Consider the following 272,697-nt stretch of genomic DNA (forward strand, 5'->3'; position numbering starts at 1 on the left):
GATACATTTTATGTTATGTGTATCTTACCATAATTTTTTTAAATGACAATATGAAAAGGGTTGGTTAATGTCCTCAACTCAACCGCGAATCTGCAGGCTTCTCCACGGCCTCCCTATGCCATTGGGAGCTCCCTGAGAACAGGGAAACGTGTCTCCCCTCTCAGTCTGGGGCTCTCCCAGGACCAGAAAGGGATTTCTTCAAACGGGGAGCTAATCCTTGAGAGCTTGGACTTGTCATGTTCATCATCAGACTGAGGTGCTTCCTGATGGTGGAGTTGCCTACAACGGGTGAGGCTGTGCCTCCTCCATCAGACCGGGAGTTATCCCAGTGAGTGTGTACGGGGTGGGGAAAAGGGGGCTTCGTGTTTGAAGTTGTTGTCTCTCCGGCCCAGCCCCTGGGCTCAGGAGCCCCGCAAGCGCCCAACGGCTTTCTGCTCTCAAGCTCACCTCCCGCCTCTCCCCTCCAAGTTCCGCGGGCTCAGAACGCCGGCGGGTTCTCCGGCTGGGCGGGCAGAGGCCGCTTCCGCCCTCTTCCAAGATGGCCGCCTCGTCTGCGCCAGGCACGGTCACGTGAGCACCCTCGCCTATGAGGTCGCCGGGGCTGGGTCGGCGATTGTCCCTTCCCGGGCCCCGTCCCGAGTCGGCGACTGCCCTTGTCAACCGGAGCCTGAGAGATCATGGCAACGGGCTCGGGCGGGGAGCGCGTGGCAGCTGCGGCAGCGGCGGCAGTTTGGTCGGGGGCCGGGGGGGCGGAGCGGCGGCGGCGGCGGCGGCGGCAGCACTGGCGCTGACACCGGCCCTGAGCACCATGCTGCGGGGCAGACCCGAGAGGGAGCTGGCGGCCTGGTGGGAGGCGGAGGCCGTGGGCGCGGCCAAAGCGCATGCGGCGAAGGAGCAGGTCCGCGTGGACCCGGGCGCTGCCGGGGAGCCGGAGCGCAAGGCGCGGGAGGAGCAGCCCAAGGACCCGGCCCCGGCGCAGCCCCGCGCGGCCGAGGAGGGCGACGTCCGCGTCCCACCGCGGCCGCCGCCCACGCCGCCCATGTACCAGGCGAAGCCGGCGTCGGCGCAGGGCCTCTACCCGCACGGGAAGTCCAGGAGCAAGAGCCGTAGCTGCAAGCGGAGCTCGGACCGGTCCGAGGAGTACTGCTCTCCGCGGCCTGTCACCGTGGACAGCTCCAAGGCCAGGACCTCCCTGGACGCCCTGAAGATCAGCATTCGCCAGCTCAAGTGGAAGGAGGTGAGGCCCGGCCCGGCCGCGTGGGCACAGGGGGGTGGACTGGACGACCTCAGAGGAGACGGACGGCCCAGGCCAGGTCTGAGGGCCGAGCTCCTGCTGTGCGCCACGCTTGTCAGCCGCAGACTGCTCATCCTTCAAAGCCTAGCCCCCAAGTCACTTCCTCAAGACGGCTCTAGACCCCTCCAGGTCAAGTTAGCCACTCCCTCCTCTGGCTCCCCTGCAGCTCCCCTCCAGCTCCATGGTCTCCAGCCATCAGCGCTGGCCTCCCCACATGGTAGATATTTGTTTATATGTCTGCCTCCTCCACCAGCTTGTGAGTCCCCGGAGGCCTGGATCCTCTCTCTCTCTTTCACTTCTTCCTTAAGTTATATTTGTTTAGCATTTACTGGGTGACCCTTGGGGCGGTTGAACCGTTTGTACTTTGGAGGCAGGCAGACCAGGGTCTCAGCACCCTGCCACTTAGCTCTGTGACCTTGAGCAAGTTGCTTCACCTCTTCAGCCTATTTCCTTCTCTGTAAAGTGAGGCTAATAAAACCTATCTCATAGTTTTCTTAGTATTAGAAGACTCACCGCTTATTGTAGTATAGCCCAAGTGTGCAATAAATGGTAACTAATCTTACCACCTACTCCTCTCTCTCTTCCACCATCACTATCACCATCACATCACCATTAGCATCATTGTCATCAGTGTAGGCACTGTGTTTTATGTTTCAGGGCTTGGCTTATAGCAGGTGTCAGGAAGTGGTGGGTGAAAGGGTGAATAAAGGAATGGGTTATTTGTCCCTGAACTCATTTTAGACCTGGTGGGGGCTGGGATAAAGCACCATTGACATCCAGAGATATCTGTTGCAGTTGGCGGAGTGGATAAAGCCATTTGACTTTATTTGTAGCACCTAAAGTTATTTAATGTGCTTTTGGGAGTGTCAGGATTGTGGTTTGGGGTAGTCGAATCTGGAGGCTTGGACCCAGATGGTCTGCTGATGGAACAGGATCTGTAGCAGGCAACACGAGGACGCAGGTCCTTAGCCCTGGGTCTTAGCTATGGTAGAAGTTCAGGAATGGTTTAATGAAGTTGAAACATGCAGAGAGATGGCCACAGAAAGGATTGATGAGGTCAGAGGGTTGATATCCCAGCAGAAGGGGTCGTGTGGTTTGGAGGGCAGTCAAGAATCAGGCAGGGCAGACTTCCAAGTAGGGAGGTGTTAGCCATTGGGAAGTCTGATTCCAGGGGTCAGGGCCCCCCAGCCTTGGGGCTTGGGGTTCAGGGGAGGATTTTGATGCCTATGAAACCTGGAGAAAGTGAGGGAGGCTCCCAGTACTAGGTGTCTGGGTTTCGGGACAGGGTCCCAGGTCTAGACCAGAGATATGAAGACCAGAACAAGATAAACCTGGAGAACCTGTCAGTATTATAGTCCTAATGAAGGGAGGATCCAGGAACTGAGACCAGGCCACAGAATTAAGGAAGACTGATTGGCCCAAGCCTGTGCTTAGCTTAGCCCTGGAGAGAGGAGAGAGACGCAAAACTGGCCAGATCTCAAGTGATGGAGCCACACGGACTCAGAAATCAGCAATCACACATGCTGGGCCAACTTCATTCACTCATTCCGTAAGTGTCCATAGTGTCCACTATGGATGCTGGGCCCTGCGAATCAAAGATGCTTAAGATGTAACCCTTGCCTTCAAGGACCTCCAAGTTCAGTAGGAGGTAAGACACAAGTAAAGAAATCATTGCAGTAGTTACAGAGCCTTTGCTTCTGCTTCCTGAAATGCTCTTTTCCCAGCTATTGGCATGGCTTACTCTGTTACTTCAGATCTCTGATCAAATGCCACCTCCTTGGAGAGGCCTTCCCCCAAGATCCCGCCACTCTTTTTTATTTATTTTTTCATAGTACTGAACTCTAGTGACATTATATTTTGTATTGTTTATTGTCTTTTTCCCTCAGTAGAATGTAAGCTCCATGAGGGCAGGGGCTTTTGTTTTATTTACTGCTGTATCCTCAGGTGCTTGGCACATAGAGGTGCTCAATAAATATTTGTTGACTGGATGAACACCTTATATGATGAGCGTTTCTCTCTCTGTGTAAAGGCGTACGTGCTATAGGAGATAGAGGGGGGCCATGTCAGGGCCATGTACTGGAGGAGAGAGCCCTGAGCTGAGTTCTGAGTGCTGAGAATGAGTTGGCATTATTTAGGGGTCGTCGGCTTTGGATCCCTGGCCGAGGGAGTGGGATGGACCAAGCAAAGGTGCATTTAGGGCTTCGCAGGTAGTTCAGTAGGGCTGAGTCATAGAGTGGGGGGCAGAATGGTGAGAGAGGGGGCAGGAGGGGTGAGCAGGGGTCAGATCATGTGCTACACTGTGGAATGTGGATTCTTTTGGAAGCCTACATGAGCCACTACAGAATCTTAAGCGTCTTCTGTTTATCTGCTGTGCTACTTTGGCAAGTGAGTTAAATTCTTTAGGCCTCAGTTTGCCTGTCTGTCAAATGGGGTTGGGTCGGTGGTTCCCAGTCTCCTTACTGCTGTAGCCACATAATGGTAATGTGAGTCTATGTGTGGCCCTTGCACAGGTGAACCCGGTGGGGTGAGCAGTTTACAGGGCGTTACCTCCAGCCCCAATCCTGCCTGTTCTGCTCAGAAAGCATGTTGGCATGTAAGTGGAGATGCTCATTCTAGTATATTTTAAAACATAATTCACTCACAACAAGACTTTACTATTAGACATGTGATTATTTACATAGTCACGCTTCCCTATTCGTCTGTGAGGTCCCGAGGACAGGAGTGGTGTCTGACTTGTGTCCCTGATGCCCAACAGGTGGCGGGTGATCCATAAATGAATGAATGAATGATTTGCAACAAAGCTCACATCTCATCTTGACACCATAGAATGTGGAGTTTGAAAAGTGCCAGACTGGGTAAACTTTGAAGTTCCTTCCAGCTTGAAACAATGGTCATGGTATTCTTAGTACCTACCACAAAATTGGCTGCATGACAAGTAACATATATATAAACTGGGTACTAACAAAATGTAAACACAGCCTCCCCAGGCCTCAGTTTCCCCATCTGTTACAGGGGTGCTGTTGGAAAAGGTCACCTCTAATGCTCAGCACTGATATTCTAGGAGCAGGAAGTCTGCTGGGGGCTGGGTTGCAAGGAACTGAGCTGCAGTGTCCCTTGTATGTCATGCTGTGCTGTCACTGCAGGATTTGGGAGTCCCTAGCTGGCTGGCTTTGGCAGGGGTTGGGCAGCAGCCCAGGCAAGAAATAAGGTTATGAGCACCAACCAGTGTGAAAGCTCTGTGTCTCCTTTTGCGAGTGAGTGGTGAGGGGCTCCACCATCGGGCTATTCAGCAGGGCAGCGCTGAGCCAGCATGGGAGTTCAGACGTTTGCTCAGCTACAGGGCACAATCTCCCTTCTTTCTCCACTTTTCTCTTTTCTGCACACACTTAACGACAATAACGATAACAGTGATAATGAACAGCAGCTATGATGAAGCCTTCCACAGCTCTTCCCCCATGCCAGGCACTCTTCTAAGTGCTTTACATATAGCCAAGGAGTTGATTCTCCCAACAACCAATAAAGTAAATGCCCTTTTGTCTCCATTTTACACAGGAGGAAATCGAAGTACACAGAAGTTAACGTATCCAAGGTCCGACAGCTGGTAAGGGGCAGAGCTAGCATTTGAAACAGGTTTCCACTTGAAACCAGCCTCCCATTCTGTGCCCTTTCCACTGCTCCCTGCTGGCTGATACTGGCGGACCCTGGGTCGGGTGGCATAGACATGAAAGGGAGTCCCTCCTTGCCCTCCAGAGATAGACGTTCATATAGACAATTGCAGTCCAGCCTGGGAGTTGAGTGGGTAAATGGCATTCCATACAGAATAGGAGCAAAGGCAGGGAGATCCGGGTTTATATGCAGGATGGGGTGATGGTGGCTTAGAGAGCGTGTGGAGAGCAGAGAGAGATGAAGAAGGAGCCAGGTTGGAGGACGTCGAAGGCCATGCTGAGAGGCTTGCACTTCTGGCTGAATATAACCTCAGATTCTTGCCACATATAGACCGAGCTTCCCTTGCCCACTCTGTCAGTCTCAAGGGCCCCACGCCAACTCTCTGAAATGATTCAGTTGTCAGTTGTAACTCCAGTCAGGTCTAATGCAATGGTGCCCACCATGCTAAATTTGTTTCTCAAAGGACAATTCACAAATGTTAGCTCTGTAAACTTGTAGGTAAGACGAAAATTTATTCTAGAAGAGCAAAATCATGTTTATAGAGTCACCGTGAAGTTGCAACGTGAGAGGGATGGTTCCTGGCTCATAGTAGATGTTCAATAAATATTTACGGAATTGTATGGTCCTCTTCCAATCGTGTGAGCCTCTCTCCCCGTCTCCTGTATAGTCTTTTTGCAGTTCTGACACCCTCATTAGAGAAAACCTTAGGGAAAAGACACCATGGAGGATAGATGCCACTATTGTTGTGAGCTGCCCTCCTTGGAGATGTCGGTTGTGTATATGTGCGCAGTGGTGCCATGGACACCAGCTAACGTGAACGAGGGCACTGAGAGATTTGATAGAGGGACCTTTGTTGATAATAGTTGGCATAAGCCCCATCCCAAGATCTATTACAGTGTGAACTCTTTGTTTGAGCGTGTCCAAATCAAGTGCTGTTTTCTGAAATGTATCCAGCCTTTCTTCAGAACATATATATATATACTTATGCTATCATCCGATTTATAACTTGTACTATGTTAGTTACTGTTTATGAAATATCATATTATGTGCTAGGCATCGTTCTAAGTGCTTTATACTCATTAAAACTTGTGTAAAATGTTTATTATGGATTATTTTATTTAATCCTCACAGCAGCCCTCTGAAGTGGATCCCCTTATCATTTCCAATTTACAGATGGGGAAACTGAGGTTGAGAGGAGGTTAGTTCAGGGTTGAGCCCAAGTTCACACAGGTGACAAGTGGCCGAGCCGTCCAGGGCCTGTGCTTGTAGCCAGTATGCAATCCTATACTGTCTTCTTTGCTAATCCTTTGCTAAAATCCACCCTGCAAGGAGTTACTCTATTTTCATTATTCCCAGATAACAATTGAAGAAACTGAATTGGGCACAGCAAGTAAGTGGGAGGGTCAGGGTTCAAACAGTCTGTCTTGTTCCCAAGCCCACTTTTCAGTATGTGTTATCATCCTCCGCTTCTTAGCCCTCCCATTCCTCATCTGACTCATAACTCTGCAATGGCAGTGGTGTCACTTAGAACCAGGAGGGTGATATTGCAAACAGGACTTAAAGTAAAGCACATTGAAATATATCCTGCCTGGCAGAGGGAGCATTTGCTGTCTGCACCTTGCAAATCCTACCTCATTGCTGCCCACGAGGGAGAAGAGGCTCTGGTGCATTTGACTTGCCGAGTGGCCTAGCTCCTCTGCAGGATGTGAGCCTGCTGCGTGAGCGGCCGTGCCTCAGACTCTTTGTGGAAGAAGGCAGATTAGAAAATGAAGACTTGGGTAGTTTAACATTCCTCCCTTTCTCATTTTAACGATAGTCATCGCGATTTACTTTCCACTTTTTGGAAACAGCATTACGTTTAGGGACGGTTTATAGCCTACTCCATCGAATGTTCGCCTTCAGTAGACACGTTATTTTAACGCCTAGTCTACTAGAATTTTTCCTTCGCAAGTTAAGCTTGTCACACCGTAAAAATCACAATTCACTGCCACTCTTATATAATATATGTATAATAGCTTCATGAATCCACACTAATGCCTTACAGAGTCCTTTAAAAGACAGTAAATTCCAGGAGCTCATATTCAAGTTCTATAACGACTACAAATAAAAATTTTGGTTTTTAAGCAGGTGTTAAAATTGTTAGAGCAGTTTTCTGTGTTATATAAACATGCCCTCTGCTGTAAATAGCCTCGATTTTCTTAGCATTCTGGATTCTGGTTTTGTATCAGCAGAAGTTGAGTGCAAAAGTTCAATCATACATTTTCTTTTTCTTTTAAATCTGTTCCTTGAAAAGAACATATTGTAAAAGTAGTCGGCCACTCTTTTAAGTGGCTTCTCTAGAGGGAAAGTATTGTGTTCTGGAGCTAGTGTGGACTTTGAATTCAGACAGATGAGTTAAAAATCCTTGCCACTAATTACTTGTGTGACCAAGCCAGTTGGGTACTGCATACAGAACCACTCTGAGTGTCGATTCTTCAACTGTATCAGTGGGCTGGTGATGCCTCTCTTGCAGAATTCTTGTGAGATTAAATGAGGGGATGTATGTAAATTGCCTTAACCCAATGCTTGGCACATTGTATTCAGTTAAGGTTACTTTTCCTTCTATTGGATAACTATAGACAAGGGTTATTTGATCTATATATATTTTTAAACTAGAAAACAGCTAGTATAGAATTTCATCTGCGTATATAGGTTACTGGTTAAATAGACATGACCAGCTCATTTGAATCATTTAACAAATACTTTGAGAACTACTTTGTGCCAGGCTATATTTGGGTTCTTGGGATACAGCAGATAACAAAAGCACCCAGAGATCTCTGAAGGATAAGGGAGAGTTACATTTTTTGCATGAATGTCAATGTGATATAGTTTAGGTTTAAAATGTTTTGAATAACACTGATTTAAAGTTCTTTTCTTTTAAAATCAATTATACTTTTAAGGTTTCATGAGTTTAATTGAATTTTTTTTTAATTAATTAATTTTATTTTTTAATTTATTTTTGGCTGCATTGGGTCTTTGTTGCTGTGCGCGGGCTTTCTCTAGTTGCGGCCAGAGGGGGCTACTGTTTGTTGCGGCGCGTGGGCTTCTCATTGCGGTGGCTTCTCTTGTTGCGGAGCATTGGCTCTAGGCACGCGAGCTTCAGTAGTTGTGGCACGTGGGCTCAGTAGTTGTGGCTCTCGGGCTCTAGAGTGCAGGCTCAGTAGTTGTGGCTCATGGGCTTAGTTGCTCCGCAGCATGTGGGATCTTCCCAGACCAGGGATCGAACCTGTGTCGCCTGCATTGGCAGGCGGATGCTTAACCATCGCGCCACCAGGGAAGCCCCTTAATTGAATTTTTTAAAGCCTCTATTCTGGACCTGGTGCCTGTCTCATCATAGTCTGGTATATTAACTATATATGTCACCATGGGAAACTTATTTTAGCTCTTCAAGTGACATCAGTACTTAACTTTTGTGTTCATAAAACAAATAAGGAGGTTGTTGATGTGATTGTATCCGTTAGCTGTATAGAAGAGAAGCAAATTCCCTGGGCTGACTCCTTACTTTCATCCCTAAGCAGCCCTCCCCACTGACCCTGGAAAGTCCATACCAGGCATGGATTTGAATCTTGGCTCTGTGACCCTGGACAAGTTCCTTTACTTCTCTGAGCCAAAGGTTCTTCATCTCTAAGAATGAGCATAAAAACATAGTAGGCTTGTGAGGATTAATTCTGAAAATCTTTGAAGTGCCCGGTGCTTTAAAGTAAGAATACCTGTTGGTTTGGCTTTCCCTCCGATGAATTTCTATGACATCTTAATTCAATTTTATAATAGAAAATTGATTGATGTGAACAGGCAAATAACCTTGCTGTTGCTTTAATCAGTTTGGAACCCCTCCTTTCCATGTGGCTGCTCCTCCACAGCCCAGTCACTCCCTGAGATCCCTCCACGAAGGCTGTGCTTTTGTCAGAGTGAACGATGATCTTGCTTCTCTATTCCAGATGGACTAACATCTCTCCTTCCGCATCACCTCAAATCGGGCCCTGCCTTAACAGCTGCCTCGGCCGCCATTTGTGTACCTGTTTGTTTCTCTGGGTGTTTTGGAACCGTTATCTAGTAATTTTTATAAATGCTCCCTAAGTCCTGGCAGGCATTGCTGACAGCTCCTTCTCTTCCCCCATATGCTTCTGTGTCATCTGAGTAAAACCTTCGCATCCTTATTGGAGCTGGAAGAATAGGGCGGTTTGTCTCGCGTGCTGTCATCCCTAAGTATAGTGTTACTTTTCAAAGAAGCCCTTCAGTCCCTCTGCCTAGAACTCTTCCAAAGGCCAGTTTTCATATTTTGTTCGTTACGGTCACAGGGGGATTTTATTTCTCTTTGTGTCAGAACTGTGGTTATTGGAATTTTAAAAAGCAACAGTGTAAAAATTTCTGGACATCTTAGATTATTTACAAATACCTTTTGTTCAAATTCCAAAAACAATATGTGCTTATGAAAATTTATACAATTCCCAAGTGTGTAAAATGAAACCCCAAAGTCCCCCCGACCCCATTCCCTGCCCTTCCCCTCTCCCATTCTCATTCTCCTCTTAGGGTAACCCCAAGATTACAGTTCGGTATGTATCTTTCCAGATTTTTTTTTTTTCTTATTCCTATATGTATCAGGACCACTGAATTGTGCTGGAGTATCAAACAACCACAAACTATCAGTGGCTTACTACAACAAAAGTTTCTTTCTTGCTCCCGCCTAGGGGGTTGATGAGATTTGGTGTGCGGGTGGGGCGAGAAGGGGCTCCCGCCATCTTGGTTATTCAGAGACCCAGGCTTCCAGCTCAGCACCTGCTTCAGTGAGTCACTGAGAGGAAGGGAACATGAGAAATTCTGCACTGGCTTTTAAGCCTTCTACCCCGAGGTGATTCTGCTCACATTTCATTTGTCAAAGCAAGATACATAGCACAGTGAACTTCAGAGGGGCTGGGGCATGCAGTCCTACCGTGAGAGTGCAAAGAGGAGAATCAGAACGTCCTGCTGATGACCACCAACTACACATCATATGTAGAGATACAAGAGGTACATATATAGTATAGAAATAGAAATAGAAACAATTTTCATTTTATTTTAAATGCTGACATTATACAATATTTATGGTATTTGACAAGTTTTTCTTTAGCAATACCTCATGGACATCTTTCTCTGTTAGTACATACGGATTCATTTCATTTTAATAACAACCAAAGAGTCCATTCGATGGATGTACCACCATAAAATGTATTGATGGATGTGTTTCCATATTTTTTGTTTGCTGTTACAAAGAATGGTGCAGTAAACATCACTGTGTACAAATGCTTCTGTAGGATAAATTCCTAGGAATTGTTGGGTCAGAGGATACGTGTACTTTGTATTTTGATAGTTACTGTCAAGTTGCCGCCAGCAGTGTTTGAAAGTGCTCGTCCATGCATATCCTTTCCAATGCTGTGTACTATTAATCTTCTAAATCTTTGCCAAACTGATAGGTAAAAATATGTGCTTTTAATTTACAGTTTTGTAATTGTCATCAGGGTTTGGCTTTTTGTATACGTTTTTTAGTCATTTGTACTGCTTCATCTGTGAAATGCCTAAATGTCTTTTTGTTCATTTATCTTTTGGGTTGTTTATGTTTACATTTTGTTTGTTTATGTTTTTCTTATTGGTTTGTAAATATTATGGGTAGTTACTTTTTGTCTCATTTGTGTTGTAAATCTTTTCCCCCTGTTGATATTTAAACATCTAATAATCATTTGCCTTGCATGATCTACATTATTATAATTTAAAACATTTTTTTTCTTGCTACTTACTAAAAACAGTCTTTATTTATTATTGACTTAGCTTAAGAGGGCAGAAGAAACATGCAATTCTGTCTTCAGGTACTATTAAACTCCTAGAGAATTAAGAGGCAGTGTGCAGGGCCTTAGAGTCTTACATTTCCAGGAACTAGATATTTTATGTGGAACTGTCACATATATTTATCTAAGTTGACTTTTACGTTGTGCAGTAAGCATGGTAGACCTTATTATTTCTGTTTTACAGATGTCAGTGTGGTGTGGAGTTAGATTTGGGTATGAATCCCCACCACTATTTGTTCTGTCACACGGGGCATCGTGATACTTGTTTTGTAGGGTTGGTGTCCCATTTTAATAACATATGTAACCTGTATTCCAAAGTCAGAATGCACTAAGTATGTGGTCTGTTTCAACTTTCCCACCATTCAAAGGTGTTAAGTGACACACAGCTCAGAACTCGAGGGTGGTGTCCTGGCTCTCAGGCCAGGTCTTCTTACAGTGGATCATACTGTTTCTCTAAGTAGAGTATGAATTCCTGGCCCTTAGAAATAAGACCACTGGAAATTAGTGTTTACTAAAGGCATTCAGTGCAGGACTATGCTTTGAGCCTGGCCGTTAGTTTTATTTAAAACCACATTTATCACTTATGTAAATAATCCTTGGGGACTTCCCTGGTGGCGCAGTGGTTAAGAATCCGCCTGCCAATGCAGGGGACACAGGTTCGATCCCTGGTCCGGGAAGATCCCACATGCCACGGAGCAACTAAGCCCATGCGCCACAACTACTGAGCCTGCGCTCTAGAGCCCGTGAGCCACAACTACTGAGACTGCGTGCCACAACTACTGAGCCCGCGTGCCACAACTACTGAGCCCGTTTGCCACAACTACTGAGCCCATGCACCTAGAGCCCATGCTCCACAACAAGAGAAGCCACCGCAATGAGAAGCCGGCGCACTGCATAGAAGAGTAGCCCCTGTTCACCGCAACCAGAGAAACCCCGCATGCAGCAACAAAGACCCAACGCAGCCATAAATAAATAAATAAATAATAAATAAATAAACACACCTATTTAAAAAAATAATAATCCTTGTACATTGTTTAAAATATTAAAATTTTGCAAAAAATATAAAAACCCATTTGTAATCCCACCACTGAGATGCAATGACTGTTTTTTTAAAGGTTTTAATATTTAATTAAAAACCCAATTAAACAATGAAACATTTTTATTAATAACTAAAAACAATTCAAACCCCTAAATATTTATAGTGCTTGTTTTGCAGTGGTGGGATTCTCTTTTTTTTTTTTTTTTTTTTAATCAGAGTATTTTATTTTATTTTTAAGTTGAAGTATAGTTGATTTACAATATTAATTTCAGGTGTACATCGTAGTGATTCAGTATTGCAATGATTTTTTTTATTTTGAAGGATTTCATTTCAGTATTTCTTCTAGGCATAAATTTTTATATTTTACAAAGCTGATATAATTTGTTATGTTAACATTAATGCCCACATTATAATTTAAGCATTTCTCACACTATACAAATTTTTCATAAATGTCATTTTAATTGCTGCAGAATATCTCAGTGAAATATTTTTCATTATTTATTTTCATATTATTAAATGTTGAGGTTGATTCATCTATGAAAAAAATTTGTGGTTTACTTTTTTCCCTATATTTCACATTGATTTAAGACAACTTTCCAGAAATGAAATAATTAGGTTAGAGGACATATACATTTTAGGGCTTTGGAATGTATTGCCAAATTGCGTTCCAAAAACGTTGTAGCAGTTAATATGCAACAGTGTATGAGAGTTCCTGTAAGTGCTTGCTTTTGAAGAATATAATGACAAATATTGGGGAAGAGAGTGAAATAAATGAATCGTCTCTCTGTCTTTACCAAATCTAATTCTAATAATCAGTGCCTAGCTCAGAGCAGGGCATTTTGACATGGCTATTTTGGTGTAGTCATTACATCTAAATTGAAATAGCCATATCAAAATGTAAGCCACTTTTGAATTTTCAAATAATGTATTCAGTGGACATGTTTGAGTTTCTCCCCATCATCGACCCTCTCCCTGCATCTGATTCCTTACCCCATCCCTGTTCTTCTATAGATGAGGTAAGACTTAAGCATTTTACGTACAGTTGAGCAAAGAAACTGCCGGAAGTCTCAATAGGTTATTTCTTAGGTTTTGTCAAAAATATCTCGTATGAAAAAAGGATACATTAAGAGCTGTGTTCAAATGTCATATGCCATCGTTAGCCATTAGGGCAGTGAATATCAAAACCACACTGAAATACCACTTTGTACCCACTAGGATGTCTGTAGTAAAAAAGACAGATAATAAGTGTTGGTGAGAATGTGGAGAAATTGGAACCTTCATACTGGTGGGAAAGTAAAATGGTGCAGCCATTTGAAAAACAGTTTGGCAGTTCCTCAAAATGCTAAACACAGAATTACCCCATGCCAGCAATTCACTCCTAGGTATACACCCAAGAGAACTGAAAACATAGGTCTACACAAAAACTTGTACGCTAATGTTTATAGCATCATCATTCACAATAGACAAAAAGTGGGAACAACCAAAGGTCTATCAGCTGAAGGATAAATAAAATGTGGAATATCCATACAGTGGAATAGTATTTGGCCATAAAAAGGAATGAAATACTGGTACATGCTACAACATGGATGAGCCTTATAAGTGTGTTATGTGAAAGAAGCCAGGCACAAAAGACCATATATTAATGTGATTCCATTTATATGAACTGTTGAGAATAGGAAAATCTATAAAGACACAAAGTAGATTAGTGGCTGCCTAGAGCTGGGGGTGAGGGAGGCTTTTGATGGGAGAAGTGGGGAGTGACTGTTAGTGACTGTTAGTTAGGATTTCTTTTTGGGGTGATGAAAATGTCCTTAAATCAATTGTGGTGATGGTTGCACAACTCTGTGACTATACTAAAGAATGTTGAATTGTACAATTTAAATGGGTGAATTGTATGGTCTGTGAATTATACTTTAATAAAGCTGTTGAAAAAATGCCATATGCTTATCCAGTTCTCATCATTGAACAGTACTTATCTCCTGGGTAGTAACTGGAAATATGTTTCAGGAACTTAAATCAATCAAGTGCCCCTGTTAATTCTGCATGTTAATTCTGTGTTGCCAGATTGCCTGTCAGTGGTACATGGGCTCCTTGGACACCTGTATCTAACAGAATATTGCCCTGTTGGCATAAAGTAGTGGCAGCTGTAACAGCACTCCAAACTTTCATCATAAGAGGGACGTTTTTTTTGGGGGGGGGGTGGAAATTTGAACATTTGCCTGAAGAATAAAGTTAGGGCTCATTATGGAGGCTCCATATGAAGACTTCCAGTGATGCAATGTAGCATGGCAGTTGAAAGTATGGGCTTTGGAGCCACACAGATATGGTTTTGAAACAACACACTGTATAACACTGGGAAAATTTTACTCTGAGCCTCAGTTTCTTTATCTATAGAATTGGCATAATACAGTCACACCTCATGGAGTTGTTTGTTGCCAGAATAAAAAGATACAATCATGTAAAGTACTTAGCCTATAAATACCTGGTACGGTTGAATACTTTTAAATTAACATTTGGCCCTAAGCTTCTCTAGGCTCACTTCACATATTCCATGCCTTGAACTTTGTCTACTGCCAACACCACGCTGCATGTGGTTATCTTGAACCTTCGTGCTGTGCCATTCCTCTTTACCTTTGTTCATATTTTTCCTTCTCCTTACTTAGAATGTCCCCTTCCTTTCTTTGGCTAACTCTTACACATTCTTCAGGGATCTCAATTTGATTAGTTTTTCCAAAGAAGCAACTTTGAACTTATTGATCCATCTCCATTGTATCTTTGTTTTCTCTTTCATGGCTTTCTGCTCTTTATTTCTTTTCTTCAACTTTTTGAGGTTTATTCTGTTCTTTTTCTGACATTAGGTTGGATGCTTAGCCTATCATCTTTTCTAATAAAAGCATTCAAGACTACAAACTTGTCTCTAAATACTGCTTTAGCTGCACCCACAAGTTTTACTATGTAGCATTAAAAAAGTCACCTTTTAGTTCTACGTATTTTAAATTTTCATGAAAATTTTTTCTTTGACCCATGGGTTATTTGAACTGTGGCTTTTTAGAGTTTCTAAACATATGAGGTTATTTCTACTTATTTTATTATTAATTTCTAACTTAACTGCAGTGTAGTTAAAGGATGTTCTTCCTTTTTTAATTCTTTCCTCCCTTCCTCATGCCCTCCATCTTCATTTTGTTTTCCTTTTTTTTTTTTTGCCTTATAGCCTAATACATGGTCATGTTCTATGTGTGCTTGCAAAAAGTGTGTATTCTCTAGTTACTGAATGCAATATTTTACATATGTACATTAGATTAACTTGTGGATTGCACTCTACAAATTTTGTAGTCCTAATATTTTTGTCTGATCTATTCATTACTTGAAGAGGTATATTTACATTTCCCTGTATGATTATGGATTTCATATAATTTTACATTGAGTTTTTTCTTTTTCCATTTCACCCTGTACTAGTCTGGAAGTTATACATTCTGTTTTTATTCTTCTACTGATTATCTTAGAAAATTTAATATGTATATAATTTTGCAAAGTCTAAAGTTAGTATCTTCACTCTCCTCTTAACAAGACAAGGATCTTAGGATGCTTTCATTTTGGTTGCATCCCTCCTGACTTATGTGCTTTTGTTGTCCAATATTTTACTTCTATCTTACTTTATCCTTTTTTTTTAACTTCACAAATTAGACCTTATTTTTATTTTACATAGTCTCGGTGTATTTTAGGTTTACCCACATGTTTACCATTTTCTTTGTTCATTATTCTATTTTATGACTCAGACCTTCCTTCTGAGATCATTTTCTTTCTCCTGGAGTAATCTTTTAGAAGTTCCTTTAGTAAGGGACTATTTGTAATAGGCTATCAGTTTTTATTTGTCCAAAATTACCTTCATTTTGCCCTCACTCTTGAGAGATAGTGTTGCTGCACATACATTGCTAACTTGATAGTTTTATGATCTCAGCCCTTTGAAGATATGCCACTGTTGGCTCACTTCCATTTTTGCTGTTGAGAAGTCAGCTCTCAGTCTGCTTTTTTCTTTTGCTCGTAAAGTGTCTTCTTCTTTCTGGCTGCCTCTAAAATCCTTTCTTTGTCTTAGATGTCTTCAGTGTCATTATGACTCCCTAGGTGAGGATTTCTTTTTATTTATTCTACTTGGGATTTGTTGAGATTCTTGTCTCTGAGGTTTGTTATCTTTTATTAATTCTGGAAAATTCTCATCTGTTTTCTCTTTCAGTATTATCTCTCACCCAATCTTTCTCTTCTCTCTTCCTGGGGTAATGAGTTAGGTGTGTGTTGGACCTTTTTTTGATAGTGAGCTCATGTTCCCTGCAACTTTAATCTCTAATAATTCTTTGAGGTTTGGGCTTAAAGTGAGGATTTTCATCTTTTGCAGATGCTTCAGAGGGCTCTACTAACCCAGAACACTTAAGACTAAAGTTTAGGTCTTAGGCTTTTTAGGTTATTGGCGTAGCTGAATTCTGACTCCAGGCTTGCGTCAGGAAGGTGTTATGACTGTGCTCTGAGAGAGGAGACTCCTTTCCTTCTTTTTCCCCTTCCTGAGCCACGGCCAAGACAAGGCAGGTTTTCTTCTAGTTCACCCTCTGAGGATATGGCTTTGCAGATGGTCTGGCTGGATGTGGGAGTTTCCAATGTGATGCTTGCCTTGCCGGCAGACGTTCAGGGGCCAGACCACATGCAGAGGTTAGACCGTTGCCTATGTACAGGGAAAAAGATAATTACACTTATCTTTTAAAAAGTTCACCCCAGCTGCCCTACAGAGAATAGATTAGAGTTCCAGAGGGCAGGCAGAGGCAAGTTTGGATGCTATTGTAGACCCCAGGGAAGAGACGGGGCTGCCTGGGACAGCATGGTGCTGGGTGGGGAAGGTTATTGATTGAGATGGTCTGTCTCTTCCCCTAAACTGTAAGGTATTCAGAGTGGCAGGGAGCTTGTGTTATTCATCTTTGAGTCCTTCATGCCTGGCACAGAGAAGGCATTCAGCAAATGTTAATTGAATTGAACTGTGTAATCAGTAATGGTTCTAGCGCTGTTTTTTTGTGACTGTTTTCTTTAAACGGAAATGACATAAAGGCATTCCAGGCAGTGAACTCATCCTGTCTCTGGCATTGTGAAGCTCAAGCCAGAAATAGAGAGCCAGCTGTTTGTCAGCCCCTGCAAGCCTTAGGTTTTGGCCAGGTTTACTTTCCATGATAGCATAGCTTTCTTTAGCCTCTGCACTTGTTCCTTTCTTACGGAATCTCAGACTCTATTTGAAACTACCTACATAAAGCCTTACCATCTTACTGGGCTTTTTCTCTAGGCGGGTTGCAAAGATGTCCCTCTAATGGTATAACTGTGAAACCTTCTGACTCCTAAGACATTCTTTTTGGGAAAAAGTGTTCTGTGTCTAAGAAACAAATGGCGAGGCAAATGGTCCCTGCTGGGTGACAGTTTAATGAGCTTCAGCTGGCCGCTTAGGACTGTTCTAAGAGTGTATGCATTACTGTTCCATTAGAATGTGTAGAAGTATTTCTAGAAAGTACAGTGAAATAAAGCATACATATATGATTTTAAATTCTGAGGCCTTGAAGATCTTCATTTAAATAAATATATGTTGAATGTCTCCTGAGCCCCAAGCCCCGTGCAAGGCACTGGCAATAAAGACACAATCAGACACTGTCCCTGTGCTTGAACCAGGATCACTCCTGGCCCATACTGTCCTTTTGTGTGAATTAGAAAAAGGTGCCCCCTCTTCAAGGAAGAGAATATTAGTCAATATAGTATTTCCATTTCAACAACAAATTTGTTACAGCAAATGGATTATTAAGGACAAATGAATATTAGTTATTAAATAATATTTACATGGTATCATAATGAAGTACTTACTGAATTAAACTTAGAATTCAGAAGTATTCTGGCACAGTAGACAAACATCAGATGATTGAACTACAATATGAAACTTCAGATTTAACTAGTGCACTAATACCAATGAAGGATTTTTTTAAAAGTTGAAAGTAGGCAATTCCCTGGTGGTCCAGTGATTAGGACTCCACGCTTCCACTGCAGGAGGCCTGGGTTCCATCCCTGGTCGGGGAACTAAGATCCTGCATGTGGTGCGGTGTGGCCAAAAAAAAAAATTAAACGGTTGAAAGTAGTCACCAATTATACTTCAGATGTAAAAGTAGATCTTCTTTAGAAATACAGTCTATTTTAGATTTTATTAGATCAGCAAAGTCTTTTGTTAATCTGGTTTGTCAAAGGGGAACAATATATATTGTCCTGTTAAAATGAGACACTTGACTACCACCTGCCAGAAAATTCTCATCATAAATATAAAATGGCCCAAACAAAATCATCTGATGATGTTTATTTACCAAACCAGGATATTTCTGAATTCCTGGTTTAAATCAACAAGTACTTTCATTACAATAATATGTAAATATTATAACTAATATTTGTTATCATGAATAATACATTTGTTGTAGAGCAAAATATATAAATATAAAATATGAAAAGTATTCCAGATATTAAAGATGCCTGCATGTGCACGGCATCACTGCATCCTTGTGCATGACTTAAAAGCCACACATGGTGGCCTTGGGAGGCCCAGTCTTGGGGGTGCAGAGATGGCTGATGATTCCAACGCGCAATGCTAAGAGTTCTATTAGAAGTGTGCACGAAGTGTGCTGGGGGCCAGAGGGAAGCAGGCCAACGGGGAGGTATGGCAAATGCTGGCGTGTGTGAGAGGCACTCAGGTGAGTAAGGTGCATGGTCTTTTAGACATATTTCGGCTGTTGGAAGCCTGGAAGCCTTCTTTCTGGGTTCCCGCTGCATCCTGGAGAAGTGAGATAGCTGAGTTCCAGATTGGTGGGGTGTTTCTATTTTTAGATGGACTGTGTAGATCTCTCCTCCGGCCGACGTCTTCCGTCTTCCGGTCTCTGCTCTCACAGCATGAATCAGCTTTATTTTATGGCTTGTTAACTTTTCTTTCTTTCCCACCAGATTTCAAATTCAGCTAGCTCAAGGGCCATATCCGTCTTGTTTGTTATTGGCTCCTCACACTTCAGTGCACAATGCCTGGAATACTATATAATAAGCTTCTGACAGATCTTGGCTGAGATGATTTTTTCATTCATTCCTCGAACATTTCCTGAACGCTTATTTTGTGCGATGGACTCCGCTGAGCCCTGGGCGAGCGAAGAAATGCCACCCCGTGGGTCTCTCCCGTCTGGGAGCTCACTCTGGCTACTATGGCCCAGTGGAGGCAGGGCAGTGTTAAAGGGGGCGTGGGTGCAGCCGGCTCCGATTCAGAGCCGGTGGGGGCCTCTGAGCCGAGTGTGGAAGGCAGAGGGGGTTGAGCAAGGTTTCGGGGTGTGGCGTCAGGACAAGTATTCAGACAGGGCCAGCAGGCACGGCAACATGGTGGTAAGCTACAACGCTGAGGGCTGCAAACATTCCCTCCGGCTGGAATACAGGATTTGAGGAGAGGAGAGCGAGGGATGCTGTGACCTGAGAGCCGAGTCGTAGAGGTCGTAAAGGTCCTAACTGCACACTGAGAGCTGGGGAGCCACGGGAGGGATTTAAACAGATGTGTGTGTGTGTGTGTGTGTGTGTGTGTGTGTGTGCGCGCGCGCTTCTTCCAAGGCAGAGAGACGGAGGCCCAGGGGGAAGCCAAAGGCTGTCTTCACCAAAGCAGTGGGGAGAGATCTGTGGGCTATTCACATCTTCAGAGCCTGGGTACCACGCTGCTATTTAATAAAGGCCTCATTGCTTGATGGGCCATTAAGTAACCAAAGATATATTTCAACCTCATTGAGGAGGAAGATGCAGAGTAAAATCAAATTCAGACCACGTTGAGATAAAAGAATAAAGAGGCAATTCACATGCACGGCTCTCCTCCTAAGGACAAAGGGAAGGGGACGAACATCATCCAGGGTCCGCCTGGGGCCAGGCACCGGTTAGAAGCTTCCGCATTGGTTTTCTTGCTTAGTGCCTGTAGCAGCCCCACGTAGAGACGGTGCTGTGCCTTTTGTAGGTGAGGACCTGGAGTGCCGGGGACGTCGGCCACTTGTAGGTGGCACTGGAATCTCAGCCCTGGTCTGACCTCACCATGCCCGCTCCTCCCATTGCACCTGCCTCCCCGGGCAGGCTTCTCTCTACCAGACAAGCCATGATTCACTTTTGTGCAAAGGACGCATGGTGTGGAGGTCAGCAGCCTAGGCCCGTGTAGACCTGCACTGCCCGAAGGCGGGAGCTCGTCTGTTTGCCCCCGGCCCTGGCAGATGCGGCTGGGGGAGGCTGGCGGGTTCTTGCTGCCCCGAGCAGGGTGTCGCTGGCCTTTGCACCACCCTCCCACTGCTCTCCCTTTTGTCCGTCCTTCCCTCTCCTCTGCTTGTCTGGCCCTCCTGGAAGATAGATTTGAATCCATCCTGAGACCTTTGCTGATTAGTAATGAGCAAGTTGACGGAAACTTCCTTGTGATCCCTCCTCAGGGTGTCACATTTAAATGGATGATGGCATCCTGTGCAAGAGACGAAGGGCTGAGGTGCCTCTGGAGGGATGATGGGCCGCGGGGTCGATGTTCTCACATCCATAATCCCCACTCACATCCCGGCAGAGCATTTAAGGCCCTTGTTCTCTCCCTCTGCTACCCGGTGACCTCACCCTGGCCAGGCCTTCTCCCCGCATCCACGCCCGGTGCTACTCCATCCCAACAGCCCCAGTCAGTTTGATGCCACCACCCTTTGCTCTCACTGATCTCTCGGCCTGGAATAGCTCTTGTCCCCCCCACTCCCTGCTGGCTGGACGTGGAGCCCCACTTCAATGTCCAGTCAATTCCGAGCTCCGCCGTGAGGCCTCACCCTCCCCGCAGAAGCAGCTGCTTCTTCTTCTGTGTCCTCAGAGCCCTTGGTATGTCCCTCTGTACAGATTGATTTTCATGGGGGGTAATGATTTGTTTATGGATGCTGAACCCTGAGTGGTTTGAGAACAGAGATAGTGGGGTGTGTGTGTGTGTGTGTGTGTGTGTGTTTCTCTAGAGCCCAGCCTGGAAGAGCATGAGTGTGCCAGCCTTGGCCTCAGCTGCAGAGGGGCAGAGAGACAGAGTACGTGAGGGAGTGAGTCCAGTCCTATGTCTGTCTTGTTTCTGTCCTTCTGTCTCTTGCCAGGAAAATCTGCTTTTATCTGGAGGTCATGCTGCCAGGCCTTCTCTGGGGTTGTCCTGTAGGGGGCTCTTGCCCTACAGGACAATCCTCTGCCACCCTCTACCCACCCTTCCCATCGCCAGCCTCCCCTGTCTTCTGTCCCGACACCAGTGAACACTTGTCATGTGCCCTTTGCTTTGCAGTGTCTCTGACTTTGACTCAAATACTCGGGGGGGGGGTGTCTCCCCACTGCACAGACAGGGACTGTCCTAGTCATCGCTGGATCCCCAGCCCCTAGATCAGCGCCTGACACTTGTAGCTGCTCAGTGATGGCTGTGGACACACCGTGCTCTCAAAACCCAAAGCACTTGGCTTGTTCTTGGTCTTGGTTTTCTTTATTCGCCATGTGTTTTTGTTAGACTAGGCTAAACTGTTGTAACAAGCAGACCCAAATACGTCGGGGCTCAACAGAATGGCAGCCTATTGCTCGCCCTTGTAACACCTGGGTAGTTATTCAGTTTGGTGGGGTGACATTTGGAGACTCAGGATTCTCCAGCCTGTGGCCCTGCCACCCTGTGGGGTCTCTGCATCATCAACAGCCAGGTCCCAGGAGAGGAAAGAGCGAGGGGGAGCACACATGTCACTTCTGCTCACATCCCAGTGGGTGGAACTGGGGCACGTGTCACACTTAAGTGTCATAGGAAACCAGAGCTGGACAGTCGTGGTAAAAACAGATTTTCTTGGAGAACTATTGCAATTAGGGAAAAGAGTCTTCAGTATGCAACTGGGCTCCATTCCAAGTACAGTCAGGACAAGTGGGGATTGGTAGCCAAGGAATTTGATTAGCTATTGAGGGAGATCAGATATCAGGGGTGGGGCATTCTTGCTAAACTGCCTTTAGCAGGATTCTTGCTAAAACCGCGATGCAGTGATGAACATGGAAGCCCAAAGGTGGAGGCCTAGTTGGGAAGAGGGTTCAGAGGAGCCTGATGGAAGTTCGGTCAAGGAGAGAGTCTTTGTCGCTGCCAGGGAGACTAGCATTGTGTCCAGGAAGGAGAGGAACTGGATTTTGGCGAACTTCCCGCAGTCTCTGCCACAGTGCCGTGTAGAAAAAGGATGTGGAGTTTGTCAAAACTCCTGGTTCAAATCCAGGTCTGCTCTTTGCTAGCTGTGAGGGTCTGGATGAGTTACTTAACCCGTCCAAACTTTGAGCCTCAGTCTCCTCAGCTGAATAATGGGGGAGAGTAACCCCACCTTAGAGGATGATTGAGAGAGAATGTAAGGAAAGCCCCAGTGGTACATAAAAGGTGTCCAATCCATTGTGACTATTATAACTGGTCGTTATTACCTTTCTTGTTACCATGTATCTCAATTTTATTGATTGACTAAAAATTTAATAATATGCACATGGCAAAAATCTGCATAGTATGAAAGTATAAACACAGAAAAATATGTCTTTCACTCATCCCACCTTCATTTCCCTTCCTCAGAAACAACCACCATTAGCAGTTTCTTGATATGTTTCCAGAGATTTGCAAACACAAGCATATGTGTACCAACAGCCTTTTTTATTTACCTAATGCTTGCATATGATACACTCTATTCTACACCTTTTATTTAACAAAATAACTTAGCTATTGCTTCATATCAGTATATATTGATTTACTGCATCCTTTTTTTTTTTTTTTTATGGCTGCATAACATTCTGTAGTAGGAGTGACCCATCATTCACTTAGGTTCGTGCCACACTGACACTCATTTAGCTGTTTAGGGGGCTGTTGCCAGCATATCCTTGTATATATCAATATGTCTTTGTGCCCTTGTGTGAGAACAGCTGTAGGATGAAAATCTAGGATTCGTACGTTGCATTTAATTCTCTTCAAAAATAGGATTTAAAATTTGGAAGGTTTTTCACTTGGGTAACTATTGTGGAAAGAAAGATTAGACATTAGAGACCTCGCTTGTCATGAGAAGGTGAGATAAAATACATTGTTTCTTTATTTTTAAAACCTTTGCTAATACAGACCCCTGGTCCCTCTTCCCATGGTGCCTTGGATTCCAGATTTTGCAGCAGGAATATTTGGCGGATTTATAAACCGATGCAAATCGGCTGTTAGCTTCAGAATGTATTTTCTCACAAAAACAAATTGTCAACCAGCTTTCTGAACCCCACACTTGTTCAAGAAGTTAGATTCACCACAGTAGAAACAAAGTCCACTTTGTTTTGTTTGTTTGTTTTTGTGGCTGAGAAGCAAACACTGTGGAGTGCTTTCTCTGTGTTTGATACTTTTTCATAGATGGCCTTATTTAATGCTTGCAAAGCTTTGAGGTGAAAAATATTACCTCTGTTTTCCAGACAAAGAAAGGGATAGGTTCACAGATGTTAGGTAACTCGCCCAAGGTCACGCAGAACCAAGATTTGAGCTCAAGTCTTGATGACTATACCACTCTGTGGACCTCTCCTTCTTAATTAGGGAATTCAGAACTTTCCTGAATGGCAGAGAAGTTTTACCTGTTGCATAAACATCTGCTGATTAGCAGTGCCTCTTAAAGATGCTGTGGCCTTGCTGAGCTTAGTAGAGAAAGAGGGTCTGTTATGGCCCCAAGTTCGGTATCTGACACGCTTAGAACTTACCTCATTAATCAGGCAACTCTCGGGTGATGGTCCAGTGTCCACTGTCGGCTCTGCTGGTTTCCACCTTTGAATTGTTTCTACCCTCAGTTCTAAGGCAAGATTGCTCTCTGCATGACCCTGGACTCTGGCTCTGTGATTTGTGTCCTTTCCTGGTGTCCTCCCCACACCCTTTATCCAAATTGTCTTCTTACTGTGTTTTCTGTCTCTTAGCAAAGGAAAGTTATTTAAAGCACATTCTAAACTGCATGGCATTATTATTTATTTATTTATTTTTAATTTTTATTGAAGTATAGTTGATTTACAATGTTGTGTTGCTGGTGTACCGCAAAGTGATTCAGTTGTCTATATACCTTTTCATATTCTTTTCCATTATGGTTTATTACAGAATATTGAATATATTTCCCTGTGCTATACAGTAGGACCTTGTTGTTTATCTATATTTAGTAGTTTGTACCTGCTAATCCCAAACTCCTAATTTATCCCTCCCCCACCCCCTTTCCCCTTCGGTAACCATAAGTTTGTTTTCTATGTCTGTGAGTCTGTTTCTGCTTTGTGAATAAGTTCATTTGTATCATATTTTAGATTCCACATATAAGTGACATCCTGTGATATCTGTCTTTCTCTGTCTGACTTACTTCACTTAGTATGATAATCTCTAGATCCATCCATGTTGCTGCAAATGGCATTTTCATGGCATTATTATTACTAATGACCCACAACCCCCATCGCCACCACTTTGCTCCCCTCGTTCTCCAGCCTTCGAGCTGGTGTCACCTCACCCTGAAGTCTGCTCTTGTTTTTGGAACCTTGGTTCAGTTCTCCCAGCTCCCAGGAAATCTATTGCCTATAAACAAAATTCGCACCTCAAAGCTCCCTCCCACCCCCATTTTTTAAAACATCCAGAGAACCACGTTAGAATTCAATCTACATATACTGGGACGCCCCGTTTTTCCACCATAGCTTAGAATTAGTGCCTTGTGCCTGTGAATCTCTATTTTATTAATTTAGTATATCTTTATTAACTCTTGTTTCCATATTAGTACAGTCTTCTCTTGTTGGGCTATAAATCCACCCTTGTTTTATTATTTATTAACAAACATTTAAGGGGCTGATCGAGTCAGACCACCACCTCCATTATCTCACACATTCCTCAGAATAACTCCACAGAGAGGGTGTTATTAGCCCCCTATGCAGTTGGGTAAAATGAGGCTCAGAGAGGTTCATTAACTTGTCCATGTTTCATCTAGTAAGTGGTAGGCCTGGGATTTGAACCCAAGTGTTTGGATTCTAAATCCATAACCTCTGCCAGATGAAAGCCAAGGCTTGTAGTTTCTTATTATCTTGTTGCTTCAGTTACTCTATTCAACTCCTTAATTAGTGATGACTCCAAATTAGCGGAATGTTACTGAGGCTTCTGGTGTGGGAATGGGTCTTGTTTTGACCGCAGTCACAAAATCTATACTGAGAAGACACTCCTTAAATCCAGAATGAGAGACGGTAAAAATCCACAGAAAATCCGGAAGAGAGGGGGACCATTTTTATGTGACTGGCTAACCGATTGATCTCTAGAGGGTCTTTATTTATTTTTTGTCCATTCCTTTGCTTCTTGAAAGGCTGAATTACTTCAAGGAGCTCCACCCAGTTCTTAAAAATGTCCAGGAGGGACTCCCCTGGTGGCACAGTGGTTAAGAATCCGCCTGCCAATTCAGGGGACACAGGTTTGATCCCTGGTCCGGGAAGATCCCACATGCCGCGGAGCAACTAAGCCCGTGCGCCACAACTACTGAGCCTGCGCTCTAGAGCCTGAGAGCCACAACTACTGAGCCTGCGAGCCACAACTACTGAAGCCTACGCACGCCTGGAGCCCGTGCTCCGCAACAAGAGAAGCCACCGCAATGAGAAGCCTGTGCATCGCAGCAAAGAGTAGTCCTCGCTCGCCGCAACTAGAGAAAGCCCGCGCACAGCAACGAAGACCCAACGCAGCCATAAATAAATAAATAAGAGAGAAAAAAAAATGTCCAGGAGACTGCAGTTAAGTAAACTCCCAGCGTGTAGAGTTTTAGGTTTTCCAAAGTCTGAACTCGGCATATCCCAAACTTGTCTGGTCATAAGAAGCACTGGGGCATTTGTTAAACTTTGATTTCCCGGTAGGGGTAGGACCTAGGGAATCTTTATTTTTTTTAACAAGCCCCCTTGGGCCGATTCTTCTGATCAGACTAGCTTGGGAAACACTGAGTATCAGCGCTGGGAATTAGGTCCTCCCTGTGGGCTGTCCCCTTTAGATTTGAAGCACAGCTGGTCACATTGTATTACGGTGGAAGGAACAGGAATTCTGGAGTCAGAAAGCACAGGAATCAAAACCCCAATCTGACCACTGATAAATTGTGTTATGTTGGGCACATAACTGAATGTTCCCAGCTCGAGATGTCTGCTGCCACTTCCTCTGCCTGGAAACAGGAAATTGTTTCCCTTTCTCTCACCACCTCTTCTCGACTCCTTTGTCCTCTTATTCTTTTTTTTTTTTTTGATCTACAATTTTATTTATTTATTTATTTATAATTTAATTTTTATTGGAGTATAGTTGATTTACAATGTTGTGTTAGTTTCTGCTGTACAGCAATGTGAATCAGTTATACATATATGTATATCCACCCTTTTTTAGGTTCTTTTCCCATATAGGTCATTACAGAGTATTGAGTAGGTCCTTATTAGTTATCTGTTTTATATATAGTAGTGTGTATATGTCAACCCCAATGTGCCATTTTATCCCTCCCCCCCTTTCCATAAGTTTGTTTTCTGCACCTTTGACTCTATTTCTGTTCTGTAAATAAGTTCATTTGTACCATTTTTTTAGATTCCACACATAACTGATATTATATATTTATCCTTGTCTGACTTATTTCACTCAGTATGACAATATCTAGGTCCATCTATGTCTCTGAAAATGGCATTATTTCATTCTTTTTTATGGCTGAGTAATATTCCATTGTATATGTGTACCACATCTTCTTTATCTATTCCTCTGTCGATGGACATTTAGGTTGCTTCCATGTCTTGGCTATTGTAAATGGTGCTGCTATGAACATTGGGGTGCATGTAACTTTTTGAATTATGGTTTTCTCTGGATATATGCCTAGGAGTGGGATTGCAGGATCATATGGTAGTTCTATTTTTCATTTTTTGAGGAATCTCCATACTGTTCTCCATAGTGGCTGTACCAATTTACATTCCCACCAACAGTGTAGGAGGGTTCCCTTTTCTCCACACCCTCTCCAGCATTTATTGTTTGTAGATTTTTTTGGTGATGGCCATTTGTCCTCTTATTTTTCAGCTCTCCAGCACATGCCCAGATTCCCCCCATACTGGGTCACTCATAATTATTTTTGTAATCATTTTTAGGTGTCTGGCATTCCCCACTAGACTCTAAGGTTCATGAAAGCAGGAACCATGACTCTCATGTTTATTACTTGTGAATATTATGTTTAATATTTATCATTTTATTAATATGACTCTCATGTTTATTGTTGCATACCCAACACCTAGCATAGGGTGGTATGAATGACCTCTGAGCTTTGCTTTCCTCTTCTGTAAAAATGGAAGAATATGATCTATCCATTGGGGTATTGGGAGATTAAAATGAAATAGTGAGCGTGAGAGCAACTGGCATACAGTAGGCATCTCATAAATGTTAGTTTTAGCCTTCCTTTGGAGAACCCACTTAGGATTACTATACTGAATATAATAGATTATAACCAAGGCTTTAAAGCTGTTTGCTTGACACTCTATTCTAAAAAGTTTCTAGTATTCTTATTCTTAAGGTTTTAGAATTTAGTCTTCTTTCCCCACCAAGTCCAAAGACTCTTCCATCAGACTTTTAACTTTGTTCTGGCGACCTGTTTTGAGGTCTCTAATAATTTTACTTGATTTCCTGTGGGTAGCGTATCTTTAAGCTTTCTTTATTCAGCTCAGTGCTGAGAATGAAAATATGATTGTAGATTGAATGAATATTTTAAAAAGATCATGGGTGGTAGAATGGGTTTCAAAGGTAGCTTTATGGAATCTCTTTTCCTGGAATTCTGTAGAAGAGAATAAGAACACTGACTTGTGAAGATTTCTTCTAATCCTTTGGCTGTGAAATCCAGGCTGATGTTATTAGGTGAACCACGTTCAGAATTTTATTTTTTTCCCTACCAGTTAGGAATAATTTTCAGATGTATGACTACCTTTCAGATGTAAAGTACAGGAGAAGGGCTTGCTATTAATAGGCCTTCCTCCACACATTGGCAAATGGAAGCTGCCCCAGTGCTAGGATGACCAACTGTTCCAGTTTGCCTGGGAATAAGGGGGTTCCAGGGGCGCTGGACTTTCAGTTTTAAAATCAGGACAATCCTGGAAAAGCTGGGGTGAATTGGTTGGCTATCCTACTCAGTGCAGAGGAGCTTGCTGGAGGAATTGGAGTAACAGTGAAGTAAGCATTAGCATGCTTTCCTGTTGTTTAAAAAAATACAGGAGCCACAAGAAGTTAAAACTGTCTTTTAAAAATTTTTGTGAAAGTTTTTGAAAATTAATTTAACTTTTAAAGCCACTAAACTAGATATAGGTGGTCTTAAATAATAGTAATATTATAAAGTATTAATATTAATAAGTAATATTAATAATAATTTTAAAACTCAGTGACAGTCATTTAGAAACGGGACTTCCCTGGCGGTCCAGTGGTTAAGACTCAGTGCTCCCAACGCAGGGGGCGTGGGTTCGATCCCTGGTCAGGGAACTAAGATCCCACATGCCGCGCAGCATGGCCAAAAAATTTTTAAAAATTAAAAAAAAAAAAAAAAGAAATGAATGGTGTTGTATTATAAAACCCAATCCTGTCTTTTCTGCACCTGAATGGCTATAGCTTTGAATGGCTACCATTTTCTAGTGTTAATCATTTTCACTTATTTTGTGAATAGTTTATACTTTGAAGTATTTTTTCTAGTTAAATATCAACAGTAGAACTGATATTATCATTGATGAATCTTGAAAACAGGTCAGTTTTGAAGGAAGGGCCTTAACTCACATAAATGTATTTTATCACTTAATTCTCACAAGGTAAAATTTAAAATTATTTTAATGTGTTTATGCCTATCTTATTCCCTAAAAGCATATAAGTAGCTTTCAAAAGTACTTATACATTGTTATAAATTTAAAAAAAATTTAGGTGAAGAAAATCAGGGCAAAGGAACAATAAAACAATAAAAGTGGTATAATAAGATGATATCAGGGAAAAGTTAGCATCTAGAAATGCATGATTTAAAGATCTTACAGTTTTAATGATGGGACAATATCAAAATTTTAGTTCACAGAACTTTCTGGTTACCAAGGGAAAAAATGTCCGAAATTTTAATTCATGGTGGCCGTAAGATAAAATAAAAGAGGTTGTTGAAGAGAAGTGCAGCTTTTCCTAACACTGAGGGCTGGGAGAAATTTCACCAGAGGGCTTTCATAAAGGAGCCCCCATGTGGTTGGCATCCCTCCAACAGCACCCTTTAATCAATACAGTATCAAGGTTTTTATGAGATAGCGCCCCCCAGTGCACTCTGAAGGTATAACAACCAAGTGCCAATAAGACTGGTTACTACATTTAATACAGTGGTCCTTCCCTGGGGCTGGGCTTCAGTTTCCTGGCAAGCTTTTCAGCATGCAGGTCCCAGCCCACCTCTGTTAAATCAACAACTCTTTTGAGAAGGTCCTGGATAATCCTGATAGAGAACCACTTAAGAGTTTTTTTAGAGAGAGATTCAAAGAGGAAACCCAAATGTCCAATAAATATTTGAAAAAAAATTCAATTTCACTAGTATAATCATGAAGATACAAATTAACACAATGATGAGATACCATTTCACATTGATTAGACTGGCAACAATATTTAGCAGTAGCTAGCAGAGTTGAAAATGTGTATACTCTGTGATCCAAAGAATTCCACTTCTAGAGAAATTCTTGTTCATGTGCACAAAGAGATACAATGAGGATGTTTACTGCAGTGTTCTTTGTAATAAGGAAAAATTGGAAAGCACCTATATTCCATCAATGGTGGGATGCATAAAGCAATTTATGATGTGGGTTGAACTGTGTCTCCCCACTCCCCAAAAGATATGTCCAAGTCCGAACTGGTATCTGTGAATATGACTTACTTGGAAAGAGAGTCTTTGAAAATCTAATTAAATTAAGGATCTTGAGATGAGATGATCTCAGATTAATGGGGTCTAAATTCAATGATGAGCGTCCTTATAAGAAACAGAAAAGGAAAAGACACAGAGACACACAGAATGAAGGCCACGTGAAGACAGAGGCGGCGATTGGAGTGACACATCTGCAAGCCAAGGAACACCAAGCGTTGCCTGCATCCACCAGGAGCGGGAGAGAGGCATGGGACAGCTTCTCTCTCAGAGCCCTCCGCAGGGACCAACACTACCAGTGCCTTGTTTATGGACTTCTGGCCACCAGGACTGTGAGGGTGTAAATTTCTGTTGTTTTAAGCCATGGTGGCCCTAGGGAAATAACAAAATGGAGATCTTCACCCAAACCACAGGGATACCTGGATGAGGGTATAGTTAGAGGTTCTCCCTCAACCAAGAGAACAGAATCATGGAGCTAATAATCTTCCACCGTGCAGTTGAAGCAGTTTTGTCCTGATTTGAGGCTGAAAGAGCCCTTGGAGAACAACTCCCCCCACTTTAAAGATGAGGATGCCCAGACAGAAGAAGTGACTTGCCCAAGACCCCAGAGTTCATAAGGGGCAGAACTTGGATTTGAACCCAGGTCCGTCTGACTCCAAAGCTTGTGTTCTTTCCGCTTCAGTTGTATCCAGTCCTCTCACGTGGCAGCAAGGGCTAGAGGAGTGAGCCCAGATGCTGGAATTGGAAGACTGTGCTAAGTCTTTGCTCTCCCAGGCCCTACCAGCATGGCAGGGAGAAGGTTAACTCCTCTAACCTTTGGATTCCTCTTCCCAACAGACAGCGAGACTAACCTTGCTCCCAGAGCAAGGTTACAAACTCTGGATTGTAAGGCTCAAATAGGATAATATATGTGAAAATGTCTTTAATAACTGTAAATCACTATACTATTGATACAAGTAGTAGTTAGTACTGTTATCATCTATTCTAGCCTCAGACTAGGAAAGTGAAACTCAGACAGTGTGAAAGACAGAATCCTAAAATAACCCCTAAGGACCTTCCCACGTGTATAATCCTCTGCCCTTTGAGTGTGGGTGGGACCTGTGTATATGATGAGCTATCACTCCCATGATTATGCGACATTATACTGCAAAAGGGAGATGTCCCTCAGTGGGCCTGACCCAATTAGGCGAGCTCTTTAAAGACAGTTTTCTCTGGCTGGTGGCAGAAGAGGAAGTCAGACAGATGCGATCCGGCTAGTCTGGAAGAAAGCGAACACCACATTCTGAGCTGCCTACGGGGGTCACTATGGCAAAGGACTGTGGGCAGTCTCCAGCCGCTGAGTGTGGTTCCTGGCTGACAGCTAGAAGGAAAATGAGGACCTCAGTCCTCCAGTGGCAAGGAGATGAATTCTTCCAGTCAGCGTGGAAGAAGGCCCTGAGCCGAGACAAGAACCACAACCCTGGCCACACCTTGATTTCAGCCTGTGATGACCTGAGCAGAGGACCCAGCTAAGCCACGGTGGACCTCTGACCTACAGAACTCTGAGCTGATAAATGGCTATGGTCTGAAGTCACTAGGTTTGTGTTAATTTTTTTGTACAGCAATAAAAAACTAGTAAGGGAGATGAAAAGTTTTTCCCTGTCTCATAGAGGCATTGAGTGCACATGTCTGTGTATCCCTCCAAGAAACTCTGAGCTTCTCTAAGGCTGGAACTGTATCTTGCTCGTCTCTGGAGTCGGACTGGCTGGGTTGGTCCCTGGTCCTGACACTTACGAGGTTGAAAATGGAGGCAAATTATTTTACTTCTCTGTGCCTCATTCTCCTCATCTGTAAAATGGGTGTGATAACAGTACAAAGCTCCAGGGTTGTAAGGCGTGTTAACTGACTTTGTGAACTGTAGAACCGTGCCTGGACACAGAAAATGCTCAGCACATGTGGTGGTGGCGGTTTCGTTATATCCAAGCACTTAGCCCAGTAGCTAGCATATAATAGGCACTAAATTAATGTTTGTTGAGTGGATGAATGAATGAATTAGAATTAGAATCTTGGTCTCTTGATTCTTTTTTTTTAAAAATTTATTAATTAATTTATTTATGGCTGTGTTGGGTCTTCGTTTTGGTGCGAGGGCTTTCTCTAGTTGTGGCAAGCGGGGGCCACTCTTCATCGCGGTGCGCGGGCCTCTCACTATCGTGGCCTCTCCTGTTGCGGAGCACAGGCTCCAGACGCGCAGGCTCAGTAATTGTGGCTCACGGGCCCAGTTGCTCCGCGGCATGTGGGATCTTCCCAGACCAGGGCTCGAACCTGTGTCTCCTGCATTGGCAGGCAGATTCTCAACCACTGCGCCACCAGGGAAGCCCGGTCTCTTGATTCTTAATCCTACAATATTTCTACTAATCATTATTTGCAATAGGATACAGATTTTTTCCAAAGCTAATTTTACTGGCCCAATTTCTTCAGGGTGCACTGGGAAAGCACCGGGTTTATAACACTGTGAAAATAGAGAGGTGCTTAAACTGATACCAGAGTGCTTAAAAACCTGCGCTCTGTGGAAGCTGACCGAAAGCTGTGAGTAGGCTGGCTTTGTCTTAATAAACCTTGTCGTTTGATCAGGGTGACATATACTTAATGCAGTTGCCTAATTATCTGGTCATCAGGGAAATACCAGCTGTCATTGCCAACTGAGCTGGGCCATCAATCTGTTCTGAGTTCATTAAGTAAATTAAAAGGTGTGGCTTAAATACTTAAGTAGAGGAATAAGAACTGTCATCTCAAGGAGCTAGTGAAAGCAGGACTTTCTGCCACAGCTACTGGCTGTGTTGAGCTGTGAAAAGTGAGATTTGTAACTTGACAATACAGCTCAACATCAGAGACAAAAGGAGATTCCAAAATTTGATAAAGGATCCTCATATATTCCCCCATCTCCCATCACATTTAGATTGTTATTGCTGATAATTCCTTTTAAAATTCTAAGCAGTAAGGTGGCCTCTAGCTGTGAACTAGCCCATCACTCTTGAACTGGCCCATGTTGAGGGCTTGCATGTCCTTTCCCACACCTATGGAGAGACAGACATGTTGATTATTATCAAGCCTTGGGCTGGAGAAATGAATGACCAAATTCTGCACGCACCTGCTGTATGCTGAACAGTTTCACATCAAGATTTGTTTTGAGGTTCATAGATTCTGGTTCCACTCAATTCCCCTTCTGTTGCAAGACCCCACAGTCATGCTTTATTTCTCCTCACTGAACTACATGCCATCCGTTCCTCCAGCATCTATTATGTGCCACTCCTTCCCAGGCACTGGGCTAGGCACCTGGAATTCAGAGATAATTAAGATGTTGTTCCTGCCCTGGAGAGACTTCTGAGCATGCTCCCTCATGCTCCCATGCCTTTGCACACAGGGCTCCTCCAGCCTAGACTACCTTCCTGGCTTCTGGGCTTGGCAAGTTCCAGCTCATCTTTCAAGTTTTTACCAAACCACAACTTTCTCCCCAGGAGAATAACTCACACCCTGCTTCATGCTCTCATAGCCCTTCGACCCTCATCTGCTGGAGCGTTTGCCACTTTGCATTGTGATTTATTTATAACTTCCAATCCCAAGGACAGAGGCTGTGCCTTATTCTTCTCTGAATTCCCAATGCCTGACATCGAGTTGATGCGTAAATTGCCCTGATACTTGAATGAAAGACTAAGTTAATAAAAGAGGATAACTATTCTTATGTAAGGTGTGTAGGAGGGTAGAAGTGGGGATGGAGCCATAGAATAAATGTGCTTTTCTAATATCTCTTTTGCCAGTAGGGGGAGAGATGTGCTTATAAATATCCCATCATGCAAGCCTTTAGGATCAGTGGTCTGAAAGGCCAAAGAGAGGCTCAGGGTCTTTCTGTGTGACCTCTCAAATTTATAAGGAGCCATTTTACTTCAAGTAAGAGTGGGTATGGGACTTCCGTGGTGACACAGTGGTTAAGAATCCGCCTGCCAATGCAGGGGACACGGGTTCGATCCCTGGTCCGGGAAGATCCCAAATGCCCGTGGAGCAACTAAGCCCATGCGCCACAACTTCTGAGCCTGTGCTCTAGAGCCCCCCCCCCCCCCCCCCCCCCCCCCCCCCCCCCCCCCCCCCCCCCGCCCCCCTATAACTACTGAAGCCTGCACGCTCTAGGGCCTGCATGCCACAACTACTGAAGCCCGCACGCCTAGAGCCCATGCTCTGCAACAAGAGAAGCCACCGCAATGAGAAGCCCGTGCACCTCAATGAAGAGTGGCCCCCGCTCGCCGCAACTAGAGAAAGCCCGCGCCTAGCAACGAAGACCCAACGCAGCCAAAAAAAGAAGACATAAAGAAAAGAAAAAAAAAAACAACCCTACAGTGAAACTCATTGGAACTTGTTAAAAAAAAAAGTGGGTATGACCTTGATTAACTTGAATCATGTGACCATATGGCAGGCTATTTTCTATTTTTCCCTTGACTACTTTGTCATTCCCTCTTCCTTTTTTAGGGGGTATGGGGGAGGAGTTGAGGAGTGGTGGTGATTATTTATTCACAGGTTCAAACCTACAGGCAACGCAATTCTGCCCTCTCTGAACACATTTCAGTGCAATATCGGGGTTGGAGAGTTTAGTTATTTGTTCCTGGTACCCACTGTCCAGGACTGCTAGGAAGAGTCCTCTTCCCTCTCTGCTCCTGGACCTTTGCTTTTCTTTCTCAGCAACCACTCCAAAAAAGCACTCAGTCTTTCTTCAGTTCTCTCTTTTGTGGCTCACGAATTTGCACCTCCTGCTTTAACTTCTCTCCATTCCCACTCCTGTATTTCTAATCCCTTGTAGGATAGTTCCAATTAGATGTCCCATCATCCGTTCAAGCTCACTACTTCTAAAAGTTAGCTGTTTCTCTCCCAGGTGTACTCCCACTTTCATTCACTCTATTCCATCAGTGCCCTACCGGGCACTGAAACCAGGAGGTGAGGGTTAGGACAAGCAGAGGCGCCCAGGTGGAAGGTGCTGTGAGTCAGAGTACTTTAGCAGAGACATTTCAGCACTCTGGAGAGCTCCTAGCGGGGCCAACTCCCCGACTCTGGCCCCTCCCCTGCACCTTCCCTGCACACAGCAGCCTTCATATACACCTCCTTGTCACTGGAAACTTATGCTTGTTAAAGGAACCTTATGCATTTCTTCCAGGCTTAGTTCTCTGGGAACTGAAGACTTAACGGGGCTGGATTCTGTCCTTGCTCTATCACTTACTAGATGCACTCGCAGAGACTAGTTATCACTAGCACTCCCAGAGTTATCTAATTGCTCTGAGCCTCAGTTTCCTCTTCTGTAAAATGGAATGGCAGTGTGTCTACCTATTTGAGAGTGCTGTTGTGAGGGTGAATTGAGATAGCACACATAAGGTACGCAGCACATAATATAAATTCAGTAAATAGTAGTTACAATTTTTATTATTATAGAAATTATCAGTACAATTATATTAATTCTTCTTAGTAACATGTGATGGTACGACTCAAGGCTCTCAGGGCAGTGGCATGTCTCTGGGAGTTTACAGGCTGGTTTTGTAGGTCAGGAGGAACAAATGAGTTTAGGGGGCAAGTAAGTCCTCTGGGAAACTTCTTTGTCCCTTGGGTACATTATTAAGACAGCAGTGGGTGCTTTAGGGTTAGCCCAAGTCATAGTCGGTTGTTGGAAAAGAAGAGCAGGCCCTTGTAGATTTACAGAATAGGAAATACCCTGTATGTGGCAAACAGGGAAACAGGCCCAAGAGATCCAATAATGCCCAAGGCGGCTCAGCAAGTTGGTGTCCACAGACAGGAGGACTGGATCTCCAGGCTGCTGGCTGCTCTTTGCTAGGTCTTTGCATATGCTGTTGCTTCCTCCCGTGGGAAGTCCTTTCCCTGTCTAGTCTGGCAACTTCTCTCTTTCTCACCAAGAGTCAGCTCTCTGAGCCTCAGTTGCCTCCTCTGTGAAATGGGGACACACTGCTATTCACCAGGTTGTGTGGAGATTAAAAGTGACAGTGTGAGGAAGGAGCTTAGCTCTGACACAGGCATATAGTAGATGCTGTGTAAGATGTGGCTGTAGGCATTACAATGATCTGTTCATGGGTCGGACTCAGCCGCTGCACTACGAGCTCCCTGAAGGTAAGGACTGCATCCTTTGTCTTCTTGTTTTCACTCTCCAACTTTGTCTCCTACCACTAACCCTCTGCTCCCATAATGTGGCACCTCTCAGCATTCCCTGAGTGTGTCACCCGGCTCAAAGGCATGACTTGCTTGTATGTTGAATGAATTGATGTTTCAGCTAGACATGGTGCCTTTAGACCGGCTTTCTGGTGGGCGTTGCCATTGTGGAAAGTATTGAACTGGCCTGGGTAGGTGGTCAACTGGGGATGAGCAGCCCTAAGAGCTGTCAGGAGTGACTTTGGGAAAAGTTTGATATCCTAGGCGGGAGGAAGTGCTGCTGGAATGTGCTGCTGGAATCAGCAGACCTGATTTGCTTTGTTTCCATTCCAGTTAATAAACACATTTGAAGTTTTGATGTGGAAGAGACTGGGTAGTCTGAGGCCTTGTGGTGAACTGATATCATTTACTCACAGTGAAGGAGTAGCGAGCAGGGAGATTACTATGGAGAATTTTGCAAAGCATAATGGAGTTAATTTATAATTGATATTGGAGCTCTTTTCCATAGGCTGAATTATGATGGGATGGAGGAAGAGTCATTAGTGTGGCTATTTTGTTGTTTGTGTCACCCTTATGAATTGGAAAGTGGAAAAAGAAAATCATGCTAAACTGGTATCTAATCTTTTCAGAACTATTTGCTAAATAAAGTGGAATTTTAATTAAAACTGCAAGCCAAGAAGTAAATCACTTTAGAAGTTTGTGAAGTTTTTCTTTTTCCTTTGCCTAATATAATTACCACTAAGAAAGGTTCTTTACGGGTGGGAAATCAGACACCAGAATAAATAACTGGACGAGGTTGCTTTGGGCAAGGAAATTATGAAAGGGACAAGGTTATCTTCCCCTCCTGCTAACGTGGGCCTTTTTTCTGTGGTTAAATTGTTTGGTAACCATTTCTATCTCATTAAAAGTATTATGATGAGAAGCAGAAGCAAAGGTGGACGACAGCCCTCATCACTGCAGCTCCTCCAGCTTTAATTCATGGGAGTCAATTATAATGAATGGATTTAATAAAAAATACAACATGCTTTGGTGATTAACTCAGCGAACAACACATGGCACGCTTACCGGGAGTATCATATTTGCAATAACAAAGACGTGAACAGGGAAAGAAACTTCATAGATCACAAGAATCGCTGCTTTCCAGCAGAAGGTTGTTAATTACTTATCCCCTTGCTATATTTATTGGCTCTATTAGAGGATGAGTAATTATTGTCTTCCCCGGAAACCCACTGGAGCCAGACGGCGCCTCTATTAAAGTAGAAGTCTCCACAGAGTGCGAGTTACGCCCGCGGGATCCTCTCCAGTCAGAGTCTCCAATGACCAGGAGCCGTGGAGTGGGTGAGACAGGAATGTCAGCCCGCGCGGGCACAGGAGACGGGTCTCCTTCAAAGTGCAGGGGCTGTCAGAGCAGTTCTTCCTCTTAGAAATGCTGATGCGCTCTCACTCCCCCGTGCCTTCCCCCACCCCTACTTCCAGAGCATCCTTTTTCTCTGGGCTGGGTCATCCCCCCACCCCATCCCCTTTCTCCCAGCCTTGGCTCCCTCTTGGGTCTGGCTGCTCCCAGTCTCTCTCTACCTCCCCTCCGTTCTCCATCCTAGCAGGGTCTGCACAGCCCTGCTTGAGCACTTCCTGGGCTCTCTTCCACCTGCAGAATCAAGTTCAAGCTCCTCAGCCTGCCCTGTGAGCCCCTCACGATCAGTTGGGCCGTGTGGACCTCTCCAGCTCTGTCTCTCTACTGACCCTGGGCTGCGGGCACCCCGCGCTCTCCCAGACGCCCTGCCTGGCACGCACTTCTCTTTCTCTTCATCTCTGCCTGGCAGACAACAACTTCACACCCAGCTCAAATGGTGCCTCCTCAGTTAAACTTCCTTCACCTGGTGCAGGAGAAGTTGCTCCTTCTGGGCTCTGACACAGCTTTGTCACACAGAACGTGTTTATCTGTTACCGAGCTGCCTCTACCCCCAGGCTGGCTCCCGCATTCCTGGAGCTATGTCTGATTCACTGTTGTTTTTCAAGAAGTGGATTTGTGCAGGGCCAGCCTCTGCTTTCTCTACCATCGGGGAAAACTGGGGACTCTTCCTCTCTGCCCTTCTCACCAAGGGACTTAATTAGGTGACGAACAACCTAAGCAGCCCGCTCTCAATATTCTAAATTGGACTAATTTAGCTCCTACTATGTGCCAGGCTATTCACAAACATCCTTTCGCTTACGGGGTTGTTTTTCATCTTTACCATACCTCCTGTGAGGGAGGGTTTGCTGGTCCTCTTTCTCAGATGATGAAACTAAGGCCCCTGGTAGTTACCAGGCCTGAGATTTGAATCCAGGTTCCTGAACTCGAGTCAAGGAGCTTTTGTGCATGTACAGGATTTCCCTAGAGTTAGATGCACACACAGGAAGACCCGCATGGCTCTAAATGCCCCGAGCTAACGTATGCACGTTTAACCTTGGGCTAGACCTAGAGAACACCCCTGTCCACCAGCTCCTTTGGGTAATATCTTACCAGCCAATAGGTATGGGAAAGGGTGATGGGAAAGGATGGAAGAAAAGAAGGAAACTAGCTTTTAAAAAACACTTACTGTGTGCCAGGCATTGTGTGCCAGGCACAGTGCTAAACACATTATTAATCCATCTAATAACCCAATCACATTGCCATGATTGTTCCCACTGAGGAAACAGGCTTGGAGTTGCCCTACGTGTGGGCTTTCCCCGCAGCCCCATCTGAAGATGCTGCCATCAGGAAGCTGGCAGGTCCCTCACCAGCACGGGGAGGCCTTTTCTCATCAGCCACATTTTTCCACTGGCAGGAGGGAGCCTGGAATCTCCCCGTGGCCCCTCAGTTGGGTCTCTTGTCATCTGTCTGGGAGGAGAGCGGTGCTGTTAGCTGGGATGCGAGCAGCAGAGAAGAGGAGTGAGCTGGTCTCCCTCTCGCAGGCTCAAAAGGGGCTCCCCTTCTTTTGATACGCTCATACTTGGCAAATAGAACCGTGTTCCATCTGGGCGCACCCTTCAGGATTTGGTGGGTTTCCACCAGAATTTTCACCATTGGCTTGCTTTCTCGATTGAAGAAAAGAGTGCTAAATTTTCAGTCCATCCTTGAAGGGCAATTGTTCAGTCCTTTCATTGTCTTAACTGGCCTTCTTTGGACTCTTCTGTGCTCCACTCTTCCTTGAAGTGTTAATCACAACTCATTTTTTAATAGATGTATGTGCTCAGTTGTTTTTCATAGATTAATCCGTCTATCCATCCATCCAGCATAGTGCAGTTGAAAGAGCACAATCTTTGGAAATAGACCAACATGGCTTCAAATTCTGGGTCTGCCACTTATTAGCAATGAGATTGTATTTTTTCATGTCAAAATGGAGGCATATATGTAAGATACCTGGCACATAATTAAGTGCTCAATAAATAGTAAGTATTATATTCATTGTAAGGTTATTTGAGTCTTAAATTAGTTCATTCTCCGAACGCTTCCTTTCTCTTGGACCCTGTTCTAAAACTGGAATGGTGTATTCATTATCTATTGCTGCGTAACAAAGTTCCCCCCAGTTCAGCATCTTACAACAACACACATTTATCTCACACAGTTTCTGAGGGTTAGGAATCTGAGAATGGCTTAAAGGGGTTCTGGCTCAGAGCCTCTCATGAAGCTGTAATCAAGCTGTCAGCCAGAATCATAGTCTCTGAAGACTTGACTGAGGCTGAAGGATCCAATTCCAAGCTCACTCACATGGTTGTTGGCAGGAGGCTTTTTTTTTTTGGCTGCGTTTTGGGTCTTCGTTGCTGTGCGCGGGCTTTCTCTAGCTGCGGTGAGTGGAGGCTACTCTTAGTTGTGGAGTGTGGGCTTCTCCCGGCGGTGGCCTCTCTTGTTGTGGAGCACGGGCTCCAGTAGTTGTGGCCTGTGGGCTCTAGAACGCAGGCTTAGTAGTTGTGGCTCATGGGCTTAGTTGCTCCGTGGCATGTGGCATCTTCCCGGACCAGGGCTCGAACCAGTGTCCCCTGCGCTGGCAGGCGGATTCTTAACCACTGTGCCACCAGGGAAGCCCTGGCAGGAGGCTTTGATTTCTTACCTCTCCCTGGGCTTCCTCAAAGTGAGTGATAATGAGAAAGAGAAGAATAGGAGAGAGAGACAGAGAGACAGAGATTGAGAGAGAGAGGAGGGCACAGTCTTTGTATAAAGATGCGCTTCAGAAGTGACATTCACTTACTTCTGCTGTTGCTACTGGTCACATAGATCAAGCCTGTGACAGTGTGGGAGGAGACTACACAGGGTATGAATTCTAGGAGGCAGGGATCAGTGGAGACCATCTTAGAGGCTGCTTCCCACCGATGGGTAGGTTGGGGAGAGGGGAGAAAGAAGAGTAAAATGTCTCTACCCTGAAGCATTCTGTTGGGTGGGGAGGGAGTCATGTAAACATAAACACCCTACAAGGCAGCGGCTGGACCACAGGCATCCACAAAGTGCAGAGAAATCTATTAACTCTGCTTAAGGGCATCGTGGAAGGTTTCCCAAGTACAGGTCCACCGCGGTGTTGGTGTTCTTATTCAAGAGCTGTCCTAATGATGCTTGATATTTGGTTGGCATCTTTTTTTTTTTTTAATTTTTAATTTTATTTATTTTTGGTTGCATTGGGTCTTCGTTGTCGTGCACGGACTTTCTCTAGTTGCGTCGTGTGGGGGCTACTCTTTCGTTGTGGTGTGCGGTTCTCATTGCAATGGCTTCTCTTGTTGTGGAGCATGAGCTCTAGGCATGCGGGCTTCAGTATTTGTGGCACACGGGCTCCGTAGTTGTGGCTCGCAGACTCTAGAGCACAGGCTCAGTAGTTGTGGCGCACGGGCTTAGTTGCTCCGTGGCATGTGGGATCTTCCCGGACTAGGGCTCGAACCCATGTCCCCTGCATTGGCAGGTGGATTCTTAACCACTGCGTGGTTGGCATCTTTTTTAATAGAAGTTACTCATTGAGGTGATTTCCTTGGACATTAAAAATAATAACTATCCCATATAACAGCAACTGTTTACAAAGTGCTTTCCCAGGCATTACCTCAGTCTACATAACAGCCCGGGAGGTAGACAGGTTTTATTGTGGCCATTTTCCTCCATTGTAGATAAGCTGCTGAGGCTTAGAGGGGCAAGGTCAGAGTGTCAAGGTCTCTGGGAGGGGTGTGGTGGGTCAGGGGCTTGAGCCAGGGTCTTCCTAGTCCAAGCATGTTGCTCTGGCTGCTATACCTTCCTTGTGTCCCCCTCCCCTGAGTGTTTGGGGCCCCTCATTTTAAAGCAGCAGTTTGGGTCATTTCCCCCCGAAGATGCTTTACACATATGTTTGCCCGTATCAAAGCTTATTTGCCACTTTTTTAAAAAAATTAATTAATTTATTTATTTTTGGCTGTGTTGGGTCTTCGTTTCTGTGCGAGGGCTTTCCCTAGTTGCGGCGAGCGGGGGCCACTCTTCATCACGGTGCGCGGGCCTCTCACTGTCACGGCCTCTCTTGTTGCGGAGCACAGGCTGCAGACGCGCAGGCTCAGCAGTTGTGGCTCACGGGCCTAGTTGCTCTGCGGCATGTGGGATCTTCCCAGACCAGGGCTCGAACCCGTGTCCCCTGCATTGGCAGGCAGACTCTCAACCACTGCGCCACCAGGGAAGCCCCCTATTTGCCACTTTTATGCCCAATCACTTGAAAGGTTTTCTGTTCATGAAGAAGCTTTATGAAGAAGATCGTTCCCAGAGCATAGAAATGTGAACTGTGCTTTCATCAGCATTCACTGTGAAATTGCATTTTACAAAAATCCCTCGGGAGGGTTTCAACTTGCTCTTTGAGCCGTTAGAAGAGTGACCAGCATATCAGTTCCTCAAGCACAAATATGCTCAAAGGACGTATGTCAAGTTCTCATTAGAACTTGGCTATTTTGCCAGGTTTTTTCCTCTTTTTTTAGTCCTTCTGGGCCAGAGGGAAAAGGATTTTGGGTCCACACAGCTATATGCACTGGGGGAGGAACTTCCTTTGTGGCAAAGATGGTGGCATGTGGGGTGCAGTGTAGGTTAGTTACTATAGTCCGTGAGTGACAAGTGTCCACCGTAGCGATCAGTTCAAGACCAGTTGTGTGCAGTGGTTAAGAACCTGGGCCTTGGGATCAGACAGACATGGATGTGCTCCTGACTCTGCCCCTACTAGCTCTGTGTCCTTGGGAGAGTTACTTAATCTCTCCAAACTTTGGTTTCTTCATCTGTAAGTAGGTTAATAGGAAACCCCTTCTCATGAGGTTGTTGTGAGGATTAAATGAGGTAATATATATAAAGAGTTTAACATAGACATGGAAATAAGCATCGCATAAATGCTAACTTTAATGATGATGGTGATGAAAGTGTATTTGAGTAGCTGCTATTCACAGGTCCCTTTATTCAAGCGTTCGTTCATGAAACACGCTGCAGATGTTGCTAACAATGGTGTCTGTGAACAACTAGGGGCTTCAGGGAGTCTCTGAATTCTCCTAAAATCACATGGAAAATTCTGTGCATATGTGTGTTTTCCTGGAGAGAATCTCAAAGTGATTCTTGACCTCACAAAGTTTAAAAATAAAGTCTCTGGCTTGGTGTTAGTGATACACAAGATTAGGAAGGTGTCTTCATTTTCAAAGAGTCCACAGAATGGGAAAGCAGACAGACTGACAGACGAGCTACTGCTGAATGACCTGTGAAGGGTGTAAGTGATGGAGGCCCCACAGAAGGGAGAGCTGGTGAGACAGCTTTACGGATGGTCAAGCTGAGTCAGAAGATCCCAGGTGAAAGGAATGGCATGCAGAAACCCAGGCCACAAAACAGAAAAGTGCTATACACTTAATGTCAAAAGTAGTCTGGCAGTAACAGTGCAAGTGCCCAAGGTGTCCATGGCCCAACCTCAAGCAAACGGGTTGGCAGAGGGGAGTTTGGGAAGTGTCTTTGAGACCAGGCTTGGAGCTTTGATGTGGGAAGAGTTGTAAGCGAAAGAGTAACATGGTCAGAGCTTTAAAAAAATATCCCTCTGGGTGTCGAGTAGACAGGAAGGGGAGACTTTGGGGGAGTTAACTGGTTTGTTTTTGTTGAGTTATAGTTTTTAAAATATATTCAGAATATTAATCCCTTATCAGATTTATGATTTTCAAATGTTTTCTCCCATTCCATGGGTTGGTTGCCTTTTTATTCTGTTGACAGTGTCCTTTGATGCAAAAATTCTAATTCTGATGAAGTTCAATTTATTTATTTTTTTCTTTTGTTGTCTATGCTTTTGTTGTCATATCCAAGAAATCATTGCCAAGTCCAACGTCATGAAAATTATCCCCTATATTTTCTTCTAAGAGTTTCATAGTTTTAGCTTTTATGATTAGGTCTTTGACCCACTTTGAGTTAATTTTTGTATATGGTGTAAGGTAAGGGTCCAACTTCAACTTTTTGTATGTGGATGTCCAACTTTCCCAACACCAATTGTTGAAAAGACTGTCTTTCCCCCCTTGAATAGTCTTATTATCCTTGTTGAAAATCATTTGACCATATATGTGAGAGTTTATTTCTGGGTTCTCTATCTTATTCCATTGGTCTATGTGCCTGTCTTTATGTCAGTACCATACTGTTTTTTAAAATTTATTTTTATCATTTTTGATTTAGAGATGACTTAGAGATGCTTTAAGTTCACAGTAAAATAGAGCAGAAGGGACAGAGATTTTGTCCCTTATAATCACTATCCTCACATATGAACTATCAAAAAAACGGTACACTAAAATGGTACATTTGTTAAAATCACTGAACCTACACTGCAGATTCTTATCACCCAAAGTTCATAGTTCATTAGTGTTCACTTTTGGTGGTGTACATTCTATGGGTTTAGACAAATGTATTATGACATGTATTCACCATTATGGTATCATATAGAGTAGTTTCACTGCACTAAAAATCGCCTGTGCTTTACCTATTTATTCCTCCCTCTGTCCTAACCCCTGGCAACCACTGATCCTTGTACTGTCTCTGTAGTTTTGCCTTTTCCAGAATGTCATATAATTGGAATCATACAGTATGTAGCCTTTTCAGATGGGCTTCTTTCACTTAATAATATGCATTTAAGATTTCTCCATGTCTTTTCGTGGCTTGATAGATCATTTCTTTTTAGTGCTGAATAAAATTCCATTGTCTGGCTGTTCCACGGTTTATTTATTCATTCACTTACTGAAGGACATCTTGGTTGCCTCCAAGTCTTAGCAGTTATGGATAAAGCTGCTATAAACATTTGCGTGGAGGATTTTTTGTGGACATAAGTTTTTAACTAATTTGAGTAAATACCAAGGAGCACAATTGCTGGATCACATGGTAAGAGTATGTTTAGTTTTGTAAGAAACTGCCAAACTGTCTTCCAAAGTTGTTGTACCATTTTGCATTCCCACCAGCAATGGATGAGAGTTCCTGTTGCTCCACATCCTCTTCAGCACTTGGTGTTGTTAGTGTTTTGGATTTTGGCCATTCTAAGGTGTGTAGTGGTATCTCATTGTTGTCTAATGCACTGTTTTGATTACTGTAGCTTTGTTATAAGTTTTGGCATCAGGAAGTGTGACATTTCCAAGATTGTTTTGGCTATTTGGGATCCCTTGATATTCCATATGAATTTTAGGATGGATTTTTCTATTTCTGCAAAAAAAAAAAAAAAAAGTCACTGGAATTTTGGTAGGGATTGCGTTGAATCTATATATCACTTTGAGTAGTGTTGACATCTTAATAATATGAAGTCTTCCAATCCTTGAACATGGGATATCTTTCCACTTATGTGTGTCTTTCATTTCTTTCAGCATCATTTTGTAATTTTCAGTGTACAAGTCTTTGCCTCCTTGGATAATTCCTAAGTATTTTATTCTTTTTGATGCTATTGTAAATTGAATTGTTTTCTTAATTTCCTTTTTGGACTGTTCATGGTCAATATATAGAAAAATAACTGATTTTTCTGTATTGATTTTGTATCCAGCAATTTTGCTGAATTCATTTATTATTTCTAACAGTTTTGTGTGTGTGTGTGTGTGTGTGTGTGTGTGTGTAATCTTTAGGATTTTCTACATATAAGATCATGTCATCTGCAAACATAATTTCACTTCTTCCTTTCCAATTTGGATGCTTCTTCCTTCTTTTTCTTGCCTATTGGTCTGGCTAGAACTTCCAATACTGTGTTGCACAGAAGTGGCAAAAGTGAGTATCCTTGTCTCATTCCTGATATTAGAGGAAAAGCTTTCAGTTTTTCACCATTGAGCATGATGTTAGCTGTTTAAGCAGTTTTTAAAAAGATCTTAAAAAGACGTGGGATTATGAGGTCCTGGGACCTACTTAAAATTGTGTTTCTCTGTGTTCTCGGTACCTAGCACAGTGCCTGGCACAAAGAAATTACTGAATAAATTGATTTAGAAGAAGATAGTTTCTCAAAACTGAATGAGCTAAGGGCTCTGAATGAAAGGTTGATTTAGGAATCATGAAAGTGCCAAGAATTGCAAGGCGATCATAAGGGTGATAAGGAGTCCTCGGTGACCCACTGACATGGAGCAGGTGTTGCCCCTGCAGTGTGGGCAGCAAAGCCACGTGGATCTTAGTAAACTTTGCTTGGCTGGTCTGCTTTGTAGAGGAACCTCCCAGGTTAAGTTATTTTTCCCTCCTCTATAGTAGCACTTAATAGCTGGAAGAAAACAACGTATGTTGTATCTCTTTGTATTTACGACTACTGAATTAATAACTTCAGTCCATTGGATGCAAAGAAAATGAGTGAAGTGCTATAAATTATAGATGGAAGTTGTTAATGCTAATAGAGTGTGTGCTATATGTCTCGCTTTGGCACAGTTTTGAGATAATGTGAATGATTTAAAGGCCCTGAGTCTGTTTGCCTTCATTTTAATTTGGAATCGTTGGAAAGCATTGAGTCACCACCGTTTCGCTGGTAATGCTGTGTTCTCTCACTGGAACTTAGCCCTCTCAACTTGGAGCAGATAAAAATTCTGATGAACTGTAGTCTTAGGATGGGAAAATGGGATGATTTTATTTGATGTGTTGACATTTCTCTTCATTTGGCCTTTTAACAAGCAGGTTCGAAATATGAACTAACGTGTCCTCACTCTTTTCCCTTAAGGAGGGTCATCTGAGTTACGCATTTAAAAAATACATTGTGTAAGTGCAGAATTTGTTGAGAGGCAGCAAGATGCAGTAGAAAGAGCAGGCCCTTTGGTCTCAGCGAGGGATTTTCTGGTTGCAAGTAATTGAATCCCTATAGCTTGTGCAAAGGGGATGCATTCTATGGGTATGAGGCTGCCTTACAGGATCCAAGGACAGAAGGGACAGCCGGGCTCGGAAGGGTCTGGGCCGAGGACCTAGAAGCCCTGGGAACTGAGGCCACTCAGTCTGTGTTGCCAGGGCCACATGGCCTCATCTCTGCTTTTCTCTCTGCACCTGCTCCTTTCTCCTCTCTCAGCAGACTGGCTGCCTTTGCTTCTCTGTCAGGCTGTGCACACAGCCAAGCACAGCTGCCGGGCTCTGGCTTTTGATCACTTCCAGTGCAAGGGCCGGCAGAGGCTACCAGGCATCTCTGATTTCCATATTCCTGGAAGAGAGAATCTGGTTATCTCATCGTGAGTCAGAGGACCATTCCTGGTTTGTTCATTCATTCATTCAAAAAGTCTTTGTTGAATGCCAGGAACTGTTTTAGGCACTGGGGAATATATCCTGCCCTTGTGAACTCTGTGTGTGTGTGTGTGTGTGTGTGTGTTTGTGTGTGTGTAAGAGACAGAGGAAGAGAGAGAAAGGGATAGAAAGAGATTGTGAAAGCTCGTTTTGGGGGGACTGGTTTGAATGTTGCGGTTTTCAGAGAAAGAGAAGTATGGTTTGGAATTCAGCCCTGCATTCAGATCTTGACTTTTCCCATTTCCAGCTCTGTGCAGCCTTGGGCATGTTACATTACCCCTCTCAGCCCCAATTTTCTCCTCAGTGAAATGGGCATCATGCTTTCTAGGATGGTTATGAGGATTCTAACAAAAGGGTGCCTGTAAGGTCACTAGTATAGTGCCTGCCACACAGAATCAGAACTCTGCCTCTCAGTGGCTGTGACCCTGAGACAGTTACTTAGCCCGTCTGAATCTGTTTCTTCCCCTGTAACCTGGGAAAGAAGGTCAGGAAGTTCACATGCTTATTATGAGGATTAAATCATGCGATGTGTGCCAGGCCGCTGGGAGTTTGTACAGAAGAGACCCTCGGTGCCAGAGCTGCTCTTCTTGTTCCTGTCATTAATCACATTTCCCCTCTTTCTTCTAGTTCCCATTTGGCCGGCGCTTGCCTTGTGACATCTACTGGCATGGAGTTTCATTTCACGACAGTGACATATTCTCCGGTCTAGTGAACAAGTTTCCAGGTATCCGCTGTTATTGTTGGCATTTAAAAACGTTTCCAGGGCTGAGCCTCAGGGTACGCTCTTCGACAAAAACACGACAGTGTTTTGACATCAAACTGGAGGGCTCTTAATTGGGAATGACTGCCTGCACGCTGCCTCAGTGCCGTGACCTTGGGAGGCAAGGTGATCAGGACTTGACCCACCAAGGGTTTAAAGACTGAAGGTTCCAAAACGTAAAAAGACAGGCTCTTCCGGTCTAATTCCACCGGCGGAAGAACATGACTTTCACCTTTTGGATTTCAGATATGATATGGGGGTGTCATGAGGGCACTATATTCTCAAAAGGCAAAAAAAAAAAAAAAAAAAAAATAGACCATTCTCAAAAGGCAAAAAAAAAAAAAAAAATAGACCAAAAAAAAACTATAGCACTCACCATAGTTTCTGGAACATTTCAATGACTCAGTGAATGTGCACTCTGAATACGTCTACGTGTGCGGCTTGCCCAGGTAGACCGTGAGCTCCTGGGAGGGGCCGTGCCTCCTGCACTTCTGGATGTTCCCACGGCTCCTGCAGTCCTTCCAGACACACCCGAGGCCCTCCGTAACTGCTGTCTCACCTACTGATGGCAAATCGGAGGCAGCCCTAGTTTTATGCCCATTGGAGGGAAAGGAGAAAGCAGGACCTGAAAGCAATAAAATGAACCGTTTCCCCTACAGAGTTAGTCTAACATTAATAAAAGCTGCATGTTGCAGTAAAATAATAAACAAACAAACAAATAAATAAAATAAAATAGACCATTTCAATTTCTATTTAATTTGCAGGAGACGGAAAACAGAAGTACTAACATTCTGGGACGGTATCACAGAAATGGGGTTCGCAGCTTCCATTTTCTTTAAGTATCCTATTTGCAGGTACCATTTTAAAATCGAAATACACCAGTCTCCGTACTGGGAACAGGAGCTGCGGACAGCCTCTGCCTTTAACCTGAAGGCATTGTCTAGTGAGACTATTGTCTAGTGAGACTGCAGGGGGGGCTCGGTGCCACATAGGTGTCACAGCCAACACTCTGAGACGCCCCCTCACTCTACTCCCAGCCTCCCTATCATATACCTTTCCGTTTTACTTTTAATCTCTACCACCCTCTTCTGCCATGATTACTCTTCATTATTTTTAACGGCTAAGTGAAGAGGCTGGTTAAGTTAAGTGGGCATGTGTAGGGAGAAGGGGACATTTGGTTAATCTGGGTATGATCCCAGCCAAAGGGGTCCCACTTATTTTCAGAAGTTTTAACATAACAGGCACAAACCATAGAGGATACAATAATATGTAATTTTTAAAAAGCACATCACCCTGAATCCCATCCCTCATTTAACAAAACCACAAGGTGAATATTTCTAGAATTTCTCCCAAACCTTAACCATGTTTATGTATCACGTTTACGTAGTTGCAGCCAGAGAGTAGTTGTTTTCTCTAGTTGTTTCATTTATGCTTATTTTTAAGAGGAGGATCAACTTATTCTTTTTCTTTGGCATTCCATGCCACGTCTTTAAGAAAATACCTCTCAGAAAACCCAATATCCATACGTTATACATTGGCAAGTTATGCCATGTCCGCTAGCGGGTTTTTCAACTAAGCAGACAGACCACCATGGGCCAGTTGGCTCATATTTACTTACAAGGATACAGGACAGGAAACACAGCTTGCCAGCCAGTCAGCGTCATACATTTCTTCTCAGTGGCGTCATGGCAAGGGTTCCAGAGCTAGTCTTTGGCTCCTCAAGTGAAAGCTCAGGTGCAAAGAGACAAGATCCACGTTGGTGGATGTGGGTCTACCTTGACTTAGAAACCCTGTAGGAGCCAATAGCTCACATAGCTCCTCTACAGCACAGCTTCCAGGGTCCCCACCAGGGTCATGCTAAGTTACAAGGTTCACTACACTCAGGAAAGCCCGGAGCTGTGGCTCCCTACCAGGTATTTATGCAAGATGCCAATAAGGGATCATTTAAACCATATGCTTTGTTGTCTAGTCACACAGCTAACTTTCTCCCTTTATTGGTTTCCTGGGGAACAGAGCTAGAAAATTAACCCAAGGTCAGATTGGTTCTTAGAGGAGAAAGTGTTTTGTCAGAGAACGAGGAGGACTCTTGCAGCCAGGGTTCTTGCACAGTTTAATGGGATAGCTATTATTTTCTCTGTCTTGCTGCTCATAAAAGATGATGTTTGATGCCACTAAAAGGGCTTATTGGGATATTGGGAGAACATAATTTGGAAGAGAACAACTCTTTGGATATGGACAGAGTTCCCAAGACATGAATTATCAAATGAGGCTTCACTGACATGTTCCCCATTTGCTCACTCCTCATCTGATGGCCGAGAGTAGGAAGGAAGGAGTCACTATAGCTCTACATTCGGGACGCAAATAGAAATACAGAAAAAAATACACTCAAAGGGCTAGGTTCATTAAAGGTGATATAAGAATATTCATTCTAAAGAAGCACGTTTGCCCCATCTCATATTCCATGTACCAGTGGTAGGTACGTACAATTTTCCACTTTACTAACAGCAATTAATTAGCTCCAATGACAAAGCAGGCCTCTTGGCAGAGGACCAGGGCCGCCACACCCTCTGCCCTGTGAAAGACAACAATCCTTAGCGATGGGGTGATTCCAGAATGGTCTGTCCTTTGGCTCCAGTTGGCGTCCATGCTTATCTTCCGTCTCTGATATATCCCGTTATTCTGAAGATGCATTTTGTATGCATTGTGTATTACTTAGAGCAAGTTCTAGTGGACGTGCCAGGCAAGGATAAACACTTCATATGCTGAATAAACTGAAAACTTTTGGATACGCATATGGAAGTAATTTATTTCGTTCGTGTCAGCACGTTAGATTTTAGCCACTTTTCTATGGGCAATTTCCTTCAAGATATGTTATTATATCTTAACTGATGAATTAAGACTTTCACTAAAAATAATCTGATTTAGATATGTCCTTGCCTTAAGAAAGCCTAGAACCATCAATTCTCAGCTTTGCAAGCAACAGTTTTTTTGCTGAGTTTCCGGGTCTGAGATGTATGGCAACACGTGGCGGGTGGTGCCTGAGAGCCCACCCTGAGGAGGGGACTTTGTCAGAGGAGGAGGGGGCTCCAGGGAGGGATCTCTGGGGACAGCCATCTGCCAAGCACTGGTCTGGGCTAGGAATACAAAAACAAGGAGAAAAGCACGTGAAGAGAGAAGTCAAATACAAAATAAGCGCCATGCCAGAGGAAGCTTGGGATGCTGTGAGAATTCGGATCAAGGGCACATGACCTAACCCAGATTTGCTTGGGGGGCAGGCAGGGCGAGAGATCCTGGAAAAGAGGATTGAATGTGAACTGAGCCTCCAGGGATGGATGGGCCTGTCCCCCATGCAAATCAAGGGAGCAGAGGGGGTGCAAAGACATGGAATGCTTTGCACGTTGCTCGTTCAGCAAAGGGCACGTGGCCCATGCTAGTTAGAAAGGGTCAAGTTTGATAGGGCAGTGGAGAGGTGAAAGGCAGGGCCCAAAGTTCACCGGGAGCCACTGAGAAATTTCTAAGCTAGAGAGTGACGTGGCCCAGCCTGCAGTTTGGAAAGATCTGCCAGAGAGGATGCATTGGAGGCAGGGGTGCAGGTGGGGGGTTTGGGGTGGAAAGGCTAAGAGAGGAAACAGCTAAGAGGCCACTGCAGTATCCAGGATCTGAAAGTATCAATGTTTGCTTGTTGTTTGGTGGTTTTAATGTGTTTTTTGCCAAGAATTATTGTTATAAATGAGACTTGGATTGAGTAGCACTCCCAACATAGCTCAGATTGTGTGTTTGATTTGTTTTGTTTTGTCTTAAATTGGGATAAGTAGGCCTGTGTGGGCAAGCCTGAGGATCAGACTCCTGTGTAACTCCAACGGGCTGAGACCACCCGAGGCCTTGGGACTCCAGTGAGGCAGACAGAAGAACCCAGGCCCAGAAGCAGTGGCAGGAGGCAAGCTCTTGGGTGAGAAGCTCCCGCCTGAGTTAGGGGTTTTTCCCAACCGATAGGGGAACGGCCACAATAGGGACATCTAAGAACAGACCTTCTTGAGAGGTGCAGGTAGACAGTCAGCCTCAAAAGAACCTGTTAGTATAGCAGGAGCCCAGCCACTGGGCTCAAGTCACAGGAGGACTCCAGCCCTTGCAGGGGAGGCTTAGGGGGAACAGAGGAGGAACATTGGAGACTGCAGGGCAAAGGCATCGCTGAGGCAGCCACTCAGGCACCAGGAGCCAAGGACCGGTGACCAAACTTTGCGGACAGGCAACAGAGCCTCAGAGAAGTAGTTAAAATCCTCCTTATCTAACTGGACTACAAAGAAAGGGTCCAAGCTCCCCAAAGGGGAGCTAATGGTTGGACCTAGAGCTTCTACCTCAGGTCAGAATGGGTCCCAGAGCCTGGGGCAGGGGTCACAGGGAGGGGTGACGTGCTGCAGCTGCTTGGAGAAGGTAGGCAGAGTCTGGAGCCAGCATGGCCTGACAGTGACCTCCCTCTTTACAGATTTACTCTGGAAGCATATGCTCTGGCGCAGCTACTCTTGTCCGCATCTTACTGACAGATGACAGAGCCCACATCTGTCTCTGAGCCCCTGCCAGAGGCAGGGATGCTAGCAGCTACCACATGGGGGCTCGTGAGGGCTCAGAGATGCTTTCCCCTGCAGCTTAAAGATGGCGGAGGAACAAAGGTGTCAGTAAAAGTGGATTAAGGGAGGTTGACACTGCTGCCTTCCAGAGACAGGCATTGAGGCAGGGTTCGGGGTGAGCCGTCTACAGCCTGTGGCTCAGAAGCATGTGGGAAAAGTAGCCACTGGCTTGAAGGGATGCTTCTTAAGTTGGCTGGTTTTTGTAGAGAACTATCTGGAGACAGACGCAGATGTAAACTCAGAAACAGATCTGTTAGCCGGCGCAGGGGCTGGTGACCCACATGACAAAAGGAGCCATCGCAGATTTAAAATGAATACTTACTCCATTTGCTGGACATTGGTTTTCACAAAACTTCTCTGGAGCATTCGAACCACACTCCTGTACTCACAGCACTCCTATGTGTGTTCTGGGAGTCCTTCTGACCTGCCGAGGGATTTCTGAAAGCAAACCTTCTCCTGTCACATTGCCATTAAAACTCGGACAATACCACAACACTGTTTGGCCAGGGGGCATCACGTATTTGCGGTAAGGTGCTGTGTTGCACTCAGTTAAGCAGGGTTTTAGTTTAATACTATAACTAAAATGTGAAATACAACTAAAACGTTTCCGAAGAAGTTGGAATTTCGTGTACTTCAGCTCTGGTGTTTGTAACTCAAAAATTCTAATTTCATGGGGGAATAAAAGGAAATAGCTCTAATTTTCCGGACCCATACTGATTTCTTGGGAAGTTCGGAAAAGTGTCCTCAGTGAGTGTTCTCTAATATCGGAGAAGCTGTGTTAGAGCACAGTTTATTAGTGCCTTTAAAGCTCCTTTATTTCTTATTTAATCCTTCTCTATCTCCTTCTAAACAAGAACTAAGAACCTAGGCACTGACATCTTGAAGTTGCCATCTTTTAGATTTTTATTGCTCTTTTTAATATGCTGAGGGAAGCAAGAAGTAGATTATTAAAACCTTCATTCTCAATGTTCACCCTTTGCTTCCTGAACGTAGTTTAGAGAAACCTCATGCATTCTGACTTTGCCCATTTGCAATGCAGTAATTTGGACATGCCAAGCTGACATGGAACTTTGTACTTTCTATTAAAAATGACTTTGCTAGCAAATTTCTAGTTATTGATGGAACTGTGTAGCCCCTTTCAGGGTGAAGCCCATTTATAGTCTCCATTTTTTTGAGCAGTGATATTTGCCTTAAGAAATAAGCATGCTAAAATTTTAAATAATTTTTACCTATTTGCCTAAAATTTGCTAAGATATATACTCCGTTTCTTTTCTTGTCAGCATTTCTAAAGATGTGACAAGGAAAAAAAACTACCCTTCTTTTAAAATGTTTTATAAGTGAGACATTTCCATCCCCTCTGGGCAAATTAATGAGATCTGATCAATGTCAGTTTCAGTACTCATAACTGAAGAACTCCTACAGATTCCATTTTTTCCCCTTAAACTATAAATTATGCTGTGCTAACCTCTCCGCTTCGTGGCCTTATTTCAAGGAGACAGATGTTCTGCTGAAAGGTGTGTATTTTTCTGTTTTATACCTTTAATACTCATGAAAGATTAAAACAAAGCAACTTAATTAAGCTTCTCATAATGTAACCGGAGTCCACGAGTTAATATTCTCCAGGGTATAAGATGGAAGGAATCCCAGAGGTATATGTGGTGGCCCAGAATTAGAGAGGATATTAAATTTTAAGTGCAAGATATAAATTCTTCTCTTTATTTGTTATCTAGGGGGCTGACAAAGAGTGGAATAATAAACTAGGTGGAAACTCATTCTTTTAAATTGATGCTTCATTTTTATGAGAAAAAAATATCCATCTATTCCAAGTTTTTCATTAATTTGCTAGGTCTTTCCAAACCATGAATCACTGCTGTGGGGAACCACTCAGACCTTTTTTTTAAAATCCTGTCTGAAAAAGTGAATATGTCGGGTGGGTGGTTTTAAAAGTCCCCAATAATGGCTGTTTTATAGCTAGTGGCCCACTGTTGTTAAAACCTCACAACTTCTCTTCTCCCCAGGCATGACGGAGATGGTGCGTAAAATTACTCTGAGCAGAGCAGTAAGAATCATGCAGAATCTCTTTCCTGAGGAGTACAACTTCTACCCTCGCTCATGGATTCTGCCCGACGAGTTCCAGCTCTTTGTGGCTCAGGTAGGTGGCACTCCGTCCCCATGACCCTTGAATTCTATGATGGTTGCAACTTGGTCCTGGGTCCTGTGTGCTGGGAGCTGGGGCAAGGGGTCCCCAGGAAGCTGAGACTGGTTTAGGGGTGTCTTAACAGGACACAGCAGATGTTGCCGCGATCATGGCAGCTTGCAGAGTTGAATGGGTAGGATGACAGGCAGGTAAACTGAAGAAGTGGGTCCTGACACCAGGAGACAGGCCTGAGGATGGCATCAGGAGCTAGATCATGGGGTCAGGGCGTCTTCAGAGCCAGGGAGTCAGAGCTGGAGCAGACTGTTGCGTCCACACGTGGACTGGGGCCGTTTGGGTGAATCCCAGAGGTGTGGTCTCCCTGGCACCTCGTGGCATGAAATGTGGGAGGTTGGGCTCTCATTCAAGACCAGTGAGTAGGTCTGACAAACTGAGGGGGAAACCTTTTAAGTGTCCTGCCTTAAATTTGTTCCAGAATCAATTTTCAAACGACCCATTCCATATCCAAACAGTAAACAAAAACAGCTTGAAGTGGTAATTTTGAAAAGGAAGCTCTCTATGGAATGGTGGTCACATGGGTCTGTACACATTTCTTAAAATTCTTCGAATTATCGACTTGAAATGGGTGCATTTTGTTGTATGCAAATTATGAGCACAGTTAATTAAAAAAAAAACAAACGATCGGCTGGTCCCTATACTCACCCCTCAATCTCCCACTTCTGTGGCTTTGCTCACGCCCCTGTCGCTACATGGAATAACTTTCCATCCCATTTCTACAACTCTATATTTAAGTATTCTGCAAGACTGAGTTTAAATGAGATAGATACCAACTGTGTCTTCAAAATCAGGTAAGTGAGAAGAGCATTGCTGTCATCCCCAAAAGTTCCTCTGTGCCTTTTTGCCATCATGCCTCACCACCCCCAGCCCAGGCAACTGCTGATCTGCATTCTCATTATAGATTAGTTCTGCCTGTTCAAGAAATTCACATAAATGGAATCATACAGCATGTACTCTCTTGAGTCTTTTTTTTTTTTTTGAGAATTATGTTTTTGAGCTTCATCCGTGTTTGTTGTGTCAGACGTTTGTATTTTTATTGGTGAATAGTGTTCCATTATGAATATACCCCAACTTATTTATCCATTCACCGATGGATGGGCATCTGGGTGATTTCCAGTTTGAGGATATTATAAATAAAGCTGCCATGACTATTCACATGCAGGTCATACACCCTTCATCTAGCTTCTCCTAATATTAACATCTTGTATAATTACTGAAACTGGGAAATTAACATTGATATAGTGTTACTAAATAATCTACACACCTTGTTTGCATTTTTCCTGTTGTCCTACTAATGACCTGTTTCTGGTACAGCATCCACCCCATATTCCCTCATTGCCTTTAGTTTTTATTTCTCCTTAGTCTCCTCTGAGCTGTAACAGTTCCTCAGTCTGTCTTTGTCTTTCGTGACCTTGATTCTTTTGAAGAGTACTGACCAGTTATTTCTTTAAGAGTGTCCCTCAACTTGGTTCTGTCTGATTTTTCTCATGATTAAATTCAGATTACACATTTTTGGTAGAATACCACAAAAGTGATGCTGTGACCTTCTCAGTGCAGCATATCAGGAGAGATACATGATGTCAAGATGTCTTAATTCTGGTGATGTTAATATTGATCACTTAGTTCAGGTAGTGTCTGCTAGGTTTCTCGACTATAAAGTTACTACTTTTCCCTTTGTAATCATTAAGTATCTTGTGGGGAGATATTTTGAGACTCTGCAGATAGCCTACTTGTCTCATAATTTTTTTAAAAAACAGCTTTAACTAAGGTACAGTTAAACTGCAAATATTTAAACTTTGCAGCTTGCTATGTTTTGATATATATATAAAACCCATAAAACCATCATCACAATGAAGATAATGGACATATCCATCATCCGCAATGTTTCCTCATGTCCAGTTATAATCCTTTTGTTCCTCTCCTCCCTGCCCTCTACCTTCCACTGCCAGGCAACTGTGGATGTGTTTTCAGTCAAGATTAGTTTGCACTTTCTAGAATTTTATATAAATGGAATCATACAGCAGATACTTTTCTGGGTGTGTTGGGGGTGGGAGGGGTCTGGCTTCTTTTACTCAACATGTTTTGAGATTTGGCCATATTGTTTCATAAATAATTCAGTCCTTCTTATTACTAAGGAGTGTTCCATTAAATGTATTTATCACAGTTTGCTTATACCTTCAATTGCTGCTGGACATTTGGATTGATTCCAGTTTTTAGCTGTTACAAATAAAGATAATATGAACATTCATGTATAAGTCTTTGTGTGAACATATGTTTTCATTTCTCTTGAGTAAATGCATAGGAATAGAATGTCTGGATCATATAGTAGGTGCCCATTTAATTTTAAAGAAAGTACCAATCGTTTTCCAAAGTGGGTTGTGCCATTTTGTATTCCCATCAGCAACTATGACCATTCTAGTTCTTCCACATCCTTGCCGACTCTTGGTAATAGTCAGTCTTTTTAATTTTAGCCATTCTGACAGGTGTGTAGTGGTTTCTCATTGGTTTTAATTTGTATTTTCCTAATCATTAATGATGTTGGGCTTCCCTGGTGGCGCAGTGGTTAAGAATCCGCCTGCCAGTGCAGGGGACACGGGTTCGAGCCCTGGGCCGGGAAGATCCCACATGCCGCGGAGCAACTAAGCCTGTGCACCACAACTACTGAAGCCCCTGTGCCACAGCTACTGAAGCCAGCGTGCCTAGAGCCCGTGCTCCACAACAAGAGAAGCCACCACAATGAGAAGCCCGCGCACCGCAACAAAGAGTAGCCCCTGCTTGCTGCAACTAGAGAAAGCCCACACAAAGTAACGAAGACCCAATGCAGCCAAAAATAAATAAATAAATAAATAAATTTATTTTTTAAAAATGGTGTTGAGCATCTGTTTATGTGCTTATTTGCCATCCAAATATATTCTTTGATGAAATATCTATTCACATCTTTCACCCATTTAAAAAATTGAGTTATTTTTATTGTTGAGTTTTGAGAGTTCTTTATATATTTTGAACACATGTATTCATCAGATGTACCAATTGCAAATATTTTCTCCCAGTTTGTGCCTTGTCTTTTCATCCTTTCAACAGTATCTTTTGAAGAGCAAGTTCTAAATTCTGATGGATCAGTTAACTGATTTGTTCTTATATGGATCATGCTTTTGGTGTCATATATCAGGAATCTTTACCTAACCCAAGTTCACAAAGATGTTCTCTTATGTTTTTGTAGCCGAGTTTATAGTTTTACGTCTAGGTCTATGATTTGTTTTGAGTTAGTTTTTTAATATAATGTGAGGTATGGATTCACTTTTTCTTGTTCGTTTGTTTTACATGAGATATCAAATAGCTTCAGAAATGTTTGATGAGAATACTAACCTTTCCCCCCATTGCCTTTGCACTTATGTTGAAAACAGTTGCTCAAACATGTGTTGGGTGTATTTCTGAATTCTCTACTCTATTCTATTGGTATATTTGTCAATCTTTATGCCAATACCTCACTGTCTTGGTTATTACAGCTTTATAAGGAGTCTTGAAATCATGTAGTGAAAGTCCTCCAACTTTGTTCTCCTTTTTCAAAGTTGTCTTGGCCATTATAGTCTTTTGATCTGCCTTGTGAATTTTATTTATTTATTTATTAAAAAAATTTTTTTTTGAATTTTATTTTATTTATTTTTTATACAGCAGGTTCTTATTAGTCATCAATTTTATACACATCAGTGTATACATGTCAATCCCAATCTCCCAATTCATCCCACCACCACCCCCACCCCCTGCGGCTTTTCCCCCTTGGTGTCCATACGTTTGTTCTCTGCAACTGTGTCTCAATTTCTGCCCTGCAAACCGGTTCATCTGTACCATTTTTCTAGGTTCCACATATACATGTTAATATGCGATATTTGTTTTCCTCTTTCTGACTTACTTCACTCTGTATGACAGTCTCTAGATCCATCCACGTCTCTACAAATGACCCAATTTCGTTCCCTTTTATGGCTGAGTAATATTCCGTTGTATATATGTACCACATCTTCTTTATCCATTCGTCTGTCGATGAGCATTTAGGTTGCTTCCATGACCTGGCTATTGTAAATAGTGCTGCAATGAACATTGGGGTGTATGTATCTTTTTGAATTATGGTTTTCTCTGGGTATATGCCCAGTAGTGGGATTGCTGGGTCATATGGTAATTCTATTTTTAGTTTTTTAAGGAACCTCCATACTGTTCTCCATAGTGACTGTATCAATTTACATTCCCACCAACAGTACAAGAGGGTTCCCTTTTCTCCACACCCTCTCCAGCACTTGTTGTTTGTAGATTTTCTGATGATGCCCATTCTAACTGATGTGAGGTGATACCTCATTGTAGTTTTGATTTGCATTTCTCTAATAAACAGTGATGTTGAGCAGCTTTTCATGTGCTTCTGGCCATCTGTATATCTTCTTTGGAGAAATGTCTATTTAGGTTTTCTGCCCATTTTTGGATTGGGTTGTTTTTTTTTTAATATTGAGCTGCATGAGCTGTTTATATATTTCAGAGATTAATCCTTTATCTGTTGATTCGTTTGCAAATATTTTCTCCCATTCTGAGGGTTGTCTTTTTGTTTTGTTTATGGTTTCCTTTGCTGTGCAAAAGCTTTGAAGTTTCATTAGGTCCCATTTGTTTATTTTTGTTTTTATTTACATTACTCTAAGAGGTGGATCAAAAAAGATCTTGCTGTGAGTTATGTCAAAGAGTGTTCGTCCTATGTTTTGCTCTAAGAGTTTTATAGTGTCCGGTCTTACATTTAGGTCTCTAATTCATTTTGAGTTTATTTTTGTGTATGGTGTTAGGGAGTGTTCTAATTTCATTCTTTTACAAGTAGCTGTCCAGTTTTCCCAGCACCACTTACTGAAGAGACTGTCTTTTCTCCATTGTATATCCTTGTCTCCTTTGTCATAGATTAGTTGACCATAGGTCTGTGGGTTTATCTCTGGGCTTTCTATCTTGTTCCATTGATCTATGTTTCTGTTTTTGTGCCAGTACTATATTGTCTTGATTACTGTAGCTTTGTAGTATAGTCTGAAGTCAGGGAGTCTGATTCTTCCAGGTCTGTTTTTTTCCCTCAAGACTGCTCTGGCTATTCGGGGTCTTTTGTGTCTCCGTACAAATTTTAAGATTTTTTGTTCTAGTTCCGTAAAAAATGCCATTGGTAATTTGATAGGGATTGCATTGAATCTGTAGATTGCTTTGGGTAGTATAGTCATTTTCACAATATTGATTCTTCCAATCCAAGAACATGGTATATCTCTCCATCTGTTGGTATCATCTTTAATTTCTTTCATCAGTGTCTTATAGTTTTCTGCATACAGGTCTTTGGTCTCCCTAGGTAGGTTTATTCCTGGTATTTTATTCTTTTTGTTGCAATGGTAAATGGGAGTGTTTCCTTAATTTCTCTTTCAGATTTTTCATCATTAATGTATAGGAATGCAAGAGATTTCTGTGCGTTAATTTTGTATCCTGCAACTTCACCAAATTCATTGATTAGCTCTAGTAGTTTTCTGGTGGCATCTTTAGAATTCTCTATGTATACTATCATGTCATCTGCAAACAGTGACAGTTTTACTTCTTCTTTTCCAATTTGGATTCCTTTTATTTCTTTTTCTTCTCTGATTGCCATGGCTAGGACTTCCAAAACTATGTTGAATAATAGTGGTGAGAGTGGACATCCTTGCCTTGTTCCTGATCTTAGTGGAAATGGTTTCAGTTTTTCACCATTGAGAATGATGTTTGCTGTGGGTTTGTCATATATGGCCTTTATTATGTTAGGTAGGTTCCCTCTATGCCCACTTTCTGGAGAGTTTTTATCATAAACGGGTGTTGAATTTTGTCAAAAGCTTTTTCTGCATCTATTGAGATGATCATACGGGTTTTATCCTTCAATTTGTTAATATGGTGTATCACATTGATTGATTTGCATATATTGAAGAATCCTTGCAACCCTGGGATAAATCCCACTTGATCATGGTGTATGATCCTTTTAATGTGTTGTTGGATTCTGTTTGCTAGTATTTTGTTGAGGATTTTTGCATCTATATTCATCAGTCAGATTGGTCTGTAATTTTCTTTTTTTGTAGCATCTTTGTCTGGTTTTGGTATCAGGGTGATGGTGGCCTCATAGAATGAGTTTGGGAGTGTTCCTTCCTCTGCAATTTTTTGGAAGAGTTTGAGAAGGATGGGTGTTAGCTCTTCTCTAAATGTTTGATAGAATTCACCTGTGAAGCCATCTGGTCCTGGACTTTTGTTTGTTGGAAGATTTTTAATCACAGTTTCAATTTCAGTGCTTGTGATTGGTCTGGTCATATTTTCTATTTCTTCCTGGTTCAGTCTTGGAAGGTTATACCTTTCTAAGAATTTGTCCATTTCTTCCAGGTTGTCCATTTTATTGGCATAGAGTTGCTTGTAGTAGTCTCTTAGGATGCTTTGTACTTCTGCGGTGTCTGTTGTAACTTCTCCTTTTTCATTTCTAATTTTATTGACTTGAGTGCTCTCCCTCTTTTTCTTGATGAGTCTGGCTAATGGTTTATCAATTTTGTTTATCTTCTCAAAGAACCAGCTTTTAGTTTTATTGATCTTTGGTATTGTTTTCTTTGTTTCTATTTCATTTATTTCTGCTCTGATCTTTATGATTTCTTTCCTTCTGCTAACTTTGGGTTTTGTTTGTTCTTCTTTCTCTAGTTCCTTTAGCTGTAAGGTTAGATTGTTTATTTGAGATTTTTCTTATTTCTTGAGGTAGGCTTGTATAGCTATAAACTTCCCTCTTAGAACTGCTTTTGCTGCATCCCATAGGTTTTGGATCATCGTGTTTTCATTGTATTTGTCTCTAGGTATTTTTTGATTTCCTCTTTGATTTCTTCAGTGGTCTCTTGGTTATTTAGTAACATATTGTTTAGCCTCCATGTGTTTGTGGTTTTTACTTTTTTTCCCTGTAATTCATTTCTAATCTCATAGCGTGGTGGTCAGAAAAGATGCTTCATATGATTTCAATTTTCTTAAATTTACTGAGGCTTGATTTGTGACCCAAGATGTGATCTATCCTGGAGAATGTTCCATGCCCACTTGAGAAGAAAGTGTAATCTGCTGTTTTTGGATGGAATGTCCTATAAATATCAATTAAATCTATCTGGTCTATTGTGTCATTTAAAGCTTGTATTTCCTTATTAATTTTCTGTTTGGATGATCTGTCCATTGGTGTAAGTGAGGTGTTAAAGTCCCCCACTATTATTGTGTTACTGTCAATTTCCTCTTTTATAGCTGTTAGCAGTTGCCTTATGTATTGAGGTGCTCCTAGGTTTGGTGCATATATATTTATAATTGTTATATCTTCTTCTTGGATTGATCCCTTGATCATTATGTAGTGTCCTTCCTTGTCTCTTGTAACATTCTTTATTTTAAAGTCTATTTTATCTGATATGTGTATTGCTACTCCAGCTTTCTTTTGATTTCCATTTGCATGGAATATCTTTTTCCATCCCCTCACTTCAGTCTGTATGTGTCCCTAGGTCTGAGGTGGGTCTCTTGTAGAGAGCATATATATGGGTCTTGTTTTTGTATCCATTCAGTAAGCCTGTGTCTTTTGGTTGGAGCATTTAATCCATTCATGTTTAAAGTAATTATCGATATGTATGTTCCTATGACCATTTTCTTAATTATTTTGGGTTTGTTTTTGTAGGTCCTTTTCTTCTCTTGTGTTTCCCACTTAGAGAACTTCCTTTAGCATTTGTTGTAGAGCTGCTTTTGTGGTGCTGAATTCTCTTAGCTTTTGCTGGTCTGTAAAGCTTTTGGTTTCTCCATCGAATCTGAATGAGATCCTTGCTGGGTAGAGTAATCTTGGTTGTAGGTTCTTCCCTTTCATCATTTTAAGTACATTATGCCACTCCCTTCTGGCTTGTAGAGTTTCTGCTGAGAAATCAGCTGTTAACCTTATGGGAGTTCGCTTGTATGTTATTTGTCGTTTTTCCCTTGCTGCTTTCAATAATTTTTCTTTGTCTTTAATTTTTGCCAGTTTGATTACTATGTGTCTCGGCGTGTTTCTCCTTGGGTTTATCCTGTATGGGACTCTCTGCGCTTCCTGGACTTGGGTGGCTATTTCCTTTCCCATATTATGGAAGTTTTCGACTATAATCTCTTCAAGTATTTTCTCGGGTCCTTTCTCTCTCTCTTCTCCTTCTGGGACCCCTATAATGCGAATGTTGTTGCATTTAATGTTGTCCCAGGGGTCTCTTAGGCTGTCTTCATTTCTTTTCATTCTTTTTTCTTTATTCTGTTCCACAACAGTGAATTCCACCATTCTGTCTTCCAGGTCACTTATCCGTTCTTCTGCCTTAGTTATTCTGCTATTGATTCCTTCTAGTGTATTTTTCATTTCAGTTATTGTATTGTTCATCTCTGTTTGTTCTTTAATTCTTCTAGGTCTTTGTTAAACATTTCTTGAATCTTCTCCATCTTTGCGTCCATTCTTTTTCTGAGGTCCTGGATCATCTTCACTATCATTATTCTGAATTCTTTTTGTGGAAGGTTGCCTATTTCCACTTCATTTAGTTGTTTTTCTGGGGTTTTATCTTGGTCCTTCATCTGGTACATAGCCCTCTGCCTTTTCGTCTTGTCTATCTTTCTGTCAATGTGGTTTTTGTTCCACAGGCTGCAGAATTGTAGTTCTTCTTGCTTCTGCTGTCTGCCCTCTGGTGGATGAGGCTATCTAAGAGGCTTGTGCAAGTTTCCTGATGGGAGGGACTGGTGGTGGGTAGAGCTGGCTGTTGCTCTGGTGGGCAGAGCTCAGTAAAACTTTAATCCACTTGACTGCTGATGGGTGGGGCTGGGTTCCCTCCCTGTTGGTTGTTTGGCCTGAGGGGACCCAACACTGGACCCTACCTGGGCTCTTTGGTGGGGCTAGTGGCTGACTCTGGGAGGGCTCACGCTAAGGAGTACTTTCCAGAACTTCTGCTGGCAGTGTCCTTGTCCCCACGGTATGCCGCCGCCACCCCTCACCTCTGCAGGAGACCCTCCAACACTAGCAGGTAGGTCTGGTTCAGTCTCCCCTGGGGTCACTGCTCCTTCCCCTGGGTCCCGATATGCACACTACTTTGTGTGTGCCCTCCAAGAGTGGAGTCTCTGTTTCCCCCAGTCCTGTCGAAGTCCTGCAGTCAAATCCCGCTAGCCTTCAAAGACTGATTCTCTAGGAATTCCTCCTCCCGTTGCCGGACCCCCAGGTTGGGAAGCCTGACGTGGGGCTTCACTCCAGTGGGTGGACTTCTGTGGTATAAGTGTTCTCCAGTTTGTGAGTCACCCACCCAGCAGTTATGGGATTTGATTTTATTGTGATTGCGCCCTTCCTACCGTCTCATTGTGGCTTCTCCTTTGTCTTTGGATGTGGGGTATCTTTTTTGGTGAGTCCCAGTGTCTTCCTGTCGATGATTGTTCAGCAGTTAGTTGTGATTCCGGTGTTCTCGCAAGACGGAGTGAGTGCACGTCCTTCTACTCCGCCATCTTGAACCAATCTCCTCACTCTATTGTATTTTAAAGAGATTTAAATAACAAGAAGAAAAAAATCATATATGTACTCATGTGGTTTCCATTTCCGGTGGTTTTTATTCCTTTGTGTAGATTCACATTTCTGTTTGGTGTAATTTTTCTTTAGCCTAAAGAGTTTCCTTTAGCTTGTGTTAAGGGTCTTTTGGTGATGAATTCTTTCAATGTTTGTATTTATTAAAGTTTATTTTGCCTTTGGTTTTGAAAGATATTTTCTCTAGGTATACAATTCTAGGTTGATATATTTTTTTTTCTTTCAATGCTTTTAGTATGTTACTCCTCTGTCTCCTTGCTTGTATTGTTTCTGACAGCAAATCTGTTTTAACCCTTATCTTTGATCTTCTGTATATAACATGTCCTTTCTCTCCGGCTGCTTTTAATATTTTCTCTTTATTACTGTTTTTGAATAATTTGATTGTGATAATTGAATAATTTGATGTGTTTTGACGTAATTTTGTCTATGTTTTTCATGTTTGGGGTTCAGTGAGCTTTTAGATTTGTGGGTTTATAATTTTCATAAAATTTGAAAAATATTTGTCCATTATTTCTTCAGGTATTTTTCTGTCCATCCCATCTCCTCTCATTTGGGAGACACCAATGACACATATATTAGGTCATTTGAAAGTGTCCCACAGTTCACAGTTCACTGATGCTCTGTTCGTTTTTTTTAAATTTTGTTTCATTTTAAAGTTTCTATTTTTTTTTTCTTCATGTTCACTATTTTTTTCTTCTTTAATGTCTAATCTGCTGTTAATCCCATTTGGTCTACTTTTCATCTCACACATTGTAGTTTTTATTTCTAGAAGCTAGATTTGGGTCTTTTAAAATATCTTCCATAGCTCTACTTAGCTTTTTTAACATATGAAATGCATTTTAACAACTGTTTTAATGTCATTGTCTGCTAATTCTAATTTTGTGTCCATTCTGGGTTGGTTTTGATTGATTGGTTTTTCTCTTCATTATGGCTCTTATTTCTTTGCCTCTTTTCATGCCTGGTAATTTTTAGCTGGATGCCAGACTTGGTGAATCTTACTTTATTTGGATATTGGGTATTTTTGCATTCCTATATATATTCTTGAACTTTGTTGTGGGATCCAGTTAAGTTACATGGAAATAGGTTTGGGGTCTTGTTTTCAAAGTTTGCTAGGCAGGACTGGAGTAGTGCTCCATCTAAGGCTAGTTATTCATCACTACTGAGGCAAGGATTGTATATGTACTCTTCCTAATGCTCTGTGCATAATGGTGTTTACCAGTCTGGTTGGTGAGAACAGACACTATTGCAGGTTCTGTGTGGCTTCAGGCACTGTTACCTCCAGTCCTTTTGGGTGGCTCTTTCCTTGGCGTCAGGTGGTTTCCTCACAAGCATGCACTGATCTGTACTCAGCTAAGTATGCAAGGGAGACTCTCTGTGGATCTCCAGAGTTCTCTCTTTGTGCAAAAGTCTCTCCAGGACTCTTCCCTGAGAACTCTGGCTATCTTAGTCTCCCTTGATTCATAGCTTCATTTCCTCAACTCAGATTGTCCACTGGGCTCCACCGGAGTTCTACCTCTCTGTGCTACAGCCTGGACTCTCCCACAAAACAGTAAACTGAGACAATCACAGAGCTCACATCATTTGATTCCCATCTCTCAGGAATCACTGTTCTTTGTTACTCTATGTCCAGTGCCTTGAAAACCATTGTTTAATATACAGTAAGTCCCCTACATACAAACAAATTCCATTCCAAGAGCACATTCGTAAGTCCAATTTGTTCGTTAAGTCCAACAAAGTTAGCCTAGGTACCCAACTAACACAATAGGCTATATAGTACTGTACTGTAATAGGTTTATAATACTTTTCACACAAATAATACATAAAAAACACACAAAAATCATTTTTAATCTTACAGTACAGTATCTTGAAAAGTACAGTAGTACAGTACAACAGCTGGCATACAGGGGCTGGTATTGAGTGAACAGGCAAGAAGAGTTACTGACTGGAGGAGGGAGAGGAGGTGGGATATGGTAGACCTGAAGGATCGTCAGCAATAGGAGATGGAGGGCAAGCTGCAATTTCATTCATGCCTGATGTTGATGGCACAGGTTCTGGTTCCTTGCTGGATTCAAGTCTATCTACCCTCTTGAAAAAACGATCCAGTGATGTCTGGGTAGTAGCTCTTTTTTTCTCGTCATAGATGACACCACCGTGTCACTGGATTGCATTCTGAACAGCTGCTGCAACCTTTGTGTACTGTTCTACGTTTGGGTCCTGTGCCTCAAAAACTAACAGTGCCTCCTCACATAAAGAAAACCCCCTTGCCATTTCCTGTGTCGTGAATCTCTTCAGTTCTTCAGTTACTTCTTCTTCCTCTTGCCTCTCTTCGTCCTTTCTCTGGGCCTCCAATTCCATCAGGTCTTCATTAGTAAGCTCCATGTGTTGCACAGCAAGGAGTTCAGTGAAGTCGTCCTCTTGCAGATCTAGCTCCAGCTTCTTGCTGAGGGTCACCAAGTTGCTAAAAATCTCTTTGGACTCCTCATCCTGGGCAGCTACCATATCTGCACTCGCTGCCTCTCCACTTACTTTTACGTTGTGAAGGTTGGCTCTAGCCTTGAACCGATGAAACCAGCCATGGAAGGCATTAAAAGATGCACCCTCTGATTCTTTGCCATGTTTCTTCTTCAGGTCTTCATAAAGGCTTTTAGCTTTCTCTTGAATCAGCATTAAGCTGGGTGGGACTCGACGCTGATGCTGATCCTGCATGCACACACTGAGAAGTTTCTCCATCTCCTCCATCAGTTTTCCATGCTTCTTTGATATTATTGTCGACATCATCAGCACAGCAGACTTCATATGTTCCATGATCTTGTCCTTGTTCTTTAGATTCATGCTGATGGTTGAACAATTCATGTTGTAAGAACAAGCGACGTCTACCGTCTTTTTGCCTTGCTCCACTCTCTCAATTATTTTCACTTTTGTTTCCAACGTTATTGCTTGGCGCTTCTTAGCAGTACCAGCTACATCACCGCTGCTTTTACACTTGCTTTCGGACGTCCTGGGCTTGAAATAAAGATACTGTACTACTGTACTCTATGCCGTACTGTACAGTAAAGTACACAAAAGCACAACCACTTGTAGAGGATGCACGCACGTGACAATGTACGCCAGACACGTGAACTAACTTACGTGATTGGACATGTGAATGCATGTTCACATCTTTGAAAGTTCGCAACTTGAAGGTTTGTATGTAGGGGACTTACTGTATTTTGTCCATTTTTTGGTTGTTTCACTTGGGAGAAGCTGAAGGGTCTTAGAACTGGAGAGTTCTCTAATATAAAGGAGGATTTCTTTGTTTCTAAAAGAGCACTAATTTGGAATCCGCTGATTCAGGGTCTGGCATAGGTGGAATAAGACTATGAGACCCCACCTTAGCTGTTTGCTGGAAACCCCCGGCCCTGTCACTTATTCCTCACTTATGTCACTGCTGCATAGTATTCCATTGTATGAATGCACCATAAATTTTAAAAGCATTCCCCTATTGATGAACATTTAGGTAATTCTCATATTTTTTTGGTTCAACAAATAATGCCGTAGGGAACACCCTCGTACAGGTATCTTTATACACCTGTGCCAGCATTTCCTTCAGATAGAAATCTCAAAATAGAATTGCTGTATTAAAGGATATGTGCATTTACATTTGTGACATGTAAAGCCACACATGAGACTTCAATAACAGCACACTTAATTGTGAGGTTAAACAATGTCTTCCCAGTGCCTTGGAAGTGAGCGCTCAGAGGTGTGTGTTTTGGGGGGTGGTGCTCTGGGATTCCTGCCAACAACAGGAAGAGGTGTGAGTAGCTGTAAAACATTCTAAAACCTGACAATATGTGGGTATTTTATTTCTTCTGTCAATTAGGATTAAATTTACTTTGTTCAAGAAAGGGGGAGATCCGCATCCCTACCCCCCATCCATTTGCAAAACTGGTACCCAAATACAATCAGCAGGTGGCACTAGGCAGAAGCAAGCAGGATTCTCAGTGGAAATTTTTGTGAAGTTTAGAGGAGGATGTTGGCTTTCTTTCCAATTTTCGCAGATGGCCAATAAAAAAAATTCCTTAGAGTTTATTTTGCATATGGTCTTCCATCTGGGTATTTGAGAAAAGTACAGTTTTGTTATCACAACAGTATTTATTATGGTGAAGGAGTTTGCATTTCGTAGCAGAAGAATTTTTCAGCAAATCAAGCCCAAACCTTGGTCAATAATGGTTTGCAGTTTCTTGGAGGGAACCGGAAAGCATGGCGTCCTTCCGTTTTCCTCTCCAGCTTCATCCTCAGTTAGCGTTTATTGATTCAGCTCCTCAAGGCTGAATGAAACGCATTATTTGCAAATAACCCCAGAGAACAAAGTTCTCCACTGGGTTTAGGAACTGGGAAAGTGTGCAGTTCTAAGTGGGTCAGAGTCAAGCAGAAAGAAAACCTGCAACCTGGAGCTTATATTCCTTGTCCTGATTCCACGCTTGTCAAAGAACCTTCTGGTGAGTAGATTATTTGAATCACTTTCCTTCATATACACAAGATGCTGATATGGCTGACTTTGGACCACCTGATGGTTTATCCAGAGTGTGAGGTTTGGACCTCTGCACGTGCCTTGTAGAGCCCCTCCGACCTCTGCGGCCTCAGCTCGCACCATTTCCGACCTCTTCCTCTGGTCTCCTTCCATAGTCAACTTTTGTAGGCACTCAGCGGCACCCCAGCCTCTGCCACCTCTGCATTTTGTACACGCCTCTCCGTTTGCCTGGGGCACTTGCTCCCACTTCCAAGGCTGCCTTCTTTCACCTGACCTATTTTGCCAATTCTTCAGAACGCTGCTTATCTTTTACTTTCTCTATAAAGCCTCCTCTGCCCCCCATGCCTGAGGGGGTACCTTGTTTTCCTCTCTTTAGAGTACTTATGCCTATGACACTGCTTAGTGACTACACATCTAATTATCTTCCTTTCCTGCTCTAAGTACCACAAGGGCAGCGAGTGACTGGGTTCATCTTATTTACCTTTGTATTGCCGGTGCCTATCATCACAGGGCCTGTGCATAGTTGGAACTCAAGTATATTTGCTAAATTGAATTGCAGATTAGTACGCAGATGCTATGGTTTAAAAATTTCATCTCTTGTGAGTTTAGTCATCAAAAGTCAGCTTCTCTGCGGCCAAGGGTATCATCAGGACCCAGCCTGTCACTTTACAGGAGTGCGGGCCAGAGTTGAGCCATGAGGAACTCACCGAAGCGATGCCAGCCAGGGACAGCTCCGGGTGGTCGGCCGCCAGCCTTTCCCTGGGATGCCCCAAACCCCACCCCCACCCAGAGCTCTCACGCTTCCTCAGGAAGCTCGGGAGCCTGTGCAGAAGCCAGAACGCCTCCTGCTGGTGCAGCACGGCATCCTGAGAGGCTGAAGCAGTGGCCCAGGGTTGTGAATAACTAGTAAAAGACGGAGGCGAGGGGACTCCAGCTGTCAGAAGAAGGCAGATGATTCAGGGCCGCTGGCAAAGACTCTGTAGGAGCCATGGCTTCACCTCCCCATCTGCTTCAAGTTTTATTTCCTTTGTTGCCCAAAATAGAACTTCACCTCCTGCTTAGATATGTCATGCTGTTCTCGTGCCCCTTGCTTAACAGCTCGGTTTGTTTATTGGAAAACTGATATCATCTGAAACTCGAGATGCTGCTCCTCTCTGGACAAGCATCCTTAGGTCCTGTTCATCAGGAAGTCCTTTTAAATAGCCCAAGGGACAACTGGCGTCTGTGCAGTGCTTTGCAGTTTACCAAGTGCTTCTGATAGACATGACCTTTTTTGCTTCTCACTCAATTTGGGGAGGTATCATTACCTCCAATTTACAGATGAGATAATAGAGATTCCGAATTGAAGGTACTTGCCCATGGTTATAACATGACTCTACAACTGCTAGCACACTTAGATCTCTGACTTGGTTTCGTTCAAACATTTTCTGAGACCTGCTAAGTGTGCTGGAATACAAAACAAGTCAGATGTATCCTTGCCCTCATGGAGTTTCCGGTATAGAAGGGTGATCACTCACTGATTCATTCATTCATTCAGACATTTATTGGGTCAAGATCCCATTTTCTTCCCACTGCATCATGTCCTTATTCATCACCTTACAGATGAGAGAGCTGAGATTCAGGGGGTTAAGTAACTTGCCCAGCGTCACGTGGCTTATAGGTACATGTAGCCAGGACTAAGACCCATGTCTTCTGACTCTGCCATAATTTCCTTTAATGCCAACAAACATTTACTGAGTCTCTTTTATGTGTCCAGCACTGGTGGACTGGAGAGTCAAAGACGAAAGATGGGGTCTCTGCTTAAAAGGGAGGGCCCTGCTTAGCAAAGGAGATAGATGGTATAAGCTGATACAGGCTGTGATGGAATTAAGCACAAGTGCTATGGGAATCAGAGTAATATGCGATGGGGAAGATGGGTGATGGAAAACATCAGGAAAAGCTCCTATGCAATCAATTAATGTGGAATGAAACACTGGGCCAGAGTCAGGACACCTGGGTTCAAGTCCTGGCTCCCCCTGTTTATTTTTCTTCCCCCCTCCAGCTTTATTGAGATGTAATTGACATATAACATTGGGTCAGTTTAAGGTATACAACATGATGATTTGATCCACGTATGTATTATGAAATGATGGCCACAATCAGGTTAGGTATTACATCCATCACCTCACATAGTTACAATTTTTTTTTTTTGTAGTGAGAACATTTAACATCTACTCTCTTAGCAATTTTCAGGTATATAATACAGTATTGTCAACTATAGTCACCACTCTGTACATTAGCTCCCCAGAACTTACTCGTCTTATAACTGGAAGTTTGTACCTTTTGACCAACATCTGCCCATTTCCCCCATCCCCCAGCCCCTGGCAACCATCATTCAACCCTCTGTTTCTATAAGTTTGACTTTTTTTTAGATTCCACATATAAGCAACATCATCCAGTATTTGTCTTTCTCACTATCAAGTGAGAGAATACAGTATTTGTTTTATTTCACTTAGCATAATGCCCTCGAGGTCAATCCATGTTGTTGCAAATGGCAGGATTTCCTTCTTTCCTGTGTCTGAATAATATTCCTCTGTGTGTGTGTGTTTGTGTGTGTGTGTGTGTAGAAAACTCTAACTTGGATATATATATGTCACATTTTCTTTATCCATTCATCCATTGATGGACACTAAGGTTGTTTCCACCTGTTGGTTATTACGAATAATGCTGCAGTGAACATGGGGATGCAGATAACCCTTCAAGATAACTGATTTTAATTTATTCAGATATATACCCAGGAGTGGAATAGCTGGATCATATGGTAGTTCTATTCTTAATTTTTTGAGGAACCTGTATACTATTTTCCATAGTGACTGTATCAATTTACATTCTCGCTAATAGGTGTGAGGTGGTATCTCATTGTGGTTTCGATTTGCATTTCCTTGATGATTAGTGATATTGAGCCTCTTCTCACATCCCTGTTGGCCATTCGTATGTCCTTTGTTCGGAAAAATGTCTTTTCAAGTCCTCTGCCCATTTTAAAATTGGATTATTGTTTTTTTGCTATTGAGTTCTATGAGTTCCTTATATAACTTGGATATTCACCCCTTATCTGATATATGGTTTGCAAATGTTTTCTCTCATTTCATAGGCTGCCTCTTCATTTTATTATTTCTTTTGCTGTGCAGAAGCTTTTTAGTTTGATATATTTCCACTTGTTGATTTTTGCTTTTGTTACTTGTGCTTTTGGTGTTATGTCCTGGTACCGCCTCTGGCTCTGGGAACCTGGCCAAGCCATCTGTCCCCTCGCCCCGAGGCTTCAGTGCTTCCTCTGCAAGAGGAAAAGATTGTAGAGCATCACCAGGTCCCTTCCAGTTCTAATCTTTTGTGATTCTGTGAGTTGGCTTTCCTGGACTTCCATAAGCTCCCGCGGGAGTTAACATTCCGCACAAATTTTTGCTGCCAAGGTTTCAGGTGGAGCACAAAGGGCCTTATGTAATCAATCATCTTGCTAATGCCGGGTCAGCGTAGCCTGGGGCGTGGGGAAGTGCTGGTAATGAAGGCTGCCCTACAGCTGCATCTGGACCTGCCCTTCAAGGCTGGCTGAGGCCCGGCACCCAGGGCAGTGAGAGTCTCCTCACCTGCACCCACCCTGTCCCAGGAGGCTGACTGAAGCTGTGTCTGCACCTTCCTTCCCGAGTCGTCCTGTGTTGTGGGCAAATGTTGGCTAAGCCAAGACATCCTTCCTGTTGGTTCCCTCCGAAGCACATTCAGAAAGATTCACGTTTGCCCAGGCTCTCGCACCTCTTGACTGTTTCTTTTGCCGAGGATTCCCCCCCTAAGTTTGTCCACTTGACAAACTCTTACTGAGTTTCCCTGTGTTACAGCTGATGTCAACATATCTATGAAGATCTTTTCTGACAACTCCTCTCCCCCTCCCTGTCCCGCTCTCCTGTCGCCCTGACCCAGGGACCCCAATTCTATACTCTCTCTCAATTATAGAACCCCCAAATGCAGCATTTTCTTTCAGTGTTCCTGGCTGAGAGAGAGTGAGGCAAAGGTTTGGGGCCAGTATAGAACTAGATTAAAACCCTTCCTTCATCACTCTCTCAATATGTACCTTGGGCAAGTCAATCACTCTGAGCCTCGGTTTCCTCATCGGTAACACCATAGGGATGCTATGAGAAGCACACTGTACCCCTCGGTGAATGGACCTTAACTTATCTGCTGTCCCTCTTAGACTGGGGGCCCCGGAAAGCTGGAACCTGGTCACATGCATCTCCATCTGCCCGATGTGCAGCCCAAAGAGGACCTGCAGGCATTTGTCTGATACGAATGAACAATGAAAAAGGTTTGGCGGTCTTAAGATGGAAATTTAAGCTGGAGCTAAGAATGCTTAGACAGAGCATTCTGGGTGTTTCTGGCTTATGGGAAATGTGGAAATGGACTTATTTTAATTTTGAATGGAAATCTAGTCTTGAGACTAATTGTCTCATTATTTGACGATAGATCATTTAGGAGAGGAAAAAAGCTAAGACTTCTCTTTGACTGAATGGCATTTCAGCTTGGCTTAACCTTTTTTTCCCCTTAGATTCCCCACCACCCCTCCCCGCTCCCAAGACAGCCCTATACATTAATACTTTTTAAGAGTAGAAGCTCTATTGTTTAATTTTCTAAACTTCAGTTGGGCCCCAAATACATTCAGTGTTTTGAATCACAGCTATTTTAATCTTGCTACTTTGCAGTACTGATTTACTATTATGTGGAATTTTGAGATGAATATGATCATTAGAGGACCATTGCTTTAATGTGCTTTTTTCCCTCTAATGGCACGCTTTATAGAAAAAAAAAAAAAAGTGAAAGAGGTAAACATTTTTCTGGGAGGCTATTTTAAAGGTCAAGAAAACCCTGCTTCCCAAAGCAAGTAAAAGGTCATCTTTCACCCTTCAATTTCTGTCCTTTCATTTCCTTCTGCAAAAGTTCTTGGTGATGTCGCCTTAGTCACTTGAGTTGAGATGTCTAATTTTCTACAGGAAAATGGTGGAGCCAATTTTGACTTCAGTGCCTTTTTCAAAGAGAAATTATGAAACTTGCTCTTGCCTGTCTGTACCTTCTTTCCTCATCTCCAAAGAAATGAAAAAAATCGCTCCTATTCTTTTGCTCAACTTCCTTTCTGTATAATTGCTTCTTGGAGGAGACCTAATGAAAGGAGAAGCCAAGTAGAGATTCGGATTTAGAAAGGGGTCATAATTGAATTCTCCGGCCTTGTTAATGAAATCATTCTCTTGTCCTTTCCTGTCACCCAAACATACAGCCCTGCTTCTCCCCTCCTTCTGAAATTAACCCCATATGTTTTCTAGGAACATTAGAAGAACAAGATACAAGGATTTCTTTGGCTGGGGTGGATCTAACAGCAGTGTTTCCCATCCTCTTGGACCTAGTGTCCCCCTTCTGTTTTCTTTCAACGTTTTATTTTGATAAAATTTCAGACTTACTGAAAAATTATAAGAACAATACAAAGAATTTCTATACATCCTTCACTCAACCCCAAATCTCAACACTTTTCTGCCTTTACTTTCCCTCTCTCTCTCTCCCTCTCCTTTTTGAGAGTAAGTTGCATACATGATACCCTTTTATCCCTAAACGCTTCTGCGTGCCTTTCCTAAATAAAAGAGCATTTTCTTTCATAACCACAGCGTAATTATCAACATTGTGAAATTAACATTAATCCGACACTATCATCTAGTCTAGTCGCGTCCAGAATTTATGCAGATTTGGACCATCGTCCCACTAACGTATAGCACCAGAAAGTCCCACATCACACACTCCATCTAATTGTCATGCCTGTTTAGTCCCCTGGAAGCTGGAAAAGCTTCTGTGTCTCTGTGTGTGTTTCATGACATCGGCATTTTTGACGAGTACAGGCTAGTCACTGAGTAGACTGCCCCTCAGTTTGGGTTTGTCTGGGTCTTCGTCATGATTAGATTCGGGATATGCATGTTTGGCAGGAATAGTGCAGAAGCGGTGCTTTGTTTTTCACAGGGATATCATCTCTGGGGGCACATGATGTCAGTGTGTCTTATTACTGGTGATGTTAACTTTAATTGTTTGGTTAAGGCGGTGTCTGCCAGATTTCCACTGAAGAATGACTATTTTCCCCTTTCTAATTAATATAAGTATCTTGTGGGAAGATGCTTGAAGACTACCTACTATGCCGTTACTCCTCAAACTTTCACCCTCTAGTTTTAACCTCTGTTAATGATTCTTGCTTGCATCAGTTATTGTGATGGTTGCCAAATGGTGATTGTCTAACTCCATCGTTCCTTCTACACTTGTTAGTTGAGTTTCTACTGCGAGGAAGAACTTTGCCTTCTCATTTATTTATCTACGTATGCATGCCTATTAGTGTGGACTGGTGGATTCTTATTTGATTTGATGGATTATAATCCTTTACTATCATTATTTATTTCAATGTTCAAAGTACCCAAGATTTGGCCAGTGGAGGCCCGTGTCCTGTCAGCAGTCCCTGTGACTCTTTTGAGCACTCTCTTACTTCTGCCCCAGCAAGACGTTCCCGGCTTTTCTTGAATTCTCCCTGCCGCAGCCTCGGAATCCTCCAAATCTCCAAGAAGCCCTAGTTTCTTTTGTTGGGCGCTAAGTGTGCTCATTGCTACAGGGTTGTCATTCCAATGTCCTTCTCCTTTTATAAAAAATATTTTGTGACATTATCTTTACTATCCTGAAATGAAATACAATCAACCTACACACATAGCAAACAAACAAACAAACAAACAAATCGACCCTAAATAATTCTCTGAAGGAGAAAATAAGGAAAAGTTCTGTATGTTATATGTTTCAATAAGTAAATACTTTGGCACTGTTACACTAAAAGATGTAATGCAGTGGTTGAATGCTTGCACCTTCCTGTAATGAAGAAATTTGGATATAAGGAAAGTAAGACGATTTGATTAAACATTATGGGGTGTCTCTCTCTCTCTCTCTCTTTCTCTCTCTCTCTCTCTCTCTATATATATATATAAATGTGTGTATACACAGATATATGATATTTCTTTATTTTTGACATTTCAAACTATTTTTCGTATGCAATCACTGCATGTTGTATGGGTGACGCAGGTACCATAAACCACCATGTCATCAGTCATATGACGCTTCTGAAATATTGAACAACTCTTGACAAAATTCCAGGAAAAAAAGGGCAAAGTATAATTTTCCCTCTGTTTACGTGATTGTTGCATCCCTGGAAAATTCTGATGTTCCATTTAAATCATGTGGAAAATTCTTTTTGTTCGCATGTGATATAGAGTTGGGTTCTGGACTATCTTCATGTTCGCTATAAGTAGGTCTTTCACTTCACGACTGCCCAGTGCACTACAGTCGGGCTGCCCCTGCCCACCGAATGCCAGCAATACTCTCCATTCACTGTGATAAGCAAACACTCTCCCAGAAATTCCCCAAACCCTCCCTAGATGGCAGTACCAGCCTCACTGAGAACCATGGATGCATCTGTGTGGAACAGACATATCTTCATCTCTCTTGCTTAACAAACACAAATCCTGTTATATTGCTTGAAGGTGTTTAATAGTTAACACTTTCCAGAATTACGTCTAACATGACAGTTTCCCTGATTCCCACCTTACTTTCAGAATGAGGATGACCCTCATCTGTTCCCCTGCTTGGGTGGGGAAGCAACCTCAGTCACCGCCTTGGGCCGTCAGAGCAAGCACGCAGGGAGGGTGTCGGCAGGAGGGAGGAAGGTCTGTGCCCTCTGAGAGCACAGCCCCATCCTTCTGGCAGTCTCGTCGTAACCCTTGTTCATCAGAGAGTGTGTAGAAAGAATGCTGGTAGCCCTAAGCAGACAGACACCTCCATTGTACCGATGAGGAAACTGAGGCCCAGAGAGGGAAAGAGACTCGGCCAAGTCACAGAGTGAGTCAGAGACACTGAGTAGGCCTAGAGTTGAAGAAGTTGGTACCGAAGAACCATAGGGATTGGAAAGGACCTGAGAGGGCATCCAGCCCACACCCCTCTGGGTGAATCCCCTCCGCACCTGGACATGTGATCATCTTCAGAAGTGGGCAATTTAAATTTTTCTAGGCGGTTCATTCCACCTTGAGAGTGCTCTAAATTTTAAAATATTCCTAGTGGAGACCTTTCTACGTGTATCTCATCCTTCCTTCCCTGCCCCTGCTGGATGCAGTTTGCCTCTCTTGGTCCCGTGGAACATGTATGTTCCCTGTAGACCCTAGGACAGCCTTTCCAAAATTTCAAAATTGTATCCATGTCTCCTGAGCGCTCAGTCTGTGGCATTGAACTTGGCACTGAGATTATTGTGATGAACGCACCTGACATAGTTCTTGTACTTGCATAGCTTTTAGTGTAGTAGGAAGGCAAATACTACACAAGTAGTGACACACAGGGTGAGGCTAAATACTCCCGTTTCTTTTTCCAAAGTGATCTAGTGGAAAAGCTTGGGTTCTGAAGCTGGCCACACTTGCAGTGATACCATCCATAGCTACACCTGTGGCCTTGAATTATTTCTACAGCCTCTATAAAATTCAGACAATGATTGCCCCATAGGGCTGTTGGCTGATGAACACAAGATAGAGGATTAAATAAGACCGCTGCACAGCACCTGGCACTGGATGCTCAAGAAATGATCATTTCTTTCTCTTGTTCTTTTCCTTCCCACTGTGTGACATGTTTGAAGCAGCTTCTAGATATTTAGACAGGGCTTAAAGCTCGGAATAAAATAATTTATCAGAGTAAAGACACTCAGACTTATCTCTGCTGCTCTTGACCTTTGTTAGATAACCATGGGATGCTTTCAAAATGATACGGGCAAAACACTAACAAAGAGATCATGCCTCTTTGGATTCAAGTTGAAGGCAAAAAAGTAAATGGTCTCGGATTAACTGTTGTATGTTTAATGTTATAATATATATATTGACTCATATCACGATTGACTAATGTCACCATATCACCATATCTTATACATTGAAATTACAGTCAGTCCACATTATTATTCTGAATATATGTGAGCTGCTTCAGCGTTCTCCAAGTACATTATAATTTTTAAAGTGTTCCCTGGTCATGCATGTCTGGGAAATGCTGGACTAGAGAGGTTTATTCTGATCTTCATTTGCTGGATGAAGATATTTATGCTGTAGTGTTACAAACCCTACTATTTCTTAGACATATCTCTATGGGCTGCTTAGTTGGTGGGATTGTATCCTGAGATCCTGAAATGCTGTTCTGTCGAGGTTGTAGCATAGCTATCCTGACTTTATGGGTCATAGGTGAGGCATCCCCTAGAGAGGTTGGTCTTTCCAATATCAACATCAGGGGATCTGTTGGCCAAGCCTCTGGGGAATCTGGCTGTGCTCCTAGGTCATGGGAAAACACTGTCTTCTGCCATCTGAGGGCACATGGAAGAGCCCTGTCATGCTGGAATGAGAGTGTCTGTAAACAGAATGAGCTAGTAGCTCACCTCTGTGTTTATTTCCCTTCTGCCCCCTCTGAGTCATTAATAAAGTCTTTTAGAGCCTGGGCCCATCTGGGCTTCAGGGAACTGAGTAGAGTTGGAGCCCATGCTTGGTTCAGAGCATTAAAGGCAATCAAACTCCCCTCCTGTCCTAAGTCCATTGTGGTGGGGACAGTGCCTCGTGAGATAACCCCAAAGGGAAGGTGGATTTGGGGGGAACAGTCGGGCAGCCTGTTCGCACACAGAGAGACGGCCTCCACCGCCCCTCTCTGGTTTATTAAGGAAGCAGGGAAGTTTCCTTACAGGTGACCACCGAGGTCAGGAAGGGGACACTGGGCCAACATTGCCTGTGAGCCATCCAAGAGCTTAGCCAAAAGTCCTGTTGTCCAGTGGCCACCTGCTACCATTGAAATAAAGTTGGGAGGGAAACAGACTGTTTATTTAAGGAAAAGTGGCTTACAGAGCTGGCCTTCAGGGCACAGTGGGAGTTCCTTTGTAAAACTCAGCCCAGCTCGCCTTCCAACCATCAGGCTCACTTAGAATGCCACAGAGCTGCATGGTGATCAAAGCCGTGTAAAAGTAATTCCTTACATGTCAACACCTTCGTGCTTCTCCTTGAAATTTAAACCAGCGGTTGAAATCCTGGGGCTTGCGGGAGATCTCGTTCTCACTCTCCTGGTGTAAATGATCAGGGCTTCCTGGATAGGCACTTGGCTGCCGGGCCACATTCTCAGAGGAGACTGGTTTCTTGGTTTGTCGGTTTCCACCCAGTGCCCTTGTGGCAGAGATCAGAACGGTCACCCCGCAGCGTCAGCACCGTAGTGCTGTCCGTGCCCGCCTGGCCAGCTTGAGCCGGCGGACCCGGCGACAGTCCGTGCCATTGGGACTTAGGGCAGCGAGTGCCCAGGTTCATGCCCCCGGTCCCCGGAGTCACCTCAGACTTCCCTGCCTCCTCCTCTCTTGCTGTTTACCCTTCCTGCCTTCCTGGCGTTTTGACTCATCACTTCCAGCTGTGTGATTCACAGGTCACCTGACTTCTCTGAACCTTTCATTTGTAACAGTACTAAAAACAATAACATGCACATACACAAAACATACTAAAGAATAAAGCAAAAAATAAAAATATTTGGGGCGAAATGGGTGAAGGTGGTCAAAAAGTACAAGCTTCCACTTATAAAATAAATAAGTCTCAGGGATATAATGTACGGCATGGTGGCTGCGGTTAATAATACTGTATTGTATATTTAGAAGTTGCTGAGTTGATCTTAAAAGTTCTCATCCCATGGGGAAAAAAAAAATTAACTATGTAAGGTGGAAGATGTTAGCTAGACTTATTGCAGTGATCATCTTGCAATATATACAAATATCAAATCATTATGTTGTACACCTGAAGCTAATATAATGTTATATGTGATTATAGTTTAATTTTTAAAAAGCTTATAAATATATAACTTATGTTTAACTAAGAAGCGATAGCTAATAAACTGAAAACCTGGTAGTCCCTACCCCCCAAAAAAGATAATAAGAGTGAACACTTATGTAGCACTTAATATATGCCCAGCACCATATTTTAAGAGACCTTTACATACATGAACTCAGGGGTCCCCAACCCCCAGGCCAAGGACCGGTACCAGTCTGTGGTCTGTTAGGAACTGGGCCACACAGCAGGAGGTGAGTGGCGGGCAGGCAAGCAAGCGAAGCTTCATCAGTATTAACAGCCGCTCCCCATCACTCACATTACTGCCTGAGCTCCCCCTCCTGTCAGATCAGCGGCAGCACTAGATTCTCATAGGAGCGTGAACCCTACTGTGAACTGCACATGCGAGGGATGAGCTGAGGTGGTGATGCTAGCACTGGGGAGTGGCTGCAAATACAGATTATCATTAGCAGAGAGGTCTGACTGCACAGAGACCATAATAAATCAATTTCTTGCCGACTCATATCAAAACCCTATCAGTTTAAAGATGATACAGATAGATGGAGAGATATACCATGTTCTTGGATTGGAAGAATCAACATTGTGAAAATGACTCTACTACCCAAAGCAATCGACAGATTCAATGCAATCCCTGTCAAACTACCACTGGCATTTTTCACAGAACTAGAACAAAAAATTTCACAATTTGTATGGAAACACAAAAGACCCCGAATAGCCAAAGCAATCTTGAGAAAGAAAAACAGAGCTGGAGGAATCGGGCTCCCTGACTTCAGACTATACTGCAAAGCTACAGTCATCAAGACAGTATGGTATTGGCACAGAAACAGAAATATAGATCAATGGAACAGGATAGAAAGCCCAGAGATAAACCCACGCACATATGGTCACCTTATTTTTGATAAAGGAGGCAAGAATATACAGTGGAGAAAAGACAGCCTCTTCAATAAGTGCTGCTGGGAAAACTGGACAGCTACATGTAAAAGAATGAAATTAGAGCACTCCCTAACACCATACACAAAAATAAACTCAAAATGGATTAAAGACCTAAATGTAAGGCCTGACACCATCAAACTCTTAGAGGAAAACATAGGCAGAACACTCTATGACATAAATCACAGCAAGATCCTTTTTGACCCACCTCCTAGAGAAATGGAAATAAAAACACAAATAAACAAATGGGACCTAATGAAACTTAAAAGCTTTTGCACAGCAAAGGAAACCATAAACAAGACGAGAAGACAACCCTCAGAATGGGAGAAAATATTTGCAAATGAAGCAACTGACAAAGGATTAATCTCCAAAATTTACAAGCAGCTCATGCAGCTCAACATTAAAAAAACAAACAACCCAATCCAAAAATGGGCAGAAGACCTAAATAGACATTTCTCCAAAGAAGATATACAGATTGCCAACAGACACATGAAAGAATGCTCAACATCATTAATCATTAGAGAAATGCAAATCAAAACTACAATGAGATATCATCTCACACCGGTCAGAATGGCCATCATCAAAAAATCTACAAACAATAAATGCTGGAGAGGGTGTGGAGAAAAGGGAACCCTCTTGCACTGTTGGTGGGAATGTAAATTGATACAGCCACTATGGAGAACAGTATGGAGGTTCCTTAAAAAACTAAAAATAGAACTACCATACAACCCAGCAATCCCACTACTGGGCATATACCCTGAGAAAACCATAATTCAAAAAGAGTCATGTACCAAAATGTTCATTGCAGCTCTATTTACAATAGCCAGGACATGGAAGCAACCGAAGTGTCCATCGACAGATGAATGGATAAAGAAGATGTGGCACATATACACAATGGAATATTACTCAGCCATAAGAAGGAATGAAACTGAGTTATTTGTAGTGAGGTGGATGGACCTAGAGACTGTCATACAGAGTGAAGTAAGTCAGAAAGAGAAAAACAAATACCGTATGCTAACACATATATATGGAATCTAAAAAAAAAAAAAAAGGTCATGAAGAACCTAGGGGCAAGATGGGAATAAAGATGCAGACTTACTAGAGAATGGACTTGAGGATACGGGGAGGGAGAAGGGTAAGCTGGGACAAAGTGAGAGTGGCATGGACACATATACACTACCAAACGTAAAATAGATAGCTAGTGGGAAGCAGCCTCATAGCACAGGGAGATCAGCTCGGTGCTTTGTGACCACCTAGAGGGGTGGGATAGGGAGGGAGACACAAGAGGGAGGAGATATGGGGATGTATGTATATGTATAGCTGATTCACTTTGTTATACAGCAGAAACTAACACACCATTGTAAAGCAATTATACTCCAATAAAGATGCTTAAAAAAAAAACAAAACCCTATCAGTGAGCGGCAAGTGAAAACAAGCTCAGGGCTCCCACTGATTCTGCATTATGGTGAGTTGTATAATTATTTCATTACATATTACAATGTAATAAAATAGAAATAAAGTGCACAATAAATGTAATGTGCTTGAATCATCCCGAAACCACCTCCCCCAACCCCGGTCCATGGAAATATTGTCTTCCACAAAAACGGCCCCTGGCGCCAGAAAGGTTGGGAACTGCTGCATGAACTCATTCAGTCCTCAGGATATCCCCTGTGAGGTAGATATATTATCCCCATCATATCCATGAGGAAACTGAGGCAGAGAACTTAGGTGCTTTGCCCAAGAACACATGGTAAAAACATCTTTTAAAATAAAAAAAAAATAAGAAAGAAAAATCAATATCAGTAGATTTCTCAGAGCATAGCTGTGGGGATTAAGTAAAGTAATGAATGTAAGGCATATAGTAGGTGCACATAAATGGTAGTTACTCTGTGTTATTATTAATTACATTTTAAAATGTTAGGTGGTGAGCTTTCCTCGTAGAACTGGTACATGAACCCTGAGAGATGATATGGTTTAGCAGAAAAAGTATAGCCTTTGGGGTTTTGAACCCACACCTGGGTTCAGATTCTGGCCCCCTACGGTACAACCTGTCTGGCCTTGAGGAAATAACTTACCCTTTAAGTCCCAGTTTCCTCACCTGTGATAGGGTGGCGATAACAGTATTAGGTTGGACCATATGAAATTGCTGATATCCCTATGGCTGTTTTTGACCTACAGAAATAGCAATTTCATCTGACTCACCCTTTAATGCCTACCTCATAGGGTTGCTTGTAAGGATTGAAAAGCATACATGGGACCACCCAGCACAGAGCCTGGATTGCAGGGCTTCAGGTGACTTAGGAAGCTCTTCCAGTATTACTAGTTGAGGAACACGAAAGGAATTGAGGTCGGTACAATGTGTAAAGAAGGAGAAATGTCAGAATTGGGGGACTGGTTGCGGGTGGGTGATGTGGGGGAAGGTAGAAACTAGGGTGACTCCCAGATTTCTGGCCTGGGGACATGGTACTATCTACTGATACAGGGAGCGCAGGAGGAGTAGATGTGAGGAGAGAGACAATGGATGAGTACTGGCCATGTGGAATTTGTGGTGCCTGTGAAGATGTCTAAGTACATGGGACTGGAGCCCAAGAGAGAAGTGTGTGCCAGAGACAGAAAACAGGGAGTCAGCTGCATCCAGGGCGTATGGAACTGAAGTCCCGGGCTCAGATGAAATCACCCAGGATTAGCATTTGAAGTCATGTTTCCCGTGATCGTGGACCAAACACAACAACATTGAACAAAGTGAGACGGTGAGTCGGGTTCCAACCAGCGTTTGCTGAGTCTCACACCGTCCAGGTTCCCTGCTAGGTGGGGAGAGGACGGGCAGGGAAATCTAGACACGCAGGAGTCATCTTCCCTGTCCTTGAGGACTCAGCAGTTAACTCAGCTTCTCTTTTGTAGGGTCTTGGAGGGTGGGGGGAAACCTCTGGTTACAAAGTATAAAAGTGAAAATGCTATTACCCATCTTGTAGGACTGGATCTCATGGATACATCCTGACATGCCTAGCCCGACCCTTCACGCTCATCAATACTGCAAACAGCGATAGTGTTTTCGCCTAAAGAACGTCTGGAGGGAGGGAGGGAGGACACCTGGTCTGAGTGTTGCAAAATATGACGTTGATCTTCTTGTATTTTTTTAAAGTTCAATGTAAAGTGTGGCAAGAATGCAAGGGACAGACATAACGACTGTGGTGTTGGGAAGGAGGATAAAGCTAGGGCTGGTGGTCTGAGGCGCTTTTGATTATAACGTGGTTGTTTGTATTTGCAGGTGTGTGTATTTAGCCCGTTCATTAGCAGGAAACCCTCAGTATTGGAGAAATGTGTTTAGCTGGAAGGGGGCTTACTCAGCAATCGAGTGTTGTGTGTTCCAGGTGGGATCAGCTGGGATGCCCTCTGGAATCTCAGTAGGAAACTGGGGAAGAGAGGAAGCAGGGTGTGAAGCTGGTGAGGCCAGGGACTCTGCTGGGGTGACCCACACAAGAGCACGGAAATGTGAGGCTGCCATCCACGGGGACCAGCCGACAGCTGAGGGTCAGAGACAGGCCCGGTCACCAAGGCAGCGCTGTGGACAGCACAGGCAGGCGTTCAAACTCCAGCCAAGTAGGTCGGGGATGAGCCTCAGTAGGTAATCTGGAGGATGATCAGGGAACCGAGGCAGAATAATAAAAATGAAGTAAAATGAAATAATAAAAACTGATACTGTGTTAAGTACAAATGGAAGACATTATTGAATCCTCACAGTATCCATAGGAAGCAGGCCCTATTCTTCCAGTTTTACAGGTAAGGACACTGAATGCAGACAGGTTAAGTAGCTTGGCCAGGGTCTTCCAGCTAGGCGGTGTCTAGGAGATTGGAACCCCTTGCCCCAGCTCTGTGCTCCCCACAGACACTCAAGCACAGGGACCTGGTGGAAGTGAAGGGCAGCTGCAGCCTGGGGGCCCCCGTGTGCTCAGGGATCCCCAAGGCCCGTCCTCAGCCGGCCTGGTTAGAGCCCACGTGTTGGGGGGTGAGAGGGAGTTGGGGAGCGGGTGGGGGAGGCCAGGCAGTGAGCCGGCTGTCCTCGTGTTCCCACTCTCCTCACTCAGCTCCAGCAATAAGGGGTCGGTGTTGAGGGCAGACCTGAGAGGAAAATGGGCAGTTTCATGAAATGATGGGTTCCTTCCTATTAAGCAGGTTTTATAGTCCCAGGTGTGTTCTATCCAGAGTGGCTTTCTGATTGCTCACTAATGATGGATAGATTATGGCCCACATAAAGTTGCTGTTCACTAAAAGTGGGATCCATTACTTTACGTTGACAACGGGCTGGGTTTGGGGCAAAGCTGGTGGAGAGGCTCCTCTCTCATCATCAGAAGCGCCGGCCTCCCTAGCAGCCCAGTGATGCCGTGTCTGCCTCCCAGGTAAATCGGAGACCATCTTCAAAAGAAAGGACAGGTGAGCCCAGGGTTGCTGCTTCGGTTCTGCCTTCTAGCTGGGTGACTGCAGGCTTCTGACTTTACACTCTGGGCCTCAGTTTCCTCATTCGCCCCAGAATGGAGATTCGAGGATTAAGTAAGGTGATGTCTCTGGAAAGCAGTGAAATTTATTATAACACCAAACAAATGTGATGTTACTTCGAGAGGGGACTTACTCCCAAGGACTCTTCGAAAGACCTCTTCAGATGCCGAATCCACTAGTGTAGAAAGAACTTTGGGTTGGAAATCTGGAGATTTTATGTTTTAGGAATGCCTCTGCCACTAGCAGTGTGGCCCTGGGCAAGTCTCCAGTTTGTTTGTAAAGTGTGTGTGTGTGTGTGTGTGTGTGTGATGGTTCCTGGCGTGCAGGCTGGGTGTGAAGGCACAAGGCAGCTCTGGGGCTGTAGAGAAGCCCTCTTCTAACCCTGGGGGCCGCAGCAAAGGCGAGTTGAGCCCTGTCAGCTGGGCTGTCACTTTGCTTTCCCACAACTCTCTCTTTCCTCATTCTACCTATTAAACAGAAGTTCAACTGCTTGGAGTTTTCCCAAAGAACATGGTTGTCACGGAAAGATCTCAGACTTTAGACTCTGACCAACTTGGTTTCAAATGATAACTTTATGCTTGTTAGCTGTGTGACGTCGGCCCTGGGACTCCACCTCTCTGAGCCTCTATTTCCTTGCAGGGTTGTTGTGAAGATTCGGTAGCTCATGGCTGTAAAGCACAGAACACAGAACATGGGTTCTACAAATGGTCATTTTTCCCTTTCCTCTTTCTCATTAAGATAATTTTGTTTCTACAGGAGAAGTTCATTTATCTGGCAATCATTAGTTAGGTATGTACTAACTAATGTCCCTGGGGTTCATAAATGCCATAGTAATCAAGCTTCCTAATAATTTCATTTCAGAAAATGTTTATTGAGCACCCGCTTTTCTGGGAATAGTGAGTAAAATAAGGCTTGGTGTTTATCGTCAAGGAGCTCATAGTCAAATGGGAGAGAGATGATAACAATGAATAATAATAATAGCCTACCATATGTTAGCCCTGGCAAGTCACATTCTTTAACTCGTGTAATCCTCACAACAACCCCACGGCAGAGGCACTGCTCTTACTCCCATTTTCCAGCTGAGCAAACTGAGGCACAGAGAGGTCAGAAAACTGTCGAGGGTTCCACAGCTAGTAAGGGGCAGCAGCGCTGGGCTTCGGAGCACTGCAGGCAGATTCTGTGTTCTTAGCTCCCACAATATACTTAAAGATGCAATTATAATACACCATAGCTATAGACCTAAAGACACACACGCAGCCACATTACAGCGTGATGGGGATGTTTGCCATGGACGGGTTAAGATGTCACAGCCACGGGAGCACAGAGGACAGACTCGACGGGCCATTCTGGAGGGTTATGGGCTAGAAAAGGATTCTCAGTGGGAATCTTTGAGCTGGGCCTTCGGTGCCGAGTCAGAGCCCTGCAGGCGAAGAAGGAGGAGGGAGGCGGGGGGAGGCAAGGCTTAGAGGCGTGCAGAGGGATGGGCGGGAGGGGCGGAAGGGGCAGGAAATGAGGCTGCTGAGATGCACCTGAGCTGCCCCGGCCAAGGAAGGAGGGCCTTTTAAGCCACGCCGCCCGAGGAGTTGCTTGTGAGTGATCAGCTGTACCTCCTGGGGCATAATTAACGTTATTTCTTTTAAACTGTTCAAGTAAATCCAGGACACTCATCAGTGATAAAACAAACAGGCTTTTTTTGGTTGTTGTTGTTTGTTTTGTTTTACCATTTAGGTTTTCTTAATTGGACCTCTTGGAAAGCCAGGGAGTGGGGGAGTGTTTGACAGGTGCAGTGATAGTTACTCCCATGGGGCCCGTAGCTCCCCTACTAACCACTGGCCTGAGGGGTTTCTTTGGATACTCGTCCTTCAGTTCACCATATTCCATGTCTGAGTTCAATCTCGGAGTCTCAGGCCTGCCAGACAGCAGTTGTTACTTTTGCTGATACGGGGAGAGTCGCCGTATCAACATGAACCGTCTGCATGAGAGATTCGGCCGCACAGTCCTGTCCCGATGAACAGTGAGCGGCTTCAGCGAGGAGGTGACGTAAAATCCTAAACTGGCTTTGTGGCTACAGGTGCTCAGTTAGTAGTCAATGAGCTGAGCTGCTTATCTCCCCCTCCCCCCAACCCCAGACCCGCTCCTCTTCCTGTGTCCCCTAAATCTGTAAATGGTACCATCCCCCCACCCTGCTGACAACCCTCTCTTTCCCCTTCACCTCCATCCAGCCACCAGCTGCCCCCGAATCCACCTCTGTACCATTTCCGCATCCCAGCCCTGGTGCCACTGCCCAGCTCAGGCCCTCGGGCCTTGGATGGCCCTGTATCTTCCTGCAACTAGTCTCCTCCCTGCCAAGCCATCCTCCTCACGGACGCCAGAGTGATATGGGTGCCATGTCACCCAGTGGTTGAAAATCCACTAGTTGCCTACAGATCAAGTACAAACACAAGGTGTCTGGGAATCTTTTCTGCCCGTTCCCGCCTTGCGTTCCCAGGTTCATCTCTCCCTCTCCGTACTTTCCCTGTGTAACCTGGCCCATCACGGAGGCTTCCTCCATCATCCGGGGGCCTGACCACGCCAGACCTCTCTCGTTCCTCCTAACCCCCTGCCGGCGTCCATTCAGGCTCGTCCTCTCTGCCCACCATGTCTACCCACTCCAGTCCAGCCGGAGGGATGTTTCTCCGGAACACATCAAATTGTGTAATTAAGTTCTCAGAACCCTTCAGGGGCTCACCATCACTTCGGGACATTGTCCAAACTCCCCTAAAATGATATTCAAGACCCTTCCTATCAGGCCCTGCCTCCTCTCCAAGCTTGATCTTCTTCCATTGCCCTACTTCACACACATCCCGCATTCATTCTAGACATGGGCTCAGGAAACTGACTGCCTGCATTCAAAACCCGGTTCCATGTCCTTTAGGCTGTGTGACCTTTGGCAAGTTACTTAACCTCTCTGGGCCTCTGTTTCCTTATCTGTAAAATAGATTTGTAGAGGGTTAAATGAGATAATACTTCAAACAGCACCTGACCCATAAGAAGTCCCTGTTGGTGTGTACTAATGTTGTTGTTTTTGCTGTGGTGATCTGGCCCCTGTAAATATCCCGAGTGGGATTTCCAGGGCACTTCCCACTCCACTCGCTGGCTGTTCTCCAGCCATCGGAACGTATGTGGCTCTCTCCTGCCTTCGCAAAACCCCACCCCGGCAGCACGTTACCTGTTCTTCCTCCCCGCCTCACCTGTCTATCTCCCACCCTGCCCCTTCCTGCCTGGCCCTCGGAAACCTGACTGTAGAGTGCCTCCTTCTCGCCTGCCTCAGAAATCGCCTGGCACACTGGGAGTAGGAATTTGCCTCCACCAAGTGCGAGGCTGCCTTGGCTGAGGCTGGAAGGGGCTGCTCCCTGCCCCCTGTCCAGCATGTACTTTGTGACATCTGCTTGTCTACCAGAGGCTTGTTTTTGCCGAAGATCTGCTCCCTGTGCCCGTGACACCAGGGGTCTCAGTTGCTAAGATTGGATGCAAATCCACCCGCATGACAGAGGACTGCTCTAACTGGCTTTCACTTCCCTGGTATTGCAGACATGGTATTTCTTCAGCAATTGTCCTCTTACCTGCCCCTCGCTGCTAATAATGTTTTGTGGCTTGGTATTCGGTGGCTGAATTTCTCTCCTGAAATATTTTAGCTTGCTTCTCCCAGATGCCCAGCTGACTTCCTCAAGTGCCTCATAAATCTCCCATCCAGAGCTCCTGCTCTTGTAGATCATCCCAATGCGCTGGTCACAGCAGCCCAGAATCAACCCTCTGCTGATTAATGTCACTTGCATGTTTGTAACACAGCCTTCCACTGTGGTGATGTCAAGATAAATGATTGTTCAGAACCTGTTAGCTGGCAGAAGCCAGGGACCTCAGTGTGACCCCCTTTATTGTATAGGTGAGTACAACAAAGCCCAGGAGGTTAGGTGACTTTCTCACAGTCACACAGTCAGAAATTACCTGACTAAATTGGGACTAGAATCCAGATTTTCTGGTTTTCACTTCAGTATTCTTTCTAACTCACCAAAAGCTATTTCTTTTCTTTTTGTAATTAAAATTTTAAACAACTTAAAGTGGTAAAATATGCATAAGGTAAAATTTACCATCTTTACCATTTTTAAGTGTACAGTTCAGTAGTATTAAGTATATTCATATTGTTGTACAACCATAACCATCACCCGTCTCCGGAACTTTTTCCATCTTCCCAGACTGAAGCTCTACCCATCACACACTCACTCCCCATTCCTCCCTACTCCCAGCCTTTGGTAACCACCATTCCACTTTCTATCTCTATGAATTTGACCACTGTAGGTACCCATACAAGTGGAAACATATAGTATTTGTTCTTTTGTGTGATGGCTTCTTTCACTTAGCGTAATGTCTTCAAGTTTCATTGTAGCGTATGTCAGAATTTCCTTCCTGTTTATAGCTGAATAATACTCAATTGTATGTATGTACCACATTTTGTTTATCCATTCATCTGTCAATTGACATTTGGGTTTCTCCCACCTTTTCGCTGTTGTCAGTAATGCTGCAGTGAACATGGGCGTTCAAATATTTGTTCGCCAAAAGCTATTCCTTATGAAAATATAATTAGAGATACTTGCTGCTACCTACTGTTGCCACTTGTATTTTTTTCCTAATGGTAAGTTTGGAAAATACAAAAAAACACACAGTGAAGAATGTAAAAGTTGCTAATTTTATGTGGTATATACTTACAGGATTTTATATTCATGTTGCCCATGATTTTAAAAGTTTTATACAGACTGAGAGAGAATTTTAACAGGTAGGTCAATCTGTGTATTAGGGAGAACACTTGAAATATATTTAAGGGACAGACAGCAAAAGAACTGAGTGTGACCTTGGCCAACCATGGCATTTTGGAGATGAGTTCATTCAAAGTATGAGCTTACCTTAGCAGTAATACAGAGGGAACTTTTTGTGGTGGTGCTTCCTTAAGACTATTTTAACATCTTCTTTTAAAAAAATTTTTGTTGGAGTATAGCTGATTTACAATGTTGTGTTAGTTTCAGGTGTACAGCAAAGTGAATCAGTTATATACATCTATCTATCTATCTATCCATATCTCAACTCTTTTTTTGGATTCTTTCCCCATTTAGGTCATTACAGAGTATTGAGTAGAGTTCCCTGTGCTATACAGTAGGTCCTTATTAGTTATCTATTTTATATATAGTAGTGTGTATATGTCAATCCCAATCTCCCAATTTATCCCTCCCCGCCCCCTTACTCCCTGGTAACCATAAGTTTGTTTTCTACATCTGTAACTCTATTTCTATTTTGTAGATAAGTTCATTTGTAGCTTTTTTTTAGATTCCACATATAAGTCAGACAGAGAAAGACAAATATCATATTTTAACATCTTAATAGAGTATCTTACTGCTAAGAAGAGTCGAATTTTGAGTGGGGGTCTTTCCCAGTCACATTTCTTAAATATCCACTAGGGGGCAGTAAAAGACATAAAAATTTTCAACAGGGCCGATGAGTGCCTGGCAATCAGGTCATTGCATCCTCTTTGCATCTCTCTCAGCTATCCGTGCATACAGTTATAAGATGATGAATTTCACATCATCTCATTTCACAAGAGTATGTTTGGGTGAAACTGGCGATACCATCAGCTGTAACCCAATTGCAAGTCTTCCTCACATTCAGGCTAACGTTAATGCATAAAACTTCATTCAATGTGTTGGGCCCAGATTGTATTTTTATTTAATTCACGTTAGTCCAGCGATTCTCAAACGGAGTGAACATCAGAATTACCTGTCATGCTTTTTCCCAAATACACATGCCCAGGTCTCATCCCAGATCTAGAAAATCAGAATTTCTGGGGCTGCGGCCTAGTTATATAGACTATCTTTAGATTCTGGCCCATGAGGAGGGGTCACCCTTGAGTAAAACCTCAGAGGAAAGTGAATGTGAATTCTGGAATTTTTTTTTTCTCTTTTGAAAATAGAAGTTGCTGAAGGGTCTGGTGGCTTTGGGAACCACATGCAGAACAGCTATGAAGCTTTCCCATAAATGGTGCCTGTAGTAGACCAAGCCAGGAACCCAGACAGAAGATCTGGAATTGAGGCAGGCCTGGCAAGCTCAGGATCTACATTTACCGTTCCAAGAAGGCCATGCTCTGGGGCCAAACTGTTCAGACTGAGGCCAGAGCTCAGATACTGTCTGCTATGTTAGAGAATCTTTCCTACAGTATTCAGGGAAAAGAAACCTTTAATTTTACCTTAGCAGAGGTAAAGATGGCACAGAGGACCTGCCGTGAGGTCAAAAGACTTCAGTTCTCATCCTAACCATCCCACTAGCCAGTTAGGGAACCCAAGGCAAGTTATGTCACCTCTCTGAGCCTCAGCTTCCCTGTTTGAATTATGAGAGGATTAGATGCCATTGATCTCTGAGGATCCTTCCACTTCTAAAAATTCAATGATTCTATTAGTATTAATAACCTTGATTTGTATGGTTCTACTCCGGCAAAGAGCAGAAAAAATATTCAGTAATGCAACGAACGACAGAGACTATTGACCATGCAGTTTAATTTATTTAAGGCATATGCACTGAATTCAAAGGAGAAAATATTGCAGCCAATAATATATTGAACTGTTAGTATCTTCAGCATAGCAAAAGCTTTCCAGAGGGAAAAATTACCCATTAGTGCAAACTTGACATTTTTCACTTCCTGATCCGTAACTGCCATTTCTCCAGTATGTTTATATTTACTGTAAAGGGCCAAATGTATGAATGCTTCGGATGAATATTAAATAACTACATAAGCATCAAGGTCATTGTCGCAAAGAAGGCTCCGTGGAGGGCCCTGGGAGGCTGGCATTGATCTCCTGTGAAGTTCCATTCTTGAATCCTGCTGACAAGGGGAAACAATTGGTGTGGACCATTATTAAAGCTTTAAGTGTTTCTCCATTGTTAAAGATCTTTTACAAGCCCGGAGTAACTGATAGTGCCCAAGGAATTGGCAAAAGCTTCACTTAGAAATATAGGCTGGTCAGAGAGATAAGTAAAACCCAGAACACAGTTGTCCTGGGTTGGGCATACGCAGCAAAGGTGCGTATCCGGTCGAGTCCAGGTCTGGGGCAAGCCGGCACCGCTCTGAGTTAGGGTTCAGAAAGGAAGGAAAGCTTGTTCAGGGGCTCTTTCATACCAGAAGCTGCAGAGAGAGCCGCTCCCTCTTTCCATTTCACCTTTAAATTTCCTCCAGCTTGTCCCCCAGGACAAGCGTCCGGGGCAACTGGGTGTGTGTGAGTGATGCAGACCCGCAGATCCAGACTACCTGCACTGGTCAAGTGCCCAGGATAATTATGTGGGTGTCCTGCTGACCTGGAGCTAGGAGGAGAGCAAATCTTAGGATGACAGAATCCAGTTTCAAAAGATCTCCACAGATTAAAGGATTGGCTGAGTCATGATGAACTTAATGAGAGATATAGATGGTAAGCTAACAGCTCCCGTGCAGCCGATCTGTGTAATATTGTGTTCTGCCCTGTGCACATTTCAGTTGATTTCCTCTTTACAGTGACCCAGGGAGGAAAGGTTTTTATATCCCCATTTTTAAAACGAGGAGACTGAGACATGGAAGTACAGAGGAGGGCGCAGGCACTTCAGAGCCCTCGATCTAGATTCCACTCCAAGATCTGCCCCTTGGTCTACCGGCAAGTTACTTCATCTTTAAAAAATAGCACCAGCCAGGCTTTATGGCTGCCTTTCATGTGTCAGGTTCTGTGGGCTTCGCCCTTTGCATTTATTATCTCATTTAATCCTCAGAACAATCTTTCTCCTATTTCACAGATGAGGAAGGCACAGATAAGTAACTTGCCCAAGGTCACACAGTAAGTAGCAGGGCCAGGATATGAGCCCAGGCAGTCTGACTCCCAGGCCTGTGTTCTTCACAGGTACGGTACCGTCTCGGTTTCCTGTACCATGAAAAGGGAACAACCGTATGTTCTGTGAGGGTTAGATGAAATGACTTATGTAAAGTGCCTCCTGTAGTCCCCACACACGGTAGGCATCATAGATAGTGCTAGAGTATCATCATCACCATCACTATACCGTCATCAGTTAAATGACTCGCTCAGGGTTAGAGCTAATAACCGGCAAAGACCTGGCATTCAAACCCAGGTCCTGTGACTGAAAATCCGCTGGACTCTGGGGCACAAGATCGGGGGCAGTTTTTAGGTCACTGTCTCAGTGCCTAGTACAGTTTTTACCTCCCTGGTAGGTGCTGAGTGAGTCCTCACATAGGTGGGGCCTGTTTTTCTCGCTCATTCACCAAACATTTGACGACGTCCTGCTGTGTCTCGAGGGACCAGAGAGGACAAGAATACAGTGCTAACCATCCTTTTTCTCCCCCCCAGGTTCGAACGGTGAAAGATGGGGACCCCTCCTGGAAGCCCACTTTTATTGTGAAACCTGATAGTGGTTGTCAGGGTGACGGAATCTACCTCATTAAAGACCCCAGTGACATCCGCCTGGCAGGGACCCTCCAGAGCAGGCCGGCGGTGGTCCAGGAGTACATCTGCAAACCTCTCCTTATCGACAAGCTCAAGTTTGATATCCGTCTGTATGTCCTACTAAAGTCCTTAGAGCCCTTAGAGATTTATGTAGCCAAAGACGGACTCTCGCGGTTTTGTACAGAGCCCTATCAGGAGCCGCACCCCAGAAACCTGCACCACATCTTTATGCATTTGACCAACTATTCACTGAACATCCATAGTGGTAACTTTGTCCATTCGGACAGTGCTAGCACAGGCAGCAAAAGGACTTTCTCTAGCATTCTTTGTAGGTTGTCTTCCAAGGGTGTTGACATCAAGAAGGTCTGGTCTGATATCATCTCCTTGGTGATTAAGACTGTCATTGCCCTGACTCCAGAGCTCAGAGTGTTCTACCAGTCGGATATCCCCGCAGGGAGGCCGGGGCCCACGTGCTTCCAGGTAACCATCGCCAGTTCCCAGCCTGAATTCTTGACCTTGATGGGGGCCTTTCGAGGGCTCCCTGGCCTCGTGTGGGATTGAGGGATGGGGGTGGGATGGCCAGAGGGATGGAGGGGTTGTTGCTGCCATGGGCTTTGGTGTGAAACCAGGATCCAACTTCCTGCTTTCTATTTGCTGGCTGTGTAATTTGGAGCAAGTTACTTCCATTTTCCTACCTGTAAAATGGGACCAAGAGTACCTCCCTTAAAGGATGCTTGTAAGAGTCAAACGAGGTATATGGAAAACGCAGTGCCTCCCGTTCATTTGTTCATTCTTTCTTCTAGCAATTTTTACCACCTGCTTAGTAGGGGCCAGGCACCGTTCAAGGCAGTAACTCAGGTCCCTGCTGGCTGATGCAGAGAGTCTGCTATCGTGGGAGACAAATAAGTTAAAAAGCAATTCGTATAAAGTGTCACAAGTGCTAGAATAGAGTGGGAAATGTACCGGTCGCTGTGAGATTGGGGGACCGTCTAACATTTTCTGAGCGGGAATGAGGGTGGCTGGGAAGACCTCCCAGAAGCAGCAGCAGTTAAGAAGCTGGAGTAAGAGTTAGATGGAGCGGGCGAGGCTGGCTAGGGCTGGGGAGACGGCAGCGTCCTAGGGGAGAGGTGTGTGCAGCCCTAGAGGTGAGTATGGCTGGAGGGTGGGGTTTGAGGCAGAGATATGGAGGGAGATGAGGAAGATAAGGTGGGAGAGATAGGTGGGAGGTCTGTCGTGGAAAGCTACGGGCAGTAGGGGCCACAGGAGGGTGCTAGCACCGATGCACTCAGGTTTGTGTGTTGCAAAGAACAAACTGGCCGCAGGGTGGAGAGTGGATTGTGGGGAGACTGGGAGCGGGGTGGAGGGGGGAACTGGTGAGCCGACTGCCTTCCTACGAGCGAGAGAGGATGCTGGCTTGGATTGGGAAGGGCTTGGTGGAGTTGGAGAGAATAGATTTGAGAGCCATTGAAGAGGTAGAATGGCCAGACTTGGTGATTGGCTGGGGCTGGGGGACAGTGGAGAGATGGTGGCGGGGGGGGAGTGGGGAGAACCCAGACCAACTCCCAGGCTTAGGCGCTTGGGTGGATGGAGAGGAGCCACCGGCGGGGGACCAGCTTGTAGTGGCAGGGGTGTCAGGAGTTGGCCTTGAACATGCCTTTGAAGGACCTGCGTGACATCCAGGTGGGGAGGTTGGGTGGACATTGGGCATCTGGGCCTGGAGTTCGGGAGAGAGAGATCTGGGCAGGAGAGAGATTGGGAACATCTGGGTTCAGATGGTCACTGAGCCCTGAGCGGCCACAGGGTGAGAAGAGGCCAGGAAGACCCCCATGAGCACTGCCATTCAAGTAAGGGACAGGCAGGGGGAAGGGGGGCAGCAACGGAGGCCAAGAAGAAGTGGCTTGAGCTATAGAAGGGATGTCAGGAGAGGAAGCAGCCTAAATGCTTGGAGAGGAAGCACGCGGGGGTCAGCCATGGCAAACGCTGCTGAGATGTCACGTCAGACCCGAACGGAAAGTGTCCATTGCACTTACTGACCCGTGGGGTGATGGGACAGGGTGATGGTAGAGGACGAAGCCAGTGTGCGGGCGGGGAGGAGATGGGAATGGGGGTGGTGCATTCTTCCAGATCCTTTGGCCATAAAGGTGGTGGCGGGGGACTCGGCGTCCAGGCGCTTGGTAGGCACACAGTTTCCTGCCACCAGATAAATCGGAATAGGGAACAGATGGTACGAAGGAACACCTCTGGAACCCTCTCCATCCAATCTTTAAAGTTATTTTGTAGCAGTTAGTATGTAAGAAAGAATACATGGAACATGTATGTAAGCTACAAAGCAAAACCACCAAATCATCATCCCCAGCCCACCTCCCAACCCAAGATCCCCAATTACTGTGCTTCTCCCCCATCCCATTTCTCACCCCGAGGTAATCATGGTCCCGAATTTTATGTTTATCATTTCCTTGCTTAAAAAAATCCTTTTTTTATACGTGAATGTATCCCTAAGCAGTATATTGTTTTGCTTTGCTTGTTTTTGAGCTTTATAAAAATACTACGATCAAGTCCATAGTCTTCTGCGACCTTCTTTTCCGCTCTGTGTTGAGGTGGGTCGTTGGTGCTGTTTCATTTGCACTGCTGGGTCTTCCATTGTAAATACGCACACTGGGTTCATCAGTTCTTCTGTCAATGAGCATTTGAGTTGTTTCTGGTCCTCTACCTAAGGCTGTGGCAGGAGAGAAACGGGTAGCGTGGAAGGAAGGGGAGGCAGTGGGGCAGCGTCTCTGATGGGTGGGGTGTTCCTTCTGCAGCAGAAGAGGAGGCTGGTCCCAAGGTGCGGCCCCAGATCCAGAGAGGTGACCTGGGCGGCTGGACACCGTCAGCGGGATTTTCAGGCGGGCTGGCAGAAGCCTTTGCAGGGGGAATTCAGGCAGTGATCAGTCCCAGGAAGGGCTACTTGTCATCCAGAGATCTGTCCTTAGGCACTTGGCTCCAGGTTCTCGTTCCCAGGCAGGATGTCTAGCTCAGCCATCAGGCAGGTGGCTTAGGGCCTTAGAAAGGGGAAGTGGGCAGAGCTTAGAGGCAAGGACCAGAGAAAACAAGTCCTGGCTTGAACCATCAGAAGGTTAGGGCGAAGGAGAGAGTTGCAACGTGGAGGCATCCAGGGGTCATCCCGGGGGACTGTGTGGTCACATCTGTTCGACAGTGACAGCTATTCCAGGAGTATCATGTGGGCCGGCATGCGTGGCCAAGCCACAGAGCCCTGGCATAGCGAGGGTGCAGGGTGGAGGGCCAGCGCGGTGGTTTTGCTGCTTGTCTTGCTGTGGACAGACGGCATGGGGCGGCCATGGGTGGAACCAGCGGCCCAACTGGAGGGCAGACAGGGAGGGAGCCACTGGTTTGGACAGATCACGTCTAGCAAATGGAACCACAGCCCTGTGACCGTTTTCCACTGCTTGACCACACTAAGTGCTGCCAGGCCTGGGGTCAGGAGAGGAGCACAGGGCCGGAAGTAACCCTCCAGGGGGATCTCGTCCTCTTCCCAGCGGTGGGACCTTGGGCACGTTTCTTCACCACCCTGAGCCTCTGTTTCTTTCTCTGTGAATCCCCTACACACACTTTCCTACCTGCCTTCTTTGGAGTAGTGTGAAGTAATGAAGGCGAAGGTATAAAGCATTAGATGTTTAAAATCTGTTTTATCGTATATTTCAGATTCATAGTAATTGAGAAAGTAGTATCTTTTTCTCCTTGGATTCCTCTCTTGCTTTCTTTAGTCTTATCACTTGTTAAGACACTTGTTAGTTTGGGTCTCAAGCACCTGAACTAACTTGGAACCCAAAGACTTAGGGACAACGTATGGTCTGCCATTGCCTTGCTGTGTGATTTTATATTAGTCACTTAACTTCTCTGTGCCTCAGTTTCCTCACCTACCTCACAGAGTTGCTGTGTGACTCACACAAGATAAAGATGATGAGGCGCTTTGTGAACTCTAATGTTCTGTGCATACATAATGAATTGTTTCTTTGTCATGGATGCCCGTTTTGCTTGTAGCCTGGGCCTGGCCCATATTGTAGCATTCCTGGACATACACTCAAAGCCAAGAAAATTACATTTATCTTAAACATGTGACCGTGACCCCTTTCCAATCACAGCCGCAATAACTACTTGGGAAATTGTGATGGCCCAGAGCAGGGGCTGGCGCAGCCAGGCTGTGGGCAGGTTTCCTGTAATCTGTTGCCTAGGAACGTGGCTGCCCTGTCATTCTGGCCTGTCCCCCTGTCATTGCCCAGGCAGCGCCAGCAAGATATCCCCCTGTCAGTCTTCTTGAGGGCAGCTCTGTGACCCTGGCTTAAAGAGCCAGGTCCGTCTGGGTGTAGATGATTCACGTGGCAGAAATGCACACACAGGGGAAAGGTTTCTAGCTCAGCTTTCGTGGACATTCTATCCCAATTTCATCGCTCGGTTTCTGTCTTCCTTTAGCTCTGGGTCCACTTCTCTCCTTGGCCGTGATCCTTTCCCTTTAGTGTCGGGAGGAGGCACCTTCCCTAAAGGCTGAGGTGCTTCTCCTTTTCCTTCTTTGCTCTTTTGATCTCCTCCCTCCCCGTCAGCCCCAGACACCCCACAGGAAGGAGGCGAAGGAGCATCCGGCTCACGGTTGCTCACGCACCGGTGCGGAGGCTCACGCACCGGCTTGGGTTTTGTTCTCGCATGCCCTGGGTTTGAGCTAACCCCAGCTCCTCCTTCCAGCAACTCTAGCTGGAGAGCTTGGCAAGTTAACCTTTCTCTGCCTCAGTTTCCTTATCTGCAAATAGAGACAATATTGTATTTGGACCGGCCTCACAGTTATTGTGAGACTGAATGAGAGAAAGCTGTGTGGAACAGTACCCAGCCGGTAGGAATCCCTTAATGAATGATAATTATTATTACATTGTTCGTTATCTGTAACAACAATCGTTCTCAAACTGGTCTGTGAAGAAGTGCCTTGAACTTATGGGGAAACCATGAAATATTCACATTTCCAACTTAATGGAACGCCGGTATTCCAAGGACCACAGTTTGAGAAACAAGTCCTGGCACTGGTTGCCTCTCAGCCTGGCCCCAGCCTCGCTTCCCCGTCCTCCCTGAGCCCCGCGAACCTGCCAAACAGAGCTGATTCCTGTCTCTTGGACATCACTGGTGTTTCCCCAGTTCTGCCTGTTAGTTCTGCCTTGGCCTGCCATGCTCTCTCCTCTTCTCCCTCCTTTTTGAAATTCAGTGCTGACAAGGTGCTGCTCAAATCCCACCTTCTCTGTAAAACCTTCCTTTACCACTTCTGACATTTACGCTTTTGTCTTCTTTTAGACACATTTGCTGGTCACCCACTGAGACAAGCCCTGAGCTAGCTGTGGGACATGTGGTTATGGACAAGATGCAGTCTGTCCCTAAGAGGTGCACAGTGTAGTGGGGGAGACTGCCACGTGGGAGTAATAAATGCTATACGGGGGCACGTACAGGATGCAGGGAGAGCACAGAAAAGGGAGCAGTTAACTTTGCCAGTTAACCCAGTCAAGGAAGGCTTCCCAGAGAGGAGATGCGTAAGCTGGAGCTTAAGGCATGGAGAAGAATTTGCCAAGCAGAAAAAAGTGAGCGACACCACACCCTCCTGGTTTCCCTCCTATCTCACTGGCTGCCACTTCTCAGCCCCTTCTTCTGCGCCTGCCAGTGAAGGCGATCCCGGGGACTCCAGCTCCTCTCCTCTTGTCTACAATCGCTCCCTAAATGATCTCTTCTAGCCCCATGGCTTTAAGTACCAGCTCTGTGCTGGTGACTCCTATATTTGTATCTCCTGTCTTGACTTCTGCTTGAGTTCCACACTGGTCTATCCAACTGCCCACTTTAATTTTCTACTTGGATTTCTGGTGGGCATCTCACACTTGACCTGTCCAAAATCAAACTCTTGATTTCCCTTCCAAACTTACTCTCCCACTGTCTTTCCTATTTTAGTAAAGGAAAAGCATTCAGTTACTCAGACTAAACCACGCCCCCCCAGCCCCCGGTCTTTATTTCTTCTTTTCTCCTCCTTCCCACATTTAATCCATAAGCAACTCTTGCAGATATACTTTAAAATGCATCCTAAATGTAACCACTTCTAACCAACTCCCCTGCTTCCATCCCAGTCTAGGCAGCCATCACCTTGTACTTGTATCACTGCAGTAGCCTCCTAATTGGTGTTCTTTTTCCCACCCTTGCTGCTTGTAACCTATTTTTCTCACTGTAGCCAAAGTGATTCTTTTAAAACATGTCAGATCAAATTACTTCCCTGTGTAAACTCTCCAATGGCTTTCTCGTTGCACTTAAAATCCTGGCTCCTTACCATGGCCTACAAGATGCTGCCTGATATGTCCCTTGTCATTCTATCTGACCTCATCTCCTATCTCCCTCTTGCTACTCCTTGCTGTTTGTCAGAAGTGGCCTTTGTTCTCGCCATTCCTCCTGCCTGGAAGGCTCTTCCTCATCTCTTCAAATAACTTATTTGCTCACTTCATTCAGTCCCTGTTCATACGTCACCTGCCAAGTCTTTTGCTTCTGGTCATGATGGAGTAACAAAGACTGGACTTAGCCTTCTTTACAAAACAACTAGAACAACACACAAAATACATGAAATAAGTGTTTTCAGATTTTGGACAACACATAGCTATGCATTGTGATCCCCGAGGAAAGGGGGGAAAAAGCCAAGATGTGTCTCCGGTTGCCTCAGCTTTCTTTCTGGAGGCAATCTCCAGAAGACGGGCAAGGGGGGCACCTAAACAGAGCCTTGTGATATCAGTGAATTGAGGAAATGGAGATCAAAGTTCAGGAATGCCGAGGTGGCTGGAATTCTGTGGGCAGAATTCTGAAATGTAGGGACCCAACCAGGAAAAGAGCTCCAGGAACCTGCGTGGGATCCCTGTGCATCTTTGCCAAGTGCTGGGCCATTCATGTGTGGAGGGTTAATCCACAAAGCTGAGCAAAGAATGACCAGGGATCTGAGAAGCTGAACTACTTCCAGAGCTCACACAGAGCAGGGAGATGTTCAAGCTCCAAAGAGTCAGTGTGGAGAGTGCTTGGTGGTTACTGGACACATTCAATGGAGACTCCAGAGAAGTTCTGCCTTAATGGACTGAAGCTTCCCTGGAATGAAAGTTACTCTAGGCCCAACCTAGTAAAGCTTGAATAATAGGCCTTGAAGGTATCAAAATAATCTGCAAATAATTGACTGTCTAAAAACCTAGCACTTTTTAAAAGAAGACAAAATCCAGACACTGAGCATTAAATGTCCAGCTTCCAATAAAAACCCACTAGATATTCCACAAGGCAGGAAAAGGTAACCCATACCTAAGGAGAAAATCCATAGAAACAGACCCATAAATATTAGAAATAATGAAACTAGTAGGAAAAAGATGTTAAAACAGCTATTACAACTATGTACAAAAATTTAAAGTAAATATGAGCTTAATGTAGAGAGAAATGGAGCTATTAAAAAAGAACCAAATGGAACTTCTAGGAACCAAATGGAAGAAAATATCTGTAATGAAAATTTCACTGGACAGGATTAACAGCAGATTAGATACTGTAGAAGAAATGATCAGCGAACTTGAAGACATAGCAATAGAATTTATTCAAAATGAAACAGAGAGAGCAAAGTGACAGGAAAAATAAATGAACAGACCCTGAGTTACCTATGGTACAATATCGATGGTCTAACATATGTGTAATTGGAGTTCCCTGAGCAGAAGAGACAAGGAAGATACAGAAGACTATTTGAAGAAATGGCCACACACACAAACGTGTGCACACACACACCAAGGCTTATCATAATCAAATCAGTGATGATAAGAAAATCTTAAAAGCAGCTAGAGAGACAAATTATGTTCAGAGGAACAAAGAATAACCAAAAAGTTCTCACCAGAAACTGTGCAAACCAGAAGAAAATGGGATGACAAACGTCACCTTCTTAGAAAGACCTTCCCTGACCACCAAACTCTCCCCTCCATCCACTGTATCACACTCTATGTTCTTACCTTGTTTTAATTATTCACTTGCTTGTGGTCTCTCTCCTAGAATGTAAGCTCTAAGAGGGCAGGAGTTAAGACATACCTTGTCTTATTTGCTGTTTGATCCCCAGTGCCTAGAATAGTACCTAGGGTTTCGTAGGTGCTCAGTAAATATTTGATAAATAAAGTTGTCTTTCAAGTAGAAGAGCACAAAGGCAGAGAGCAGTAAAGCATCCTAGAGCTACCAATAGTTTAGCACAATTAGAGCCCAAGATGTGCAGCAGTGAGTGGGAGAAAATAAAGCTAGAGTCTGAGACAGACTCTGGTCATAGAGGAATTTGCAGGACATGTTCTGGAACTTGGACTTCCTTCTGTAAGCAGGGATTTTTAGGCAGATGAGTGCTAATATTTTATTTGCCTTTTATAAAAATTTCCCTGGCAGCCCCTTGTGCCAGGTGAATTAGAGGGGCGAGTTTGAGAGCAGGGAAACTAATGGGGAAGGTATTAAAGTAGTCCAGGTGAAAGATGGTGCAGGCTTGATCTAGACTAGGAGCAACAAGGGATGGGCCAGATCTAGAAAGCTCTTTAGAAGGTAGAATGTACAGAGTTGGTGAGCAGCTAGATGTAAAGGAGGAAGGAGAAATGTTGGCTGACTGCTGCTGGCACAAAGTCCCTCACAGGCTACAATTAACATGTTGTCCAGACTGCAGTCATGTCAAGGCTACTGGGGAAAGATCCCCTCCCCAACTCACTCACATGGCTGTTGGCTGGGACATCAGCTCCTTGCCATCTCAGCCTCTCCACAGGGCAGGTTACAACATGGCAGCTGGCTTCCCTCTGAGTGAGCAAACGAGAGAGTAAGAGAATGCATCCCAAGATGCAAGCCACAGTCTTTTCATAACCTAATATCAGAAGTGATATGCCATCATTTCTGCCCTATTTTGTTCGTTAGAAACAAGTCACTAAGTGCAGCCCACACTCAAGGAGAGGGGATTACATAAGGGTATGAATACCAGGAGATGGTATCATTGGGACCATCTTAGAAGCTGCTGACCACAGATAGTGAGTTTGGATATGTTGAATTTGAGGAGTCTGGGACCTCCCAGCTGGGAATACTCTGGATGCAGATGGATGTGTAGTTCTGGGGCTCAGGAGGGAATCCCCTCTCATTGAAATGTAGTTTGGAGCCTTTGCATGAGTTTACAATTAATGGCTCAGGGCCCTTTTCTCCCCAACTTGCTTTGGAAGCCTCTAGAGGTAAGGGATGAAAGGCAGATATCTTTAAATCCCCAGGGCACCCCTCAAGTAGCAACACATAATTGCTGACTGAATTACTTGGAGGGGTGGAGAGTATCACATAATTGAAAAGTTCTCTTTCTCCATTTGACATTTCCTGCTCTGCCACCAAACTGGAGAGAGGTTTTCCCATTTCTAAGCTGCAGGTTTCTAGTCTGCAAATTGGGTGCTAGACTAAATTAGTAGTTTTTAAAAAAATATATATGTTTTTCCCCTGGGAACCCCAGGATGCAAAAAAGGTAAAAGTTGGTATGATCCGGCCTCCCCAGTGCTTCCCAAAAAAGAACCTCATTTTGAAAAACTCTGAACCAAATAAATTCCTGATTTTCTGCCAGCTCTGACATTCTGGGATCTTATGATAATATCAACCCTAAGCTCCTCCTGGTTCTGTGATTCTGTTTCTTGAGATCCATTGGTGCTCCACATTTCATTGAACTTTTGAAGAAAAGTTCCTCTTTCCTTGAACTTGTGAAAAAATATAAAGATGACTTTCATTAAATACTTACTATGCATCAGGTACTGTGCAAGATATTTTACATCACATTAACTTTACTTGCTCCTGTCTCCCCGACTAGAGTGTAAGCTCCATGAGGGCAGGGACTTTGTCCAGTCCACTCCTTTATTTCCAGAAGCTAGAATAGTTTCTGGGACATAGGAGGCAGTCAGTATTTTATGAATGAATGAACTAAGGTAAGTATTATTCCTATTCCCATTTTATAGATGAGGAAACTGGGGCTTAGAACTGTCTAGCTAGTGTGAGAGACCAAGCTGGGATTGAAGCCCAAATCTGGCTCCAAAGCATTCCTGTACAAGACCCAACACATTCAACTACCCGCACCAAAGTTTAGGTTCTGGAAAATATTATGCTACTGCTGTGTGCAGGTCCCTGTGGCTGATGAAGTTTTGCCACTCCCCTTCTCCAGCTTTCCTATAGCTGTGCATGCATAAAACCACTGTGCACTGAGCTGAGAAGAGACCCCAAGGCTGAGAAAGTACAAGTCCAAACTTCTAATGTAGCAAAAAGTAAGCGTCAATGACTCAGGATGATAAACTGCAGCCCTCCATTCTCTGTAGCCTCATCAGCATCACGTGTCTCAGGCCAGGTCTGAAGTTAGACTGATGATGTCACCAGAGTTTCTTAAAGGCCTCATCACTCATATCCACTTGTCATATATTATTAAGCGGATCTATAATACATGTAACATTTTCTACTGCATTTCCATTCCTTTCTTCTTATGACCAGGGAAAGAAAAATAGAGTGAGGATGACTTTTCCCAACTTTTCATCCTTATTGCCCTTTACTGAAGAATAACCTCATCTTGAATTACCCCCCGAAATGGTCATTCGGGCTCTGATTTCATTAATAAGGACGAAGCTACAGTTTAATAATTATCATTTAACTAGTGCATGTTCTATATAGACAAGTAAGTGGATTTTCCCTCATCTTTTCTTCTTGAGTCCACAGAGGAGGAGACGCAGCTATATCTTTTTTCTTTCCTTTATTCTCCACATTAGTTTTGGGAACTTTGGGATTATATCACTCACATTAGGAGCTTTCTACCTTATTATCTCCTAGAGACATAACGAGAGTCCTCCCAAGAATCTGGTGGCCTTATAGTCCGAGTCTGAATCCAATTAGTACCTGCAGTCTCAAGGGTGAGGAGATGTTATCTCGATAAAGGGTTGTTTCAAGCAGAGGCAATGAGATACACAGGGTGGCTTACCCTGATCATGGGGCCTGTGAGGAACTGAAAGAGGCCAGAAGACAAAGCCTCACCTGAGGCAGCAGCCTGCCAGATTCAAGAGCAGACGGCTGGCAAATGATGCTGGACTTAGCCTTGGATGCAGGCTGGCTGCATGGGCGTGTGGGCTGTGCACTCAGGCTCCCACACTCCAAAGGCCTCCACGCTTGGTTTAATGCTGTTTCACCATCATGAAATTGTTAATACTTTTTGAACAACAGACCCTGCATTTTCATCTTACACCGGGTCCCACAAACTATGTAGCCAGTTCTGCTTGGGTGTGAAGTCCAGCTCTGTCACTTACTAGAGAGGCAGTCTCAGGAAATCCACTGGCCTCTCCGAGACTCAGTTTCTGGTTCTGTGAAATGGAGAGCACGATCCCTACGTCAAATATGCTGTCATGAGGATTAAACGAGATTCTGAAGAATTGGTGCATTTTATCATAATTGGCGCCTAGTGGGCGCCTAATAAATATTCCCTTCCTCTTAGGTAGGAGGGTATATCAGAATTACCCAGGGGATTTGTTATTGAAAATACATTTGCCTGCGTTCCACTCTGGAAGTTTCTGACTCATAGGTGTGGGCTGGGGACGAGCAGTGGTTTTGAAAGGGGTCCTTAAGTGATGCTGATATATACCTGAGGTTAAGAAAGATAGCCTTGGGTTTTGTAGAGATCTAGCTAAGAAGCAACTTAATAGAGGAGAACAGAAGGAGAGGGAGAAATTGATGGACTACTACTGATCCTTTACATAATAAAAAACCTGTTAAAGAAGAAAGAGGTCATCATCTTACCACCGCACTTCAGACGACACCGATGGTGCTGAAGTGAACCGTGGGACCTCATCCCATTACCAAGGCCCCTATAAAATTTTCTGCTGTCCATTTGGCCCGACAAGTACATCTAGAGGAAGAGGGCCTGTGGACGAGAGAAGCCAGGGTCAAGCCCCAGGCTGGGGGTGGGGTTGGAATTAATTTTCACCTTGATTCCCCTAATACCATACTCGATTTCCTGCAAAGACACTGTAGCTAAAGGGAGTAATTCTGAATTATGTTTATACTGCCCCAGATTTTAGGCTTTGACATTCTTCTCATGAAAAATCTGAAGCCTATACTACTTGAAGTAAATGCAAACCCCAGCATGAGAATCGAACACGAGCAAGAAGTAAGTATTTTGAGTATCTCATTGAATATATTACCATCCAACTGAATGTTCCCACTCTCCTGTTGCTCCCTTGGCTAAATGAGATTCGACATTCTCAGATTTGCCCAGCGAAGTTCTGTTCAAGCCTACATGATTTCAGTTTTGTTGAGCTCTGAACATTGTCTATTAATATAAGATCCACCCGACCTATGGTAACTTCCCAGCATGCCATTCTCCACTTCTTAAGATCTGCAAATGTAGAAGCAGCTGAGCCTTTCCATCAGTTTTGACATGAACTAATTAGTTAGCCTCAGGAGATGAACTAATTGAAATTCTACGAATATGATTTAGCCATGTCGACATGCTTGAATCACTAAGATAAATAGTACATTTAACAGTGGTTATCTTTTTCTCCCCCCGTTCCCCCCGCCACTTACGAATGCATAAAAAAGACTGGAAGGAAATACACCAACTATTAATACTGGGTTTTGGGGGGATTATATGGATTCTTTTAATTTTCTTCCTCTCTGCCATCTTTCCAATTTTTCTACAACGAGCACGTATCATTCTGATAATGAGAAATACATAGTGCTGTTTTTTCCCCTTCATGTACTTTGTTGATTTGTAAAAGGAAACTGACATTTTCCAGGTAGAATAAAGGGAGCCTTTAGAGAATTCTAACAGTACAACCACTGGGCCTTGTGCTGGTGGTCAGTTGGTGCTGAATCACTCTCTCCACGGTAACATGGAATCCTTGCCCTTCAAGCTCTCTCCAGGGGTGTTTGAGAATGTCCCCAGCCTTGTCGATGAAGAAGTGAAAGTGGCCGTCATCAGAGACACACTGCGTCTCATGGACCCATTTAAGAAGAAAAGAGAGAACCGGTAAGTATTTTTTATATCATTTATTTCTATCAACTCTGCTTCCTGTGTCCTAAGCAGGTAAGTTAAGTTCTTAAAACATGTTAACATTGAGAGTGAGATTTATACCTTAAGCAGTCTAATAAATCATAGTTTCATCTATGAATATCAGCCTCCAAATATAGTGACTCAAAGTCAGGAGATGGAGACCTACAACATGAATCCGACACTTGGGGTTCAGCGGATGAATTTCTAGCCGATTGTTATCTGAGTCTGGAAAGTCTTCTCTAAAAACCCACTCTCCCCCAGTGATAGCATCTCCCCTCACTCACCATTGCCCACCTGGTGTTTCTCTGTGAAATCCTCAAGCACAGGGAGAGAGTACAGAATGCCAGAGGAGAGGGCCACAGGTAACTTGGACGTGGTAAGGATCGCTTCCTTTTAATTTTCTTCATGATGTTTACATTCTTGCGATATAAGCTTTTTGTTTCAAAACCTGCAGAACCAATTATTGAACTTGTGGCAGTTCTGTAATATTTGCAACAGTTATAATTCTTCTCCATCCTACCCACCCTGTGGATGTTACACTGGGATATTGATGGGAGTATGTGCCCTGCCCCTCCCTCCATGGAATCACCCCTGAAATGAATGACATTTCACTTGGGTATTTTGTTTGCTTTGTTTTGTTACCAAATTCCTGGCTTTCACAAAGTAAGTGTTGAGTGAATATCATTGTGCCTCTTTTAGGCAGAGAAATCAAAGACAGGCAATCCAAACAGCACTCCTGGTACCCCCGACACATCAGGTTGACTCAAATGTTCCCAGACAAGTAAAGCACTTGTCAGCCATGGTTCAGGAACGCGAGGAATGCTGACTTCCCTAAGCAAGTGGCGTTTTGCAGGTTCCTCTACTGCAGCCCCTCACCAGCTGGGCTCAAGCCCACATATTGTTAGAATCACCCTGCAGTAGCGCTTCTCCCCTTGGCCGCACATTAGAACCATCTGGAGAGCTTTCATAAATACCAGTGCAAGCACCCACACATCTAGAGATGCTTTTAATTAGCCTGGGCTGGAGGCCTGGCCACAGAAATAGTTTAGGTTCCCTAGGTGATTCTATCATGCGGCCAAGGTTGAGAGCCGCTGCCCTACAGGAAACGTCACTCAGAGGAGCATTTGGCATATTCTGAGTCAGGCTGGATGGTGCCTGCTCGGCTGAGTTCTCTTCCAGCGCCTTCTTTGCTGTGTGAGGCACAGATCCATTGCCAGCAAGACTCGCTGAGAACGCTCACCTGTGAGTCACGTGGGCCGATCCTGCCTCCACCGACTAGGGCTTCAAAGTGGTGGCATGTCAGGTCTGCAGAATCCTCAGAGCAGCTCCTGGCAGCTGGATAATGGGTCTACTCATACACGCATGCAGCTGCTATTTTTAGCCATCCCTAAGGAAAAGCAGTGGATTAATTGCAGTTTGGTCAGATTCATTGTGATATAACTCATTTCTCAAAAATCTACCCTCTGATTGTTATTGATCTCACCAGTAGAGGTTAGGTCTTGAGAGACCGTATTGCACTGCGGGGAGATTTTGGTGGCTATCCACGCCAGTATGGCCCAGGGGGATACTTTTAAGGATGACCTTGACACAGCCTTCTGATTCCTTTGGTGGGAACAAGTTCAAAGGCCATTGTGTGGCCTGAGGTTTCTTAACCTCTGCCACCAAAGCCAGGAAGAGAGATAAGGGTACTACTGTATTTTTCACATTAGATGGCCTCAACAAATGATTAGCTTTCTTTTTCTGGTTCTAGTTGTTTTTCTTCACCAACACCTGGCATTCGGTATGCTCCATATGAGCTGCAGATCTAAAATTTAAAAGCAATTTAAATGGGCCCAGGACCATTGGGAAGGATGGGAAAGGCATTTTACGACTTATCAAGTCATAAGTAGCAGCAGCTCATTTTTAATTTAAAAAGCATCGACTTTTTTTGTTTTTTATTGATAATCAGGAACAGTTAGAGCTTCAAGAACCTGACTTCAATTTTAATAGAAAAACGCTTTCACCTCACCCTTTTCTTACCTACAATAGGAGGGTGTATGTTAATAGCTAATTGTCATTTACTGATATTTTTCCTTAGTTATACCATTTTTTAAAAAAAACCCAGCAATGATTGTCCATGAAAGAATTTTGTAATCTGTAAAGTGAATTTTTATGTAAAGAATTATTATTATCATTTTGATAACTTTACCATACAGACAAAAAGGCTGAAATTATTCTCAACTCTTAGAAGTGTTTCAGTATAACTTGGAAAAGTGCCATATTTGTGCCCACAGATAATGTACAGTGTTGTAGTCCTGAATTGTGTGTTCCAGCCTGGCTGCAGGTCACTCCACCTGCAGGAAATGATGTCACATGGACTTCTAGGCTGGCAGTTAACTTTAGAAGCTGGAGTTTCTTGTGTTTGAATAGGATCCAACGTAAACAGTTAAAAACAAATGGTATCCTAGCCTTCCCCTTCAACTCCTTAGCAAAAGAGGGTCTGATGTGTCCTTCATCAGTTCTTTCCTGAGTACGCTTTGTCAGCAAGACTGTGGAAGTGGGCTTTCACTTTTCCTGCACAGACTAAAGAAAAAAGGTAGATAGATGTCCTGAACTCCTCATATCTCTAAACCGCTCGGGGAAGGTGCAGAGGTGGGGGGCCTTGGAAGGGCACCAGACACGTGTGTCCGTGCGTCCTGCATCTTCACACACCCCGGAAGGGCAGGTAGGCTGGGGTCAGTCCCTTGGTGGAACAGTCTCATGCCTTCCATGGGGAGAGGAACTAGCAACCCTGCTGAGACCCATCTTGCCATAGTTGATAGAACTTTCTCTTGAGCTGAAGAGACTGAGATTCAAATCCTGACCTTGCGGATGTACAGAGCTATTCTGAGCCCCAGTATCCTTTTCTATAAAATGGAAATAATGACATTTAAATGAAACAATGTGAAAGACTTTTACTATATAGTAGGGACTTAATAATGCTTAGTTTACTACTCAACAATAAAATTATCTACTAGAATTTGAACAGGCAAAAACTAATGCTTGGTTACCATGATCTTTTCTAGTATACTTAAAGCAGACTTTCGAGTTTAGAACCAACGACATATCCTAAAACCAAAGCTGTTAGATCACTGTGGCCTAGACTTGACAGTGGAGCTGGCTGCCAGTGGAAAGTTTTGTTTCCAAGTAGCATGATGTCACTGGCCCAGGCAAATTTATTTTTTGGGTTAAGAGAAAATACATTTGGCCCCTGAAGGAATAAAATAGCTGTCATATGAGAGCTGTTTTGAACTATGATGACCTTTTGTAATATCTGGTGACTCTATTGATTTACATACTAGGGTTCTTTGGAGGCACGGCAGGGACAGGGGAAGGGGGAGGCTAAAAGGGGAGGATTCTAGAACCATCATATATCTCTACACACACGTATGGAGGTAAAATTCACACAATATAAAATTAGCCGTATAAAAGTGGCATCTAGTACGTTCATAATGTTGTGTAACCATCACCGCTTTCTAGCTCCAAAATGTTTTGTCACCCCAAAAGGAAACCCTGTATCCATTAAGCAATCATTCCCCATCCCCACCTCTACCAGCCTACTTTCTGTCTCTGGATTTACCTATTCTGGATACTTCATGTAAATGGAGTTTTTTGTGTCTGGCTTCTTTCACTTACCATGTTTTTGAGGTTCACCCATGTGGTAGCATGTATCAGTATTTTGTTCCTTTTTATGGCAAAATAATATTCCATTCTATGGATATACCACATTTTATTATCCATTTCTCACTTGATGGACATTTGGGTGGAAGTCATTTCTTTTTCAACCAGAGGGGAGCTGGGATGACCTATGTTATGTTTTGGCATTCTAGAGATTTCCTTTGAGAGGAAAGGATCTTTTCTGCTACAAGAAGTTTCTAAAACCTCTGGTTTAATCCAACCCCCTCATTTTATTGATAGAAGCACAGACTATTAGAATTGGAAGGGACCTTAGAAACCATCATGCCAGCCAGCTCCCTGGTTCAAGAACGTCCCTCCCAAGCATCCCAGGCAGAGGAGAAGCGTGTGTCCTGACAAGGCACTGGACTTGGCATCAGCCAGGTCTGGGTTGAAGTCCTTAATCTCTGATCATTGCACTATGAGCTTGGCCAAGTCGCTTTATTCTCTGATCTCATCTTTGAAATGGGGATCAAGGGATCTCCTTGGCTGGACTGTCACGGGCATTATATGAAATGACACATATGAGAGACCCTCAGGACATCTGAGAGGATTAGACAAATGCTAGTTCTTAGGGTCACCATGTGGTCCATCAGGCTGCTTTAAAGTTATGCTGATGGTGACACATAAGTCACCAGCTCCTGAAGCAGCCTATTTGAGTTGTGTACGTAATGATTCTGCCCGTCTGAATCGTACAAGACAAAACTAAGATGAACAAGGTGGGTCATTTGCTGAAGGAGGAAATCAGGGAAATCAACAGAAAATTTCCTCTTTTCTCAAGGTATTTGGGTAGCCCAAACCTTTCTTTGTAAACACTTCTATCAGAAGCAGAAGTGAATAAATTGCATTCCTCAATTATTTTACAAACAAGGTGATTATTCCATCAATTGATTAGTTTTTGGAAGGTCGGTTTACCCCCGGGGGAGCCATTTTACTAGTATTTTGCTCCTCTTCCTGTAGATGTTTCTGGTAACCACCTTCCTTTCTCAGGAATCATAATCCTTTAGGACCCGGAGTATTATAAATAAAGCCAGGGATAGGCTTGGAGTAATCTGAGAGGATTTTCTTGATGCCACGCAGTGCCTGGGAGCTGGGGGGTAGACTGCTTGCCTCTTATTCAAAAGTGTACACTTGGAACATGACTTATGTAAGGCACAGAAGCCCCTTTTCCCACAGCACTGGTCCATGGTCCTCTCCCAGTTTCCCTTCCCTCCTATCGCCATGACAACCAGGTCTATGTGAAGGATGGAGTCAGCCTGCCGGGACAGCTTTGGCCTTAATTCAGAGACATTTGTCCTCTGAAGGCTTCACTGGGAGCTCAGGCTTCACTCTGATCTTGACTCCAAGTGTATCCCTTGGATCTTGTGCCATGTTCAGAACCAGTACATTAGGTGAATCCTCAAATTAGGTTGATTCTACATAGAATCTAGGATAAAGGCAAAACATTCTAAGAGAACAGAGATCAAGAAATCTCCCAGTGGTTCGATTTCACCGCTGGGGGCTTATAGTTTGACCAAGGAATGTAACTCTGTCCTGTCCTGAGGAAGAATATCAAAAACACATTAATTAGAGGTCTCCAAGCCCAGATCTCTGCCCCTTAAATTGGCAGTATGTCCTACTGAAATACCCTCAACGATAGAGAAGAGGGGTTCCTAAACTATCTAGACTAAACATGCCTTTGTGAATGTAGAACATCATCTTTCTTACTTTCTGGAGTATTCTTCTGGAAACAGGCATTCTTTCAGGAGAATCATCCGACCACCCCGTGGATGGAATGGCTCATCCACGTGTGCACAGCTGACATTTTGTTGAAATTCTGGGGCTTCGTTGACCCCTAATGATTTCTTTGTGGCAAAACGCTACAGATGAGCACACCCTGACCCCAAGCACCTCTGAAGATTTCACATAAATCAGGAAGGAGTCTGGGTCACAGAGAGATGAATATTTGCGTATTCATTTGGGTTTCATTTTACACCATGCCAGCATTACAGATACTGATTATTTAGAGCATTTATTGAGCACTTACTGTGTGCCAGGGAGAAGACTACAGAAGTGAATTAGCTCACAGGCCTGTAATGGAGGCAAGACCCACACATAATATCTACGGGGTAGAAAGTACAAGGTGCCCTAGACGTAAAGACAAAGTAACAAGGGAAAGATTATTCCCTGATGAGAAGAGTTAAAAAAAAAAACCCAGAAAACTGACAAGGAGGAGTGGCACTGGGCCTGAGGTTTAAAGGATGAGTAATATTCGGAACAGGCAAATGGATGGAAGGATTCCCCTGGCGGAGGACACAAAGGCACGGGGCTCTGTCGGGGAAACGTGAGGAGATGAGTCAGCTGCTGAGACAGGTGCATGAAGTGGATTATTGGAGAGAAGGTGCCAATGGGGATGTAGATGAAGACCCAGAGGCCAGAGGTGGGTGGCCTGGAGTAAATCAAAGCTCGTCTTCAACCTGAGTTGAAAACGTGAAGGCCCTCGGGCTGCCTGTGATCCCTGAAACGACACAAAATCTTATGTCTATGTGTATTTTTCCTGGAGAAAAGGTCAGAAATTTCATCATATTTTCCAAAAGTTAAGAACCCAACAGTCCTATTATCATTAGAGGCTCCAGGGAGCTAGAGCGATTTGCCCGGGGTTGGGGTGTCGTGGCTTCGGGATACATCACACCCGCCGTACCCGGAAAGGCTTCACATTTCAGATGGCAGTCAGCAAACTAGAAAAATGTGTGCATTTTCACATAAGAACAGACAGGAAATGACTAATGATACACGCATTATTTTATGTGCACGAAGTAAAACCAGACAGCTCTCTTCCATTCGAAAACGTTTAAGCGTTAAGCCAGAAGTAACCAGTAAAAGCCTCTTTTGCATGCGGTTTGTTGAGCAGGAACGATTTCCTAGACTTACGGGGAAGGCGGATTTCCTGAGCTGATGTGAGAGTGTCGTTTCAGGGACCATCAGACTGGAGCAGGGCCCCTCCGCAGGCAGGCAGGCCGGTTCCCCCTCTCACCAGGGCACAGAGCAGATGGGAACTGAGATGAGCATATGGCCAGTCAGTCAGCATTTTGGGGAAACGGCAGAGCGGAATTCTGCGTGGGCCCTTCCAGAGTTATTCCAGGTAGTGATGGGGGAGCAAATGTGTTTGGAAATTTCCTCATGAGTTGCTCCAGTGAGCCTTAACTGTTCATGTGCTTTTAAATGAGGCGTTGTTGGCTTTTTGGAAGGAGGCACTGCGGTCTGGGCTTAGGATCAAGGTTTTGATACCAGTTCTACTTGGCCTCAGATAAGTCAGTATACTTCCCTGAGCCCAGTTTCCTCATCGGAAAAAAACCAAAAGCAAACAACCTCAAACAAACAAAACAAGAGAAGAAAAGGCAATAACAGTAGCTGCTCTGCCTCTTTCACAAGGGACTGTTTGTTGAGTGCTTACTGTGTATGGCAAAGTGGTGTTTACCTTTATTCCCATTTTGTCCTCACAACAGCCATATGCACTAGGCGCTATTACGACTTCTGTTTTAAGAGGACACTGAGGCCTGGAGAGGTTGAGTGACAGGCCCAAGACCACACCAGTTACAAGCAACAGACTGGGATTTAAAGCCAGGTGTGTCTAGCTCTTGCCTTGAGAGAGTGGATGAGAAGGTATTTAGCACACTAAGGAGACGTGCACACACAAGGCATTATCCTTATCGGGTTGGGTTTGTGCCTTTGCCCAAACTTTAAGGCAGGGACTCATCCCTTTAGCTTCAATCACTGAACACGAGTGGGTGCTCAGGAGTGATTGATCATCTCCTGTGAGGGCTCTGTGGCCAGCTAGGTGACTAATTCGTATTCAATAATCTTCAAAACCGTAATGAATAAAATGTAAGCCAGTGGGCAGAGAACACCAGCTTAAAGCAAGATCTACACGTGCCACAAGACAGAACAGAACCAGACAGAAAATTATTCGTATGCAGTCGTGAGTCCCAGACTGGGAACATGCTAGAAGTTCAGAAGAAGGCAGGCTGAACCAAGAATGAGGTGGAATCATAGGAAATTACTGATATTCGATCTTTTTTTAAATTTGACTTACAAGAGTGGCAGTTTCCTATGATTCAGCTAGTGGCTGGCCTGGAGTGGTCAAGGCAGCCTTCCTGAAGGAGGTGGGGCCATCATTTGCTTGGGCTTGGTTCGGTGAGGAAAATAGAAATAAGCTTGGGGGAGGAAGGATGGAGGCAGGAAGCTGGGCCAAGGGGTTAGGCGGGGTGGGGGAGGACCGCCAATCATGCTTCCAAAATGGCGCTTGGGGCTGGAGAGGACAGATCCTGCTTCTCTGCTACATGCTTCTTATTAAATGTTTTCTTATTATAAAAGTGATATGTGCTCATTGTAGAAAAAAATGGAAAATACTGAAAACTGTGTAGCATGAAATAAAAATCTCCCTCAAATTCAACCACCCAGAGCTAATCATTATTAACTTTTTAGTTCATAAAAATGGTATCGTTTTCTGCTGTCCGTATTGTTTTATAGTTGAGGCCATACGATCTATATAATTTTTGTATGCTGTTTTTATTTTTCTCCATTTTATGCGACAGTAATTTCCCCTTCTTAGTAACAGTTCTGTAAACATCATTTTCATCAGTGGCTGGGACTCTGCCTCCGTATCGGTGAATGTTTAGTTGATTTCCAGCATCTTGTGCTTAAAGCTCTGTGTGCTACTTAGAAGGCTGTCTTAGGCTAGAGAGAGCCCATGAGGAAGCAGGACTGGAGATGCACATGTGTTTTTAACGCACAGGTGGGACAGCAGAACGGTGAGAGTAGGGGCCCTGGAGTCGGACGCTTTGGGGTGAATCCTGGTGCTGCCAGGTAAATGGTACAGAGTTTCCTCCCCTCTCTGTACTTTGGCTTCTTCATCCATAAAAGGGAGTTTGCAGTTGGATGTTTTTCAATCTGCAAAGCAATGAGAAGTTCCTAATTTGGAGGGAGAGAAAATGCTGCTTATTCCTAAGAGGGTAGCTGTCGTGGGAAATGTCCAAAACGAATGTAGTATTTAAACAAGTCAAACAACACATGTAACCTGGGGAGGTTTTTTTGTTTGTTTGTTTTGTTTTAAGGAAAAAACGTGTGAAGGAGGAGGTGGTAAAGTAAGTGGGAATTGATCTCCAACAGCGACAGGTTGATCTTTGGCTGACAGGATGGATTTTTTTTTTTAACATCTTTATTGGAGTATAATTGCTTTACAATGGTGTGTTAGTTTCTGCTGTATAACAAAGTGAATCAGCTACACGTATACATATATTCCCACATCCCCGCCCTCTTGCGTCTCCCTCCCACCCTCCCTATCCCACCCCTCTGGGTGGACACAAAGCACCAAGCTGATCTCCCTGTGCTATGCGGCTGCTTCCCACTAGCTATCTATTCTACATTTGGTAGTGTATATATGTCCATGCCACTCTCTCACTTCGTCCCAGCTTACCCTTCCCCCTCCCCGTGTCCTCAAGTCCATTCTCTACGTCTGCGTCTCTATTCCTGTCCTGCCCCTAGGTTCTTCAGAACCTTTTTTTTTTTTTTTTTTAGATTCCATATATATGTGTTAGCATATGGTATTTGTTTTTCTCTTTCTGACTTACTTCACTCTGTATGACAGTCTCTAGGTCCATCCACCTCACTACAAATAACTCAATTTCGCTTCTTTTTATGGCTGAGTAATATTCCATTGTATATATGTGCCATATCTTCTTTATCCATTCATCTGTCGATGGACACTTAGGTTGCTTCCATGTCCTGGCTATTGTAAATAGAGCTGCAATGAACATTGTGGTACATGACTCTCTTTGAATTACGGTTTTCTCAGGGTATATGCCCAGTAGTGGGATTGCTGGGTCGTATGGTAGTTCTAGTTTTAGCTTTTTAAGGAACCTCCATACTGTTCTCCATAGTGTCAGGATGCATTTGATTTCCCTCTAATTATCTGCTACATTAAAAGAAATGAAAGCTCAAAATCAAAGCTGGTTTTAGCAATCACTTGAAAGCCCCTGGTTATCACACCAAATGGTGGGCAATATTCTCCAGCTGCTTTCTTTCCTTTCCTTTTTATTCAATTTCCATTTTTTCTCTTCACTTTTTAAGCAGCGGAAGGGCCCCTTGCAACTCTCATCACAGAGGCTAATGTGAGGGGGGAAGAAGGTGGAATTTGAAGGTTCAGAGCGGTAGGATCCGCCCCCAAGCTCATCCTCCGCTGGGCGCTCACATCACAGCGTGAGAATCAGCGGGGAGCTGGCTGCTCAGTGCGTGCGCTTCCTGTCGCCGTGGAGCCTTCATTTGATTGGAGAGGCTCTCTTTCTTCCTCCAGACTGTCCAGGCCTCTGCAGCACCAGAAGCTGCTAACACATGCATGAATGAACTCGTGCACACACGCGTGGATGGGCTCGTTACGTGTGGGTCCTGGGCTGGGTCAGGGATGACTGTACACCTCTGTGGGGTGCAGGGTGCAGTGGAAGCACCAGCTCAGCAAGGTGAGCAGGACGGAGGCAGTGAGAGAGGCCTCAGCAGAGAAAATGAGTCCCCATGAGGGGCTGAAGGCAAGACAGAGCACGGGGCTCTCAAAGCACAGAAAGAACTCCAGCCGGGTGGTTCATAAAAGCTACAAGCTGGAAACAATCTAACTGTCCACCAACAGAAAAATGCACCAATCCTGGGTATTCACTCACGGGAAGACTATACGTCAATGGGAAATGCGTGAATGATGTACCTCTGTGCATTGATATTCAAGTTGAGGAAAAGAAGCAAATCATAAAAGAATACCTACAGTATGGCTCCAACTCATGACAGGCAAAACTAAACTTTGTTTTATAGAGACGTAACCCTACAAAAGCAAGGGAGAAGGATCAGAGAGTTTAAGATGTTTACTTCCGGACGGGGGTGGGGAGAGGGAGCGGCGAGGGGCACAGGTGGGCGGTTGAGATCCTGGCTATGTTCTGTTAACCCAGGTGGTAGAGGCACAAGTATTACAATTATTCTTTAAATGTATGCACCTGTTTCATACACTATTCTGTATGCGTGGTGTACCGCAAATTTACAGGTAAAACAAAGAAGTCCCGGGTGGCAAGAGTATAGTGCGTAAGCAGGGAGGGTGTCAGGAGACAGGGCCAGGTGCTGCAGGATCTAACGGCTTAGTCCAAGCATTTTGCTTTTCATCCTAAAAGCAATGGACAACTTTTGTTTTTTTAATTGAAGTATAGTTGATTTACAATATTGTGTTAGTTTCAGTTGTACAGCAAAGTGATTCGGTTATACATACGTATATGTATATATCTATATTCTTTTTTTGGATTCTTTTCCATTATAGTTTATTACAAAGATACTGAATATAGTTCCCTGTGCTATACAGTAAATCCTTGTTGTTCATCTGTTTTATATATGGTAGTGTACATCTGTTAATCCCAACCATGGAAAAGTTTTAAATAGCAGGGTGACATGTGAGATTTATGTTTTAAAAAGATCACTTTGGCTGCAGCGTGAAAACCAAACTGCCAGGGAGGATGTGGAGGCAGCTAAGAGGTGTGAGAGATGGTGGCTGTGTGGATTAGGTGGCAGTGGTAGGTGGAGAGAAATGTTGTATTCAAGAGGCATTTAGGGACTTCCCTGGTGGCACAGTGGTTAAGAATCTGCCTGCCAATGCAGGGAACACGGGTTTGAGCCCTGGTCCGGGAAGATCCCACATGCCGGGGAGCAACTAAGCCCGTGTGCCACAACTACTGAGCCTGCGCACCTAGAGCCTGCCCTCCGCAACAAGAGAAGCCACTGCAATAAGTCCACACACCGCAATAAAGAGTAGCCCCGCTCGCCGCAACTAGAGAAAGCCCGCACACAGCAACGAAGACCCAATGCAGTCAAAAAAAAAGAGGCATTTAGGAGGATGGGTGGATAGGACTTGGGGATGCGTTGGATATGAGAGGTGAGGGTGAAGGAGGAGTCAAGAAAGGGGCTGGTTTAGCAACTGGGAGTGCCAGGGAGCCCTGGGGACGTAGCAGCTTTGGGGGGACGTGATGCAGGGTCATGAGACCTCCAGGTATACTGTCTGCTAGGTAGCTGGCTACGTGGACTGGGGCCTTAGGAGGGGGTGGGGCCGTTATGGGGATAGCTGTTCCCTAGAGTAGACTGGCACGTCCACATGGGCACACCCGACACTGTCTGTCAAGTGATTTCAGTGGCAAATGTGGCCAAGTGGGGTGAGCCGGGGCAGGGGGTCTGGGTTCAGATCCTGACTCTGCCGGTCTTTCTGACCTTTTTTAACTCCGTTCCCGGCATCCTGCTCACAGAGCTCCGCCCTGCTTGCTGGCTCAGTTGCTGGGCACAGAAACATCCTGTCTTCAAGGCACCTTTTACAAACCATCACGCTGTCTTAATTTACTTTTCGGCTTTTGGAGCCGTGCAGGTGCCTTGGTGTCCTTCGCGAGCACTTGGCCCCATGCCCTGGCGGGAAGGGTGATGGAGGAAGTAAGCTCGGGGGAGGGCAGGCAGGGAGGACCTCTCTGCAGCACCTGCTTCACGGGGCTTCCGCAATCAGCCTCCCCTTCTACTGGTTATCATTGCCATCGTCACCTCCACACCTGTTCAGTGCTCTGCAGCTCACAGAGTCGTTTCAGAGCCAGTGGTGCATGCAAAGTAGGCAGGGTACGAGTATTACCCCATTTTACAGGCAAGGAAGCCAAGACTCAGAGAAACAATGGGACATTCCACAGGCTTGGGGCTCTTGGACTCTACACATGACAAGAGGTTGCCAGTGATGGGAATGTTTGCCAATGTTTGTGCAAATCTACCAGCCAAGGCCTCAGATAGGTCGTGTTTCTGCACATCATGACTTCTTTAGGTGCCGTAAGGGATTGAGACTGGGGTCTGTCCTCAGAAGCCTGATTAGGAGGTAGGTCTGGACACCTTCTGCCAAGAGGAGAGAGTGAAAGAGAATAAAAGAGCCCAGGGGATGGCATAACCATTTTTAGCTTGAAAGGTGGTTATGTGGAGAGGGGATAAACTCTCTGCAGGCCCCAATGGGCAGAACAAGGAAACATGGCTGAAATTTGCAGAGAGATTTAAGCTCAAGTCAAGGAAGGAAAAAGAAAACCACAACCACCTTACTTTGCCTGAAATGATAATGGTTGACTCAAAATAGTAGTGAGTAGTGAGTTCCATGTAGCTGGAAGTATTCAAGCCAAGACTAAATGGCCGCATGTAGGGAAGGAGCACCAGCTCTGGGATCAAACAGACATGGGTTCAGTGCCTGGTCGTGTGACCTTGGACAGGTCACCTAACCCCTCTGAGTCCCGGTTTCCTCATCTGCACAGTGGGATGATGGTGCAGGTTCGTTGTGAGGATCAAGTAGGGGCCAAAGCAGATCTCTGGGCACACTCATTTTACAAGTACCTCTGGAGTCCCAGAGGTGCATGACGTCTGTTGTCTGGTTTAATCGTCACCAGTTTGCTTGCAGGCCTGTCTCTAACATTTGTGGGGCCTGAGAAAGAGAACACATGGAGGTCCCAACCTCCTGCCAGCCCTCCTCCTCTTCCCACTCCTGACTCCGTCCACCCCTGCAAGGCACGGGCATCTGAATCACCTGGGGGGTTTGTTAAGGCCCAGATGGCTGAGTCCCAGCCCCAGAGTTTCTGATTCATTTGCATTTCTAGCAGGGTGCCAGGTAATATCAACACCGCTGGTCCAGGCCCAACACGACACTTTACGAACCACTTGCCTGCCAGTCCCAGGTCTTGGGTCTGTCCCAAACCACTTGAGGACTCAGGGCAGTGGCCCCTCAGCCCCTGCTGGGGTTTGGCACCATGGGGGTGGAGCAGTCAGTAGGACTCATCCTTATACAAAAGAGATGGACATGCCCCTGGTGAAGGCAGCCACTGGAGGTAATTTGCCAATAACACAGAGACAGGAGCCCCCAACTTAACATAACTCTACTCATAGGTGTCACGTACATTGCATGTGATCACAGGACTGAGAAAGCAAAACAGGGCCACTTCGTAAATGCATGTTTTTATTAATCTGTTTCCCTTCCCTGCCTTTCTGTGCGGGTTTCTCAAGACAAGTAAAATATTAAATGATTGTAAAATCTAACCTTTAAGGCAAAATCACACCCTTTTAAAACAATTCTTCTAATGAGGGAAAATGTTGCATTATTCTTTTCGTCTCTTCATTCTCTTCCAGCTGGTTGGCAGGCAAAGTCCTAGATGATTTCTTAATTTTGACTCAGCCTTTCTCTACAAGAGAACAAGTGGTGGGGAAAATTTCTTCTCTAGGCAACAGCAGCATTTCTGTCTCATTTGTTTGGTTTTGCACTGTAACATGACAGCTTGTGGGGCTGCTAATTCGAACTTAGGCCCTTCTAGGAATGCATCGTTCGTGAACAGGAAATTTATCAGGTTGCAGATTTTAGCCATTTAATTATTAAAAATGGGAATGCTTCCCTGCTTCATGAATATTTTAAAATGGAGCAATAGACAAATTGTGTTTCACTCCCAAATTTCATTGTAGTTTGGAAGCACTTCATATTTCAGCCTTTCAGCCTTATCCGATTGCCCCGAAGCTGTGAGCTCGATTTTTCTTCAGGGAATTTGGTAGCAGAGTTACTTTGTTCCAAATCATGAAGTCTGAGACTTTTATAGGGAACAGGTTGTCTTAGCATATTTAGTTTGTCCTTGGATCTATAAATGTCCTTGCATCTATAAATGTCCTTGCTGGAAATAGAACTTGAAGCAATACTTTCTATAAAGCGTACGCAGCGTTGTATGGTGGAAAAGACAAAGGATTCAGGAATCCAGTGGGCCTGGGTTTGAATCCTGACTCTTCTCTTGCTCACTGTGAAATGTAGTACGGTTACTTCTCAAAGTCTCAATTTCTTCATCTGTAAAATGTGAAATAATAGCAATGACTACTTAACAGGATGACTGTGATCATTAAATGAATTAAAGTACTTAAATACATAGCATAATGACTGGACATGTTAGGTATTCAATAAGTGATAGTTATTTTATAATTATTCTTATTGTTATTATTCTATAAAGTGCCTATCACAGTGCTGAGCATGTAGGCACTGAATAAATGGTATTAGCATTATCATTATTATAATTCTTACAGGTGCATATGGATTAAAAATACAGTTTTCCACCATGCGAATTACACGTGTTTTATTTTTTAAGATATTTGAGCCAACAGGAATTTATGGAAGTAAATGGACAGCCTAATGAAGTTTAGCAAGACTAAGGTAAATCAACGGTGCTCATATAAATAGTTTAATCAAGATAATCCCTGATGCAAAACGTTTGTTCAATCTGTGCCTCAAAATGAAAGTGGGTTCCATAGATTTTCAGGCACTTCTCCTCTTTGCTGTGCACGGGTTTGGGAACCTTAAATAAGAACAGTCTTCCCATGGAAGGGCAGCTCTGACCGTGGGAGATGACCTGGGCTGGTGGTCAAGGTCCTGGGCCTCACTCTGAGCTTGACCTTGGCAAGTCCCCACACTTCTCCGGGCCGTGGTTTCTTCATCTCTAGAATCTCTGTGGTGTGAAAATGCTGTGCTTCTCTAAGTGCATGTGATTTATTCCCTTTAAAAAGAGGGATATAGAAAAAGGGAGATTTCATCCTTTAAAAACCCTTAGACTCTGCCCATCTTACCAGTTGCTTTTAAACCACTAGGTATTAGGTGCCAGATATTTGAGGGTGGCTTAACTGGAAGTTGTGTTTATTATCTGGAGTGTGTTTATTATCTGGAGACTGTCAAAAACACTAAATGTGTTTTTGACAATCTCTCACCATCCAGCTACTTGCTTCCAACCAGAATGATTTGCTTCTCCACTGCATTCAGAAGAGACACTTTAGTCCTGGTTACGAACGTTAATTAGTTTGAAGAAGAGAAACAGCATTGCGTTTCTAAAAGTACTTCTGATACCGAAGGCCATTTTTTGTTGCTGTTATAATCTGGGTGCTTCGTGAGGGTGACAGTACCTGGCTCTGCATTTATTCTCTGCCCAAGTTCAGTTCTAGCATCTTTGAAATTGGGGAACCAGTGCTTATAATCAGGGGGTAGAATGGTGCTCATCTCTGTGCTGAGTTATTGTAGAAGTGGTGCAGTGTCTCCCATGGTTTAAATCTTAAATCTACCAGTTGTTTGTGGGCAACTTTTCCTCTGGTCTCAGAAGCCTGTTGACGTGGCCTATGATAGCACAGCAGTGTGAATGCATGGCATCAGAGAGGTGGACATACAAGTATCACTGCGGGCCACAAAACATAAGAAAAGGAAGGCACGCTGGAGTGGGAGACCTGGGTCCTAGTTTGGCTGTGATGTTGACTTGCTTCTCTGTTTGGAGCCGAGGTAATTCAGTGTGGCTCCTCCGCACAGCTCTGTCATCTGGCCTTTCTTCATTCCTTCACCGAGGGGCTTGGGCTTGATTGCTGAGGACCCTTTCTGTTCCAACATTCTGTTGTCTCAATTATTGATAATAACAGTAATAAGTCTCAGGCTTGTTATTTAGGTAGAATTCTGGCAGCAGGTAAATCTCTGGATGAGTTCCAAATTATAGATGGCTCCAAAAAGTGTGCTTAGTTTTTGAGCTTGGTTATTCCCAACATAAGGTTTATTGTTGGCTTTTTTTTTTTTTTTTGGAGGGGGTCTCCATAAACTGATTCTTGACTCCTTAGTAGCTGAGAAATGCTTTGGTTTTTAAAATTTTTATTTGTATTGAAGTATAGTTTAATTACGATGTTGTGTTAGTTGCAAGTGTACAGCAAAGTGATTCAGTTATACATATACTTATTATTTATCAGATTCTTTTCCATTATAGGTTATTACAAGATACTGAATATAGTTCCCTGCTCTATACAGTAGGTTCTTGTTGGTTTCCTATTTTATATGTAGTAATGTGTATCTGTTAATCCCAAACTCCTAATTTATCCCTCCCCTGCCCCTTTCCCCTTTGGTAACCATAAGTTTGTTTTCAATGTCTGTGAGTCTATTTCTGTTTTGTACATAAGTTCATTTTTTTAGATTCCACATATAAGTGATACCATATGGTATTTTTCTTTCTCTATCTGACTCACTTCACTTAGTGTGATAATCTCCAGGTCTATCCATATTGCTGCAAATGGTATTATTTCATTCTCTTTTATGGCTGAGTAGTATTCCATTGTATATATGTACCACACCTTCTTTACCCATTCATGTGTCAATGGGCATTTAGATTGCTTCCATGTCTTGGCTATTGTAAACAGTGCTGCTATGAACACTGGGGTACATGTATCTTTTCAAATTCGAGTTTTTGTCTTTTCTGGGTATATGCCCAGGAGTGGGATTGCTGGATCATATGGTAACTCTATTTTTAGTTTTTTAAGGAGTCTCTATACTGTTCTTCATAGTGGCTGCACCAATTGACGTTCCCACCAACAGTGTAGGAGGGTTCCCTTTTCTCCACACCCTCTCCAGCATTTATTATTTGTAGACTTTTTGATGATGGCCATGAGAAATGCTTTGGTTAATTCTCCATTCCAGGCTCTTCGTGGCATTCAAATTGCTTTACGTATTATCTCAGAATTGGTAGGGGCATGGCATTTTCTTGATTTATGATGCTGTCATTTGAGGTTGGGTTTTCTCTTTCGGTTTGTTTCACATTTGAGTTATTTTTGGTGATATCACCCCATTCTCCCATTTTTCTCTTCCTTAAACTATGGGTCCTAATCTGAAGTAAAGGAATTACATTCATACAGCAAATAATGTTTTGGGCTATTTATCGCATATGTGCTGACATTCATGCTGTCTTTTCTTTAGGAAAGAGCTTGGTGTTTTTTCCGAGCTTTATCTGTAAAATGAGGATCACAATCATGAGAACCCTTGAAGGAGGCCCAATCAGCAGCCTCCTCTCTACCTAAATTCTGAATTAATTGAGAATAAGACAGAAGAGTAAAGAGCGTAAGGGCCGAAATATCACCTTCATCGTGGAAAAGGTGATGCTGAGAATGTGTCTTATGTCCATGGGCAAGTGAGCCTCCTGATACTGAATCCAGAGTGAGACTCGTACAGGGTTGGGGAACCAGCCCCAGCCCCTGGTGGCAGCAGAATCCGTCTCCCCAGAGGAAGGGAGGAAGGACTGAGCTGCTTTCACCTGGTTTCTCCTTCCAAATACAAGGCATTTAATTTCCTCAGGCGCATAGAGCAAGGGCGGGGCAGCGAGAGGCCGAAAGTATTACCCTAAGTCACTCCTGTCACATGGAAAGAAACATCAGGTGTGGGAAAACAGTGCCTCCCCAGCTTCCCTGCCCCCCCCACCCCCAACTAAAAACAATCACGTTTACCTCACAGAAAGCAGAGGAGCAGGGGTCAAAAGAACAAACTTTGGAGTCTGACAGACCCAGGTTTCCAACCCTAGTTTCCACTGACAGCCTGTGTGATCCTAGATGAATTCCTCCACCTGGCTCAACCTCACCTGTCAAATAGGAGTGATGCCAGGTCATTGTGAAAGTTAAGCCAGATAATCCACTAGAATGCCAGGTACATGATAAGTGCTCAAGAAAAAATAGAAAGTCAAAAGAGAAGACTTAAACGTCCTCTGTAAATTATACAATTATATATAAATATAAAAAAGTATTATCGTTAATGGTGGTGGTATTAGTGTAATACTGAATTCCACTTGCTATGCAATACTGTTAGCGCTCCCGATTTAGGCTGATTGAAATAGGCTGGGGTACCGGGCGGCTTGCTATGCATCTCTTTTCACTCAGCTCTTACAAAGCAGATCCACAAGCCAGAAAGAAAGAAGAAATTAAATTAACGAGAAGCTTCCATGCAGCAGAATGACCATCCCTCCGATCTCAGCTATTTTTGTAGATTCTCGTGAAGCCGTCCTGTAATTCTGTAGCAGCCATTAGAAAGTATTCACTCCTTTTAATTTATGCTGAAAAATCATTAGTGGGAATTTGACATAGGCCTGGAGTGTTCTCAAGCCCATATTCCACCGTCAGGCTTCGAGGGACAGCTCCCTTTTGCTTCGCGCTCTTGAAGTGCACACGGGAAAAAACCAGGGAGAGTTGGGGAGACTGTTGTAGTTTCACCCTGCCTCCTTCTTTGTCCTTCTCTGTCATCATCATCCACATCACATTTATTGAGTGTTACATGGCCAGCTACTTTCTTGTTTAATTTTGACTATAACTCTATGAGGTTTTTACTATCTGCGTTTTACGGGTACCACGTTTGCCCACCGACTTGGGCAGAGTTGGGATTTGGAGCAGGTGTGGCTCATTCCAGAGCCCATGGTCTCTTCCTCGGAACCCTTGGTGACAACCTCAAACCTGGAAGGAGGCTTTGGAGAGGCCCTTGCAGCTTCCGCATCACGGACACTGGGCAGGAGCCAGCAGAGTGCCCACCCCTTTTCCTGGCAACTATTATTGCTAAGATCTAGCACAGCCTCATTTCTGGTTTTGTTTGAATAGCATTTGTTTTTCTCCCCGGACCAGGGAGCGTGCTGTCTGGAAGGCCCATGTCACACCCTCTGTCCTCGGGGCAGGCCCTTTCCTCTGCTCTGGTGGAGAAAGCAAACTCTGTGGCGCCAGGTTTGAGGATGAATCATTGTGTTTCATTCAATTCTAAAAAAATTTATGAGCCACTACCCTTTGCCAGGCCCAGGGGTGCGAATGAAACAATAGCACCCATCTCATGTGGCTGAGTGATGTGGCAACAGTGGCTGGTGCCCGGGGACCCTCGGGGAGAGCAGCTGCGGTATGGTTATCAGTGCAGACCAGCTCGGGGCCTTGGGAGCTCCCGGGGGGCGGGGGGGGGGCCAGGAAGGACACCTGCACATATGATTCCAGCACCGTTTGGTGACAGCAACAGCACAGGGCACAGGCTGAGAAGAGGTTGGCTGGATGGGAAAGGGTGGAGATCAGGCCGGGGAAGGGTCCATAGCTTTGTCAGTTCGGGAAGCCGCGCAGCCTGGGGCACACAGGAGGCTTGGGGAAGACTGGTAACCATCCTCACTCATGGGAACGTCCTTTCAGGGGGGAGCGCATGTATTCAGTAGGGCTCCGGAGGGAAGAGCTAAGACTAACAGAATGTACCAGAAGGCAGACCTTGGATAAATCTTAGCAAAAGCTTTCTAATAATCAGGGTTTTCTAAAGTGGAACAGGGCTGCTCGGGACCCTGCTCTCCGTCGCGGAAGTGCCCAGGCAGAGCCAGGTCAGACAGGAGGTAGAGGAGAGAGCCTAGGCTTTGGTGGCAGAGACCCAGATTGGAACCAAACCTGTACACGTGCTGTGTGACCCCAGGCAGGTCCCTTGCCTCGTCTGAATCTCCCTTTTGTGCAGTGATCCAATGACAAGTGTGAAGGCGCCCGATGAACTGTGAAACACTGTGCAAATGTTAGTTTATGCTCCTTGTGGCTTCATGGCAGTTACTGGTGAACATGTCTTACTCGTCTCCTAATGGTGAAACGTGTGTTGATTGAATTCATTAAGGTACAAATTATTTCCCCCCTAAAACCGGCCCTGGAACTTGAATTCGCATCTTATCCTTAAAGCCTAGTACATAGTAGGCACCAACTTAAAATGTGTTGAGTGAATGAATGAAGGAGAGATTAAATATGTTAATTACTGCTACCTATGTGGTCATCGTTGGGCTACGCACGCTACATAAATCTCATTTAATCCTAAACACAGTCTTGTGAGATGGCCCCAGAAGACAGAGTATCCAACTCAGGACTGTAATGGTGATGGTGGCATTGGATGGGAGGCTAGCCCAGCTGGCCTGTGCGTCATTCTCACCTGTGAGATTCCACATTTCTGGGGCAGCTACCCTCTTGGTGAGAAACGTTTAGCCCTATGACCGGGGTAGGCATGTGTCCATTTGGACCCCAGATAGCCCTCAGCTTGCATTATCAGGTCCCACTCCTGCTCCTGTACCATGTTGTCTGCACTAACTTCCTGCAGGCAGTGGGGGACTCAGAAAGCAGTGCTCCACCGACTCCTGGGTGGTCCTGCAGTGTCACCCACTCAGGAATGGTCGAACCCACTCCAAAGGATGTGGCAGCCCCAGGGGTGCGGATTCTGCAATCCTGAGCATCATTGTGATGAGCGGTGGTTCTGCCTCTTCCTAGCTCTACGACTTTGGGCAAGTTGCCCTTCAAGCCTCAGTTTCTGTATCTGTAAACCAGGAGGATACCTACCTCATACAGTCAAGGATCATTGTTAAATGCTTGTTTAGTCCAGTGCCGGGCAATGGCAGGGCTCAGAGAGTGGCATAGCATCACTGTCATCAAGTGACTATTCGATTTCTCGGACACGGTAGACATCCCTCGATGATCAGTTGCTACTGTATATAATTACTATAACTGGCCGAATTATAGAAACATACATAAAACCATTTGTTCCATCAGTGTAATACTCAGGTGCACAGTTTGGGGGCAGATATTAAATAAACGAAGACCAGAATTTAAGTCAGCGACAATTCCCTTCTTGCCAGAAGTATTTCCTTTTCTCAGCACAGGTAGACCTTGGAGAAATTGCAGGTCTGGTTCCAGACCACCAAAATTAAGTGAATATCGCAATAAAGCCAGTCTCACAAATGTTTTGGTTTCCCAGTGCATATAAAAGTTACCTTTACATTATACTGTAGTCTGTTAAGTGTGCAATAGCATTATGTCTTTAAAAACAATGCATATACCTTAATTAAAAATACTTTATTGCTACACTTTTGTTATACCTAAGGATTAAATAATTACGTGGGATAGGACTTGACGTGTGATCGTCGTTCCGTAAATGTCTGTTCTAGTACCATGTATGAAACGGACTAGCTCAGTGCCTGGCTGCAAAAGCAGGCACTCAGTAAACAGGAGCTTCCTTTATTCCTTTTCAATTTATAATCTCCTTCATCCTCTACAAGCATCGTATCAGCATAATGAGGCTTTATAGCTATTGAGCAGTGCTGATAGAGGAACACGCTGTGGGAGGAAAATGCCGCGCATCTTTGTTCAGTGGGGACCACGTGCAGCTGAGCTCAGCCGTGGTGGCAGGAGACCATGCGGGGGCAGGTAACTTCTGTTGACCCCTCCTGTTATTCCTTAATAGGAGGCTCCAATCCAGCGTTCCGATATTGGAAGTCCGCACACCCAGCAGCTGAGGCAGAAACAGGGCTGCTGGATGGATGGCTCGTTTCAGAGAACGTTTCCTGTTGCGCCCTCACTGGCGGAGACAGGGAGCACCTTCAGACGCCTGGTTCCGCTTAACTTTTCCTTTTCACTGCCCCTGAGTCCAGGGCACCCAGCACATAGCAGCGTGCAGAATGCATCAGTACCCAGGTGGCATCTGAATAAAAATTCCAGATGTATGTTTTCCACACACTTGAGGTTTGTCTCTTCAAACTCAAAAACTTTTTCAATTTGAACTGTTTGGATTTGAAATCCTTCCAAAACGCCTGCTTCCTGAAATCCAAAGAACATAATTTCACATTTTTCCCCCCTCTTTTCTTGGTGCTTTGGAATTGAGGGGTGCCGTGAACTGGCTCTCAAAAACCAGAATGGAACAAAACTCCCAGTGTTAGCGTTTGCCTATATCCGTGGTATAAGTATTCCTACTATTACTCGTTTCAAGCTAACGATGGTTTGTGACAACCAGCTTGGAGGATTCCTGAGACCTGAGCTCCCCACTGCAGGGGGCAGCATGGCAGGTAGTGAGGACACAGGCCCTCAGACCTGGGCGGACCTGGCTTTCATCCTGATTTTTCCCACTTGACAGCTGGGTTCCCCGGGACAGGCTACTGAACCCGAGTTTCTTCATACGAACTGAGGTGAAAATGACCAACCCAGGGCAACGGTGAGAACTCGACAAGGTGGCATAGGTCAGGGGTCCCAAACTCCAGTGCTCTGGGGACCAAGCCGGTGACATGGTGACCACAGCAGGCTGGCGGGCGCTCAGGCAAACACCTAAAACAGTGGTTCTCAAGCTTGGCTGGGGAACTTACCTGTGCCTGGGCCCCACCTCAGACCAATTAAACCAGAATGTCTGGGGGAGCCAGTAAGTGGAATGTTGTTATAATTTCTAGAAATTCCACAGGGAGGTCAATTCCCATGACAGGACTTGCTTATCACGGTATTAATCGTGGACTACTTTCTTTAAAGGACTTAGATGTTGACTTTTAAAATAATTTCCTCTCCAATATTACCCTAAATGGAAACATTATACTCAGGGTGAGTTTGGGAAAATTGTAAGTATAGTTTGATAGGGATGGAGGGGGCGGGGTGTATAGGAAGCAGAGGGGATGAGGTAGAATGGTTGGCAGTGGTTGGATTATAAAGGGCCTTGAATGCCAGGCCAAGGAGGTTTTGATTTGCCCTGTGGGCAGAGGGGAAGACCCTGCAGACACATCAGGGGAGGGACAGTCATGAGAGTCATTCATGGTTGGCCCATTGAACAGATCAGCTCAAATCACTCATCCTTCAGAGCAGTGCCCCTGCCACCGCTGCGCCCCCATTTTGTGTTCCTGCCCTTTCTCCATTTGCATAATTTACCTTTAATTATTTCTTTCATGATTTTCACAGTCCAAACTGGCAGGGATGGTCTGATGCAGGGTGGAATTAACTCCTGGGACCTCAGAAGACCTCCTTTGTTCCTCTTATTAACTTGAGTATTTTTCAGAGAAGATTTTATTAAAAGAGATCATCTGGGGTTTGTTTTCAGCTGCATTTTCCAGAGAGAGCATGGCCAACGACTGCCCTTGTACCTGGCTCCCATCTGTGTGTGCACTCGTAAAAGGAGGTGTCACTCAGAGCTTAGGGAGCAACGGTTTCTAATTAGTTGCTTGTTAAACCACAGGCCTCCAGGTGGGACTGCTAACATTACTAGTTTTTCAATGAGGAAACCCTGATGGTAGTTTTTTATTCACCCTGAACACAAGCATATCCGGTTCTTTACTGACACATTTTTCTGAGATTGTTGTCAGATTGTTGTTGTTGTTACTGTTACGTGTTACTATTACTATTTATGGCACCAGGGGCAGAGCTGGGTGCTCTGCAAATATTATTGTCTTGTTGAATTCTCACAGGATCTCTGTAGACACTGTCTTCCCAGAAGAGGAAATTCTGGTCTCCAAGAGCTGAGTCACTACCCAAGGTCACACAGCCAGAATGGGTCAACCTCAGCCCTAGGCTGGGCCCTTGGCCATGTTCTTTGCTATAACCTCTTCTCTGTGATGTTGATATCCACTTGCCTATGTTTCACTGTCCATCTTTTATGACATAGGAATGTATATTTTAGTCCAATAGCATCTGGAAAATAATGAGAATAATTTTTAAATGTAGCTGAAAAATATAGTACAGATGTAAATTAAATACCACTAATACTTCCCCTGGACTCTTGTCATTCCATTTGGGTTCATTTAAAGGAACAAATTCAATATTTCCCTACTATAGCAAATTCTAAAACTACCCCACGGGCAAGAGTTTAGTTCTTCAGTAATTATTCACAGTGTAACCAGCCTTCCTAGGCTGTATTTATCATTTCATTAATTTGGTCAGAATTTGTTCCTCCTTCCAGGAAAATGGTAATTGCATAGAGTCACTTTTGACTCAGAATTTCAAAGCATCACATTAACTTGGTTTTTTTTTTTTTTAACTCTCTCACTGTTAGCTGTTTACATTTTTATAGTCTAAGGATAGATTTTTTATTCTTTGATCAGACATGAAAGAAGAGATGGGCGGGATTATGGAGTCATTCATTCATTTATTCAACCAACATTTTCTGAACACCTCCTGTGTGCCGGATGCTTTTCTAGGGGAGGGGCCAGAGCCGTGAAACAGCCCCATGAGGTCCTCTCTCATGGAGCTTGCTTTCCAAAGGAGGGGCAGACATTCAATAAGCACACGAAGAAAAAGTAGGAAAAAAATGCTATCGTGCCACTGAGCATGGTAATGGGATAGCGATGGGGGCAGAGACGTGGTCCTTTCTCTGAGGTGCTCTCTGTGCACGGGGGGGGGGAGACAGATGTTTCAACAAATGGATTCAAACTCTGGCTTCTGGGCATTTGTGGGTTTAACATTTACAGTCTTGACTATTCTCGGGCAATATGGAGATCTGTGAAATGCAGCCATTCGTCATTTTGCTGAGGCGTAAGTTACCTTTTATTGTAAAGGAAAAGGTGTTTGCCTCCTGGTAAAATAATTTGGGCATCAACAAGTAGGTGAGGTGTGTGTTTGAGGGGAGTGGTGAGACTTTCCTGTGCTCATGGAATCAATCCACAGGGTCTCATTTCATTTATGAATTCAGCAAACCTTTAACTTAGTGTCTGTTACCATCTGTGTACCTAAGAAGGAAAGCTGGGCGGCTCCATCCCTGTCTTTGAGAAAGGAGAGAAAGATGCACAGATCCTTATAATACAGTTGGCCCTTGATGGTCACGAGGAACATTTCCAGAGACATTTGTGAATCCTTAAATTGACTGCATTTAGACAGAAATGAGCCAATTGCTCACTGGTCAGCTGGACCCATTCACTAGTTAAGTGACTTGCTAATTCACACCTGCCTCGGGGAAAGGGTGATTCAAGGTCATGCAAGGTGCTTTCCCTATGTCATCTCATTTCATCTTGGTGACAGTTGTGTGATCGGGTTTCTCATCTCCACTCACGCGACCTTACCTGCCAGGCCTTCAGGACTGCCAATGCCAAGGGCCTACCATGATCCATCCTAAGTTCTGTAGCCCAGGCATGAAAGGCTACGGGAACACGAACAGTTCAGATGCTGGGGGTCCTTGGATGCACCTTCTCGAAGGAGAGAGCACTAGACTGGGTCTTGCAGAAGGAGAGGAGCTCGTCAGGCAGAGAAAGAGGAGGTAGCAGGCAGAGGGCGCCACTGTGCAAAGGCATGAAGTATGAGAGCGCGAACTATGTTCGGGCAAAACAGAGATCTGGAACATGGGCGGGGTGGGAAGTTGGCAGGAGATGAATTTGCAAGGGAGGGTTGGAAGCAGCAGAGGACAGACCGGAGCATTTTTGGAGGCGGGGTTGACAGGATTCCTGCTGGCTACGGTGGAGGAGGGAGGGAGAGAGGAATCAAGGATGCTCCCGGGTTTTGGCCCGAGCCGCTGGGTGGAGCCTGGGAAGATGAGGTCGCCGATCCGTATCGCACAAATATCTCTTGGGGGACAGTCCCCATGATGTACTGGATAGTGAGGGCTAGAAGGCTGTGGGGCCAGTTGACAGATGAGAAATGAACCCCCTGACCCAAGGCATTTGGCAGTGGAGCTGGAGAGAGGGGAATCAACCAAAGAGACCCTGCCTGGCTCGACTCAGCAGACCAGGGCGGGGTCACTGGGATCTGGAGGACTCACTCTTGCTGGGGTTGAGAGTGAAATGATTAACTGAGGTCAGGAATGCAGCCAGGAGAATAGATTTCAGGGGAAGGAAAGAAGTCCAGTTTGGCACAGGTTGACTTTTATTTTATTTCAGTTTAGGTTTTGGTTCAATTTGTATTCTTATTTTTCTTATTTTAAAAAAAATTTTTATTGGAGTATAGTTGATTTGCAATGTTGTGTTAGTTGGGACAGGTTGACTTTAAGTTACCTGGGGGACTTGCAGGTCGAACAAGTCTAGAGGCTTTTGGAGAGGTGTGACGAGAGGCATTTTAACACGGGCTGGGAAGCCAGACCACAGGTGTGCAAACTCTGCTCAGTCAGCTGAGTGGCCAGGACGAGGTACTCAGCCTCAGTTTCCTCTGTGTTTAAAATGGGGGCGTTAGCAGCACCTACCCTACAGATTGAGAGGATTGTATGAGAGATACACACATATGAAATTAGCAGGGCGCCTGGCACGCTGTCAGCGCTCAGTAAATGTTGGCTATTGTCATCCTTGTCTTTGTCACTCCCGATTTCATGGCCATCAGTGCATCGGGGGTAGTTGGGGCCATTGCAGGAGATGAGATCCGCCAGGCAGAGCGTGGTGAGCATGAGAGGAGAGGAGAGGAGATGGGAAAAAGCAGCCTCCACCTCCATTTCTTGCAGAAGCCAGTGCAAAGGCATGTTCTGGTATCCAGGGCTCACTTTTGTGATGGATGTGACTTGAAAGTTTCTCAAAATCAACTGCAATTTTAGAAGGTAAGGAGTGAGCCACCGTTTGTACCTGGCAATCCTGTGGTCCCCCTTTCACGAGAGCTCTTCTGAACACACGAGTAAGATAATGACAGGCTCAGCACAGTAAAAATGTTTTAATGCAGTAAAATGAGTGTGAACGTCAGAATCTGAAATGCATTAATTTTCAACATTGTGAGATTAATTGGCTCCCAAATATAGCCTGCTCCTGCCATAACTGGGCTTCTGGGGAGCTTCCAGCTTTCCTGTTACCTTTCGCCAACATTTCTGTGTTCGATGGTGAATCGTGTTTTAAGAAGTTAGTCATCTAATTAAAATTATATTTCCGGTTTATATGAAATAGGAGAAGAAGGAATTAGCAAATATTGATATTTTATGGAGCCCGTTTCATACCTCGTGGTGACACTAAGGGTACCCAGAGAGGAGTAAGAGCTCAGGCAGCTTGGGGTCTGCAGGTGGAGGTAGCCTGGAAACAATGAAATCAACTCAAGGTGATAAGGGGTGATAGTCCAAGCTGCTGTCAGAGCTCAGAGGGGAAAGTGTCTCCCTCTGCCAGGCGAGTCGGGAAGCATCTCCAGAGAAGGTGACATTTGACCGGGGCCTTGAAGGATGTCAGGGAGGAAAGGGGAGGATGCCAATCTAAGCAGAGGCCAGTTAGGAGAATGTCGCAATGGTCCAGGGAGAGCCTAGGAGATCTGAATCAGGCACTGACCCTGGGGACTGTTTGGAGAAAGCATTTACCTCTCCTATGGTGGCTGATGGGGTGTGGGCACGTGGAGAGGGATAAATCAGGAAAGAGAGAGGAGGTCATGAATCACAGATGGGTAGAACTCCAAAGGAGGGAGAGATGGGGAAACGGGGGGGGTTGAGCATACAATTTCATGTAATTTAGAAATAGGATTTATGACCATCAATCAAACACATATTCGGAAAATCTAACATAGCTGTTACAAGCTCTTCGCTGGTAAGCTGTGCTTTGAGACTGGATTAAATACTTGACCTGTGTCATCGTTGAAAACCTGAGAATGAGCCGGGTTGTCAGGTCCCAGTAAGGAAGGGAGGCAAGCCAGGCTGCTTGGAAGGGAGGGAGGGAAGGCCAGTATCCCTTCTGGATGAATTACCTTTTCAGGTAGTGAAAGAGATGCACTCACCTCTCGTCCCCACCAGCTCACTCCCCTGCTTCCTTCTGCCCACTGCTCCCTTCATCCTCCCCATGCTGAGCAAAAGTAGAGCCTGCTCTGATGAACTACTTTTCAGAGCTGTCACCACGTCTGCGGGGTGCCTGACCAGCAGCACAGTCTGGGCTGGCCCGAGAAGAGAAGCGGGGGACACCCAGGAGCACGGGGGATTTCTTTGGTGCTTGGCCTAGGGCTGGAGATTTGTCTTGTCTTCTCTATTATGAAACTAAGAAAAGTTTTTTTTATTATGAAATATTTTAAGCATTCAGAAAACAGTAGATATTTATGCACTCCAAAGATTTCTGCAGATGTGAACAATGCTGTCTCATCTGCTTCGGATCTCTCTCTTTTTTTAAAAAAGAAATTTACAGATACAGCATCCCTTCTCCTCCCCCTCATCCCTGCCCCCAGGAACCACTGTGTTTTTTTTACTTTCACAGTGCATGTATGTATTTGTAAACAGTACATAAGTCTGGTTATTTTATCTATCAATTTTTATATACATGATATAGTATGCTTTAGCAACTAGCCTTTTTGTTTAACATTAAGTTTCTGATATTTATCCAATATGATGAATTTGGATCTACGCTGGATCCATATTATTTAACTGCTCCATAATATTTCATTTAATAAACCACAGTTTATCTATCACTTTCTTGTTAGTTTATTCTTACTAAGGAAAAGTCAGGTTGCTTCTCATCTTTGCTGTTACAAGCAGTGCTGCAGTGAACACCCCTGCACGCATTTCTCAGAGGTTGGCACCTAGCAGTGGAAAAAGGCACCTTCTTTGTTGCTGGTCATTTTCTAACATCAGACTTGACCTGTTCGGTTTGCTCCCTTGTATCAATACCTATAGCAGTGCCTGGTAAATGGTCAATAAACATTCATTAAAAGAATGAATATTGACAAATTACTCCCCAAAGTGATGGCACTAACTTACACTCCCACCCAGTTTGTAGGACTATTTCCATTTCCAACATTCTTTTTTTAAAATTTTAATTTTATTGGAGTGTAGCTGATTACAATGTTGTGTTAGTTTCGGGTGTACAGCAAATTGATTCAGTTATACATATACATATATTCATTCTTTTTTCAAGATTCTTTTCTCATATAGGTTATCACAGAATATTGAGTAGAGTTCCCTGTGCTATGTGGTAGATCCTTGTTGATTATTTATCTTATATATAATAGTGTGTGTATGTTCATCCCAAGCTCCTGATTTATCCCTCCCCTCCAAGTTTCCCCTTTGGTAACCATAGGTTTGTTTTTGGTATCTGTTAAGTCTGTTTCTGTTTTGTAAATAAGTTCATTTGTATCATTTTTTAAGGTTAGATTCCACATACGAGTGATATTGTATGATATTTGTCTTTCTCTGTTCGACTTAACTTAGTATGATCATCTCTAGGTCCATCCATGTTGCGGCAACTGGCATTATTTGGTTCTTTTTTATGGCTGAGTAATATTCCACTGTATATATGTACCACATCTTTATCCATTCCTCTGTTGATAGACATTTAGGTTGCTTCCACGTGTTGGCTATAAATAGTAAATAGCAATGCAATGAACACTGGGGTGCGTGTATGTTTTCGGATTATGGTTTTCTCTGAATATTTGCCCAGGAGTGAGATTGCTGGATCATATGGTAGTTCTATTTTTAGTTTCTTAAGGAACCTCCATACTGTTCTACATAGTGGCTGCCCCAATTTACATTCCCACCAACAGTGTAGGAGGGTTCCCTTTTCTCCAAACCCTCTCCAGCATTTACTGTTTGTAGGCTTTTTGATGATGGCCATTCTGACCAGTGTGAGGTGGTACCTCATTGTAGTTTTGATTTGCATTTCTCTGATAATTAATGATGTTGAGCATCTTTTCGTGTGCTTTTTTGCCATCTGTATGTCTTCTTTGGAGAAATGTCTATTTAGATCTTCTGCCCCATTTCCAACATTCTCGCCAACACTTGGTTATTAAACTTATTAACGTTTGCCGATCTAATACATATTAAATGGTGTCATATTGTTTCAATTTGTATCCCTGTGATCATTAATGAGATTGATGGTCTTTGCATAGATTTTGGGTCACTTGCATTGCTTCCTCTATGAATTACCTATTCATATCCTTTGCCATTTCTGTTTTCTTACTGATTTGTAGAAACGCTTTATTTAGTTTGGATTAAAACCCCTTGATGGTTATATAGGTTATACTTATGCTGTAATTTGTCTTTTACCTTATTTTACTTTGCCTTTTAATAAACAGAAGTTTTCCATTTTCTGTAGAAGAATTTATTGGTCTTATTATTTGTTTGCTAAGAATGGTAGTTTTATTCTAATTCCTAATTCTAATTCCTTTCTAGTCTTAATACTTTTTATTTCTCTTTAAACGTCTTTTTGCTTCTAACGATTATGGAAGGCTTGTCTTGCTTCTGATTTTAAAGGGAATGCTTCTAACATTTCACCACTGAGTGTGATGTCAGCTGTGGGCTTTGGTAGACATCTTTTATCAGGTTATTTTATACCATCCTTGCAAGCCTACAATAATCACTGGTAATGAATGATATATTGTTTTTTCATCTTTACTGGATTTGTTTCCAGATATTCTCTTCGGTTCTTTCATTACATTTATTTTTTTTTCTTTCCTAATCATTTTTCTTCCCTTCTGGTTTGGTTTCCTTTGTTTGAAATTTTAATTATTTGAAACATACTTGTTTCAGGATCTTGTGGTTTGCCTTGTCTTTTTTTTCAGGGAGGGCCATCTCTTCATGCTTTTCACACTGAGTCTGTCTTTTGCTTCCATTGGCTTCCATTTATTAAGCAACTACTATATGCCAGTAGAGTAGGGTGGGGAAAGGCCGAGTCCCTGGACTCCAGGAATTTGTCACATGATTAGTGCTCACTGTTTGCAAATCCCTTGCCCAGCAGGGATCCAAGAGCCCAGGATTTGGAGTCTGATGAATCTGGATTAAAATTCTGGCTCCATCAAGTATTAACTGTGTACTATTAGCAAGTTACTTAACATTTTAAAGCACCCAGTTAACCTCTTCTATTGAAGTGAGCTAATAATAGCATCTACTTCATAGAGCGCATCAGAATGCGTGTGCTGTAAAATCCACAGCACAGTATCTGGCATGTAGTGAGAGCCAACCAAAAAGAGCTGTCGTTGTTTTATTATCCGTGTCCATTTTCCCATTTGATCCGCACAATTGCTTAATGAGATAGATTATTATTACTATTTGACAGATGTTATAGGAGCATGTGGAAACATTTAGTAGAATATTATTAAAATGTTGATTTTTTATTAATGTATGTAAAAGAGCTTTGATAAATGTAAAACACCATGCAGATGGAAGGGAATGTCATTCTCTGGAATGGTTTAAACCCAAATTCTTATCGGCATATAGAGGTGTTGTTACAGGAATTTAAAATCATACAGAAGACCCAGAGAAACAGCCTAGCGTGTCTGAAGAGGAGGGAGCAGAGAAAGGATTGCAAATTTCATTTAATGATAATATTAGGTGTTACTATTATGTTTTAAAAAGCCTATAGGATGATGTAAATATTTCAAAAGTATTTGCATATAGTGCCAATTCATTAAATGTATGAATAGAATGTATGGGAAGGAAACACACTAAGAGTGATGACCCTTGAGTCATCTATAAGTAAGGTTATAGATAATTTTAATTTTTTCTTTAAGTTTTTTTGTATTTTCCACGTTTCTACAATGAGCCTGCTCTGGGAAGGAAAGGAGGGAGCCAGAGCCTGCCTGTCAGACCTGTGTGAAGGCGGCTTGGCTTCAAGTCTCAGAGGACTTGGGGCTGATGGGACCCCTTACTTACTGGCACGTGCGGTAGCTGGGGTCCTTAGAAACACAGCATCTGGGCCTCGGAAGGCAGGAGAAAAGTAGAATCTTGTCTTCTCTCTTTCTACAACCCAACTAATACTAATGGTCTGGATTATATATCCTCTTGTGAGCCTTTGATGGTTGGGCTGCTCTCCAGCCTCTTACCTTTGGTTCTTCAAGCAGGGAGGGTCTAACTGCATTGGCCAAACCATCCTTTGTGCAGGTATCTTTTGTTTTTTGGGTTTTCTTAATTTTTTAATTTATTTTTATTTATTTATTTTTTTAAAGCACTTCAAAGAGGCTTTAATCAAAATATTTAGAGGATATATCTTCTCCAATAATTTTAGAATCACCATTTAAAAACATCTTTCTATGCTTACTTTACCTATTCACAAAAGTAAATAAATTTCTGTAGCTTAATCCAAACTAATAACTACTGGCATTTTATTTTATTTTATTTTTCTGTTTGTTAACTTGTTTTAGATTTGTTGAGGTTTATTTTTATATCAAAGGATAGTACAAAGATTTACCATACACCATTAACCTAAATACGATAAATTTAACCTTCTAAAAGTGCAATTGCTTGCTCACTCAGAGATAGGTCTGCAGATAGTTTTGCCACATAAGGCCAAATTGCTCTCCTCAAGGATTCCATCAAATTACAGTCCCACTAACAATGTATGAGAGTACCTGTTATCCCAGGCTTTGGGGAACATAGCGTATTGCCTGCTGATCTTGAGTTTTGATGCTCTAATAGTTGAGAAATGGATTGCAGTGTAGTTTAATTTGTATTTAACTATTCTGAGTGAACTTGAACATTATCTCATATGTTTAAGGCCTTTCTAAAATCATTTTATATTGTTTTCCATAATTTTTTTCATTTCTCTATCGTATCTCTGGTCTTTTTTCCCCTCAATATTTAAGAGTTATTTCATATTGTTCTTTTTTTTTTACATTTAATTTTATTTATCTTTTATACAGCAGGTTATTAGCTATCTATTTTATACATATCACAGTGTATATATGTCAATCCCAATCTCCCAGTTCATCCCACTCCCCCCACCACACCCCTGTTTTCGCCACTTGGTGTCCGTACGTTTGTTCTCTACTTTTGTATGGTAATTCATTCAGTCTCAGCCAGTCACCGATTATACAAGTTACTACCTGAGGCCGCTTTTCTCAAAATAGCCAGTATGGGTCAGTGTACCTGGAGACTTTTGGAGACTTGGTGCTCTGTCCAGGTCTGGGCAGCTGGTTCTCACCCAGCTCTCACTGGGAGCCAGGCACCGTACTCTGTGCATTACAGCCTTGATTCCTCTGAGCTCTTCTCTCAGTTCATCCAGGTACCTAAGCCAGAAACCATGGCGTTTCCCATGAACTCCCAATGAGTCTTCTTGAGTTCGCCTCCTAGAAAGCTCTTCTCATCCAAGTCACCATCCTCTCTCGTTTGGCTAACTCTAAGAGTCTCATAACTTATTTTCCCCTCACCCAGTCTTTTCTCCATCCATGTTATTCAGCCCGAGTGATCCTTTCAAAACTCAACTCTAACTGGTTTAGGCTCCTGCTTAAAACCCTTCCCATGGCTTTTCATTTTCTCATGGGCTACAGATAAAACCATTTTAAATGCCTGCCAAGGCTTTGCATGATCTAGTCTAGACTAGTGGTTCTCAAAGAAGGTCCTGGGACCCTCAGGGTTCTCCAGGGTCTTTTCAGGATACCTGCAGGGTCAGAACTATTGTCATCATCATAATACCAAGACATTCTTTGCTTTTCATCGTGTTGACTTTTGCAGTGATGGTGTAAAAGCAGTGGTGAGTAAAACTGCTGGCTCCTTAGCACTACTGAAGACAGTGGCACCAAACTATATTTGCCACTGTGTTCTTCACTGACTCCTACTTGCTCACAGTTTAAAACAAATGAACAAAAAAACCAGGTTCACTTAAGAAAGTCCTTGATGAAACAGTACAAATTATGAATTTAATTAAATCTCAGCCCTTGAGTATGCTTCTTTTTAATATTCTATGTGGCAAAATGACAAGTCAGCTTAAAGCAATTCTGCTGTGTGTGATTGTTTGGGTTACAAGCTGAACTAGCCCCTTTTGTCGTGGAATGATTGGAAAGTTCTTTTTCATTGAAGGAACGATTGGCAGACAAACTATAGTTATTCAGATTTGGGCATTTGGCAGACATTTTCTTGAAACTAAAAGAAGTGAGTTTCTCATTTCAAGGAAAACAACCAACAGCATTTGCCGCCAATGATAAAATTAGAATGTTTATGCAAAAAATTAGAATTTTAGAAAACTTGTATCTGCCACCATGAGCTTAACAGCTTTGCAGTATTTAAAGATTTTTTTCTGATGAGATCAGTGGCACTATTAATGAAGGCAATTTTCTGGTTTCATATAATGAGTGCACAATATTTCGAAGATCTGTATAAACAGTATTCTCCAAATGTCCAACGCATGGTGGTGTAAAACTCTGCATAAGCAAAAGATCCATTTGCAGTGTAGGATAGATCAATAGGTTTTCCTAACATGGTACGAAAAATTCATTGATCTGGTTTTGCCTTCCACATTGCGACTGACCTTTAAGAAAGCGCCACTTGACAAGATTTTGGTATGTGCCAGGTTCCCTTCATATACTTCAATCCCAAACATATCACAGCAGACGCTGTAGACACAGATAGGAGAATCCAACTATGTTTCATTAAGCCAGACATTGAAGAGATTTTCAAAAAATGTTAACACAATGCTACTCTTTCACTATGTTTTTGGTGATGTTTTGGAAAAAATATTTTTCACAAAAAAATGTTATTAGCATTAACAGTAATGAGTAGTAGTAATGAGTTTACTATTGCTATTTTTATTTTTTATTTATTTATTTATTTTTTTAAGAATATAGTAGTTTGTTGTTGTTTTATTTAATTAATTAATTTATTTATTTATTTTTGGCTGTGTTGGGTCTTTGTTTCTGTGCGAGGGCTTTCTCTAGTTGCGGCAAGCGGGGGCCACTCTTCATCACGGTGTGCGGGCCTTTCTCTGTCATGGCCTCTCTTGTTGCGGGGCACAGGCTCCAGACGCGCAGGCTCATTAGTTGTGGCTCACGGGCCTAGTTGCTCCGTGGCATGTGGGATCTTCCCAGACCAGGGCTCGAACCCTTGTCCCCTGCATTGGCAGGCAGATTCTCAACCACTGCGCCACCAGGGAAGCCCGATATTTTCAAATGAATATTTTTTAAAGTTGTCTGTTTTAATTTCTATTATGGTAAACTGATAGCTGGTAAGTATAAAGGACTCCTAAGATCCCAGAATTTGAGACCCACTGATCTAGACCCTAGATTTAGAGATCCAGATCTCTAGCCTCTCCTTACATCATTGCTAATATCCCCTGAGCTCTCTCCAAACTATCTCTTTCCCATCATTTCATCAGTTCCTCCAGCCTGACTCCCTTCTGCCCCGGGGCCTTTGCACATTCACTTCCTTTTGCCTAAAATGTATCTGTTCCCTATTCTCCAATATTCTCTTATTAACCTCTACTCACTCTTACCATCACAGCTCAGGAAGGCCTTCTCTTTCCCTGTAGCCATCGTATCCATTCTGATTCCCTCCCTCCCATAGGCTCCACGTTAATAAATTTCGTCTGTGTTCTTTTACTCTTGCCTTCAGACTTAAATTCTGGTTATGTCCCTCCTTTGTCATTTCCCCTTTGTACCTATTTTAAAAGTACCACCTCCTCAGTTGTCTGTTGTATTCTAGTAATCACCACCTGTCTGATACAAAAGAGAGGAAAAACTAACCGACATTTCAATGCTAAGGGAGCCAACTGATCAATCTTTTCCCTGAGATTTCATACATTTTTAAGAGGGTTCTCACATCCTTCTTAACACGCTCCGGTGTAATTTACTCTGTGGTTTTTTTCAACTCAGGAAGAAAAGCATCTGCATTTTGTCATTAATGAGGCCGATTTTCCTGTCTCTTGTAGTTCCAAATCCCTGAAGTATATGCTTATTTTTTTGTATCTGCCAAAGTTCCCATTTTAATGGTACATCATCTTTTCTCTGAGCTCCAACCCCTTGAAGTGTAAACTCAGACCTCACCTATCCTCAGGATCAGAGGGAATTAGCCTTATTATTCGATTTTTCTTTGCAAAGAAAAAAAAAGCGGGTTATCTAGATCTATCAGCCTGCCGTCCTGCTCTGAAAGGTTTGACAAGATTTTCTTTTTGAACTGCTAAGAAAACCTTTGTAACAGCATAGGCTATCTGTGCTGTCGGTGAGGAAGGTCTGGGAATGAAGCTTCTGGAGGCTAATGATGCTGGGCAAGCCTCTTTTCCTCCTGGGACCTGGTTTTCCCATTTGTGAAATGAACGGGCTGCTTGTTCACTAAAGCTCATCCTGCCCTAAGACTGTGTCATCCAAATGTATCCTGAGAACCTGGTGCCCTCCCCGGCTGTGCTTGCTACCGAGGAGGGATACAGATGCAGGAGAAAACAAGCCTGTGTTTCCAAAGAAGAGTACAGTGTCTTTGGGAACCAAATATTTAAATCTCTGAAAACACTGGGTGCAATATAGAATGATATTCATTTTATAATACAGCTGACCCTGAACCACGTGGGTTTGAACTGCGAGGGTCCACTTAGAGGTGGATTTTTTTCAATAGTAAATTCTGCAGTACTACAGGATCCATGGTGGTTGAATCTGGGGATGTGGAGGAACCTAGTATATGGAGGACCGACTATAAGTCATACGTGTATTTTCCACCACTGGGAGTGTGGGCACCCCTAGCCCCCGAGATGTTCAAGGGTCAACCGCATTACATATGTGTATCTATATATTTTTTATACACACACCTTGTGCCAAGCCCTTTGCTACCGTCCTCCTGGGCCAGGGTGGAGGCAGATGAGGAGAATATGAAGGTCAGGAACTCACAAGGTTGTAGTGGAGACAAATGAATATCCAGCGCACTAGACCCTACAACTCAACGTGCAGGACACAGGCTGTAAGAAAGGAGAGAACAGGAGGCCCTCCGAGTGTGCAGACATCACTGAGAAAAGCTGCACAGGGGGATGGCAAGAGAGGAGCCAGGACTGGCCCCAGAATTTCTGTGCTGAGTGCGGTGGCACCGGTGGAACCCTCTGGAAAACGGGCAGCTGGACCGAGGCATGGGAGAGGTGACCTAGTCCGATGGGACAAGGCCCTCTAAGAGATCCTCTGCCATGTTTCGAGGCCTATTTCCAACGTTTGCCAAACTGTTTACAGTTCATGGGCGTCTTAGTTCTATCTGAAGTGGGGGATTGAATATTATAGGCTGGAAAGGCAGGAGTGGGATGGTGTGGGAGCATGAAACTTGAGAACCTATGACTCCCCCTCCAACAAGAAGTCTAGTAAGAGAGCAGCTAATTTTAACCTTTCAGCCACTTAGCTTCCTCTGTGTCTATTGGGAGAGTTTTGCATGCCCGCGAGGGGCTCCGAGGACATCGGAGGCCTGGTGCTATTAGCATGTGCTCTCTGCCCCGAGCGCATTAGATCATTACCGAGTGCTCTCAGCGTTTGACAAATGGGACAGCTGCTGCTCAGGCGATTTCTTCGTGAAAGGCTGAGCCAGGTGGAGTGGGAAGATAGCCGGCCTTACCCAACAGGGAAAGCTAATAATAATCATTAGGTCTTTGAACCTTGCCATGTTACCAATTAATGGTAGAATAAAGTGAAACCAGCAATTAGATGGATTCCAACCCACTGGCTGTGCTTCCCTGTTTAAGTGCCTCCCATCTCCTGACTGTGTAAAGCTGAGTACAAATTCAGTTACTAGGAAGAAAGGCAGCGAGGGATTATAACACTTTTAATGTTGATGGCTGTCATCTACTGAAAACATTAAATGAGCACTTGCTATGTGCTAGAGTCTGTGCTAGGAGATAGGCATTTATATATAAATTTGTCCTCACAACTGCCCTGTGAGGTGTGGATAGTGTAACAGCTCCAGTTTAAAGATGCAAAGATCAAAGCAGAGGGACTTCCCTGGTGGCTTAGTGGTTAAGAATCCGCCTGCCAATGCAGGGGACACGGGTTCGATCCCTGATCCGGAAGATCCCACATGCCATGGAGCAACTAAGCCTGTGCGCCACAACTACTGAGCCTGTGCTCTGGAGCCCGTGAGCCACAGCTACTGAGCCCATGTGCCACAACTACTGAAGCCCGCGCGCCTAGAGCCCGTGCTCCGCAACAAGCCACCGCAATGAGAAGCCCGCACACCACAACGAAGAACAGCCCCCGCTCGCCACAACTAGAGAAAGCCTGCGTACAGCAATGAAGACCCAACGCAGCCATAAGTAAACAAACAAACAAATAAATAACTTAAAAAAAAAAAGATCAAAGCAGAGAGAAATGTAGTGACCGCCAGGACCACCTGACTGAACGACAGACCTGGGACTTGAACCTAGGCTTGCCGACAGTACAATCCAGGCTCTGACTTGCTCCCTGCTGTTCGCTATACGCTGGACGCCATGCTGGTTGCTTATACGCACCCGTCTCCTTTTATCCCCGCGCCACCTTGCAGGGTGCAGAGGTGGTATTCATTCTGAATTCACCCATGAGGGGAGAGAGGCGAGTTGCTGGCCGGAGCCCACTCGAGGGGTCACAGGCTGAGCCCTTGTCCGCCTCATATAGGTGTCCTCTCCACTCCCTGGGACGTCTTGGCCGTGTCCACACTGGGGTAAGTGGCCTGGGGCCTTGAGGGCTGAGGCATCCACATCTCGGTACGCCTCTAACCTATAAGCAGGGTTGTGACAGCAGCGGCCCGGGAAGTTAGGAGCCCTGGCGCTTCTGGTCCTTGGCCCAAGATGCTGCCACTGCTGGCCAGCTGGCTGGCGCTGGTCAGCCGCTTCCTCCCTCTGCGGCAGGGGGCCCCTTGAGGACAAGTGTTCTCTGCTGCTGATTGATGTGGGCTTGAGTTTAATATCACCACCTGTAAACTTTATCTTTGAGTGGTGTGTCTTGAGGTGAGATGTGGGACGTGGTTTTATAATCATGTAACTGAGAAAATGAACCAATTTGTGTCTGTACTTCCCCCAAATTATCACTTTGGGCTATTTTCTTAAGTCCTCAACCTATTTGAGTAAAAGAGCTCCTAGGGGCGAAGTATCTTGAAGATCTGAACGCTTTTCTCTCGCCCCTTGAGCCCGGTTACTGCTACTGCACGTTTTACCCCACAATCTGGAAATCACAGTGACATGGTACACCTTGGAGTTTCATCCTGGTCCAGCTAGGATGGCTGCTTACTTCTCTTTTGCCTTGAACTTACTGTGTGGTCAGAGTTGGTTTCTCTGAACCTCAGTTTTCTCAGCTGATGGAATTAGATCAGGTTCTCTCTAAGGAACTCTTCTAGAGCTCAAATTCTGTGATTTGTTATTTCTTGCCTTCCCATTTCTCTCATCTGGGGAATGCAATAGTCCTTGTAAGTGAATTCGTTTCAAAGGACAGGTACGCGTCCCACTAATCTCCAAAATTCAACAGTTTAGTCGCAGAAAATTGGAAATCTTTTCAAAGGCTTACACACATTTGTCTTTTTTTTTTTTAATTTATTTTTGGCTGTGTTGGGTCTTCGTTTCCGTGCGAGGGCTTTCTCTAGTTGCGGCAAGCGGGGGCCACTCTTCATCGCGGTGCGCGGGCCTCTCACTATCGCGGCCTCTCTTGTTGCGGACCACAGGCTCCAGACGCGCAGGCTCAGTAGTTGTGGCTCACGGGCCCAGTTGCTCCGCGGCATGTGGGATCTTCCCAGACCAGGGCTCGAACCCGTGTCCCCTGCATTGGCAGGCGGACTCTCAACCACTGTGCCACCAGGGAAGCCCATTGGTTTTCTTCACTACAGTAGATATTAAACATTTTCTTGATGAATTAGTTCATCATTTTGAACTGAAACCGTAGGACCTTACTGCCCAAGCCCACCCCCTTATTCTGCAAATGCCTGAAGGAGCAGAGTCGCAGTCACACAGCTGGAGAGGAGCACAGTGTGGGTCCTCAGGGCCTGCCTCGGGCTTCCCGTCCAGAGCACCTTCTTCCTGTCTGTGTCATTCTAATGAACTGTTGCCCTGAGACCTTGTCTGTATTGCACAGGACGAGCTCAGAGAACCCACTAATCACTGTTAAAGGAGTGAGTGAATGAGCTTGTAGCCCCATAAACGGCTCTGCTTGGCAGCACCGGTGCCTGATTTGAACTTCTGTCCACTCCTTCCCATCACATCTTCCACACGCACTCCTTGGCCGGGAGGGAAGCTACAAATACCCCTGGCTCTCCTAAAACAGAACGATTGAATTTTATGGAAACTCTCTGCAGTTCTGGGCCCTCTGGGGCTTGCTTCATGTTTGGAGGCTATGTTTTGATAGTTGAAATTGTCTGAAAGTGCATGTTCTACTGAAAATCACAGAGGTTGTCTCTAGTAGGCTAAAGATTTTTTTTTTTGTCCAAATGAAAAGACATGAGTCATTTTATACTAGTGTGACAAATGTATGTTGTATGTATATATAAAATTGAATAAAAGTTTTAAAGAGAATCTATCATGACTGCAAAGAAGTAGCATCACATTTTCTGGAAGTTGTAGTCCTTACCAGGGAGCGGTTGATTGAGAGGTGGTTCTGGAATAGAATTATCGATCTTTCTAAATCACAGACACAATGTATCCGATGCCCCTCTCTACCCACCCCCCCTTCCGTGGTTCTTGATCATCTACTGTGATCCTTGAAGATTGTGGTCCCTGGAGCATCCCCATTGAAATCACCTGGCTACATATTCAATAATATCAAAGTCTCTTTGTTTGAGGCTAGAAACATGCATTTTAATAAGCTCCTTGGGTGATTTCTTAAGCACACGGAAGTTTTGAGGGTTATCGGCCGCCACAGTGAGATCCAAACCCAGTTTCATGGGATATGCAAGATCCTCCGTGACCAGGTCTTGCCCCCTTCTCCACGTGACCTCCCACCACCTCCCAGTCATCCCAACTGTAGTACCGGATGATGGTAACTGATGACCCAGCACTGCAGCTGCTCTCCCTTCTCTTCAGAGCACGCCTTCAACACTTTCTCTGCCCAGCTGGCTCCTCAACTTCCATCAAGGTCCTATTCACGACCATAGCCCGCAGAAGTCTTCCCTGCCTTCTCTTAGCTTCAAAAATTGTCCATTTTCTGTGCTCTTGTAACACTATTTTTGCCCCCAAATTATTGGTCTACATATCCTTTTCACCCACAGACAATAAACTTCCCAGGGGCAAGGAAGGGACCTCATACGACTCCAGTGCTGTGCCTGGCACTTAGCAGGAGCTCCATCAATGCTTTTCTGAGACCTAATGATCCAAAGGGTTGGATCAGAGTTCAGGGAGAGGCAGTTTGTAGAGGATCATGGTGCTGACATATGCTGAACAAAAATTGTCCCTGTGAAGGTCAAATTCCAGGGGGAGGTGTAAAGAGTGACAATAAAAATGACAATAAAAATATCTATCTATTGTCTACCATCTATCTATTTATTATCTATCATCTATATCATCTATATATTATCTATTTATCTACCTATTACCTACCTGTTATCTATCTATCTATCCAGTATCTATCTAGCTATCTATCTGCATAAATAGACACACAGAGCATATGCTCTGTGTCAGACACTGCTGAGAGCTCTCTAAGCACTATTTCAATTAATTTCTACAACAGTGCTGTAGAGTGAGGCACTACTGTTTTCTCCATTCGATGGGTGAGGCGACTGAGGCTTTGGGACATGCTGTGGTGCGCCTAAATCTAGCTACACTGGTAGATCCAGGACCTAGTCTGTCTGATCGCAAAGCTGCTGCTCAAGCCTGGAGGAGAAAGAGCCACTGGGGGGAGATGCCAGGCCGCAGGGTGACTGGGGAGGGGGACACAGTCCACTGACCAGCTCTGAGACGGGACATAAGCTGCTTCTCCCCTGGCCCCGAGCATCAGATTCCTGGCCCGTGCGACAAGTGATGGATGCCCCCTCGGAGGGCTTGGTTGGTGGGGTGGGGGGGAAACTCCTCTCTGTGACATCCTTAGCCTGGCACGTGGTACCCAGCTGACACAGAGTAGATGCTGGCTGTTGTTCCCACCGTGGGGCGATGCTGAGAATGAAAGGAATCAATGAACATAGTATTTCCTTAGTAAACTGGGTGGCACTGAACAGGAGAAGGGAGGCGTTGTTTTCAGATTCTAAACCAAAGGTAAGCCAGCAGAGACCAGGGGACCCAGTGGAGAGAGCATGTGGACAGCAGTGAGAGTTTCGAAGCATCTGGCTCTCTCTGCCCCACGCCTCCTGCTGGAAATGGGACGGGGGGCAGCACAGGGCCGGTCCTGGCAGTGGACCCCAGACCTGGGCCCCTCTGAAGCACAGCCGCTTCACATCTAAAAAATCGTGGCTACTTCCTGGCAGGCGTGTGTGAAGGGGAACTTCAAAGTGTGTGTCAGGATCCCCTTATGGTTCTAAAGATTAAAAAAACCCTCAAGAGACAAAATCACCTCAGAGCCTTCACATGGGTAAACTGGTATCTTTTTGAGAGGAACGCAGAACCTGAGAGAGATTGATATGACAGGATTCTCAGAGCTCCCGTGGCACAAGAAAAATGGGAAGGAAAGATGAATGCTTTATCTTCTGAAGAGCGGCCCGTGCCTTTCATCCGGAGATTAGAGACCCTGGATGCCAGGCTCCCTCCCCCTAATGGGTGACAATCTTCAGCAAAGGAGGGGGTTGGAGGAGGGGAGCGGGGAATTCATTCGTTCCACAAGCCCGCCCTGCCCTGAGTGGACGCTGCTCCAGGCCCTGGACTCGGCTCTGTGCACAGATTCAGAAGACCAGTCCCTGCGGCGCGACCCACATGGTCTGGCCCAGAGGCAGCCAGGGAGCCCACGAAGAGTCTTGGTACAGGAAGCTGTGGGCACCTAGGGAGGAAGCAGCTTGCTCTGCCTGGGAGTGTCCGGAGGGCTTCCCGGAGGAGGCATCCTTTGAATTTGAAGTATGAATAGGTGTTTACGAGAGGAAGAGAAGAGGGCGGCCCAGGCAGAGGGGAGGGCAGAGCAGAGGCCCTGAGTCATGAACACACCTGGCGTGTCCAGAACACGGTGAGGAGGATTGTCGGGATGAGGCGGACAGGGCAGCCAGGAGGCCGGTGAGGTTGGCGGAGAGCCGGGCAGTGGGAGGCCTCGCCCACCCGGCCTGGGAGCCTGGGCCCCGGGGCTGAGCCCCTGGGCTCCAAGCAGCCAACCTGCACGGAATGACACGGAGTCACTTTCTCTGGGTTAAAAATATAGTTTTTTCTAAGCTCCAGCCTTGGGGGAAAACCACGCGCCTCTTTTGTCATGTTCTTCGGTGCCTCGGTCTTTCCTTCAGAAATGCCACGGTAGAAGATTGGAACTGAAATTCTGCTGGATATATTAGAGATGCAGAAAAAAGAGGCTTTCAGAGATAAGCCAACCACCCAGGTCTCACTGCGCCTCTCCTGCAGCCGAGCCTGGTCTTCTCGTCATAATGAGAGAGAATTCTTATCATAAGACAGGATCCAATATAGTTGGATTAAAACAGGTCGAAAAGAAACAAAATCAATGTTTTGCCATTTGTTTTATTATATAGAGCCTCCACACCTGCTTTCAGACACTTTGGTGAGCACTCCGTCCCTTGTAACACATGGCAGTCTCAGGGAGAGTTGGAGGAAATCTCCAGAACGAATTTTACATGATAAAAGTAGCTGGGCTTGATGATTTTGCTCAGGTTAAAAAAAAAAAAAAGGCTCGTTATCCCCACAGGTATTTCGGCAGGAAATTGCCTGGGCCTGTTTTTTCTCTCCTCTTTCTGGAAGTGCCCAATTTCACTCTGACCCATGCCTTCCCATCAGGGCTCTCCCCAAAGCTATTCCCTCCACCTGCCATCTTCTGTTTAATTTTCAAACTTCTTGTCCTCCTCTGCAGAACCCTCACCTGTCCCCCCAGCCCCGCGTCTTGATTTGCCAAGTCTTTTTCACTTTCCTCTGAAAGGCTGCGTCTCAGCATCTTCTAACTCTGCATTTACATTATGATGAAAACAAACAAGCCAGCAAACAACACACAGCAGGGTAGGGAACTCAGGAAATGGAGAAAAAAACCACGGCTTGGTCTCTGCCCCCCTCCCTGCCCCGCCTTGTAAATCAGCACCATTATGGAGCTGGGAAGGGAGGAAACACTCTAGGGTCCAATCCAATGGCGTCGCTAGGTGCTGAGCACCTACTGCGTGCCAGGCCCTGTGTCCAGTACTGGGGGCCGGCGAGGTGGATGCCAGCCCCAGCTGGGTTAGGGTTAGGGTTAGAGTTGTCTGAGAAAACTTTGTGCAAAACCAATCGCTACTCTAGCACGAAAGCAAATGCCACTGAAGGAGGAATTCTCTCACTTAAGGACCAAAACCAGAGTGTCACTTCCCAAGAGCTAAGGGAGGCTGTGTGACCCCGGAAAGAAAGCTCCAGCTGAAGCCGGACAGACCAGGTTGAGCCCCGAGTAGCTAAAATAACGCCCAAAACAGAATTTTGAAAAAAATGAAAAAACAAAAAACCCCACCTCCAACCCCAACTTCTACCAACAAAGTTACTGCTTCTCTAGACTCTGTCGACTTACGGGTGAGCCTTTAATATCTTCTTGTCATGTACAAGCTCTTTGAATTCTTCCTTTTTTTAAAAAAAAAAGTTTATTTTATTTATTTATTTTTGGCTGCGTTGGGTCTTCGTTGCTGCACGCAAGCTTTCTCTAGTTGTGGCGAGCGGGAACTACTCTTCGTTGTGGTGCACGGGCTTCTCATTGCGGTGGCTTCTCTTGTTGCGGAGAACGGGCTCTAGGAGCGCGGGCTTCAGTAGTTGTGGCTCGCGGGCTTAGTTGCTCTGCGGCATGTGGGATCTTCCCAGGCTTGAACCCATGTCCCTTGCATTGGCAGGCGGATTCTTAACCGCTGTGCCACCAGGGAGCCCCCTCTGCCGGTTTTTAAGTGGCGGTGTGGCCTGAACTTTCCTTCACATCACTATGCCATCCTCCCGATCATTCTTAGTGACTAGATTCTATTCCAGGGGGAAGTTGTACCGCCATTTCCCCCATCACTGGACGTTTATGTGGTGGTCAACTTTGTTCTGCTCTGAATAAAACCCAGCTCTGGAATGACTGGGTCAAAGGGAATGCTTATCTTTAAAGATCTTGCTGCAAAGTGCCATTTTGCTTTTCCAAAGGGCTGTCCCCACTATCTTTGCCACCGTTCATGCCTGTGTGTGCCCCCTCCCCTGCAAAGCATTAAGTGCTGCCTTTATAAAACTAGTTGCCAATTTAGGGTGCAGAAGGTCATTTTTAAATATACATGTCTTCGGTTGTTAATGAGTATGAACATGTTTCCAGGTAACTGTTTATGTTTACTGTTTATATTTTATTTTATGAGACTTGGAAAATTATCTGCCTATATCTCTTGTCCATTTAGCCACTGGGATTTTGAGGTTTGACACAAACACACACACATACGCACTCAGCACAGATATTAACCCTTTGCCCCGAATCCTGAAAACCCTTATTTGGATGTGACCAGGCAGAGGTGATTACAGACCCCACTTGACAAATACACAGTAATGGGTACCTGTTTGGGGCACTAATTTCTGGAAACCCTCTGGCAGCGCCTGCCATCACCTGTGATAGTGATAAGGAAAGTCACAAACTTGCAGTTAGCAAACAAGGTCTTTCTGCTGACTCCAGGGGAACTGAAATGTCCCTGTGGGCTTTATGTCTCCACTGGCCCTAGGTCAGCTTGCTTCCAAGGTGGTTACTGGTCTAATGTAGCATTTTGCAAACTTGAGGACTCCCAGGCCCCAAGAATACTTTCAGGAACTCCAGTGAGAAATGCCACATTAAAAACTCAACAGTTGAGGTGATTACTTGGCTCCAAGGCTACAGATAACTAGCATAAATGCACACAAAGGAAATTGGGGGACAGCAGCATACTCGTTTTACATTTTTTAAAAAGAGTATCAATAAAATGAAAACAGAAGGGTAAAATCCTTGAGGAGTACTGAGGGATCTTGCAAGAAACGCTGGTCTGAAGGATATTTCCTAAGGGTTAGCATCACCCCAGTCAGTGTAGATGCACAGCTGTTCCCACTCAGCCGGTTCAACCTAACGGGTGGGGTTCCTGACATTTCCTGTGGAACCAGGAGGTCAAGTTGAAGGGCACCTTCAGCAGCAGCTGAAGTTTAGAGAGCACCGACTGTCTGCCAGGGTGCTTGCTGAGCTCCTTAAAGATGTTATCTCAGAATCCTGGAGACACAGATGAAAAGGGCTTAGTGTGTGAGGGTGTCCGACTTCCCTGGCTTCCTCCGTGAGCTCAGACACGGCTCTCCAGGGCGGACCATCAGCCCCTCTTAGCCATTTCTCAGCTCTCCTTCCTTCCAACTGAGGAGGCAGCCCTGAACATCTAAAGTTTAGGATTACTCCCTTTACCTGGCCCCAGGCTTTGTTGCAGGACTCTCTACCCTTCTCGTCCATCTGCTTTGCTCCCACTCTCTATTTTTGATCCCCTGTTCCCTCTTTGTCTCACCATCCCACTCGGAGTGCCTCCTAATTCGATGACTAAAGCTGAAATTCTCAAGGTGCTGAAAAAGTACACAGAAGTAAATCAGCAGGTGCCGGAATTCCTCCTAAGGGGGACTCAAACCTGGGGAGGGATTACTGAGGTTTAATTTACACAACAGCTGTGCTTCTGAAAGGGTGTGTAAATCAGTCCAGGGGTAATAGAAAGACAATAGGAAAAAAAATTGTTACTTAGAGGAATCCTATGGCGAGCTCTTTTGTAAAACAAATCTTACTGATCCTTCAAGGTCTGGCTCTGATATCACCTCTTCCTTGAAGCTCTCTCTGATCATCCCCTCTCTCCCCTACCTGGATTAATTACTCCTTCATATCCAAGTGCCCTTAGGATACCGGTGATGCCTCAGCACAGCACGTGATCCAACCTGCCTTGTGATATAAATAGATCTTGGCACAAAAAAAGGTGTGAAGTGAATGTTTTGTTGAGTCAATGAAAGAAGGAACCAGTGAATTAGACTCAATTCCCTGAAGGAAAGAAGTATATCTGATTTAACTTTTTTTTTTTTTTTTTTTTTGCACACAACCAGCAAGGGTCTTCCACTAGGAGCTCCCTCTTCCACTGCTCAGCAGATATTTGGATGAGTAAACAACTGAAAACAAATTAGCCTCTCTTAATTTATCCCTTGTGTAACAGCAAAGAGGTAACATTTTAAGATTATGAGAAATTTGTTGGCAGAAATCAAAGTAAATCAAAAGCGTGAGGATGCCTTACAAGCAGTTCACATATTAACTTGATGTCCTGTTCTCCTTACCTTCCCCAGGAAAGGGGTCCTCGGCCCTTTGTATTGGGTGAGGGTTTCCTCCTTTGAGAACAGTTCCTCTCCTATGATGGGGCGGCTCACATTCATATCATGCCTGAGACTGAAATGACCATGGTTCTATTTTGGTGGCATAAACATGGGGGCTATAATCTTAGCTACTGATCTTTGTGTCAGAGCAGACCCACAACAGTTTCCAGAGGGAAATCTTGGCCTTGGCCACAGATCCTCCCTTGGCCCACTCCTGTTGAGATGGGGTGGCCATCTCTTCAAGTACAAGTCTTCTTAGATACATCAACTTAAGAAAAGGATTTCAACCCTACCCTTTGGTTTGATTGACTACGGAAGAAAATAGCTTGGGTCCAAATTTGCAAAACAGGCTGTCTACATCCCAGTGATTTGCTGCCTAGTGACGTCCATAATAGTTTACTAGAAGGATATGGGTCTAGATCAGTGGATCAAGCCAAACCATCAGAAGGCTTTACTCTTGTATACCATCGTTCCACCTGCCTTTCTTGACTCTGCTTTGGTACTTGACCTGCGGTGAGAGACTTTAGAAGAAGCATTGATTTTATTTATTGTTATTTTATTTATTATTATTATTTATTTATTTATACACGGGCTCAGTAGTTGCGGACCGCGGGTTTAGTTGCCCCTCAGCATGTGGAATCTTAGTTCCCCGACCAGGGATCGAACCTGCGTCCCCTGCATTGGAAGGCGTATTCTTTACCACTGGACCGCCAGGGAAGTCCAAGAAACATAGATTTTAAATTTACATTGTATGTGTAAAGGACTTAAAACAGCGCTTGGCACATACTTAAATAGTATTGAGGTGTCAGCTGGTCATGTTATCGTTGATATCACCGTTTGTGTTATTGTTGGGATGTTGTTGAGGACATCACGCCCTACATCACTTGCTGTCTCACCACAGGGGAAATTACTCTCCAGCATCAGTTCCAGGAAAAGCTGGGCTTTTCCCTGAGCAACTGGTATGTCTTCTGTATTGTAATATCTGTTGTCAAAGTGCATCTTTCAACTTTTCTGTGTCCCTCTTTCCTTTGGCTATCAGGAAGCTTGGGGCCAAATTTGTGACTACCCCACTCCTGCCAGCACCTGTGCAGACCCTGGAAGCCTGTGTCTCTCTATGCTTACTTCATCCTTAACCTTATCTTTTGATGCTACCCAGGCTCTTCCTCTACCCCTATTTACATGTGGATCCCTATTTAAAGAAAGCATTTTAGGGCTTCCCTTGTGGTGTAGTGGTTAAGAATCCGCCTGCCAGTGCAGGGGGCACGGGTTCGAACCCTGGTCCGGGAAGATCCCACATGCTGTGGAGCAACGAAGCCCTTGCGCCACAGCTACTGAGCCTACGCTCTAGAGCCCGCGAGCCACAACTACTGAGCTCACGTGCCACAACTACTGAAGCCTGCGCACCTAGAGCCCGTGCTCCACAACGAGAGAAGCCACCTCAATGAGAAGCCCGCACACCGCAACGAAGAGTAGCCCCCGCTTGCTGCAACTAGAGAAAGCCTGAGCGCAGCAATGAAGACCCAACACAGCCAAAAATAAAAGTAAATAAAATAAATAAATTCATAAAAAAAACAAAAAGAAAGCATTTTATCTATCTATCCACCTATCTGTCATCTATCCCTGTAAGTCACTACATAGTCTTTTTTAAAAAGAACATGTATGTGTTTCTTTTTTTCTAAAACCAATATTTTAAAGTATTTCAAAGGGATGAAGCAACCCAAGTGTCCATCAACCGATGAATAGATTACCAAAATGTGGTATATTCCTACAATGGAATATTATTCAACCTTAAGAAGGAAGGAGATTCTGCAGTGTGCTACAACATGAATGAAACTTGAGGACATTATGCTAAGTGAAATAAGCCAGTCACAAAAGGACAAATACTGTCTGATTCCACTTATATGAGGTACTTAGAGTAGTCCAAATCTTAGACAGAAAGTAGAATGGTGGTTGCCAGGGGGTTGGGAGGAATAGGGTGCAGAGTTTCAGATTTACAAAAGGAAAAGAGTTACGGGGATGGCTGGTGGTGATGGCTGCACAGCAATGTGAATGTACTTAGTACCACTGGACTGTACACTTAAAAACGGTTAAGATGGTAAATGTTATGTGTATTTTAATACAATTTAAAAACCCACAATGTTTCAAAGTATTTCAAAGAGATGAAACTCCTGAAGTTATAATTGCCATCTTTAAAGTTGTCTAATATTGATTTTATTAAGAAACACAAAAATGGATACTCTTAAATTTATAATGCATTAAATTAGCCCCCCTTTTCTCCATCATTTGGTCTAACTTCTGATCTTTGTAAAATATTCCAGTTTAATCGACACAATTTTTATTGACACATACCATTTATAGAGAAAAAGTACATCATTTATAAACGTACTACTCAATGAATTATCATAAAGTAAACACTTTGGGGTAACCAAATCCAGGATGAGAAATGGAACATTGCCAGAACCTGAGCCCTCCCGGACAGGCCCCTCCCAATCACTACCCACTGCCACCTCCCCATAGGTAACTGCCATCCTGATTTCTCACCCCATATGTCCTTTTTGCCTGTCTTTGAACTTTACTTATAAATACAGTCGGACAATATAAATTCTTTTCTCTCTGGCTTCTCTCACTCAACATTACATTGGTGATATTCATCTGTGTTGTTGCATGTAGCAGGAATTCATTCATTTTTATTATTGTAAGGAATTATATTATGTGAACGTACCACAATCTATTTCTACATCGACAGGTTATTTCCAGTGTTTGGCTATTATTTTGTGTCCTTTTGGGGAACAAGATGGGTAATAGAAGAAATCAAGTTAAATGAGTGAATGAATGAATGTGTTTTTAAAATTATGCCAAATGATGCCCCTCCACTCCCAAGTGTCTCGGCCCTGGAGCCTGAGGGCCAGGTCCCTCCCCTAGCTGAGCTCCTTGAGAGCATCTATATTGTCCTCAATGCCATCTGCCCCAGGCCCAGCTTGGGTGACACCATTTGTTCATTCATTCATTCGTTCAACAAATAAATATTAAGCATCTCCCATGTGCATGCGTCGTTTTGGAATCTGGGGATACATCAAGCATGAAAACAGATGATAATTGCTACTCTCGCGGAGCATGTTTCTAGTGACATAGACTTTCCCCACCTCCACCCTGATATTTCCCATCACTCTATGACCCGTGTGCAGGGCCCTTCCCTGTAGCAACCTCTCTGTTAGGCCTCGTGGAGTTTCACCCTGCACGTTCAGCCCTCAACCAAGGATGCTCGGAGCACCCCTGACCCCATCCCATACAAAGACTCGTTCCTCCCCAAACACCTCAGCTCCCCGAATGCTGATCTCTGCTTCAGCAGCTCAGAGAGATGCTCTCTACGTCTCTGGCCCGTGGTCTATAAAGTGCCTACAGGCTGAAGACTGGGTACCTGGGCCTCACCTTATGTTTCCCTTTGTTCAAGGATCACAGGCCTGTACTGCCTGCTGTCCCATGTCTCAAAACACTTTCCTCGGGACTTCCCTGGTGGCGCAGTGGTTAAGAATCCGCCTGCCAATGCGGAGGACACGGTTCGAGCCCTGGTCTGGGAAGATCCCACATGCCGCGGAGCAACTAAGCCCGTGCGCCACAACTACTGAGCCTGTACTCTAGAGCCCGCAAGCCACAACTACTGAGCCCACGTGCCGCAACTACTGAAGCCTGCGTGCCTAGAGCCTGTGCTCCGCAACAAGAGAAGCTACTGCCATGAGAAGCCCGTGCACCGCAATGAAGAGCAGCCTCCCACTCTCCGCAACTAGAGAAAGCCTGCGCGCAGCAACAAAGACCCAACTCAGCCAAAAATAAATAAATAAATAAATTTTTTTAAAAAAAAACAAAAAAAACCCACTTTCCTCAAAAAATATGCCTCGTTTCATAGTTGTCTAGGACAGGAGTGTGAGTTTGCTATCACTCTGTCACGCCCCAAAGCACAAGTGTATGCTTATCTTTTTAATGGCCTCATATTATTCCATTACATGGGCAGAACTTAATTTTAGTGGATTTTTTAAGTGCCATTTATTTCCTATAGAGCAATGAGAAATTTAAGGTTTAGAGATTATACTCATTCTTGCCCCTAACTCAGGCTTGCTTCACCAGGTTCTGTGGATTGCTTTTCTTTCTTTCTTTTTTTATTGTGGTAAAACATACATAACACAAAATTTGCCATTTTAACGATTTTTAAAGTATACAGTTCAGTGTCATTAAGTATATTCGCAATGTTGTACAACCATCAATTCTAGGAGATTTTAAAGGTGAGTGTATTTATTTCAGTTAAAATTGACTTCCGGCACACAAGAGAAAGTATTTGTTTGAATAAATATGTGAATGAATCCCATCACTGGAAAGAATGTTTCTGAATTTGTTGGAATGCTTTTGGCTACAGGCAACTGAAAACCCAGCTTAATTTGGCATAAGTAACAAGGAAATGTATTACCTTCCATGAAAAGATGTCAAAAGCTAAAGTAGCTCTGAAGTTGGTTAGCGTGGGGCTTTCATGGGCACTGAACACCCAGGGGCTTTCCATCCTTTTGTTCTTCCATCTCCAGCTCCATGGCTTTGTCCTCGGGTTTGTTCCCCTCCTAGTCTCAGGATGGCCGCAGCTGTCTCAGGTATCATATCCCAAAACAGCAGCATATCAAGACAGGAAAGGGGACTACACCTATTCATGTGTCTTTAAAGAGTGAAGAAACCTTTCTCAGAAGCCCCCCAGTAGATTTCTCATCACATCCTATTAGCCAGAATTGGGTCACTGTCCCAAGCTTCAACCAATATTGACAAGGGGAATGGACCCGCCTGGGCTCAGCCTCCTCTGAAGCACATGGCCTGGAAGAAGAGCATGGCTACCTAAACAGAATGTGAGTTCTGTTAGGAAAAGGGAAGGGAGGAAATGGATCTTGGATGGGCTGTCAATCATGTCTGCAAGAGCTTCCCAACCCCAAAATAAATCTGCCTAGGTTCCAAGTAAGAGACATTTACCTGGTGAGAAATCAGGTTTGTCCGAATAAAGTAATAAGAATCTTAACTGGAGATTAAGTTTCCTAACAATTTTTCCAACTGTCTGACTGTCATCAGTTACAAATCAAATTCTAACACAGTTAGCCGTCTTCTGGGCTCACATGAGCTCATGATTCCTTCAGCTGGGATGCCATTTCTTCCCTTCTTATTTCTGGCCATCTTTTCAGGCTCAGCTCAGAAGGCATTTCCTCCGAAATCCTTCCCTGAACCCCAGAATCAAAATGAATTTTTCTGTTTTCTGTATTTTCCTTCATTCTGTTTTGTATAACCACTGTCTATCCAGGCTTTTATTTTTCTTTATTTCTGTGTTTTAAAAATTATAAAAGTAATAATAATTTTTCCTTGTAAATAACTTAAACAATATGTGCAGTGCATAAATTGAAAAGGCAAATCTTCCCATTCAGCTTTTCCCTCAATCCCAACCCTACTTTCCAGTGATGCCCACTGTAATCAATTTGCTTTTATCCTTCCAAACTTTTTAATGTGATATTTAACCTCCATTTAAATTCATTTTGTTATTGCAATCTTTATAAAAATGGAATCAGGCTATGTATTATAATATGCACGTGTCATTCTATGACTTGTTCTTTTTACCTGTCAAAAACTTGTTGTTTTTACCTGTGAAAACATCTTTAGTATCAGTAAATCCAGATCTAGACATTGTTTCTATGGCCTGAGTGTTATTCCAGTTTGGGGGCTTAGCATACTTTTTATGAACAATCCCCTGATTATGGGGACTTAAATTATTTCCACTTTTCCACATTTCAAACAGTGCTGCCAGGAACCCCCTTGTGTGTGTGTGTATGTGTGTGTGTATGTCTTTGTCTACAAATAACAAGATTTCTACAGGATAGATTGCTAGAACTGAAATTTCTGTGTCAAAGAATATGTAATTTTTAAATTTTGATAGCTACTGCCAAATTTTATGAGGGTGTTTTGGGACCAGCTGCTGCTGGTATAAGGTGAGTAACTGCCAGGCTTTCAGACTTTATAAACCAAAAAAATAAAAAAAAAAAAAAGCAAATTGTGGAGACAACATAAAGAAAATAGCCAACATTTTCTTTTTCCAGGTAAGGACATTAAAAAGAAAATTAAGTGCCAATCTTTAGCTTGAACCATGTGAAATGGACATTTTTTTAAAACATCTTTATTAGAGTATAATTGCTTTACAATGGTGTGTTAGTTGCTGCTGTATAACAAAGTGAATCAGCTATACATATACATACATCCCCATATCTCATCCCTCTTGCGTCTCCCTCCCACCCTCCCTATCCCACCCTTCTAGGTGGTCACAAAGCACTGAGCTGATCTCCCTGTGCTATGCGGCTGCTTCCCACTAGCTATCTGTTTTACATTTGGTAGTGTATATATGTCCATGCCACTCTCTCACTCAGTCCCAGCTTACCCTTCCCCTCCCCGTGTCCTCAAGTCCATTCTCGACGTCTGAGTCTTTATTCCTATCCTGCCCCTAGGTTCTTCAGAACCATTTTTTTTTTTTTTAAGATTCCATATATATGTGTTAGCATACGGTATTTGTTTTCCTCTTTCTGACTTACTGTCACTCTGTATGAATGACTCTAGGTCCATCCACCTCACTACAAATAACTCAATTTCGTTTCTTTTTATGGCTGAGTAATATTCCATTGTATATATGTGCCACATCTTCTTTATCCATTCATCTGTCGATGGTCACTTAGGTTGCTTCCATGTCCTGGCTATTGTAAATAGTGCTGCAATGAACATTGTGGTACATGACTCTTTTTGAATTATGGTTTTCTCAGGGTATATGCCCAGTAGTGGGATTGCTGGGTCATATGTAATTCTATTTTTAGTTTTTTTAGGAACCTCCATACTGTTCTCCATAGTGGCTGTATCAATTTACATTCCCACCAACAGTGCAAGAGGGTTCCCTTTTCTCCACACCCTCTCCAGCATTTATTGTTTGTACATTTTTTGATGATGGCCATTCTGACTGGTGTGAGGTGATACCTCATTGTAGTTTTGATTTGCATTTCTCTAATGATTAGTGATGTTGAGCATCCTTTCATGTGTTTGTTGGCAATCTGCATATCTTCTTTGGAGAAATGTCTATTTAGGTCTTCTGCCCAGTTTTGGACTGGGTTGTTGTTTTTTTGATATTGAGCTGCATGAGCTGCTTGTATATTTTGGAGATTAATCCTTTGTCAATTGCTTCGTTTGCAAATATTTTCTCCCATTCTGAGGGTTGTCTTTTTGTCTTGTTTATGGTTTCCCTTGCTGTGCAAAAGCTTTTAAGTTTCATTAGGTCCCATTTGTTTATTTTTGTTTTTATTTCCATTTCTCTAGGAGGTGGGTCAAAAAGGATCTTGCTGTGATTTATGTCATACAGTGTTCTGCCTATGTTTCCTCTGAGAGTTTTATAGTGTCTGGCCTTACATTTAGGTCTTTAATCCATTTTGAGTTTATTTTTGTGTATGGTGTTAGGGAGTATTCTAATTTCATTCTTTTACATGCAGCTGTCCAGTTTCCCCAGCACCATGTATTGAAGAGGCTGTCTTTTCTCCATTGTATATTCTTGCCTCCTTTATCAAAGAAGGTGACCATATGTGTTGGTTTATCTCTGGGCTTTCTATCCTGTTCCATTGATCTATATTTCTATTTTTGTGTCAGTATCATATTGTCTTGATTACTGTAGCTTTGTAGTAGAGTCTGAAGTCCTGGCTCCTGATTCCTCCAGCTCCGTTTTTCTTTCTCAAGATTGCTTTGGCTATTCAGGGTCTTTTGTGTTTCCATACAAACTGTGAAATTTTTTGTTCTAGTTCTGTGAAAAATGCCAGTGGTAGTTTGATAGGGATTGCATTGAATCTGTAGATTGCTTTGGGTAGTATAGTCATTTTCACAATGTTGATTCTTCCATTCCAGGAACATGGCATATCTCTCCATCTGTTTGTATCATCTTTAATTTCTTTCATCAGTGTCTTATAGTTTTCTACATACAGGTTTTTTGTCTCCTTATTAGATTTATTCCTAGGTATTTTATTCTTTTTGTTGCAATAGAAATGGGAGTGTTTCCTTAATTTCTCTTTCAGATTTTTCATCATTAATGTATAGGAATGCAAGAGATTTCTGTGCTTTAATTTTGTATCCTGCAACTTTACCAAATTCATTGATTAGCTCTAGTAGTTTTCTGGTAGCATCTTTAGGATTCTCTATGTATACTATCATGTCATCTGCAAAGAGTGACAGTTTTACTTCTTCTTTTCTGATTTGGATTCCTTTTATTTCTTTTTCTTCTTTGATTGCTGTGGCTAAAACTTCCAAAACTCTGTTGAATAATAGTGGTGAGAGTGGGCAACCTTGTCTTGTTCCTGATCTTAGTGGAAATGGTTACAGTTTTTCACCATTGAGAACGATGTTGGCTGTGGGTTTGTCATATATGGCCTTTATTATGTTGAGGTAAGTTCCCTCTACACCTACTTTCTGGAGGGTTTTTATCATAAATGGGTGTTGAATTTTGTCAAAAGCTTTCTCTGCATCTATTGAGATGATCATATGGATTTTATCCTTCAATTTGTTAATATGGTGTATCACATTGATTGATTTGCGTATATTGAAGAATCCTTGTATTCCTGGGATAAACCCCACTTGATCATGGTGTATGATCCTTTTAATGTGCTGTTGGATTCTGTTTGCTAGTATTTTGTTGAGGATTTTTGCGTCTATGATATTGGCCTGTAGTTTTCTTTCTTTGTGACATCTTTGTCTGGTTTTGGTATCAAGGTGATAGTGGCCTCATAGAATGAGTTTGGGAGTGTTCCTCCCTCTGCTATATTTTGGAAGAGTTTGAGAAGGATAGGTGTTAGCTCTTCTCTAAACGTTTGATAGAATTCGCCTGTGAAGCCATCCGGTCCTGGGCTTTTGTTTGTTGGAAGATTTTAAATCACAGTTTCAATTTCAGTGCTTGTGATTGGTCTGTTTATATTTTCTATTTCTTCCTGGTTCAGTCTCAGAAGGGTGTGCTTTTCTAAGAATTTGTCCATTTCTTCCAGGTTGTCCATTTTATTGGCATATAGTTGTTTGTAGTAATTTCTCATGATCCTTTGTATTTCTGCAGTGTCAGTTTTTACTTCTCCTTTTTCATTTCTAATTCCTTTGATTTGAGTCAATGGCTAATGGTTTATCAATTTTGTTTATCTTCTCAAAGAACCAGCTTTTAGTTTTATTGATCTTTGCTATCGTTTCCTTCATTTCTTTTTCATTTATTTCTGATCTGATCTTTATGATTTCTTTCCTTCTGCTAACTTTTTGGTTTTTTTGTTCTTCTTTGTCTAATTGCTTTAGGTGTAAGGTTAGGTTGTTTATTTGAGATGTTTCTGGTTTCTTGAGGTAGGATTGTATTGCTATAAACTTCCCTCTTAGAACTGCTTTTGCTGTATCCCATAGGTTTTCGATCATTGCATTTTCATTGTCATTTGTTTCTAGGTACTTTTTAACTTCTTCTTTGATTTCTTCAGTGATCTCTTGGTTATTTAGTAGTGTATTGTTTAGCCTCCATGTATTTGTATTTTTTACAGACTTTTTCCTGTAATTGATATCTAGTCTCATAGCGTTGTGGTCGGAAAAGATACTTGATACAATTTCAATTTTCTTAAACTTAACAAGGCTTGATTTGTGACCCAAGATATGATCTATCCTGGAGAATGTTCCATGAGCACTTGAGAAGAAAGTGTATTCTGTTGTTTTTGGATGGAATGTCCTATAAATATCAATTAAGTCTATCTTGTTTAATGTGTCATTTAAAGCTTGTGTTTCCAATGACTCAGCAAAAAGAAAATGTGTGTATGTGCACAGAGATACAGACGTAGAGAAAGAGAAAAAAGCAAAAGTGGTAAAATGTAAACACTGGTGAGTCTAGATTGGGAATATTTGAATATTTACCATACTATACTTTTCAAATCTTCTGAGGTTTGAAATTTGTCAAAATAAAAGGCTAGATATTTTTTTTAAAAAATAAATAAATAAAGCTTGTGTTTCCTTATTTATTTTCATTTTGGATGATCTGTCCATTTGTGAAAGTGGGGTGTTAAAGTCCCCTACTATTACTGTGTTACTGTCGATTTCCCCTTTTATGGTTGTTAGCATTTGCCTTATGTATTGAGGTGCTCCTATGTTGGGTGCATAAATATTTACAATTGTTATATCTTCTTCTTGGATTGATCCCTTGATCATTCTGTAGCATCCTTCTTTGTCTCTTGTAATACTCTTTATTTTAAAGTCTATTCTGTCTGATATGAGAATTGCCACTCCAGCTTTCTTTTGATTTCCATTTGCATGTAATATCTTTTTCCATCCCCTCACTTTCAGTCTGTATGTGTCCCTAGGTCTGAAGTGGGTCTTTTGTAGGCAGCATATATACGGGTCTTGTTTTTGTATCCATTCAGCCAGTCTATGTCTTTTGGTTGGAGCATTTAACCCATTTACATTTAAGGTAATTATCAATATGTATGTTCCTATTACCATTTTCTTAATTGTTTTGGGTTTGTTATTGTAGGTCTTTTCCTTCTCTTGTGTTTCCCGCCTAGAGAAGTTCCTTTAGCATTTGTTGTGAAGCTGGTTTGGTGGTGCTGAATTCTCTGAACTTTTGCTTGTCTGTAAAGGTTTTAATCTCTCCATCAAATCTGAATGAGATCCTTGCTGGGTAAGAGTAATCTGGGCTGTAGCTTTTTCCCTTTCATCACTTTAAATATGTCTCGCCACTCCCTTCTGGCTTGCAGAGTTTCTGCTGAAAGATCAGCTGTTAACCTTATGGGGATTCCCTTGTATGTTATTTGTTGCTTTTCCCTTGCTGCTTTTAATATTTTTTCTTTGTATTTAATTTTTGATAGTTTGATTAATATGTGTCTTGGCGTGTTTCTTCTTGGATTTATCCTGTATGGGACTCTCTGCACTTCCTGGACTTGATTGACTATTTCCTTTCCCATATTGGGGAAGTTTTCAACTATAATCTCTTCAAATATTTTCTCAGTCCCTTTCTTTTTCTCTTCTTCTTCTGGGACCCCTGTAATTCGAATGTTGGTGCTTTTAATGTTATCCCAGAGGTCTCTGAGACTGGAAATGGACATTTCTGTATGTCAAAATAGTCTAATATTTGCAATTTCGTATGGTTTAACTTAATACCATTGGCATGATTTCATAAAAGAATGGACACACACGCTCACATGCTCACACATTCACACACACACACACACCCCTCATTTATTTTCTCATTTAACCCATCACATGGGTGAACACTTAATCTCATGTCCAGGAATCACCTGCATAGAATCATTGTCCAGCGGCTCCCTCCCCCAATGGCCACCAGTGTCCATCCAGTCTGTCACAGGAGAGAGGTCTTGGTCACGTGAAGAGCAGCATGATGGGGTGGGAATGGAGAAGAAACAGCGTCTGTTCCTGTTCTGGGTCCCTTGCACTGGTTTTAAGCAGCTGTGGGGGTGAGGGGTGAAGGGGTTGAGAGGCAGAAGCTGATGAATCTGGGTGAGAGGACCAGTGTGACGCCTGGCACAAAGGGGACCACAGGATCTCCCCTAGTCCCCTCCCCATCTCGCCACAGAAGGCCTGGAAGCTTAGGGAGCATCAAGAACCGGACCTCCAGCTCAGCACTCACATGACAGCCCAGCCTGGAAGCGAGGCCCCTCCCAGAAGCCTTGTGGGCAGTGGAAATGGCCCCTCGGGAGCCTGTGCAGGGGAGGAAGCACAGGAGTCTGTGCATGGTGATGAGGGCTTGGCCCTGGTCACGGGCGTTCCTGAGGTCTTCATGGGAAACTCTCTGGAATACCTGAGTGATGTGCTGGGAGGGCCGGAGCAGCGTGGACTCTGGCTCCGCTACTGGGCAGGTGGAGGGCTGCTGAGATAGTAAGCACATGGGCTTACCATTTTATCTGAAGGTCCTGCCTGTAAGCTAAGCTCCCTGAAGCCACAGCCTGTGTCCTCTTCAACTTTGATTCCACGCCCTGCCCCAGGCCTTGCAGGTAGTAGGTGCTCGGGGAATTTCCTTGTGATGGTCTAGGCCCTATTCTGGGGGTTGGAAAACTGGTCCTGTAAAGGGCCTGATAGAAAATATTTCAGGCTCTGCTGACCATACTGGTTCTGTCTCATCTAGGTAATTTGGCCATAGATAATACATTAATGAATAGATGTGGCTGTATTCCAATAAAACTATTTACTAAAACAGATGGCAGGACCTCCCTAGTGGCACAGTGGTTAAGACTCCACGCTCCCAGTGCAGGGGGCCTGAGTTCGATCCCTGGTCAGGGAACTAGATCCCACATGCATGCCACAACTAAGGAGCCCGCCTGCCGCACCTAAGACCCAGTGCAACCAAATAAATAAATAAATATAAAAGAAAAAAACAAAAACAGATGGCAAGTTGGTTTTTGACCCAAGGGCCATAGTTTGCCAACTCCTGCCCTATATGTACTGTCAGGGAAAGAACAAGAGCAGCCTGTCTTAGGATCAAATGCTACCTTCGTCCCTTACAAGCTGTGTCCCCCAGGTGAGTACATCACCTTTTTGAGCTTTAGTTTCCCCAAATGTAAAGTGGGGATAATAGTTGCCACCTTCAGGATTGATGTAGAGTTTTAAGTGAGATAGTGCATGCAGAGCCTGGGCATGGAGGTGGATGAGGGGCTCCAACACTGCTAGTTTTTTTGTTTTTTTTTAAATTGGGGTATAGTTGTTTTACAGTGTTGTGTTAGTTTCTGCTGTACAGCGAAGTGAATCAGCTATATGTATACATGTATCCCCTCTTTTTTGGATTTCCTTCCCATTTAGGTCACCACAGAGCATTGAGTAGAGTCCCCTGTGCTATACAGCAGGTTCTCATTAGTTATCTAATATTTTATACATATTAGTGTGTATATGTCAATCCCAATCTCCTAATTCATCCCACCCCACCTTTCCCCCCTTGGTGTCCGTATGTTTGTTCTCTATGTCTGTGTCTCTATTTCTGCCTTGCAGACAGGTTCATCTGTACCATTTTTCTAGATTCCACATATATGTGTTAATATACGATATTTGTTTTTCTCTTTCTGACTTACTTCACTCTGTATGACAGTCTCTAGGTCCATCCACATCTCTACAAACGTCCCAGTTTCGTTCCTTTATATGGCTGAGTAATATTCTATTGTATATATGTGCCACATCTTCTTTATCCATTCGTCTGTGGGTGGGCATTTAGGTTGCTTCCAGGACCCAGCACTGCTAGTTTTAACAGAGCACGAAACCATCCGGAGCCGCACAGCTCAGCTGTCAGTCCCCAGGCCTGTCCAGGGAATAACACCAAAGAGCAAGAGACAGGATTTTTAAGGGCTGATGGAGTGAAATGCTTAGGATTTTGATTTTATTTCAACACAAGCACTGGGCAGAGACATAATGTCCCTGGTCCTCCCTACCCACAGCCTTCAGGTGTCAGTTGAGTAGCATCCTGGTTTCATTACATCCATCACAAGCAGCTGAAGGTTTCCAAAAACACAGTCCTAGACAGATGTTGAGGCTGTCTGGGGATTAGAAATATCCTTTTCCATTAAGCATAAATTAACTTAATCACCAGGTATGAAAGATAAGCAACATAAACAGCATTCCCTGCAGCTTTCATTAAAATTAAAATTCTATTTAAAATTTAGCTTGTATTTTCTAGGACCTGAACCCCTTCAAAGAGATAATCTTTGCTGTAAATTTTTACACTGACAGGGTGGCAGAGATGAATGGGCTGGGGACAGTGAGGTACTATGTAATTTAACTTTGCCTCCTGGTCTTCTTTTCACCAACGGATGGATCTGTACATTTTAAAGAAATAATTAGTCTCAGTAAGATCTGGCCTTTGACCATTTTCAGAAGCAGTCAGACTGATCCCAAACAAATGAAACTCGGAGTCGAGATGACTAGGAGCAAGGTGCTTCAAATCTTGTTGTTCTGATCCAGACTGTAGAAAGTGCTCCTAGGAGAGAGCAAACAGAAAGAGAGGCATCAACAATGAGTCAGCCGGGGACTTCCCTGGTGGTGCAGTGGTTAAGAATCCGCCTGCCAATGCAGGCGACCTGGGTTTGAGCCCTGGTCCGGGAAGATCCCACATGGCGCGGAGCAACTAAACCCATGCGCCACAACTACTGAGCCTGCTCTCTGGAGCCCATGAGCCACAATTACTGAGCCCGTGCGCCACAACTACTGAAGCCTGCGCGCCTAGAGCTCGTGCTCCGCAACAAGAGAAGCCACTGCAATGAGAAGCCTACGCACCACGACGAAGAGTAGCCCCCTGCTTGCTGCAACTGGAAAAAGCCCGCTCGCAGTAACGAAGACCCAACGCAGCCAAAAATAAATAAATAAATTTATTAAAAAAAGATAAAAACAATGAGTCACCTGGAGACCGGAAACGGAACCCTCCTTGGCTTGGCCTCTGTTTGTCTGGGGCGGAGAATGGGGAGAGTGGCCAGGGTCACTGCATTCCTTAGCAGATTTTGAAGGAGAGACCCCCCCGTGAGGGAAACCCAGCAGGGTCAGCGTGGTGTTGTAGAGCGAACGTCAAAGGCATACAAACCTGCCTTCAGATCCTGGTTCTTTTTTTCTGACTCTGATCTTGTGCAAGTCTTACATTTCTTTCGAGCCTCGAGTTCCTAATCTGTAAAATTACAGATTGAATAATGAACAGGTGAATAATGCCCGCCTCCTCGGATCATTGTGAGGGTTGGAGATAATCTTAGTGTCTAGAACTCATCACATCCCGGGTACTTGCTGAATGCTTCATATTATTTATACGTTTAAGAAATAGTTGTTGAACATCTGCTGTGTGCCAGATTCGAGACAAAGTGCTGAGGATGTAGAAAGCCATAAAATACAGCCAACACTCTTAAGATGCTCACAGACCCAAGAGGGGATTGAGACATAGAAACAAGAGAATCACAACTTAGGGTGACAAGTCCAACAAGGTACAGAGGTGACACAGAGAAGGGAGTGATATACTCTGGAGAAAGTGACATCTGCTAAGTTTTAATGACATAGAGAGCCTGGCATGATATATATGTGCAGAGAGGGGCATTCTGAGCAGAAGGGATGGCTTATGCAAAGGCAGAGAGGCGTGCAGAGGCATTTCATAGGAGGTTGGAAGTTTATAGACAGAGTGGTTTGTTAGATGGGGAGGAGGAGCGGGGAGGGCGAGTCGTGAGGATGGAGTGTTTCTTGATGTGGGTGCATCCTCTGAAGAACTTGATTTGAAGTGCCCTGGATACTCCTCAGCTGGGCCACGGAGGCCCAGCAGGGACCACGTGGTGCCCACCACCCCACCGAGGTTTGTCAAACATCCAGACCAGAAAGTGTCTCTTCCAAAAGGAAATCCCACTGTTGATTTTAATGGAGTTGCAGATTGGAGGGGAAGCAGGTGGTAGAGCCGAAAATGCACTGCAAGAGGAGGCCCAGGCAGCGGGACCCCTATCCCTGGGCTACCTTCCTGCCTACGACCTCACATAAGCCTCCTGGGAGGAGGGGCGCTATGTTTTCTTCAGACGTTTGCTAGTAAATGCTCAGATGCCCCACCTGACCACCTTTGTCCTGCCTCTCTCGCAGTGCCACTCTGAGGATCAGGGATGGAAAAGGGGTGAACATACTTGGCAAAGTCTCAGAGTTTATTCAAATATGGGTGTGTGATCATCATCATTATTGTTAAAAAGAGCTGTACACCAATTAGAACCTGCACCAATGTTGAAAAACCAGTCTCTCCATCCATTAAAGAATGTCTGTATGATTACCACTGACTCTCACTGAACAACACCCAGCATATGAGGACTTCCCTCGTGGCGCAGTGGTTAAGAATCCGCCTGTCAATACAGGGGACACGGGTTTGAGCCCTGGTCCGGGAAGATCTCACATGACGCGGAGCAACTAAGCTGGTGCGCCACAACTACTGAGCTTGTGCTCTAGAGCCCGCTAGCCACAACTGCTGAGCCCGCATGCCACAACTACTGAAGGCTGCGCACCTAGAGCCCATGCTCCGCAACAAGAGAAGCCACCGCAATGAGAAGCTCGCGCACCGCAATGAAGAGTAGCCCCCGCTCGCTGCAACTAGAGAAAGCCCACGCACAGCAACGAAGACCCAACACAGCCATAAATAAATAAATAAATAAATAAATAAATAAATAAATAAGAAATGGTAATTAAAAAAAAAATAACAGAGCACTCTCTTTAAAAAAAAAAGAAAAGAAAAGAAAAAACAACCCAGCATATGCCCTTTAAAAATACAAAGAAATGCAAACCGCATAGTTACCTTTGGTGATTTGCCTTTTGAGTATTGCAAAAATGACTTATTAGTCAAAACAATAATTATATTTGAGACTATTAAAGATATCTGGGCTCTTTCCTATGTAATCTAAAAAATGTTAATTTACAGGGGGAAAAAAAAACCATTGAACTTGTACCTACTTACAAAGCAAGTATTATCTTTAAAAAAAAAAAAAGTTTCCCCAAGCATTTTCAACTGTCCCTACAGCTCAAAAGATCACTTTCTCTCCAAACCCACAGCCCTTTGTTTTAATGATAAATGTGTTCTAAAGAAAACCGCCGCTGTCCCGGGCTAGAATCAGTGTTCGGTTTGAAGCTGTAATGCTGGTGCACTGTTTTCCAAGCTGTTAGACTCAGCTGACAAGGAAGCTGTGAAGGAATTGCAAAGTTTCTAAAGCACTGCACAAAATACGGGGACGGTTATTGCAGTGGCAGATGTTAAAAGACTGTTTTGTGGAAGAGTACGTGAAATCAAGACACGCTGCTCACAGCAGTTAAGTAACATACTTTGGCCCAAGTGATAGCTAGATGATATCAGATGTGCCTCCTGAGAGAGTGTCAGAGTATGAGATTTACCCAAGATCATGTGCACAGAGCAGATTTGTTTTCCCAGGGAGCTATTGCTGGGGCTTCTTTAAACTGCTAGCGTTCAGTGTCTGCGGAGGGTAGGAGAAGACCACAGCTCTATGTCCTGGTCCTGCACTTGACACTGTATTGTGTGGACCAACTAGTTATCCCCTCTGGGCCTCAGTTTACTTGTCTGTAAGTTGAGTAGTGATTTCTGCCCTGCCTACCTTCCAGCCTTGCTTTGAGGATCCAGCGAGGTAATGGGTGGAAACTGGCACGTGGAGTCCCAGAAGGGATTGTTAGGGTGTCTTTAGCAGTCCTCCTGACCTCAGAGCCTAACATGCCCCTTTCCCTTCTCCACGGCTTCCGGACATCTCTATCCTTTGGAAACATCACTGGTTCTGCTTCTGCAGAACTGCCCCAAACCATCTCATCCCAGGGGGGCTCCTTAAGTCCCCAGGAGACAGGGTCGAGAGAATCCCATTCCAGCTCTGGCTCTGCTCCTTATTGGGTGGTTCTGGGCAAGTCCCTTCCCCCCACTGGGCCTCATTTTCTGGGACCCGAAATGAAGATTTGGCTGAAGTGATTTCTGAAGTCGCTTCCAACAGAAAACTCTTAAAGTCCCTGGGCACTTACAGTTCAGCTGAAGCTGGCGCTTGTCACTGCAGTGAAACCTGGGCTGTTGGAGACCCTTGGGGAAATGAGGCTTTGATTCCTTTATTTTCTGATTGGTCTTGTGTTTAATCCTTTAGGCACCAAACCCTTTCCGTTTTATTGGGAACCTTGGTTTCTTAAATGCATTTCAGTGAATTTGACTTTTTACTGAATGATGATTCTGCAAACTGGTTTTAGATTGTTCTGTGATGCATTGGTGCCCCTGAAGAACCCTATGATTCTTGCCTCAGCTTTGGAGAGTTTTTCTACTTCCTCCTCTGTTTCCAGGCTGGCAGCTGTCACTTCATGCACTGCAGATTGCGTGGTCTGAAAATCAGATTGGCAACTTTGGTAGAAGTATGGGTAAAGTAAGAGTACATAGGTGTGGAGCGAGGCCCCAAGAGGCCCTCCTTTCACTTACAGACATAAAGTTCAGGGCATGACCTTTGAGATCTTGAATTTGGCTCCTCAGAGGGCTTCTCACTTGCCTTCTAGTTATTGGTAGTGTTCAGAGTAGGTAGAGGAGGGGTTTGGGTGCCTGAGTTCTGACGGGGAGATTTCTCTACTGCCTGGTGTTCTCATGGTAATTAGCCTGGATCAGCCCTTACCCCGAATCTCGCCTCTCTCACTGCTCCATCCCCATCACTCAATTTCAGGATTGGGCTCTCGTTTGTTTACACATGCAGCTTCCTTTGGGTGGAATCCAGGCTTTCCTCTCTTCCTACGCACCACCTGCCCAAGTCTTCCACCTCTCAGCTACCTTGTGGGAGCCTCAGGAACCTGCCCTGAGCTCCCAGGGGATCGGAGTGCCCCTTTGTCCCTGTGCGCACCTCTCGATCCACACATATGACACATGGACCCAACGCGAGGTCCTCCGTGGCTAAGACTCTCTTGTTCAGCTTTGTATCTAGTACCTGGATCAATGCCTGGCACATGGGACGTACTTGAATAGGGTTAGAAGAATGAATGAACAAGAAAACAAATGAATGAATGAATAAGATGATTGCCTGCCATGGGCTGAATTTTTTCACGCCCCCAAATTTGTGTGTTGAAATCCTAACCCCCAGTAACTCAAAATACGACCTTATTTGGACAATAGGGCATAGGGGCATTACAGAGATAATCAAGTTAAAATGAGGTCATTAGGGTGGCCCTAATCCAATATGACTGGCCTCCTTATAAGGAGAGGAAATTTGCAGACAGGCACACACAAAGAGAGAAAATGATGTGAGGACACAGGGAGTAGACAGCCATCTACAAGCCAAGGAGAAAAGCCTGGAACCCCAGCTCCTAGGGGACAAGCAACAGCTCTGCTTGTCGGGTCCTCATGATAAGCGTTCTGACTACTTGAAGGAATCGGTGACTGGATGAACTGACAAATGTAGAGAAAGTAGAGAAAACCACCATTGACATGAAAAATGACTTTATTCGTTACGTCAGTATTTTATGAATTCCCAGCATGGTACCGTCAAAGTGGGAGGTGGATCTCTTTTCTTTGCTCATGAAACACCAGCACATGGCGGGATCTTTCACAAGTACAAATTCTGCTCATTGAGCTAGGCTGGCAGTTTCTAACCTGGACCCGTGAAAGCCCGAGTGAGTGCCGTTATGATGTCTGTCTGCGTTGGCACCACTCTTATTTGGATAACTGTCCCTGCCTCCCACATTTTAGAAGAGAGAACAAAAGGTCTGATAAAATGTCAGAACTGGGAGGGGCCATGAGGTCATCTGTTCCAGCCTGCGGATTTTACAGATGGGAAAACTGAGTTCGTTAGAGGGGAGTGGAATTCCCTGGGACGCATGCTAGTCTGGGAATCTGAGTCATCGGATGCCTGGTCTCCTGCTCATCCTTCCACCCACCAGAAGACGTTTTCTCCTGCCTTCTCTTAAGCAGTCCACGTGCCCTATGCTTGGGTGCTAAGCATCCACGTCTAATCTGCACAGACGGCCCTTTTCTTTGTTCTCCCTCTTCTTCTCCTTTCTCCTTTAGGAGGTAGGTCTCATTATCCCTATTCTACAGATAAGAATACGGAACCTCAGAAAGGTTAAGTAACTTATCAGTGTCATAGGATTAATAATCGGCAAAGTGAGGATTTTATCCCCGGCTGTCTCGCTCCCAAACTTTCCACCACTCCATGCTTTTTCTTAATCGATCTTTATCCCTAGGCCTTTGACATTTTATCCCAATTGGGTAGAACATATTTTAAAATATCCATTTGGTTAGAAGTAATGAATTTTTCATGGTGAATCAGGGTATGTCTGAGAGTCCATAGAGAAATTTGCAGTAAGATTTAGCAGATTTCAAAGGTCTGACTTATCCTTGGAAGGTTACTTCCAAATGGAAATGAGTGAGCAGATAATCTAGATGTGGCCGGGGGCTGACTCATGGTGATTGCTGGAAGGAATCTTGAATGATCTGTAGAAAACTGATCAAGTTTTAATGGAAGGTGGTGGCCTCTGGTTAATGGAAGACCAGACTCTCTCCTGTCCTACCCTGGTTTTGCAGGCGTACTTTCCCTCATCTGTGGATAACTGTATAATAAGACCACTGAAACCTCTATTTGTTGTTGTTTCGCCATGAGCTCTGGGAAGACAGAAAGAACTTCTTATTTCTCTCTGGATCCCATCACCCAGCACAATCCTACTATCTGGAACGTACTCCATAAATATCTGTAAAATAACCAGTGAATTTTTCTTTCATTTTGGAACCATGGACATTTTAGAAGAAATACTCTCTTCTTCTGACCATTGCTCTGAGGACAGCGTGCGGGCTGGCACTTGACCTCCTTCCACTTTCCCTTTTGGATCTGTCCTATACACCAGATTCCTAACGAGGCCCAACCCACGTGCTTACTGGCAAGTTGAACATCAATCCTCATCCTGTTACGAGTTGATTTCTATGCTAAGTCTTGGGAACCACACCAGCTTTTGCCTTCTAGGAGCTCCCAGCCTAGTGGGCGACTTGACAAATAACTCAAATACAAAAAGACCTAAGTACGTGTTAAATGAGGCACTGGTGATTAGCTAGGGTAGGAAGCATGATTAATTCTGCTTGGAGAAATCCGGGGAGGGTTCATGGGGAAGACAAATATTAAGAAAAATTTATTACATAAATGGATTCTGAGCAGCTGACATCCCAAGTTCATAATCTACACAGGAAACTCAAAAATAGAGTTCACTCTTTCCAATTCTGGTTGTTTAGGGTGCTGACTCAGACCCAGATTCATAGCTTTGAGAAGAAGAGTCTAAAAAATAATTAGAGATACAAATCTCAATGACTATTTCCTATTATTGGGAAAGTGACTGTGGGTCACTTGAAAATATTGCTTGTCTCATCACTTCTAGTTTCACATACTCCTATGTGAAATATTTGTAAACCCATATTTGTGTTGAAATTAATAGAAAAATGTGTCACCCTATTTTATTGTGATCTCAGTAGTTAATTTCAGGGCAAACAAAAGATTATTAGATAAAAAACTTTGAATTGGTGACTATGAATTTATTCTTCAGCAACTTACAAGGTCATAGACTAAAGCCAGATTATATATCAAGGGCCTTAAAAATGTAATACCTGTTGACTCACAGATTTCACTTCTGGGTCTTTACACTGAAGATATAATACAAAATTATAAGAAAAATTCATTGTGTAAATATGTTCTTCCAAGTAGTGAAAAATGGGAAACAATCTAAATATCCATTAGCTTGAGGGATAGTCATGCAGTCATTAAAGATATCTATAAATAATTTTGATGACACAGCAAAATGCTTATAATAAAATGTTAAATGTAAAAGGAGGCTACAAAACTGTATGTATAGTAGGATTTCAACTATGTGAAAAAATTATATTCATAGAAGGGGATGGGAAGGGAGTTTACCAAAATATTAAAAGTGATCATTTCTGGATAGTGAGATTATGTGTGAGAGTTTTGTTCTCTTGCCCACATATTTCTACATTTTTCGTGTCTTTTACAAAGAGATATGATATTACAACATTAAAACCAGCAACGTTAGAGAGAACCCCGACAAGTTGGACCACTGGGTAGGAACATACATCAGAGGCCAGCATATTCTGAGGTTGGGGGCCCATGATACAGAGAGTTAGCAGATCTTTTCAAATGAAAGAGCATGACCAACCAAACTTGGATTCTTTTGGGTCCATGGCTACAGGCCCGTGATGGCAAGAGGAGCATGGAAGGTCAGGCACTGGCAACCAAGCATAACGACCTCCTGCTCTCATGAGCTCAGGTCATTCACAGCTGAACCCAGACAGCACGAAAGAGTGTGGACAATCGCGTCTACTGCCCTGGTGGAGGAAGCAGGCAAGGACTTGGCAGGGGGCCCTGTCAAATGGGCAGGGATAACGGTCAGGGCATCCATCTAGTGGGAAACTAGCAAATGAAACTGACCTCCTCCATGAGGATGGGGCCAGTAGCTGCTAGAGTTTGAAGTTCTGCTTAAGCATGAAAAGTCCAGGCTTACAGCAGAAAGAAAAACACTGGGGCTCAGAGGACTGAGGGTCCAAGTGCTGGGGCTGGCCTGGCTCGAGGCTGGACAGGGCTGAGCTGGCCGGTGGAGCCTCAGGACCCTGGGACTCTAGCTGTGAGGGGCTGGCTGGTGTGTCTAGTTGAGCAGTTCATCAAACGCATAATAATATATAAGAGGCGAGCAGTTGCAGATGTCCCTTTGATGATCTTTATGAAATGTGGAAATATTCTTAGTTGTTAGTATCTTCTCCAAAGAGAAAATGTTGTTTCCAAGGAAAGCTCTGCCATGGATGTGGGAATTCAAGCAATTCGTATTTCATTTTCAGACTTAGTGTGTGAAGCTAAGTTGGGCTGTGTGTTTTACCCCGTTGGATTTGGTATCCCTGAGCCATGCTGGAAAAACCTGCAGACCCCTCACTGTTAAGTGACGGGATGGATATGATTTCATTCAAATCAGAGAAGAAAAAATGCACCTCAGTATTTTCTTTAAATACTTTACATTTACCTAATCCTTTCAATTACACCATGGCATCTGTTCTTCATGAGAGATTTGGGAAGTCTAGACACGGCCAGCCCAGAGAAGTTGGTGATTGCCCTAAGCCAGCCACTGTTTATTCCTGGTGTGTGTGTGTGTACATGTGTGTGTGCACAAAATGAGTGTTTTATAACATTTTATAAAAATTATATATATACATAATCTCATATTTTATATATATGTATACATTTATATATGATATCACTTAATCTTTACAGCAATCTTCCGAGGGAGATATTATCTATATTTTAAGGGTGAGAAAACAGAGGATCAGAAGAGCTAAGTGACTTGCCCAAAGTCACACAACATCTAAGTGGCAGAGTTGGGATGTGAACCCAGCTCAGGTGTTTCTTCCTTTCCCGATGGGCAGAAGAGGGGCCTCGTGCTCCTGCCGTGCTGGGGTCTGCGCAGTAACTCTTGCAGGCCCTTCTGGCCCCCTCACTGAAGTCCAGGCACCTGCATCTTTCTCCTCCACATACCCTTCTATGTAACCATTTCCCTCCCCACAGATGAGATGTGTGAGTCACTCCTTTTGGGAATCATTAGAAAAAGAGGGCCGGGGGGTTGGGAAGCAAAGAGGGACAAGGAAGAGGAGGAAGATGGCGTGGGACAGTGGCTGCTACAGCTGTGACGGAGAAAAGGGTGCTGAGGGACAGTGCGGGGGCTCTGGACACCCTCACACGTGTCAAGAGGGTGCCTGGGTGAGGGGGCGAGGGGGTGGGCTCCTTGGCCTGGAGTTAGGAAGTGGGGCTGAAGCCCCCCAGCGCTAGTAACAGACAGGAGTGTGAAGGAGGCGTGTTGGAAAATTCCTCTGCATCTGAGCCCCTCACCCAAGGCAGGAACATTGCAGGCATTTCACGTTCACAGCTTCCTGTGACTCTGGTAGGATCCAGAAGGCAGAATTCAACAACTCCTGGTTATTCAGTTAGAGGTGACTGAAGCGTTAGATGGTGAAACACACTCGCTCACAAACACACACACACAAACACACACTCACGCACACACATACACACACACACACAAATGAGGCTCCTTGTAAACACTGCTTTGCAGCAAAGCCTAACAGATTCCAGGCATCTGGTTCAAAATGTGAGGGAGAAAGATCCCGAAAATTGTCTAGGGAGCAAAGAGTGACAACTTCTTGTTCCTAAATTTAAGACATAGAAACTTAACATAAGATATATTATTTAGTCCTCTCTCTTTATTGTTTTCTTTTGATGAAAGGCCTTTAATCAATTTGTTCCCGCCTGTGGTCCCCCTAACTTTTCTTCTCCACCATGAATTCTCCCATCTTAAAGATTTTAGGAATCTGCCCTTGAGGTTTTGGGAACAAAAAATGTTTCTGTGTCTGTGTCTCAGCACTGACTACACACTTTGGGAACTCTCTCCCTGCACCAGATGTGAGCTCCTTGCAGGCAGACACCCTGGTTATTGATCTTAGATCCCCTGTGCCCGGTGCACATAGGAGGTTCCACGTGTTGACCTGCTTGGTGCCAACTTAAGGACGTTTAGTACCTATGGTTTTGTTCAAACCATTTGTGCAAACGTGGACTCCAGGTCCTCACTGTTCTCTCCCCAAGGGTGTTTGCAGGCCGGGCCAGGGGAGGCCTTCTGGGACCGCTGGCAGCTGCTCTGTAGAAGTTACCTGTATTTGTCTCATGCAAAACAGCTTGCAAAAACTAGTTCATTATGCTTTCTGATTTCAGCTTTCCAGATATCTATATGGACAGAAAACAGAGATTCCCTCCAGTTTCTGACAGAATGTCTTCATTGAAGCTTCAGCTTTCGAAGCTTTCCGTAGTCAGGTACCAGATGTAGCTGGAGTGACCTGTATCGCCCATACCTGTAGCCACATCTCCCAGTAGAGTGTGGTCCAATGGGCACCGGCAGAGGAGTGGGGTAGCAGGAGTCGAGATGGAATCAATACTATCCCGGATTCTCCCTTCATGAGTGGGAAGCAACAGAGCAGAGTGGGGAAAAGACAGGTTTGGACGACAGAGAGAGACTTGATCTGAACCTCTCTCTTGCCGTTTATCTGCTGTGTGACTTTGGACAAATTCTTTATCCTCTCTAAGTCTTGGGGTCCTTGTCTGTCAAAAGAAGATAATAGTACCCAACTCATAGGATCCTTGTGAGAGTTAAAAGTAATTTTTTGTAAAAGTATGATGACAGCTATGTTAAACCTTATATACCACACAAACGCACACGTGCGCGTACACATGGAGATGGATAGAGAGACAGACAGACAGAGGAGAAATCCTGGAAAGAAAGCACCGACATGTTAGCAGTGGCTGGCTCTATGTGGGTGGTGAAACAAAGGGTGAATTTTTTTTCCCCTTTCTCTGCTTTTCCATATCTTTAAATAGTTTTTCCATGAACATATAGTGACTTTATAATTAGAAAAATAGAAAGTAAACTAGGAAGCGTAAAATAGTAAAAAAGAAATAATGTGCATTAAGTACCAGGCATAAGTTGGCACCCAGTAAATGTTAGCTATTTTTTACTAATTAGTCATCATGCTTAATAATAATAATTAGGAGTAATGAGTTCCTCTGGGACCAGAGGTTGTGAATTAGTCTGTTGGTGTCGGCTGATGCCTCACAGTGAAGGGAAGTTCTGGGTTCACTTTCAACTGGGGCCACCCCTCACTTGTCTCCCTGATCCTTCTGCAGACACCCTGGGCTCTGGGCTCCACGCTCTTGCCGCGGCTGCGTCCCTCCACCTGAACAGCCCAGGCCCAGAGCCCCTGTGCCCGTGACCAAGGGGAGCAGGCAGCGGTGTTCTCCACGGGACTCTCCACGGAGGGGCTCGTCAGAGGAGAGCAGCAGTGTCTGTGGCAGGACGTTGCCATCCCTCTGTTGATGGCAGGTCATTTGTCCAGGGGGACAGTAAGAGTGAGAGGGTCCAGAGTCACATCTATTTCTTCTGTTTGGACAGCAGAGAAGGTCCTTGGTGAACAAGATTGCCCAGCATCTAAAACTAACTTGATGCTGCTAGTTGGAAGATTATGAAAGTTAAAAGCATGTCCCTCTCTCTTCAATTATTAGTACAGTGATGAAAATGATTAGGATTTAGCCCAAGTGAGAGTGTTGCACTAAACAATCAAATTCCTCAGGGTCCACTAGGTTCAACCAGAGAGAAATAAAATTCCGCATTGAGGAAATAGAAAGCAAAATCCCTAACTAGCTGTGTGACTGTGGGCATATCAGTCAACCTCTCTGAACCTGTGTCCTCAGGTGTAAACTGAGAGATGGGCACAGTTGGTTCCTGAGGTTCCTGGAAGTGCTCAATTCCATGACACGCTGATTAGAAATGCATTTTATAATCACAGAAAAGTGGACTTGGAGCTTATCTCTGCTCAGCGGACAAGCTGCCAAAATGTGATGGGTGAGGCAGGAGAGGACAGGAGTTCTCTCTGGGGCTGACACTTATCAGTGTGGCGCCCAGAGGTGACAAATGATGGCAGGACTTCTGCTGGGGGCTCCGAGAACAATGGCAACAGCAGATCCTGCACAAATCCTTGCCACCCTTGTGCTGAGATGGAGCTGCCAGGGATTAAATGCCCACTATGTGCCAGGCACTGTGGCAGGTGTTACGGTAACGGACGTTATCTCTAATCCTCGGGCACCTGTGGGAGCGGCCTTGCCCAATTTCACAGGTGAAGCAGCTGAGTGTCCAGAGGTTGGCTCCCTTTCCTCACTAGGTGTTTTCTGTGCACCTACCGCGTGTTCAGGGCACGACACTTCGAGTCGAGAGAGAACAAGATGATCCTACCCTCACGGGGCAGGCGGTTTAGAAACAGCCACAGACAAGTAAATGGGCGATTATAGTACAGTGTGAAAAGGGCTTCAGAAGAGGTAGAAGTAAGGTGTCGTGAAGCATGGTGAAGGGTGGGCGGGGGATGGCATTCCCAGCAGAGGCAACAGCACATGAAAAGGCCCTGGGCTAGTGGACAGCAGGAGGACGTGGTGAACCGTGTAGTCTGGCTTTAGTTTACACGGGAATAGGGTAGGACATGGGCTGGAGCAGGACACAGCCAGAGCACAACAGGACTTGACCAGGCTGGGTGGGGGTGGGGTAGGTGGTAAACTCTATCCTGTAGGCAGAGAGGGGCCAGTCATTGGGGTCAGAGAGGGGCCAGTGCCTTCACGCGCTCGGCCAATATTCGTTGAGCACCTACTCTGTGCCAGGACTGAGGAGTCACTAGTGAACAAACCATCAAAAATCCCTGCCTTCGAGAAACTGACGTACTTTATTGGGGTGGGCAGGATGAGAGGAGAGGAGGTGGACAGTAAACAAAATAAATGAGTAAAATGTCTATTCCGATAAATGGTGCTAAGTGCTATGGAGAAGAATGAAGCAAGGAAGGGACTTGGGGCGCTGGGGGAGCGTGGGTTACAGCTTTAAGCAGGGTGGTCAGGGAAAGCCTGTCTGAGAAGGGGCCGTTGTCACAAGCACTTGAAGGAAAGGAGAGAGAGAGCCAGGGACAGGCTCAGGGTCTCAGGGGGACACGCTCGGATCTGCAGTTTGGCTGTGACACGGAGGGTGTGTTGGAAGGGAAGCCTGGAAGCAAGGAGACTGGTGAAGGGGCTGATGGAATTCAGGTGACCCACCAAAGGGTCACAGGTGATGGCAGCTTGGATTGCAGGGCATAGCAATGGTGTTGGAAAGAGTGGGCGAACCGAGGTGGCAGAGGGGCAAGGCTTGGCTACTCAATTTGGGGGGTGAGGGAGAACTGATCTCCTCTCTCTGGCTTCTGTCCCAGGCACTGGGTGGGTGGTGATTCTCTCCTCTGAGTCGGGGACAAAGCTAGAGGCTCAGGTTTGGGGTAGAAGACCCCAAAAGATGAGCTTCAAAGTAAGTTGCCCATGCACACCCATGTTCATAGCAGCACTATTCACGATAGCCGAAAAGTGGAAGCCACCCAGGTATCCACTGATGAATGGATAAACCACATGTGGTCGATACACACAACGGAATATTATCCAGCCTTTAAAAGGAAGGAAATTCTGACACAAGCTACGACGTGGAGGGATCTTGAGGACATTGCGCTAAGTGAAATAAGCCAGACACAAAAGGGCAGATACTGTCTGATTCCACTTATATGAGGTCCCTAGTGGAGTCAGATTCATAGAGACAGAAAGTAGGATGGTGGTTGCCAGGAGCTGGGGGCAATGGGGAGTCAGTGTTTAAGGGGCACAGAGTTTTAGTACCCATTTCTGGAGATGGACAGTGGTGATGGTTACACAATAGTATGAATGTACTTAATGGCACTGTATCCATAAAAATGGTTAAAATGGTACATTTTATGTTTACATAAATTTTATGAAAATGTTTTAAAAAAAATTTTTAAGCAGTTTGCCCCAAATCACACAACTAGCAAGTCCAGCCCACACCTTTGCCTCTCACACCCTTGCCCCTTATCCTGAGCTCTCTGCCTGTAGCTGTTCCCCATCTTCTAGGCTGGCTGGGATCACCTGGGAAAGTTCCTTGCATCTCTGGGCCTGTTTGTCCTCAGGAGAGGAAAAACTTAGTGTTGTTGTGAGGATTAGATGAGTTCATACGCATCACAGGCCTGGCAGAGAGAAAATTCTCATTATATCTCATAACATATTATTACTGTTCTTATGTCAGAACGCCCTGACTTTGGTAACAGCACAGACTAGAATCCATGGTTCAGCACTTGTGAGCTGTATGACCTTTTTTTTTTTTTAACTTATTATTATTTTGGCCACGCCGCACAGCATGTGGGATCTTAGTTCCCTGACCAGGGATCGAACCCGAGCCCCCTGCAGTGGGAGCATGAAGTCTTAACCACTGGCCTGTCAGGGAAGTCCCATGAGCTGGGTGACCTTGCGCAAATGACTTAACCTGCCTGAGCCTCAGTTTCCACCTATAAAGAGGGGCTGATTTTTCCTACCTGGCCGGGAGGAGGGCAACACTAAATCACACCTGGATGTCACAGCCTCCGATAAACAGCAGTTGTTACTGTGCGGACATGAGATCACTGTTTATGCAAGGAAAAAATTAACAGAGTGACATGACTAGTAAACTTAACATTCTTCTCTACTTCTGCACCGTTTTATAGGTAGAAACAGCACCTCCCCTCGGGTAGTTGAGGTGTTCGCAGAATCCTGAGGTCACACCTTTGTGTTGGCTTCACTAACACATAGCGTCTGATTTGTCTTACAAAGGAGAACCATTCGGCCAAGTCCAAGTAACTGGGCCCCTGCTCTGGGCCTGGCCCCGAGCTGCTGCCGGAGAGCCAGCAGTGAGAAAGAAGGGGGCCCCGGCTGCAAAGAGCTAACACTGGCCAAAGGAAGAGCCAGGGATACTATCACAGCAAACTGCACCAGCAGTTAGGAAACCTGGGTTCTTCCTGACCCCAAAAACCCAAGTGCCAGGAAACCTTGGACAAATCACTTCCCATATCCAGAACTAAGTCTTTTGTACAGAACGAGGACCTTGAACTTGCCAGTCCCTGACTTGAAGCTATTTCCTTTCTAAATGCGTTGATTCCGTTGCCCCGACGCAGCCTGCAGGATATTCAGGGGAAGTTGGACCAGAGTCACTGCCTTCTGTGCTAGACAGACCTGGCCTTGGGAGCTTAGCGGTCATCCAGGATGGGCTTGAGCTCATGGGTGCTGGGACCCCAGTGGCAGGTTGGCGAGGAAGGGGAGGATGCTGGGGCCAAGCGGAGCCTGGGACGCAGAGACCCGGAGCCGGGGCTGGAGGCTAAGGCTGCAAGGATTAGGAGAGGAGATTCCACAGCCGGGGAGGCTCTGAGCTAACTGGGAGCTGGGCATGGCTTGTGGACAACTTGTGTGTCTGCTCTCGGGGACCTTCCTGCCTGGGGCATCTTGGGGAGTCTGCTTCATCGGCCCACGTTGCCCTTCACCTGTAGGGCTGCGTCCTGGCACTTTCCTCATTGCTGGTCTGCCTTCTGGTCCCCTCTCGATCTCATGCCACGGCACGGTCTGCTCATTTCACATGGGACGCTGCACCCGTGCTTTCTTATCTCAGGCCAGAATGGAGTCAAATCCAGCCAAGCCGGGGATTGTTCGGGGCCTGGGAATCATTGGTATGTGCACCGGCAAAGCGTTTCCTAGTCAAATTCTCAGTAGCAAACCGAAGTCGATTAACGGGGCGGGCGGAGGGGGAAGATAGATGGCAGGTTATCATTCAGCCACGGCTGCCATCCATATGCATGAAGTCAAGGAACCTGACTCCCTTGCAGAATTAAGCATAACTTTTAGAGGGACCAGTTTCTGAGCACTCGCTACCTCCTACCCCCCTCTACCCCCGACCACTTCCCTACAAGCCAGAGCAAATGTGGCTTCAGGTCTGGAGAAGCAGAGGACAACGCTCGGGCCGCCCACGTGCAATCTATGTTCTTGAAGAGTTTGATGGGCTTCTGCCACTTAAGGAATTGGTCACATTTACGAAGTGAGAGAGTGGCATGGACATATATACACTACCAAATGTAAAATAGATAGCTAGTGGGAAGCAGCCACATAGCACAGGGAGATCAGCTGGGTGCTTTGTGACCACCTAGAGGGGTGGGATAGGGCGGGTGGGAGGGAGACGCAAGAGGGAAGAGATATGGGAACATATGTATATGTATAACTGATTCACTTTGTTTTAAAGCAGAAACTAACACACCATTGTAAAGCAATTACACTCCAATAAAGATGTTAAAAAAAAAAAAGAAAGAAATTGGTCACATTTAGAAATATTCAGCTTCAGTGAACATGTCATGGCTGTGTATAGGAAAAACATACTATTATCTCTAGAGCTCACCTGAAGCAACAGGCTTGTTCCTGAAACAGATGTTTTGTAAAACCTGCCGTGACAGGCTCTTCAGAGCTGGAGATGGGCCAGCGCTTGGTTACTGGCCTCACAAGGGCACAGACACCCCTCCCGGCTTCCTGCCCATCCCCCGCACCTGGGCCAGAGGAGGGGCTCCCCGTGGCTTCTCCTTCTGCCTCTTGGGTTCTGAAGTTAAACATTTTACAAGCTTGATATTATTGTAGACAGAGGCAGCCAGCCAGGTGTGACCTGGGGAGAAGTTTCCAACATAATGAATCAGAATATGTCGTTTGGTCCAACTAACATTTATCGAGGGCCTACTGTGAACCAGGCACTAATCTAATTGCTTTCAGGTACATTACTTCGCAGTAACTCTCTGAGGTTACCCATTTCAGAGATGAGGAAACTGAGACCTTGTCTTGGTTTCCTAGGGCTGCTGTAACAAGTTCCCACACACGTAGTGGCTTAAAACAACAGAAATATACTCTCTCACAGTTCTGGAGGCCAGAAGTCTAAAATCCCAAGGTGCCAGCACGGCTGTGCTCCCTCCTAAGGCTTTAGGAGTCTTTTCTTGCTCTTTCCAGGTTTTGGTGGTGTTTCTTGGTTTGTGGCAGCATCACTCCAACCTCTGCCTTTGTCTTCGCATAGCGTCTTCTGTGTGTGTGTCTGTGTCAGATCTCCCTCTGACTTTCTCTTCTGAGGATACCTGCCACTAGATTTAGGGCCTACTCTAAATCCAGGAAAATCTTTATATATATATATATATATAAATTTATTTATTTATTTTTGTCTGTGTTGAGTCTTCGTTGCTGTGCGTGGGCTTTCTCTAGTTGCGGCGAGCGGGGGGCTACTCTTCATTGAGGTGCGCAGGCTTCTCATTGCGGTGGCTTCTCTTGTTGCGGAGCATGGGCTCTAGGGCGCATGGGCTTCAGTTGTTGTGGCGCGAGGGCTCAGTAGTTGTGGTGCACGGGCTTAGTTGCTCCCCAGCATGTGGGATCTTCCCGGACCAGGGATCAAACCCGTGTCCCCTGCATTGGCAGGCGGATTCTCTACCACTGCACCACCAGGGAAGTCCCCAGGATAATCCTGAGATTCTTAACTTGATTACATCTGCAAAAACCCTTTTCCAAATAAGGTCACATTAACAGATTCGAGGGGTTTAGGGCCACCGTTCAGCTCGCTATAGACCTCGAGCTATTATCTGGTTGTTTCCCGAAGGCCACACAGCGAGAAAGGGTCGTGTTGGGGAGTAGACCCTGCTGGCTGGCTCTGAGGGGCCCTCGGTCAGGTCTTCGCCACCCAGATGCTATGAGACAGGGCCCTGCACTTAAGAAACCTACATCTGGGTGGGAAGGAGCTTTGCGTGTTGGTTACGAGTGAGTCTAGCTGATCCGGGTGACCTTGGGCAAATTATGTGACCACTCTTGTGTCTCATACGGAAAGTGTGCCATGTGGAAAATGGGAATCATATTAAGAATAGCAAGGACCTCAAAAGATTGCTGGGGGGTGGGGGGTGGGGAATCCAATGAGAGGATCAAATGAGAGGAGGAGATCAGCAAGATCCCAGGACCCTGATCCCATAGCCTCTGCCAGTAACCCCCGTGCTCCATGCTTCCACCTGTAGGACCCCTCCAAATATTTGAATCAGAGCCTCTGAATGGAAAAAGAACAGTGGGGGGGGGGGCTTCTGTTCAGGTCCCCAGAAACCAGGGTGAGGAAGAGGAGGAAGCCATAGCTGACTCTAGGGTTTTGAGCTGGGTTCACTGGGAGGATGAAGTTGCCAATAACAACATGGAAACAGCAAGAAGCTGGTTGGGGGTGGGGAGGTGGGGGATGGACAGGGAATAAATTGTCTTGAGCTTGGAGGCCAGTGGGATATCTGGGTAGATCTGATTGGCAGGCGTTGGACTTAGAAGGTGACTTTTAAAAGCTACACAGAGCTTAAGAGTGAAGGAAAGAATTGAAAATGTTTGGCAAATTCAAGTGCTGTCAGAGATTAAGCCTTTTGCCGGTGCGGGGGAGGGGGTGGAGGGCAGAGGGCAAACCAGAAAAGGGAAAATGAACGTTGTGTTCACACGCATTGGTTCGTGGTCACAGCACTCCATTTTCCTGCCGGCAAGATGGGCGCGCTGCTTTTTTCTCTCCAAGCTGTTGCTCAGGTTGCATTAGATCATGGATGGGGAATTGCTGCAGAGACTGTGCATCAAACGGTAGCAAGGGGCATCAGGTATGGGCCTCAGCCACGTCTCCCCAGACCCTGAGCACGACAGAAGAGGCACAAGGGCGCCCTTCCTGCCTCTGTGTTGTGGCTGAGGAAGTAGTAACTGCTCGTTCACCAGGTTTGACGTGGCCTTGATGGTGGACTCTATTCATCTTCACCAAATGAACCATATAATAAAAACGGGAATTTCTCCATTCCCTGGCGAGGAGTGGAGCCTTCCACCACGGTTTTTGTTTTTTGGAAAAACAAGCAGAGCACTTCTCTCACGAGCCTTGTGCAGCGCTTCTGCTGCGCCGCCCTCATCCCTGGGCGCCAGCGCCCACGAGGTCCCCCTGACCCTCCCGCTTGTGTGTTTGCAGGACGGGGTAGGTCACTCAACGTTGCCATGACGACCAAGGAAGAGGCCAGCTCTGACTTCAGCTCTTAGTTTCAGGGAAACTAAGTGACAGACTCTTTTGTTTTCTTTCTTGGGGAAGGGGTGCCCCACCACCTTCCCGTTGGCATGGAAACCTTTCACTCCCACCAGGTGAGGTGGTCAAATGGGGAGATTAATTTATTTGAATGGGCATCGGGAGAGACCACTGTGAAAGGAGAAAGCGTCAGGACGCGGTGGTTCTGGCCATTATGACATGATAAGCACCCTGCCCCTCGGGAAGGGGTGGTGGGTGGGCAACGTGGCCTCTAGACCCCAGAGTCTGTGCGTCTCCAAATCGCTGGAATTTTTCAGCTGCCTTGTATCGAGGCCCAGTGATTTGTCTGGCATTCTACGAGCTTCTTTATATTCGGTGTTGCACTTAGTGCTCACTACAACCCTGTGCATTGGTATTATCGTCACGTTTTGCAGATGAGGAAACTGATGCTCAGAGAGGTTAAGTACCTTCCCCAAGGTCACTCAGCTGGCAAGTGACCGTGTTGGAGCTCAAACCCAGACCTGCTTGCTGCATAATCCCTACAACTCTTGCCACTCTGCCGTCCCGCCTTAACCTTGTACTTGAACTTACACGATCTCTCCGGAGTCTCTAGAGCCATCAGGGAGACATCGTCTAAAAAACGTACCACGATAACTAAACATTTAATACTTCTGTGAGAAACGCCACTGTAAACTGTCTGGATGCCTGCTTGGGGAATTAGGCAATGACAAGATAAATTAAATACTTTAATGGATTTTGACAACAACTCTATGTTAGGGGAATTCAAATTGCATAAAGAAGAAATTTAGACTTTCTCTCTGGACCTGATTTCTAATATGCATGCCTAATTTATTAGCCACATTTTTTAAAAGCTAATTTTGTTAGGACCAAAGTTCTTGGAGGAAAAAAGTGTGGTGGGTTGGAAGAGGCAGTTAAATCTTCTTGGAGGAGGCTGGGCTTGCTCTGACCCCATGTGCATGATTTTTGAGGGGGGTGTTCGATAAATACACGTCGAATGAATGATAACCGCTACCATTGCTTTCTCACTTACTAAGCTCTGGCCAGGATGCTAGCCCCTTGTTTTATGTCCTCCCATTGAATCCCTCCACACCCCTGCGATCGGGGTTCTATTGTCCATCTCCATTTTACAGAACAGAAACAGAGGCTAAGCGATAGAGCCACTTTCCCAAAGCCATACCCCTAGTAAGGAATGGAACCAGAACGGCTATTATTCTTTTTTTTTTTAAACTTGCCAAATATTCTTCCTTCCATCCTTCCTTCCTTCCTTCCTTCTTCCTTCCTTCCTCCCTTCCTCCCTTCCTCCCTTCCGTCTTCCTTCCTTCTTCCTTCCTTCCTTCCTCCCTTCCTCCCTTCCTTCTTCCTTCCTTCCTCCCTTCCTTCCTCCCTTCCTTCCTTCTTTCTTTTGTTCTTTCTGTAGTTGTGGCACGTGGGCTCAGTAGTTGTGGCGCACAGGCTTAGTTGCTCCGCCGCATGTGGGATCTTCCCAGACCAGGGCTCAAACCCGTGTCCCCTGCATTGGCAGGCGGATTCTTAACCACTGCGCCACCAGGGAAGTCCTGACTATTATTCTTACTACCATAAATTATTGTATTTTTACCCTAAAAATGGCTTTATAGAACATTAAGCTGAAAATGACACCCAGACGTCACCCTGCCCATTTTCTTGTCTTCAGGCAAAATTACAGCAAATTCTTCATGTTATTTGTCTTAAAGAATACTGTTCTTACACAGTCATTTATCAGCATGTCTTTTGTCTGTTTGGTTTTTGCATCGCCTATTAGTTGTAGAGTACTATGAGGGGAACAAACATGGATTCTATCTTTGGCAGACTCACAGTCTCTGGGAGAAAGAAGCCGCAGACTTAAATAGCCATAATATAAGTTCAGAAGATGACACATTTCACAAGAGAGGTGCAAATGAAGTGCTGTGGGAAATCCAGAAGAGAGTATTTTGGGTAGGAGGGATCAGGGAAGGCTTAGGGCCAGCTGGCATTTGAAGTGAGCTTTGCAGGATGAGAGGATTTGGGCCTGGCTATTGGTGAGAAGGGGTGAGTGGGACACAAGCATCCAGGCACAGGGGCCTGCATGCGCTCCTGAAGCATCTCCACGTGTAACTGAGATCGCCCAGGGAGACTGTGTAGGGCAGCAAGCGGGTCAAGGGCAGAGGCTCAGCAGACCATCTACCACGAAGGGTCCTCAGAGGAAGAAAAGCAGAGGATGGAAAAACACCAGGAGAATGCAGGGGCATAGAATGAGAGTTTCAGACAGAGAGTGGCTGACTGCATCGGATGCTATGAAGAAGCCGAATTAGGGGAAGATCAAGGAGGTCCGTGGCAACGAGGAGGTCGGTGGTAACCTTTGAGAGAGCAGTGTGTTTGGAGCAGTAAAAACAGAAGCCAGCCACTCATCCTGGGGCCAGGAGTGACCTTCTCTAGGTCGTGCCCCACCTGGGGAGGGCTGTGATTACAGTCTCCTAGCGGAGGGCCAGCAGAGAACCCCCCCACCCACCCAGGGCACTGCCCAGCCTCACGCTGGAAGCCTGGAAAGAACAGACTCTTGCGAGTCAGACAGACCCAGATCACCGTGTAGGGGGTGTGTGACCTTGAGTACGTGCTTTATTTTATCTGAGCTCAGCTTCGTCTGCTGGGAACAACGAGAGCTATCACTTCTTGAGTGCTTACGGCACGCTGGGTACGATTCTAAGTGCTCTACATATATTAGCCCATTTAATCGTCACAACAGTGCTGTAATGTAGGTAGAATTATCGTCCCCATTATACAGATAAAGACACCAAGGCACGAGCAGATTAAGACACTTTCCCAAGGTCATCAGCTAGTTACCGACAGGGCAAGGATTCCAACCCAAGCATGGCTCTGGGATATATGTTAGTATCTCCACCTTAAGGTCTCAGTGTGGCTTAAGCAGGATAATCAGTACATGGGAGAGCTCCTAGCCCAGAGGAGGCTCAATAAGAATTACTCCCTTTCCCTGACCCACTGCAAATTCAAAGTCGAGGCAGCCTGGCCTGAGAGAGGCCTGGGGGATCAGCCTCATGAGACCTCACTCACATTAGTGAAAATCTCATGCAGAATGACGCACACAGAATCACCTTGCAAAGTCGGGTGCAAATGCCACCAGCCCCTGGGACAGAGTCGAGTGAGAATTGTTTTGCATTCAACACCCATGCAGCAGGGATTGGCCAGCTGCCGTCCCGCAAAACGATGACAAGTGAAATTCACAAAGCAAGCAGATTTCATATGAAATCTGGAGGAAGGAGTATATTTGACCAGGATATGCCTACTGAATCCCTGAATAAGGGTTCACTGGGTGCACAGTATACAAAAGGGAATTAGGATTACCATAGAAAAGGAACTGGGGTTTGGATGAAATTGAATGCCAAAAAGAATTACAGTCTAGGCAAAGGATGACTTCCATGCATGGGTTTCCCCACTTATTGTCTGGATTCATGCAGCCCTATACTTTGGTGCAGAACTGTGTTTAAGCATTAAAACGCTTTTTGTTGCAGATAGGCTCTGAGTATGTAATTAAAAGGATCCCTTCATTAGCAGAACTATACACGCAAGCTCAAGTTGGCCTTTTCTGCTAATTTTGGAGGTGGTAAAACGGAGGCTAATACAACCACTAATTACAACCGTCACACAGACAGTGCCTTGCTGTCTCTACTAGGAAATCTTTGTTCTCCCCAAGTGTAGACAGTATATTCCCAGTAACTGGGAGAGAAAAAGTGGAAGAAAGATTCATTCTGGCAACCAGGAGGAGGGCTGTGGCAGCGTAGGGGTTAAAAATGTGACCTCTGGAGTTAGGCCACTGGATTCCAGTCCCAGTCTTATCACTTAGGCAGCTGACTTAACTTCTCAAAACTTCAGCACCCTCAGATGTCAACTGGAGTCAATCATTGTGTCTAATTGATAGAATGGACACGGGAACTCACTGAAACGATGACTATATTCACTACCAGTTATTCTGAACAGTGCCAGGAACTGCGTAGGGGTTATAGTCATAAACAAGCAAGAGAGGTGTCACCCTTCCAGGCTCCCAATCCGGTGAGAGAAACAGGCATCAAACAGACAACTGCACAAATACAAATAACCATATAGGTATAATTGTGACAATGACTCTGAAGAAAAAAATAATGGTGACGGCAATGATGATGACGTACAAAGCCTGGAATGTTATATAGAAAAGCATGGTTGATTTAACTCTAGAAGCTATGGGAAGCTTTTTGGAAAAGGTGATACAGAATCTCAGATTTGAAGGACAAGTGTTTTTCAAGTGGATACTTTGGGAAAGAGCATTTATAAAAAAGGTGGAGGAATGTGGAATGTAGACAACAAGGCAGGCAAAGCAGGCAGCGACCAGACCCGCCGGGCCCCGAGCTCTCTGGCCGAGGGTGGGGCCCTGTCCAACGGGCCTCGGGCAGCCCGTGCAGGCCAGGCCTGTCATTTGAAAACCGTTCCTCCAGGATCCAGCGGAAAGCTAAGCACGAGCCCAGCCATCCACAGAAAGACAGCGACCAGCTACTTAGTGGGTTTAAACAGGGACTCTGCAGCCCTTCGGGCAAAAAGATTTCTCCTCCATGCCGGCCAGCGTGGTCGGACGCGTCTGAAGCTGCTCGTTCAGAATCAGAATTTTGGCCACTCTGGTGTTTTAGCTCAATAGTGGTGTCGGGTTTTTTTTTCTTTCTTTTTTCAACGTTCTGAACAGGAAGTCAGAACTGGGCCTGCCTTTGCTACCATCTTTCACTTGATGCCTCCCCTCAAGCAAGTGATTTTGCTTTGACTTCCCAATGTTATTTCAAAAGGAAAATGAGACGAGATGATCACTAGGGCCCTTTCCACTCCTCAGTTTAACTTTTGCTTTATGTGGGGCGCAGCAAATGTCACCCTCTGTGCATGGTTCTGTGACATCAGTAATCCTCAGTAGAGACCCAGGGTATCAGATAAGGGTCAGTTATCCAGCGAGGCCCAAGAAAATGAGACTCACTTATTTAGGGGGTTTATTTAGGTTCGGACAAGAGGGTAGGTGCAGTCTGACCCCGGGCGGCCTGCCGTGAGATTCCCCAGACGGCCTATAGCCAGTCGAAGGAGCAAGAGAACAGTACAGCGTCTAGTCACGTGGGTTGGGGGTGGGGCAGAATGCCAAAAAGTGGTTAAAGAAACCCTGTATTCTCCTGAGTTCCCGGAGGTGTGTGCCGATCTCTCCCACTGAAGCTGGGGACAAGACAGTGAGCCCCTCGAGATGATGACACACGGGAGATAAAGATGCTGGTGATTATAACCAAAGTGGCTCACAGGAATTGGGGCACCGTGCTAAGCGCCACGTATCCATTTTCTCTGTAATTACATCAGTCCTATAGTTTAGGTACCATTATTATTCCCATTTTATATAAGAGGATACTGAAGCTTTGAGGTTATATGACTTGCCTGAGGTCACCCAGCTCAGGAATACAGAGCTGGGGTTCCAGCGGTGACTCGGACTACCCCCAGAGCCCACGCCCGGGTTCCCCAGGCCGGCGCCCGTGGGGAGCAGCTGTCTGGCGGCATCTCCTCCCACCCTCCCCGGCCTGAGTGACAGTACATTTCACTGTCTCTTACTGCCCGTGCCCAGAGACAAAGAAAGCAAGAGGGACCAGGGCAAAGATACTCACTCTGGGCAGAGGGGCAGAGCAGAGAGAGCCCCGTTGGAAAAGAATCCCTTTGGGAGGTCTTTGTAAAATGAGCTGTCAGTTCGTTCATCTGGAAAATGAGAGGGCTGGGCCAGATGACCCCTAAAGGCACTTCCAGTTCGGAAATAGCCTGAGTTCTGGGTCTGTGGGAAAGGGGGCATTAGACTAGGTCTGTATGTTTGTTCTTTTGTTAATTCGTTGCCTGGCCCGACGGGTAGATGCTCGTGCAGCATCCCCAGCCTGGTGGCTCCGGGAATTCATCCCAGGCGGGGGCAGAGACCTAGTCTGCTGCTGTTGCCATTGGGGGCCTCCGTTAATTCCCACACATGTGACACACAGTGCATCAGTGATTCGTGTGGGCCTGAAACTGTAAAACAGAGACTGATTTGTTGGGCAGTCGAAATGGAACAGCCCCGTCCAGATATGCGATGATTGTCACACTGAGGTCAGTTACAACTCCCCCCCGACCCAGCAGAATCATCTGGATGCTCTACACATAGGCTGTGTTTTTGATCCTAAAGAATGCAACAGTTTTGTGCTGGGCTTAGACTAAGTGCCCTCCCAACCGCTCTCCCTCGTAAGTAAGAGACTTCTCTCCCATTGAAAGGGAGGAAAAAATGAGTTCAGAGAAGTTTCGTAACTACACTGAGTTGTAACATGATGGAGTGGAAAGGGCCTGGGCTTTGAACTCAAGCAGATCCTTGTTCAAATCCTCACTCAGCCATTTAATAGCTGAGTGACCTTTGGAAAGTAGCCTAACCTCTCTGAAGCTCATTTCTCAGCAGCAAAATGGAGCCACTTATTATACCTAATTCATAAGGATCATTGCCAGGGTCAAATGACATGTTACGAGTAACCGACCTAACTCTCAGATATTTAATGCCCGATAACTCCTCATGTATGGAAGAAGCCATAGTGCAGTGGTTAGAAACAAGGACACTGGCACCTGCCTGCCTGGCTCTCTATCCTGGGTCTACAACCTATTAGTTTGTATCTTTGTGCCTTGGTTTCTGCATCTGTAAAATGGGCATAATAATAATGCCTGCTTCGTAGGATTTTATCAAGACTAAATGTTTTAAGATGGCAGTTCCTGGCACATAATCAATATCATCACCATTGTGTTTTGTTGTTGATGTGACACTGTGCTATGGAGGAAAGTGATTGAGGGAGGCGGAAGCGGCCAGGTGAGCATTCATAGGAACACTGCACGAAGGGGAGCCGGTGGGAATAGACCCAGCATGGATCTAGGTCTTACAGGGACTAGAGCATCAGCTAGATTCCTCATTAAATCCCTTTCCTCATCACTTTGGAAACACATGCCTCACCCATCTATCGCCTTCTCTTCAAACAATATAGCATTGCCATCAAGCAAATGGGGCCCCTGTGATGGAAGAGATTTATCAAATGACAGAGCGGGGCTACATGGTAGTTATGTTTATTTTTAGTGACTTCATCCTCCAACTCTTTAAATTAGCTGCTGGGCTAATTTAAGGGACTTCTTTGGTGCATTGTTGGCCGTTTCTTCTGGAATGCCAATGTGCCTTTGAAACCCCCAAGGGGCTGGGGTGGGGGACATGTCTTGGCCAAATGGTGGGGAAAGGAGCCTGCCTACTTCCCTCCATTTGCCAGTGCCATCCCGCTGCCCACCAGGCTCTCCTGTCAAGCCACAGGATTGCCCGGGAACGTGATCCAGGGCCTTCTCTCCCTTTCTATCCCCCGTGATCAAGCAGTTGCCAAATCCATCTTCTTTCACCTAGACCAGTGATTCTTAGACTTCAGCCCGCATCAGAATCCCCCGCAGGGCTTGCTAAGGCAGAGCTTCTGAGGCCATAGGTCTGGGGTGGGGCCCAAGGACTCAGGTGATGCTGATGTTGTGGGACCAGGGACCACGCTTTCAGAATCCCTGAGCTTGAGTGTTCCAGTAGCTTCCTAACATCGTCCACTCCCCCCTCGATTCAGGATACACACTGCTGGCAGATTCATTCATCTTCTCTGAACTTCTGATTTTGCCACTCCTTTCCCCCAAATCTACCACGACCTTGTCATCTCCTACACTGCCACATCCAAGCTCCCTTGTCTGACACTCAAGATCCTATAAGACCCAGACCCAAGCTGGCTTCCTGGTCATATTCCTACCTGCTCCCCTTCATGTACACGACTAAGACCCAGCAAGCCGACCTACTTCCATATGCTCCAGGTCCCATCTCTGGATGCTCACCTGGCCACTCCCACCTGGCTCAGTCATTGTTTGTGGATGGGTCTAGTCTTCCCCCACTGGCTCATGTGCTTCTGGGTAGCTGGGACTGTGTCCACCTCACCTGTGTAGCCCAGGCCCCTGGGACAGGTTAAGTGCTTGAGAAATGGTTCATGAACGAATAAATTATTGAAGGGATGCTTCACTAAAAATGGGAATTATTTCTCTGAGAGAATTCAAGCACCTTCTCTGAAACTGGAACTTGCTGTATCTACCTTCCTATTTTGTTAACTCCCGAGAATATATGCATATATAGTTTGTACATCAGAAGAAAAGTCTTTGGTTTGATTTAAATCAAATTAGCACAAGAGCTACATAGTGAGCTAAGCCTCAGGTGTGTAGTGAGACAGTCCTGAGTACAAATTCTGATTCCACTATTGATTTGTGACATTGGGCAAGTATTAAGGTTCTCTGGGCCTCAGGTTCCTAATTTGTAAAATGGGACCAGTTTCTACCTACCTTGTAGAATTGTTTTGAGAAACCAGTGAGATCATATATAGGTAGTAAGCTGCTTGACACAGAGTGGGTCCCTGATAAATAGTAGTGATTTTTAACAGTAGGCTTTCCAGGCAAAATAGTGGTAGGTGGTTTTTCACAAGAGTTTTAATAAAACAAAATTCCATTTTATCTGAAAGACAATAATAGATAAAACATTCCAGGATTCTTTCCCCTATTTTAATAAATCAAGGACACACCAAATTCAATTTTTAAAAAAATACCCCAAAAGACCCCAAGTAAGCTTGATTTATATTTTCTTTACCAGTCACTTCTATTTCATAAGTCTGACTTTTCCATTAAAATGCTATTAAGTAAAAACAGGATTTTACAGTATTTGTGATAACTTGGATCTCAGTGTGATAACTGGAATTATCTCTAGCAGAATAACCATTTCTCCTTGTTTTATTTCCTCTTATGTATCAGCTATATCTTTACTGCCTTCTTCCAGTTGAGTAAAACCACTTCTGCCTGAATTTGTGGTTTTGAGTCCATGAAATATCTGTGGCTTTGAGGGCCCTTTTCATCCTGAGGTTATTAATTGGGATTCAGGAAGGAAGGGGAATGGTAGTCATCCAGTAAGAAATGTGAGAGGCTGTCACGGAGAAGAGAAGACAAACCCATCCTGTGAGGCTCTGAGGGTGGGTTGGGATGTGGGCTATGGACACCAGAGGGAGAACAGCCTCTGATGTGGCATCCAGAAAACCTTCCCAGCCTGAGAGCTGCCCTGGAGGTGGTGAGGTCCCCCTCATCAGGTAACCCAAGCTACGGCCACCCCCTTGGATGATCTGCCAGTCAGATGACCCACTGGTGCTAATGTCCTATCTACCTGGGAGTCATTTCTTCTCTAAAATGACATCATTGTGAAAAGGTTAGGAACTAGGTAGAGGTGGTGGTTACACAACATTGTGCATTGCATGCTTTAAAATGGTTAAAATGGTGAATTTTATGTTACGGACATTAGACCACAATAAAAGAAAATAGATGACATCGTTGGACAGAATGATCTCCAAGGCTGCTGCTAGCTGTTAACATGTTATGTTTCTGGGCGGGAGCACGTGGCTTAGGGGACTGGCTCCCAGACTCTATTTAGTCAAAGACGAGCCATGTAGACAATATCTGACTGACAGGGAATGGCCAATTAAATTATGGTTCAGGCATAATATGGAATATTATATGTCCATGAGAGATTATGCTCATGAAAACATACTTAATGCCACGGGAAGACACATATGATATAAAGTGTAAGAAAAAAGGATTTAAACTACCCATGATGTGATCCTAACTTATAAACATAGATAAAAAAATCAAAACATTAGTAGTGTTTATCCCTGAATTGTGGGATTACAAATGATTCTGATTCCTTTATACAGTTCTCAAAATGCTTACAAAGACCATGAATTACTATTATAATTTTTTTAAAACTATTTAAAAAGGAAAAATAAATAACAGTCCTTTGGATTTGGTAACCCCCAATGTGAACCATGATGTGCTTTGGAATAATAGGGCAGCAGGACGGAAACAGCCCTGGTTAGGAGAACTGATGTGTAATTCCAGTTCAGCCAGGGCAAAGAGCTGCTTCGCCTTGTTGTGCCTCAGTTTCTCCGTCTGGAAGAGGGGTATAAAAATAACAGTGTACTGCACATGTTTTGTGAAGAGCAAATGAGATCATGAAAGTGGGACGGTTCTGTTGATTGAAGAGTTCTCAGCCTTTTTCTTTGTCATGGAGTGTATTCAAACTGTATATTTCCAAATCTTTCCTTTAACAAAAACTTAATGAGTGCTTTTAAAGTTAGTGATTGCCACTTATCCAGGAATTTAAGAGCTAATTTCCAATAACAGTGCTGCTTTTTTTCTCATCTTTCTTCCTATAACCTCAATGTGAAAACATTTTATTTCATCTGAAGTGTAACCACCTGACTTTTATTTACAGTCTTAAATTCAAGGAGGTGATGATAAAACCAGTTTAGCTGAAGGGAAGTTGCACCCACTCCATCCCGCTCCCCCTGGGAATGCAGTGCTTCTCCGGAGGAATAAGGTCCCTCCCCTTTGTAGGAGGGAGCATTTGTTTCCCCGGGACCCTCCACACTGTTGAACTTTAGAAGGGGTTTTCCTTTGCACTTCTCTGGTTCTGCCTGTTCTCGCTTTGAGACCCACTTAGGAGGAACCATGAACAGAACTTACAGGACCTTTTATTCACACAAGGGGGTTCTCTTTCTTGGAGGCTGGCTCCTTGGACCAGCATAAAGAAAAGACCATTTTGGCAGGGCCGTCAAGTATGCTGTTTCTCTTTCGAACTTCTTTCCCATTTAAACGAGCTTATGGGGTGGGTACAAAGCATCATAACCTTGATGTTTTATTGGAAGCTTACCTTGCTATTAAAAGCAAACTTTCCCAATTCAACAAATTCAATGAAACATTTCCGAAGAACCTAATACGTGCCAGGTCCTACAGAAATAGAGTTGAATAAGATGTGGTCCTTGCCTTCCATGAGCTCACAAAACAGTGAGAGGGATTGGCGTGTAAGCAAATGCAGCGCAGTTGATGAGAGGAGTGAAGAAGTCCAAGGGGCAGGAGTGGGACATGAAAGACAGTCTTCAGCATGGTCAAGGGAACAGCTGAGCTGGTTCTGAAAGTGGAACAGAAGTGTGCCGGGCAGCCAGGGCTGGGAAAGTCTTCAAAGGCTGAGGCAAGCAGGTGTGAAGATGCCAAGACAGCCCAGCTTGGTGACTGATGGTGTGCTTGGAAGTGGGAGCTCTGGGGACGAGACCATTTAATAAAGAAAAGAAAAGAGTAGAAAATGGCCTTGGTATTGAGCTCAGCACCATGGGATGTGGCTCTTCTTTTCCTGGATCTCTTAGCCAGCTGGGCAGTACTTACTGGCCGTTCACACCGTGCTCAGGGTGTTACCAAGTCCAAGCTGGTACTGCTCGCCGCACGACAGGACGGTAAATAGAGAGACAAGTTGTTGGGGCAGGGAATAGCGCCTTTATTCAGAAAACCAGCAGACTGAGAAGACGGTGGACTAGCGTGCCAAAGAACCGTCTTCCTGGAGTTAGAATTCAGGCTTCTTTCATACTAAACGGGGAGGGGCTTAAGTCCTGGTTAGGTCAGACTCCAGAGGGGATGTGTTCATTTCTTCCTTCCTGCAGCCATTCACAGGTGGGCCTAGTCGGGAGGTTTCCTGTGAGCTAAACAAAGGTATTTTACCTTAACACTCATCACATGGGAGGCAGGGTACCCAGAGATGGGCCATTATGGATCATTTAAGCTTATAGGCAACTTCCCTTTAGTGATTAACTTGTAGCAAAAGCAAGAGAACGCAAAGGTTAAAGTAAAAGGAACAGATTCAATGTGGAGTCAGATTCGTTGTTCCCTATTACAAGGGTTCTGTCTCTGGAACGGACACGCAGGTGGAAAGGGTTACGCCTGGCCCCCCCATCCGCTATGGGCAGGACAAGAGACAGGAAAGCAAGGTGAGCTGCAGGTGCAGAGACAGGCACTGAGTGTGGAAGGGGGCTGGGCGTCCAGCAAGCACGGGTCCCTATGTCCAGAGGCCATGGCTGGGGCGGCCGCAGAGGTCAAGGCCTTGAAGGGTACAGTGTGTCTAAGGCAATGACAAGAAATAAGGAGGGCAGAGAGGAAATCAGGAAGGGCCTTGTGTGCCAGAGGGAGGAGTATGGACTTTATCACGTAGGCACTCAGGAACCACAAAGAACCGTAGGAAGTGGGCATCCCAGCCAGGTCTGCTTTAAAAGGGCACCTCAGGTGCCATGTGGAGGATGGGTCTGTGGATGGGAAAGGCCGGAGGCGGGAGACCCCATTGTTAGAGTCCGGGAGAGAGCAGACAAGGCCAGGGCAGGGGGAGAGTGGAGCGGGTTCCAGGGAACACTAAGGATGCTGTGGAGACAGAGGGAGAGGAGGGGCTGGCGTTGATTCAGATGTTTCCTGCTTGGGTCACTGACAGATGGTGGTGACATTCGAGGAGACAGGGAGTGTGGATTTGGGGTGAGGGGAAATGGTCATGTCAGTGTGAGGTACCTGCGGGTCGTCCTGGAGGGTGAACAGGTGATAGCTGGAGCCATGTGTCTGGAGGTGAGAACATTGCAGCTGGAGGTGCATATCTGAGAGTTAGTGGCTGGGAACTTTCTCGAGTATCAGGATAATTTCAGAATAAAATATCCAGACTAAGGAATCACAACAGTACGATCATTTTTTTTTTGTACAAGTTCCAAATAAGAAAATAGTTAAGCCAGAAAATGCAATTGTGCCTATTCCTAGAATTGGGTAACTGATGTATCTTTGCACATTGTTCATTGAACTGTCTGTGGCTTCTTGCCAGCCCTCAATGAGATTTTTATATTTCTTAATTATTCAATTACTACCCATAAGTAGGAGTTTGAAATCAAACCCAGACTGCTGCATAATAGAGTATTGTCTTCAGTCATGAGTACAGAAAAGGAAATTGTCCATATTGGGAAGCCAGGATGGTAGAACGGAGGAAGTGTAAGTCTCTAGTCCCGGCTCTGTCCTGGGTTCAAGTTCTGGCTTTGCCACACCCTAGCCGTGTGAGCTTGGGCAGGTCACTTCTTTGAGGTCAGTTCTCTGGTTTGTACATTAAGAATAGTAATAATACACCCCCCTCCAGGTTGCTATAAATCTAAAGGAAAGGAGAATTTGCAAGGGAAAGCAATCTGTGTGCTGTAAAGCCCGCTCTAAATGTTGGTTCTGTCGTTAACTCCTTGTGTGCTGCAGGTCTCAGCAGCTTGGGAAACCGTTAGCCTCAAAGGAAGAGCCTTCTGACAGCGATCTGGCCAGTGCCTCGGCAGGCAGCGCCAATCCCGAAGCCCACCTGCCCTCCATCTGCCTCAAGCAGGTGTTCCCCAAGTATGCAAAGCAGTTCAACTACCTGCGCCTGGTGGACAGAATGGCAAACCTGTTTATCCGGTTCCTGGGTATCAAGGGGACAATGAAGTTGGGACCAACAGGCTTTCGTACCTTCATCAGGTCAGTGAGACCAGCTCCTCTGGCTCGGGATTCCGGCAGGGTGGAGACCAGCCCCACATCTGGCTGGTCCCGTCTCTCTGACTGCACCTGGGAGAATCTGTGATGCCAGATCACGGCCCCACTTGGGGTTGGATTGGCCCAGCAGCTGGCACTGGGCCTGGCACACAGTAGACTCTTGTTTGTTGAATGAATTAATGAATGTTATGGATGTGACAGTATTCACAACATTATGCTTGTGGTTGGAAAACAATTCTGCGCTACCTTGAGCTAGGTCCTTACTCATATATGAATAAGTGCCCCTTGGACTCGGACAGAACCCGTGCTTCTAAAACTGGGGTGATGTTCTCCCAGTAGTACGTGGCTGAGGGCTGAGCTTTAATGAAGCCACAGCAGAGAAACAAACCACATCTTCCAAAGTGTCAATTTCAGGAGAGAAAAGTTAAATAATTCGGTTGATAAATAATTTAATACATTTGTTCTAATATAAAAATAATGTGGTTATATTATAGAGTATAATACAAAATTTGCATGAATTTTAAAGATAAAACATGAGACAAAGAAATTGTGTTTTTGCCACAGCCTATAAAATAAGCCATTGCCACTTAATCTCCTGAGATTATTCATTAACTTGCCTCTACCCTCTGGGATACTTTGGGGCAGTACAGGAGCACTTACTAGCTGTGTGACCTTGGGTAAGTTAGTGACAGTCTCTGAACCTCAATGGTCCTATAAAATGGAGATGAAACTATCAATACCCTAGGATTGTATGTTATACACCTCAGAGGAACTACCTGCCAGCATCCCATGTTGCTATTGTTTTTCTCATCATTGGTTTTAATATTTCTATCTGGCAACACAAAGTCACCCTGTTCATAGTTTTTTTCATGAAAGCAAATAATTAGAAGTCTTGAATTGGAAACCATTTGTCATATGCTTTTCTCTAAATGAATTTTATAAATTCTAACTCTAGCGCTCTGATACTCCTGATAGGATGGCATGAAGAAGTATCAGCAGGAATTTTTGCCATCTCAGTAAACCTGAAGTCATATTTGCACAGTGATTTTGAGAGGGGCTTTGTGTTAGTTTCAGGGGAAAAGAAAACCCCATGGAAAGAGCACAAGCTTTGGGGTTTGGCTTCAGAGCCAAGCACATTACTTCACAGCTGTGTGGCTTTGGGCAAATTCCTTATCTTCTCTGAGTCTCAGTTCCCTCATCTGTAAAATAGGAATAATCTCTCCCACCTTGCAGGATTGTTATGAGGTTGGGACGTAATATATCATGAAGGATCTGGCCCACTGCCTAGTTTACAGGAGCTGTTTGTGAAATGGGAGTCTTATGGTTATTATTTCCATGAGGCAGAGGGAATTTTCCAGAAAGTCAACAGGCGCATGTTATCTCCCTGAGAAAACTACCTAACGTGATACCCTCTGACTCATTTAAGAATTGCATTTGACTTGTAGGAATAGATACCCATCTATAAATGGTTTAAAGAGTAAAATTAATTTTTTTCTCATATAACAGGAAATTTGGCAGTGGGGCTTCTAGGGCTGGTTAATGACGCCACAAAGTGATCAACTCCCCAATTTCTGTCTTTGTGCTTACCCACCCTGAGCATGTGCTTCAAGCTTCAGGGTTGCCTTATGGTCACAAGATGGCTGCTCAAAATCCAGCCATCATGGTCAAGTTCCAGGCAGGAAAAAAGAAGAAGGAAGGAAGAGCAAAAGACGTTGGTCAGATGCTTCCTTTTAACTCCTAATACAATTCTACTAAAATGTAAGAGAGAGGGAGAGATTTGAAAAAAAATTACATATCACAAGAATCACAATCTCAGTTGCCTGAGGGTGGGGTGGGGGGAGGGTGCAGGCAGGAAGGATAAACAAACCAGTGGGTGGGGTCTAGAAGGATGAGGAGGGCGGGGCTGTGGCAAAAAGAAAGGTTGTTGCTGGGCTAGTATTACCAAAGCTTTTGATTTTTCAAGAGAAGCTAGAAATATTGATTTTTATGTAAAATTTCAATGCATGTGTATACTGAATGTTGGCAATTCAGAAAATAATTCTGGGTTCAATCAAAGCATGGCGGCCCATAGGGTCCACCGGTGTGTTACCTCTGGTGTGAGAGGCTGAGGTACATATTAAGAGGACTGGTATGTTCATATACAATCTTGAAAAGAAAATTCCTGAAAAGAATTGAGAATGGTTCTAGCAAAGAAGATTCTTAAAATGCACTCAGACTGAAACTGGATGATGTCAAAAATATTGCTACAAATCTGTCTCTGTGTGAGAGGCTTTATGATTTTTCCACCCCTTTGTTCCCTATAATTAAGAACAAATATGAAAAAGATGGGTTTTTCATGTTTGCATGAAAAACCCATCTTTGTGACGTTAGCGACTATTAGGTCCTGCAGCCATCATTCCCAACCTGTGGCCGAGTACTGTTAGTGGGAGCGATGGTGACCGTGACAAGTGACAATGTCTTCAGGTAGGGAAGAGGCAGCCGGCGCAGAAGGGCTCAGACAGTGAGCCCCTCTCCCCTCCCTCTGTACCCACCCAGCAAGTGTCCTGAGTAATTAAGGATGCAGGAAGAAATGGAGAAAGCATTGCACAACTGTTAATAGATTTCTCCTTTTAAAATGTACCAAGACATTCCAACAGCAGCTTTGTTGTAAAAGATGATCTTCTCTGCTTTCAGATTTATATCTGAATGTGTTCCGTCTTGCCAGCTAAATTTAACAGCATGCGTTTTCTCTTGCTAACAACTATTCTCTCTCTGCTTTCCACTTCAGTTTAAATTTCGCTTCATTATGAATTAATAATATTTATGCCATATGTTAAATCGAACCAAGTGCCCTTCTCTGGGGCACTGTGCCAGAGACATATTTGCTGGCTAGAGACCCTCCCTTCTGAGCTCCCACGCAAACGGCAGAAGTTGAACTTGACTTTCGTCTGTCCTACCCACTCTTTCTCTCCAAGTTCCTTGAAGAGAACTGGAGGGAACAAAATAATAAACATTCCGATTGAATTTATTTTCAGTGACCATCTCTCGTAATGTGCTGCATAGATCAGCAGTTTTAGGAGTGAATTATGCTAATGCCAGTCTGGCCGTATTCTATTTTTCTTTTCCACCAAGAAATGAGAAATAATGAACTGTCATCCTCTCGTCTAGATTTAACTCTATCTAACCAGCTTGTCGTGTCATTTCCTCAGGAGGCATATAACAGTAGCACGTATTACCATGAATTAAGCACCTCTTTTCTCTCTCTTTTTTTTTTAATTCATAATAATTGCTGAGGTGTGGAGACATCTCTTTCTCTGAGAAATAGAAATTATCTGCTTCTTCAGTTTGACAGCTTTCTCGAGGGAAATGCATTTTTGTTATTTTCCTTCCATCGGATTCCTAATTTGGGAGGATTTCTATGTAATTCACTAAGAACCCGTTTTCTGAACGTATCCTACATCAGAATTTGACATCAACTGGCACATGCTGCATTTTCCATTTCCGCAGTCTGAAGATTAAACGGTTTGCCAAAACCGGGGTTTATTTCTAGAAAATGGAGGCAGCTTCTCCACACCTCGAGTGTTTGCTTCATGCTGGGCCATTCTGCTTGGAGATCCCCACTCGTGTCCTTTGTGGTTTCTAATCCTGGTCTCCTTCTAAATTAGAGAACGGTTTTCTCTTTTTCCTTTTTTCCCCCCTTCCACTCCCTTTTCTCATAAGGAGATATTAATATGCTTCATAATGGGTAGCTGTGGGGTGTTATTCTCTGAGAGGCAGCATGGAGTGTCAGAATGTTCTGGAATGGAAGTGTCAGGGGCCCTGCCCCCACCTCTGTCATTAACTCCTCAGTGACTTTGAAAATTCCCCTGTTCTGTGATGATCTCTTTCCAGTAATATCATGAGATTTTTATGCCTGGGATATCAATAGCCTTTAAAAATAGAAACATTATAAACCAAAGTTGTCTTTCCCTCCCTCCGCAGATATTTAGAGAGTGGGTTGTTTTTTTTTCTTTTTTAAACAAATATTGATTATTTGTTAGCTTTCACCTTACAGAAACCTCTCCAGGAAAAATAAGCTTCTTTTCTTTCACAGAGAAGGATGAACACAAAAGAAATTCTATAAATAGGATTTTATGGAGTGGAAAAAGTTGATTTCTAAATTTCCCATGAGATGTCACTAGTTGTTGAGAGAAAATGGGGATGATAATTTCAAATCTTTCTAATCTTAGGCTCCTAATGAACTTGAATGATTTGTGATTCTCTCCATCCTATGTGCCCATATTGTTTTGATTCTGAAAACAAACAAACAAAACAAAACCTTTCTTTAAACTGGTTCTACATCATGGAGGAAGGCTGGGAGCTGTCATATGTGCCAGGCACCGAGCTAGTCCTTAAAATAGCTTTATATGGCGAGTCGCCTTATCCTCATACAAATAAGGAAATTTAGATTGCAGAGAATGTCAATGACCTTCTCAAGGTCACATAGCAGAGTCAAGATTCAAACTCATGTGCCTTTGACTCCAAAGCTCATTTTTTCCATGTACGTTTCTAGCCTATCCTTTCTGCGGAATCTTTCTGGCTTCTCATGTTACCATATTTCTTGGATTTCTCTTCCACTGAAGAATTTATCCTATCACTCATCAGTCATTTGAAGAACTGCATCCCAGAGCATAAGGGGAAACTGTTCAAATGATTAAGAGCTACCAAGGCCTCACGTTTTTACCCCAGATTCTGAGATCATTTCTACCCTCCGAGAGCCGTATCCAAGACTGATCTGGATCCCAGCGTCACTCACTGAGCCCAGAATACCACTTACACATAGTGCACACAAAACAAATTCTATACTGAGTGGGTGGATGGATGAAAAGTTTATCCCAATATCTTAACCCTTGGAGACATTCCCTGTTTGAGTCCATTAAGAATGTTTGGTGACCACGGGGATAAACCTAGGAAAACCTGTCTCCAAGTGACCCTGGTTGTCTTACCCCCAAGCCTTATATCCCAAAGCTTCCCAACAGGGCCTCTCTAGAGGCTCCAGCCTTTCTGGGTTACCTGAGGCTTTGTCTCTTGAATCTTGGGTTCTTCCTGCAGCTCTGGGCTGGGCCACCTCCCCATTTCTCCCCAAAGTTCCCAAGTCCATTACTCTATCCTCCAGGGGAGGCCTGGATGTGAATCCCAGCTGTGTGATCTTGGGCAAGCCATGTCCCTTTTCTTGAGTCTCAGCTTACCCATCATTGAAATGGGCCTAAGAACACCTCCCTCATAAAGTGGTTATAAAGATCCAGAGAGCTAATGGGCAGGAAAGGACCTGGCATACAGATGGTACCCAAGAAGTGCCTACAGAATCAAAATTCTTTTAAAGCATTTCCTGTCTACGGCAGCCAGCATAGATCCCTCCTTCCCCTGCCCCAGTAGCAAATGTTACCATCGACTGTGTTTGCAGGTATCACTAGGGAGGGTAAGTTACTTTTGGAAAGGGGTAAATGGAGAATCCTCTTTGGTAAATTATGACTCCTACTAAAGGTTTGACACTTCTAATTTCTACCTGTCAGGAAAAAAATAACTATACCAGTGGTCAGTTTGGTTTCCCTTTTTATACTCCATTAACCCACAGAGCAAGCTAGGCAGAGCTCGTGTCCTGTGGGGAGCAAGTGGTCCAGAGGACATGGATACGATAATTAGAGAAAACCCGTAGCCACTCCTAATGAAGCTTTGGAAATGAACAGTGCAGGTTGTTAGAATATACCTTGGGAGAGACTGGAGCGGGTCCCCAGCAGGACCCAATAGAGATAGCCATCTCAGTGACAGGTGACATGAAAAGCTCTGCATCCACTGACATGTTGTTACTGAGGCTCAATAACTGTGCTGATGTGCTTTGAAGTCTGCCACTGTGACTTGTGATTGAAATACAGAGCCGGAGCCCAGGAGGAAGCAGGATGTGAATTGATGGCCTGAGGAATACAGGCAGGGAAGAAAGGAAAGAAGGGAGGGAGGAAGGGAGGGAGAGAGGAAGGGAGGGAGGGAGGGAGGGAGGATGCTGTCATATAAGGAGCACCAGCCTCGTCCAGGCACCGTGCTGGGCACACGTGTGCACATGTCAGGGGTGTGCATGGGTTTGGAGAGGGGCCTCTGGAATGCCCAAATCCTGCTTGCCAATCAACCTCCGACCTCTCGGGTTCCTAAGGGAGCTATTCACGCAAGGGATGATGACAAATGGGAAACCAAAGAACCACTTTATCATAGCTGGGGCAACGGATGTGGACACACTTGGAAAGTTGAAAGCAGCATGCAGTGTAGTTCAGCCAAGCAGACAGCTGGCCCCAAGGTCTAGCTTTCGGGATTCCCAGGGCAAATCCAGCCTGTCTTGGGACTCGCCTCCCCGGCATGAGCTGGTTCAGGAGGGAAGTGCCTCTGGACCAGCTGAGGGCTGCCTGCATTCTGAACACAGAGCCTAAGTTCTTTTACTCAGACACTCTGACTAGCAAGCCCCATTTCTCCAGAATGCACAGGGCCTTCACTGAAAGGTCAGCCTCAGGCAGCCTCGGAAGGGGCCTAGATGGTTGTAACTCTGAGAGGAAGAGGGAAAGTAGAGAGAGATCAGGAAGGGAACCAACAGTTGTCGTGGCCCAACCAGGTGCCAGGGCCTTGGGATGCCCTACCTCGTCTCCCCTTCACAACAGCCGTGTGGGCGGGTGTTATTATCTTCATTTAAGAGACCAGCAAATAGAGGCACCAAAGAAAGATTTAAGTAAATGGTCCACAGCCATACAGCTAGAAAAAGCAGCAGGGCCAGGATTTCAGTCCTGGTCTGTCTGAGACCCAAATCATGCTCTTTTCAGCGTGCCTGCCCACCTTTCCAGACCACAGTGACTGTAATAAAGACTGCCTGTTTTATAGGTCAGGAAACTGAGGCTCAAGAAGGGGAAATAGTTTAATCAGAGCCATCTGCTTCTAAGTGGTAGAGCCAGGTTCAACTCAAGACTTGCCATCCTAAAGTCCCTCCTCCTCCCAGCCCTTTAGAGCCCTAATGAACCACATTACAGGAACCCACAGGATCTGACCTCAACTCACATTTTCAGCCTCCTCTCCCATGGTTCCCTGCCATTCACCCTTCACTAGTTCCAGCTGTGGGGAGGGAGGGCCTTCCAGGCTGGGAACACAGCCCGGGCAAAGGCACAGAAGCCAGACAGGACAGGATGGGTCGGATCTGGCAGTGACGTGTCCTCTCCTGTCTTCTGCAGGAACTGCAAGCTCAGCAGCAGCAGCTTGTCCATGGCCGCCGTGGACATCCTCTACATTGACATCACGAGGAGATGGAACTCCATGACCATGGACCAGCGGGATTCAGGTACCTGATGACTGGCCTCTGCCGTGTCCTGTGGGAGGACAGAGAGGGATGGGTGGTACATTATCTGTTTCTTCTTGTTAAGGGTCAAGGTGGGGGAAGGAGGAAGGTCATCCTATTGTTACCAAACCAAACTTGGGTCTGTTCGCCTGCGTGCAGTAAAGCCAATCTACTGACTCAGAGTTGTGGCGAAGGAAAGGGCAGCATTTATTGCAGGGACAAGCAAGGAGTCCAGGCAGCTCAAAAGGTCCGAGCTCCCCAACGGCTTTCAGGGAAAGGTTTTTAAAAGAAGGGTGAGGGAGAGGTGTCGCGGAGTGTGTGAGGTAATCGGGAGTCAACATCATCAAACTTCTGGTTCCAACCCGTCTGGGGTCTCCGTGCTTGTGGGCAGCATGCAGTTAACTTCTTCCACCTGGTGGGGGCTTCAGTATCTGCAAAACAGCTCAAAGGACATGGCTCAGAATGTTATCTATAGCCCTTTAGGAGGAAATAAAGGTCCTTGACTTTGTTTAATGACTAAACTATTATTATTTTGTTTTGCTTGACTGTTTTCCTTTGTTTCTGCATTTTCTCACTTCTCTGATTAAATTTATTCTTTGGAACTTGGGGAAGGCCTAGGAAGCTAAAGTTTTTCTACAAACGAAAAGCAGGTGGAGGACAGGGGGTGGAGGGGTAGGGTCTGTCCTGGGAAGGCTTGCTTACACTATGAGCTCTAGACATCAGTGGAGGGACGGAGCTGAGTTTGAATTCAGGAGCACTGTCCTGACTTCTGCTCCCAAGGCTGTGCCCACTCAAATCCTAATTCCACTGCTGGAATCCTTTGCCTAAAGCTTTGATTCCATTTATGTTGGAAACGGTCACTTATTCATTGGTTGGTTCATCCCTCGCCACACATTTCCTGGGCATAAGCAGGGCCAGGCCCCGGATAGACTGGAGAGAACAGCACTTGGTTCAGGCCCAGGAGGAACTGGCTCTAGAGTTGGGAGGCAGATGAGAACATAGCAGTAGCTAGTGCGATGCGTGCTAGGATGGAGGGAAGCACAGAGAGGCTGTCAGGAAGCTCAGCAGAGGAGTTCCTGAGCAAGGGGGGCCCAAGGGAGACTTCCTGCAGAAGCCGAGTGGGATCAGCCGAGGGGCAGGGTGGCACACACCCCCTCCTTCAGGGCTGTTTGCCTGGTCTAGGCAGAGACACACGTGAAAGGCTCAGGTCACCCCAAGTAGCCTGGAGGGTCTGCAGCTAGGAGGGAAAGGAGAAGAGGCAGAGGTGGGGTTGCAGGAGCTGTCGAGGCCTTGAACACCACGCAAAAGAGCTTGAGCTTGATCCCCTAGATCACGTGGGGCCAGTGAAGGATTCGGTAAGAAGAATCCACCTTTGGTGGATGAATTTCTGATCTTTTTCCTCCCAGAGTGGGTTTTTCTAAAAAGCCATAATAACCATACCTGACATTTGTTCAGCTCATCACAAAATTACAGCAGGCTCTCATGCATATTCCCTCATTAAACGTCTCTGCTGTGGACCAGTGCAGTAGGTATTAACGTTCGCATTTCACAGCCGAGTAAACCGCAGCTCAGGTGATGGCAAGGGGGCCACCCTCCACTCGGTTGCCTCCTTGCAAAAAGGACACACAAAGAGGGGGCGCCTCAGGGAGCAGTTTTTGTTTTTTTTTAAGAATTTTAAGTCATTACAACAGTCGCCTCTTTTTTTTTTTTTTTTTTTTTATTTTTGGCTGTGTTGGGTCTTCGTTTCCGTGCGAGGGCTTTCTCTAGTTGCGGCAAGCGGGGGCCACTCTTCATCGCGGTGCGCGGGCCTCTCACTATTGCGGCCTCTCTTGTTGAGGAGCACAGGCTCCAGACGCGCAGGCTCAGTAGTTGTGGCTCACGGGCCCAGTTGCTCCGCGGCATGTGGGATCTTCCCAGACCAGGGCTCAAACCCGTGTCCCCTGCATTATCAGGCAGATTCTCAACCACTGCGCCACCAGGGAAGCCCTCAGGGAGCAGTTTTCTCCTGCGATAGGGTGGCGAGGACCTGAAATCAGGGGGGTTGGGAGACCCAGCTTAGAGCTGACAATGCCACTTCCTACGATGTAAGCGCGAGAAGCCGTTTCACCTCGTCCTGTCCATTTCCTCCTCTGTAAAGGGTGCCAGCAACACCAGCTCTCTGGGGTGCCGTGTGTCGGAGGGTCTGAAAGCCTGTGGGGCCCTCGTGGACAGTTCATCTTATCAGTGGGCTCCCCTTGGGGAGAATCCTGAACAGGATGCTCCCTGCCAGATCCTGCCCCGCACCCCGGGTCTGCCCTGGGCTAAAGCTCCCTGACCACAAGGACCAGCAGCCCTTCCTGCAGGTGCCGGGACTTGGGCATCGTTTGCTAAGTGGTTTCACGTCTGATAATGAGGCTTCCAGCTGCCAGTCTTGGGTGTTTCCTATGTGCTGAGCGCACTGCCCGGCACTTGACACGTGCAGCATGGGCTAGAATCCTCCCAGAGGTAGACACGATTATCTCTTTCATACAGAGAAGGAAATTGAGGCTCAGAGGCACGGCTGGTGGGTAAGGCTTTAACACCAAGCTGCCACCCTCCCCTTCCGGTTGCTTCCTCCTGCTATTGGTCCCAGAGTAAGATGACCACCCAGCTCCCTACTGCTCCCCTTTCTTAAATTCAAAAGCAAAACTCAGGGGATACTAATACTCACTGATTCGACAAGGCGAGAGCTCCTATCGCATCTCCGCCGTCGGAGCTCCCTTCCATCCTTCCCTGGCAACCAGGAGAGGCTGGAGATGGAACGTCTTAGAAGTAGGCAGATGAATTATCATCTCCAGGACGGAGGGCGCTCATGTGACAGTTGAGCCGCCTGCTTTCTGCTGACGCCTTCAGAAAGTGAAGACTTGTTTGCTCTGTGAGCCGAATGCGGGGCATCGTTGCAGGAGCCTGTGGAGGGGGCCAGATGAGGGGGCAGGGGTGGCAGTGGAATTATTAAATATTGAAATTGATCAGGAGTAGCAGCAGGAAGCTATTTATCATGTTTTATTGCTTCAAACTAGCATTACCATCTGGCCCCATTGTTAATTCTGAGTAGCTTTTCATGTTTTGTTTGCCTCTTAAATTGCTCCCCAGCAGCGGAATCCACAGGGGCTGCCCACAGTACAGGCTCGGGTGAGGTTTTCCGGGGTCTGCAGCGTCTCTCTGTCTGCTGACCAAGCTAAGGAGATGAGAAAAATACTAATTTTTAGAACATACAGATGCGCAAATCTGGGGCTGGGCTCTTCCAGGCCTTTCTGCCCTGCCTCAGCCCCTGAATGTGTGGAATAACAATCCTTAGTAGTAACTGCAATTTTGAGATCACCTCCGATGTACAAATATCACTGCTAATTCTCACACCAGACCTTCGAGGTGGGGGATCAGATCCCATTTTACAGAGCAGGATTCTGAGGTTTCCAAGAGCAAAAGTGACGCGTCTGAAATCCCATAGCCAGTGTGTAGCAGAAGCTGGATTTGCACTCAAGCCTCCTGCCTCGTGGCCCAGGACGCCGTCCCCAATCCAGGGCCACACCGAGCAGGGCTTGTTCTTCTGAGTGACGGGGAGGGGATGGGGCTCGCGAGGCAGGGAGGTGAAAGGTCAATTCACAGAGCACAAGGAAGGCAGAACTGGAGTGGGAGCTGGTGCCTCTTCCACGCACCTGTCTCCCTTCCTCCTTGGAGCTTATACTCCTGTTCTCCTGTTTCCATCACTCCTGAAAGGAAATGATAGCGTCCAGGGTGAGGGGTCGCATAGGCAGTGAGGGCTGGGCATTGAAGCCAGGAGTGAGAAGGCTGTCTGTGCCCGTGGGCTCAGGGGCCACTGCTGTCTTAGCTGGTTCAGGCCGGGGCCCAGATGCCTCCTGGGAAGGCTGCTCGAGCACCTCTGATTCTCAAGGAGAAGGAGTTTCTGAAGCCAGCCACGTGCTCAGGACCATTCAGGAAGCTACTGGATGTCAAACAAGTAAAGGCCTGGCCGGAGGTGTGGGTCCATGTGAGCTGGGGCAGCTTTACCTGCCCTAGAGCTGCTGTGGGGCTGGCAAGAAAGAAGTCAGAAGAGGGGCAGAACATGCGCTCTCAGTCTCAAAGGGCACGCACTCACTCATTCATTCACTCATTCATTCATTCAACAGACAGGTAATGAATGTGTTACCAGGTATTGGGCCCTACTGGAATATAAAGAGGAATTATTTTACAGACCCTATTCTCAAGGAAAAAAAAATAATAGAGATTATGTACTGAACATTTACTATGTAACAGAAATCAAAGATGCTTGTTATGAATTGCTTCATATAACTCTCACACAGCCCTGTGAGATAAGGCTGGCTATTCCCATTTGACAGATGAGAAAGCTGAGGCTCAAAGGGGTGAATTTAAGCAAGCGTGTCAAGTCTTACAGTGGGGAGCCTGGGATCTGAACCAAGAACAGCCTGCCTTCAGAGCTCATCCTTGGCCCTTCCATTACACCCAGCGTCTCCAGCCACACAAATGAAAAGGATGCACAGTTGACAGTTGTAACAGGGGGTGGCCAGAGCTCCCATGGGGGAAGCAACAAAGGAGGGAGCCTTGCGGGTGAGGAGAGAACACAAGCAAAGCACTTAGCATGGTGGGCGACCCAGAAAAGGCGCTCGCTACTCGTTCTGTATCCCCGAGGGCCTGGCACATCGACCAGAGCACGCAAAAACATCTCACTTGGTGCCCAGTGAATGTTCGATGAGCAGACGAATGCCAATATAATAAATGTCCCCCATCCCCAAAGCAGGGCCTTCTGAGTGTGAGAACCATGGCTTATACTAGCGGTGGTCTATAGGGGTCTCCCTCTGCTTTCCCACTGTCCAGTGTAAAACGCCAGCCCATTTGAATAAGACCATCACCCCAACCCAAACCCCAGTGTGTCCAAGTGCTAATGCACCTTTCCTTTCTGGAAGCCAGCCCAGACCTTCCTTCTGCCCTAATGAGACTTTGGTACCCACCAAGGGGGTTAACCAGATTCCCGATGCTCAAGGCCCTTATGAACCTTTATTTGACCTGCATGAGGAGACCCTACTATTGAAATGGAGAAGAAAAAGTGGTGTTTAAAAAGACTAGAGAGGGAAAAAAAAAACCAGTAAGAAAAAGCATACATATTATGAAATCTAAATCTCAGCCCATCCTTTTAAATAGGCTCGTTATTGATTGCTTTTTTAAATTGGACCTCAGGTGCACAGAACTGGATTAATCATAATCCTTGGTTCGTGAGACACTTCCATCCTGGTCCGTGCATAGCCTGCTCTATTTAGTTAGCTTTTTTTTTTTTTTTTTTTTTAATTTATTTATTTATTTATTTTTGGCTGTGTTGGGTCTTCGTTTCTGTGCGAGGGCTTTCTCTAGTTGCGGCAAGCGGGGGCCACTCTTCATCGCGGTGCGCGGGCCTCTCACTATCGCGGCCTCTCTTGTTGCGGAGCACAGGCTCCAGACGCGCAGGCTCAGTAGTTGTGGCTCACGGGCCTAGTTGCTCCGCGGCATGTGGGATCTTCCCAGACCAGGGCTCGAACCCGTGTCCCCTGCATTAGCAGGCAGATTCTCAACCACTGCGCCACCAGGGAAGCCCCTTAGTTAGCTTTTTGAATTAGTTATTTTTAATAATGGGATAAGCATCCACACACTCTCGTGACCCAAAGCAAAAGCTGGGACTCGACGATCACACGCGTTTAACACATGGCTCTCCCCCAACAGCAGCCCATTTCCCACCTCTCTCCACCCGAGGAGCCCTCAGCTGCATCCCATGCCCATCGCTCCCTAAACAGACTGTCTTCCTCTCTTAAAATACCAGTGACTACTTAGGAGCTTGGTGGAATTTCGTAATATGCAGTCTCACTCTCTGCAGCAGGCCAGTGTAATTGTCAATTGTCATTTAAACAAAAAAAAAAGATTTCAATTTCCAATTCTAGAATTTCTAGCAGAGCACAGAAATCTAAAAAAGGGTGTTATCCTCAAACTTGGGGTGTAGTAGCCCTCTCATTGCCCAGAACCAAACGAAGAAACACACTTGTCGGTGAAGAGGCAGTTATGTTATGTAAATTGCACTCACGAACACCTCCTTATCATTGAGACTTTGCTCTCTACTCTTCCCAGAGTGGAATTCACTTCTCTGTGGCGAGAGACTAGGATGGCATCAAGATTAGGCAATAAAAGGCAGTATCACTGGCATCCTCTGTGAGAGACAAACATTTCACTTGCAAAGGGAACACTTGAGCCCAGCATCTAGGTGTCTGGTCCATCTAACCCACAACCGACAGCTAGGGGCTTCAGAACAGCTTTGTTCACTTCACGGCCAGATTTTTTGCTGTTTTAAGATATAGACTAGAGGTCCTCCCAGTGAGCAATGGAAACATGATTGCAAAGCAAGAAAGAAAATGGACTGGAGAGTCTTTCCCACCCACGTGAGCACACACGCGACACCCACGTATGCGTGTTCGGCCCACACCTTGCTTGCAGAGGAAAAATCAGAGTGGCATAGTTTAATGTCTCATATGTGCTGTAGACTCTTTGACCAAAATAAGAAACATTTCTTCCACTGCTTGAAGAACTCCTGAGCTACATGCCCGCCTTCGTGGGGCTGCCTGGGTTTGACTGGCAGTATAACCAAAGCCACGGGCTCTGGGATCAGACAAACCTGGCTTCAAATCTGAGACCGGTAAATTGCAAGCTGTGTAGTCTCCGCAGGTTATGTAACTTCCTCTGAGCCTCACATTCATCTTCTGAAAAGGGGAGATAATAATGGTGCCCACTTCATAAGAACATTGATACGGCTGAAATGGGACAAGGCAGAAAGTGCTCAGAGCAGGGCCTGAGTAGGAGATGCTCAGGAAGCCGGGGCTGCTTCTATTGCTATCACCTGGCTCTGACTGCACCCCTCTCCCGGGACACGCTTCCTGGGCACCTACTCGTGCGGCGCTCTGCAGGTGCTGGGAACAGACAGGAAGAAACGCCTGCCTGGAGACGCTCGCAGCCTGTGGGAGGGATGGGATGTGGTGGCAGCAGGACTTCCCTCAGAGCCGACAGAGTGCCAGGGCCTCCCCTCCTTTCCCTCCAAGACAGCCCTCACCGGCCTTCGGCCCGGGTGGCTGCTATCAACAGACCAGTGTCTGGCTGCCCCATCCTCACCCCCGCTGCCCCTTTGTCCTACACGGCACTGTTGGAGGGTTGGCTGGGAAGAGGAACCCATGTGTCCAACTCAAGGAAAGTAGGGGTGTGGGGTGGACACTGTGAAGCTGGGGACCTTTAGCAAGAAATGCAGCACTGCCAGCTTCAGGGCTGCCGGGCCTGGAGGGTCAGGGCCAGTTTCTCTCCACGTGTGCCACGGTCTCCAAAGACCAGCTTTCCCCTCTCCTCTGCACGTCTGCTCTCACACTGTGGGTGCTTCTGCCCTTGGCTGGCTGCGGCGGCCTCCAGCCCTCCTCCTGTATCACCTCTCAACCCGGAGTCCACCGTCAGCCGCCTGCAGTCGCTGGTCTCACGACTACAACTCCAGGGGAGCTAGTGAGAACCTTTCCCCCTGTGCAGCCACCCCTCCGGTCACTAGCCCCACGCTCACTCGTTCCAGCCAAGGTGGCCGGCCACTTCGGAGGACCTCCATCGGGGCCACTTGCCTCTGCCCGAAGCCCCCACCCCTCACACACCACTGCCCAGGCCCTCCTCGCAAGGCGCCACCCTCAGGCTGGGCCAGGTCTCCCTTCCCACGGGCTCCAGCAGCTTCCAGCCCCGCTCCTTGCCAACACCGATCACAGTGCGAAGTAAACACTGTGGAATGAGTGTGTGGCATCTGCCCCTTGAGCTAGACTAACCTCCATGACGCCAAGCTGTTCCTGCCTTAACAGAGCCTAGCTCTGTGCCTGGCACATAGTAGGTGCTCAGCAAACGTGTGCGGGATGGACGAGGGACGGGACCCTGACGATCAGCTGACATCTGTGGGTGTCTGAGTCTCGTTACTGTCTCTCACCAAATTTCCTCAGTCGACTTATGCAAATCATCTGCCTCCTCTACTTTCCTCAGCTGGAATGAGCCCCAACTGAAATGTATGTGGTTAACAACGTACTGAAATATTTAAAAGTATTTTTACTTGGAAGGTTTAGCGAAGCCTCACTTATACATATACATGGATGGCCCCCTCCCTCCTCGGTACAGGAGGCGGGTTTCACGCGGTGCCTCGCACCGTGTCTGGCACGAGCGATGTTCTTCAGCCTTGAAATTATCTCAAAGTCAGATGGGCCTCCCTGGATGTGTGCCCTACACGCTTACAAAATAGTCAGTGTCAGAATTATTTTTAATAAAAGCAAGCGAGCCAACAGGAATGCCAGCTCGCCCTCCCTGCACAGACGCTTATCTGGGGCTGCTGCCGTGCGGGCCGCACCTTCTGTAATGACTGTCCCCTCGGCGAGGGTCGCCTGGAGACGTGTGATCACCGCCACAGCCCCTTCATCGGAGCGCCTGATCTCCATCTTCCTGTCCATCACCTCCAGGACATGGGAACAGGATCTCCACCATTGTCTGGTCCTACCCCCCAAAAAAGAGACAAAAGGAAAAAAGTGGGATGAATTTTTTTATGCAGCTGTTTCCTTTTCTTCATCCCAGATCTTGCAGGAACAGCGGCAGCAGGATGGAGGTTGTGGGAAAAGCATGAGCCATGAACCGGCGAGTCAGCCAGGCTGAGTTTGGTTCCTTGCACCTCCCATCTTGGAGCCCAGGGTTGGGGGTGAGGGGGCACTTCAGCTCCAAGAGCCACAGTTTCCTTTAAAACGGGCCAGTGACATCCACCTTGGGTTGTTGTAAGGCTTTAGTTAGTAAGTGTACCCCTGGCTCTTCTTTTACTTTGTTTTAACCACCATTGTCGTTCTTGACATGTGTGCGTGCTTTCAGATTACAAAAGAGTCTTCCAATCCACTTGTGCACTGAAAGCTCACACTCCCCCTGAGCGTGGTCTTGTTCCCACGACCCCACTCAGGGAGGAGGAAACCGAGGCTCAGGGGGGTAACGAGGGGTCAGGGACGGAGCAGGAACCGGTCCTGAGCCTCCATCTTGTGCAGCCTCAGGAAGTGACAACACTGATGAGTAAAGATGGAAGGACTACTGCCAATCCCCAAATATCCCCAGGCGGAGGCATCCATAAGGTGGGCGGAGCTGTGTTTGGTAAGACCATCAGGGAGACGTGACCAATGACAGACTCATCCTCCGCAACCCCTCCCCTCATCTGCTCCTCTACTACCAAGGAGTCAGGATACAGGGTCACACAGGCTTTACTGCTACAAAGCTCTGCACTTGACACTCCTCACAGCACCGCTATTTAGAGTTGAGGAAATGAGAATTAGACCGGTTGGGGCCACCTCCAAAGGCACCTCGCTAGTAAACAGCAGTGCTTGGACAAGGACCCACGTCTTCTAACTAAATCTTCTCCAACATGCTGCCCCTTAATGTGACTGCTGGTGATTGACACCAATATGAGCTACATTTATGGATTTTAAAAAATTAATGGACAATTTTTTTGGAAAAGTTTTTTTTTTTTTAATAAATTTATTTATTTATTTATTTTGGGCTGTGTTGGGTCTTCATTGCACACGGGCTTTCTCTAGTTGTGGCGAGCGGGGCCTTCTCTTGTTGCAGAGCACAGGCTCTAGGTGCATGGGCTTCAGTAGTTGTGGCGCGTGGGCTCAGTAGTTGTGGCTCACGGGCTTACTTCTTCTGCGGCATGTGGGATCTTCCTGGACCAGGGCTCAAACCCATGTCCCCTGCATTAGCAGGCGGATTCTTAACCACTGAGCCACCAGGGAAACCCCTTTGAAACAGTTTTAGATTTACAGAAAAATTGAGCAGATAGTACAGAGAATTCCCATATACTCCCCAAACACATACTCTTTCCTCTATAGTATCTTGCATTAGTATACATTTGTTAGTTAATAAACAAATATTAATATATTATTATTAATTAAAGTCCATAGTTTAAAGTTCACTCTGTGTTGTACATCCTATGTGTTTTGACAACTGCATAATGTAATGTATCCAGTACAGTACCATACAGAATGTTTTCACTGCCCTAAAAATCCCCTGTGTCCCACTTATTCATCCTCCCCCACCCTGAATCCCTGGCATCCACTGATCTTTTTACTCTCTTCATAGTTTTGCCTTTTTCTGAATGTCATATAGTTGGAATCGTACAGTATGTAGCCTTTTCAGTACTGGCTTCTTTCACTTAGCAATGTGCATTTAAAGGTCCTCCATGTCTTTTTGTGGCTTGATAGCTCATTTCTTTTTATCTGTGAGTAAAAGTCCATTGAATGGATATGCCACAGTTTGTTAATCCATTCACCTATTTAAGGACATCTTTGTTGCGTACAATTTTTGACAATTATGAATAAAGCTGCTATAAACATTTGTGTGCAGTTTTTTTTTGTGGACATACGTTTTCAAAATGGGCAAATACCTAGGAATGTGATTGATGGAACATGTGGTAAGACTACGTTTAGCTTTTTAAGAAACTGCCAAACTGTCTTTCAAAATGGCTGTACCATTTCACACTCCCACCAGCAATGAATGAGAGTTCCTGTTGCTCCACATCCTTGACAGCACTTAGTATTGTCAGTTTTTTAAATTTAGCCATTGTAATAGGTGTGTAGTGGTATACCACATTGTTTTAATTTGCAATTTCCTAAAGACATATGATGTCAAGCATATTTTCATATGCTTATTTGCCATTTGTATATCTTCTTTGATGAGATGTCCAGATCTTTGCCCACTTTTTTTTCTTATTGTTGAGTTTTAAGAGTTCTTTGTATATTTTGGATACAAGTCTTTTATCAAATATGTCTTTTGCAAATATTTTCTCCCAGTTTATGTGACTTATCTTTTCATTCTCTTAACAGTGCCTGTACAGAGCAGAAATTTTTAATTTTAATAAGGTCTAACATCAATTTTTTCTTTCAGGGATTTTGCTTTTGGTGTTGTGTCTAAAAATTCATAGCCAAATCCAAGGTCCCCTAGATTTTCTCCTGTTATCTTCTAAAACTTGTATAGTTTTGCATTTTACATTTATGTCTATGATCCATTTTGGGTTAATTTTTGTGAAAGGTGCAAGGTCTGTGTCTAGATTCTTTTTTTTTTTCTTTTAAATATGGATGTCCACTTGTTCCAACACCATTTGTTGAAAAGACTGTCCTTTCTCCATTGAATTTCCTTTGTTCCTTTGTCAAATATCAGTTGATTATATTTGTGTGAGTCTATTTCTGGGCTCTGTATTCTGTTCCATTGATCTAGTTGTCTCTTCTTTCACTAATACTGTGTTGTTTTGATTACTGTAACTATAGTAAGTTTTGAAGTTGGGTAGTGTCAGTCCTCTATGTTCTTCTTCTTTAGGATTGTGTTGGCTATTCTGGCCTTTTGCCTTTCCCATATAAATTTTAGAATCAGCTGGTCAATATTCACCAAATAACTTGCTGGGATTTTAATTTGGATTGTGTTAAATCTATAGAGTTGGGAAGAACTACCATCTTAACAATATTGAGTCTTCCTGTCCATGAACATGAAATATCTCTCCATTTATTTAGATCTTTTATTTCTGTCATTCAGGTTTCTTAGTTTTCTTCATATGTATCTTCCATATGTTCTGTTAGATTTATACCTAAGTATTTTATTTTATTTTACTTTACTTGGGTGCTAATATAAATGATGTTGTGTTTTTAATTTAAAATTCCAAGTGTCCATTGCTGGAATATAGGAAAGCAGTTGACTATTATATAATAACGTTGTACCCTACAATGTCACTATAATCATTTAGTTCCAGAAGTTTGTCAATTTATTGGGATTTTCTACATTGACAGCCGTGTCATTTGAGAATAAAGGCAGTTTTATTTCTACCTTTCCAATCTTTTGGTATACCTTTTCTTTTCTCTTCTTGTCTTGTTTTGTCTTGTCTTATTGAATTAACTAAGACTCCCAATGCAATGTTTAACAGGAGTGGTGAGAGGGGACATCCTTGTCCTGTTCCCAATATTAGGTGGAAAGCACCTATTTTCTCAGCATTAAATATGAAGTTAGCTGTAGGGTTTTTGTAGCTATTCTTCATCAAACGGACAAAGTTCCCCTCTGTTCCTAGCTTGCATAGAGTTTTAGGGGTTTTTTTTTTTTCTTTTTTCTTTTTTATCATGAATGAGTGTTGGATTTTGTCAAATGCCTTTCCTGCACCTATTGACATGATCATACGATTTTTCTTCTTTAGCCTGTTGATGTGATAGATTACATTAATTGATTTTTTTTTTTTTAAACTAGACCCTGGTTTCTAGACAACTTTCTTTTTTTTTTTTAATTTTATTTATTTATTTATTTATTTATTTATTTTTGGCTGTGTTGGGTCTTCGTTTCTGTGCGAGGGCTTTCTCTAGTTGCGGCAAGTGGGGGCCACTCTTCATCGCGGTGCGCGGGCCTTTCACTATCGCGGCCTCTCTTGTTGCAGAGCACAGGCTCCAGACACGCAGGCTCAGTAATTGTGGCTCATGGGCCTAGTTGCTCCGCGGCATGTGGGATCCTCCCAGACCAGGGCTCGAACCCGTGTCCTCTGCATTGGCAGGCAGATTCTCAAGCACTGCGCCACCAGGGAAGCCCACATTAATTGATTTTTGAATGTTGAGGCAGCCTTGCATATCTGGAATAAATCTCATTGGTTGTGGTGTATAATTCTTCTTATACATTATTGGATTCCACTTGCTAATATTTTGTTGAGGATTTTTGCATCTTTGTTTATGAGAGATATTGGTCCATAGTTTTACCTTTCTAGTAATGCCATTATCTAGTATTGGGGTAATGTTGACCTCATAAAATGAGTTAGAACATATTCCCTCTGCTTCTATATTCTGTAAGAGATTGTAGAGAATTGGTATCATCTCTTACTTAAATGTTTAGTAGAATTTATCAGTGAAACCATCAGGGCCTAGTGCTTTCTTTTTTAGAAGGTTATTAATTATTGATTTAATTTCTTTAATAGATATAAGCCTATTCAGATTAGCTATTTCTCTTTGTGTGAGTTTTGTTGAATTGTGTCTTTCAAGAAATTGGTCCAGGACTTCCCTGATGGCACAGTGGTTAAGAATCCACCTGCCAATGCAGGGGACATGGGTTCGAGCCCTGGTCTGGGAAGATCCCACATGCTGCAGAGCAACTAAGCCTGTGTGCCACAACTACTGAGCCTGTGCTCTAGAGCCCGCGAGCCACAACTACTGAGCCCACATGCCTAGAGCCCATGCTCCACAACGAGGGACGCCACCGCAATAAGAAGCCCGCGCACCACAACAAAGAGCAGCCCCCACTGGCCGCAACTTAGAGAAAGCCCACGCCCAGCAATGAAGAGCCAACACAGCCAAAAATAAATAAATTAATTAATTTAAAAAAAAGAGAAATTGATCCGTTTCATCTAAGTTATCAAATTTGTGGACACAAAGTTATTCATAATATTCCTTTATTATCCTTTTAATGTCTATGGGATCAGTAGTGATAACCCTCTTTCATTTCTGATATTAGTCATTTTAATTACTAATTAGTAGTCTAGTAATCTTCTCTCTTTTTTTCTTGCTTAGCCTGGCTAGAGGTTTATCAGTTTCATTGATCTTTTTATAGAACCAGCTTTTGGCTTAATTGATTTTCTTTATTGCTTTCCTATTTTTAATTTCATTGATTTGTGCTCTAGTTTTTGTTATTTCTTTTCTTCTGCTTACTTTGGATTTAATTTGCTCTTCTTTTTCTAGTTTCCTAAGATGGGAGTTTAGATAATTGATTTAAGATCTTTCATTTTGTTTAATATATGCATTCAAGGCTCTAAATGTCCCTCTAAGCACTGCTTTCACTGCATCCCACAAAATTCAGTAAGTTCTATTTTCATTTTCACTTAGTTAAAAATATTTTTAAATTTCTCTTGAGACTTATTTTTTGACCCATGTATTGTTTAGACATGTGCTATTTAATCTCCAAATATGTGGAGAATTTTCAGCTGTCTTTCTGTTATTGATCTTTAGTTTAATTTCATTGTGGTATGAGAGGATGCTTTGTATGATTTCTATTCTTTTAAATGTGTTAGGTTATGTTTTATGGCTGAGAATATAGTCTATCTTGGTAAATGTTCTGTGTGAACTGAAAATAATGTGTATTCTGCTCTTGTTGAATAAGGTATTTTATACATGTCAATTAGATACAGTTGATTGATGGTGCTGTTCAGTTCAACTATATCCTTACCAATTTTCTGCCTGCTGGATCTGTCAATTACTGATAGAGGGGTGTTGAAATCTCCAACTATAAGAGTGTATTTGTCTATTTCCCCTTGCAGTTCTATCTGTTTTACCTCACATATTTTGACACTCTGTTTTTAGCTACATACATGATAAGGATTGTTGTCTTCTTGGAGAATTGACCCCTTTATCATTAAATAATGCCCACCTTTATCCCTGATAGTTTTCTTGGTTCTGCAGTCTGCGTTGTCTGAAATTAATATAGCTACTCCAGCCTTTTTTTTTTTTTAGTTAGTGTTAGCATGATATATCTTTCTCCATCCCTTTACTTTTTATCTATGTCTTTATGTTTAAAGAGGGTTTCTTGTAAACAATATGTAGTTGGATTTTGCTCTTTTAAATCCACTCTAACAATCTCTGTCTTTTAATTAATGTATTTAAACCATTCACATTTAAAGTGATTATTTCTATAGCTGGATTACTATTTACCATGTTAGTAACTGCTTTCCATTTATTTCCCTTGTTCTTTGTTTCTTTTTTATCTTCCCCTCTTTTTCTGCCTTCTCTGGTTTTAATTGAGCATTTTATATGATTTCATTTTCTCTCTTAATATGTCAGTTATACTTCTTCTTTAAAAATTAGTGGTTGTCCTAGAGTTTGCAGTGTACTTTTTCAGCTAATAAGCCCATTTTCAAATAGTGCTGTACCACTTCCCAGAGAGTGCAAGTTCCTTGTAAAAGAGTACTCCCAATTCCTCCCCCCTTCCCTAATAACTTTGCTGTGACTCATTTCACTTAGTCCTAAGCTATAATCACCCAACACATTGTTGATATTATTACTTTGAACAAACAGTTATCTGTTAGATCAGTTAAGAATAAGAAAAATAAAAAAGATTTATTTTACCTTCATTTATTCCTTTTCTGATGCTCTTCTTTTCTTTATGTAGATCTGAGTTTCTGACCTAGATCATTTTCTTTCTCTCTGAAGAGCTTCTTTGAACATTGCTTGCAAAGCAAGTCTATGGGCAACAAATTCCTTCAGTTTTTGTTTGAGAAATATTTCTCCTTCACCTTTGAAGGATAATTTCTCTGGATACAGAATTCTAGGTTTATGGGATTTTTCTTTCAACATTTAAGATATTTCACTCCTGTCTCTTCTTGCATGGTTTCTGGTGAGATGCTGATGTAATTTTTTTCTTATTCCTCTATAGGTAAGGTGTTTTTCCCCTCTGGCGTCTGTCAAGGTTTTCTCTGTCTCTGGTTTTCTGCAGTTTGAATATGATATGTATAGGTGTTAATTTTTTGGTATTTCTCCTGCTTGTCATTCTCTGAGCTTCTTGGATCTGTGGTTTGGATGTCTCATTAATTTTGGAAAATTCTCAGCCATTATTACTTCAAATATCTCTTCTGTTCCTTTCTTTTTTCTCCTTCTGGTATTCCCATTGTATTTCAAGCCTTTTGTATTGTCCCACTGTTCCAAGACATTCTCCTTTACTTTATCCTTTTTAAAAAAATTCAATTTATTTATAATAAAAAACAAAAACAGTTCACCCATTTCTCCTCCACCAACCCCCCACCTTTGGCAACCACCAGTTTGTTCTCTGTTATCTATGAACTTGGGTTGTTTTTTTTAATGTTTTTCATTTTTGTTTTAGATTCCATATATAAGAGAGATGCACAGTATTTGTCTTTCTCTGTTCTGTCTTATTTCACTTAGCATAATGCCCTTGAGCTCCATCCATGTTGTTGCAAATGGTACAATTTCATTCTCTTTTATTGCTGAATAATAGTCATATTACAATGTCTTTATCCAGTCATCCATCAGTGGACACTTAGCTTGTGTCCGTATCTCAGCTATTGTAAATAATGCTGTAATGAACATGGGAGTTCATATATCTTTTTTTTTTTAAACGTTCCTTTTTTTTTTTTTTAATTAATTAATTTATTTATTTTTTGGCTGTGTTGGGTCTTCATTTCTGTGCAAGGGCTTTCTCTAGTTGCAGTGAGAGGGGGCCACTCTTCATCGCGGTGCACGGGCCTCTCACTGTCGCGGCCTCTCCCGTGGTGGAGCACGGGCTCCAGACGTGCAGGCTCAGTAGCTGTGGCTCACGGGCCCAGTTGCTCTGCGGCATGTGGGATCTTCCCAGACCAGGGCTCGAACCCGTGTCCCCTGCATTGGCAGGTGGACCCTCAACCACTGCACCACCAGGGAAGCCCCGAGTGCATATATCTTTTCGAGTTAATGTTTTCATTTTCTTCAGATAAATACCCAGAAGTGGATTTGCTGGATCATGTTAGAGTTCTATTTTTAATCTTTTATGGAGCCTCCATACTGTTTTCCACAATGGCTGCACCATTTTACATTCCCACCAACAGGGCACAAGGATTCCCTTTTCTCCACATTCTTGCCAACACTCATTATTTCTTATCTATTTGATAATAGCCGTTCTAATAGGCATGAGGTGCTGTCTCATTGTGGTTTTGATTTGCATTTCCCTGATGATTAATGACGTTGCACAACTTTTCAGGTACCTGTTGGCTTCTTTGGACAAATGTCTATTCAGATCTTCTGCCCATTTTAAAATCAGATTGTTTGGAATTTTTTTCCATTGAGTTGTATGAGTTCTTTATATGTTTTGAATATTAGCCCCTTACCAGATATATAATTTGCAGTTATTTTCTCCCATTCAGTAGGTTGCCTTTTCATTTTGTTGGTGGTTTCCTTTGCTGTGCAAAGGAAACTTTTTAATTTGATGTTCATTTTTGCTTTTGGTGTCAGATTAAAAAGCTATCGCCAAGACCTATATCAAGGAGCTTACCGCCTATGTTTTCTCCTAGGAGTTTAATGGTTTCAGGTCTTAGTTTTGAGTCTTTAATTCATTTTGAGTAATTTTTGTGTATGGTGTTAGATGGTGGTCCAGTTTCATTCTTTTGCATGTGGCTGTCCAATTTTCCCAACACCATTTCTTGAAGAAACTGTCCTTTCCCCATTGTATATTCTCTACTCTTTTGTTGTAAATTAATTGACCATATATGCATGGGTTTATTTCTGGACTCTCTCTTCTGTTCCATTGATCTATGTGTCTGTTTTTATCCCAACACCATACAGTTTTCACTACTATAGCTTTGTAATATAGTTCGAAATCAGGAAGTGTGATGCCCACAGCTTTGTTCTTCTTTCTCAAGATTGCTTTGGCTATTTAGAGTCTTTTTTGGTTCCATACATATTTTAGGATTGTTTGTTCTATTTCTGTGAAAAATGTCATTGGGATTTTGATACAGATTGCATAGAATCTGTATATTGCTTTGGGTAATATGGACATTTTAACAATATTAATTATTCCAATCCATGAGTACAGAATATTTTTGCATTCATTTGTCTTCAACTTCTTTCATTGATACCTTACAGTTTTCAATATACAGATCTTTCAACTCCTTGGTTAAATTTATTCCTGAGTATTTTATTCTTTTTGATGCAATTGTAAATGGGATTGTTTTCTTAATTTCTCTTTCTGACAGTTTGTTATTAGTGTATAGAAAGCAACAGATTGTTGTGTATTGATTTTGTATCCTGTAACTTAACTGAATTCGTTTATTAGTTCGAGCAGTTTTTTGATGGAATCTTTAGGGTTTTCCATATATAATATCATGTCATCTGCAAATAGTGACAATTTTACTTTTTCCTTTCCAATTTTGATTCCTTTTATTTCTTTTTCTTGCCTAGTTGCTCTGGATAGGACTTCCAATACTATGTTGAATTAAATTGGTAAGAGTGGACATCTTTGTCTTGCTCCTGGCCTTAGAGGAAAAGCTTTCAGCTTCTCACCATTGAGTATGATGTTAGCTGAGGGCTTGTCATATATGACCTTTATTCTGTTGAGGTATCTTCTCTCTATACCTGATTTGTTGAGAGTTTCTTTTATCATAAATGGATGTTGTACTTTGTCAAATGCTTTTTCTGCATCTATTGAGATAATCATATGATTTTTATCCTTCATTTTATTAATGTGGTATACAACATTGACTGATTTGCAGATGGTGAACCATCCTTTGTCTTCCTGGAATAAATCTCACTTGATCATGGTGTATGATCCTTTTAATGTATTGTTGAATTCAGTTTGCTAATATTTTGTTGAGGATTTTTGCATCTATGTTCATCAGGGGTATTGGCCTATACTTTTTTTTTCTTGTGGCATCCTTGTCTGATTTTGGTATCAGGATAACACTGGCCTCATAAAATGAGTTTGGAAGAGTTCCTTCATCTCCTATTTTTTGGAAGAGTTTGAGAAGGTGTTAGCTCTCCCTAAATGTTTGATAGAATTTGCCTGTGAAGCCATCTGGTCCTGGACTTTTGTTTGTTGGAAGGTTTTTGATTACTGATTCAATCTCCCTACTAGTAATTGGTCTGTTCAGATTATCTATTTCATCTTGACTAAGTCTTGGTAGGTTGTTTGTTTCTATGAATTTATCCATTTCTTCTAGGTTGTCCAAAGACACTGTTCCTGGACATTCAGGGTTTTTTTGTTTTTTTATTATATTTTATTTTATTTATTTGTTTATTTATTTATTTATTTTTGGCTGCATGGGGTCCTCGTTGCTGTGTGCGGGCTTTCTCTAGTTGCAGTGGGCGGGGGCTACTCTTCATTGCAGTGCGTGGGCTTCTCATTGTGGTGGCTTCTCTTGCTGCAGAGCACGGGCTCTAGGCGCGGGCTTCAGTAGTTGTGGCACACGGGCTCTAGTTGTGGCTCGCGGGCTTTAGAGCGCAGGCTCAGTAGTTGTGGTGCATGGGCTTTGTTGCTCCATGGCATGTGGGATCTTCCCAGACCAGGGCTTGAACCCGTGTGCCCTGCATTGGCAGGCAGATTCTTAACCACTGTGCCACCAGAGAAGTCCCTCAGGTTTGTTTTTTTTTTTCATTCATTTTTCTCTTCTCTTTTCAGTTTGGTGCTGAAAGCTCGACCTCTGTGCACTGGTGTTGAACCAAATCTTGGAGACAGAGTTTTGGATGAAGTAGAAAAGAATAGCTTTATTGTTTTGCCAGGCAAAGGGAGATACAGTGGGCTTTTGCCCTGAAAAACTGTGTGTCCCAACCCGGGGGAATTTGGTGAGGAGTTTTATAGCAATAGTTCAAGGGCAGCGTTGCTGATAAGGATCTGTGTGTGTGCAGGGCCTGTATTCCTTTAATCTGGCCTCAGGTGATTTCCTGATGAGCTTCTGTGATTCCTTTAATCTGGCCTCAAGTGGTCTCCTGATCTTCTCTGAAGAAAGCTTCATCAAGTAGTTAGCATCTTCCATTTGGTGGGGGTTTTAGTTCTGCAGAAGAACTTAAATATATTGTTGTGTGTATCCCTTGAGGCAGAATGAGGACCCTGCCCCAAGGCTATACTATTGTTTCTTGGCTGCTCCTCCCTTGTCTCTGCATCCCCTCCCTTCCCTGATTAACAACTGTTTGAATCTGCCCTTTGGGACTCAGGGAAGGTCATGGAGTCTATTCCCTACAAACAAGAAACAGCGGACAGAAATGCTTCCATGCCCAGGGGCCCCACAGGGTCCTGCTCAGTTTCAAGTTTGTGACATTTCTATTGACATATCTTCAGGCTCATTGATTCTTTCCTTAGCTATGTCTAGTCTATTTCTGAGCCCATTGAGAGCTTTCTTCATTTCTGTTATGGTGTTTTTAATTTCTAGCATTTTCTTTTGATTCTTTCTTAGAGTATCCATCTCTCTCCTTACATTGCCCATCTGTTCTTGAATGTTGCCTACTTTTTCCATCAGAGCCCTTAATATATTAATCATCATTATTTTTAATTCTCTGTCAGATAATTCCAACATCTGTTTCATATCTGAGTCTGATTTTGATGCTTACTTTGTCTCTTCAGACGATGGTTTTTTCTCATCTTTTAGCAGGTCTTGTAATTTGGGGTTGAAAGCTGGCCATGATATATCAGGTACTAAGAACTGAGGCAATCAGGCTTTAAGTGTGAGGTTTTATGTTAACCTGGCTGGGAGCTGGGCTGTATTTAATGTTTGCTGCAGCTGTAGGTACCAGAGGCTTCAGCTTCCTTGGTTTTATTTTCAACCCCCAATTGTCTTTGGGTTTCCTTAAACAATCCTTCTTAAATTGTTTTGCAGCTCTCGGTTGTATCCACTGTTGTAATATTGGAGCCCTGTTGATGTGGTGGTAATTTGCTAGGGAGAGAAAGCATTTGATAATCTTATGGTTAAATCTCAGTTTCTTAGTGGGCTTGAGTACTTGGACTGAGATGTTCAGAAGTGTTTCTTAGCCTTTTTTTTTTTCTTTCCTTATGTGAGAAAGAAGGAAGAGAGAGCCTGCAGTTGTCTTTCCAGGAAGAGAGAGGCTGGAGTTGTCTAATTGCCCTTCCCTCAGCTCAGATAAGCCTGTGGTAAAGCAGTTCCCCTTGAGGGCAGGACTTTGTTATGGAGAACACTCTGGGCATATTTCAAAATGATTACCTTCCCCTCATCCCTGCCTGAAGCAAGAGGGATTTTTCTCCTATAGTCACCTTGAGAACCTGGTTGGGTTCTGGAGGTAAAGTGTGGGGGACCCCCTAAAACTGAGCCCCCAGGAATTTCTAACTCTCAATCTAGTCCATAGTCAGCCTCCAGCAATTCTTGAATCACCAATTAAGTGTTCCTACCAGTTACTGGTTCTAGCAACTTCTGCTCCCAGTAAGCTGATCTCAGCTGTGATTCTCCATGTTCACTTGTCTGTCCAGTTTTTAGGGTGACAGTTTGCCCTGTGACCTTATTTCTCTGACAGATGTAAGAAAAACCATCGATTTCCAGTTTGCTCATTTTTTTTTCTTATTGTGAGAATGGGAGTGATGACTTCCAAGCTCTTTATGTGTCAGAGCTGAAACTGGAAGCCCTCTTTACGCATTTGCCCTTTTCACACCAACCTGGTTACAGAGAACAGAGATGAAGCTCAGAGAATTTAAGTAGTGTGCCCAGGGTCACCCAGCTGATGGGTGGTAGAGCCAAAATTCTGTCTTCAGACTCCAGTGGTCTTTGAGAAACTGTACCAATCACAAACATTCCAGAAGTGTTTACCATACAGGCCCTTTCAGAGATTTTCCATGGAATTCCTGGTGAAATCTGGGCTTAATCATTTAACCCAGAGAGTGAAATGAGAACCTCATGAGCCACTTAATCAGTTCTCTGTCTCTAAGCAAGAAAATTAACCCAAGACGAAACCTTATCCAGCCCAGAGTCTATCATCTCTCACTTGGGGCCAACTTCAATATTCACTGGTAGCATCCTTTAAAGTGTGCTCATCTCACTGGTGTGGAATCATAGCCTTTAAAACAAGAGAGGCCTTAGAGATCATCTGTTCAACCCCCTTGCTTTACAGATGAGGAACACTGAGACCCTGAACTAGCTGCTGTCCATTGGCTTTCTACCTCCTCACTTTGCTCCCTTTCTTAGGTCTTTCTAGGAGTAATTTAGACACATTTCTTTTTGAAATAGTCAGTGCACAGTCACATGATAAAACCTGCACTCTGGTCCATCCTTTGCCCCATGGGAGAGGGGAGAAGGCAGATACCGTGCCCTTGGGGATGCTCTGCATCTCACCGCCAGACTTAGGAGACTTCTAGTGGTCAGGCCTCCTTGACCTCCATCAGTCTTCCCCGAGGTCTGGATAGACCAGTGGTTCTCAACAGGAGGTGATCCCCCCACTTTCCCCCGGGGACATTTGGGCATGCCTGGAGACATTTTTTGTTGTCACAACTGGGGAAGGAAAGAGGGATGTTGCTATTGGCATCTAGTGGGTAGAGGTCAGGGATGCTTTAAACATCCTATAATGCATAGGACACTCTCCCCTCCGCCAACATAGAATTTTCTGGCCCCAGATCTGAAAAGCGTCAAGGTTGAGAAACCCTGAGGTGGAGTGTGCCGGCTCAGAATCTCCACAATAGCTCTCTGTGTGCTTGAAATGGCCACATTTTCCCTTCAGCTTTCCTAAAAGACAGCTCCTGGGGCGGTGGAAGCACTTACCCGAGCCCCACCACGGTCATGTGATGTAGCTGCCAAGCAACTCAGGGTGAGGGATAGCAGCCTCCTGGGAAAGGTGCGCTCCCGAAGTGTTCGGTGAGACCTTACATGACTGAGGTGCTTTCTTCTTGGTAGCAGGTGGTTGTCTCTGCCCACACTTCCCCGCTGATCACGTCTGGAGGGAGGAGCAAGCCTTATATAAGCTCAGCCTCATGCAACCTTCTGTCATTTTGGCACTCCAGGGCCTGGGGAACCCCCTCCCTCCTGAAGTCTCAAGGGAACGTGGTTCTGTTCTGAACAGGCCTGGCAGGGATGCTTGCCACCTGCAGGATAAAATCTGAGCTCTTTAGCCTGTGAGATGGGCCCGGCCAACCTCCTCTCCATCCTCTGCAACCCCGGCCCCCCGTGCCAGACCCGCTCTCCTCCCACACACCCTGTGCGGCAGCTACACACGCTACTCCATATGGACCAGACCAACGTGCTTCCTTCCGTGCCTCTGCTCGTGCTTACCTTCCTGCCTGACTGCCTGGGCAATGCCCACATGCAAGACCCTCCTTCGTGAAGCTTCCAGGCCCCTTGCCCTGCCAGTCACACTCTCTTCTGTGTTGTTGGTTCTAGGCACACCCCCCCAGCAGGTCTTAGCTTACTGGATTATAAGTGTTTGTGTCTGTCTGTGTCCCCTTCCCACCTGCCCCTGTGGATGCTGATGCCCGTGCCTGATTCATATCTGGGGTCCAGGGCCTAGCACAGTGAAACCTTGGTGAACGAATGAGTGAGTGAATGAATGAATGAGTGCTTGGATGGAATGTCACCGCTTCTTATTCTCAGAGTGGCTACTTCCAAGACCCCTAATGATCCCCTGTTGACCGCCTGGTTACCTAAAACACAGGGCGCATGACCTCAGCTCTACCTCTTCTTCTGCCATGGATGCTGTATGATCTTGAACAAGTCACTTGCCATCTACACTAGGTACACCCACGGTAACCAGCTGCAACACTGCAGCGTGTCCTAGGCGTGGTCTCAAGAAGAGGAGGTAATAGAATCCTAACCAAGTTCAAGACTCTCCCTAATTCTCCATTTGCGGTGGCCCCAACTGGCCCCCAAACGGCACCGTTCCCAAGCCTGAGTACAGTGACAGAAATATTTTCGTGCACTAATAAAATTACCTTCTCTAAAGAAGGCAATTTGCATGTTAATGTTTTGGGTAATTCTGTGCAGCTCCAGTGCCCTCAGGGCTGCAATTTCTCTCTGACAAAGTGACAAAAATAAACTCCCACATAAAAGAGCATTTCTCTTCTCTCTCATTTGTGCTCTAAAGTGACATTCTTAATATAAGTCAAGTTGAAACCCACTTCTCTGTCTTATTTTTGACACTCATCTGCCTCCCATCACCTCTCCAAGTGACAGGCCGGCTCCTCAGAGCTCCTAGAGGGGCCTCTTCTTGAGGACAGGCGCCCCCCCACTGCCAAGGCTCCTGACTCTGGTCTTCTAGAAGGTGCAGCCAGTTAACTGGAGGGCAAATATGGGGAGCAGGGAAGAGGGCTGCATTTGGTGGGTGAGTTAGGGCAGCCTAACTTCCCCCAAACTGCCTATTTTCTGGAAACAAAGAACTACTACAATGGGATGAAGATTCTGAGCCTCTGCCCTCCAGGGCAGCAGACTGTTTATCTGCCAGGGATGGCCTCTCTGATTACCTAAAGATAATAAAGAAAGACGCTCTTGGGAATTGCCTGGTGGTCCAGTGGTTAGGACTCAGCCCTTTCACTGCTGTGGCCCAGGTTCAATCCCTGGTGGGCGAACTAAGATCCCACAAGGTGCATGGTGTGGCAAAAAAAGGAAAGAAAGAAAGAGAGAGAGAGAGAAAGAAAGGAAGGAAGGAAGGGAGGGAGGCAGGGAGGGAGGGAGGGAGAAAGAAAGAAAGAAAGGAAGGAAGGAAGGAAGGAAGAAGGAAAGAAAAAGAAGCTCAGATTTATGGGGTTTCTTCCATGTGCCAGGCCGGGCCCCTTACATCTAAATTCTCTCACTGAACCCATCTAAGAGCCACACAGGGTAGGTAGAAAATGAGGCTCCCAGAAGTGAAGTGAATGAGCCAAGGTCACCTAGCACCAGGTAAGAGGCAGACCGTGGATTTGACCTTAGACACGTGTGATGTAAAGCCTGGGTTCCTTCTGCCATAAGTGGATGCTGAAAGCATGCTCATAACATCAGTGACCCAAGCAGTGGGAAGGGAGGAGACTGACATTTACCAAACACCTACTGTGTATCATGTGCTACGCCTATAGATTTCTTTTCTTTTCTTTTTTTAATTAAAAATTTTAAATTAAACAATTTTTACAATTTTAAAGATTACTTTTCATTTACAGTTATTTCAAAATTGGATATGTTCCCCATGTTGTACAATCCACCCTTGAGCCTATCTTACACCCAATAGTTTGTACCTCCTACTTCCCCATCCCTATATTGCCTCCCCGCCCTGCCCCCACTGGTGACCACTAGTTTGTTCTCTGTATCTGTGAGTCTGCTCCTTTTTTGTTATACTGTATTCACTAATTTGTTGTATTTGTTAGATTCCCCATATAAGTGATATCAGGCAGTATTTGTCTTTCTCGGTCTGACTTATTTCACTTAGCATAATGCCCTCCAAGTCCATCCATGTTGCTGCAAATGGCAAAATTTCACTTTTTTATGGCTGAGTAATATTCCATTGTAAATATATACACCACATCTTCTTTATCCATTCATCTGTGGCTTCCGTATCTTTATGCCTATAGATTTCATTCAGTTAGTCAACTAATGGCCTGTGAGCACCTACCACCTGCCAGGCATGGGTGGTGACAGCAGGTGCAGTGACCAATAGGATAGACCACCCCCAGGCCCCATGCCGTGGACAGCACGGTAGCAGAGACAGACAGACATTAAACTCAGAAATACAGAAATAAACACGTAATTAAATGTTGTGATGAGTTCTAGGAAATAAGATGACTAAGTTTTAAGGAGGATAGCAGAGAAGACCTAATATATATTAGGAGGTGGGTCAGGGAGATCTGTCAGGAAAAGTAACATTGGAGCCGAGATCTAATGGCAACCAGGGAGAGGCTGAGGGAAAGGGCGTTCCCACAGAGGGGGGGATTCGCCGGCTCGAGGGGCAGCCCAGCCGCAGAGGCAGGCAGGGGCTGGATCTTACCTGGATCTTACCGCATGCTCACAGCACGTTAAGGATGTAGATTTGTTCTGAAGAGCTTAAAGCAGGGGAATACGTGGCTTCACTTGTGTTTCTAAAAGGTCATTCTGGATGCGGTGTTGGAAGTGCGGAGACCAGCTGGGAGGCTGCATGGGGGTCCAGGGGAGCTGTGGCCTTGCAGACTCGGGGGTTGGGGGGATAGTGGGGGTGGGTGCAGGGTGTAAAGTTCTTGGGGTGTTGGGGGGAGGCAGGGACTGTGGGAGAGGAGTTTCAACAGTGGCTCTCAGACTTCTGGCAGGAGCAACTAGGAGGGTGGAGATATAATTTATTTAAATGGTTAGGACGTCAGGAAAGCAGAATCAGGAAAGGAAGACCCGGAGATCCATTTCTAACAGGCTCTTTGAGATGCTAATGAGACACCCCAGTGGCAAAAAAGCAGTGGGGCCTGGAAAGAACGATTCAATGGCATTGATTCACAGAGGATATTTAAAGCCTAGGGAGTGAATGACAAGGAGAGGGAGAAGCTGAGCCCAGGTGGAGAGCCCTGCAGGACCCCAATACCCAGGAGAGCAGAGCAAAGCCAGCAGAGGACAGGAGAGCCTGAGCCGGGAGTTCCTAGAGAGACCAAGAAAAGCTGGGGAGAGAGTATTCAAGGAGGGAGCTTCCACGTGGACACATGCAGAGAGCCAGCTGAGAAGAAGGGAAGGGAAGGTGGCCAGCCATTTGGCGAGAGCAGCTTGGTGGCGAGGTAGGGAACAGCCCCCTGAGATGCCAGAGGGGAGGCTGTGGAGACAGTGCCTGGGCTACCATCCCTTTGGGAAGTTTGGCTAGCAAGAAGTAGAGATAGAAAGGTGACTCACGTATGCGATGTCGAGGCAGCCTTTTAATGCAAGACCGGGTGCATTTGCTGGCCAGTGAGCGCGATTCAGGAGAAGGCGAGACCCTGATGATCTTGGGGGCACTGGACACTGATGCCAGCCCACCTGCTGCTCTTCCCTTAGGCTCTGCAGCATTCCTGCCTCTCCCAGGCAATCATCTGCTTCTTCCTTTGCCTTCTAACCCTACCTGCTCCCAGTTCCACCCCCTCTCTCTCCTCCCCACTCCTCCCTCCCTTCCATCAGATGAGGGATGAGGGCTTGCTGGGCTCTGTATCCACCTGATGGGTGGTCAGCAAAAGTCTGTGGAAGTGAATTGCTCTGGTTGCCGCCTTGCAAATCCTCTCAGAGCAAGGCCATCGTGGGGAAGAAGAGTTAGGTTTGCTCTCTGGAAAAGTGGGGCCAGTGGGGAAGCTTTGCATATTTCAGCTCAGAGGCAGAGAGCACACAGTGAGAATGGGCCTCCTGGGGAGGTGATGAGACCCCATCACTGGACGTGGCCAAGTGAGGGGCTAGATGACCACCGCCAGCAATGTCAGGGAGGGCATGCTCAGCTCAGCACCTCATGGGGAAACTACAGGAAGCCAGAGAGACAGTACCAGAAACCATGCTGTTCCTGCTGACCTGTGACTTGTGGCTCCTTCCCTGCCTCTCTGAGTGAACCTGGGGCCGGGAGGGCAGATTCACAGAGCTGGGCTCGCATCCCCACCGCCACCTCCAGTCTGTGGGGCTCCGGGTGAATGTCTTTACCTCCCTGCACCCCAGAAGCCTGTAGTGTCCAACTAATAAACAGCCCAAGACAAAAGCAAAGCTTCGCTATGTCCCTAAACACAGGTGAAAAACCAAAGGGTGAAATGGGGGTCAGAAATGCACCTGTTTTGAGGATGAGGCGAGAGGCGCCTTAGAAAGAGCTCACCGCGGTGCCTGATACATACAACGTGTGTGCTGCATGCCAACTACTCTTATTACTTCTTCTTACTGAGTGGTGTTATGATCCTGTAAGGGCCTGGATTGTATGACCTCTGAAGTCCTTTCCAAGGGAGAGATTGTGACCACTTGCTGAGGGTTGAGTGTTGAACCTCAGAAGGTCCGTTGGAGCCATTAATCCCACAAGAAATGTCTGGAATAGCACAAAGGAGGTGCAGGAAGTTGTCACCAGCCCTGTAGCCTGTCTCCCCAGACAGTGACTCAGGAGCTTGCATCCTTGTCATGGGGGAATCAGGGGTGACACTGGCTGGGACTGGAGCGGGACCTACCAGCCACTCTGCACCGGCCAGTGGCATGACCTGTGATTAATGAAATGATGGAATAGCCGCTTTCATCTTTGGTTATGTTTGTTAATTGGGTGCCGCGGGCATCTGGGGGCAATGATTTTTCTCTAAGGCCTATTTATGGTTCATTCCTGACACTTAGTAATTTTTCCATCTAGCCAAGGATAAAGGTGATGGTGACTTGTTGCTGTAATGTTTAGATACAATGACTGCGCATGTGCAACTTCTGTTCCCCAGCCATGGGGAGAGGCAGGAGCAAGGCCATCCCTTCTGTCCCTTAAAGGGTGAGCCTTGAAAGGTTTCCATCTGGTTTGGGGAGAGGTGGTGTCGAGCAGCTGTGGGGGGCCCAGCGCCACCACTCCCAACGGTGCAACCTTGGGCATGGGAAGTGTGACCTTGGGCAAGTGGCAAGTCACTCCTCTCGTCTGCACAGTGTGAGCATCAGCTGTACCAGCCTCTCAGGGTTGCGCGTTTGGGGAAAATTCACAGTGTGAGTCCTGGCGGGCAGAGCATCCTCGATAAATGTGGTTTGTGATTCTAATTAGTATCATTTTTAAAACATTCAGAAGCCACCATCCCTCCTAATGCTTCTGGAATCCTGAGAAACGGTCCAGTCCTCTGCCCATTTTACAGAAGGGGAAAGTGAGGCCCGGAGAGGGGGAGAGACTGGCTCAAAGCCACGCTGTGCGGAGGGCACAGACCATGTGAGAATCCAGGTCCTCTAACCCCCCTTGCAGGATTTTTCCCCTTGTAATCCCAGTCAATCGGTTCATTGATTTCCACAAACGCTTTTTGAAAGCCTGCTCTGTGATGGCTGGAGATGGGGGCGAAGACTCCCCGGCCTCACAACAGCCTAGTGTGGAGACACGCGGTCAGCTATTGCAATAAAAGAAGAAAATGAAACCAGCGTTATGATAGCACTCCAGGCAGCGGGAGGTGAGAGGGCAGACATCAAAGTGGGGAGATGACTGGTATTTTTTAAGCACTGTATTGGGCTTTTTCTGGGTGATGCCTTGTAAAAGCCACTCTTTACAGATGAAGAAACCAAGCCCTCCAGAGGCGAAACGGCTCCCGAAAGACTAGACAGCTAGTACGCGGCAGAGCTGGAACTGAGACCAGCCCATCAGTCACTACTCCACAGAGCCAAAAGCCATCTCACGGGAACCGCCCAGGTTTCATCTCCTGCGGTGGAGCCCTTTGAGACCCCAGCCCCAGGCCTGGAGGGACCGTGGTAATGCCTGCGGGGACCGTGCAGCCGCAGATCAGGAACAGGCTGCAAGGCATCCCCAAAACGGAGAGAAGACAGATCCTTGTGACTAAGCACCTCGGAGCTGGTGCAGCCGTCACGTAGCGCTTGTGGGGAGCATTCCGCTTCGCAGACAGGGACCCCTAAACTAATTCAGGTCAAGGTCACTCAACTTGATTTCCCATCAACGATTCCAGACAGGAATCTTGTATACTTATGCGCTTAAAATTTCCCTATGAGACAGAAACATCTATTCCAGGTGAGTAACGAGAAAGAGATTTAAAGGTTAGGGCGAGAGAAGGAATCGGCGAGTAGCTGTCCTAGCCCAGCACACCAATTTTTGAAATAGAATTACTAGCAAGGAAGCACAGGTATTTTTGAGAGGGAAAAAAAAAAAAATCTCATATTCAGTCTGGGGTAATATCCCTGGCTGTCGACAATGATTTGGATTTAATTATATCATATGTGCAAACGTGCTCTATAAACTATAAAATAATACATAAATGTCAGATGTCAAGAAAGAATGCGGTGTCGGAAAGAGAACTGTGGGTTTGAGAGTCAGGTAGGGTTTAAATGCTGCCTCGTCCACTTAGGGGGACCTTGACAAGCCACTCGGCCTTTCTGGGTCTCAACTATAAGTGGGGAATCCTTGTAATAATGTCCTCTTCTGAACATTACTCCGAGAACCAGGCAAGAAAACAGATATTCTTTGGAAATTGGCAAGTGCTCTGCACACGGAAGGTGTTATTCTCGTTTCCATCCTTAAGCCCCAGAGTAGATGGTGGGATTATCGGAGAGCAGCCACCAGCGCTGTCATTAAGTCCTGCGTGCAAGGTCCCCTCCCTGGGCGTGGAGGGGAGCGGGCTTGGGGCCAGCAGCCCGTGGGCCCACCCTCACCAGGCTGATTGACAGAATGAGGCCACGGTCTGTCAGGGGCTGCATCCCAATATCCAGGTGGCAGCCTCCGTGAGAGCCCCGTGGATGGCTACACTGGAATGTTTCGAAGGCTGCTTTCTCCAGTGAGATCCATCAACTCAAATGAAGTTTCGAAAAACACACAGCAGCTTATCTTCAGGCACAGGGGGCAGGTGGGGAAAGCCTGTTTGCAAAGCCTGGCAGAGGGGACTGCACCTTCTTGCTGACATCCAGCAGAGATGGGGGGGCTCTCTCCCTCATTCACTGCAAGGCAGCATTGTTTATTCCTTCTAAGTGACTGGAAGTAACACCCCGACTTGGCCATCTCTTTGAAGGCTCTTGAAGCAGCAGCAGAGTAAAGAAGTTATGAGAATGGTCCTAGGGTCAGCCACCTTACCAGCTATATGACTTTGACAAGTCTCTTGAATATGAAACGGGATTGATGGTAACACTTGCTTCATGAGATTTCTGAGAGATTCATTCAGTTAAATAACGCAAAGGCATCCCTTAGCCCAGGGCTTGCACATAATGAGGGCTCAATGAATATGAAGTGCTATTGTTTCCTTTCATCCCTTTTACTGTAATGGGTCACTGAAGCAATGTTACCAAAGAGACGCTTCCAACTCTGCATCAGAGCTGTGAGTGGTGTTTTGGCAGGGCTGGTGGAGGAGCAGGGAAGAGGAGTAGGGTCTCTTACACCTTTCCTAAATAGCTCAAGTAATCTCAGAGACTTGGTAAATGGTAGGTGAGCATCCCAAGTACTGGGTACACTGCAGCAGAACCAAGCTACGGACCAGGGTGCTATGGACTAAACCCCAATTCATATGTTGGAACCCTAACCCTCAGTGTGACTGTATTTGGAGATGGGGCCTCTGAGGAAGTAATGAAGGTTAAATGAGGTCATAAGGGTGGGGCCCTGATCCAATAGGACTGGTGTCCTTATAAGAAGAAACACCAGAGAGCTGGCTCTCTCTCTCTGCCATATGAAGGCACAGCAAGAAGGCGGCTGTCTGCAAACCAGGAAGAGAGCCCTCACCAGAACCAAACCACGCTGGCACCCTGATCTCGGACTTCCCGCCTCCAGAGCTGTGAGAGCTGTCATTTGAGCCACCCTGGCTATGGTGTTTTGTTACGGTACTTGGCAGCCCAAGCAGATGAAGATGGCGGAGAGAGGTGGGCAGTGGGATTGCAGAGGAGAAAGCTTGTTCTGTGCGTCCCCAAAGGTTCTTGATTGCCCAGCGCTATGTTTCTCAAAGACCATGCTCTTAACTTCTTTACTGCACTGTCTCCTCAAGAGCCCTTCGAGAGATGGCCAAGAGGGAGTGTTCATTCCCAAGCTTCCTGATCACCCTCGTGGGTCGAATCCCCAGAGCTGCAGTTACAAGTGCAGTAGCTAGGGCCTCATCACCAACAATCCCCAGGGGACGGGAACAGGAACCTGCATTTCTGGCAAGGTCCCCAAGCAATTTTATGCGTAAAATGTTTGAAAACCCCAGGCCTTGAGGGGAAGGCCAGTCCCTCAGCCTGCTGTTAGAGTCCCTCTTTCATGAGGACTCCTGACTCGCCCTCACACCCGCATCCACCCCATCGGCAGCCCACAGAGCCACAGGCGTGACCCCCAGACTCTATTCAGAGCCTCATCATCCCTCACCACCTCCACCACTGCCGTCTGGTCCGAGCCACTGTCAGCCCTCGCCTGGACCAGCACAGTTAGCCCCCCAATGGGTCTCCCCGCTTTCTTTCTCATGTGCCCCTGCCACCTGCTGTCAATGCGGCAGCCACCCTGACCAAGTCACTTCGAAACTTCCCAGTGGCCACCCATCTTCCTCCGCAGGAAATTCGAAGTCCCACCTTGGTCTGCAGGGCCCTTGTGGCCTGGCCCGCTAGAACCTTTCAGGTCTAGACTCCATCAGTACAGACAGAGAAGGGCAGGGCCTTGCAGAGGGCAACGGAGCTCTGCCCCCCTTAGCGGTTAAGTGATGATGCTGCAAGAAACTGGGGATGTGCGGTTTCTCAGAAACCAACAGAGGACGTAATGCAAAGTTGGAACAAGTTCATGCTTTTCCAGCTCCATCATTAGTCTTTTAAAAATAACTGATTGAGTCTGCTTTCAATCAGAGTGTCTTAAAAGGCATTTTTAGCCCAAAGTCAAGCTTCTCGCAGTTCGGGGGCAGGCCCTTTTGCAAGCAGGCCCCTTTTTGCAGATGGTCTTTGGCAGTGGAGAAAGAACAGACTGAACTCAGCAGTGGGAGGAGGCAGGGAGGGGACGGGTTCTCAAAGTGGGGTCCTGACCAGCAGCCTCGTTACCACCTGGGGATGTGTTCGAAGTACAGGTTTTCAGGCCATACCTCAGACCTTCAGAACTAGGAACTCTGGGGGTGAGGCCGCAGTCTGTATTCCAACAAGCCCTCCGGGGGACTCTCAACAGAATCAGCGGTGCCTGAGGCCTGGGTTCAAACCCCAGCCCTGCCACTTACCAGTGTGTGACCTGAGGGCAAGTTATTTCATCTCTCTGGGCCTCAGTTTTCTCATCTGCACAATGGGAGTTGTAGTGAGGATCAGAGCACCAGGCGCAGTGTACGTGATCCACGCACGAGTCAGTGATGTCCATTCCCCTGCATCCCCACATATATATATATATACACATATATATGTAACATACATATATATAATATACATATATAATGTATATATATAACATACATATATATAACATACATATATACGTATATATAAAACATACATATATATAATATACATATATATAACTTTTATCAAAGTAGAACACATATGCAGAAAGTTTGCATTGTATTTTTTCAAAGTAATGACTTCAAAATCAAATAGTAGCAAAGGGTTCATAATTAAAACAGCTGCCCCTGCATCACCTCTTTCTACTCTCTAGAATTTCCCATTGCATATTTTTTAATTGCACACGTTTACTATAGAAAATCAGAAAATGCAGACAAGCAAAAAGAAAACCAAGTATAACACGTTAAATCCCATTTCTCATTTTAGAATGTCTTCTTCCAGGTGATTTAGCCATGTTTTTTCCTCCAAAAAAGGTCTTCATTGTATTTTTTCGGTGCGTTATAGCTCTAATCACAGCCTGCCTCCAATTAAGGGAAGGAAACGAGTGTTTGTTGAGAAAAGGTGCTCAATTCTCACTATTCAGAGTGTAGACCAGCAGCCTGGGTACCACTGGGAAGCTTGTCAGAAATGCAGGGTCTCGGGCCCCACCCCAGAATCTGCATTTTGACAAGATCATGGTGACATTAAAGCCGGAGAAGGGCGAGTAGACCCCAGAGCTACTGACACTTGCGGTCGCGAACTGTTCCTTACAGTCCTGGATAAGAGACTCGAGCCAGCATGTAAATGCATGTGGCTTCCTTTATAAAGAGAAAGACTTGCTACAAAGTACTGCCAGCTGAACTAAGCAATGTGATTAATGAGGAGGGTGATTTACATTCTGGCGGGAGCTCCTTAGCTTGTCAGGGACCAGGGACACGCAGTTCCTGGACTTGGCACCCGTCGGTCGACCACACTTGGAGTAGCGGTGCTCTTGAGATCACACAGTTGGGAAGCTGGGGGCTGGGACTGCACTGCGTTTCTCGGGCTTTAGATCCTGGCCTCTTCACCCTGTGTGTACCAGATTCTCCCACCGACTGTAACACACACACACACACACACACACACACATGCACGCACAGCCTAGGAGAGCCCTGGCCCAGAGTCGGTGATTAGGAAACGTCTGTCTCCTGACTGTAGACTGAGGCCTCCATTCCCCTGTGTCTCTTTCCGCACCAGGCCTCTGTTTACATTAAAAGGGTTACTGTTCTCTTTATCAACGCCTGTCAAGACCAAGCAGGGGACGTACAGAACGTCTGGAGTCAAGAGAAGCTAAGCAAAAAAGCTTTGATGGACTTAGAAGAAGATTAAGAAAAAACAACTTTGCTCAGCTCAAGTTTCCGACGCAAAAGGATCTCTCAGATCCCAAGGTCCATATCCAGTATTTACAAACCCCAGGCCAGGCTTCTGCCTGCAGTGACAGAGCAGGCAACTAGCACGTCTGAGCCAGGAAACAAGGCCACTGGGAAGGTGTAGATTAGTGGAGTGGGGACTGGCCTCATCCAGAATACTGTGTGGCATTTGGTATGCCTTAGAGCCACCTTCCCCAAGAAGCCCATGGAATCCCATGAATGTGGATCACGGGGTTCATTTTAACTACGAGATTGGGAAGACTCAGAACCTTTCATGCAGCACAACATAGTTAAAAGAATTGGGAGTTAGAGTTTGAATTTCCAGGCCACAATTCTCTGGCTCTGTGACCTTAGGGAAGTTACTCGACATCTCTGATTGTTAGTTTCCTCATCTGTAAAATGAGGCATCATAATAATGACCTCGAAAAGGCATGTCTGTGAAGCACCTAGCACCGACTCATTCATTCATTCATTCACTCGTGTAGTCTGTCCCTCTATACTGAGCGCCTGCTGGGGACCTGGCACCGGGGGCACTGAGGTGAGCTGGAGCCCGCAGTCCAGAGGGAAGATAGAGATTGTTAAAGAACCACACAAATAAACCCTGAACTAGCCACCAAAGGTGTGACAAAGAAAAGTGCCAGAAGCCTGTACCAGGAGCTGGATGTAATCTGGGGCTCAGGGGAAGTTTAGCTGGGTAAGTGATTTTTCAGCTGAGATCCCAAGGATGAGTAGGAGTTTATGAGGCAAAGTAGGAGAAGAACATTCCAGGGGCATAATGGGGACTCTTATTAATACCTTCCAGAATATAGTTTTGGGTAGAGAAGGGGTCAGGTATATTTTACTTTTTGAGGTAAAATTTACATATAGCAAAATGCACCAGTCTTAAGGTAATATAACTTGCGGCTTTTGACAAATGCACACACTCATGTAACTGACACCCCTATGAGGATACAGAACATTGCCATCAGACTGGGCTCATCTTCATACCCCTTTCCCTTATTATAAAAGCAGTGCGATGGGTTTTAATGGGAACATCTGATGGTGGTGCAGAGGGATAAGGCTTTGGGCTAGGTTTAAATCCCAGCCCCACCGCTATCTACCCGCTGGACTTTGCCCAGGTCTCTCCACTTCTCTGAGACTCAATTTCCCCATCTGTAAAACAGGGTTCATTGAACCTTCTTCACAGGGTTGCTTAAGGGTTGAATCTGCAAGTGGTTGCAAACACCCAGCTAGACTTTCGCATGGCAGGCACTCAGTCAGCCCTGTTTCGTTTCCAGAATGAAACAGCGGTGGGGAGAGAGCCTGGTGGTTGGAGTCGGGTCTTCCCAGGGCAGCGTGCCAAGCCACCTCTGCACACACACACACACACACACACACACACACACACACACATACCCCACTAACCCCAGTCTCTCACCCACAGGGATGTGCCTGCAGGCCTTCGTGGAGGCTTTCTTTTACCTGGCCCAGAGGAAGTTCAAGATGCTGCCACGCCACGAGCAGGTAGCCTCGCTGATTGACCTGTGTGAATACCACCTGTCCCTGCTGGACGAGAAGCGCCTGGTGTGCGGCCGGAGCGCCACATCGGGTGGCCGGCCCCCTCACAGTGGCACCCCGCAGGAGGCCACCCCCGCAGCCCAGCTGGCTGAGGGCCACCCCCCGCCCTGCACAAACGGTGCCCTCAAGCTCTCCCATTCCAGACACGCTCTGTCCTGAGGGCCGCTCTGTCCTCCCAGAAGAAGATTGAGCCCTTCCGAGCCCAAGAGACCCCCAGGCTTCCTGCCGGGGAGAGAGATGGCAGGATGCTGAGAATTCCCACCTGCGATTCCCCCTAATCGTCTCCATGTTCTGCTAAGCTGCACTTCCAGAGGCTGCCTGATTCTCAACCGCCCTCCTCCCAGCACCTCTTGGTGGCCCACCTGCTTGCGAGCCATCAGCGGACATATGATATCCAAAACGTGACAGATGGCCTCTTCTATTCTGGGCTCATGGGAAGCCACAGCCGGGGATAAAACTGCTGTGTTTGGGGAAGGGGGCACCAACAACCCCAAGACGGGGAGCTGCGGAGAAGAAAGAACTTGAGGCAGCCGAGACTGGGGTCTGCTGAGGCCCCGCCCGAAGAGAATACTAGAGCCCAGGGACATCATGTGTATTTCCTACCACCCATTCTGTGAAAATGAAGTGGAAACACCCAGCAGGCCTGCGCGACTCTCCCACCGCAATCATGTGCTACGTGGGTGTGGTTAACAGACTGACCTCGTTGATTTCATGAGCTTGCCTGTTGCTGCAGTGTTCCATGTGTTATTCATTAAGATATGATTAACTAAGAGGTAACTGAGGAAGGCTCCTGAAGTCTCAGAGCTGGCAGGAGCCTCTGAAATCATTTTGTTTGACCTTGACCCCAAAGCAGGAGTCCCCCAGTCACGTGGCCTCTGATTGGAGCCCTCCATGGGTGGGGCGATCACCAAGTGTGCCCAGAGTGTGCAGGGAGCCCTGGAGGGGAGGAGGGGGCTTCAGAGGGAAGGAGAGTAAGACCTGCGTAAGGATCAGAGCAAGCGGGGGCTTGTTGTCAGAAGCCGGGCAAAGGGGAGCCGTGCTCGCCCATCCACGAGACCCTTTCCCTGTCTCCCTCCGTGTCCCCAGGCAGCCCCCGCTCAGGGGGGACGCTTCGGAGGCAGCCAAAGGTGGCATTTTGGAAAATGGCCCCAGGCAAGTCAGGGTCCAGGGCCTGCTGACCACAGGCAGACAAGAGACTGCCCTTGTACAGCCAAGCTCTCCAGAGTGTTGTTGGATTTGGGGTTAATGTGGCCCTTTCCAGAGGGTCCTCGTTATAGGACCCTGGGGGGCCCTGGACGGAGCTGACCATCAGGCTCTGAGTGAGGAGGATGAAGGGTCTTTGAAGGCGTTAATTAGCACGGTGCCTGGCACACAGTAGGACTCAGAAAATGCTCACAAATGTAGGGCCGGGGGAAAGTCATTGGTGGCAGAGGTGTGTCCTAGACCAGCACAGACGTCTTCCTTCTCCTGCTTTTCTCTTCTTCTTCCTCCTCACATCCTTCCCTGTCTCTGATCACACTGCCCTTCACCCCAACCGGTGGGAGCAGTTGCCTCAAGGGCCAGCATAGAGCCTGGTGCGTCGTAGGTACTCAAAAAGTGTCTGTTGAAATGAATGGCTTGGAATCACCCTCCTAGGAATATTTTTCAACCCAAAGGGAAAGTTGTTCATCCAAGAGCCCTCCAACTGTTGGCAAGTTATTTTGGGGGAGTGGGGCGCTGTTAACCCTTGCCTGACCTTCCTCCCACCCAGAGGCCCATTCTCTCAAGCAGTAAAGCCTGCCTGCCCCCGGCAGGGTGGCTCCCATGCAATGCCCCCATCCCGCTGCCTCTCCCCTCCTGCTCCCGGGGGCCCAGGGCAGACCCAAGGCCACAGCCCTTCCCCAGCCCAGAGGGCCCCAGCATTACCCGAGCCCTGAAGAGCCCATGCTGGGCTGTTAGGTGACAGGAGACTCTGTCTTTCTATAAAGAAAATAAACATCTCTGTTTTCCCAGCCAAAAGCAAGCCAGGTGGCCTCCCTTCCAGAGGTGGGAGGGGCAGGAGGAACCCAATGGGCAGCAAGCGCCTCCCACGTGGGGACATTTTAGAGGTGCCATCAGCTCCATTTTCCAGTCATCTGGGGCAGTTTCGTGATGCTGTTCCCATTTTCAGAGGGAAAACAAGGCCTGGGAGGTTGTGTGGTAAGTCAGGCCTTGGTCCAGGTCTGTCGGTTGACTCCAGAGCCCCATCCCCTCTGTGTCCCCAGGTGAGTGTGAATCCAGCTCCGAACACAGACCACTGGTGGGTCCTCCCTGCTCTGGGGCTGCCCGGGGTCCCCCAGGGCTCTGCACACTGTCACAGCATCTGGTGTCATGGGCTGGGGCCATCAGTGTTCCTAAACGGTCCACTGAGAGGAAATGAGTCTGAAGAGCCTGTGCACTCTCCCGGGCCCTATAGCCCCTGCGAATGCATGGCACAGCGAACAACCCAAGTAAATGTAACCCTGCACGCTTGTTAGCAGCTGGGAGCAGCAAAGCGTCTTTTAGACAAAGTTCTAACTTTATACCATTTCTTGAAGTTGATTTCCAGAAAGCATTCACTTGCCAAAATGGGGTGCGATCATCAGGTTCCAAACCAACCAAACACACTGAATTTTTTAGAAAAAAATAATGTATCAATAGGCTGAATTCCAGCCACATTGTTTGCGGTGATATGTGAACATCAGCTCCCAGGATGAGGACCGTTCTCTCCCCACCCCTGGCGTGTCATCTGGAGGCAGGTTGCTGGGTGGCCCCCCCAGGGTCACTGTCTAGAAGGAGTCCCTCCAGGGCAGACAGGGCCTGAGAAGCCCCACGGCCCTCGGTGAGCACTGGGGAAACGAGGCTGCTATTTTACAGGAGGCCAGTCAGTGACAGAGCGGGCCCTATTTTCTCAATGCCATTGAACAGGAAGAATCAGGGGCTGCTCCATTATTAGAGTGAGTGATAGGAGACTTCCCCCACCGCTTCGTGCCTAATAGGAAGTCCCACTGTGTTTATCCCCTTTGGTAATTGGCTGCTTGTTTTGTAGGGTGTAATTGAAGTGATCGCAAAAGCAGGTGTTTCCTTCCTCCTGGAAGAGAGATGCTCCGTGGGGATCTGGGTCCCTGTGCTCTGCCCACGGGATCAGCCCATCCCTGAGAAGGGCCCTCGGGCTCCGTCCCGGCCTCTCCTCCCCCATCCTCTCCTGCCCTTCCTCCCCCTCCTGCTGGTGCTCCCACACACAGTCCAGCCACACCGACCCTGTCACGGTTCACCGGCTGAGTCCCTGCAGGGCCGGCACCCAGAGTGGCTTCAATGAACGGATGAGATCAGGCTCGGTCCGTTCCAGCTTGGGCTGCGGGCATCCCTGGGCCACTGCCCGCCTCCATCCTTTCCTGCCATGCCTGCCGCGCCCCTTCTGGCGTACCCGGAAAGCATCCTTCCCCCTTCAGTGCTGGCCTTGCCTGCTCCCCTCCTTCCTGCCTCCCAGGGGATGTGCTTGGCTTCTCTGCTGTTACGGTCAGGAGCTCTGTCCCCACAGCCTGGTCAGAACGGGGCTTGTAAAGGCGATTTGGATTCGATGCATCTGTTGGCAGTGCTGGTCCCAACAGGCCCCTCCCCATGTGCGGAGGCAGGGCCTCCTGGAGACAGGAGCCTCCATCCCCAAACTCCTGGGTCCCTCTTCTTTGTCCTCCATCCACTCTCCCAGCTCAGACCCCATCATCTCTTGGCTGCACTGCATCAGTCTTCTGCCTCTTAACCCCCTCAACCATCTTCTGTCCCTATCAGCCCAGGGAGGACTCTGAGAACCACAGAGGTGACCGCACAATCCCCCAGTTCAGTCAACCCTCTCTCTTCCCAGATAAAGCCCAGGCTCCCTGACCTGGCATTCAAGTCCCCTCGTGATCCAGTCCCCTCCTTCCTTTCCACCCTAAATCCACGCTCAGCCCCCAGCCCTCAGGAGCAGCCTCTGTTCTCCCTCCCAACAGCCCCTTTGTGTCTGTTGCTACCACTCGGGAGAGAATGCGCCGGTTCCGACCCCCGTGGGAGGGCCACGGGGCCCGGATCTGCTCCGTGCTCTCCCGCCTTTGCTGTCCCCTCTGCTGGACCCTCCCTCTGTCCAGTGGAAACTTACTTATCTTTCAAGGCCCAGCTCAAGTGTCCCCACTGCCATCCCCCGAACAGTGAACCTCCCCCTCCTTCTACTTGTGAGAACCCGGAAAGTCCTTTGTTATCACACTTGTGCTGTGGTGTCACGGCGTTCGTTCCCATCAAGCAGTGAGTTCTTTCACGGTCAGGCAGGTGCTGGATTCATGCTGGCCCCTCGGGCACCGAGCCGGGGCCCTACAGGTGCTGGTTGGGACTGTTCAGAGGGCCCCGGCGAGGAGCCTGAGCTACAACACTGGTTCTCCCCATCCCCCTGCGGATGCCCTGACGGTTTGATTTGTGAACATGTCCGTGTCCCGGGACCCCAGCAGACAGTGGCTCCTCTGACTCTGGGCAGTCTCTCCGTGTTCCTTCGTGCCCGGGCTCTGGTCTGGGCTGCGTCCCCCATGGGCACCGCCGTCTGGGAGACTAAGGGCCACCGGGCTGGATCAAGCCCACCACGGCTCCTCCATCGTGCATCCAGCCTGTCTCTCCAGCCCCGCAGCATCTGTGGGGGGTTGGTTAGTTCAGAGCAGATAATCCTGATGTGAATGTAGTTAGTCAGGGTGAGTAGGACCAGGTTGGGGAGGAGCCTAGACACTGGAATGGTGTTCCGTGCATTTCTAGAATCAACTCCCCTTCCCACGTGAGTGTACCATCTGTTTGACGCTTCACAGTTTGCAAAGTACTTTTACTTCCATCCTCCCAACGACCCCACAAAGGATGAGGATTCTCATCACCCTCTTTTCATAGCTGGGGGCACTGATGCCCAGGAGGTCAGGTGACTTGCCCAAGGCCTCCCAGTTGGTGAAAGGCAGAGCCCAGCCCCCAACGCCTTGCTCCTTTCTCGGCCCCATAACTGCTCTCATAACGGCGCCTCAATGTTCCTACAGCCCAGCAGGGAGAGGGTTTTGGCCCCATTTCACAGATGCAGAAACCGACGTCTGAGAGAGGCTAGGTGATGGCTCAGGTGGTCCTGGGGCTTAGCTTGGGGCAGTCCCACCTGCTCTTTCGCACTGAGCTCTATGGGCTCCGGGTTCCTGAGCTGCACCGGGGGTGATAGCTCCTCTCTCACTTTGTCTCTGGGAACAGAAGACAACAGATGGAAAGCATAATACACGTGAAAGCATTTTGTAAACCCAAATGCTGCTGGAATGCCGAGTTATCTTCAGACTGGCTTCTGGTTTCCTGCAAAGTGTAAAGGGATGAAGGGAAAAGGTTCCTCCTGGAATGTTCTAATCCATCAGGACAAATGAAGCCAGAACAGTCAGTTCCCCTCCCTCTCCACCCCGCTTCATCCTCACATAGTTGAAGACATTCACGGGGTGAAAAATGGTTTCCACTGCTCCTCTGACACCTGGAATTTGCCTTGTGATTGGCAGGATATTACTCCAAAATAGCTTAATTTTTTTTCATTTCTTGATTAATGCCCTAAACTCTTCGGTCCCAGCCTTGAGAACTGGCTTGACTGGCTGGCATTTGAGCCCCTTCCCTCAAAACTCAGAAATGATGAGATCTCGCTCAGTGGCTGAGAGCTGTCCTTCTCTCCAAGCGAGGCAAACTCACCCTGATTGGTAATGTTGCCAATCTCCTACTGAGTTTGACAGATATGGGAGAAATTTTCCCATACGGTATATGAATTTCTCCCTCATGAAATATGTTCGAGTTTTTTTTTTCTGTTCCAGGGGCAAAGGAGCTTTGCAGAACAGGTAACATATTCAGTTACCTCCATCTCTAGTAACCAGAAGTCTTGATTTTTCTATAACTAGGAAACCCACACAGCATACTGCTTATACATGCATGTGTGCATACACACACACACACACACTCACACACACACACACACACACACACGAGCACCATCGAGCTTTGGTATAAAATGGCAAAATTGCTTCTGAGCCTTATTTAGAGAGCAGAGGAAAGAGGGTCTTCGCAGCCCTGGGGTAACATAACACACTCGCCAGGAGGCTCACAAGTAGAACATTTCCTCCGACACGAAGGCATTTGCTAAGATTTCAACCAGGGCGGTAGTTTTGGGCCACAGGAATGTTGCCCGCCCCTCACCATGTCCCTCCAGCCTCCTCCCAGGCTGCAGAAGCAAGCAAGGCAAGGAGCTGGGAGATGAAAAGAGTCAGCAGGAGTATTTCCCTTCAGGACTTCTTGCATCAGAACGGGGAAAACGAGAATCCCAGCAGAGGCCCTGAGCGCTGTGGGAAGAGTGAGTGTCTTTGGCTGGGTCTGTCGCTCTCTAGCTATGTGATCATGGCCATGGACCAGTGATTCCACCCCCTGCCCTCTTCCTCTCCTGCACAGTGGAGATGGGGTCGTAACCAATGTAAAGAGCCTGGCACCAGGAAGTGTCTTAATAAATGTCCTTTGAGAAAAGGACCGGTCTCGATATGCTTGAACTAGACAGATGCCAGAGATCACTCCCGCCCACGTGGATGGCCCTGACAGGCCAGGCTCCTCCAGGTCTGGTGGACGGCCCCACGTGCTTGTCCCTCCTCCCTGCTGCTGCTGGACTGCAGCTTCTGCTTCTTAAAAGCCTTTAAAAATTCTTTATTAAATTTTCATGGCGCATAAAGTCGAGGTTCTGTTACTTGGCCTCAGTTGTCTTGGTAACTTCGTAAAATGCAATAATAAAACAGAGCTGAGTGTCTCTGCACGCAGGCCCCACGTAGAAACGGCTGCAAAGTACTGCAAAGTACCGACGATTTCTTCTGCGTGATAATTAGCGACAGCAAATCCAGCAGGGTGGGCAGGGCTTGTTCATTTGGGGTCAGCTGGGGAGAAAGGGGATCCTCCTAATTTTTTTCTCCTCTAATGGTTAATGTTTGGCTGGGGAGCAAAATATTGCCTCAAGGAACCTGTGACATCCTGGGGGAGATGGAGGAAGGAGTTTGGAAAAGCCCCCAACCCTTGATCCACTGGGGACAGTCTCCCTGAGGGAGGGAGTGACGTGCCCCTAGAGCCTGGTCACCTCGTAGAGACTCTGGCGGCGGGCCTGCCCTGGGGGAGAAGGTGGCTCCTTCCAGCTTTGTGTGGGCGGCAGCCACTGCCCACGGCGCCAGGCTGGGTAGGGGTGTGTCGCAAGCTCGGCCCCCATGGGGAGGCTCAGGGCAGGGCAGCTCCCTGGAGAACTTAGTGGTTCAAGCTGCTCCAAAGAGGCCACCTGGTGCTGCTGACACACCTGGTGGCCCTGTCCTGGCGCCAGTCCTGCCCTTGACCCTTTGGGGGTAGCCTATGTCTGCTCTGAACATTTCTCAGCCTGTGGACCACCCGGTGGAAAGAGAAAGGCAGATGGCCTTGAGTTATAAATAAATGGGATCCCTGCCCCTTGGAAACCACCACCCAATGGCATCAGAGAGGCGTCATTTCCCACAGCCCCTCCACAGTGGGGGGCCACTCAGGCAGGCTCTGTCACCCCCGGGAACTCCTTTGTTCTTTGGACCCCTCGGGTTCTCCATTTTGTGAAACATTCAGCTCCTACACATTCCCTGTGCTCCGACTCTGTGCCAGCCCCTTGGTCTTAGACGCCTGTGCCCGCAGGTCATGGCTCGGCCGTGCAGTAAGAGCTGCCACCCTGCTCCCTGCTGAAGAAACCCAGGTTTGTCACCAGGTGGGGAGGCTGCCCCAGCAGCCTGGGAGGTTAGCACTGCCTTGGCCCATGGCAACCAGGCCAGGCATGACTTCCAGTGGTCTTTCCATGCAGATGCCTCCCACAGAAGCCCTGGGCATCTGGTGGTGCCCCTAAGGGCTCAGACCGCACTCTGTCTTTAACCCAAGCAGCTCCAGCTTTATCTCTAAGTAATGCGCTTTGTTATTAACATTCTATCCTCGGCCATAGCATTTCCAACCTGTCATTTTCACACATGGGACACTGGAAGCCCAGAGAGGGGAAGGGCCCAGCCCAAATGCCCAGCAAGTTAGGGATGTGAGCTCAGGCCTCCTCAGCGAAGGAATCTGAAGAGCAGAAGCCAGGACCAGCTTCTAGTTCAGGGTTTTAAACTAGATTCCATGGTGCCCGAGAGCAGCTCGGCTGTTCCGTTTTTGTTTGTTTCTTTCTTTCTTTTCTGTTGTTTTTGTTGTTGTTCTGTTTTATATATTGCGGTTGCATGTAAGGAAATAGCTTCAAATGCCGTCATCATCATCATCACTTCCAATTTTTTACCTGCGGCAAAACTGGGGACCTGGGAGAAGTAACTTGTTTGAAATCATGACCACAGCAGCCTCCTTCCCCGGCCGCCTGAGCCCAGCCATGGCTCCTGGAAGACGTACATCGTGCTGGCAACAGTGACAGTCAGGGCGGGTTCACCCCAGGGCCCGAGGCAGGAGCTGGACCATCCTCTCTCACCCCCCATAGAATGGTTGTGGGGACCTCAGAGGCCGGTGCTGGGCTCGTTTCTCACTTGGCCCCAGTCGTCAGGCAGGAGCCATGTGATCTGCTCAGACACTCAACCTCAGGCGCTCCTCCCCAGGCGCTTACATAGCTGTGCTTCGAGCCATTTCCAGGGCCAGTGGCTGTGGCATCACTGACGGTGCTGGAGAAAAATACAGCCCAGACTGGCAGGTCAGAAGTCTGTGGGCATGGCCCAGATGCCAGCTGCAAGCAGCCACTTACTTGAAGGCTCATGTCTTAGCTTTAAAAAGTCCTGTAAATATTGCTTTGGGCTCCATATTATATCCATATTTTAGTCAGGATGCTGACTTATGTGTTGCTGAGCTAAACCCCCAAATCACAGCGGCTGAACACCCCTGTGGTTTACTTCTTGCCTGTGCAAATCTGACGGGGTCAGGGGGCTCTCCAGGATGACACTCCTCCATGCAGGGTCCCGGCTGCTTCCTGCCTGGGCTCTTTCTCCTCAAGGACGGCTTCCCAGTTGCCTCCAAAAGGAAGAGAAGACGGGAGGACTGCAGGAGTGGGTTGTTCAGGGAGAGGTGACTTCACCTCCACCCACATGCCCTTGGCCAGAAGCTGGTCACCTGGCCCCAACCTGAGTGCAGGGGATACTGGGAAATGTGTTCTTCCTGTACATCCAAGTCGAAAAAATGAAATGGGACTTGGTGGACACATGTTACCTTTTTGCCTCAATTCATATTTGTTTTACTATAAAAATGCTTCAATCTTCAAATAAAATTGCTGCTCCAAGAAAGTGACTGTGTTTATCTTACAGCTGCACAGAGCATCTCACCCCCACCACATACTCTCCACTTGAGAAGCACAATGTGATGGGGGGCACATGGGTTTCCTAAGACTCCAGAGTCAGGGGATTCTGGGAATATCTTGTATCTTCCCACTAAGAATTCCAGTCCTAGGCTCTGTGGCTTGGCTGCAGCTCAGCTCCAAGCTCCTTGGGGAGCCTTCCCATCCCCTGGAAAGCCCAGTCCAAAGCAGGTCACTGAAGTTTCCCCTTGGGGAGGATTGGGGCCAGGACTGGAGAATAGATGAGGAGCCCAGACAGAGTGTGTGCCCTTCCCAGGCTGGAGCAGAGCACACAGCCCAAGGCGCTGGCGTCTTCAGGCCTAGAGACAGGTGGTCTGGCCACGCCAGCTCTAGCTATAGGTCTGCTGAGGAGGTCGGCCCTGCCCAATGCAGCCTCAGTGCGGGGAATCGAATGGCATCAGGGCTCCTCTGGTAGCTGGTGGAAGCCGTGTCACAACACAGGGTGATCTGGTGGGGGAATGTAACCACATTCCTCATTCACATTCCCTGAGCACATGCAACGGCCAGACCACGCCAGGCACGTTACATGTATTAGTTCATTTAGTCTGAGAAGCATGCTCGGGAAATGGATACTCTTACTATCTCCCCATTTTACAGATGAGGAAACTGAGGTTCAAAACTGAGACGAAGTGACTTGGCTTAGAAATGCCAAAGCCAATTTGGGATCCCGGCCTCGTGGAGACGGGATCTCACTCCAGACGGTTCTCCTCTGTGCTGCCGCGATGGGCCCCCCTTGGAAGGGCGGGTGAGTCCCGCCAACAGAGGCGGCTGAGAACATGTGGAAGTGGGAGGCTCTGGGGAGACCTTGAGTAGCAACACATCAGCAAACACTTCTCTGAAAAGCCCTGGCATGTAATAAAAAAGGCCTCGCCGGCCTCTGCTTCCTGGAAGCCACCCCAACCCAGCCAGGTTTACAGAACAGGAAGTCTTGGGAATTGCTCAGCTGGGCAGCCAAGTGATGGCGGTGGGGGGGGGAACTAGGAGGCCAGGTTCCCATAACTGGGACAGGAGTGTGCCAGGCAGTGTGGGCAAGGGTGGCCAGTGGTGAAAACGGTGTCCACGTGTGGAGGACCAGCTTTGTCCCAGACCCCAGAGTCACCCTGGCCATTGGGTGATATCACTCCCCTTTTACAGCTGGGAAAACTTAGGTCTGGAGGAGCGTCTCACCTTGCCTAAGGCCGCAGTAGCCTGCCCTCCGCCAGCTCACAGGCCACCAGAGAGACTCTGAGGGGGACAGCAGGGAGAGGCAAGCAGCTGCCCCCGTTATCGCAAGGTCAAAACGTCCCAGGACTCCAGCCACCCCTATGGGAGCCACCAGCGTCACGATACCCGGAACGTCTGCCCCGACCCGGGCTCCCGGTCCAGAAATGACACGCTTGTTTCAGCCCTTTCTCTGTGCTCACATGCTGTGTGTCAAGTGGCACCTGACAGGCTGGGGAGGGACAGGAGCCCCCTTACGGCCGAGGGGGGCCCTGAGTGCAGGGGCAAAGCGCCCTTTGCTTCCTAGTCAGGAAACGTTCACGCACATTCCACACTCTTGACTTGATAAAATATGGAAGGATATTAGACATTTTACAGGGGTTTCCTTTATTGAAAAAAAGCTTTTAAAGAGTTTTGATTCTTATAATGTATCTGGAAAATTCACGTTCATGGAAATTCATTCCCCAAGGACATGGTAAAATGAGCCTCCGCTGCATGGGAATGACACTCAGCCACCTGGGCTTCTTGTGGTTGCTGTAATTTTTTTCTTTTTCTTTTTTTTAATGTTGTGTTAGTTTCAGGTGCACAGCAAAGTGATTCAGTTATACACACACACACACACACACACATATATATACACACATATATCTATTCTTTTTCAGATTCTTTTCCATTACAGGTTATTGTAAGATATAGAATATAGTTCCCTGTGCTCTACAATAGGTCCTTGTTTATTTTATAGATTGTCGTGTGTATCTGTTAATCCCAAACTCCTAATTTATCCCTTCCCCCCACCTTTTGCCCTTTGGTAACCGTAAGTTTGTTTTCTATGTCTGTGAGTCTATTTCTGTTTTGAAAATAAGTTCATTTGTACCATTTTTTTAGATTCCACATATAAGTGATATTTGTCTTTCTGTGTCTGACTTACTTCACTTAGTATGATAATCTCTAGGTCCATCCATGTTGCTGCAAATGGCATTATTCCATTCTTTTTTATGGCCGAGTAATATTCCATTGTATATATGTACCACATCTTCTTTATCCATTCATCTATCGATGGACATTTAGGTTGCTCCCATGTCTTGGCTATTGAAAATACTGCTGCTATGAACATTGGGATGCATGCATCTTTTCAAATTAGAGTTTTCTCCCGATATATGCCCAAGAGTTAGGATTACTGGATCATATGGTAACTCTATTTTTAGTTTTTTAAGGAACCTCCATAATGTTCTCTATAGTGGCTGCAATAATTTTTTAAAAATATGCAGTGGAGTTACACACATATATAAATGCCCATATGATATTAATGCATATATATAATGACTAAAACAAACAAAAACAGCACAAAAAGATGTACAGTGACAAGTAATCTCCCTTTCACCCCTGTGCTTCAATTCTCCAGTCTGTCCCCAGAGGCAGCTATAGTCTCTGGGTTTTGTGTGTTCCTTTCAAAGACAGTCTGTACACATACATGAATTCTTACATATGTGTGTATCCACTAACCGGCACTCTACTTTTCACTTAACGCTGTTTCTGGGAGGTTGTTGCGGGATATGTACGTGTCAGCTGGCCTCAGATTTTTAATGGCACCATTGTCATGACATTATGCGATGCACTATAATGACTTAGAATATTTTTGTTTACTTAAATGGCCCCCAATTGATGCATTTAGTTTGTTTCCAGTTTTCTGTTACTACATAAAGTGCTGCAGGGATTGTTCTTGTACATGTATCTTTATGCACACGTATGAGTACATCCTACAGGTCAAATTACTAGGTCAAAGGGTATATGCATTTTAAATTGCAATCAATATTGCCAAATTGCCCTCCCAAGAGGCCACACCAATTTTCAGTCCCACCAACAGTGTGTGAGAGGGCCAGATCCCCCATCCTCCCCAACAAGGCTTGTTATCAAAACGTTAACCTTTGTCAGTCCGTGGGTGAAAAAAACATGGCAGCATCTCATTACAGATTTAATTTGTTTCTCTTACGAATGAGGTTGAGAAGCTTTCTTCTGTGTTTCAAAGTCATGAGTATTTCCTTTCCTACAAACTGGCTGCTCGTGTTCTTTGCCCATTTTTCGACTGGTCTTTTTCTTGTTGATTTGCAGCATCACTTTGCAGATGAAAAGAATTAGACTTTTGTCATATCTTTTTGCAAAATACGTGTTCTATACGGACCATTTTTTGGCAGCCAACTGTCTCTCTACCTCAACAAATTCTCCACAGGCTGCCAGAGTGGTCTTTCCGAAATGCCACTCTGATCGTGTCACCCTCCTTCCGAAAGACACAAAACGGCTTCCTGCCACCTGGATCCAGCTCAAACTCCCCGCTTGGTTTGGGGGAACTGCCCCTTTGGGGCCCAGCTTTCTCCCAGCCCCAACAAAAGGCCCACCACATGCAGCCGTGAGGGTTGTGCACTGTGCAGGGGGCAGTGACACCCAGGGAAGGGCCTTGGGGGCACCCCCTGGAGGTGAGCAGCGGGGCAGCCCGCCGAGAGGCTGCCTCTCTCTCCGGTGAACCTTAGCTCAGGACGCAGCACACTTTCGACCATTCCTCAAAGCCCCATCTCTTCCATTTCTCCAGGGCTACGTCCAGGCTCTTCCTTCTGCCCCAGATGCGCTCCCTCCCCTGTGGCCTGGTAAGCTTCCTCCTCTGCAAAGCTGACCCCACTTTCGCAGGCTGTCTTGGGTCCCCCCCGCCCCAGCCTTTGTGTGTCCCTTTAACCCACTGCAAGGTGATTCTCTCTCTAGGGGAGGGCTGTGTGCATTCACTCCTGGATCCCACCCCTGGTCAGAGGAGGTGCTCGGGAAATGTGTGTGGAATGAATAAATGAGGGAATGAGTGAAGGCAGCCTTCTTATATTTTTTAAAAAACTTTTAAAACTGAGGCAGTATAGTTGATGTACAATATTACTGACATATAAGTTACAGGTGTACGATATAGTGATTCGCAATTTTTAAAGGTTATACTCGTTTATAGTTATTGTAAGATATTGGCTATCTTCCCTGTGTTGTACAATATATCCATGTAGGTTATTTTATACATAATAGTTTGTACCTCTTAATCCCCTCCCCCTGTATTGCCCCTGCCCCCTCCCCTGCCCACCACCCACCCACTGGTAACCACTAGTTTGGTCTCTGTATCTGCTAGTCTGTGAAGGTGGCCTTCTGACTGCTGAACCCAGTGGACATGAGTGAGGGGTGAAGACCCAGTACCCCTCAGCCTTCTCAGCCTAATGTAAAGTTGTGCATTTACCCGATAGGCTGTTTTTTTGTATAAATATCCATTAAACACTTTGAAAAATGCAAATTAAAAAACAAAGCAGCAAACTGGCTCTTCCCAGGTAATTATAGTAGACCCTGCAAGTCTGCACGGAGGCCGTTTTATTTAGTAGGTCTATGGCTCTTTCCAGATTATAAATGAAAGCCCTTCAGGGAGCAGGTTATTCTCCCTCCCCTAAATTCCCCCCCGGGGGGGGGCATTGCAAGAGGACACAGTCGGCACAAACACCGCTGCCATGGGGCTCGCACAGGGGGGCGGGGGCCCAGGGACCCTTCCTGGTGTGTAGGGGCCAGTGGGATGTAGGCTTTAAAGCAGCTCCTTCCTCCTAAACCCCAAACCCTCGCTGCCAGCCGCATCTGGGCCAGCCCTCCAGCCCTCCTCCAGTCGGGAAGGTACCCACAGCTCCCCAGCCCCGCGCCATTCCCCCGGCACTGCTCCGTCTGCCATCGGTCCTTCCCCTGCATCCTGGGGACCTTTAAACACGTGAGTCAGGTAACGATCCTCACAGCTGCACTTCCCTGCCTGGCTCCTGTGGCCTCTCTGGATTCCCGTGCCCTGTGCCCTGTGGGGGTCTGTACCTCTGCCAGCCCTGCCAGGGACCCTCTGACCTGGCTAAGGCCTGCTCAGCTGGCTCACCCCTCTCCCTTTCCTGCCTCCCCCTCCCCCCAGTCATTAACTACTGAGCACCTTCCCTGAGGCAGCACCGTGCCAACCCTGGGGAGGCGAGGATGCGAGCAAAACCAGACATGGCCCTGCCCACCTGATGCTGTGAGATGGACGGGGGTTAATTAAGAGCAGAGAGGTGAGCAGAGCAGAGGAGGCAGCACGGAGGGAGGCCCTGCGCGCAGATCCGGCTCAGAGAACGAGGACAGCGTGGGGCAGGGGAGGCTGGCAGAGGGCCAGCCCTGGAGGCAGCGCAGGCCACCCTGAAGATGTCCTCCTTGCCACTGGAGAGTGTTCAGAGGACACTGTGATCGGGGCTGTGGTTTGAAAGATAACTGAGCTTAGGATTGGAGGGTGGACCACGGAGTGGGACGGTGTGCCCGGCAACAGGAAGCTGGCGGCAGCCCCAGTGACAAAGGGCCATGAGAATTGATGGCGCTTCTCATGGCAGTTATTTAATGCCCTCTCCCCTCCCTCCAGGAGGGCAGGGCCTTGTCCATCCCGTTGGCAGCCCTGGCAGCACCTAGCACACAACTCAGTACATAGTAGGTGGAATGTTCTGGGAATGAATGAATGAATGACAGGTGAGAGAGGGAATAGTAATCAAATAATGGATTTAACAGGTGGGGAAACTGATGCTCTATGTCGTGGAGCAGTGTGTCACCTGGGTGAGCTAGCGACAACCCCGGCACGGGGCAGCCCTGAAAACCCTGTCCCCTCCCACCTTGCTCACAAAGACCTGTTTTCACAACTTGTCATTTCCCTACATGCCCACAGGCAGGGACACACACTGCACCGATAGATAAATCTGGGCCACTTTTCAGCATCGTTTAACGTCCCCGGGAAGGTTGGATCACATGGCATCCAGCAGCAGCCCATTAGCTGACAGGCTGAAGCATATCATATTGAATTCCACGGCCCGCAGAGCCCGTGAGACGCTGCGCTGCTCGGAAATCTGCACTGATTTATTAGAATGCAATTGTGTTGCTCATTTCCTATAATGAACACGTTGCCCCCCTCCTCTTGCCAGGACTGTTTCCCCAAACCTCCAGTGGGAGTGGGAGGACCTTGAACTCACTCCCTGTCTATAGCTTGAAAGGAAGAGGGGATGACCTGGAAGGGAGATTGTAAGTTGGGCAGGGACCAGTGCTGGGGGCTGACTTTGAGTGCTGCTTGCAGAGAGATGGTCTGGAGGCATTGTGCTGTCCTCCTGCCCCCCCACAGCCCCCATCCTGTGTCTCCCTGCTCCCCCACCCCCGCCCCTGTGTCCCCTGGCCCTTGGCCACAGCTGCAGCAGGACCTATGGACAGGCCAGCCAGGGACTGAGCTGCTGACGCCCACAGCCTGGCCAGGGCACAACGCATCTGCCTCTGCCCTACCTCCTGGGACCCCACGGGCCTGAGCTTCCGCCTTCGGCACGTGTCACGCACCCTGACCACTGCTCTGTACAAACTAAACTGGGACACATCACTATGTGGTCAGGACACTCAAGATGGCGGCTCTCTTGCTCTCTGTAGATCCCCTGCTCGACCAGGCCCTGCTTCTCCTACACCCTGTCACGTGAGCATCACCACCCCCTTCCCCAGCTGGAGATTGTTCTAGTCCTTAGGCTAATGGTCGTTAACCCGAAATGCGGTGAGGGACGGGCCCCAGCCGCTGGTTTCCCTGGTGACTGATGAGCCAACCTGACGTCAATTGCCCTATAAACGGCAGCCTCCTTCTTCCTCAAGTAGCCAAGATGGCTGCCACGTCCTGCCTACTGCCCGTGGCGGGGTGTTGCTCCAGGATCCTCTGGTTCGAACGTGTGAGACACTTTATCCGATTAACCACTGATGTCTCTGGCTGTTTCCAGGGTCTTTCTTCGGGCTCATGGCTGGGCAACTACAAGACTTGCAGGCCTGCAGGGTGCAGCCCAACAGCTGTCAGCCAGGAAGCCGAGGAAGCTGAGGAAACTCCTGTGAACGCGGAGATGTTGGAAGGTAAGGACGGGGAACCGAAAACTGTGGGGTGATCAGGGAGGGGCGGGGTGCGGGGGCCGTCCTCTAGCACTTGGGGCCCTGCGACAGCTGACCACTGTGAGAGATGTCTTTATCTTCCGCTATACTGATGTTGTTCTGTTAACCTCACTCTCCAGTTTATAAGTAGCAGCCCCGTGCGCCTGGCTCATCTGACTGCACGGCAATGGCTGGAGAGTACAGACACGGTGTACAGACCTGGCATAGCTATCAAACACTTAGGCGTTCTCTGGTTGGGTAAGACGAGATACCCACACCCTCCACCCCTAAACAGCGACAGACACAGGCGTTAGGGATATTAACTCAGAGGCAGGCTTGTGGCCAGTTACCCGGAAAGGACTGGTTGAGGCCTGTGGCAATGGCAAAATACTAGATTACCCTGGGGCTTCTGGTCCCAGCTGCGGGAGGGGGCAGAGCTATATGCAGCCTACCGTGTGTGGTAACAGGTGGAAGACATTACAAAAGGCCTACCCACGTTGTTGAGCAACGCAGAAACCCACCACTGGGGGTCTAGAACAGCTGTGTGTGACATATGGGACCCCTATGGATATCACTAGTGACCAAGGGACCCACCCTGAAGTTGAGGAATGGGCCGCTAAGAATGCCATACGCTGCCGTTTTCACCCGCCCTACAGCCCCACTGCTGCCGACCTAACTGAAAGGCTGCTGGACCAGTTAACCATAGAGATGGGAACCTGCTCTCAGCTGTGGATCAGGAGGCTGACTCAAGCCCAGGAACGATCACTGAGCATCCCAGGAGCCATCGTCCCAGTGCCTACGCTATGTTAACCCAGAGCCAACAAGTCCCCATCCGAGTACAACTCTTGACCACCAAAGGGCCGTCGACAACTATTGGCCAGGACGATAACTCACTTTTGCCCTTGCCATCCGATCTACCCCCCGGGGAGCACATTGTAAGATGGCCCTGGGGCTGGCAGGTAAGTCCCTGGTGATTTGGGTTCCCTGCCCCGTGGGGAATAGGACAGATTTTCCCTGCTGGAGAAAGCAGCATTGTGTTAGCCCTGCGGTCGATTGTTATGTGCTTGTTACGTGGCATGGCACTGCAGGCCAGGGCGATAACCACAGGGAGGGGTGGTGTTATCTCAGCATGCTGTCACCACTCGTATTTTGCTCAGTGGTCACGATCTCCCCTGTATCGTGCCTGTTAAACATCTTAGGTCCCTAGTCTGGGCGGAAGGAATCTGGTTACGGACTGGGCAACAACGGCTGCCTCACTGCGAAAGGAGTCTGACTGTTGGGTCTCCAGCGAGATGCCATTGTCGTCCTGCTCTGGACTGCCAGGAAAAATTGACCGGATAAGTGCCTGTCTTACCCCTGATACTCGTTAGGTGCTGCTGTCTGTATGGCACGTGTGGTATCTGGTCGCAGTGCCCCCTCTACATACCTGACCGCAGGGATATTGCGGAAGAGGGGCCACCCAGATGGTAAGGGTCGCGCAGGGGACGTAGGGGTGGAGTGTGTGGTCAGGCCACTCAAGATGGCGGCTCTCTCGCTCTCTGTACCTCCCCTGCTCGAGCAGGCCCTGCTTCTCCTACACGCTGTCACCTGAGCATCTTTACCCCCTTCCCCAGCTAGTAATTGCTCTAGTCCTTAGGCCAGAACGGCTCCACCTGCTAGTTTCTTAAAGGGAAACATCTGCCCTCGTGATGGTGATGGTCATTAACCGGAGGGGCGGTGAGGGACGGGCCCCAGCCGCTGGTTTCCCTGGTGACTGATGAGCCAACCTGACATCAGTTCCCCTGTAAATGGCAGCCTCCTTCTCCCCTGAGTAGCCAAGATGGCTGCCATGTCGTGCCTGCCATCTGCCGTACACGGTGGGGTGTTGCTCCAGGACCCTTTGTTTTGGACGTGTAAGATCCCCTGTCCAATAAACCACTGATGTCTCTGTGGCTGTTTCCAGGCTCTTTCTTTGGTCTTGAGGCTGGACAACTGCAAGGCTTGTAGGCCTGTGGGGTGCAGCCCAACACATACGCACACTGATATACAGACCACCTGGACAGAACCACGCTCAAACACATCCCATCCCAACGTGTAGGCTATATGTACCCACATGGACCCACGCCACACCCATCACAGCTAGTGTCCCTGGCTCTCACACCTACACACACACACACACACACATTTGCACACACGCTTCTACATGCATTTTGAATTTCCAAGCGGCAGGTAAACTTTTGTGATTAATTCCTACTTTTATTGCTCTGTGGTCAAGAAATATGACTTTTCCTTTTATGAACCTACTTTGTGCCAAGCATCATGTTAGGTGCTAAGTGTACAAAGTTGAATAAACTTGGACCCTTCAGCCTAATAACAGAAAACAAATTCACCTTGACAATCTGCTGTGATACCTGATGCAGCAGAATCACAGCACTTATATTTTCTCAATATATTTTTCTCTACTTAGGTTGATTTCTTTTTTGTTTCTATTACCTAAACACTGTTAGACCAAAAACATATTTTCATTGCTGTACTCATTTGCTTTTCTTGAATTACTAGTTTGAATGGGCATATTCTCACCTATTTACTGTCCATTTGTATTCCTTCTTTGTGACTTGCCATTTCATATCCTTTGCCTGCTTTTCTGCTAGCATGATTGTTTAATTCTCCAGATTTCCAATTATTTGTCTTTTGCAATATTCTTAGATAATTCTTCAAGCCGAAGTTCTAGCATGGACCACGACTTTGACTTTTAAGCACACGTTTTCTGTTTTTCGCTCTTAGCAATGATATGCTTTAATCCCAAGTTTTTCTTTTCAAAGTCCCTCCTTTTTCTTAGCAGCACACTCCCATTTATTGAAGAAGCATCATTTGAGTTACTTCAGCATCATTCAGGACCTACGGAGAGACTTCCGCAGACTGGTACCCTAAGGCTTGGTGTACCGTGGAGAGCAAAACAAGACTCACTGCCAGTGGAGACAACAGTCCAGGAAGGAATCTCCCTGGGAATTTGCCCTCCAGGTTGGCATGCTTGTCTGTTCCTCCATACAGGCTGTGCCCGCACCCCCTCCCACTGGGGGCAGGGGTCCGGGAGCAGCTCCACCTCCCCCTCCTCTGATCGCAGGCGTCACTCAGAACACTTGTTAAACTTCAGATTCCATGGATTTGGAGATATAGATGCAAACTCATGATTTCTAAAATGTGTATATATACGTGCACATGTATATGTGTTTGAACGTATATTTGTATACACACGCACACACACAATACATTTATTTCCTAGCTCTGTCTGCTGAAAAGGTCAAGAAGGAAGGATATTCTAGCAGCTCTCAGCTCTTGGTCTGTAATTCCATTCCCCAGAGTTCCTCAGAGAAATGACTAATCCCAGAGCTGGGGCAGGGTAGGTACATGATGAGCCTGGGACATCTCGTGAGGCTAGAGAGTAAGGGAATGTTCAAAAACCACATCGAGGGCGTGCCACAGGACTTTGGCACCGGCTTGGAGGGGCTCCCAGTGGCCAAATCTGGGAGTGTTTGAGCACCAAAACCATCAAGTAGAGTAATGAATTATAAGCCCATAAAAACAGACATTTATGAGTCCACACTGATAATAGATAAGCAAATACATAGGAAGAATGGAGGACCTTTGCTACAGTAAAATTCTGAGTCAACCAATGAAGTGGAAGAAATGCTAGAACTGGAAAGCCATCTTTTGCAACCATCCTAGTAAAGACTGGATCACTCAAGAATCATTAAGGGTTGCTAAATCTAGGGGGATGTTTTGGCAACGAGCAGGATATTTGTATGATGTCAGACTGTCTCCCCACAGACTGCATATTAGTTGCAAGCAAGACCAAAAAAACAAAAAAAACCCAGTAATTATACAGTGGAGAAATTGGACCACAACCTGATCAGGTGATCAAAATTAACATCACCAAGGAGGGATAGACAGGTGTCATGTGCCTCCAGATGTATTACTCTAAGAAGGACTCAATATATGCTCTCTGCATTATTTTGGCCAAGAACAAATAACTAGAAACTAGTCATAAGGAAACATCAGACAAATGCAAAACTCTATTTTTATTTAAAGGGGCGGGTGGGGGTTGGGGGAGGAATGGTTGGTCGTATTCTTCCAGTGTCAATGTCATAAAAGGTAAAGAACAGTCATAGAAATGTTCCAGATTAAACGAGGCTAAAGAGACACGACAGCCGAATGCAATCTCTGACCCCAGACTGGATCCTGTGCTGGAGGGAAAAAATAGTATAAAAGGACATTACTGGTTCTACTGAGAATGTTGGAATGTGAATATTAGATGAGAGAAAAGTCTGTAACAGTGTTAAATTGAGGTGGGTAACTATACTGTGATTATGTAAGAGAATATCTCTAATCTTAGTAAATATTCGCTGCAGTATTTAGGAGTAAAGGGCTGTGGCATAAGTCACAAAAATAGCAGTAAATGTTAAACATTTATGTTGAATGCATGACTGTTTTAATACAAATTCAGTAACAGTGCAGTATAATTGTACTGTTCATGAGAATAAGATCGGGGCTTGCGTGCACTGTGGGGTATGCTCTGGAGACTGGCTCTTTCCCTGGCCCGGGGGCTGGTCACCATCCACACTGTGTGTACAACCTCACCAGTTGTCCAGATTTGAGGTCTCCTGTCCATCTGCCTCTCCTGCTACCCACAGGCCCACTCTGTTAATAGCTACCAACTGGTGTCTGGGAAAGCAGTTTCAATTTTGTATATTTATTGTGTATTCAGCCACTTTACTGAACCAGGAGCATTTTTTGGTTGATTCCCAGGGAAATTCTAAGAAGATGACCCTAACTTTTGTCTTCTCTTTCTCAATAGTTTAGTTTCTTTCCTGCCTTTTTGCCTTGAAACGCAACAGAGTCCGGCATCTAAGTCTGTTTCTTACCTCATTGGGAATGGCTGTTATGTTTTACTCTTAAGGATAATGTTGGCTATTGGCTTGAGATATTCTATTTTTCAAATATGTTTTTATTACAAAAGCAAAAGTATGGTCAGAAAAAAGAAACTTAGAAAATACTGATTAAGCACAGAGATGGGAGGGGGGAATAAAAAGCCATTATTATCTCTAGGTCAGTGTTTTGTTAACACCTTGGTATATATCCCTAATAATTATTATTTGAAGATTTTATTAGAATAATCATTATTGCTCCCAGAGCAGGTAGCATTTATCTATTATGTGTCAGTAACGGTGCTAAGTTTAGGGGTGACAAGCATTATTTCAGCAAATCCTTACAGAATACCTCTCTATAGTGTAGATACTGTTATCCCTACTTTACAGTTAAGGAAACTGTGACTGAGAGGACTTTCCCAATTTACCTAAGATCATAGGCAAATCAACAGCCATTAAGGCTGAAACCCAGGTCTCCCTTATGCCCAAGCTCTGGCTCTTACATACACTACTATCTCCTAATCCAGACCTCTTTTTGCAAATAGATTTTTTTAAAACTAAGCTAGAATCCTTCTGGACATATGATTCTGTTATCAGCTTTTACACCTAATGTATTATTAACATCTTTCAATGTCATTTATTATTCTTCTACAAATGTAATGGCTGTGTAGTGTTTTATTATATGGATATGTTTTATTTATTCTTAAATGGCTCCATATCAAAACAAAAAATAAAAACTGGTCGTAAAATATTCAAACAATAACAGGAATATAAAGTAGAACGTGCAAGTCCTCCCTTCCACCCTGCTAAGCACCATTCCCTGGAGGAAGTTACTATTAATAGTATATGTTTGCTTCCACATAGTTCTTCTATGTAACTTATTATATGTGATGTAATTTATTTAATTTTCTTTAAAGGAATGGGTATACCAATCTACTGCTTGCCTTTCATACATAATATATGATGAACATCATTCCAAATCTATCCATCCTTTTTTAATATGATTTTAAAAATTGAACGATAATTGATTTACAATACTGTTAATTTTAGGTGTACAGAAAGTGATTCAGTTATATGTATGTGTGTGTGTATATATATAATATGTATAAATTCTTTTTCAGATTCTTTTCCATCATTGGTTATTACAAGGTATTCAAGACAGTTGCCTATGCTATACAGTAAATATATATATATATATATATATATATATCATCTTTATCCATTCATCTGTTGATGGACACTTAGGTGGCTCCCATGTCTTGGTTTTTGTCAATAGTGCTGCTATGAACATTGGGATGCATGTATCTTTTCTTTTTTTAAAAATTTTTGTAGTTGAAGTATAGTTGATTTACAGTGTTGTGTTAGTTTCAGGTGTAAAGCAAAGTGATTCAGTTATACATATAAAATATATATACATATATATAATATTCATTTATTTATATAATTTCTTTTTCAGATTCTTTTCCGTTATAGATTATTACAAGTTATAGAATATAGTTCCCTGTGCTATACAGTAGGTCCTTGTTGCTTATCTATTTTATATATAGTAGTGTGTATCTGCTAATCCCAAACTCCTCGTTTATCCCTCCCCCACTCCCCTTTCCCCTTTGGTAACCATAAGTTAGTTTTCAGTATCTGTGAGTCTATTTCTGTTTTGTAAATGAGTTCATTTGTATCATTTTCTTAGATTCCACATAAAAATCATATCATATATTTGTCTTTCTCTGACTTACTTCACTTAGTATGATAATCTCTAGGTCCATCCATGTTGCTGCAAATAGCATTATTTCATTGTTTTTCACGGCTGAGTAATAGTACATTGTGTATATATACCACATCTTCTTTAACCATTCATCTGTTTATGGGCATTTAGGTTGCTTCCATGTCTTGGCTATTGTAAACAGTGCTGCTATGAACATTGGGTGCATGTATCTTGTCGAATTAGAATTTTCATCTTTTCTGTATATATGCCCAGGAGTGGGATTACTGGATCATGTGGTGACTCTATTTTTAGTTTTCTAAGGAACCTCCATACTGTTCTCCATAGTGGCTGCACCAATTTACATTCCCACCAACAGTGTAGGAGGGTTCCCTTTGCTCCACACCCTCTCCAGCATTTATTATTTGTAGACATTTTTGATGATAGCCATTCTGACCAGTATGAGGTGATATCTCGTAGTTTTGATTTGCATTTCTCTAATAATTAGTGATGTTGAGCATCTTTTCATGTGTCTGTTGGCCATCTGTATGTCTTCTTTGGAGAAATGCCTATTTAGGTCTTTTGCCCATTTTTTGATTGGGTTTTTTTTTTTATTGAGTTGTATGAGGTGTTTGTATATTTTGGAAATTAATCCCTTGTCGGTTGCATCGTTTGTAAATATTTTCTCCCATTTCATAGGTTGTCTTTTCATTTTGTTTACAATTTCCTTTGTTGTTATCCATTCTTTTTAATGCACAAGAATCAAGAAGTCACATTTGGCTCTTGGCTCGAGCAACTGGGAGGATGGCAGAGCCATTTAGGTGGGTTAGAAAATGAAGGGAGGAACAGGTTTTGGGGTCATATCAAACCTGATGCCAAGTGGACCCAGGCCCTGTGAAGGGCTCAGGGAGCAGTGGAGCTGGGTATAAAAATGTGGGAGTCAGTGAGCAGAGAATGGATGGTATGTAAATCCATGGCAATGGTCCCTGATGCCGAGGAGGAGCCACACCTGGAGAAAGGGTGTGTGCTCTCCAGTTCTCCCCAATCCCCACCTCTCCCTGTTGTCTCTCAACACTGGGTCTGAGTGTCCTCTGATGTGGGCCTGCTTTAGTCACTCACATTGCTGCCAGGTCACTGAAGCTTTGTGCTTTGCATTGTCAAGGGGTGTTCAGAAAAATCACCCAAACTTGGAATTAAGGCAAAAGGAGGCCAGCTTGTCATCCCAACTTGTCATCCCAGTGTCCCACTGGAATATTGTTAAGAGGACCACCCCAGGACTATTCTATCACCTGGGGGAATACATCTTTATTTGACTTGCCATTCACTACGTATGTATGTACATAGCATGTGTATTACATGTTCACTTGTGGATTTTTGGCACCCCCATTGCTTGTGGTTTTATAGCCCTGTAGGGCATTAACTAGTCTTGACTGTAGCCAGAGAGCAGCACATGACCATGCTGATTAGTCTCAATGTAACCTCACCATTTCTTACCAGGATCTCTCGCTGAGACTCTCCACCAGGAATTTTCAGGAACAACAGACTCTCTCTGCTCTCCAGAGCCATGGTTCCCATCTCCTCACTTAGGTCCATGTACTCAGCCACTGCTTCCTTCCCCTGGGCTCCTGGCTAACGCCAGCACGGATCTACACAGCTCTGGTATGTTTGGGAATTATGACACTGTGCTCTGGAGGGGCTCTTTTTCCATCCATTGTGCTGGGTTTTTTCATCCTGAACACTTGAGTTCTTCCTTCAACTCTGGAAAATATGCTTTTATGATTCCTTTGATCATTTTCCCCTTTCCTTTTCTTTTCCCTCCTTTAGGAATTCCCAATAGTTGGATGTTAGATATCCTGGATTGAGCTTCTAGATTTTTTTCCTCTCACTCCCATTTTCTTTTTTTTTAATTTATTTTATTGAATTACATTTGATTTACAATTTGTATTAATTTCTACTGTACAGCAAAGTGATTCAGTTATACATACATACATGTATATATACATATATATACATTCTTTTTCATATTCTTTTCCATTGTGTGTGTGTTTTTTTTTTTAATGCAGTATTGTCTTTAATTAAGTACAAAGACTTCCATTCATGTTGCCTAGAGATCATTTTATCCACTGCTCTGTTTGGCCGCCAGTCTCTTGTCTCTCTCCTCAGCACTGGTAAGGTGGATACCCCCTTTCCATGGGGAAGAGAGATCCACGGTTTGTTGCCTTTGCCAATGACGAAAATGTTGGAGAGCCGGGTGGCAAAGCTGTTGCCATTGGCATCTTTCACATGAACTACATCAAAAGAACCAGGATGTCTCTCCCTGTTGGTGATCACACCAGTTCTTCCCAGTTAGCACCTCCAGTCACCATGCACAGGTTACCAGTGTCAAATTTGATGAAATCAGTAATCTTGCCAGTCTCCAAATCAATCTGAATGGTGTCATTCACCTTGATGAGGGGATCAGTGTAGCCAATGGTGAGAGCATCATGGTTCACCAGATGAGGGATTCCTTTTGTCCCCACAAAGATCTTTCTCATTTTGCACAACTTATACTTCGCCTCCTCAGGTGTAATATGATGAGCAGCAAAGCGATCCTTGGTGTCATAGATCGGACAAAAATTCTCTCCAGTCTTGTCAATGCTGATGACGTCCGTAAAACCAGCAGGGTAGGTTATATCAGTGCGGACCTTGCCATCAATCTTAATGAAATGCTGCATGAAGATCTTCTTTAGTTCATCTCCTGTTAGGGCATACTTAAGTCTGTTGCTTAGGAAAATAATTAGTGGGAGACATTCCCTCAGCTCGTGGGGACCGGTAGATGGACGAGGAGCAAACGCACCAGTTGGTTTATCCAGCGTCCAATGCCTTGGAGCTGCTATGCACTTCAGGTGCTTCTTGGGACCACAAGCCATGGCTGCGCTAGGCATGAAAAGTGCTGCATTGTGGTTTATCACAGGATATTGAATATAGTTCCTTGTGCTATACAGTAGGACCTTGTTGTTTATCCATTCTGTACAAAATAGTTTGCATCTTCCTACCCCAAACTCCCAATCTATCCCTCTCCCACCCCACCCTCCCCCTTGGCAACCACAAGTCTGTTTTCTATGTCTGTGAGTCTGTTTCTGTTTTGTAGATAAGTTCATTCTGTGTCATATTTTAGATTCCACATAAAAGTGATGTATGGTATTTGTCTTTCTCTCTCTGACATACTTCACATAGTATGATAATCTCTAGGTCCATACAGGTTGCTGCAAATGGCATTATTTCATTCTTCTGTATGGCTGAGTAGTATTCCATCATATATATGTACCACATCTTTTTTTTGTTGTTGTTTTGTTTTTTTAATTTTTGAATTTTATTTTATTTTTTTATACAACAGGTTCTTATTAGTCATCAATTTTACACACATCAGTGTATACATGTCAATCCCAATCGCCCAATTCATCACACCACCATCCCCACACCCCTGCAGCTTTCCCCCCTTGGTGTCCATACGTTTGTTCTCTACATCTGTGTCTCAACTTCTGCCCTGCAAACCGGTTCATCTGTACCATTTTTCTAGGTTCCACATACATGCGTTAATAAACGATATTTGTTTTTCTCTTTGTGACTTACTTCACTCTATATGACAGTCTCTAGATGCATCCACATCTCAACAAATGACCCAATTTCATTCTTTTTTATGGCTGAGTAATATTCCATTGTATATATGTACCACAACTTCTTTATCTATTCATCTGTCGATGGGCATTTAGGTTGCTTCCATGACCTGGCTATTGTATATAGTGCTGCAATGAACATTGGGGTGCATGCGTCTTTTTGAATTATGGTTTTCTCTGGGTATAAGCCCAGTAGTGGGATTGCTGGATCATATGTGTACCACATCTTTATCCATTCATGATGGCCCTTCTGACCAGTGTGAGGTGGTCCCTCATTATAGTTTTGATTTTCATTTCTCTAATAATTAATGATGTTGAGCATCTTTGCATGTGCCTGTTGGCCATCTGTATGTCTTCTTTGGAGAAATATCTATTCGGGTCTTTTGCCCATTTTTCGATTGGGTTGTTTGTTTTATTGTATTGAGTTGTATGGGCTGCTTGTGTATTTTGGAAATTAAGCCCTTGCCAGTTGCATCATTTGCAAATATTTTCTCCCAGTCCATAGGTCGTCTTTTCATTTTGTTTATGGTTTCCTTTGCTGTACAAAAGCTTGTAAGTTTGACTAGGTCCTGTTTATTTATTTTTGCTTTTATTTATTTCTATTGCTTGGGAGACTAAGAAAACATTTGTATGATTCATGTCAGAGAATGTTTTGCCTATGTGTTCTAAGAATTTTATGGTGTCACGTCTTATTTTATTTATTTATTTATTTATTTATTTATTTATGGCTGCATTGGGTCTTCGTTGCTGTGCGTGGGCTTTCTCTAGTTGTGGCGAGCAGGGGCTACTCTTTGTTGCAGTGCACGGGTTTCTTGTTGCGGTGGCTTCTCTTGTTTTGGAGCACAGGCTGTAGGCATGTGGGCTTCAGTAGTTGTGGCGCACGGGCTTAGTTGCTCCGCGGCATGTGGAATCTTCCCGGACAAGGGCTTGAACCCATGTCCCCTGTATTGGCAGGTGGATTCCTTACCACTGGGCCACCAGGGAAGCCCCAACTGTCATGTCTTATATTTAATTCTTTAAGCCATTTTGAGTTTATTTTTGCGTATGGTGTGAGGGTGTGTTCTAACTTCTTTGATTTACATGTGGCTGTTCAACCTTCCCAACACCACTTGCTGAAAAGACTGTCTTTTCTCCATTGTATATTCTTTTTTTTTTTTAATTTAATTTATTTATTTATTTATGGCTGTGTTGGGTCCTCGCTTCTGTGCGAGGGCTTTCTCCAGTTGCAGCAAGTGGGGGCCACTCTTCATTGCGGCGCGCGGGCCTCTCACTATCGCGGCCTCTCTTGTTGCGGAGCACAGGCTCCAGACGCACAGGCTCAGCAATTGTGGCTCACGGGCCTAGTTGCTCCGCGGCATGTGGGATCTTCCCAGACCAGGGCTCGAACCCGTGTCCCCTGCATTGGCAGGCAGATTCTCAACCACTGCGCCACCAGGGAAGCCCTCCATTGTATATTCTTGACTCCTTTGTTGATGGTTAATTGACTGTAGGTATGTGGGTTTATTTCTGGGCTCTCTATTCTGTTCCATTGATCCCTATGTCTGTTTTTGTGTCAATACCACGCTGTTTTGATTACTGTAGCTTTGTAGTATTGTCTGAAGTCTGGTTCTCACTCCCATTCTCTATTTCTGGAAGAATACCTCAGCTTTGTATTCCATCACTCCTATTGGATATTTTATTTTTGTCAGCAGCCATTTTGTGATCTGGTTTTTTTTCATAGCATCCTATTGTTGTTTTATTTCCCTGAGGATATTCTAGTTTGGGGAGGGGGTTGTTTTTTAATGTTCTTCTCTTTCCTACATTGTCTCTATTTCCTGTTTCCTTTCTTGGGCTGGTTGTTTGGCCTCTCCCTTGAAATTTTTTTTTTCTTTTTTTTTTTTTTGAGCTGTTATATTTGCAAATAGGGGGCTTTGTTAGCATTAGTGAAGCAAAGTCCCGGGGAAATTCATATCTATTTTATTCATTGGACACTTTCTTGGCTGTCTGTGCTCTTTGCATGTGCACGTGTGCATAGGCCCAGGACACACTGATCAGTGAGTCTCGTTATAGGATGTTGGAACAGTGATGCAGCCTTTGCTTTGGGAAGTATCTGGAGGTCTTTTCTCCAAAGCCAGTTTTTCCAAAGAAGAATGTTCCCAGTCAGGTGGGGGACAGATGCCTGGCCCTGGGCATTCTGGGAGCCGTGAGGGTGCTTGTGGGCCAGGCACTCTTGAGAGCAGAAGCTCACTTCACCCCTCCCCACTGCTTTCAGACCTGCACCTGGCAGAGCCCTCGGCTCTGCCTGGTGTCCCCTCATCTGGAGCCTACCTGGCTCGATTCCTGCAGGGAGTAAATGTCCAGTTCCTTACCAGGAGGTGAGGTGGTAAAGAGGAGTTTCCTGGCTGTGCAGAACAGGGAGAGGAGGCTGTGGTCTGGTTCCCCCGTTTCCAACCTGGTACCCTTGCTCGGCCTCCCATCATGCTGGGACCGCGTAGGGCTGATCAGCTCACTTCCGGTTCATCTCGCCCTCTGCTAATTTAGTCAATGCTCTTTCATCAACCTCCATCTGGCAAAGCTTTTCGAATTCTCTTACATACTGATATCTCCTCCCACATTAATTCTGCCCTTATGAGTGATCATCTTTTCAGTCCTGTCAGTACAGTGGTGCTTGAAAAGGAAACGAGATAAATGCATGTCATCAGTATACCTTGTTTAATTGGAAGATTATTTCTTTCAAAAACCTAATCCTACTGATGCAATATTTATTTTTTAAACTTTCTGATTGATAGAAGAAAAACTAAGTAAACGTCTTTTAGTGAGCTCTAGTTTTATTGCTTCAAGGTACAGAATGTGGCCCAAACTGTTTCTTTGGCCAACTTTTTCAGGTTTTCATTTCTCGATATATGCAGTCAGCTTTGGGTGATGTTCTAAGTATACGCGAAAGAAGGTGTGTTCTCTCTAGGGTAAGAGCTTGATGTATCCCTGCTTATTAAACCTTATTAATTATTAAAATCCTCTGGGTTCTTATTGCCTCCTTGATCTGTCATAAGCTAATAATGGTGAGGTGTTAGTCTCAGATGCAATTGTATTTTTGTCGATTTTTTTCTTTTGCATTTCCAGCAGTTTTTGCTTTCTATTTGATGCTCCTTAATCCACGTATGGAAGTTCATGGCTTTTGTACCTTCGTTATAAATGCCTCTGTCAACATGAAATTATTCTTCTGTTCCATTCATTGCTATTTCCTTGAATTCTGTTTACAGGGCATCACCTCAGCAGAGGGACCAGAGGGACCAGTTTGGGAACCAGGGTCAGTGGTACAGAAGCACTGAGGTGGCCCACGGGTTTGGCAATGAGGCAGTGGAAGTGTGAAAGGCA

The 272,697-nt window shown here is 45.1% G+C and overlaps 1 protein-coding gene and 1 pseudogene across 1 annotated transcript; one reads left to right on the forward strand and one right to left on the reverse strand.

Annotated features, from left to right (window-relative positions):
- The first annotated feature begins 750 nt into the window (after positions 1-750).
- On the forward strand, positions 751-242,784 carry TTLL11 (tubulin tyrosine ligase like 11). Its single transcript, XM_061200992.1, has 9 exons — positions 751-1,237; positions 47,258-47,354; positions 54,034-54,167; positions 93,069-93,644; positions 105,271-105,366; positions 106,112-106,227; positions 199,698-199,949; positions 207,185-207,291; positions 242,444-242,784. Exons 1-9 carry the CDS (start codon positions 809-811, stop codon positions 242,734-242,736), a joined length of 2,100 nt encoding a protein of 699 aa, XP_061056975.1. The 5' UTR covers positions 751-808; the 3' UTR covers positions 242,737-242,784.
- Positions 242,785-267,798: 25,014 nt separating this feature from the next.
- Positions 267,799-268,596, reverse strand: LOC133098243 (small ribosomal subunit protein eS4, X isoform-like; annotated as a pseudogene).
- Positions 268,597-272,697: the final 4,101 nt, after the last annotated feature.

This window comes from Eubalaena glacialis, chromosome 9, assembly GCF_028564815.1.
Source record: "Eubalaena glacialis isolate mEubGla1 chromosome 9, mEubGla1.1.hap2.+ XY, whole genome shotgun sequence".
Classification (NCBI taxonomy): Eukaryota; Metazoa; Chordata; class Mammalia; order Artiodactyla; family Balaenidae; genus Eubalaena; species Eubalaena glacialis.

Coding starts and splice junctions, on each gene's coding strand:
- TTLL11 (XM_061200992.1), top strand. CDS start 809: ATGCTGCGGGGCAGACCCGAGAGGGAGCTGGCGGCCTGGTGGGAGGCG. Junction 105,367..106,111: donor GAATCGAACACGAGCAAGAA/GTAAGTATTTTG, acceptor TTGCCCTTCAAG/CTCTCTCCAGGGGTGTTTGA. Junction 199,950..207,184: donor GGCTTTCGTACCTTCATCAG/GTCAGTGAGACC, acceptor TGTCTTCTGCAG/GAACTGCAAGCTCAGCAGCA.